Raw genomic sequence first — 288,358 nt, forward strand, 5'->3', positions numbered from 1 at the left:
CTAAGTTACCCCAGCTCTCATCCTCGTGCACCGTTACTAAGTTACCCCAGCGCTCATCCTCGTGCACCGCTACTAAATTACCCCAGCTCTCATCCTCGTGCACTGCTACTAAGTTACCCCAGCTCTCATCCTCGTGCATCGCTACTAAGTTACCCCAGCTCTCATCCTCCTGCACCGCTAATAAGTTACCCCAGCTCTCATCCTCCTGCACCGTTACAAAGTTACAGTAGCTCTCATCCTCGTACACCGCTACTAAGTTACCCCAGCTCTCATGCTCCTGCACCGTTACAAAGTTACCCCAGCTCTCATCCTCGTGCACCATTACTAAGTTACCCCAGCTCTCATCCTCGTGCACCGCTACTAAGTTACCCCAGCTCTCATCCTCGTGCACCGCTACTAAGTTACCCCAGCTCTCATCCTGGTGCACAGCTACTAAGTTACCCCAGCTCTCAACCAGGTGCACCGTTACTAAGTTACCCCAGCTCTCATCCTCCTGCACCGTTACTAAGTTACCCCAGCTCTCATCCTGGTGCACCGTTACTAAGTTACCCCAGCTCTCATCCTGGTGCACTGTTACTAAGTTACCCCAGCTCTCATCCTCCTGCACCGCTACTAAGTTACCCCAGCTCTCATCCTCCTGCACCGCTACTAAGTTACCCCAGCTCTCGTCCTCGTGCACCGCTACTAAGTTACCCCAGCTCTCATCCTCGTGCACCGCTACTAAGTTACCCCAGCTCTCATCCTCGTGCACCGCTACTAAGTTACCCCAGCTCTCATCCTCGTGCACCGTTACTAAGTTACCCCAGCTCTCATCTTCGTGCACCGCTACTAAGTTACCCCAGCTCTCATCCTCGTGCACCGTTACTAAGTTACCCCAGCTCTCATCCTCGTGCACCGCTACTAAGTTACAGCATCTCTCATCCTCGTACACCGCTACTAAGTTACCCCAGCTCTCATCCTGGTGCACCGCTACTAAGTTACCCCAGCTCTTATCCTACTGCACCGCTACTAAGTTACCCCAGCTCTCATCCTCCTGCACCGTTACAAAGTTACAGCAGCTCTCATCCTCGTACACCGCTACTAAGTTACCCCAGCTCTCATGCTCCTGCACCGTTACAAAGTTACCCCAGCTCTCATCGTCGTGCACCGTTACTAAGTTACCCCAGCTCTCATCCTCGTGCACCGTTACTAAGTTACCCCAGCCCTCATCCTCCTGCACCGCTACTAAGTTACACCAGCTCTCATCCTCGTGCAATAGTTACTAAGTTACCCCTGCTCTCATCCTCGTGCACCGCTACTAAGTTACCCCAGCTCTCATCCTCGTGCACCGTTACTAAGTTACCCCAGCTCTCATCCTCGTGCACCGCTACTAAATTACCCCAGCTCTCATCCTCGTGCACCGCTACTAAGTTACCCCAGCTCTCATCCTCGTGCACCGCTACTAAGTTACCCCAGCTCTCATCCTGGTGCACCGTTACTAAGTTACCCCAGCTCTCATCCTCGTGCACCGTTACTAAATTACCCCAGCTCTCATCCTCGTGCACCATTACTAAGTTACCCCAGCCCTCATCCTCCTGCACCGCTACTAAGTTACCCCAGCTCTCATCCTCGTGCAATAGTTACTAAGTTACCCCTGCTCTCATCCTCGTGCACCGTTACTAAGTTACCCCAGCTCTCATCCTCCTGCACCGTTACTAAGTTACCCCAGCTCTCATCCTCGTGCACCATTACTAAGTTATCCCAGCTCTCATACTCGTGCACCGTTACTAAGTTACCCCAGCTCTCATCCTCGTGCACCGTTACTAAGTTACCCCAGCTCTCATCCTCGTGCACCGTTACTAAGTTACCCCAGCTCTCATCCTCGTGCACCGTTACTAAGTTACCCCAGCTCTCATCCTGGTGCACCGTTACTAAGTTACCCCAGCTCTCATCCTCCTGCACCGCTACTAAGTTACCCCAGCTCTCATCCTCCTGCACCGCTACTAAGTTACCCCAGCTCTCATCCTCGTGCACCGTTACTAAGTTACCCCAGCTCTCATCCTCGTGAACCGTTACTAAGTTACCCCAGCTCTCATCCTCGTGCACCGCTACTAAGTTCCCCCCGCTCTCATCCTCGTGCACCGTTACTAAGTTACCCCAGCTCTCATCCTGGTGCACCGTTACTAAGTTACCCCAGCTCTCATCCTCGTGCACCGTTACTAAGTTACCCTAGCTCTCATCCTCCTGCACCGTTACTAAGTTACCCCAGCTCTCATCCTCGTGCACTGCTACTAAGTTACCCCAGCTCTCATCCTCGTGCACCGCTACTAAGTTACCCCAGCTCTCATCCTCGTGCACCGCTACTAAGTTACCCCAGCTCTCGTCCTTGTGCACCGCTACTAAGTTACCCCAGCTCTCATCCTCGTGCACCGCTACTAAGTTACCCCAGCTCTCATCCTCGTGCACCGCTACTAAGTTACCCCAGCTCTCATCCTCGTGCACCGCTACTAAGTTACCCCAGCTGTCATCCTCGTGCACCGTTACTAAGTTACCCCAGCTCTCATACTCGTGCACCGCTACTAAGTTGCCCCAGCTCTCATCCTCGTGCACCGTTACTAAGTTACCCCAGCTTTCATCCTCGTGCACCGTTACTAAGTTACCCCAGCTCTCATCCTCGTGCATCGCTACTAAATTACCCCAGCTCTCATCCTCGTGCACCGTTACTAAGTTACCCCAGCTTTCATCCTCGTGCACCGCTACTAAGTTACAGCAGCTCTCATCCTCGTACACCGCTACTAAGTTACCCCAGCTCTCATCCTGGTGCACCGTTACTAAGTTACCCCAGCTCTCATCCTCGTGCACCGTTACTAAGTTACCCCAGCTCTCATCCTCGTGCACCGCTACTAAGTTACCCCAGCTCTCATCATCGTACACCGCTACTAAGTTACCCCAGCTCTCATCCTGGTGCACCGCTACTAAGTTACCCCAGCTCTCGTCCTCCTGCACCGCTACTAAGTTACCCCAGCTCTCATCCTCCTGCACCTTTACAAAGTTACAGTAGCTCTCATCCTCGTACACCGCTACTAAGTTACCCCAGCTCTCATGCTCCTGCACCATTACAAAGTTACCCCAGCTCTCATCCTCGTGCACCATTACTAAGTTACCCCAGCTCTCATCCTTGTGCACCGCTACTAAGTTACCCCAGCTCTCATCCTCGTGCACCGCTACTAAGTTACCCCAGCTCTCATCCTGGTGCACAGCTACTAAGTTACCCCAGCTCTCATCCAGGTGCACCGTTACTAAGTTACCCCAGCTCTCATCTTCCTGCACCGTTACTAAGTTACCCCAGCTCTCATCCTGGTGCACCGTTACTAAGTTACCCCAGCTCTCATCCTGGTGTACCGTTACTAAGTTACCCCAGCTCTCATCCTCCTGCACCGCTACTAAGTTACCCCAGCTCTCATCCTCCTGCACCGCTACAAAGTTACCCCAGCTCTCGTCCTCGTGCACCGCTACTAAGTTACCCCAGCTCTCATCCTCGTGCACCGCTACTAAGTTACCCCAGCTCTCATCCTCGTACACCGCTACTAAGTTACCCCAGCTCTCATCCTGGTGCACCGTTACTAAGTTACCCCAGCTCTCATCCTCGTGCACCGTTACTAAGTTACCCCAGCTCTCATCCTCGTGCACCGCTACTAAGTTACCCCAGCTCTCATCATCGTACACCGCTACTAAGTTACCCCAGCTCTCATCCTGGTGCACCGCTACTAAGTTACCCCAGCTCTCGTCCTCCTGCACCGCTACTAAGTTACCCCAGCTCTCATCCTCCTGCACCTTTACAAAGTTACAGTAGCTCTCATCCTCGTACACCGCTACTAAGTTACCCCAGCTCTCATGCTCCTGCACCATTACAAAGTTACCCCAGCTCTCATCCTCGTGCACCATTACTAAGTTACCCCAGCTCTCATCCTTGTGCACCGCTACTAAGTTACCCCAGCTCTCATCCTCGTGCACCGCTACTAAGTTACCCCAGCTCTCATCCTGGTGCACAGCTACTAAGTTACCCCAGCTCTCATCCAGGTGCACCGTTACTAAGTTACCCCAGCTCTCATCTTCCTGCACCGTTACTAAGTTACCCCAGCTCTCATCCTGGTGCACCGTTACTAAGTTACCCCAGCTCTCATCCTGGTGCACTGTTACTAAGTTACCCCAGCTCTCATCCTCCTGCACCGCTACTAAGTTACCCCAGCTCTCATCCTCCTGCACCGCTACAAAGTTACCCCAGCTCTCGTCCTCGTGCACCGCTACTAAGTTACCCCAGCTCTCATCCTCATGCACCGCTACTAAGTTACCCCAGCTCTCATCCTCGTGCACCGCTACTAAGTTACCCCAGCTCTCATCCTCGTGCACCGTTACTAAGTTACCCCAGCTCTCATCCTCGTGCACCGCTACTAAGTTACCCCAGCTCTCATCCTCGTGCACCGTTACTAAGTTACCCCAGCTCTCATCCTCGTGCACCGCTACTAAGTTACAGCATCTCTCATCCTCGTACACCGCTACTACGTTACCCCAGCTCTCATCCTGGTGCACCGCTACTAAGTTACCCCAGCTCTTATCCTACTGCACCGCTACTAAGTTACCCCAGCTCTCATTCTCCTGCACCGTTACAAAGTTACAGCAGCTCTCATCCTCGTACACCGCTACTAAGTTACCCCAGCTCTCATGCTCCTGCACAGTTACAAAGTTACCCCAGCTCTCATCCTCGTGCACCATTACTAAGTTACCCCAGCTCTCATCCTCGTGCACCGTTACTAAGTTACCTCAGCCCTCATCCTCCTGCACCGCTACTAAGTTACCCCAGCTCTCATCCTCGTGCAATAGTTACTAAGTTACCCCTGCTCTCATCCTCGTGCACCGCTACTAAGTTACCCCAGCTCTCATCCTCGTGCACCGTTACTAAGTTACCCAGGCTCTCATCCTCGTGCACCGCTACTAAATTACCCCAGCTCTCATCCTCGTGCACCGCTACTAAGTTACCCCAGCTCTCATCCTCGTGCATCGCTACTAAGTTACCCCAGCTCTCATCCTCCTGCACCGCTACTAAGTTACCCCAGCTCTCATCCTCCTGCACCGTTACAAAGTTACAGTAGCTCTCATCCTCGTACACCGCTACTAAGTTACCCCAGCTCTCATGCTCCTGCACCGTTACAAAGTTACCCCAGCTCTCATCCTCGTGCACCATTACTAAGTTACCCCAGCTCTCATCCTCGTGCACCGCTACTAAGTTACCCCAGCTCTCATCCTCGTGCACCGCTACTAAGTTACCCCAGCTCTCATCCTGGTGCACAGCTACTAAGTTACCCCAGCTCTCATCCAGGTGCACCGTTACTAAGTTACCCCAGCTCTCATCCTCCTGCACCGTTACTAAGTTACCCCAGCTCTCATCCTGGTGCACCATTACTAAGTTACCCCAGCTCTCATCCTGGTGCACTGTTACTAAGTTACCCCAGCTCTCATCCTCCTGCACCGCTACTAAGTTACCCCAGCTCTCATCCTCCTGCACCGCTACTAGGTTACCCCAGCTCTCGTCCTCGTGCACCGCTACTAAGTTACCCCAGCTCTCGTCCTCGTGCACCGCTACTAAGTTACCCCAGCTCTCATCCTCGTGCACCGCTACTAAGTTACCCCAGCTCTCATCCTCGTGCACCGTTACTAAGTTACCCCAGCTCTCATCCTCGTGCACCGCTACTAAGTTACCCCAGCTCTCATCCTCGTGCACCGTTACTAAGTTACCCCAGCTCTCATCCTCGTGCACCGCTACTAAGTTACAGCATCTCTCATCCTCGTACACCGCTACTAAGTTACCCCAGCTCTCATCCTGGTGCACCGCTACTAAGTTACCCCAGCTCTTATCCTATTGCACCGCTACTAAGTTACCCCAGCTCTCATCCTCCTGCACCATTACAAAGTTACAGCAGCTCTCATCCTCATACACCGCTACTAAGTTACCCCAGCTCTCATGCTCCTGCACCGTTACTAAGTTACCCCAGCCCTCATCCTCCTGCACCTCTACTAAGTTACCCCAGCTCTCATCCTCGTGCAATAGTTACTAAGTTACCCCTGCTCTCATCCTCGTGCACCGCTACTAAGTTACCCCAGCTCTCATCCTCGTGCACCGTTACTAAGTTACCCCAGCTCTCATCCTCGTGCACCGCTACTAAATTACCCCAGCTCTCATCCTCGTGCACCGCTACTAAGTTACCCCAGCTCTCATCCTCGTGCACCGCTACTAAGTTACCCCAGCTCTCATCCTGGTGCACCGTTACTAAGTTACCCCAGCTCTCATCCTCGTGCACCGTTACTAAATTACCCCAGCTCTCATCCTCGTGCACCGTTACTAAGTTACCCCAGCCCTCATCCTCCTGCACCGCTACTAAGTTACCCCAGCTCTCATCCTCCTGCACTGCTACTAAGTTACCCCAGCTCTCATCCTCCTGCACCGCTACTAGGTTACCCCAGCTCTCGTCCTCGTGCACCGCTACTAAGTTACCCCAGCTCTCGTCCTCGTGCACCGCTACTAAGTTACCCCAGCTCTCGTCCTCGTGCACCGCTACTAAGTTACCCCAGCTCTCGTCCTCGTGCACCGCTACTAAGTTACCCCAGCTCTCATCCTCGTGCACCGTTACTAAGTTACCCCAGCTCTCATCCTCGTGCACCGCTACTAAGTTACCCCAGCTCTCATCCTCGTGCACCGCTACTAAGTTACCCCAGCTCTCATCCTCGTGCACCGTTACTAAGTTACCCCAGCTCTCATCCTCGTGCACCGCTACTAAGTTACCCCAGCTCTCATCCTCCTGCACCGCTACTAAGTTACCCCAGCTCTCATCCTCCTGCACCGCTACTAGGTTACCCCAGCTCTCGTCCTCGTGCACCGCTACTAAGTTACCCCAGCTCTCGTCCTCGTGCACCGCTACTAAGTTACCCCAGCTCTCGTCCTCGTGCACCGCTACTAAGTTACCCCAGCTCTCATCCTCGTGCACCGTTACTAAGTTACCCCAGCTCTCATCCTCGTGCACCGCTACTAAGTTACCCCAGCTCTCATCCTCGTGCACCGTTACTAAGTTACCCCAGCTCTCATCCTCGTGCACCGCTACTAAGTTACCCCAGCTCTCATCCTCCTGCACCGCTACTAAGTTACCCCAGCTCTCATCCTCCTGCACCGCTACTAGGTTACCCCAGCTCTCGTCCTCGTGCACCGCTACTAAGTTACCCCAGCTCTCGTCCTCGTGCACCGCTACTAAGTTACCCCAGCTCTCGTCCTCGTGCACCGCTACTAAGTTACCCCAGCTCTCGTCCTCGTGCACCGTTACTAAGTTACCCCAGCTCTCATCCTCGTGCACCGCTACTAAGTTACCCCAGCTCTCATCCTCCTGCACCGCTACTAAGTTACCCCAGCTCTCATCCTCCTGCACCGCTACTAGGTTACCCCAGCTCTCGTCCTCGTGCACCGCTACTAAGTTACCCCAGCTCTCGTCCTCGTGCACCGCTACTAAGTTACCCCAGCTCTCGTCCTCGTGCACCGCTACTAAGTTACCCCAGCTCTCATCCTCGTGCACCGTTACTAAGTTACCCCAGCTCTCATCCTCGTGCACCGCTACTAAGTTACCCCAGCTCTCATCCTCGTGCACCGTTACTAAGTTACCCCAGCTCTCATCCTCGTGCACCGCTACTAAGTTACAGCATCTCTCATCCTCGTACACCGCTACTAAGTTACCCCAGCTCTCATCCTGGTGCACCGCTACTAAGTTACCCCAGCTCTTATCCTACTGCACCGCTACTAAGTTACCCCAGCTCTCATCCTCCTGCACCATTACAAAGTTACAGCAGCTCTCATCCTCGTACACCGCTACTAAGTTACCCCAGCTCTCATGCTCCTGCACCGTTACAAAGTATCCCCAGCTCTCATCCTCGTGCACCGCTACTAAGTTACCCCAGCTCTCATCCTCGTGCACCGTTACTAAGTTACCCCAGCTCTCATCCTCGTGCACCGCTACTAAGTTACCCCAGCTCTCATCCTCGTGCACCGTTACTAAGTTACCCCAGCTCTCATCCTCGTGCACCGCTACTAAGTTACAGCATCTCTCATCCTCGTACACCGCTACTAAGTTACCCCAGCTCTCATCCTGGTGCACTGCTACTAAGTTACCCCAGCTCTTATCCTACTGCACCGCTACTAAGTTACCCCAGCTCTCATCCTCCTGCACCGTTACAAAGTTACAGCAGCTCTCATCCTCGTACACCGCTACTAAGTTACCCCAGCTCTCATGCTCCTGCACCGTTACAAAGTTACCCCAGCTCTCATCCTCGTGCACCGTTACTAAGTTACCCCAGCTCTCATCCTCGTGCACCGTTACTAAGTTACCCCAGCCCTCATCCTCCTGCACCTCTACTAAGTTACCCCAGCTCTCATCCTCGTGCAATAGTTACTAAGTTACCCCTGCTCTCATCCTCGTGCACCGCTACTAAGTTACCCCAGCTCTCATCCTCGTGCACCGTTACTAAGTTACCCCAGCTCTCATCCTCGTGCACCGCTACTAAATTACCCCAGCTCTCATCCTCGTGCACCGCTACTAAGTTACCCCAGCTCTCATCCTCGTGCACCGCTACTAAGTTACCCCAGCTCTCATCCTGGTGCACCGTTACTAAGTTACCCCAGCTCTCATCCTCGTGCACCGTTACTAAATTACCCCAGCTCTCATCCTCGTGCACCATTACTAAGTTACCCCAGCCCTCATCCTCCTGCACCGCTACTAAGTTACCCAAGCTCTCATCCTCGTGCAATAGTTACTAAGTTACCCCTGCTCTCATCCTCGTGCACCGCTACTAAGTTACCCCAGCTCTCATCCTCGTGCACCGTTACTAAGTTACCCCAGCTCTCATCCTCGTGCACCGCTACTAAATTACCCCAGCTCTCATCCTCGTGCACCGCTACTAAGTTACCCCAGCTCTCATCCTCGTGCACCGCTACTAAGTTACCCCAGCTCTCATCCTGGTGCACCGTTACTAAGTTACCCCAGCTCTCATCCTCCTGCACCGTTACTAAGTTACCCCAGCACTCATCCTCGTGTACCGTTACTAAGTTACCCCAGCTCTCATCCTCCTGTACCATTACTAATTTACCCCAACTCTCATCCTGGTGCACAGCTACTAAGTTACCCCAGCTCTCATCCTGGTGCACCGTTACTAAGTTACCCCAGCTCTCATCCTCCTGCACCGTTACTAAGTTACCCCAGCTCTCATCCTGGTGCACCATTACTAAGTTATCCCAGCTCTCATCCTCGTGCACCGTTACTAAGTTACCCCAGCTCTCATCCTCGTGCACTGTTACTAAGTTACCCCAGCTCTCATCCTCGTGCACCGTTACTAAGTTACCCCAGCTCTCATCCTGGTGCACCGTTACTAAGTTACCCCAGCTCTCATCCTGGTGCACCGTTACTAAGTTACCCCAGCTCTCATCCTCCTGCACCGCTACTAAGTTACCCCAGCTCTCATCCTCCTGCACCGCTACTAAGTTACCCCAGCTCTCATCCTCGTGCACCGTTACTAAGTTACCCCAGCTCTCATCCTCGTGAACCGTTACTAAGTTACCCCAGCTCTCATCCTCGTGCACCGCTACTAAGTTCCCCCCGCTCTCATCCTTGTGCACCGTTACTAAGTTACCCCAGCTCTCATCCTGGTGCACCGTTACTAAGTTACCCCAGCTCTCATCCTCGTGCAATAGTTACTAAGTTACCCCTGCTCTCATCCTCGTGCACCGCTACTAAGTTACCCCAGCTCTCATCCTCGTGCACCATTACTAAGTTACCCCAGCTCTCATCCTCGTGCACCGCTACTAAATTACCCCAGCTCTCATCCTCGTGCACCGCTACTAAGTTACCCCAGCTCTCATCCTCGTGCACCGCTACTAAGTTACCCCAGCTCTCATCCTGGTGCACCGTTACTAAGTTACCCCAGCTCTCATCCTCGTGCACCGTTACTAAATTACCCCAGCTCTCATCCTCGTGCACCGTTACTAAGTTACCCCAGCCCTCATCCTCCTGCACCGCTACTAAGTTACCCCAGCTCTCATCCTCCTGCACTGCTACTAAGTTACCCCAGCTCTCATCCTCCTGCACCGCTACTAGGTTACCCCAGCTCTCGTCCTCGTGCACCGCTACTAAGTTACCCCAGCTCTCGTCCTCGTGCACCGCTACTAAGTTACCCCAGCTCTCGTCCTCGTGCACCGCTACTAAGTTACCCCAGCTCTCGTCCTCGTGCACCGCTACTAAGTTACCCCAGCTCTCGTCCTCGTGCACCGTTACTAAGTTACCCCAGCTCTCATCCTCGTGCACCGCTACTAAGTTACCCCAGCTCTCATCCTCGTGCACCGTTACTAAGTTACCCCAGCTCTCATCCTCGTGCACCGCTACTAAGTTACCCCAGCTCTCATCCTCCTGCACCGCTACTAAGTTACCCCAGCTCTCATCCTCCTGCACCGCTACTAGGTTACCCCAGCTCTCGTCCTCGTGCACCGCTACTAAGTTACCCCAGCTCTCGTCCTCGTGCACCGCTACTAAGTTACCCCAGCTCTCGTCCTCGTGCACCGCTACTAAGTTACCCCAGCTCTCATCCTCGTGCACCGTTACTAAGTTACCCCAGCTCTCATCCTCGTGCACCGCTACTAAGTTACCCCAGCTCTCATCCTCGTGCACCGTTACTAAGTTACCCCAGCTCTCATCCTCGTGCACCGCTACTAAGTTACCCCAGCTCTCATCCTCCTGCACCGCTACTAAGTTACCCCAGCTCTCATCCTCCTGCACCGCTACTAGGTTACCCCAGCTCTCGTCCTCGTGCACCGCTACTAAGTTACCCCAGCTCTCGTCCTCGTGCACCGCTACTAAGTTACCCCAGCTCTCGTCCTCGTGCACCGCTACTAAGTTACCCCAGCTCTCATCCTCGTGCACCGTTACTAAGTTACCCCAGCTCTCATCCTCGTGCACCGCTACTAAGTTACCCCAGCTCTCATCCTCCTGCACCGCTACTAAGTTACCCCAGCTCTCATCCTCCTGCACCGCTACTAGGTTACCCCAGCTCTCGTCCTCGTGCACCGCTACTAAGTTACCCCAGCTCTCGTCCTCGTGCACCGCTACTAAGTTACCCCAGCTCTCGTCCTCGTGCACCGCTACTAAGTTACCCCAGCTCTCATCCTCGTGCACCGTTACTAAGTTACCCCAGCTCTCATCCTCGTGCACCGCTACTAAGTTACCCCAGCTCTCATCCTCGTGCACCGTTACTAAGTTACCCCAGCTCTCATCCTCGTGCACCGCTACTAAGTTACAGCATCTCTCATCCTCGTACACCGCTACTAAGTTACCCCAGCTCTCATCCTGGTGCACCGCTACTAAGTTACCCCAGCTCTTATCCTACTGCACCGCTACTAAGTTACCCCAGCTCTCATCCTCCTGCACCATTACAAAGTTACAGCAGCTCTCATCCTCGTACACCGCTACTAAGTTACCCCAGCTCTCATGCTCCTGCACCGTTACAAAGTATCCCCAGCTCTCATCCTCGTGCACCGCTACTAAGTTACCCCAGCTCTCATCCTCGTGCACCGTTACTAAGTTACCCCAGCTCTCATCCTCGTGCACCGCTACTAAGTTACCCCAGCTCTCATCCTCGTGCACCGTTACTAAGTTACCCCAGCTCTCATCCTCGTGCACCGCTACTAAGTTACAGCATCTCTCATCCTCGTACACCGCTACTAAGTTACCCCAGCTCTCATCCTGGTGCACCGCTACTAAGTTACCCCAGCTCTTATCCTACTGCACCGCTACTAAGTTACCCCAGCTCTCATCCTCCTGCACCGTTACAAAGTTACAGCAGCTCTCATCCTCGTACACCGCTACTAAGTTACCCCAGCTCTCATGCTCCTGCACCGTTACAAAGTTACCCCAGCTCTCATCCTCGTGCACCGTTACTAAGTTACCCCAGCTCTCATCCTCGTGCACCGTTACTAAGTTACCCCAGCCCTCATCCTCCTGCACCTCTACTAAGTTACCCCAGCTCTCATCCTCGTGCAATAGTTACTAAGTTACCCCTGCTCTCATCCTCGTGCACCGCTACTAAGTTACCCCAGCTCTCATCCTCGTGCACCGTTACTAAGTTACCCCAGCTCTCATCCTCGTGCACCGCTACTAAATTACCCCAGCTCTCATCCTCGTGCACCGCTACTAAGTTACCCCAGCTCTCATCCTCGTGCACCGCTACTAAGTTACCCCAGCTCTCATCCTGGTGCACCGTTACTAAGTTACCCCAGCTCTCATCCTCGTGCACCGTTACTAAATTACCCCAGCTCTCATCCTCGTGCACCATTACTAAGTTACCCCAGCCCTCATCCTCCTGCACCGCTACTAAGTTACCCAAGCTCTCATCCTCGTGCAATAGTTACTAAGTTACCCCTGCTCTCATCCTCGTGCACCGCTACTAAGTTACCCCAGCTCTCATCCTCGTGCACCGTTACTAAGTTACCCCAGCTCTCATCCTCGTGCACCGCTACTAAATTACCCCAGCTCTCATCCTCGTGCACCGCTACTAAGTTACCCCAGCTCTCATCCTCGTGCACCGCTACTAAGTTACCCCAGCTCTCATCCTGGTGCACCGTTACTAAGTTACCCCAGCTCTCATCCTCCTGCACCGTTACTAAGTTACCCCAGCACTCATCCTCGTGTACCGTTACTAAGTTACCCCAGCTCTCATCCTCCTGTACCATTACTAATTTACCCCAACTCTCATCCTGGTGCACACCTACTAAGTTACCCCAGCTCTCATCCTGGTGCACCGTTACTAAGTTACCCCAGCTCTCATCCTCCTGCACCGTTACTAAGTTACCCCAGCTCTCATCCTGGTGCACCATTACTAAGTTATCCCAGCTCTCATCCTCGTGCACCGTTACTAAGTTACCCCAGCTCTCATCCTCGTGCACTGTTACTAAGTTACCCCAGCTCTCATCCGCGTGCACCGTTACTAAGTTACATCAGCTCTCATCCTGGTGCACCGTTACTAAGTTACCCCAGCTCTCATCCTGGTGCACCGTTACTAAGTTACCCCAGCTCTCATCCTCCTGCACCGCTACTAAGTTACCCCAGCTCTCATCCTCCTGCACCGCTACTAAGTTACCCCAGCTCTCATCCTCGTGAACCGTTACTAAGTTACCCCAGCTCTCATCCTCGTGAACCGTTACTACGTTACCCCAGCTCTCATCCTCGTGCACCGCTACTAAGTTCCCCCCGCTCTCATCCTTGTGCACCGTTACTAAGTTACCCCAGCTCTCATCCTGGTGCACCGTTACTAAGTTACCCCAGCTCTCATCCTCGTGCACCGTTACTAAGTTACCCTAGCTCTCATCCTCCTGCACCGTTACTAAGTTACCCCAGCTCTCATCCTCGTGCACCGCTACTAAGTTACCCCAGCTCTCATCCTCGTGCACCGCTACTAAGTTACCCCAGCTCTCATCCTCGTGCACCGCTACTAAGTTACCCCAGCTCTCGTCCTCGTGCACCGCTACTAAGTTACCCCAGCTCTCATCCTCGTGCACCGCTACTAAGTTACCCCAGCTCTCATCCTCGTGCACCGCTACTAAGTTACCCCAGCTCTCATCCTCGTGCACCGCTACTAAGTTACCCCAGCTGTCATCCTCGTGCACCGTTACTAAGTTACCCCAGCTCTCATACTCGTGCACCGCTACTAAGTTGCCCCAGCTCTCATCCTCGTGCACCGTTACTAAGTTACCCCAGCTTTCATCCTCGTGCACCGTTACTAAGTTACCCCAGCTCTCATCCTCGTGCATCGCTACTAAGTTACCGCAGCTCTCATCCTCGTGCACCATTACTAAGTTACCCCAGCTTTCATCCTCGTGCACCGCTACTAAGTTACAGCAGCTCTCATCCTCGTACACCGCTACTAAGTTACCCCAGCTCTCATCCTGGTGCACCGTTACTAAGTTACCCCAGCTCTCATCCTCGTGCACCGCTACTAAGTTACCCCAGCTCTCATCCTTGTGCACCGTTACTAAGTTACCCCAGCTCTCATCCTCGTGCACCGCTACTAAGTTACAGCAGCTCTCATCATCGTACACCGCTACTAAATTACCCCAGCTCTCATCCTGGTGCACCGCTACTAAGTTACCCCAGCTCTCATCCTCCTGCACCGCTACTAAGTTACCCCAGCTCTCATCCTCCTGCACCGTTACAAAGTTACAGCAGCTCTCATCCTCGTACACCGCTACTAAGTTACCCCAGCTCTCAGGCTCCTGCACCGTTACAAAGTTACCCCAGCTCTCATCCTCGTGCACCATTACTAAGTTACCCCAGCTCTCATCCTCGTGCACCGCTACTAAGTTACCCCAGCTCTCATCCTCGTGCACCGCTACTAAGTTACCCCAGCTCTCATCCTGGTGCACAGCTACTAAGTTACCCCAGCTCTCATCCAGGTGCACCGTTACTAAGTTACCCCAGCTCTCATCCTCCTGCACCGTTACTAAGTTACCCCAGCTCTCATCCTCCTGCACCGCTACTAAGTTACCCCAGCACTCATCCTCGTGTACCGTTACTAAGTTACCCCAGCTCTCATCCTCGTGCACCATTACTAAGTTACCCCAGCTCTCATCCTCGTGCACCGTTACTAAGTTACCCCAGCTCTCATCCTGGTGCACCGTTACTAAGTTACCCCAGCTCTCATCCTGGTGCACCGTTACTAAGTTACCCCAGCTCTCATCCTCCTGCACCGCTACTAAGTTACCCCAGCTCTCATCCTCCTGCACCGCTACTAAGTTACCCCAGCTCTCGTCCTCGTGCACCGCTACTAAGTTACCCCAGCTCTCATCCTCGTGCACCGCTACTAAGTTACCCCAGCTCTCATCCTGGTGCACCGCTACTAAGTTACCCCAGCTCTCATCCTCGTGCACCGTTACTAAGTTACCCCAGCTCTCATCCTCGTGCACCGCTACTAAGTTACCCCAGCTCTCATCCTCGTGCACCGCTACTAAGTTACCCCAGCTCTCATCCTCGTGCACCATTACTAAGTTACCCCAGCTCTCATCCTCGTGCACCGCTACTAAGTTACAGCAGCTCTCATCCTCGTACACCGCTACTAAGTTACCCCAGCTCTCATCCTGGTGCACCGCTACTAAGTTACCCCAGCTCTCATCCTACTGCACCGCTACTAAGTTACCCCAGCTCTCATCCTCCTGCACCGTTACAAAGTTACAGCAGCTCTCATCCTCGTACACCGCTACTAAGTTACAGCAGCTCTCATCCTCGTACACCGCTACTAAGTTACCCCAGCTCTCATCCTGGTGCACCGCTACTAAGTTACCCCAGCTCTCATCCTACTGCACCGCTACTAAGATACCCCAGCTCTCATCCTCCTGCACCGTTACAAAGTTACAGCAGCTCTCATCCTCGTACACCGCTACTAAGTTACCCCAGCTCTCATGCTCCTGCACCGTTACAAAGTTACCCCAGCTCTCATCCTCGTGCACTTTTACTAAGTTACCCCAGCTCTCATCCTCGTGCACCGTTACTAAGTTACCCCAGCTCTCATCCTCGTGCACCGTTACTAAGTTACCCCAGCCCTCATCCTCCTGCACCGCTACTAAGTTACCCCAGCTCTCATCCTCGTGCAATAGTTACTAAGTTACCCCTGCTCTCATCCTCGTGCACCGCTACTAAGTTACCCCAGCTCTCATCCTCGTGCACCGTTACTAAGTTACCCCAGCTCTCATCCTCGTGCACCGCTACTAAATTACCCCAGCTCTCATCCTCGTGCACCGCTACTAAGTTACCCCAGCTCTCATCCCCGTGCACCGCTACTAAGTTACCCCAGCTCTCATCCTCGTGCACCATTACTAAGTTACCCCAGCTCTCATCCTCCTGCACCATTACTAAGTTACCCCAGCTCTCATCCTCGTGCACCGCTACTAAGTTACCCCAGCTCTCATCCTCGTGCACCGCTACTAAGTTACCCCAGCTCTCATCCTCGTGCACCGCTACTAAGTTACCCCAGCTCTCATAATCGTGCACAGCTACTAAGTTACCCCAGCTCTCATCCTCGTGCACAGCTACTAAGTTACCCCAGCTCTCATCCTCGTGCACCGCTACTAAGTTACCCCAGCTCTCATCCTCGTGCACCGCTACTAAGTTACCCCAGCTCTCATCCTCGTGCACCGCTACTAAATTACCCCAGCTCTCATCCTCGTGCACCGCTACTAAGTTACCCCAGCTCTCATCCTCGTGCACCGCTACTAAGTTACAGCAGCTCTCATCCTCGTGCCCCGTTACTAAGTTACCCCAGCTCTCATCCTCCTGCACCGTTACTAAATTACCCCAACTCTCATCCTCGTGCACCGCTACTAATTACCCCAGCTCTCATCCTCGTGCACCGTTACTAAGTTACCCCAGCTCTCATCCTCGTGCACCGCTACTAAGTTACCCCAGCTCTCATCCTCGTGCACCGCTACTAAGTTACCCCAGCTCTCATCCTCTTGCACCGTTACTAAGTTACCCCAGCTCTCATCCTCGTGCACCGCTACTAAGTTACCCCAGCTCTCATCCTCGTGCACCGTTACTAAGTTACCCCAGCTCTCATCCTCGTGCACCGCTACTAAGTTACAGCAGCTCTCATCATCGTGCACCGCTACTAAGTTACCCCAGCTCTCATCCTGGTGCACCGCTACTAAGTTACCCCAGCTCTTATCCTCCTGCACCGCTACTAAGTTACCCCAGCTCTCATCCTCGTGCACCGTTACAAAGTTACAGCAGCTATCATCCTCGTACACCGCTACTAAGTTACCCCAGCTCTCATGCTCCTGCACCGTTACAAAGTTACCCCAGCTCTCATCCTCGTGCACCATTACTAAGTTACCCCAGCTCTCATCCTCGTGCACCGCTACTAAGTTACCCCAGCTCTCATCCTCGTGCACCGCTACTAAGTTACCCCAGCTCTCATCCTCGTGCACCGCTACTAAGTTACCCCAGCTCTCATCCTCGTGCACCGTTACTAAGTTACCCCAGCTCTCATCCTCGTGCACCGCTACTAAGTTACCCCAGCTCTCATCCTCGTGCACCGTTACTAAGTTACCCCAGCTCTCATCCTCGTGCACCGCTACTAAGTTACAGCAGCTCTCATCATCGTGCACCGCTACTAAGTTACCCCAGCTCTCATCCTGGTGCACCGCTACTAAGTTACCCCAGCTCTTATCCTCCTGCACCGCTACTAAGTTACCCCAGCTCTCATCCTCGTGCACCGTTACAAAGTTACAGCAGCTATCATCCTCGTACACCGCTACTAAGTTACCCCAGCTCTCATGCTCCTGCACCATTACAAAGTTACCCCAGCTCTCATCCTCGTGCACCATTACTAAGTTACCCCAGCTCTCATCCTCATGCACCGCTACTAAGTTACCCCAGCTCTCATCCTCGTGCACCGCTCCTACGTTACCCCAGCTCTCATCCTCGTGCACCGCTACTAAGTTACCCCAGCTCTCATCCTCGTGCACAGCTACTAAGTTACCCCAGCTCTCATCCTTGTGCACCGCTACTAAGTTACCCCAGCTCTCATCCTCGTGCACCGCTACTAAGTTACCCCAGCTCTCATCCTCGTGCACCGCTACTAAGTTACCCCAGCTCTCATCCTCGTGCACCGTTACTAAGTTATCCCAGCTCTCATCCTCCTGCACCACTACTAAGTTACCCCAACTCTCATCCTCGTGCACCACTACTAAGTTACCCCAGCTCTCATCCTGGTGCACCGTTACTAAGTTACCCCAGCTCTCATCCTCCTGCACCGTTACTAAGTTACCCCAGCACTCATCCTCGTGTACCGTTACTAAGTTACCCCAGCTCTCATCCTCCTGCACCATTACTAAGTTACCCCAACTCTCATCCTGGTGCACAGCTACTAAGTTACCCCAGCTCTCCTCCTGGTGCACCGTTACTAAGTTACCCCAGCTCTCCTCCTCCTGCACCGTTACTAAGTTACCCCAGCTCTCATCCTGGTGCACCATTACTAAGTTACCCCAGCTTTCATCCTCGTGCACCGTTACTAAGTTACCCCAGCTCTCATCCTCGTGCACCGCTACTAAGTTACCCCAGCTCTCATCCTCGTGCACCGTTACTAAGTTACCCCAGCTCTCATCCTCGTGCACCGTTACTAAGTTACCCCAGCTCTCATCCTGGTGCACCGTTACTAAGTTACCCCAGCGCTCATCCTGGTGCACAGCTACTAAGTTACCCCAGCTCTCATCCTTGTGCACCGCTACTAAGTTACCCCAGCTCTCATCCTCCTGCACCGCTACTAAGTTACCCCAGCTCTCATCCTCCTGCACCGCTACTAAGTTACCCCAGCTCTCATCCTCGTGCACCGTTACTAAGTTACCCCAGCTCTCATCCTCGTGAACCGTTACTAAGTTACCCCAGCTCTCATCCTCGTGCACCGCTACTAAGTTACCCCAGCTCTCATCCTCGTGCACCGTTACTAAGTTACCCCAGCTCTCATCCTGTTGCACCGTTACTAAGTTACCCCAGCTCTCATCCTCGTGCACCGTTACTAAGTTACCCTAGCTCTCATCCTCCTGCACCGCTACTAAGTTACCCCAGCTCTCATCCTCGTGCACCGTTACTAAGTTACCCCAGCTCTCATCCTCGTGCACCGCTACTAAGTTACCCCAGCTCTCATCCTCGTGCACCGCTACTAAGTTACCCCAGCTCTCATCCTCGTGCACCGCTACTAAGTTACCCCAGCTCTCATCCTCGTGCACAGCTACTAAGTTACCCCAGCTCTCATCCTCGTGCACCGCTACTAAGTTACCCCAGCTCTCATCCTCGTGCACCGCTACTAAGTTACCCCAGCTCTCATCCTCCTGCACCGTTACTAAGTTACCCCAGCTCCCATCCTCGTGCACCGTTACTAAGTTACCCCAGCTCTCATCCTCGTGCACAGTTGCTAAGTTACCCCAACTCTCATCCTCGTGCACCGTTACTAAATTACCCCAGCTCTCATCCTCGTGCACCGTTACTAAGTTACCCCAGCTCTCATCCTCCTGCACCGTTACTAAGTTACCCCAGCTCTCATCCTCCTGCACCGTTACTAAGTTACCCCAGCTCTCATCCTCGTGCACCGCTGCTAAGTAACCCCAGCTCTCATCCTCCTGCACCGCTACTAAGTTACCCCAGCACTCATCCTGGTGCACCGTTACTAAGTTACCCCAGCTCTCATCCTCCTGCACTGTTACTAAATTACCCCAGCTCTCATCCTCCTGCACCGTTACTAAGTTACCCCCGCTCTCATCCTGGTGCCCCGCTACTAATTTACCCCAGCTCTCATCCTGGTGCCCCGCTACTAAGTTACCCCAGCTCTCATCCTCGTGCCCCGCTACTAAGTTACCCCAGCTCTCATCCTCGTGCACCGCTACTAAGTTACCCCAGCTCTCATCCTCGTGCACCGCTACTAAATTACCCCAGCTCTCATCCTCGTGCACCGTTACTAAGTTACCCCAGCTCTCATCCTCCTGCACCATTACTAAGTTACCCCAGCCCTCATCCTCGTGCACCGTTACTAAGTTACCCCAGCTCTCATCCTCATGCACCGTTACTAAGTTCCCCAGCTCTCATCCTCGTGCACCGCTACTAAGTTACCCCAGCTCTCATCCTCGTGCACCGCTACTAAGTTACCCCAACACTCGTCCTCGTGCACCATTACTAAGTTACCCCAGCTCTCGTCCTCGTGCACCGCTACTAAGTTACCCCAGCTCTCATCCTCGTGCACCGCTACTAAGTTACCCCAGCTCTCCTCATGGCACCACTACTAAGTTACCCCAGCTCTCATCCTCGTGCACCGCTACTAAGTTACCCCAGCTCTCATCCTCGTGCACCGCTACTAAGTTACCCCAGCTCTCATCCTCATGCACCGCTACTAAGTTACCCCAGCTCTCATCCTAATGCACCGCTACTAAGTTACCCCAGCTCTCATCCTCGTGCACCGCTACTAAGTTACCCCAGCTCTCATCCTCGTGCACCGTCACTAAGTTACCCCAGCTCTCCTCCTCGTGCACCGTTACTAAGTTACCCCAGCTCTCATCCTCGTGCACCGCTACTAAGTTTCCCCAACACTCGTCCTCGTGCACCGTTACTAAGTTACCCCAGCTCTCATCCTCGTGCACCACTACTAAATTACCCCAGCTCTCATCCTGGTGCCCCGCTACTAAGTTACCCCAGCTCTCATCCTCGTGCACCGCTACTAAGTTACCCCAGCTCTCCTCCTCATGGCACCACTACTAAGTTACCCCAGCTCTCATCCTCGTGCACCGCTACTTAGTTACCCCAGCTCTCATCCTCGTGCACCGCTGCTAAGTTACCCCAGCTCTCATCCTCGTGCACCGCTATTAAGTTACCCCAGCTCTCATCCTCCTACACCGTTACTAAGTTACCCCAGCTCTCATCCTCCTGCACTGTTACTAAGTTACCTCAGCTCTCGTCCTCGTGCACCGTTACTAAGTTACCCCAGCTCTCATCCTGGTGCACCGTTACTAAATTACCCCAGCTCTCATCCTGGTGCACCGTTACTAAGTTACCCCAGCTCTCATCCTGGTGCACCGTTACTAAGTTACCCCAGCTCTCATCCTCATGGCACCTCTACTAAGTTACCCCAGCTCTCATCCTCGTGCACCGTTACTAAGTTACCCCAGCTCTCATCCTCGTGCACCGCTACTAAGTTACCCCAGCTCTCATCCTCCTGCACTGTTACTAAGTTACCCCAGCTCTCATCCTCCTGCACCGTTACTAAGTTACCCCAGCTCTTATCCTCGTGCACCGCTACTAAGTTACCCCAGCTCTCATCCTCCTGCACCGCTACTAAGTTACCCCAGCTCTCATCCTCGTGCACCGTTACTAAGTTACCCCAGCTCTCATCCTCCTGCACCGTTACTAAGTTACCCCAGCTCTCATCCTCATGGCACCACTACTAAGTTACCCCAGCTCTCATCCTCGTGCACCGCTACTAAGTTACCCCAGCTCTCATCCTCGTGCACCGTTACTAAGTTACCCCAGCTCTCATCCTCGTGCACCGCTACTAAGTTACCCCAGCTCTCATCCTCGTGCACCGTTACTAAGTTACCCCAGCTCTCATCCTCATGGCAGTATATAGGGATTCCTAGTCACTAGTGCAGACAAAGATATAAAGGAAACTAAAACCCAGAGTACTACAAAGAGTTAAACACCAAGCTCTACTGGGGCAAAATCAGGCCGGCAATGGTAAGGTGACTATCAGGGTAGCCAGGTGAGAAGCAGAGGATGAGGCAGGTGACTATCGAGGTAGGGAGGGGGCGGTTAGGGTTAGGCACTAAGGGGGAGGATTATAGTGCGGGGAGGGGGAGGTTAGGCACTAGGGTGGAGGGTTAGGTTTAGGCACTAAGGGGGGAGGGTTAGAGTTAGGCACTAAGGGGGGAGGGTTTGGCACTAAGGGGGTAGGGTTAGGTTTAGGGTGTGGGGAGGGAGAGGTTAGGATTAGGCACCAAGGGGGTAGGGCTAGGTTTAGGGTGCAGGTAGGGAGAGGTTAGGATTAGGCACTAAGGGGAGGGTTAGAGTGCGGGAAGGGGAGGTTAGGTTTAGGCACTAGGGGGATGATTTGGTTAGGCACTAGGGGGGAGGTTAGGTTTAGGGTGCAGGGAGGGAGAGGTTAGGATTAGGCACTAGGGGGGAGGTTAGGTTTAGGCTCCGGGGAGAGAGGGTTAGGGGTAGCAGTAAGGGTTTCTTACCTTATGCTGCCCGGATGCCACTCTCGGTATTCTGTCCAGTGGCATTCCGCCCGCCGGGATCCCATACCCAACCCCTCGACCCCTATGGTGTCGGATATCACCCCAGGCATGACCGATATTTTTTTGACCCATATTTTTATCTACATATCATCATTAACTTGATTCTAGTGCTGATCCTCACTGGGGTCCTGAGTCAGAGGTGGACGCAGGAGGGATCGGTGCTGCGTCTTCGGTTACAGTGGATGACAAGTTATGTAAGTGCAGCCGGTGCCGTCTTTTAAAATGAGACACCCACTGCCGGCTTCTCAGATCCGCTGCATGCGTCCGAAGACGCGGCATGGGAGAATCATCGTGACCATTGAGCAAATCATCGGACATCTGAGCCACTAAGTTGCCGAGGCCAGTGAGTCTGGGTCCGACTACGCAGTCGCCAGCTTCAGCATGCCCCAAAAACTGCAATGACATGACTTTGTTTTGAAAAATGCTTCCCGTCACCGCCCACAAACGCCTGCGGCTTACCAATCAAGCCGCACCTAACACCACACTGGGGTAACTTAGTAACGGTGCGACGGAGCCGCAGCACAATCGCGGAACATGCACACTGTGAACGTGCCAGAGAACGTTGGACTGAACTGAAATAATGTCACCCCGGAATCGTGCTCTGAGGCAGGGCAGTAGCTAGGGTAGTGCGGCCGGTGCAATCGCACAGGGCACCACAAGTCAGGGGGCGCTGTTTGGGCCTGTCAATTTTCCTGTTTATTATCATTCTTGCTTGTAGCTTCCTCTTATTTCATCCCCAGCATCTCCTGGCCTCCCCTATCTCTTCCCTGGCTCTTCCCCATGAGGCCATGGCCCTTTTTTGGGTGCATTATGTCCCTTTGAAAAATGAGGGGGGCGCCAATGCTCTTTCTGGCAGAGGGGACCAAAAAGTCTAGTTACGGCTCTGCTCTGAGCCTCTACAGTGTCTGCACCTCAGCTCTATCTTCTGCTTCACAACCTTCCCCGTCCTCCTGGGCTTTGTCCTCAGACTAGATGGTGATTTCAGGCATCCAGGGTTCTGTTTACATTTCATCCCGGTCAAGAGTTTGCCGAGTTCCTAAGACGTCTCTCCATATATATGATGCTGTAGGTCTCAGCTACCCCAGGAAATGTACATTGGTGCTGAGCGGTCTTATTCGGGAGGTGACAGAGGCCCCCCTGTAAGACATGCACTCTGCTTTAAAAGGTTTGGCTATTTTGTTTCATACCAGTCCCTATTCCCATCAGCGTTCCTATACAGACCTGGGGGGCAGACACATAATTGTTGTTGGGACTCTTCAGACAGCTCAGATCACCTTACAACATACACATTGCACCATAACCAAGGACAAACCTCTTTCTTTTCCACCCTGTTCCAGGCAATCACAGATTTGTATTTGGGGGTTACTCTTCCTAGAGCCACCTTAATGGGGTCACTTTGCCACTACTGAGGTATAGGGATGCCCTTTCGCTGTAACAGCCTGCGCCTGACTTCTCACTCTGCAGTACAGGTGGGTTACTCTCTGCCACCACCAATCTACTACACCAGCATCTATAAACATTTACTTCTGGGTATTTGTCTTCAACCTGCTGCAACACTTCTTGGCTGGCATCAGCTAATCCCCACTGGGCACATACTATGGACCAATGCTGCGCTTGTAAGCTGGCAGAGGGAGGGGCTGGCAGAGAGTGGGTTGAACCACAGAACGGAGCAGCATTGTGGTGGTCACAGGACACACATGGTTGCAGGCGTCTTTTACAGCAAGTACATATTTTAGCTCCAAAAGATACAAAACTACAATGTTCAAGATGGTCTATAATATATCGTAGGACTCACAGAGCCCGTCCTTTATCCAGCTCTGACACAGAATTCAGCAGGGGGTAACTCCGGCCTCATTCCTTCACAAATCAGGAAACTGTCTCCCAAAATTAAATATAACTTCATCCTAAATATGTGTCACACAATCAAATTATCTATGTGGGGTGATCAGTGAAAGACTTACCACGTGACTCCCCCAAATATACAGGAAATCCCAACACCGGCAGCAGCGTTTTCCCCCAAATTACCTGCTGTCTAGCGCTGACCACATTATGCAGAGAGACGCAAAGGAGACGCATACGGGGCAGATTAAAGAAAAAGCTTTATATTATCATTAGACCTTTGCTGGTCCCAGGATACAGGACATGGTTCAGAGGTGCACGCAAATCCCAAATCAGAGCCCCGACCCCCATCCATCCAGTCAGAGCCCTGGCCTCTCTCCATCCATCCAGTCAGATCCCCGGCCTCTCTGCATCCATCCAGTCAGAGCCCCGGCCTCTCTGCATCCATCCAGTCAGATCCCCAGCCTCACTCCATCCATCCTGTCAGATCCCCGGCCTCTCTCCATCCATCCAGTCAGAGCCCCGGCCTCTCTCCATCCATCCAGTCAGAGCCCCGGCCTCTCTCCATCCATCCAGTCAGAGCCCCGGCCTCTCTCCATCCATCCAGTCAGATCCCCGGCCTCACTCCATCCATCCAGTCAGATCCCCGGCCTCTCTCCATCCATCCTGTCAGATCCCCGGCCTCTCTCCATCCATCCTGTCAGATCCCCGGCCTCTCTCCATCCATCCAGTCAGATCCCCGGCCTCACTCCATCCATCCAGTCAGAGCCCCGGCCTCTCTCCATCAATCCAGTCAGATCCCCGGCCTCTCTCCATCCATCCAGTCAGATCCCTCTCTCTATCCATCCAGTCAGAGCCCCGGCCTCTCTCTATCCATCCAGACAGAGCACCGGCCTCTCTCTATCCATACAGTCAGAGCCCCGGCCTCACGCCATCCATCCAGTCAGATCCCCGGCCTCACGCCATCCATCCAGTCAGATCCCCGGCCTCACGCCATCCATCCAGTCAGATCCCCGGCCTCACTTCCTCCAGTCAGAGCCCCGATCTCACTCCCTCCAGTCAGAGCCCCGATCTCACTCCCTCCAGTCAGAGCCCCGATCTCACTCCCTCCAGTCAGAGCCCCGATCTCACTCCAACCAGTCAGAGCCCCGATCTCACTTCCTCCAGTCAGAGCCCCGATCTCACTTCCTCCAGTCAGAGCCCCGATCTCACTCCCTCCAGTCAGAGCCCCGATCTCACTCCCTCCAGTCAGAGCCCCGATCTCACTCCCTCCAGTCAGAGCCCCGATCTCACTCCCTCCAGTCAGAGCCCCGATCTCACTTCCTCCAGTCAGAGCCCCGATCTCACTCCAACCAGTCAGAGCCCCGATCTCACTCCAACCAGTCAGAGCCCCGATCTCACTTCCTCCAGTCAGAGCCCCGATCTCACTTCCTCCAGTCAGAGCCCCGATCTCACTTCCTCCAGTCAGAGCCCCGATCTCACTTCCTCCAGTCAGAGCCCCGATCTCACTTCCTCCAGTCAGAGCCCCGATCTCACTCCAACCAGTCAGAGCCCCGATCTCACTCCAACCAGTCAGAGCCCCGATCTCACTCCAACCAGTCAGAGCCCCGATCTCACTCCAACCAGTCAGAGCCCCGATCTCACTCCAACCAGTCAGAGCCCCGATCTCACTCCAACCAGTCAGAGCCCCGATCTCACCTCTTCCAGTCAGAGCCCCGATCTCACTCCAACCAGTCAGAGCCCCGATCTCACTCCAACCAGTCAGAGCCCCGATCTCACTCCAACCAGTCAGAGCCCCGATCTCACTCCAACCAGTCAGAGCCCCGATCGCACTCCAACCAGTCAGAGCCCCGATCTCACTCCCTCCAGTCAGAGCCCCGATCTCACTTCCTCTAGTCAGAGCCCCGATCTCACTTCCTCCAGTCAGAGCCCCGATCTCACTCCAACCAGTCAGAGCCCCGATCTCACTTCCTCCAGTCAGAGCCCCGATCTCACTTCCTCCAGTCAGTGCCCCGATCTCACTTCCTCCAGTCAGAGCCCCGATCTCACTCCAACCAGTCAGAGCCCCGATCTCACTCCAACCAGTCAGAGCCCCGATCTCACTCCAACCAGTCAGAGCCCCGATCTCACTCCAACCAGTCAGAGCCCCGATCTCACTCCAACCAGTCAGAGCCCCGATCTCACTCCAACCAGTCAGAGCCCCGATCTCACTCCAACCAGTCAGAGCCCCGATCGCACTCCAACCAGTCAGAGCCCCGATCTCACTCCCTCCAGTCAGAGCCCCGATCTCACTCCCTCCAGTCAGAGCCCCGATCTCACTCCCTCCAGTCAGAGCCCCGATCTCACTCCCTCCAGTCAGAGCCCCGATCTCACTCCCTCCAGTCAGAGCCCCGATCTCACTCCCTCCAGTCAGAGCCCCGATCTCACTCCCTCCAGTCAGAGCCCCGATCTCACTCCCTCCAGTCAGAGCCCCGATCTCACTTCCTCCAGTCAGAGCCCCGATCTCACTCCAACCAGTCAGAGCCCCGATCTCACTCCAACCAGTCAGAGCCCCGATCTCACTCCAACCAGTCAGAGCCCCGATCTCACTCCAACCAGTCAGAGCCCCGATCTCACTCCAACCAGTCAGAGCCCCGATCTCACTCCAACCAGTCAGAGCCCCGATCTCACTCCCTCCAGTCAGAACCCCGATCTCACTCCCTCCAGTCAGAACCCCGATCTCACTCCCTCCAGTCAGAGCCCCGATCTCACTCCCTCCAGTCAGAGCCCCAATCTCACTCCCTCCAGTCAGAGCCCCGATCTCACTCCAACCAGTCAGAGCCCCGATCTCACTTCCTCCAGTCAGAGCCCCGATCTCACTTCCTCCAGTCAGAGCCCCGATCTCACTTCCTCCAGTCAGATCCCCAATCTCACTCCCTCCAGTCAGAGCCCCGAATTCACTTCCTCCAGTCAGAGCCCCGATCTCACTTCCTCCAGTCAGAGCCCCGATCTCACTTCCTCCAGTCAGAGCCCCGATCTCACTTCCTCCAGTCAGAGCCCCGATCTCACTTCCTCCAGTCAGAGCCCCGATCTCACTCAATTTTATGTTCATTATGTAAGAAAATAAAATATTCCATTTGTCAAAGATGGAGAATACTCGTTGTAGAAACCATAACTTAGTGACGCCCAATTATTTATGTGCACAATTGAGCTTACACTTCAATCTTAGATAAAATATGATGACTTGTACAGAGCTGACAATGAGACCAGTGTGGCTATATGTTTCAGACATAGGCAGACAGTTTATGTACTGAGCCAACCTCATATTCCATGCATAGACAAATGTGTAATGTATATAATATAGGCAGACAGCTTACCCACTGATCCAACCTCATATTCCATATTTAGACAGATGTGCTTTGAAAATAACATAGGTGAACATCATACCCACTGATCCAATCTCATATTCCTTATTTAGACAGATGTCCCATGTATATAATATAGGCAAACAGCTTACCCACTGATCTAACCTCATATGCCAGGCATAGACAAACGTGTCATGTTTATAACATAGACAGACAGCTTACTCACTGATCCATCCCCATATTCCAGGCATAGACAAACACCATGTATATAACATAGGCAGACAGATTACCTACTCACTGATCCAACCTCAGTTTCAATATTTAAACAGATGCTTCATGTACTGTATATGGCATAGGCAGACAGCCTACCTACTGAGCCGACTTCATATCACATAAAGACAGATGTCTCATTAATATAACATACGCAGACAGCTTACCTACTGAGTCAACCTAATAACACAAATATAAAGACAGATTGTAGCCAGAGCCCGAGCACACGTGGCTAAAACCGCCACCCCGGGACTGAAGGGGTTAACCCTCATTGCACATCACCATCTTTAAAGGGACATTGTAGGCGCAGGACGCCATGTACTGTAGATTTATGGGTGATATTACATTTTATCATTTAAAGTGCTGTGCACAATATTGACATTGGGGAACATGTTTGAATATATTTGTATGTAATATGGGTTTAATGCACTTTTTGTATATGACATGACCAGCCCCTGTGACTGCAGGAAACTCGATGCTAATTGTCATTTCCTAGCAGGAGGTCTGATGATTAGAGAGACCTGGATGGAAGGTTTCTGGGTGAAGGCGTGATATAGTGTCATATGGGCAATACGCTGGTTACAGCATTCTCATTGAGATGTAATGCAGAGGTCTGTGGTGTCTCTCTATGGACAATAACCAGCAAGTTTGGGAAAGACAATTTGTTTGTTTTTAAGAAGCCCCTTTCTAAAACCTGAAGGTGTTAAGGCTGGAAATGTCAAACTGATTGATACATAGATACTTGCATTGGGAAGGATGAATGTAATTTCCCATGTCCTGTGAAATGTTATATAGACAGGTTAGGAGACAGTTATACTGGATGATAAATCAGTTTGTGATTAGGAAGTTACTGCTTTTGGGTGTTAGATTAGAAAGGAGGAAATTGGGTGACTCCTGTGAAATGTAAGATGTGGTTATTTATATTATGTGAGACAGCCTGATTGGTTGAGAGGAACACAGGGCGGATTTACCCCCCTGTGATATTGTGTGTAAGAATGATATAAAAAGAGGGACTGTGAGCCCTGTATGTGTACATCTTCTGTATCTCCTTTGTGGAGAAGAACTGCTGTAAGATCTCTGTATGCTGTAACCCCGTAAACCTGAGGGAGGGTCTTTTTCAAGACTGTGAGCAATAAACACTTTTGCCTATATGACTGCATCTGCATCCTGTGACCAACAGCATTGCGCAAAACGCTATTCCGTTCTCCGGCTGTTCTAGATTGAGCCAAGCGTCTCCAAAGTTCAAGTCCTCTGCCAGCTACCGTGCAGAGCCTGGTCCATTGCGAGGGATCAGGTGGGAACAGCCGACACCAACCAGGAGGTGTGGCCGCAGCTAGTCGATGCATACACAGCAGAAGCGGTTCCAGGTGCCGGAGGTAGGAGCTTGGGTGTTCGTAAGCGGTTCCAAACGCCGACGGAAGGAGTTTAGTGGTGGCAGCATCAATACACGCCGACAGCGCAGTGGGCGGAGTCAGTGACAGGTTGTCTCTGACGGTAAGCAAGAATCCCTGATACCCCAAGACCCAGTGGGGATCAAACCCTAATCTGTGATTGGAGTCAAGCTCACGCCACGGTCACACGTCAAATTAATATATCATACACAGACAGCTTACCTACTGAGAGAAACCTCATATCACATACATAAGAGACAGATGTCTCATTAATATAACATACGCAGATACCTTTCCTACTGAGTCAACCTCATATCACATAGAGATCGATGTCTCATTATTATAACATACACAGCTTACCTACTGAGTCAACCTCATCACACACATAGAGACAGATGACTCATTCATATAACATACGCAGACAGCTTACCTACTGAGCCAACCTCATATCACACACAGAGACAGATATCTCATTCATATAACATACACAGACAGCTTACCTACTGAGCCAACCTCATATCACACACAGAGGCAGATGTCTCATTAATATAACACGCAGACAGCTTACCTGCTGACCCAACCTCATATCACACACATAGACAGATGTCTCATTACTATAACATACACAGACAGCTTACCTGCTGAACCAACCTCATATCACACACATAGACAGATGTCTCATTCATATAACATACACAGACAGCTTACCTACTGAGCCAACCTCATAATACAAACATAGAGGCAGATGTCTCATTAATATAACATACGCAGACAGCTTACCTACTGAGCCAACCTCATATCACACACAGACAGATGTCTTCTTAATATAACATACACAGACAGCTTACCTGCTGAGCCAACCTCATATCACACACATAGAGACAGATGTCTCATTACTATAACATACACAGACAGCTTACCTGCTGAGCCAACCTCATATCACACACATAGAGACAGATGTCTCATTACTATAACATACGCAGACAGCTTACCTGCTGAGCCAACCTTATATCACACACATAGAGGCAGATGTCTCATTCATATAACATACACAGACAGCTTACCTACTGAGCCAACCTCATATCACACACAGAGGCAGATGTCTCATGAATATAACATACACAGACAGCTTACCTACTGAGCCAACCTCATATCACACACATAGAGGCAGATGTCTCATTCATATAACATACACAGACAGCTTACCTACTGAGCCAACCTCATATCACACACATAGAGGCAGATGTCTCATGAATATAACATACACAGACAGCTTACCTACTGAGCCAACCTCATATCACACACATAGAGGCAGATGTCTCATTCATATAATATACACAGACAGCTTACCTACTGAGCCAACCTCATATCACACACATAGAGGCAGATGTCTCATGAATATAACATACACAGACAGCTTACCTGCTGAGCCAACCTCATATCACACACATAGAGACAGATGTCTCATTCATATAACATACACAGACAGCTTACCTACTGAGCCAACCTTATATCACACACATAGAGGCAGATGTCTCATTCATATAACATACACAGACAGCTTACCTACTGAGCCAACCTCATATCACACACATAGAGACAGATGTCTCATGAATATAACATACACAGACAGCTTACCTACTGAGCCAACCTCATATCACACACATAGAGGCAGATGTCTCATTCATATAACATACGCAGACAGCTTACCTACTGAGCCAACCTCATATCACACACACAGAGGCAGATGTCTCATTACTATAACACACACAGACAGCTTACCTGCTGACCCAACCTCATATCACACACATAGAGGCAGAGGTCTCATTCATATAACATACAGACAGCTTACCTGCTGACCCAACCTCATATCACGCACAGAGGCAGATGTCTCATTCATATAACATACAGACAGCTTACCTACTGAGCCAACCTCATATCACACACATAGAGGAAGATGTCTCATGAATATAACATACACAGACAGCTTACCTACTGAGCCAACCTCATATCACACATAGAGACAGATGTCTCATTCATATAACATACACAGACAGCTTACCTGCTGAGCCAACCTCATATCACACACATAGAGACAGATGTGTAAAGTGCCATGTATATAGCAAAGACAGACATCCAAGAGACTGACCATGGGATACAGTCAGACAGATATTGTATGAGTCCCTGGATACAGTATAGACATAGGGTAAATAGATTAGACAGTCAGACTGTTCTTGTTTCATGAGACGGGAAGCTGACTGACCTGTATGACGATGATGATGCCAGTCACATGTGATAGCCGGGGAGCCCCCATAGTCTCCTTCCCTCCATGGCACAGGCTGGTCTGTGTGAGATGCAGCACCAGGAGGCGGCCAGACTGCAGTGCGGGAATTACACCAGGCAAAGGGTTAATGTGACAGAATTCCCGGCCTCCTCCAAATAACCCTCTGACTGCTGGCATCCCTGATAGTATGGAACCTGTCACAGCGCCAACTAGGGCCTGATGAATCCCTGTAACATGTCTACATCAAACACATAACATACAACACACATCTAACGTGTACTCAGTACAAAGGCCCAACATGTACAACATGCAAGAAACAAAATACATATCAGCTTAACACGTATATATGACTTAATAATACAGCTGAAAATCACACATAGAACATGCTTCCCACATACCTGTCACATTACACACAGAATATACAGTACATATAACTGACATATAATACATAACATACATCACACATAATTGTCACATTACACACAGAACATACAGTACATATAACTGACATATTATACATAACATACATCATACATACCTGTCACATTACACACAGAACATACAGTACATATAACTGACATATAATACATAACATACATCATACATACCTGTCACATTACACACAGAACATACAGTACATATAACTGACATAATACATAACAAACATCACACATACCTGTCACATTACACACAGAACATACAGTACATATAACTGACATATAATACATAACATACATCACACATACCTGTCACATTACACACAGAACATACAGTACATATAACTGACATATAATACATAACATACATCACACATACCTGTCACATTACACACAGAACATACAGTACATATAACTGACATATAATACAGAACATACATCACACATACCTGTCACATTACACACAGAACATACAGTACATATAACTGACATATAATACAGAACATACATCACACATACCTGTCACATTACACACAGAACATACAGTACATATAACTGACATATAATACATAACATACATCACACATACCTGTCACATTACACACAGAACATACAGTACATATAACTGACATAATACATAACATACATCACACATACCTGTCACATTACAACAGAATATACAGTACATATAACTGACATATAATACATAACATACATCACACATACCTGTCACATTACACACAGAACATACAGTACATATAACTGACATATAATACATAACATACATCACACATACCTGTCACATTACACACAGAACATACAGTACATATAACTGACATAATACATAACATACATCACACATACATGTCACATTACAACAGAATATACAGTACATATAACTGACATATAATACATAACATACATCACACATACCTGTCACATTACACACAGAACATACAGTACATATAACTGACATATAATACATAACATACATCACACATACCTGTCACATTACACACAGAACATACAGTACATATAACTGACATATAATACATAACATACATCACACATACCTGTCACATTACACACAGAACATACAGTACATATAACTGACATATAATACATAACATACATCACACATACCTGTCACATTACACACAGAACATACAGTACATATAACTGACATATAATACATAACATACATCACACATACCTGTCACATTACACACAGAACATACAGTACATATAACTGACATATAATACATAACATACATCACACATACCTGTCACATTACACACAGAACATACAGTACATATAACTGACATAATACATAACATACATCACACATACCTGTCACATTACACACAGAACATACAGTACATATAACTGACATATAATACATAACATACATCACACATACCTGTCACATTACACACAGAACATACAGTACATATAACTGACATAATACATAACATACATCACACATACCTGTCACATTACAACAGAATATACAGTACATATAACTGACATATAATACATAACATACATCACACATACCTGTCACATTACACACAGAACATACAGTACATATAACTGACATATAATACATAACATACATCACACATACCTGTCACATTACACACAGAACATACAGTACATATAACTGACATATAATACAGAACATACATCACACATACCTGTCACATTACACACAGAACATAGAGTACATATAACTGACATATAATACAGAACATACATCACACATACCTGTCACATTACACACAGAACATACAGTACATATAACTGACATATAATACATAACATACATCACACATACCTGTCACATTACACACAGAACATACAGTACATATAACTGACATAATACATAACATACATCACACATACCTGTCACATTACAACAGAACATACAGTACATATAACTGACATATAATACATAACATACATCACACATACCTGTCACATTACACACAGAACATACAGTACATATAACTGACATATAATACATAACATACATCACACATACCTGTCACATTACACACAGAACATACAGTACATATAACTGACATAATACATAACAAACATCACACATACCTGTCACATTACACACAGAACATACAGTACATATAACTGACATATAATACATAACATACATCACACATACCTGTCACATTACACACAGAACATACAGTACATATAACTGACATATAATACATAACATACATCACACATACCTGTCACATTACACACAGAACATACAGTACATATAACTGACATATAATACATAACATACATCACACATACCTGTCACATTACACACAGAACATACAGTACATATAACTGACATATAATACATAACATACATCACACATACCTGTCACATTACACACAGAACATACAGTACATATAACTGACATATAATACATAACATACATCACACATACCTGTCACATTACGCACAGAACATACAGTACATATAACTGACATATAATACATAACATACATCACACATACCTGTCACATTACGCACAGAACATACAGTACATATAACTGACATAATACATAACATACATCACACATACCTGTCACATTACACACAGAACATACAGTACATATAACTGACATATAATACATAACATACATCACACATACCTGTCACATTACACACAGAACATACAGTACATATAACTGACATATAATACATAACATACATCACACATACCTGTCACATTACACACAGAACATACAGTACATATAACTGACATATAATACATAACATACATCATACTTACCTGTCACATTACACACAGAACATACAGTACATATAACTGACATATAATACATAACATACATCACACATACCTGTCACATTACACACAGAACATACAGTACATATAACTGACATAATACATAACATACATCACACATACCTGTCACATTACACACAGAACATACAGTACATATAACTGACATATAATACATAACATACATCATACTTACCTGTCACATTACACACAGAACATACAGTACATATAACTGACATATAATACATAACATACATCACACATACCTGTCACATTACACACAGAACATACAGTACATATAACTGACATAATACATAACATACATCACACATACCTGTCACATTACACACAGAACATACAGTACATATAACTGACATATAATACATAACATACATCACACATACCTGTCACATTACACACAGAACATACAGTACATATAACTGACATATAATACATAACATACATCATACTTACCTGTCACATTACACACAGAACATACAGTACATACTGTCAGGTCCATAAATATTGGGACATTGACAGAATTGTCATATTTTGGCCTCTAGTCACCACCACAATGGCTTTGAAATGAAACAAACAAGATGGGATTTACCTGCAGACTTTCAGATTTAATTTGAGGGTAATTACATCCACATCAGGTGAACGGTGTAGGAGTTACAACGGTTTCTATATGTGCCTCCCACTTTTTAAGGGGCCAAAAGTAATGGGACTATCAACTCAAAAGCTATTTCATGGACAGGTGTGGGCTATTCCCTCGTTATTTCATTATCAATTAAGCAGGTAAAAGGTCTGGAGTTGATTCTAGGTGTGACATTTGCATTTGGAATCAGTTGCTGTCGATTCTCAATATGAGATCCAAAGAGCTGTCACTATCAGTGAAGCCATCATTAGGCTGAGAAATCCAAACAAACCCATCAGAGAGATAGCAAAAACATTAGGTGTGGCCAAATCAAGTGGTGCGTTCTTTCTTTTTAAGAATGTTCCAAACAGAGAGCTCAGCAACACCAAAAGACTCGGAAGACCACGGAAAACAACTGTGGTGGGTGACAGAAGAATTATTTCCCTGGTGAAGAAAAACCCCTTCACAACAGTTGGCCAAATCAAGAACACTCTCCAGGAGGTAGGTGTATATGTGTCAAAGTCAATAATCAAGAGAAGACTTCACAAGAGTGAATATAGAGGGTTCACCACAAGATGCAAACCATTGGTGAGCCACAAAAACCTGTATGCTCTATGCTGTATGGTATATGCTACATGCTGTATGTTCTGTGCCATAACCTGTATAATCTATGCTGTATGTTCTGTGCCATAACCTGTATAATCTATGCTGTATGTTCTGTGCCATAACCTGTATAATCTATGCTGTATGCTCTGTGCCATAACCTGTATAATCTATGCTGTATGCTCTGTGCCATAACCTGTATAATCTATGCTGTATGCTCTATGCCATAACCTGTATAATCTATGCTGTATGCTCTATGCCATAACCTGTATAATCTATGCTGTATGCTCTATGCCATAACCTGTATAATCTATGCTGTATGCTCTATGCCATAACCTGTATAATCTATGCTGTATGCTCTATGCCGTAACCTATAATCTATGCTGTATGCTCTATGCCATAACCTATAATCTATGCTGTATGCTCTATGCCATAACCTGTATAATCTATGCTGTATGCTCTATGCCATAACTTGTATAATCTATGCTGTATGCTCTATGCCATAACCTGTATAATCTATGCTGTATGCTCTGTGCCATAACCTGTATAATCTATGTTATATGCTCTATGCCATAACCTGTATAATCTATGCTGTATGCTCTATGCCATAACCTGTATAATCTATGCTGTATGCTCTAAACCAGTGGTTTTCAAACTCGGTCCTCAGGACCCCACACAGTACATATTTTCCTGGTCACACAGCAGGAGCACAGGTGTATTCATTACTCACTGACAATTTTAAAAGAGCTCCACCTGTGGATAATTATTTCATTTGTGATTCTATGAAAAAACATGCACTGTTTGGGGTCCTAAGGACCGAGTTTGAGAACCTGTGCTCTATGGTATATGCTGTATTTTCTGTGCTATAACCTGTATGCTCTATGCTGTATGTTCTGTGCTATAACCTGTATGCTCTATGCTGTATGGTATATGCTGTATGTTCTGTGCTATAACCTGTATGCTCTATGCTGTATGGTATATGCCTCGTGCTGTATGTTCTGTGCTATAACCTGTATGCTCTATGGTATATGCTGTATGTTCTGTGCTATAACCTGTATGCTCTATGCTGTATGGTATATGCCTCGTGCTGTATGTTCTGTGCTATAACCTGTATGCTCTATGGTATATGCTGTATGTTCTGTGCTATAACCTGTATGCTCTATGCTGTATGGTATATGCCTCGTGCTGTATGTTCTGTGCTATAACCTGTATGCTCTATGGTATATGCTGTATGCTCTGTACTATAACCTGTATGCTCTATGCTGTATGGTATATGCCTCGTGCTGTATGTTCTGTGCTATAACCTGTATGCTCTATGGTATATGCTGTATGTTCTGTGCTATAACCTGTATGCTCTATGCTGTATGGTATATGCCTCGTGCTGTATGTTCTGTGCTATAACCTGTATGCTCTATGGTATATGCTGTATGTTCTGTGCTATAACCTTTATGCTCTATGCTGTATGGTATATGCCTCGTGCTGTATGTTCTGTGCTATAACCTGTATGCTCTATGGTATATGCTGTATGTTCTGTGCTATAACCTGTATGCTCTATGCTGTATGGTATATGCCTCGTGCTGTATGTTCTGTGCTATAACCTGTATGCTCTATGGTATATGCTGTATGTTCTGTGCTATAACCTGTATGCTCTATGCTGTATGGTATATGCCTCGTGCTGTATGTTCTGTGCTATAACCTGTATGCTCTATGGTATATGCTGTATGCTCTGTACTATAACCTGTATGCTCTATGCTGTATGGTATATGCCTCGTGCTGTATGTTCTGTGCTATAACCTGTATGCTCTATGGTATATGCTGTATGTTCTGTGCTATAACCTGTATGCTCTATGCTGTATGGTATATGCCTCGTGCTGTATGTTCTGTGCTATAACCTGTATGCTCTATGGTATATGCTGTATGTTCTGTGCTATAACCTGTATGCTCTATGCTGTATGGTATATGCCTCGTGCTGTATGTTCTGTGCTATAACCTGTATGCTCTATGGTATATGCTGTATGTTCTGTGCTATAACCTGTATGCTCTATGCTGTATGGTATATGCCTCGTGCTGTATGTTCTGTGCTATAACCTGTATGCTCTATGGTATATGCTGTATGTTCTGTGCTATAACCTGTATGCTCTATGCTGTATGGTATATGCCTCGTGCTGTATGTTCTGTGCTATAACCTGTATGCTCTATGGTATATGCTGTATGTTCTGTGCTATAACCTGTATGCTCTATGCTGTATGGTATATGCCTCGTGCTGTATGTTCTGTGCTATAACCTGTATGCTCTATGGTATATGCTGTATGTTCTGTGCTATAACCTGTATGCTCTATGCTGTATGGTATATGCCTCGTGCTGTATGTTCTGTGCTATAACCTGTATGCTCTATGGTATATGCTGTATGTTCTGTGCTATAACCTGTATGCTCTATGCTGTATGGTATATGCCTCGTGCTGTATGTTCTGTGCTATAACCTGTATGCTCTATGGTATATGCTGTATGTTCTGTGCTATAACCTGTATGCTCTATGCTGTATGGTATATGCCTCGTGCTGTATGTTCTGTGCTATAACCTGTATGCTCTATGGTATATGCTGTATGCTCTGTACTATAACCTGTATGCTCTATGCTGTATGGTATATGCCTCGTGCTGTATGTTCTGTGCTATAACCTGTATGCTCTATGGTATATGCTGTATGTTCTGTGCTATAACCTGTATGCTCTATGCTGTATGGTATATGCCTCGTGCTGTATGTTCTGTGCTATAACCTGTATGCTCTATGGTATATGCTGTATGTTCTGTGCTATAACCTGTATGCTCTATGCTGTATGGTATATGCCTCGTGCTGTATGTTCTGTGCTATAACCTGTATGCTCTATGGTATATGCTGTATGTTCTGTGCTATAACCTGTATGCTCTATGCTGTATGGTATATGCCTCGTGCTGTATGTTCTGTGCTATAACCTGTATGCTCTATGGTATATGCTGTATGTTCTGTGCTATAACCTGTATGCTCTATGCTGTATGTTCTGTGCTATAACCTGTATGCTCTATGGTATATGCTGTATGCTCTGTACTATAACCTGTATGCTCTATGCTGTATGGTATATGCTACGTGCTGTATGTTCTGTGCCATAACCTGTATGCTGTATCATACATGCTGTATGTTCTGTGCTATAACCTGTATGTGCTATGCTTTATGGTATATGCTACGTGCTGTATGCTCTGTGCTATAACCTGTATGTTCTGTGCTATAACCTATATGCTCTATGCTGTTTGGTATATGCTCTGTACTATAACCTTTATGCTCTATGCTACGTGCTGGATGTTCTGTGCCATAACCTGTATGTGCTATGCTGTATGGTATATGCTACGTGCTGTATGCTCTGTGCTATAACCTGTATGCTCTATGCTGTATGGTATATGCTATATGCTGTATGTTCTGTGCTATAAACTGTATGCTCTATGCTGTATGTTCTGTGCTATAACCTGTATGCTCTATGCTGTATGGCATATGCTATGTGCTGTATGTTCTGTGCTATAACCTGTATGCTCTATGGTATATGCTGTATGTTCTGTGCTATAACCTGTATGCTCTATGCTGTATGGTATATCCCTTGTGCTCTATGTTCTGTGCTATAACCTGTATGCTCTATGGTATATGCTGTATGTTCTGTGCTATAACCTGTATGCTTTATGCTGTATGGTATATGCCGCGTGCTGTATGTTCTGTGCTATAACCTGTATGCTCTATGGTATATGCTGTATGTTCTGTGCTATAACCTGTATGCTCTATGCTGTATGGTATATGCTACGTGCTGTATGTTCTGTGCTATAACCTGTATGCTCTATGGTATATGCTGTATGTTCTGTGCCATAACCTGTATAATCTATGCTGTATGCTCTATGCCATAACCTGTATAATCTATGCTGTATGCTGTATGCTCTATGCCATAACCTGTATAATCTATGCTGTATGCTCTATGCCATAACCTGTATAATCTATGCTGTATGCTCTATGCCATAACCTGTATAATCTATGCTGTATGCTCTATGCCATAACCTATAATCTATGCTGTATGCTCTATGCCATAACCTGTATAATCTATGCTGTATGCTCTATGCCATAACCTGTATAATCTATGCTGTATGCTCTGTGCCATAACCTGTATAATCTATGCTGTATGCTCTGTGCCATAACCTGTATAATCTATGCTGTATGCTCTATGCCATAACCTGTATAATCTATGCTGTATGCTCTATGCCATAACCTGTATAATCTATGCTGTATGCTCTATGCCATAACCTGTATAATCTATGCTGTATGCTCTGTGCCATAACCTGTATAATCTATGCTGTATGCTCTGTGCCATAACCTGTATAATCTATGCTGTATGCTCTGTGCCGTAACCTGTATAATCTATGTTATATGCTCTATGCCATAACCTGTATAATCTATGCTGTATGCTCTATGCCATAACTTGTATAATCTATGCTATATGCTCTATGCCATAACCTGTATAATATATGCTGTATGCTCTATGCCATAACCTGTATAATCTATGCTGTATGCTCTAAACCAGTGGTTTTCAAACTCGGTCCTCAGGACCCCACACAGTACATATTTTCCTGGTCACACAGCAGGAGCACAGGTGTATTCATTACTCACTGACAATTTTAAAAGAGCTCCACCTGTGGATAATTATTTCATTTGTGATTCTATGAAAAAACATGCACTGTTTGGGGTCCTAAGGACCGAGTTTGAGAACCTGTGCTCTATGGTATATGCTGTATTTTCTGTGCTATAACCTGTATGCTCTATGCTGTATGGTATATGCTGTATGTTCTGTGCTATAACCTGTATGCTCTATGCTGTATGGTATATGCCTCGTGCTGTATGTTCTGTGCTATAACCTGTATGCTCTATGGTATATGCTGTATGTTCTGTGCTATAACCTGTATGCTCTATGCTGTATGGTATATGCCTCGTGCTGTATGTTCTGTGCTATAACCTGTATGCTCTATGGTATATGCTGTATGTTCTGTGCTATAACCTGTATGCTCTATGGTATATGCTACATGCTGTATGTTCTGTGCTATAAACTGTATGCTCTATGCTGTATGTTCTGTGCCATAACCTATATGTTCTATGCTGTTTGGTATATGCTCTGTACTATAACCTGTATGCTCTATGCTGTATGGTATATGCTGTATGTTCTGTGCTATAACCTGTATGCTCTATGCTATATGGTATATGCGACGTGCTGTATGTTCTGTGCCATAACCTGTATGCTGTATGATACATGCTGTATGTTCTGTGCTATAACCTGTATGCGCTATGCTTTATGGTATATGCTACGTGCTGTATGCTCTGTGCTATAACCTGTATGTTCTGTGCTATAACCTATATGCTCTATGCTGTTTGGTATATGCTCTGTACTATAACCTTTATGCTCTATGCTACGTGCTGGATGTTCTGTGCCATAACCTGTATGTGCTATGCTGTATGGTATATGCTACGTGCTGTATGCTCTGTGCTATAACCTGTATGCTCTATGCTGTATGGTATATGCTGTATGTTCTGTGCAATAAACTGTATGCTCTATGCTGTATGGTATATGCTACGTGCTGTATGTTCTGTGCTATAACCTGTATGCTCTATGGTATATGCTGTATGTTCTGTGCTATAACCTGTATGCTCTATGCTGTATGGTATATGCTACATGCTGTATGTTCTGTGCTATAACCTGTATGCTCTATGGTATATGCTGTATGTTCTGTGCTATAACCTTTATGCTCTATGCTGTATGGTATATGCTACGTGCTGTATGTTCTGTGCTATAACCTGTATGCTCTATGGTATATGCTGTATGTTCTGTGCTATAACCTGTATGCTCTATGCTGTATGGTATATGCTACATGCTGTATGTTCTGTGCTATAAACTGTATGCTCTATGCTGTATGTTCTGTGCCATAACCAGTATGCTCTATGCTGTATGGCATATGCTATGTGCTGTATGTTCTGTGCTATAAACTGTATGCTCTATGATACATGATGTATGTTCTCTGCTATAACCTGTATGCTGTATGGTATATGCTACATGCTGTATGTTCTGTGATATAACCTGTATGCTCTACGGCGCTGTATGGTATACGCTACATGCTGTATGTTCTGTGCTATAACCTGTATAACCTATGCTGTATGCTCTGTGCTATAACCTGTATGCTCTATGCTGTATTGTATATGCTACATGCTATATGTTCTGTGCTATAACCTGTATGTTCTATGGTATATGCTACATGCTGTATATTCTGTGCTATAATCTGTATGCCCTATGCTGTATGGTATATACTACATGCTGTATGCTCTGTGCTATAACCTGTATAATCTATGCTGTATGTTCTATGCCATTACCTGTATGCTCTATGCTACATGCTGTATGTTCTATGCCATAACCTGTATGCTCTATGCTGTATGTTCTGTGCTATAACCTGTACGCTCTATGCTGTATGGTATATGCTACATGCTGTATGTTCTGTGCTATAACCTGTAAGCTCTATGCTTTATGGTATATGCTACGTGCTGTATGCTCTGTGCTATAACCTGTATGCTCTATGCTGTATGGTATATGCTACATGCTATATGTTCTGTGCTATAACCTGTATGTTCTATGGTATATGCTACATGCTGTATATTCTGTGCTATAATCTGTATGCCCTATGCTGTATGGTATATACTACATGCTGTATGCTCTGTGCTATAACCTGTATAATCTATGCTGTATGTTCTATGCCATTACCTGTATGCTCTATGCTACATGCTGTATGTTCTATGCCATAACCTGTATGCTCTATGCTGTATGTTCTGTGCTATAACCTGTACGCTCTATGCTGTATGGTATATGCTACATGCTGTATGTTCTGTGCTATAACTTGTAAGCTCTATGCTTTATGGTATATGCTACGTGCTGTATGCTCTGTGCTATAACCTGTATGCTCTATGCTGTATGGTATATACTACATGCTGTATGCTCTGTGCTATAACCTGTATAATCTATGCTGTATGTTCTATGCCATTACCTGTATGCTCTATGCTACATGCTGTATGTTCTATGCCATAACCTGTACGCTCTATGCTGTATGTTCTATGCCATAACCTGTATGCTCTATGCTGTATGTTCTATGCCATAACCTGTACGCTCTATGCTGTATGTTCTATGCCATTACCTGTATGCTCTATGCTACATGCTGTATGCTCTGTGCTATAACCTGTATGCTCTATGCTGTATGGTTTATGCCACATGCTGTATGGAATCGGTATGATCTATCGCCGGCCGCCTGCCCGGCGGTTGGAATCCCGACAGCGTCTTCCCGACATGGGTGAAAATCCCGATCGTCCCTAAGTCAAGTATTCACTAAGTTAATTCCCTCCCCTAACCCTACCTTAGGGGTCCCTAATCCTAACCCCCCCCTTCCCCGCCACCTAAACCTAAGTCCCCCCCCCCCCGGTGGTGCCTAACCCTAACCTCGCAGGGGGGTGCCTAACCCTAAGTCCCCCCCGGGAGCCCTAAACCTAACCCTGCCCCCCCCGCGCGGCTGTCCGCGCTCGGCATCACTTCGATCAGGACGCCGGGCACCGGGCTCCCGGCGTCGGTAAAATGAGAGGCGTCTACATTTAGACTAGGGATGTGCAGGCTCGGTTCTACTCGGTTCCGTTCGGTTCTTTTTACCGAATCTTATTGGCTATCCAAAACTCGTGACAGCTGAAACCCAATAAGATCCGGTAAAAAGAACCGAACGGAACCGAGTAGAACCGAGCCTGCACATCCCTAATTTAGACGCTGGTCATTTAACCCTCACCGGGATAAAGCAGTCGGGAGGCCGGCTGTCGGGATTAGGTCCACCGGCTTCCCAACTGCAAATCACATAGGCAAACGCAGGGGGGGTTTCCGTCTGCCTGGAAACCCCCCTCCCAAGCCCACACCATGACCACAATAGAAATAGTAATAGAATAGAATGTTACTAGTGCTGCATGTTCTTCTCAGTATCACAAATGAAATAATTAGCACCACCTGTAGATCTTGTACCACGTATCAACCAGTAATAAATAACCTGTGCACCAACTAGGAGATCTGGAAAACATGCACTGCTATAGAGCCCAATATGTATATATATGTCCAGGGCAGTGCTAGGTTCTTCGGCTGCTCCCCCAGACTCCAGGACTTGCTCCCATTGTCTGGAATGGTGCCTACATCTAAAATAAATACATTCAGCTCAGGCAGGATGAACCCTACTAATAGGTTACTGTGATCGCTGGTCCTGTATATGGTGGAATTATGACACACAATACACTATGTATGACACATATAATGGGTTACTGTGATCACTGGTCCTGTATATGCTGGAATTATGACACACAATACACTATGTATGACTCATATAATGGGTTACTGTGATCGCTGGTCCTGTATATGCTGGAATTATGACACACAATACACTATGTATGACACTTATAATGGGTTACTGTGATCGCTGGTCCTGTATATGCTGGAATTATCACACACAATACACTATGTATGACACATATAATGGGTTACTGTGATCGCTGGTCCTGTATATGCTGGAATTATGACACACAATACACTATGTATGACACGTATAATGGGTTACTGTGATCACTGGTCCTGTATATGCTGGAATTATGACACACAATACACTATGTATGACTCATATAATGGGTTACTGTGATCACTGGTCCTGTATATGCTGGAATTATGACACACAATACACTATGTATGACACTTATAATGGGTTACTGTGATCGCTGGTCCTGTATATGCTGGAATTATCACACACAATACACTATGTATGACACATATAATGGGTTACTGTGATCGCTGGTCCTGTATATGCTGGAATTATGACACACAATACACTATGTATGACACATATAATGGGTTACTGTGATCACTGGTCCTGTATATGCTGGAATTATGACACACAATACACTATGTATGACACATATAATGGGTTACTGTGATCACTGGTCCTGTATATGCTGGAATTATGACACACAATACACTATGTATGACACATATAATGGGTTACTGTGATCGCTGGTCCTGTATATACTGGATATATGACACACAATACACTATGTATGACACATATAATGGGTTACTGTGATCGCTGGTCCTGTATATGCTGGGATTAGGACACACAATACACTATGTATGACACATATAATGGGTTACTGTGATCGCTGGTCCTGTATATGCTGGGATTAGGACACACAATACACTATGTATGACACATATAATGGGTTACTGTGATCGCTGGTCCTGTATATGCTGGAATTATGACACACAATACACTATGTATGACACATATAATGGTTACTGTGATCACTGGTCCTGTATATGCTGGAATTATGACACACAATACACTATGTATGACACATATAATGGGTTACTGTGATCACTGGTCCTGTATATGCTGGAATTATGACACACAATACACTATGTATGACACGTATAATGGGTTACTGTGATCACTGGTCCTGTATATGCTGGAATTATGACACACAATACACTATGTATGACACATATAATGGGTTACTGTGATCACTGGTCCTGTATATGCTGGAATTATGACACACAATACACTATGTATGACACATATAATGGGTTACTGTGATCACTGGTCCTGTATATGCTGGAATTATGACACAATACACTATGTATGACACATATAATGGGTTACTGTGATCACTGGTCCTGTATATACTGGAATTATGACACACAATACACTATGTATGACACATATAATGGGTTACTGTGATCACTGGTCCTGTATATGCTGGAATTATCACACACAATACACTATGTATGACACATATAATGGGTTACTGTGATCACTGGTCCTGTATATGCTGGAATTATGACACACAATACACTATGTATGACACATATAATGGTTACTGTGATCGCTGGTCCTGTATATGCTGGAATTATGACACACAATACACTATGTATGACACATATAATGGGTTACTGTGATCACTGGACCTGTATATGCTGGAATTATGACACACAATACACTATGTATGACACATATAATGGGTTACTGTGATCACTGGTCCTGTATATGCTGGAATTATGACACACAATACACTATGTATGACACATATAATGGGTTACTGTGATCACTGGTCCTATATATGCTGGAATTATGACACACAATACACTATGTATGACACATATAATGGGTTACTGTGATCACTGGTCCTGTATATGCTGGAATTATGACACACAATACACTATGTATGACACATATAATGGGTTACTGTGATCACTGGTCCTGTATATGCTGGAATTATGACACACAATACACTATGTATGACACATATAATGGGTTACTGTGATCACTGGTCCTGTATATGCTGGAATTATCACACACAATACACTATGTATGACACATATAATGGGTTACTGTGATCACTGGTCCTGTATATGCTGGAATTATCACACACAATACACTATGTATGACACATATAATGGTTACTGTGATCACTGGTCCTGTATATGCTGGAATTATCACACACAATACACTATGTATGACACATATAATGGTTACTGTGATCACTGGTCCTGTATATGCTGGAATTATACACACAATACACTATGTATGACACATATAATGGGTTACTGTGATCACTGGTCCTGTATATGCTGGAATTATGACACACAATACACTATGTATGACTCATATAATGGGTTACTGTGATCACTGGTCCTGTATATGCTGGAATTATGACACACAATACACTATGTATGACACTTATAATGGGTTACTGTGATCGCTGGTCCTGTATATGCTGGAATTATCACACACAATACACTATGTATGACACATATAATGGGTTACTGTGATCGCTGGTCCTGTATATGCTGGAATTATGACACACAATACACTATGTATGACACATATAATGGGTTACTGTGATCACTGGTCCTGTATATGCTGGAATTATGACACACAATACACTATGTATGACACATATAATGGGTTACTGTGATCACTGGTCCTGTATATGCTGGAATTATGACACACAATACACTATGTATGACACATATAATGGGTTACTGTGATCACTGGTCCTGTATATGCTGGAATTATCACACACAATACACTATGTATGACACATATAATGGGTTACTGTGATCGCTGGTCCTGTATATGCTGGGATTAGGACACACAATACACTATGTATGACACATATAATGGGTTACTGTGATCACTGGTCCTGTATATGCTGGAATTATCACACACAATACACTATGTATGACCCATATAATGGTTACTGTGATCGCTGGTCCTGTATATGCTGGAATTATGACACACAATACACTATGTATGACACATATAATGGGTTACTGTGATCACTGGTCCTGTATATACTGGAATTATGACACACAATACACTATGTATGACACATATAATGGTTACTGTGATCACTGGTCCTGTATATGCTGGAATTATGACACACAATACACTATGTATGACACATATAATGGGTTACTGTGATCACTGGTCCTGTATATGCTGGAATTATGACACACAATACACTATGTATGACACATATAATGGGTTACTGTGATCACTGGTCCTGTATATGCTGGAATTATGACACACAATACACTATGTATGACACATATAATGGGTTACTGTGATCACTGGTCCTGTATATGCTGGAATTATCACACACAATACACTATGTATGACACATATAATGGGTTACTGTGATCGCTGGTCCTGTATATGCTGGGATTAGGACACACAATACACTATGTATGACACATATAATGGGTTACTGTGATCACTGGTCCTGTATATGCTGGAATTATCACACACAATACACTATGTATGACCCATATAATGGTTACTGTGATCGCTGGTCCTGTATATGCTGGAATTATGACACACAATACACTATGTATGACACATATAATGGGTTACTGTGATCACTGGTCCTGTATATACTGGAATTATGACACACAATACACTATGTATGACACATATAATGGTTACTGTGATCACTGGTCCTGTATATGCTGGAATTATGACACACAATACACTATGTATGACACTTATAATGGGTTACTGTGATCGCTGGTCCTGTATATGCTGGAATTATCACACACAATACACTATGTATGACACATATAATGGGTTACTGTGATCGCTGGTCCTGTATATGCTGGAATTATGACACACAATACACTATGTATGACACATATAATGGGTTACTGTGATCACTGGTCCTGTATATGCTGGAATTATGACACACAATACACTATGTATGACACATATAATGGGTTACTGTGATCACTGGTCCTGTATATGCTGGAATTATGACACACAATACACTATGTATGACACATATAATGGGTTACTGTGATCACTGGTCCTGTATATGCTGGAATTATCACACACAATACACTATGTATGACACATATAATGGGTTACTGTGATCGCTGGTCCTGTATATGCTGGGATTAGGACACACAATACACTATGTATGACACATATAATGGGTTACTGTGATCACTGGTCCTGTATATGCTGGAATTATCACACACAATACACTATGTATGACCCATATAATGGTTACTGTGATCGCTGGTCCTGTATATGCTGGAATTATGACACACAATACACTATGTATGACACATATAATGGGTTACTGTGATCACTGGTCCTGTATATACTGGAATTATGACACACAATACACTATGTATGACACATATAATGGTTACTGTGATCACTGGTCCTGTATATGCTGGAATTATGACACACAATACACTATGTATGACACATATAATGGGTTACTGTGATCACTGGTCCTGTATATGCTGGAATTATGACACACAATACACTATGTATGACACATATAATGGGTTACTGTGATCACTGGTCCTGTATATGCTGGAATTATCACACACAATACACTATGTATGACACATATAATGGGTTACTGTGATCGCTGGTCCTGTATATGCTGGGATTAGGACACACAATACACTATGTATGACACATATAATGGGTTACTGTGATCACTGGTCCTGTATATGCTGGAATTATCACACACAATACACTATGTATGACCCATATAATGGTTACTGTGATCGCTGGTCCTGTATATGCTGGAATTATGACACACAATACACTATGTATGACACATATAATGGGTTACTGTGATCACTGGTCCTGTATATACTGGAATTATGACACACAATACACTATGTATGACACATATAATGGTTACTGTGATCACTGGTCCTGTATATGCTGGAATTATGACACACAATACACTATGTATGACACATATAATGGGTTACTGTGATCACTGGTCCTGTATATGCTGGAATTATGACACACAATACACTATGTATGACACATATAATGGGTTACTGTGATCACTGGTCCTGTATATGCTGGAATTATGACACACAATACACTATGTATGACACATATAATGGGTTACTGTGATCACTGGTCCTGTATATGCTGGAATTATCACACACAATACACTATGTATGACACATATAATGGGTTACTGTGATCGCTGGTCCTGTATATGCTGGGATTAGGACACACAATACACTATGTATGACACATATAATGGGTTACTGTGATCACTGGTCCTGTATATGCTGGAATTATCACACACAATACACTATGTATGACCCATATAATGGTTACTGTGATCGCTGGTCCTGTATATGCTGGAATTATGACACACAATACACTATGTATGACACATATAATGGGTTACTGTGATCACTGGTCCTGTATATACTGGAATTATGACACACAATACACTATGTATGACACATATAATGGTTACTGTGATCACTGGTCCTGTATATGCTGGAATTATGACACACAATACACTATGTATGACACTTATAATGGGTTACTGTGATCGCTGGTCCTGTATATGCTGGAATTATCACACACAATACACTATGTATGACACATATAATGGGTTACTGTGATCGCTGGTCCTGTATATGCTGGAATTATGACACACAATACACTATGTATGACACATATAATGGGTTACTGTGATCACTGGTCCTGTATATGCTGGAATTATGACACACAATACACTATGTATGACACATATAATGGGTTACTGTGATCACTGGTCCTGTATATGCTGGAATTATGACACACAATACACTATGTATGACACATATAATGGGTTACTGTGATCACTGGTCCTGTATATGCTGGAATTATCACACACAATACACTATGTATGACACATATAATGGGTTACTGTGATCGCTGGTCCTGTATATGCTGGGATTAGGACACACAATACACTATGTATGACACATATAATGGGTTACTGTGATCACTGGTCCTGTATATGCTGGAATTATCACACACAATACACTATGTATGACCCATATAATGGTTACTGTGATCGCTGGTCCTGTATATGCTGGAATTATGACACACAATACACTATGTATGACACATATAATGGTTACTGTGATCACTGGTCCTGTATATGCTGGAATTATGACACACAATACACTATGTATGACACATATAATGGGTTACTGTGATCACTGGTCCTGTATATGCTGGAATTATGACACACAATACACTATGTATGACACATATAATGGGTTACTGTGATCACTGGTCCTGTATATACTGGAATTATGACACACAATACACTATGTATGACACATATAATGGTTACTGTGATCACTGGTCCTGTATATGCTGGAATTATGACACACAATACACTATGTATGACACATATAATGGGTTACTGTGATCACTGGTCCTGTATATGCTGGAATTATGACACACAATACACTATGTATGACACATATAATGGGTTACTGTGATCACTGGTCCTGTATATGCTGGAATTATCACACACAATACACTATGTATGACACATATAATGGGTTACTGTGATCGCTGGTCCTGTATATGCTGGGATTAGGACACACAATACACTATGTATGACACATATAATGGGTTACTGTGATCACTGGTCCTGTATATGCTGGAATTATCACACACAATACACTATGTATGACCCATATAATGGTTACTGTGATCGCTGGTCCTGTATATGCTGGAATTATGACACACAATACACTATGTATGACACATATAATGGTTACTGTGATCACTGGTCCTGTATATGCTGGAATTATGACACACAATACACTATGTATGACACATATAATGGGTTACTGTGATCACTGGTCCTGTATATGCTGGAATTATGACACACAATACACTATGTATGACACATATAATGGGTTACTGTGATCACTGGTCCTGTATATACTGGAATTATGACACACAATACACTATGTATGACACATATAATGGTTACTGTGATCACTGGTCCTGTATATGCTGGAATTATGACACACAATACACTATGTATGATACATATTAAAGCTGGATAAGTGCTAATTATTCCCTCTTCATTGTCTGCCACACTCACTCTAAAATCAGGTATTGAGAAACCCCCCTTTAGAAATCCTGCGTTTGCCACTGAACCTCCTGTATGCTCTATGGTATATGCTACATACTATGGGGCAGATGTATGAAGCTGTGGAAAGTGATAAAGTGCAGAGTGATAAACGACCAACCAATCAGCTCACAACTGTCATGTTACAGGCTGTGTTTCAAAAATGACAGGTGGGATTGGTTGGTCATTTATCACTTTCCACAGCTTCATACATCTGCCCCTATATGTTCTGTGCTATAACCTCTATTCTGTATGCTCTGTGCTGTATGTTATGTTACATGCTGTATTGTGTATGCTCCATGCTTTGTGCCATAACCTGTATTCTGTATGGTATTAGCTCTATGCTATAACTTGTAGGCTCGTTGTTGTACAATCCATGATTATATCTGTGAAAGAAATCGTCCATCTCCCTCCAATCTCCGGAGACCTCATTGGCTGCCGGGTACAGGGAGCCCATGAGGAGGAGGAGGCAGCTCCGGGGCGGTAATGTTACTGTGCTGCCACTAGATGCCGCTACAGAACCTCCAGCCTCCTCCTGTTACTTACTACGGGTTTCTCTGATGTAAGGTTGTGACAAACAGCAACACAGATGGGGAACTCTGCCAGATTACAGGAAGGGGGTGACTGGTAATGGTCTATGCATCTATGGGGTGACTGGTAACGGTCTATGCATCTATGGGGTGACTGGTAATGGTCTATGCATTTATGGGGTGATTGGTAATGGTCTATGCATCTATGGGGTGACTGGTAATGGTCTATGCATCTATGGGGTGACTGGTAACGGTCTATGGGGTGACTGGTAACGGTCTATGCATCTATGGGGTGACTGGTAACGGTCTATGCATCTATGGGGTGACTGGTAACGGTCTATGCATCTATGGGGTGATTGGTAATGGTTTATGCATTATGGGCTGACTGGTAATGGTCTATGCATCTATGGGGTGATTGGTAATGGTCTATGCATCTATGGGGTGATTGGTAATGGTCTATGAATTTATGGGCTGACTGGTAATGGTCTATGTATCTATGGGGTGACTGGTAACGGTCTATGCATCTATGGGGTGACTGGTAATGGTCTGTGCATTTATGGGGTGACTGGTAATGGTCTATGCATTTATGGGCTGACTGGTAACGGTCTATGCATTTATGGGCTGACTGGTAACGGTCTATGCATTTATGGGGTGACTGGTAACGGTCTATGCATCTATGGGCTGACTGGTAACGGTCTATGCATCTATGGGGTGACTGGTAATGGTCTATGCATTTATGGGCTGACTGGTAACGGTCTATGTATCTATGGGGTGACTGGTAATGGTCTATGTATCAATGGGGTGACTGGTAGTGGTCTATGCATTTATGGGCTGACTGGTAATTGTCTATATATCTATGAGGTGACTGGCAATGGTCTATGCATCTATGGGGTGACTGGTAATGGTCTTTGCATCTATGGGGTGACTGGTAATGGTCTTTGCATTTATGGGGTGACTGCTAATGGTCTATCCATCTATGGGGTGATTGGTAATGGTCTATGCATTTATGGGCTGACTGGTAATGGTCTATGCATCTATGGGGTGATTGGTAATGGTCTATGCATTTATGGGCTGACTGGTAATGGTCTATGTATCTATGGGGTGACTGGTAACGGTCTATGCATCTATGGGATGACTGGTAATGGTCTATGCATTTATGGGGTGACTGGTAATGGTCTATGCATTTATGGGCTGACTGGTAACGGTCTATGCATTTATGGGGTGACTGGTAATGGTCTATGCATCTATGGGGTGACTGGTAATGGTCTATGCATCTATGGGGTGACTGGTAATGGTCTATGCATTTATGGGCTGACTGGTAACGGTCTATGTATCTATGGGGTGACTGGTAATGGTCTATGTATCAATGGGGTGACTGGTAGTGGTCTATGCATTTATGGGCTGACTGGTAATTGTCTATATATCTATGAGGTGACTGGTAATGGTCTATGCATCTATGGGGTGATTGGTAATAGTCTATGCATCTATTGGGTGATTGGTAATAGTCTATGCATTTATGGGGTGACTGGTGTGGTCTATGCATCTATGGGGTGACTGCTAATGGTCTATTCATCTATGGGGTGATTGGTAATGGTCTATGCATTTATGGGGTGACTGGTGTGGTCTATGCATGTATGTAGAGACTGGTAATGGTCTATGCATTTATGGGGTGACTGGTAATGGTCTATGCATTTATGGGGTGACTGCTAATGGTCTATTCATCTATGGGGTGATTGGTAATGGTCTATGCATTTATGGGGTGACTGGTGTGGTCTATGCATCTATGGGGTGACTGGTGTGGTCTATGCATCTATGGGGTGACTGGTGTGGTCTATGCATCTATGGGGTGACTGGTAATGGTCTATGTATCTATGGGGTGACTGGTAATGGTCTATGTATCTATGGGGTGACTGCTAATGGTCTATCCATCTATGGGATGATTGGTAACGGTCTATGCATTTATGGGGTGACTGGTGTGGTCTATGCATGTATGTAGAGACTGGTAATGGTCTATCCATCTATGGGGTGATTGGTAATGATCTAGGCATATGTACGTGTGTGTACAGTATGTACATAGATACAAACATTTATATCTGGGAAATGGGGCGAGGTTCTGTGGGTGTTGGCCCATTTTGTCTGTCCTCGGAGTAGCTGATGGGTCTCCATCTGGCCACGGTGCATTGTATCCAGTGTTGGTGCCCGTCATGGACTGCAGATTACAACGTCCGGTTACTCTGTGTAAATCTCCCGATGACATCATGTATGTTATATGTTCGTGTGTATCACAACAGCTGGAAGAATTACTGAGGTCCACAAGGAAGGCGACCAATGTCTTTCTAAATGGTGTAATATCCCTATTGGCGTAATGACCAGATCTATGCGCTCTCTGTCAGAGAAATACAATGACAATAAAAACCCAAGTACCTGCTCCTGGACAAACCATGCGGCACTGTAAGGAGGGAAATACAATGTATTAAGGTAACATGCAGGGTAAATATTGGCGGCCTCTGCATGTAGCCCGCACTGGCGTGAGAGCTTTATTCTTACAATGCAGTTAAGGCCGGGCTGGGAACACATCAGGACGACGTTGAAAAGACGCAGCGGTTGTTTCCTTTCATCCCAGAGCAAACGATATAGTGCATGATTCATAGACCATGGTTAGCGCACATCTCCGATGTTGGATGACATCACATGCGCAGCCCTACATCTGCGAGTCCACTCGCAGTGTCTCCCAGACGCAGATTGATTGACAGGCTGCGGCGTTTGGGGGGCAAGCCTGGCACCGTTCCCAGAAACAGGTGCATCGCCCTCATTTTATGGGAGGGACAAGGCCAGAGTTTGTGTCCATGGTTTCCTGGTCTTCTAAGTGACCAAGCTTCAGCTTATGCAGCCTGGCCAAAGGAGCAACCATCGCGCCAACGGCTGTGATGGTGATTTAAGGCAGCGTCTACGGACACCGCACTCATATCTCACAGATACAGCCAGGATGTTTCTATTTCCAGCAGACCCCTCCTCCTGCTGTACTTACATTTTATTTGGACGGTATTGCGCAATCGCTTCTGTCCATCTCTGATTCAGGCCCATAGAGCCTACACACTGCGCAATCCTCCAAACAACGGCACGCTATATCAGTGCAGCATGGTCTTCCCCAGGTGCAGCATGGTCTTATCCAGGTGCCCTGTTACTGGTGCTTTCCTGCTTTACGCCCAACCCCTTTATGTGCGATATTACCATGCTTTGTGGTGATACTGGATCTGGGAAAGAGCAGCAGCCACTTTGGTAAGTCCAATGGACTGCTAGGTAGAGCCCGTTTCCACCAACTTGAATTACCGGATCACGCCAATGCCGCATCTGGTAATCCTTCTAGAAGGATGTGGTATGATTGGACGACAAGTATGTCAGCATGAGAATGTCAACATGGTTGAACTGTTGACATGCTTGGCATGACACAGATATGTCGATATGAACTGTTGACAAATTGTGGTTTTACCTTCTTCCAGCGCCTTTTTCCGGGTCCCGGTGGTCACATGAGAGCAGCTGCATCGGCAACATGTCCATAGAGGCTTTCCAGTGAGTATTCTACCCCCTATCCCTTCACTAGTCTATAACCACAACCCCCTCCCCCACGTAAGCCTAACCCTCCCAACAGCACCGAGCCATCAACATCCTCAGAGTAACGACATTAGATGTCGACATGTTGAACCAGTGCCAATGTTCCCAATACATGCTCTCATTACCTGTAGGGTGTTCAACGTTTCCTAGAAGTGCTGTAATCCCAGTTATGTGCTTTGTCCTCAAAACCCCATTTTGCCTGGATGAGTTTGTGCCGCCATGTAGAGTGTAACAATGGCTGGCCGTTAGCCGGAGGTGGCCAAGGCAGGAGCTGTGTGTCCAGCTGTGTCCGCCAGCATAGTTGAGCCCCAGCATGCTGACAAACATGACATGTTGCGGTATTTAAGGACTGAGGGCCTGATTCAGCTCTTGCGAACGCAGCTCCGTAAATCGCACGCAGGTCTGCTGCTACAATATGCTAATGAATACAATCGCAAAACCGTCACCCTGCCAGCATAGAGACACGCCCACTAACGCTATATCACAACCTTAATACCTCGCTGTCCTGCGTATACATTGGCCCCTCACGCACAATTACAGCAGGTCTGAGTTGCTGCAGAAACTGAAAGTCTTGTTGGACGCAGCGAGCACACATGCTGCGTATGCCGTCTCAGTGGCCAATTTATACACACCCAGGAAACGGCGTTCAAACGGACAGACGCCGGCGTTTCTCTGACCACTCCCCTGTCACCACCCCCAAACGCTCGCTCACAGCCTGTCACTCGCTCTGCGATGGCGTTTATTCTGCGTACGCTGTTGCAGTTGCTGAATCAGGCACTGAGGAGGGAGAGTCACAATTTGCCTAAACTCTCATTTAACCCTTTGTCACCTCGTTTTCTATTTATTGTCTCTTCTTTCAGTCATCCTGGCTGGAGGACCCCACTCTGCAGCGAGGAAATCCTGCCCCTGGGACGGACGCAGGGTGGTGGCTGGAGTTGCGCTGTGTGGAGCTGGTGAGATAAGGAGCCGCTATCACATCTGGCTTCTCACAAGATGCGCGTCACGTTATCACCAGGGAGAAGGTGTCCCGTCAGTGCGACCGTGCCGGGAACATCAGGGAAGAGGCGTCCCGCCAGTGCGACCGCGCCGGGAACATCAGGGAAGAGGCGTCCCGTCAGTGCGACCGCGCCGGGAACATCAGGGAAGAGGCGTCCCGTCAGTGCGACCGTGCCGGGAACATCAGGGAAGAGGCGTCCCGCCAGTGCGACCGCGCCGGGAACATCAGGGAAGAGGCGTCCCGTCAGTGCGACCGCGCCGGGAACATCAGGGAAGAGGCGTCCCGTCAGTGCGACCGTGCCGGGAACATCAGGGAAGAGGCGTCCCGTCAGTGCGACCGCGCCGGGAACATCAGGGAAGAGGCGTCCCGTCAGTGCGACCGCGCCGGGAACATCAGGGAAGAGGCGTCCCGTCAGTGCGACCGCGCCGGGAACATCAGGGAAGAGGCGTCCCGTCAGTGCGACCGCCTCTTCCCGTCAGTGCGACCGTCAGTGCGTCCCGTCAGTGCGACCGCGCCGGGAACATCAGGGAAGAGGCGTCCCGTCAGTGCGACCGCGCCGGGAACATCAGGGAAGAGGCGTCCCGTCAGTGCGACCGTGCGGGAACATCAGGGAAGAGGTGTCCCGCCAGTGCGACCGTGCCGGGAACATCAGGGAAGAGGTGTCCGGGAACATCAGGAAAGAGGCGTCCCGCCAGTGCGACCGCGCCGGGAACATCAGGGAAGAGGCGTCCCGTCAGTGCGACCGCGCCGGGAACATCAGGGAAGAGGCGTCCCGTCAGTGCGACCGCGCCGGGAACATCAGGGAAGAGGCGTCCCGTCAGTGCGACCGCGCCGGGAACATCAGGGAAGAGGCGTCCCGTCAGTGCGACCGCGCCGGGAACATCAGGGAAGAGGCGTCCCGTCAGTGCGACCGCGCCGGGAACATCAGGGAAGAGGCGTCCCGCCAGTGCGACCGCGCCGGGAACATCAGGGAAGAGGCGTCCCGTCAGTGCGACCGCGCCGGGAACATCAGGGAAGAGGCGTCCCGTCAGTGCGACCGCGCCGGGAACATCAGGGAAGAGGCGTCCCGTCAGTGCGACCGCGCCGGGAACATCAGGGAAGAGGCGTCCCGCCAGTGCGACCGTGCCGGGAACATCAGGGAAGAGGTGTCCGGGAACATCAGGAAAGAGGCGTCCCGCCAGTGCGACCGCGCCGGGAACATCAGGGAAGAGGCGTCCCGTCAGTGCGACCGCGCCGGGAACATCAGGGAAGAGGCGTCCCGTCAGTGCGACCGCGCCGGGAACATCAGGGAAGAGGCGTCCCGTCAGTGCGACCGCGCCGGGAACATCAGGGAAGAGGCGTCCCGTCAGTGCGACCGCGCCGGGAACATCAGGGAAGAGGCGTCCCGTCAGTGCGACCGTCAGTGCGTCCCGTCAGTGCGACCGCGCCGGGAACATCAGGGAAGAGGCGTCCCGTCAGTGCGACCGCGCCGGGAACATCAGGGAAGAGGCGTCCCGTCAGTGCGACCGTGCGGGAACATCAGGGAAGAGGTGTCCCGCCAGTGCGACCGTGCCGGGAACATCAGGGAAGAGGTGTCCGGGAACATCAGGAAAGAGGCGTCCCGTCAGTGCGACCGCGCCGGGAACATCAGGGAAGAGGCGTCCCGTCAGTGCGACCGCGCCGGGAACATCAGGGAAGAGGCGTCCCGTCAGTGCGACCGCGCCGGGAACATCAGGGAAGAGGCGTCCCGTCAGTGCGACCGCGCCGGGAACATCAGGGAAGAGGCGTCCCGTCAGTGCGACCGCGCCGGGAACATCAGGGAAGAGGCGTCCCGTCAGTGCGACCGCGCCGGGAACATCAGGGAAGAGGCGTCCCGTCAGTGCGACCGCGCCGGGAACATCAGGGAAGAGGCGTCCCGTCAGTGCGACCGCGCCGGGAACATCAGGGAAGAGGCGTCCCGTCAGTGCGACCGCGCCGGGAACATCAGGGAAGAGGCGTCCCGTCAGTGCGACCGCGCCGGGAACATCAGGGAAGAGGCGTCCCGTCAGTGCGACCGCGCCGGGAACATCAGGGAAGAGGCGTCCCGTCAGTGCGACCGCGCCGGGAACATCAGGGAAGAGGCGTCCCGTCAGTGCGACCGCGCCGGGAACATCAGGGAAGAGGCGTCCCGTCAGTGCGACCGTGCGGGAACATCAGGGAAGAGGTGTCCCGCCAGTGCCGGGAACATCAGGGAAGAGGTGTCCGGGAACATCAGGAAAGAGGCGTCCCGCCAGTGCGACCGCGCCGGGAACATCAGGGAAGAGGCGTCCCGTCAGTGCGACCGCGCCGGGAACATCAGGGAAGAGGCGTCCCGTCAGTGCGACCGCGCCGGGAACATCAGGGAAGAGGCGTCCCGTCAGTGCGACCGCGCCGGGAACATCAGGGAAGAGGCGTCCCGTCAGTGCGACCGCGCCGGGAACATCAGGGAAGAGGCGTCCCGTCAGTGCGACCGCGCCGGGAACATCAGGGAAGAGGCGTCCCGTCAGTGCGACCGCGCCGGGAACATCAGGGAAGAGGCGTCCCGTCAGTGCGACCGAGCCGGGAACATCAGGGAAGAGGCGTCCCGTCAGTGCGACCGCGCCGGGAACATCAGGGAAGAGGCGTCCCGTCAGTGCGACCGCGCCGGGAACATCAGGGAAGAGGCGTCCCGTCAGTGCGACCGCGCCGGGAACATCAGGGAAGAGGCGTCCCGTCAGTGCGACCGCGCCGGGAACATCAGGGAAGAGGCGTCCCGTCAGTGCGACCGCGCCGGGAACATCAGGGAAGAGGCGTCCCGTCAGTGCGACCGCGCCGGGAACATCAGGGAAGAGGCGTCCCGTCAGTGCGACCGCGCCGGGAACATCAGGGAAGAGGCGTCCCGTCAGTGCGACCGCGCCGGGAACATCAGGGAAGAGGCGTCCCGTCAGTGTGACAGCTCTGTGAACTTTGGAGGAGAGGTCTCATGGCTGAGGGGCCAATGTAGTAACCCACAATTTGACGGAGTCGGCGCAATTATGACAAGTCAGTCACTAGATTTAAAACGACAATTACTTTACTGGCAAAATCAACCTTGTTATAACCTTAAACTAATTGTAGCTTTAAATCTAGTGACTTTCTCACCAGCATCAGACTCCTGAAAATCGTGACTATTACACTTGGTGAGTGCTCAGTGACTGTTACACTTGGTGAGTGCTCAGTGACTGTTACACTTGGTGACGGCTCAGTGACTGTTACACTTGGTGACGGCTCAGTGACTGTTACACTTGGTGACGGCTCAGTGACTGTTACACTTGGTGACGGCTCAGTGACTGTTACACTTGGTGACGGCTCAGTGACTGTTACACTTGGTGACTGCTCAGTGACTGTTACACTTGGTGACGGCTCAGTGACTGTTACACTTGGTGACGGCTCAGTGACTGTTACACTTGGTGACGGCTCAGTGACTGTTACACTTGGTGACGGCTCAGTGACTGTTACACTTGGTGACGGCTCAGTGACTGTTACACTTGGTGACGGCTCAGTGACTGTTACACTTGGTGACGGCTCAGTGACTGTTACACTTGGTGACGGCTCAGTGACTGTTACACTTGGTGACTGCTCAGTGACTGTTACACTTGGTGACGGCTCAGTGACTGTTACACTTGGTGACGGCTCAGTGACTGTTACACTTGGTGACGGCTCAGTGACTGTTACACTTGGTGACGGCTCAGTGACTGTTACACTTGGTGACGGCTCAGTGACTGTTACACTTGGTGACTGCTCAGTGACTGTTACACTTGGTGACGGCTCAGTGACTGTTACACTTGGTGAGTGCTCAGTGACTGTTACACTTGGTGACGGCTCAGTGACTGTTACACTTGGTGACGGCTCAGTGACTGTTACACTTGGTGACTGCTCAGTGACTGTTACACTTGGTGACTGCTCAGTGACTGTTACACTTGGTGACGGCTCAGTGACTGTTACACTTGGTGACGGCTCAGTGACTGTTACACTTGGTGACGGCTCAGTGACTGTTACACTTGGTGACGGCTCAGTGACTGTTACACTTGGTGACGGCTCAGTGACTGTTACACTTGGTGACGGCTCAGTGACTGTTCCACTTGGTGACGGCTCAGTGACTGTTCCACTTGGTGACGGCTCAGTGACTGTTCCACTTGGTGACGGCTCAGTGACTGTTCCACTTGGTGACGGCTCAGTGACTGTTCCACTTGGTGACGGCTCAGTGACTGTTCCACTTGGTGACGGCTCAGTGACTGTTACACTTGGTGACGGCTCAGTGACTGTTACACTTGGTGACGGCTCAGTGACTGTTACACTTGGTGACGGCTCAGTGACTGTTACACTTGGTGACGGCTCAGTGACTGTTACACTTGGTGACTGCTCAGTGACTGTTACACTTGGTGACGGCTCAGTGACTGTTACACTTGGTGACGGCTCAGTGACTGTTACACTTGGTGACTGCTCAGTGACTGTTACACTTGGTGACGGCTCAGTGACTGTTACACTTGGTGAGTGCTCAGTGACTGTTACACTTGGTGACGGCTCAGTGACTGTTACACTTGGTGACGGCTCAGTGACTGTTACACTTGGTGACTGCTCAGTGACTGTTACACTTGGTGACTGCTCAGTGACTGTTACACTTGGTGACGGCTCAGTGACTGTTACACTTGGTGACGGCTCAGTGACTGTTACACTTGGTGACGGCTCAGTGACTGTTACACTTGGTGACGGCTCAGTGACTGTTACACTTGGTGACTGCTCAGTGACTGTTACACTTGGTGACGGCTCAGTGACTGTTCCACTTGGTGACGGCTCAGTGACTGTTCCACTTGGTGACGGCTCAGTGACTGTTCCACTTGGTGACGGCTCAGTGACTGTTCCACTTGGTGACGGCTCAGTGACTGTTCCACTTGGTGACGGCTCAGTGACTGTTCCACTTGGTGACGGCTCAGTGACTGTTACACTTGGTGACTGATCAGTGACTGTTACACTTGGTGACTGATCAGTGACTATTATAGTACAGTAGACCCGTCAGCGTGCGACTGCAATCTGACCCTTGAAAGAGCGATATCTTTAGAGTGTCTGCTGGGTGGCCTTAGGAGAGATGTCATGTTGGAGAGTAGACCTGTCGGAGTGTGACTGCTTGGTGACCCACGGAGAGGCGCCCTGTTAGAGTGTGATTGCATCCGTAGAGTAGACATTTCGGAGTGTGACTGCTCAGTGTCCCTTGGAATAGAGTAGACCGGTCGGTGTGTGACCCATCTGTGATTATTAGAGTACAGTAGAATACCTCTGTCAGAGTGGGACTTCACCCCTAGAATAGCTTAGACCACTCGGAGAGTGAATACTCGATGACCCTTGCCGTAGAGTAGACCTGTCGTAGTGTGACTACTCAGTGACCGTTGGCGTAGCGTATACCTGTCGTAGTGTGACTGCTCAGTGACCGTTGGCATAGAGTGTACCTGTCGTAGTGTGACTGCTCCGTGACCGCTGGCGTAGAGTAGATCTGTTGTAGTGTGACTACTCGGTGACCCTTGGCATAGAGTATACCTGTCGTAGTGTGAGTGCTCCATGACCGTTGGCGTAGAGTAAACCTGTCGTAGTGTAACTGCTCAGTGACCGTTGGCGAAGAGTAAACCTGTCGTAGTGTGACTGCTCAGTGACCGTTGGCGTAGAGTAGACCTGTCGGAGTGCGACTGCTCAGTGAACTTTGGCGTAGAGTAGACCTGTCGTAGTGTTACCCTTGGTGTAGAGTATACCTGTCGTAGTGTGACTACTCAGTGACTGTTGGCGTAGCGTATACCTGTCGTAGTGTGACTGCTCAGTGGCGTAGAGTATACCTGTCGTAGTGTGACTGCTCGGTGACGCTTGGCGTAGAGTATACCTGTCGTAGTGTGACTGCTCAGTGGCGTAGAGTATACCAGTCGTAGTGTGACTGCTCAGTGGCGTAGAGTATACCAGTCGTAGTGTGACTGCTCAGTGGCGTAGAGTAGACCTGTGTGACTGCTCAGTGGCGTAGAGTAGACCTGTGTGACTGCTCAGTGGCGTAGAGTAGACCTGTGTGACTGCTCAGTGGCGTAGAGTAGACCTGTGTGACTGCTCAGTGGCGTAGAGTAGACCTGTGTGACTGCTCAGTGGCGTAGAGTATACCTGTGTGACTGCTCAGTGGCGTAGAGTAGACCTGTCGTAGTGTGACTGCTCAGTGGCGTAGAGTATACCTGTGTGACTGCTCAGTGGCGTAGAGTAGACCTGACGTAGTGTGACTGCTCAGTGGCGTAGAGTAGACCTGTGTGACTGCTCAGTGGCGTAGAGTAGACCTGTGTGACTGCTCAGTGGCGTAGAGTAGACCTGTGTGACTGCTCAGTGGCGTAGAGTAGACCTGTCGTAGTGTGACTGCTCAGTGGCGTAGAGTATACCTGTGTGACTGCTCAGTGGCGTAGAGTATACCTGTGTGACTGCTCAGTGGCGTAGAGTAGACCTGTCGTAGTGTGACTGCTCAGTGGCGTAGAGTAGACCTGTGTGACTGCTCAGTGGCGTAGAGTAGACCTGTCGTAGTGTGACTGCTCAGTGGCGTAGAGTATACCTGTGTGACTGCTCAGTGGCGTAGAGTATACCTGTGTGACTGCTCAGTGGCGTAGAGTAGACCTGTCGTAGTGTGACTGCTCAGTGGCGTAGAGTAGACCTGTGTGACTGCTCAGTGGCGTAGAGTAGACCTGTGTGACTGCTCAGTGGCGTAGAGTAGACCTGTGTGACTGCTCAGTGGCGTAGAGTAGACCTGTGTGACTGCTCAGTGGCGTAGAGTAGACCTGTGTGACTGCTCAGTGGCGTAGAGTAGACCTGTGTGACTGCTCAGTGGCGTAGAGTAGACCTGTGTGACTGCTCAGTGGCGTAGAGTAGACCTGTGTGACTGCTCAGTGGCGTAGAGTATACCTGTGTGACTGCTCGGTGACTCTTGGTGAAGAACCTACTGGTATCTACAGAATTTTTACACCAAAATAAATATATTTACAGACAACCAAATAATTACGCTCCAAAATAAATGAAACCAGAAACTGGTCTGAATAATTCATAGTTTGTAATTCACTGGAACCCCAAACACAGAACGTTGATACTTCTGCAAACTTGACAAAAATATCTCTATATGTTTGTACATTTATTTACATCCACATCCATGTAAAAAACAATGTATGTAACATTAGGGAGATGTCTGCAGGTGGGCTCTAATAATCGATTGTATATTATGGGTGTCTTACTGATCTCTAGCTGCTCGTTCCTTAAGCAACGGTGATTATAGAAACACGTTTCCCCAGCAGTCAGATCCGCTGGGACATTAAGCTCTGCCGCCACTAGTCGTGTAGCCACTTTGCTGGTGCTGATAAGATGCACAGGGATTATGCAGCTGTGCCTCGTGCGTTCCCAGGAGGGAGTATTAGTGTTCTGGGTACAGAGAGGGGACTATTGCTGGTGCTGATAAGATGCACAGGGATTATGCAGCTGTGCCTCGTGCATTCCCAGGAGGGAGTATTAGTGTTCTGGGTACAGAGATGGGACTATTGCTGGTGCTGATAAGATGCACAGGGATTATGCAGCTGTGCCTCGTGCGTTCCCAGGAGGGAGTATTAGTGTTCTGGGTACAGAGAGGGGACTATTGCTGGTGCTGATAAAATGCACAGGGATTATGCAGCTGTGCCTCGTGCATTCCCAGGAGGGAGTATTAGTGTTCTGGGTACAGAGAGGACTATTGCTGGTGCTGATAAGATGCACAGGGATTATGCAGCTGTGCCTCGTGCGTTCCCAGCATGGAGTAATAGTGTTCTGGGTACAGAGAGGGGACTATTGCTGGTACTGATAAGACGCACAGGGATAATGCAGCTGTGCCTCGTGCATTCCCAGGAGGGAGTATTAGTGTTCTGGGTACAGAGAGGACTATTGCTGGTGCTGATAAGATGCACAGGGATTATGCAGCTGTGCCTCGTGCGTTCCCAGCAGGGAGTATTAGTGTTCTGGGTACAGAGAGGGGACTATTGCTGGTACTGATAAGATGCACAGGAATAATGCAGCTGTGCCTCGTGCATTCCCAGGAGGGAGTATTAGTGTTCTGGGTACAGAGAGGACTATTGCTGGTGCTGATAAGATGCACAGGGATTATGCAGCTGTGCCTCGTGCGTTCCCAGGAGGGAGTATTAGTGTTCTGGGTACAGAGAGGACTATTGCTGGTGCTGATAAAATGCACAGGGATTATGCAGCTGTGCCTCGTGCATTCCCAGGAGGGATTATTAGTGTTCTGGGTACAGAGAGGGGACTACTGCTGGTGCTGATAAAATGCACAGGGATAATGCAGCTGTGCCTCGTGCAGTGTTCTGGGTACAGAAATGGGACTATTGCTGGTGCTGATAAAATGCACAGGGATTATGCAGCTGTGCCTCGTGCATTCCCAGGAGGGAGTATTAGTGTTCTGGGTACAGAGATGGGACTATTGCTGGTGCTGATAAAATGCACAGGGATTATGCAGCTGTGCCTCGTGCATTCCCAGGAGGGAGTATTAGTGTTCTGGGTACAGAGATGGGACTATTGCTGGTGCTGATAAGATGCACAGGGATTATGCAGCTGTGCCTCGTGCGTTCCCAGGAGGGACTATTAGTGTTCTGGGTACAGAGAGGACTATTGCTGGTGCTGATAAGATGCACATGGATTATGCAGCTGTGCCTCGTGCGTTCCCAGGAGGGAGTATTAGTGTTCTGGGTACAGAGAGGGGACTATTGCTGGTGCTGATAAGATGCACAGGGATTATGCAGCTGTGCCTCGTGCATTCCCAGGAGGGAGTATTAGTGTTCTGGGTACAGAGATGGGACTATTGCTGGTGCTGATAAGATGCACAGGGATTATGCAGCTGTGCCTCGTGCGTTCCCAGGAGGGAGTATTAGTGTTCTGGGTACAGAGAGGACTATTGCTGGTGCTGATAAGATGCACAGGGATTATGCAGCTGTGCCTCGTGCGTTCCCAGGAGGGAGTATTAGTGTTCTGGGTACAGAGAGGACTATTGCTGGTGCTGATAAGATGCACATGGATAATGCAGCTGTGCCTCGTGCGTTCCCAGGAGGGAGTATTAGTGTTCTGGGTACACAGAGATGGGACTATTGCTGGTGCTGATAAGATGCACAGGGATAATGCAGCTGTGCCTCGTGCAGTGTTCTGGGTACAGAAATGGGACTATTGCTAGTGCTGATAAGATGCACAGGGATAATGCAGCTGTGCCTCGTGCACTGTTCTGGGTACAGAAATGGGACTATTGCTGGTGCTGATAAGATGCACAGGGATAATGCAGCTGTGCCTCGTGTAGTGTTCTGGGTACAGAAATGGGACTACTGCTGGTGCTGATAAGATGCACAGGGATAATGCAGCTGTGCCTCGTGCAGTGTTCTGGGTACAGAAATGGGACTACTGCTGGTGCTGATAAGATGCACAGGGATTATGCAGCTGTGCCTCGTGTGTTCCCAGGAGGGAGTATTAGTGTTCTGGGTACAGAGATGGGACTATTGCTGGTGCTGATAAAATGCACAGGGATTATGCAGCTGTGCCTCGTGCATTCCCAGGAGGGAGTATTAGTGTTCTGGGTACAGAGAGGGGACTATTGCTGGTGCTGATAAGATGCACAGGGATTATGCAGCTGTGCCTCGTGCGTTCCCAGGAGGGAGTATTAGTGTTCTGGGTACAGAGAGGGGACTATTGCTGGTGCTGATAAAATGCACAGGGATTATGCAGCTGTGCCTCGTGCGTTCCCAGGAGGGAGTATTAGTGTTCTGGGTACAGAGAGGGGACTATTGCTGGTGCTGATAAGATGCACAGGGATTATGCAGCTGTGCCTCGTGCATTCCCAGGAGGGAGTATTAGTGTTCTGGGTACAGAGAGGACTATTGCTGGTGCTGATAAGATGCACAGGGATTATGCAGCTGTACCTTGTGCGTTCCCAGCATGGAGTAATAGTGTTCTGGGTACAGAGAGGGGACTATTGCTGGTACTGATAAGATGCACAGGGATAATGCAGCTGTGCCTCGTGCATTCCCAGGAGGGAGTATTAGTGTTCTGGGTACAGAGAGGGGACTATTGCTGGTGCTGATAAAATGCACAGGGATTATGCAGCTGTGCCTCGTGCATTCCCAGGAGGGAGTATTAGTGTTCTGGGTACAGAGAGGACTATTGCTGGTGCTGATAAGATGCACAGGGATTATGCAGCTGTGCCTCGTGCGTTCCCAGCATGGAGTAATAGTGTTCTGGGTACAGAGAGGGGACTATTGCTGGTACTGATAAGATGCACAGGGATAATGCAGCTGTGCCTCGTGCATTCCCAGGAGGGAGTATTAGTGTTCTGGGTACAGAGAGGACTATTGCTGGTGCTGATAAGATGCACAGGGATTATGCAGCTGTGCCTCGTGCGTTCCCAGCAGGGAGTATTAGTGTTCTGGGTACAGAGAGGGGACTATTGCTGGTACTGATAAGATGCACAGGAATAATGCAGCTGTGCCTCGTGCATTCCCAGGAGGGAGTATTAGTGTTCTGGGTACAGAGAGGACTATTGCTGGTGCTGATAAGATGCACAGGGATTATGCAGCTGTGCCTCGTGCGTTCCCAGGAGGGAGTATTAGTGTTCTGGGTACAGAGAGGACTATTGCTGGTGCTGATAAAATGCACAGGGATTATGCAGCTGTGCCTCGTGCATTCCCAGGAGGGATTATTAGTGTTCTGGGTACAGAGAGGGGACTACTGCTGGTGCTGATAAGATGCACAGGGATAATGCAGCTGTGCCTCGTGCAGTGTTCTGGGTACAGAAATGGGACTATTGCTGGTGCTGATAAAATGCACAGGGATTATGCAGCTGTGCCTCGTGCATTCCCAGGAGGGAGTATTAGTGTTCTGGGTACAGAGATGGGACTATTGCTGGTGCTGATAAAATGCACAGGGATTATGCAGCTGTGCCTCGTGCATTCCCAGGAGGGAGTATTAGTGTTCTGGGTACAGAGATGGGACTATTGCTGGTGCTGATAAGATGCACAGGGATTATGCAGCTGTGCCTCGTGCGTTCCCAGGAGGGACTATTAGTGTTCTGGGTACAGAGAGGACTATTGCTGGTGCTGATAAGATGCACATGGATTATGCAGCTGTGCCTCGTGCGTTCCCAGGAGGGAGTATTAGTGTTCTGGGTACAGAGAGGGGACTATTGCTGGTGCTGATAAGATGCACAGGGATTATGCAGCTGTGCCTCGTGCATTCCCAGGAGGGAGTATTAGTGTTCTGGGTACAGAGATGGGACTATTGCTGGTGCTGATAAGATGCACAGGGATTATGCAGCTGTGCCTCGTGCGTTCCCAGGAGGGAGTATTAGTGTTCTGGGTACAGAGAGGACTATTGCTGGTGCTGATAAGATGCACAGGGATTATGCAGCTGTGCCTCGTGCGTTCCCAGGAGGGAGTATTAGTGTTCTGGGTACAGAGAGGACTATTGCTGGTGCTGATAAGATGCACATGGATAATGCAGCTGTGCCTCGTGCGTTCCCAGGAGGGAGTATTAGTGTTCTGGGTACACAGAGATGGGACTGTTGCTGGTGCTGATAAGATGCACAGGGATAATGCAGCTGTGCCTCGTGCAGTGTTCTGGGTACAGAAATGGGACTATTGCTAGTGCTGATAAGATGCACAGGGATAATGCAGCTGTGCCTCGTGTAGTGTTCTGGGTACAGAAATGGGACTACTGCTGGTGCTGATAAGATGCACAGGGATAATGCAGCTGTGCCTCGTGCAGTGTTCTGGGTACAGAAATGGGACTACTGCTGGTGCTGATAAGATGCACAGGGATTATGCAGCTGTGCCTCGTGTGTTCCCAGGAGGGAGTATTAGTGTTCTGGGTACAGAGATGGGACTATTGCTGGTGCTGATAAAATGCACAGGGATTATGCAGCTGTGCCTCGTGCATTCCCAGGAGGGAGTATTAGTGTTCTGGGTACAGAGAGGGGACTATTGCTGGTGCTGATAAGATGCACAGGGATTATGCAGCTGTGCCTCGTGCGTTCCCAGGAGGGAGTATTAGTGTTCTGGGTACAGAGAGGGGACTATTGCTGGTGCTGATAAGATGCACAGGGATTATGCAGCTGTGCCTCGTGCGTTCCCAGGAGGGAGTATTAGTGTTCTGGGTACAGAGAGGGGACTATTGCTGGTGCTGATAAGATGCACAGGGATTATGCAGCTGTGCCTCGTGCATTCCCAGGAGGGAGTATTAGTGTTCTGGGTACAGAGAGGACTATTGCTGGTGCTGATAAGATGCACAGGGATTATGCAGCTGTACCTCGTGCGTTCCCAGCATGGAGTAATAGTGTTCTGGGTACAGAGAGGGGACTATTGCTGGTACTGATAAGATGCACAGGGATAATGCAGCTGTGCCTCGTGCATTCCCAGGAGGGAGTATTAGTGTTCTGGGTACAGAGAGGACTATTGCTGGTGCTGATAAGATGCACAGGGATTATGCAGCTGTGCCTCGTGCGTTCCCAGCAGGGAGTATTAGTGTTCTGGGTACAGAGAGGGGACTATTGCTGGTACTGATAAGATGCACAGGAATAATGCAGCTGTGCCTCGTGCATTCCCAGGAGGGAGTATTAGTGTTCTGGGTACAGAGAGGACTATTGCTGGTGCTGATAAGATGCACAGGGATTATGCAGCTGTGCCTCGTGCGTTCCCAGGAGGGAGTATTAGTGTTCTGGGTACAGAGAGGACTATTGCTGGTGCTGATAAAATGCACAGGGATTATGCAGCTGTGCCTCGTGCATTCCCAGGAGGGATTATTAGTGTTCTGGGTACAGAGAGGGGACTACTGCTGGTGCTGATAAGATGCACAGGGATAATGCAGCTGTGCCTCGTGCAGTGTTCTGGGTACAGAAATGGGACTATTGCTGGTGCTGATAAAATGCACAGAGATTATGCAGCTGTGCCTCATGCATTCCCAGGAGGGAGTATTAGTGTTCTGGGTACAGAGATGGGACTATTGCTGGTGCTGATAAAATGCACAGGGATTATGCAGCTGTGCCTCGTGCGTTCCCAGGAGGGACTATTAGTGTTCTGGGTACAGAGAGGACTATTGCTGGTGCTGATAAAATGCACATGGATTATGCAGCTGTGCCTCGTGCGTTCCCAGGAGGGAGTATTAGTGTTCTGGGTACAGAGAGGGGACTATTGCTGGTACTGATAAGATGCACAGGGATAATGCAGCTGTGCCTCGTGCATTCCCAGGAGGGAGTATTAGTGTTCTGGGTACAGAGAGGACTATTGCTGGTGCTGATAAAATGCACAGGGATTATGCAGCTGTGCCTCGTGCGTTCCCAGGAGGGAGTATTAGTGTTCTGGGTACAGAGAGGACTATTGCTGGTGCTGATAAGATGCACAGGGATTATGCAGCTGTGCCTCGTGTGTTCCCAGGAGGGAGTATTAGTGTTCTGGGTACACAGAGATGGGACTATTGCTGGTGCTGATAAGATGCACAGGGATAATGCAGCTGTGCCTCGTGCAGTGTTCTGGGTACAGAAATGGGACTATTGCTAGTGCTGATAAGATGCACAGGGATAATGCAGCTGTGCCTCGTGCAGTGTTCTGGGTACAGAAATGGGACTATTGCTGGTGCTGATAAGATGCACAGGGATAATGCAGCTGTGCCTCGTGTAGTGTTCTGGGTACAGAAATGGGACTACTGCTGGTGCTGATAAGATGCACAGGGATAATGCAGCTGTGCCTCGTGCAGTGTTCTGGGTACAGAAATGGGACTATTGCTGGTGCTGATAAAATGCACAGGGATTATGCAGCTGTGCCTCGTGCATTCCCAGGAGGGAGTATTAGTGTTCTGGGTACAGAGATGGGACTATTGCTGGTGCTGCTAAAATGCACAGGGATTATGCAGCTGTGCCTCGTGCATTCCCAGGAGGGAGTATTAGTGTTCTGGGTACAGAGAGGGGACTATTGCTGGTGCTGATAAAATGCACAGGGATTATGCAGCTGTGCCTCGTGCGTTCCCAGGAGGGAGTATTAGTGTTCTGGGTACAGAGAGGGGACTATTGCTGGTGCTGATAAAATGCACAGGGATTATGCAGCTGTGCCTCGTGCATTCCCAGGAGGGAGTATTAGTGTTCTGGGTACACAGAGAGGGGACTATTGCTGGTGCTGATAAAATGCACAGGGATTATGCAGCTGTGCCTCATGCATTCCCAGGAGGGAGTATTAGTGTTCTGGGTACAGAGAGGGGACTATTGCTGGTGCTGATAAAATGCACAGGGATTATGCAGCTGTGCCTCGTGCATTCCCAGGAGGGAGTATTAGTGTTCTGGGTACAGAGAGGACTATTGCTGGTGCTGATAAGATGCACAGGGATAATGCAGCTGTGCCTCGTGTGTTCCCAGGAGGGAGTATTAGTGTTCTGGGTACACAGAGATGGGACTATTGCTGGTGCTGATAAAATGCACAGGGATTATGCAGCTGTGCCTCGTGCGTTCCCAGGAGGGAGTATTAGTGTTCTGGGTACACAGAGATGGGACTACTGCTGGTGCTGATAAGATGCACAGGGATTATGCAGCTGTGCCTCGTGCATTCCCAGGAGGTAGTATTAGTGTTCTGGGTACAGAGAGGGGACTATTGCTGGTGCTGATAAAATGCACAGGGATTATGCAGCTGTGCCTCGTGCGTTCCCAGGAGGGAGTATTAGTGTTCTGGGTACAGAGAGGGGACTATTGCTGATTAGATGCACAGGGATAATGCAGCTGTGCCTCGTGCGTTCCCAGCAGCTCTATGTTACTAATGCATCTCGCCCCCCTGTGTGCAGCTCTATGTTACTAATGCATCTCGCCCCCCCGTGTGCGGCTCTATGTTACTAATGCATCTCGCCCCCCTGTGGGCAGCTCTGTTACTAATGCATCTCGCCCCCCTGTGTGCGGCTCTATGTTACTAATGCATCTCGCCCCCCTGTGGGCAGCTCTGTTACTAATGCATCTCGCCCCCCTGTGGGCAGCTCTGTTACTAATGCATCTCACCCCCCCGTGTGCGGCTCTATGTTACTAATGCATCTCGCCCCCCCTGTGTGCAGCTCTATGTTACTAATGCATCTCGCCCCCCTGTGTGCAGCTCTATGTTACTAATGCATCTCGCCCCCCTGTGTGCAGCTCTATGTTACTAATGCATCTCGCCCCCGTGTGCAGCTCTATGTTACTAATGCATCTCGCCTCCCCCGTGTGCGGCTTTATGTTACTAATGCATCTCGCCCCCCTGTGTGCGGCTCTGTTACTAATGCATCTCGCCCCCCCTGTGTGCGGCTCTATGTTACTAATGCATCTCGCCCCCCTGTGTGCGGCTCTATGTTACTAATGCATCTCGCCCCCCTGTGTGCAGCTCTATGTTACTAATGCATCTCGCCCCCCCTGTGTGCAGCTCTATGTTACTAATGCATCTCGCCCCCCTGTGTGCGGCTCTATGTTACTAATGCATCTCGCCCCCCGTGTGCAGCTCTATGTTACTAATGCATCTCGCCCCCCCGTGTGCAGCTCTATGTTACTAATGCATCTCGCCCCCCTGTGTGCAGCTCTATGCTACTAATGCATCGTCCCCCCCCATGTCATATATGGGGCTCCTAGAATGTATGACACTCACACAAACACAGAACACCCGATCATTTACCGCAGCTTGTAGACGCCTCAGAGGTTGGGTTATCTTACAGGAATGACTGAATACAGAAATCCCAATGTAAAAAGATTAAATTATGCAGAACGTTTTCTGTTAAAAAAATATATCTTAAAAAGGCTGATATCCGGCGGAATCGCCCAGCGCGTGCCAAGTCTGTCACCCTGTAATCGCCATATAAAAATAGGCTCTGTAGTAAAGGGCTTGATGCCCCTCAGTATAAACCTATAAACGTTTCTCTGAGATCTCTCGGCCACAGCTGGAGTGCGGAGCAGTCTCGGAGCTTCTGGAAAGCGGTTACATGACCCCACAACAAGGCCTCTTTCCTGCTGGTGTGTTATCCTCTGCGGGAGCTTTAAGCTTCAGTAATGGGGGCTCCCCACTTGCGCTGGTGTAATATACAGAATTGGGTGCCGCTGGTTCCATAGAGTCCGGCGTTTGGGGAAGGGGCTCCGCACTGGGCGGTGGTGGGGCATGTCTCTGTAACTTGGCTGCAGCCCGCTGACGTTTGAGCTCAGCAAGCGTGTGGTGAGAGCGCTCCTGGCTTAGGTCCTGGCACAGCTCAGACTGGGTGGCCAGCTGATAAGACACACTGCGGTCCAAGCGTTTGGAGAAGGTGTGTTTAGGGGCCGTTCTCACACTCCCGTTCCTCTGCGACAGAGGAAGAGAACTTGGTGGATCTCCCAAGACTGGAGGGTTCTGGTTCTCTTCCACCTCGTTCTGCACTTTCTGGGTGTCCGGTTCAGACTGTGAGAGAGAAACGCGTCAGTGGTGATGATTATATGGGTTCTGTAATCAGTAGTGATGGCTACAAATCTCCAGTGGGTGACATATCTGTGTACAGGTAATCTGCGTGTCACACATGTATGTAGGAAGTGTTTTCTGACAGAGAAACGCGTCAGTAGTTCTGTGATCAGTAGTGAGGGCTACAAATCTCCAGTGGGTAACATATCTGTGTACAGGTAATCTGCGTGTCACACATGTATGTATGATGATGTATGAAGTGTTTTCTGACAGAGAGAGAGAAACGCGTCAGTAGTGGTGATGATTATATGGGTTCTGTAATCAGTAGTGAGGGTTACAAATCTCCAGTGGGTGACATATCTGTGTACAGGTAATCTGCGTGTCACACATGTATGTATGATGATATATGAAGTGTTTTCTGACAGAGAAACGCGTCAGTAGTTCTGTGATCAGTAGTGAGGGCTACAAATCTCCACTGGGTGAAATATCTGCGTGTCACACATGTATGATGATGTATAAAGCGTTTTCGTCTGTGTGTAAAGCCTATACAGACAGCTGGAATAACTGTAAGGGGATGTATGTAGCAGATGTGAGACTTGCAGTACACAACCCATGCTGTAGGGGGAGACAATCACTCACCACCTGCTGCATCTCTGCATTTGTGGTTTTGTCCTCATCCTCATCCTGTAATTCGGCCTCATTCTCCCGGGATCCCCGCTGCTGCCATACCATAGCTTCTTTCTGGTGTTCTCGCCGGTACATATTGGTCCGTTCCGTCACACTCACCCTCCGCACCACTTTCCTAACGCAGACAACAGACAGAGCGCAGCACAGATTATCCTGAGGTGCCTCATAGACCAGATAACGCAGACAGAGCGCAGCACAGATTATCCTGAGGCGCCTCATAGACCAGATAACGCAGACAGAGCGCAGCACAGATTATCCCGAGGCGCCTCATAGTCCAGATAACGCAGACAGAGCGCAGTACAGATTATCCTGAGGCGCCTCATAGACCAGATAACGCAGACAGAGCGCAGCACAGATAATCCTGAGGTGCCTCATAGTCCAGATAACGCAGACAGAGCACAGCACAGATTATCCTGAGGTGCCTCATAGACCAGATAACGCAGCCAACAGACAGAGCGCAGCACAGATTATCCTGAGGCGCCTCATAGACCAGGTAACGCAGACAGAGCGCAGCACAGATTATCCCGAGGCACCTCATAGACCAGATAACGCAGACAGAGCGCAGCACAGATTATCCCGAGGCGCCTCATAGACCAGATAACGCAGACAGAGCGCAGCACAGATTATCCCGAGGCGCCTCATAGACCAGATAACGCAGACAGAGCGCAGCACAGATTCTCCTGAGGCGCCTCATAGACCAGATAACGCAGACAGAGCGCAGCACAGATTATCCTGAGGCGCCTCATAGACCAGATAACGCAGACAGAGCGCAGCACAGATTATCCTGAGGCGCCTCATAGACCAGATAACGCAGACAGATTGCAGCACAGATTATCCTGAGGCGCCTCATAGACCAGATAACGCAGACAGAGCGCAGCACAGATTATCCTGAGGCGCCTCCTAGACCAGATAACGCAGACAGAGCGCAGCACAGATTATCCTGAGGTGCCTCATAGACCAGATAACGCAGACAGAGCGCAGCACAGATTATCCTGAGGCGCCTCATAGTCCAGATAACGCAGACAGAGCGCAGCACAGATTATCCTGAGGCGCCTCCTAGACCAGATAACGCAGACAGAGCGCAGCACAGATTATCCTGAGGCACTTCCTAGACCAGATAACGCAGACAGAGCGCAGCATAGATTATCCTGAGGTGCCTCATAGACCAGATAACGCAGACAGAGCGCAGCACAGATTATCCTGAGGTGCCTCATAGTCCAGATAACGCAGACAGAGCGCAGCACAGATTATCCTGAGGTGCCTCATAGACCAGATAACGCAGACAGAGCGCAGCACAGATTATCCCGAGGCGCCTCATAGACCAGATAACGCAGACAGAGCGCAGCACAGATTATCCTGAGGTGCCTCATAGTCCAGATAACGCAGACAGAGCGCAGCACAGATTATCCTGAGGTGCCTCATAGACCAGATAACGCAGAGAGCGCAGCACAGATTATCCTGAGGCGCCTCATAGACCAGATAATGCAAACAGAGCGCAGCACAGATTATCCTGAGGCGCCTCATAGACCAGATAACGCAGACAGAGCGCAGCACAGATTATCCCGAGGCGCCTCATAGACCAGATAACGCAGACAGAGCGCAGCACAGATTATCCTGAGGTGCCTCATAGTCCAGATAACGCAGACAGAGCGCAGCACAGATTATCCTGAGGTGCCTCATAGACCAGATAACGCAGAGAGCGCAGCACAGATTATCCTGAGGTGCCTCATAGACCAGATAACGCAGACAGAGCGCAGCACAGATTATCCCGAGGCGCCTCATAGTCCAGATAACGCAGACAGAGCGCAGCACAGATTATCCTGAGGTGCCTCATAGACCAGATAACGCAGAGAGCGCAGCACAGATTATCCTGAGGCGCCTCATAGACCAGATAATGCAAACAGAGCGCAGCACAGATTATCCTGAGGCGCGTCATAGACCAGATAACGCAGACAGAGCGCAGCACAGATTATCCTGAGGTGCCTCATAGACCAGATAACGCAGAGCGCAGCACAGATTATCCTGAGGTGCCTCATAGACCAGATAACGCAGACAGAGCGCAGCACAGATTATCCTGAGGCGCCTCATAGTCCAGATAACGCAAACAGAGCGCAGCACAGATTATCCTGAGGTGCCTCATAGACCAGATAACGCAGACAGAGCGCAGCACAGATTATCCTGAGGTGCCTCATAGTCCAGATAACGCAGACAGAGCGCAGCACAGATTATCCTGAGGTGCCTCATAGACCAGATAACGCAGAGAGCGCAGCACAGATTATCCTGAGGCGCCTCATAGACCAGATAATGCAAACAGAGCGCAGCACAGATTATCCTGAGGCGCCTCATAGTCCAGATAACGCAAACAGAGCGCAGCACAGATTATCCTGAGGCGCCTCCTAGACCAGATAACGCAGACAGAGCGCAGCACAGATTATCCCGAGGCGCCTCATAGACCAGATAACGCAAACAGAGCGCAGCACAGATTATCCTGAGGCGCCTCCTAGACCAGATAACGCAGACAGAGCGCAGTACAGATTATCCTGAGGCGCCTCATAGACCAGATAACGCAAACAGAGCGCAGCACAGATTATCCTGAGGCGCCTCATAGACCAGATAACGCAGACAGAGCGCAGCACAGATAATCCTGAGGTGCCTCATAGTCCAGATAATGCAGACAGAGTGCAGCGCAGATTATCCTGAGGCGCCTCATAGACCAGATAACGCAGACAACAGACAGAGCGCAGCACAGATTATCCCGAGGCGCCTCATAGACCAGATAACGCAGAGCACAGCACAGATTATCCTGAGGTGCCTCATAGACCAGATCTATTCCCTACACCAGAGGTTCCCAAACTCCGCCATTACAGGCCAGGTTTTAAGGATATACATGGAGTGTAATGAGTTTGGGTATCCTACACACTAGAAATATACCATGAACAATAGCTCCCCCTGTTGTATGTAGGTGACAGGTGCACTGAGGAACACTGTGTGGACTCCCTCTGACTGATAACAGAGGACAATAGCTTGCAGAGAGGTAGATTACTACATCCTGGGATGTTATGAGAAGTTAGACAGATATATGTGAAGTGTATTGGCTGAGATCTGAGGATAGTTCTGATAATAGAACCCGTTAGCTCCCCCCAGAGACGGCCCTCTCAGTATGTAGCCGCCTCCCACTGCGCCTCCTACTGCTCAATAAACTCATCTATTCTGCTAATCTTTTAGGATTCTTCTAAATTGAGCCCCCCCCCCCTGCCCGTGTCATGTCGGCTGCCCGTGTCACTTTACCTGTGCAGTGACTGGGAAAGAATAATACACATACATACATACATACATACACATACATACATACAGATGTGACCTTTCCTAATGTTGATTCAGCAGCGCCAGCTCCGGTGCGTCCCGGCTGCGCCCAGCAACTTTTTCGCTTGGAATATGCGTCTTATCGTTATAAATAAAAGTAGCGGAAGCGGCAGAAGTACATTGCTAGATCACACTGATGAATGGGGTGTGCGACACTTGTGTATCTGTGTGACTGAGTCTGAATCTATGCGAGAAGTTCTGCGGTGCAGGGGCTGTGGCTCTTCCTCGCGTCCCGGTGTGCGCCATCGGTGACTTTGTATGTGTGTAGAATTCCTGGACAGATAAAGTCACAGCCCAGCGTCTCTAATACACTGTGAGCGGCTTGTCGCCGATTCCGCAATACGCAAAATGTAAAGAAAAATACGGTGCGCTACCCTCTGGGGACGGTGAGCGTCTCGCACCACATGGCGTACGGACCACCAGTAAGTGAGGTCACATCTGTAGTACAGAGTTTCCCATGTGATTAGGCGCCATATCTGTAATAACACAGCAGTGACTGTACCCTCGGCTGTTCCCATGTGATTAGGGGCCATGTTCTGTAATGACACAGCAGTGACTGTACCCTCGGCTGTTCCCATGTGATTAGGGGCCATATCTGTAATAACACAGCAGTGACTGTACCCTCGGCTGTTCCCATGTGATTAGGGTCCGTGTTCTGTAATGACACAGCAGTGACTGTACCCTCGGCTGTTCCCTATGTGATTAGGGGCCGTGTTCTGTAATGACACAGCAGTGACTATACCTCGGCTGTTCCCTATGTGATTAGGCGCCATATCTGTAATAACACAGCAGTGACTGTACCCTCGGCTGTTCCCCATGTGATTAGGGGCCGTGTTCTGTAATAACACAGCAGTGACTGTACCCTCGGCTGTTCCCCATGTGATTAGGTGCCATGTTCTGTAATGACACAGCAGTGACTGTACCCTCGGCTGTTCCCCATGTGATTAGGGGCCATATCTGTAATAACATAGCAGTGACTGTACCCTCGGCTGTTCCCCATGTGATTAGGGGCCATGTTCTGTAATGACACAGCAGTGACTGTACCCTCGGCTGTTCCCCATGTGATTAGGGGCCATGTTCTGTAATGACACAGCAGTGACTGTACCCTCGGCTGTTCCCCATGTGATTAGGGGCCGTGTTCTGTAATGACACAGTAGTGACTGTACCCTCGGCTGTTCCCCATGTGATTAGGTACCATGTTCTGTAATGACACAGCAGTGACTGTACCCTCGGCTGTTCCCCATGTGATTAGGCGCCATGTTCTGTAATGACACAGCAGTGACTGTACCCTCGGCTGTTCCCCATGTGATTAGGAGCCATGTTCTGTAATGACACAGCAGTGACTGTACCCTCGGCTGTTCCCTATGTGATTAGGCGCCATGTTCTGTAATAACATAGCAGTGACTGTACCCTCGGCTGTTCCCCATGTGATTAGGGGCCGTGTTCTGTAATGACACAGCAGTGACTGTACCCTCGGCTGTTCCCCATGTGATTAGGGGCCATGTTCTGTAATAACACAGCAGTGACTGTACCCTCGGCTGTTCACCATGTGATTAGGGGCCGTGTTCTGTAATGACACAGCAGTGACTGTACCCTCGGCTGTTCCCCATGTGATTAGGGGCTGTGTTCTGTAATGACACAGTAGTGACTGTACCCTCGGCTGTTCCCCATGTGATTAGGGGCTGTGTTCTGTAATAACACAGCAGTGACTGTACCCTCAGCTGTTCCCCATGTGATTAGGGGCCGTGTTCTGTAATGACACAGCAGTGACTGTACCCTCGGCTGTTCCCCATGTGATTAGGCGCCATGTTCTGTAATGACACAGCAGTGACTGTACCCTCGGCTGTTCCCCATGTGATTAGGGACCGTGTTCTGTAATGACACAGCAGTGAGTATACCCTCGGCTGTTCCCCATGTGATTAGGGGCCGTGTTCTGTAATGACACAGCAGTGAGTGTACCCTCGGCTGTTCCCCATGTGATTAGGGGCCGTGTTCTGTAATGACACAGCAGTGACTGTACCCTCGGCTGTTCCCCATGTGATTAGGGGCCGTGTTCTGTAATGACACAGCAGTGACTGTACCCTCGGCTGTTCCCTATGTGATTAGGCGCCGTGTTCTGTAATGACACAGCAGTGACTGTACCCTCGGCTGTTCCCCATGTGATTAGGGGCCGTGTTCTGTAATGACACAGCAGTGACTGTACCCTCGGCTGTTCCCTATGTGATTAGGCGCCGTGTTCTGTAATGACACAGCAGTGACTGTACCCCCGGCTGTTCCCCATGTGATTAGAGGCCGTGTTCTGTAATGACACTGCAGTGACTGTACCCTCGGCTGTTACCCATGTGATTAGGGGCCGTGTTCTGTAATAACACAGCAGTGACTATACCCTCGGCTGTTCCCCATGTGGTTAGGCGCCGTGTTCTGTAATAACACAGCAGTGACTGTACCCTCGGCTGTTCCCCATGTGATTAGGCGCCATGTTCTGTAATGACACAGCAGTGACTGTACCCTCGGCTGTTCCCTATGTGATTAGGGGCCGTGTTCTGTAATGACACAGCAGTGACTGTACCCTCGGCTGTTCCCCATGTGATTAGGGGCCATGTTCTGTAATGACACAGCAGTGACTGTACCCTCGGCTGTTCCCCATGTGATTAGGCGCCATGTTCTGTAATGACACAGCAGTGACTGTACCCTCGGCTGTTCCCCATGTGATTAGGGGCCATGTTCTGTAATGACACAGCAGTGACTGTACCCTCGGCTGTTCCCCATGTGATTAGGCGCTATGTTCTGTAATGACACAGCAGTGAGTATACCCTCGGCTGTTCCCCATGTGATTAGGGGCCATGTTCTGTAATGACACAGCAGTGACTGTACCCTCGGCTGTTCCCCATGTGATTAGGCGCCATGTTCTGTAATGACACAGTAGTGAGTATACCCTCGGCTGTTCCCCATGTGATTAGGCGCCATGTTCTGTAATGACACAGCAGTGACTGTACCCTCGGCTGTTCCCCATGTGATTAGGCGCCATGTTCTGTAATGACACAGCAGTGACTGTACCCTCGGCTGTTCCCCATGTGATTAGGCGCCATGTTCTGTAATGACACAGCAGTGACTGTACCCTCGGCTGTTCCCCATGTGATTAGGGGCCGTGTTCTGTAATAACACAGCAGTGACTGTACCCTCGGCTGTTCCCCATGTGATTAGGGGCCGTGTTCTGTAATGACACAGCAGTGACTGTACCCTCGGCTGTTCCCCATGTGATTAGGGGCCGTGTTCTGTAATGACACAGCAGTGACTGTACCCTCGGCTGTTCCCCATGTGATTAGGGGCCGTGTTCTGTAATGACACAGCAGTGAGTATACCCTCGGCTGTTCCCCATGTGATTAGGGGCCGTGTTCTGTAATAACACAGCAGTGACTATACCTCGGCTGTTCCCTATGTGATTAGGCGCCGTGTTCTGTAATAACACAGCAGTGACTATACCTCGGCTGTTCCCTATGTGATTAGGCGCCGTGTTCTGTAATAACACAGCAGTGACTATACCTCGGCTGTTCCCTATGTGATTAGGCGCCGTGTTCTGTAATGACACAGCAGTGACTGTACCCTCGGCTGTTCCCCATGTGATTAGGCGCCATGTTCTGTAATGACACAGCAGTGACTGTACCCTCGGCTGTTCCCCATGTGATTAGGCGCCATGTTCTGTAATGACACAGCAGTGACTGTACCCTCGGCTGTTCCCCATGTGATTAGGCGCCATGTTCTGTAATGACACAGCAGTGACTGTACCCTCGGCTGTTCCCCATGTGATTAGGGGCCGTGTTCTGTAATGACACAGCTGTGACTGTACCCTCGGCTGTTCCCCATGTGATTAGGGGCCGTGTTCTGTAATGACACAGCAGTGACTGTACCCTCGGCTGTTCCCCATGTGATTAGGGGCCGTGTTCTGTAATGACACAGCAGTGACTGTACCCTCGGCTGTTCCCCATGTGATTAGGGGCCGTGTTCTGTAATGACACAGCAGTGAGTATACCCTCGGCTGTTCCCCATGTGATTAGGGGCCGTGTTCTGTAATAACACAGCAGTGACTATACCTCGGCTGTTCCCTATGTGATTAGGCGCCGTGTTCTGTAATAACACAGCAGTGACTATACCTCGGCTGTTCCCTATGTGATTAGGCGCCGTGTTCTGTAATGACACAGCAGTGAGTATACCCTCGGCTGTTCCCCATGTGATTAGGGGCCGTGTTCTGTAATGACACAGCAGTGACTGTACCCTCGGCTGTTCCCCATGTGATTAGGGGCCGTGTTCTGTAATGACACAGCAGTGACTGTACCCTCGGCTGTTCCCCATGTGATTAGGGGCCGTGTTCTGTAATAACACAGCAGTGACTATACCTCGGCTGTTCCCTATGTGATTAGGCGCCGTGTTCTGTAATAACACAGCAGTGACTATACCTCGGCTGTTCCCTATGTGATTAGGCGCCGTGTTCTGTAATGACACAGCAGTGACTGTACCCTCGGCTGTTCCCCATGTGATTAGGGGCCGTGTTCTGTAATGACACAGCAGTGACTGTACCCTCGGCTGTTCCCCATGTGATTAGGGGCCGTGTTCTGTAATGACACAGCAGTGACTATACCCTCGGCTGTTCCCCATGTGATTAGGCGCCGTGTTCTGTAATGACACAGCAGTGAATGTACCCTCGGCTGTTCCCCATGTGATTAGGGGCCGTGTTCTGTAATGACACAGCGGTGACTATACCCTTGGCTGTTCCCCATGTGATTAGGCGCTATGTTCTGTAATGACACAGCAGTGAGTATACCCTCGGCTGTTCCCCATGTGATTAGGGGCCATGTTCTGTAATGACACAGCAGTGACTGTACCCTCGGCTGTTCCCCATGTGATTAGGGGCCATGTTCTGTAATGACAGCAGTGAGTATACCCTCGGCTGTTTCCCATGTGATTAGGGGCCATGTTTTGTAATGACACAGCAGTGAGTATACCCTCGGCTGCCCGCACTCGATGTCCGCCTCTGGAGGGCGCTCTTCTGCTTGTCCTGAGATTTCTTGATTGCATCGTGTTTGTGTTTCAGCTCCAGTAGTTTGGCTCGAACCTCCTCATCACCGCACACGTCTGCAGAATGAAGATGTATGTTATAGTGTGACATGTAAGACTATTATATCTGTGTATAAATGAACACGTATGCAGAACATCACATGTAATCCACGCACCAATTCTGTAGCAGAGTATTCTGGGAATGGTAGTTCAGAAACGGTTACCTCACCCAGGGGACATGCGAGGTGGGCGCTTTCTGTGCCCCATATGCCAATGGAGAGTGCTCACCTGTGACACCATTACACCACATGGGCAAATGCAGATATACGGTTATGTAATAGAATACAGCGCTCTAGGCTGCTATCTGTGGTGCACCTGGCTGCTCCACATCCCGAGGTACAAATAAATAAAGGAATGTACAGCGCTCTGGGGCTATTCTATAAATTCTTAGTGTGCGCTGTGACGTGCTCACTTATTCTCATGTGACTACTGAGGATGTTATACATATGTAGCTCTTGTATCTATTCATCCAAAACACAGTCCAGACTTTCATACTGTAGGTACTGTAGTGTGTTCTTATAATCCAGTCCCTATGTATTCCCAGCAGTAATGTCATATGGTTTTCTTTATAGACCATCCCCCACTTTCCAAACAACGTTATATGTGTAGGGTGGGTGTCCTTATACACTGGCTGACGCTGCAGGAACCCACCTCATTCTCCTCCACCTCACTATCCTTCTCACTATCCTCCACCTCCTCACTCTCCTTCTCACTATCCTCCACCTCCTCACTCTCCTTCTCACTATCCTCCACCACCTCCCTCTCCTCCCTCTCCTCCCTCTCCTCCACCACTTCCGTCTCCTCCTCCACCTCCTCACTCTCCTCCACCTCCTCACTCTCCTCCACCTCCTCCCTCTGCTCCACCTCCTCCCTCTCCTCCACCACCTCCCTCTCCTCCTCCCTCTCCTCCTCCCTCTCCTCCACCACCTCCCTCTCCTCCACCAGCTCTCTCTCCTCCACCACCTCCCTCTCCTCCACCAGCTCTCTCTCCTCCACCAGCTCTCTCTGCTCCACCACCTCCCTCTCCTCCACCACCTCCCTATCTTCCACCACCTCACTCTCCTCCACCTCCTCCCTCACCTCCACCTCCTCCCTCACCTCCACCTCCTCCCTCACCTCACTCTCCACCTCCTCCCTCTCCTCCACCACCACTTCCCTCTGCTCCACCTCCTCCCTCTTCTTCCTCTGCTCCACCACTTCCCTCTGCTCCACCACCTCACTCTCCTTCACCACCTCAATCTCCTCAACCACCTCCCTCTCCTCCACCTCCTCCACACCTCCCTCTCCTCCACCACCTCACTCTGCTCCACCTCCTCAATCTCCTCCACCACCTCTCTCTCCTCCAGCACCACCTCCTCCCTCTCCTCCACCACCACCTCCTCCCTCTCCTCCACCACCACCTCCTCCCTCTCCTCCACCACCTCACTCTCCTCCACCACCTCACTCTCCTCCGTATTATGTGCTGGTTTCCTCAGTCCCGGTGCTGGCAGAGATGGTGGTGGTAGTAATATGTGCTGGTTTCCTCAGTCACGGTGCTGGCAGAAATGGTGGTGGGGGTTAGTATTATGTGCTGGTTTCCTCAGTCCCGGTGCTGGCAGAGATGGTGGTGGGGTTAGTATTATGTGCTGGTTTCCTCATTCCCGGTGCTGGCAGAGATGGTGGTGGGGGGTAGTATTATGTGCTGGTTTCCTCAGTCCCGGTGCTGGCAGAGATGGTGGTGGGGGTTAGTATTATGTGCTGGTTTCCTCAGTCCCGGTGCTGGGAGAGATGGTGGTGGGGGTTAGTATTATGTGCTGGTTTCCTCAGTCCCGGTGCTGGCAGAGATGGTGGTGGGGGGTAGTATTATGCGCTGGTTTCCCCAGTCCCGGTGCTGGGAGAGATGGTGGTGGGGGTTAGTATTATGTGCTGGTTTCCTCAGTCCCGGTGCTGGCAGAGATGGTGGTGGGGGTTAGTATTATGTGCTGGTTTCCTCAGTCCCGGTGCTGGCAGAGATGTTGGTGGGGGTTAGTATTATGTGTTGGTTTCCTCAGTCCCGGTGCTGGCAGAGATGGTGGTGGGGGTTAGTATTATGTGCTGGTTTCCTCAGTCCCGGTGCTGGGAGAGATGGTGGTGGTAGTATTATGTGCTGGTTTCCTCAGTCCCGGTGCTGGGAGAGATGGTGGCGGGGGGTAGTATTATGTGCTGGTATCCTCAGTCCCGGTGCTGGCAGAGATGGTGGTGGTGGTAGTAATATGTGCTGGTATCCTCAGTCCCGGTGCTGGCAGAGATGGTGGCGGGGGGTAGTATTATGTGCTGGTTTCCTCAGTACCGGTGCTGGGAGAGATGGTGGTGGAGGTAGTATTATGTGCTGGTTTCCTCAGTCCCGGTGCTAGGAGAGATGGTGGCGGGGGGTAGTATTATGTGCTGGTATCCTCAGTCCCGGTGCTGGCAGAGATGGTGGCGGGGGGTAGTATTATGTGCTGGTATCCTCAGTCCCGGTGCTGGCAGAGATGGTGGTGGTGGTAGTAATATGTGCTGGTATCCTCAGTCCCGGTGCTGGCAGAGATGGTGGCGGGGGGTAGTATTATGTGCTGGTTTCCTCAGTACCGGTGCTGGGAGAGATGGTGGTGGTAGTAATATGTGCTGGTTTCCTCAGTCCCGGTGCTGGCAGAGATGGTGGTGGAGGTAGTATTATGTGCTGGTTTCCTCAGTCCCGGCGCTGGCAGAGATGGTGGTGGGGGGTAGTATTATGTGCTGGTTTCCTCAGTACCGGTGCTGGGAGAGATGGTGGTGGGGTTAGTATTATGTGCTGGTTTCCTCAGTACCGGTGCTGGCAGAGATGGTGGTGGAGGTAGTATTATGTGCTGGTTTCCTCAGACCCGGTGCTGGCAGAGATGGTGGTGGGGGTTAGTATTATGAGCTGGTTTCCTCAGTCCCGGTGCTGGCAGAGATGGTGGTGGGGGGTAGTATTCTGTGCTGGTTTCCTCAGTCCCGGTGCTGGCAGAGATGGTGGTGGGGGGTAGTATTATGTGCTGGTATCCTCAGTACCGGTGCTGGCAGAGATGTTGGTGGGGGGTAGTATTATGTGCTGGTATCCTCAGTCCCGGTGCTGGCAGAGATGGTGGTGGAGGTAGTATTATGTGCTGGTTTCCTCAGTCCCGGTGCTGGGAGAGATGGTGGTGGAGGTAGTATTATGTGCTGGTTTCCTCAGTCCCGGTGCTGGGAGAGATGGTGGTGGGGGTTAGTATTATGTGCTGGTTTCCTCAGTCCCGGTGCTGGCAGAGATGGTGGTGGGGGGTAGTATTCTGTGCTGGTTTCCTCAGTCCCGGTGCTGGGAGAGATGGTGGTGGAGGTAGTATTATGTGCTGGTTTCCTCAGACCCGGTGCTGGCAGAGATGTTGGTGGGGGGTAGTATTATGTGCTGGTATCCTCAGTCCCGGTGCTGGCAGAGATGGTGGTGGTGGTAGTAATATGTGCTGGTATCCTCAGTCCCGGTGCTGGCAGAGATGGTGGTGGAGGTAGTATTATGTGCTGGTTTCCTCAGTCCCAGTGCTGGGAGAGATGGTGGTGGAGGTAGTATTATGTGCTGGTTTCCTCAGTCCCGGTGCTGGGAGAGATGGTGGTGGAGGTAGTATTATGTGCTGGTTTCCTCAGTCCCGGTGCTGGGAGAGATGGTGGTGGGGGGTAGTATTATGTGCTGGTTTCCTCAGTCCCGGTGCTGGGAGAGATGGTGGTGGGGGGTAGTATTATGTGCTGGTTTCCTCAGTCCCGGTGCTGGGAGAGATGGTGGTGCGGGGTAGTATTATGTGCTGGTATCCTCAGTACCGGTGCTGGCAGAGATGTTGGTGGGGGGTAGTATTATGTGCTGGTATCCTCAGTCCCGGTGCTGGCAGAGATGGTGGTGGTGGTAGTAATATGTGCTGGTATCCTCAGTCCCGGTGCTGGCAGAGATGGTGGTGGAGGTAGTATTATGTGCTGGTTTCCTCAGTCCCGGTGCTGGGAGAGATGGTGGTGGAGGTAGTATTATGTGCTGGTTTCCTCAGTCCCGGTGCTGGGAGAGATGGTGGTGGGGGTTAGTATTATGTGCTGGTTTCCTCAGTCCCGGTGCTGGCAGAGATGGTGGTGGGGGGTAGTATTCTGTGCTGGTTTCCTCAGTCCCGGTGCTGGGAGAGATGGTGGTGGAGGTAGTATTATGTGCTGGTTTCCTCAGACCCGGTGCTGGCAGAGATGTTGGTGGGGGGTAGTATTATGTGCTGGTTTCCTCAGTCCCGGTGCTGGGAGAGATGGTGGTGGGGGTTAGTATTATGTGCTGGTTTCCTCAGTCCCGGTGCTGGCAGAGATGGTGGTGGGGGGTAGTATTCTGTGCTGGTTTCCTCAGTCCCGGTGCTGGGAGAGATGGTGGTGGAGGTAGTATTATGTGCTGGTTTCCTCAGACCCGGTGCTGGCAGAGATGTTGGTGGGGGGTAGTATTATGTGCTGGTATCCTCAGTCCCGGTGCTGGCAGAGATGGTGGTGGTGGTAGTAATATGTGCTGGTATCCTCAGTCCCGGTGCTGGCAGAGATGGTGGTGGAGGTAGTATTATGTGCTGGTTTGCAGTGTTAGTACAGATGGTGTCTAGACACTTATAGTAATACAGCATGTTTATTTGTATAATACAATGCCAGTAACTTCAAATGGCCTATGTAGAAAGGACTAAGTATATATAGTGATATATATATATATAATTATATTTAATACTAAAAATGTTCTTGCCAAGTCTCTATTAGCAAGTACAGTGGTAATTATATTCCAATGGTTTATAAGTCTAGGGGGCGTGCGCAAACGCGTTTCATCCGGTTTTAGACTTTTTCAAGGGTCAAATACATAACTGTGTTTGAGGAGGAGTGGGGTGGAGGAGGAGAGAGTGAGATGGAGAGTGAGGTGGAGGAGAGTGAGGAGGAGGAGGCGGTGGAGGAGAGTGGGGAGGTGGAGGAGAGTGGGGAGGTGGTGGAGGAGAGGGAGGTGGTGGAGGAGAGGGAGGTGGTGGTGGAGGTGGAGGAGAGGGAGGAGGTGGAGGAGAGTGAGGAGGTGGAGGATAGTGAGAAGGAGAGTGAGGAGGTGGAGGATAGTGAGAAGGAGAGTGAGGAGGTGGAGGATAGTGAGAAGGAGAGGGAGGTGGTGGAGGAGAGGGAGGTGGTGGAGGGGGGGAGGAGGTGGAGGATAGTGAGAAGGAGAGTGAGGTGGTGGAGGAGAGGGAGGTGGTGAAGGAGAGTGAGGAGGTGGAGGATAGTGAGAAGGAGAGTGAGGAGGTGGAGGATAGTGAGAAGGAGAGTGAGGAGGTGGAGGATAGTGAGAAGGAGAGTGAGGTGGTGGTGGAGAGGGAGGTGGTGGAGGAGAGGGAGGTGGTGGAGGATAGTGAGAAGGAGAGTGAGGTGGAGGAGAATGAGGTGGGTTCCTGCAGCGTCAGCCAGTGTATAAGGACACCCACCCTACACATATAACGTTGTTTGGAAAGTGGGGGACGGTCTATAAAGAAAACCATAAGACATTACTGCTGGGAATACATAGGGACTGGATTATAAGAACACACTACAGTACCTACAGTATGAAAGTCTGGACTGTATTTTGGATGAATAGATACAAGAGCTATAGTTGTATAACATGCAGATATACGTCTTACTGGTGGGGTGAGAACTGCTCATTGGTGAAGGGCAGAGTTACTGAGAAATACGCCCCATAATCCTTTGTCTCTCTCACACACAGCAGCCTGACGGTACAGTATTCTGGCTCCATACCTCACCTAACATTAGCCACCATCCCACTAGAGATGACACAATAGGAAATAGCAGCTCATCAGCACCAGGATAGAGCCATGATACACACCCAGAGGGGTCTCGTCCAGACGAGACTTGGAGTTAACGTCAGCACTGTGAGCGACCAGCAGCTCCACCAATGGAATCTGAAAGAAAAAAACGTGGAGATAGAACTCGGTACACCCCTGTCCTGAATTCCCAATTTGTGCCAAGGTAGGAAGACGCGACTCACCTGTCCCCAGCAGGCGGCGGCGTGGAGCGGTTCCCAGCCGTCATTATCCCTGATGTTCACCAAGGCTTTGTGATCTAAGAGCAGTTCTGCTGCCTCCACGTAACCATTCGCTGCGGCAATGTGCAACTAAGGGAGAGAGGAGACCACCTGGGTGTTATACATAGGACCTGCACTGATCACTGACCCCTAATGTGTGTGTATTAGGAGGAGAGGAGAGGTCAGTGTGTCCTCTGATGTCTGAGTATTAGGAGGAGGGGAGGGGAGGAGAGGTCAGTGTGTCCCCTGATGTCTGTGTATTAGGAGGAGGGGAGAGGTCAGTGTCCCCTGATGTCTGTGTATTAGGAGGACGGGAGGAGAGGTCAGTGTGTCCCCTGATGTCTGTGTATTAGGAGGAGAGGTCAGTGTGTCCCCTGATGTCTGTGTATTAGGAGGAGGCGAGAGGTCAGTGTGTCCTGATGTCTGTGTATTAGGAGGAGGGGAGGAGAGGTCAGTGTCCCCTGATGTCTGTGTATTAGGAGTAGGGGAGAGGTCAGTGTCCCCTGATGTCTGTGTATTAGGAGGAGGGGAGAGTTCAGTGTCCCCTGATGTCTGTGTATTAGGAGGAGGGGAGAGGTCAGTGTCCCCTGATGTCTGTGTATTAGGAGGACGGGAGGAGAGGTCAGTGTGTCCCCTGATGTCTATGTATTAGGAGGAGGGGAGAGGTCAGTGTCCCCTGATGTATGTGTATTAGGAGGACGGGAGGAGAGGTCAGTGTCCCCTGATGTCTGTGTATTAGGAGGAGGGGAGAGGTCAGTGTCCCCTGATGTCTGTGTATTAGGAGGAGGGGAGAGGTCAGTGTCCCCTGATGTCTGTGTATTAGGAGGGGGGGAGAGGTCAGTGTCCCCTGTCTGTGTATTAGGAGGAGGGGAGAAGAGGTCAGTATGTTCCCTGATGTCTGTGTATTAGGAGGAGGAGAGAGGTCAGTGTGTCCCCTGATGTCTGTGTATTAGGAGGAGGGGAGAGGTCAGTGTCCCCTGATGTCTGTGTATTAGGAGTAGGGGAGAGGTCAGTGTCCCCTGATGTCTGTGTATTAGGAGGAGGGGAGAGGTCAGTGTCCCCTGATGTCTGTGTATTAGGAGGAGGGGAGAGGTCAGTGTGTCCCCTGATGTCTGTGTATTAGGAGGAGGGGAGAGGTCAGTGTCCCCTGATGTCTGTGTATTAGGAGGAGGGGAGAGGTCAGTGTGTCCCCTGATGTTTGTGTATTAAGAGGAGGCGAGAGGTCAGTGTGACCCCTGATGTCTGTGTATTAGGAGGAGGGGAGAGGTCAGTGTCCCCTGATGTCTGTGTATTAGGAGGAGGGGAGAGGTCAGTGTGTCCCCTGATGTCTGTGTATTAGGAGAAGGGGAAAGGTCAGTGTGTCCCCTGATGTCTGTGTATTAGGAGGAGGAGAGGTCAGTGTGTCCCCTGATGTCTGTGTATTAGGAGGAGGGGAGAGGTCAGTGTGTCCTGATGTCTGTGTATTAGAAGGAGAGGAGAGGTCAGTGTGTCCCCTGATGTATGTGTATTAGGAGGAGGCGAGAGGTCAGTGTGTCCTGATGTCTGTGTATTAGGAGGAGGGGAGAGGTCAGTGTGACCCCTGATGTCTGTGTATTAGAAGGAGGGGAGAGGTCAGTGTGTCCTTATGTCTGTGTATTAGAAGGAGGGGAGAGGTCAGTGTCCCCTGATGTCTGTGTATTAGGAGGAGGGGAGAGGTCAGTGTCCCCTGATGTCTGTGTATTAGGAGGAGGGGGGATGTCAGTGTGTCCTGATGTCTGTGTATTAGGAGGAGGGGAGAGGTCAGTGTCCCCTGATGTCTGTGTATTAGGAGGAGGGGGGATGTCAGTGTGTCCTGATGTCTGTGTATTAGGAGGAGGGGAGAGGTCAGTGTCCCCTGATGTCTGTGTATTAGAAGGAGAGGAGAGGTCAGTGTGACCCCTGATGTCTGTGTATTAGGAGGAGAGGTCAGTGTGTCCCCTGATGTCTGTGTATTAGGAGGAGGCGAGAGGTCAGTGTGTCCTGATGTCTGTGTATTAGGAGGAGGGGAGAGGTCAGTGTGACCCCTGATGTCTGTGTATTAGGAGGAGGCGAGAGGTCAGTGTGTCCTGATGTCTGTGTATTAGAAGGAGGGGAGAGGTCAGTGTGTCCTGATGTCTGTGTATTAGGAGGAGGGGAGAGGTCAGTGTCCCCTGATGTCTGTGTATTAGGAGGACGGGAGGAGAGGTCAGTGTCCCCTGATGTCTGTGTATTAGGAGTAGGGGAGAGGTCAGTGTCCCCTGATGTCTGTGTATTAGGAGGAGGGGAGAGTTCAGTGTCCCCTGATGTATGTGTATTAGGAGGAGGGGAGAGGTCAGTGTCCCCTGATGTCTGTGTATTAGGAGGACGGGAGGAGAGGTCAGTGTGTCCCCTGATGTCTATGTATTAGGAGGAGGGGAGAGGTCAGTGTCCCCTGATGTATGTGTATTAGGAGGACGGGAGGAGAGGTCAGTGTCCCCTGATGTCTGTGTATTAGGAGGAGGGGAGAGGTCAGTGTCCCCTGATGTCTGTGTATTAGGAGTAGGGGAGAGGTCAGTGTCCCCTGATGTCTGTGTATTAGGAGGAGGGGAGAGGTCAGTGTCCCCTGATGTCTGTGTATTAGGAGGAGGGGAGAGGTCAGTGTCCCCTGATGTCTGTGTATTAGGAGGAGGGGAGAGGTCAGTGTGTCCCCTGATGTCTGTGTATTAGGAGGAGGGGAGAGGTCAGTGTCCCCTGATGTCTGTGTATTAGGAGTAGGGGAGAGGTCAGTGTCCCCTGATGTCTGTGTATTAGGAGGAGGGGAGAGGTCAGTGTCCCCTGATGTCTGTGTATTAGGAGGAGGGGAGAGGTCAGTGTGTCCCCTGATGTTTGTGTATTAAGAGGAGGCGAGAGGTCAGTGTGACCCCTGATGTCTGTGTATTAGGAGGAGGGGAGAGGTCAGTGTCCCCTGATGTCTGTGTATTAGGAGGAGGGGAGAGGTCAGTGTGTCCCCTGATGTCTGTGTATTAGGAGGAGGGGAGAGGTCAGTGTTTCCCCTGATGTCTGTGTATTAGGAGGAGGAGAGGTCAGTGTGTCCCCTGATGTCTGTGTATTAGGAGGAGGCGAGAGGTCAGTGTGTCCTGATGTCTGTGTATTAGGAGGAGGGGAGAGGTCAGTGTCCCCTGATGTCTGTGTATTAGAAGGAGAGGAGAGGTCAGTGTGTCCCCTGATGTATGTGTATTAGGAGGAGGCGAGAGGTCAGTGTGTCCTGATGTCTGTGTATTAGGAGGAGGGGAGAGGTCAGTGTGACCCCTGATGTCTGTGTATTAGAAGGAGGGGAGAGGTCAGTGTGTCCTTATGTCTGTGTATTAGAAGGAGGGGAGAGGTCAGTGTCCCCTGATGTCTGTGTATTAGGAGGAGGGGAGAGGTCAGTGTCCCCTGATGTCTGTGTATTAGGAGGAGGGGGGATGTCAGTGTGTCCTGATGTCTGTGTATTAGGAGGAGGGGAGAGGTCAGTGTCCCCTGATGTCTGTGTATTAGGAGGAGGGGAGGAGAGGTCAGTGTGTCCCCTGATGTCTGTGTATTAGGAGGACGGGGGGAGAGGTCAATGTCCCCTGATGTCTGTGTATTAGGAGGACGGGAGGAGAGGTCAGTGTCCCCTGATGTCTGTGTATTAGGAGAGGTCAGTGTGTCCCCTGATGTCTGTGTATTAGGAGTAGGGGAGAGGTCAGTGTCCCCTGATGTCTGTGTATTAGGAGGAGGGGAGAGGTCAGTGTCCCCTGATGTCTGTGTATTAGGAGGAGGGGAGAGGTCAGTGTGTCCCCTGATGTTTGTGTATTAAGAGGAGGCGAGAGGTCAGTGTGACCCCTGATGTCTGTGTATTAGGAGGAGGGGAGAGGTCAGTGTCCCCTGATGTCTGTGTATTAGGAGGAGGGGAGAGGTCAGTGTGTCCCCTGATGTCTGTGTATTAGGAGGAGGGGAGAGGTCAGTGTTTCCCCTGATGTCTGTGTATTAGGAGGAGGAGAGGTCAGTGTGTCCCCTGATGTCTGTGTATTAGGAGGAGGCGAGAGGTCAGTGTGTCCTGATGTCTGTGTATTAGGAGGAGGGGAGAGGTCAGTGTCCCCTGATGTCTGTGTATTAGAAGGAGAGGAGAGGTCAGTGTGTCCCCTGATGTATGTGTATTAGGAGGAGGCGAGAGGTCAGTGTGTCCTGATGTCTGTGTATTAGGAGGAGGGGAGAGGTCAGTGTGACCCCTGATGTCTGTGTATTAGAAGGAGGGGAGAGGTCAGTGTGTCCTTATGTCTGTGTATTAGAAGGAGGGGAGAGGTCAGTGTCCCCTGATGTCTGTGTATTAGGAGGAGGGGAGAGGTCAGTGTCCCCTGATGTCTGTGTATTAGGAGGAGGGGGGATGTCAGTGTGTCCTGATGTCTGTGTATTAGGAGGAGGGGAGAGGTCAGTGTCCCCTGATGTCTGTGTATTAGGAGGAGGGGAGGAGAGGTCAGTGTGTCCCCTGATGTCTGTGTATTAGGAGGACGGGGGGAGAGGTCAATGTCCCCTGATGTCTGTGTATTAGGAGGACGGGAGGAGAGGTCAGTGTCCCCTGATGTCTGTGTATTAGGAGAGGTCAGTGTGTCCCCTGATGTCTGTGTATTAGGAGGAGGGGAGAGGTCAGTGTGTCCCCTGATGTCTGTGTATTAGGAGTAGGGGAGAGGTCAGTGTCCCCTGATGTCTGTGTATTAGGAGGAGGGGAGAGGTCAGTGTCCCCTGATGTCTGCGTATTAGGAGGAGGGGAGAGGTCAGTGTGTCCCCTGATGTCTGTGTATTAGGAGGTCAGTGTTTGCTGTATCTGGGGTATACGGTGTATAATGAAGCTTGTCTGCCTGGACAGAGCCGTCTCTTCCTACATGAAACCGAGGAAGGAGCAGGAGAGAACGTTGAATTATTTATTGCTGTGTGTTGGGGGAGCGGAGAACATTCATCTGTGTCAGCCGAGAGAAGATAATGACACCAGTGTGAGAGCTGTCACCCCGTACACCCTGAACGGGAATCACAGGTCACATACACACATTATATATATATATATATATATATATATATATATATATATATATATATTACATACATACATACATAGACCCTGAGCGGGAATCACAGGTCACACACACACACACACACACATATATATTTATACACACACACACATACACCCTGATCGGGAATCACAGGTCACATACAGTCAGGTGCATAAATATTGGGACATTGACAGAATTTTCATATTTTGGCCTCTAGTCACCACCACAATGGCTTTGAAATGAAACAAACAAGATGTGCTTTACCTGCAGACTTTCAGATTTAATTTGAGGGTAATTACATCCAAATCAGGTGAACGGTGTAGGAATTACAACGGTTTCTATATGTGTCTCCCACTTTTTAAGGGGCCAAAAGTAATGGGACAAACTAAACAATCCTAAATCTAACTTTCACTTTTTAATACTTTGTTGCAAATCCTTTGCAGACAATTACAGCCTGAAGTCTGGAACGTATAGACATCACCAGACGCTGGGTTTCATTCCTGGTGATGCTCTGCCAGGTCTCTACTGCAAATGTCTTCAGTTCCTGCTTGTTCTTGGGACATTTTCCCTTCAGTTTTGTCTTCATCAAGTGAAATGCATGCTCAATCAGATTCAGGTCAGGGGATTGACTTGGCCATTGCATAACATTCCACTTTTTAGCCTTAAAAAACTCTTTGGTTGCTTTTGCAGTATTCTTCGGGTCATTGTCCATCTGCACTGTGAAGCGCCGTCCAATGATTTCTGAAGCATTTGACTGAATATGAGCATATAATATTGCCCGAAACACTTCAGAATTCATTCTGCTGCTTTTGTCAGCAGTCACATCATCAATAAATACAAGGGAACCAGTTCCATTGGCAGCCATACATGCCCACGCCATGACACTACCACCACCATGCTTCACTGATGAGGTGGTATGTTTTGGATCGTGAGCAGTTCCTTTCCTTCTCTTCTCTTCCCATCACTCTGCTACAAGTTGATCTTTGTCTCATCTGTCCATAGGATGTTGTTCCAGAACTGTAATGGCTTTTTTAGATGTTGTTTTTGCAAACTCTAATCTGGTCTTCCTGTTTTTTAGGCTCACCAATGGTTACATCATGTGGTGAACCCTCTATATCAGTGTTGGCTAACCTTGACACTCCAGTTGTTGTGGAACTATATATCCCAGCATGCCCTGCTACAGTTTTAGCATGCCCTAATAGCAAAACTGTAGCAGTGCATGCTGGGTTATGTAGTTCCATAACAGCTGGAGTGTCAAGGTTAGCCAACACTGCTCTATATTCACTCTTGTGAAGTCTCCTCTTGATAGTTGACTTTGACACATATACACCTACCTCCTGGAGAGTGTTCTTGATTTGGCCAACTGTTGTGAAGGGGTTTTTCTTCACCAGGGAAATAATTCTTCTGTCATCCACCACAGTTGTTTTCCGTGGTCTTCCGGGTCTTCTGGTGTTGCTGAGCTCTCTGGTGCGTTCTTTCTATGTTCCAAACAGTTGATTTGGCCACACCTAAAGTTTTTGCTATCTCTCTGATGGGTTTGTGTTGATTTCTCAGCCTAATGATGGCTTCACTGATAGTGACAGCTCTTTGGATCTCATATTGAGAGTCGACATCAACTGATTCCAAATGCAAATGTCACACCTAGAATCAACTCCAGACCTTTTACCTGCTTAATTGATAATGAAATAACGAGGGAACAGCCCACACCTGTCCATGAAATAGCTTTTGAGTTGATAGTCCCATTACTTTTGGCCCCTTAAAAAGTGGGAGACACATATAGAAACCGTTGTAATTCCTACACCGTTCACCCGATTTGGATGTAATTACCCTCAAATTAAATCTAAAAGTCTGCAGGTAAATCACATCTTGTTTGTTTCATTTCAAAGCCATTGTGGTGGTGACTAGAGGCCAAAATATGAGAATTCTGTCAATGTCCCAATATTTATGCACCTGACTGTATGTGTGTATTATATACAGCCTGAGCGGGAATCACAGGTCACATACATACACATAGTCAAACAGGACACATCTCAGGGTATATGACGGATCATATACCCTGTCAGCAGCAGGACGCAGAACGGATTACCGACTTATGACCCCTATCCGGTGTCACTCACCAAACTGGTGCCGGACGGGTCCTGAGCGTTGACCTCTGAACCCGAATCCACCAGCTGCCGGAGATCTGCCACCATTCTCGTCTCCATAGCAGCTCGGGACTCTTCAATCTTCTCCTGGGTGATTCCTGCAGAGAATAGCTGTGTGTTATATGTGTGATACAGGGGACATAATATAGGGTACTGGTGAGGTTCCATCTCCTGGGTGATTCCTGCAGAGAATAGCTGTGTGTTATATGTGTGATACAGGGGATATAATATAGGGTACTGGTGAGGTTCCATCTCCTGGGTGATTCCTGCAGAGAATAGCTGAGTGTTATATGTGTGATACAGGGGATATAATATAGGGACTGGTGAGGTTCCATCTCCTGAGTGATTCCTGCAGAGAATAGCTGAGTGTTATATGTGTGATACAGGGGATATAATATAGGGTACTGGTGAGGTTCCATCTCCTGGGTGATTCCTGCAGAGAATAGCTGTGTGTTATATGTGTGATACAGGGGACATAATATAGGGTACTGGTGAGGTTCCATCTCCTGGGTGATTCCTGCAGAGAATAGCTGTGTGTTATATGTGTGATACAGGGGATATAATATAGGGTACTGGTGAGGTTCCATCTCCTGGGTGATTCCTGCAGAGAATAGCTGTGTGTTATATGTGAGACATGGGATATAATATAGGGACTGGTGAGGTTCCATCTCCTGGGTGATTCCTGCAGAGAATAGCTGAGTGTTATATGTGAGACATGGGATATAATATAGGGTACTGGTGAGGTTCCATCTCCTGGGTGATTCCTGCAGAGAATAGCTGTGTGTTATATGTGTGATACAGGGGATATAATATAGGGTACTGGTGAGGTTCCATCTCCTGGGTGATTCCTGCAGAGAATAGCTGAGTGTTATATGTGAGACATGGGATATAATATAGGGACTGGTGAGGTTCCATCTCCTGGGTGATTCCTGCAGAGAATAGCTGTGTGTTATATGTGTGATACAGGGGACATAATATAGGGTACTGGTGAGGTTCCATCTCCTGGGTGATTCCTGCAGAGAATAGCTGTGTGTTATATGTGTGATACAGGGGATATAATATAGGGTACTGGTGAGGTTCCATCTCCTGGGTGATTCCTGCAGAGAATAGCTGTGTGTTATATGTGTGATACAGGGGATATAATATAGGGACTGGTGAGGTTCCATCTCCTGAGTGATTCCTGCAGAGAATAGCTGAGTGTTATATGTGTGATACAGGGGATATAATATAGGGTACTGGCGAGGTTCCATCTCCTGGGTGATTCCTGCAGAGAATAGCTGAGTGTTATATGTGTGATACAGGGGATATAATATAGGGACTGGTGAGGTTCCATCTCCTGAGTGATTCCTGCAGAGAATAGCTGAGTGTTATATGTGTGATACAGGGGATATAATATAGGGTACTGGCGAGGTTCCATCTCCTGGGTGATTCCTGCAGAGAATAGCTGTGTGTTATATGTGAGACATGGGATATAATATAGGGTACTGGTGAGGTTCCATCTCCTGGGTGATTCCTGCAGAGAATAGCTGTGTGTTATATGTGTGATACAGGGGATATAATATAGGGTACTGGTGAGGTTCCATCTCCTGGGTGATTCCTGCAGAGAATAGCTGAGTGTTATATGTGAGACATGGGATATAATATAGGGACTGGTGAGGTTCCATCTCCTGGGTGATTCCTGCAGAGAATAGCTGTGTGTTATATGTGTGATACAGGGGATATAATATAGGGTACTGGTGAGGTTCCATCTCCTGGGTGATTCCTGCAGAGAATAGCTGAGTGTTATATGTGAGACATGGGATATAATATAGGGTACTGGCGAGGTTCCATCTCCTGGGTGATTCCTGCAGAGAATAGCTGTGTGTTATATGTGTGATACAGGGGATATAATATAGGGTACTGGTGAGGTTCCATCTCCTGGGTGATTCCTGCAGAGAATAGCTGAGTGTTATATGTGTGATACAGGGGATATAATATAGGGTACTGGTGAGGTTCCATCTCCTGGGTGATTCCTGCAGAGAATAGCTGAGTATTATATGTGAGACAGGGGATATAATATAGGGTACTGGTGAGGTTCCATCTCCTGGGTGATTCCTGCAGAGAATAGCTGAGTGTTATATGTGTGATACAGGGGATATAATATAGGGACTGGTGAGGTTCCATCTCCTGAGTGATTCCTGCAGAGAATAGCTGAGTGTTATATGTGTGATACAGGGGATATAATATAGGGTACTGGTGAGGTTCCATCTCCTGGGTGATTCCTGCAGAGAATAGCTGTGTGTTATATGTGTGATACAGGGGATATAATATAGGGTACTGGTGAGGTTCCATCTCCTGGGTGATTCCTGCAGAGAATAGCTGTGTGTTATATGTGTGAGACAGGGGATATAATATAGGGTACTGGTGAGGTTCCATCTCCTGGGTGATTCCTGCAGAGAATAGCTGTGTGTTATATGTGTGATACAGGGGATATAATATAGGGTACTGGTGAGGTTTCATCTCCTGGGTGATTCCTGCAGAGAATAGCTGTGTGTTATATGTGTGATACAGGGGATATAATATAGGGTACTGGTGAGGTTTCATCTCCTGGGTGATTCCTGCAGAGAATAGCTGAGTGTTATATGTGTGATACAGGGGACATAATATAGGGTACTGGTGAGGTTCCATCTCCTGGGTGATTCCTGCAGAGAATAGCTGTGTGTTATATGTGTGATACAGGGGACATAATATAGGGTACTGGTGAGGTTCCATCTCCTGGGTGATTCCTGCAGAGAATAGCTGAGTGTTATATGTGTGATACAGGGGATATAATATAGGGTACTGGCGAGGTTCCATCTCCTGGGTGATTCCTGCAGAGAATAGCTGTGTGTTATATGTGTGATACAGGGGATATAATATAGGGTACTGGTGAGGTTCCATCTCCTGGGTGATTCCTGCAGAGAATAGCTGTGTGTTATATGTGAGACATGGGATATAATATAGGGACTGGTGAGGTTCCATCTCCTGGGTGATTCCTGCAGAGAATAGCTGAGTGTTATATGTGAGACATGGGATATAATATAGGGTACTGGTGAGGTTCCATCTCCTGGGTGATTCCTGCAGAGAATAGCTGTGTGTTATATGTGTGATACAGGGGATATAATATAGGGTACTGGTGAGGTTCCATCTCCTGGGTGATTCCTGCAGAGAATAGCTGAGTGTTATATGTGAGACATGGGATATAATATAGGGACTGGTGAGGTTCCATCTCCTGGGTGATTCCTGCAGAGAATAGCTGTGTGTTATATGTGTGATACAGGGGATATAATATAGGGTACTGGTGAGGTTCCATCTCCTGGGTGATTCCTGCAGAGAATAGCTGAGTGTTATATGTGAGACATGGGATATAATATAGGGTACTGGCGAGGTTCCATCTCCTGGGTGATTCCTGCAGAGAATAGCTGTGTGTTATATGTGTGATACAGGGGATATAATATAGGGTACTGGTGAGGTTCCATCTCCTGGGTGATTCCTGCAGAGAATAGCTGAGTGTTATATGTGTGATACAGGGGATATAATATAGGGTACTGGTGAGGTTCCATCTCCTGGGTGATTCCTGCAGAGAATAGCTGAGTATTATATGTGAGACATGGGATATAATATAGGGTACTGGTGAGGTTCCATCTCCTGGGTGATTCCTGCAGAGAATAGCTGTGTGTTATATGTGTGATACAGGGGACATAATATAGGGTACTGGTGAGGTTCCATCTCCTGGGTGATTCCTGCAGAGAATAGCTGAGTGTTATATGTGTGATACAGGGGATATAATATAGGGACTGGTGAGGTTCCATCTCCTGAGTGATTCCTGCAGAGAATAGCTGAGTGTTATATGTGTGATACAGGGGATATAATATAGGGTACTGGCGAGGTTCCATCTCCTGGGTGATTCCTGCAGAGAATAGCTGTGTGTTATATGTGTGATACAGGGGATATAATATAGGGTACTGGTGAGGTTCCATCTCCTGGGTGATTCCTGCAGAGAATAGCTGTGTGTTATATGTGAGACATGGGATATAATATAGGGACTGGTGAGGTTCCATCTCCTGGGTGATTCCTGCAGAGAATAGCTGAGTGTTATATGTGAGACATGGGATATAATATAGGGTACTGGTGAGGTTCCATCTCCTGGGTGATTCCTGCAGAGAATAGCTGAGTGTTATATGTGAGACATGGGATATAATATAGGGACTGGTGAGGTTCCATCTCCTGGGTGATTCCTGCAGAGAATAGCTGTGTGTTATATGTGTGATACAGGGGATATAATATAGGGTACTGGTGAGGTTCCATCTCCTGGGTGATTCCTGCAGAGAATAGCTGAGTGTTATATGTGAGACATGGGATATAATATAGGGTACTGGCGAGGTTCCATCTCCTGGGTGATTCCTGCAGAGAATAGCTGTGTGTTATATGTGTGATACAGGGGATATAATATAGGGTACTGGTGAGGTTCCATCTCCTGGGTGATTCCTGCAGAGAATAGCTGAGTGTTATATGTGTGATACAGGGGATATAATATAGGGTACTGGTGAGGTTCCATCTCCTGGGTGATTCCTGCAGAGAATAGCTGAGTATTATATGTGAGACAGGGGATATAATATAGGGTACTGGTGAGGTTCCATCTCCTGGGTGATTCCTGCAGAGAATAGCTGTGTGTTATATGTGTGATACAGGGGATATAATATAGGGTACTGGTGAGGTTCCATCTCCTGGGTGATTCCTGCAGAGAATAGCTGTGTGTTATATGTGTGATACAGGGGATATAATATAGGGTACTGGTGAGGTTCCATCTCCTGAGTGATTCCTGCAGAGAATAGCTGTGTGTTATATGTGAGACATGGGATATAATATAGGGTACTGGTGAGGTTCCATCTCCTGGGTGATTCCTGCAGAGAATAGCTGTGTGTTATATGTGTGATACAGGGGACATAATATAGGGTACTGGTGAGGTTCCATCTCCTGGGTGATTCCTGCAGAGAATAGCTGAGTGTTATATGTGTGATACAGGGGATATAATATAGGGTACTGGTGAGGTTCCATCTCCTGAGTGATTCCTGCAGAGAATAGCTGTGTGTTATATGTGAGACATGGGATATAATATAGGGTACTGGTGAGGTTCCATCTCCTGGGTGATTCCTGCAGAGAATAGCTGTGTGTTATATGTGTGATACAGGGGACATAATATAGGGTACTGGTGAGGTTCCATCTCCTGGGTGATTCCTGCAGAGAATAGCTGAGTGTTATATGTGAGACATGGGATATAATATAGGGTACTGGTGAGGTTCCATCTCCTGGGTGATTCCTGCAGAGAATAGCTGTGTGTTATATGTGAGACAGGAGATATAATATAGGGTACTGGTGAGGTTCCATCTCCTGGGTGATTCCTGCAGAGAATAGCTGTGTGTTATATGTGTGATACAGGGGATATAATATAGGGTACTGGTGAGGTTCCATCTCCTGGGTGATTCCTGCAGAGAATAGCTGTGTGTTATATGTGTGATACAGGGGATATAATATAGGGTACTGGTGAGGTTCCATCTCCTGGGTGATTCCTGCAGAGAATAGCTGAGTGTTATATGTGAGACATGGGATATAATATAGGGTACTGGCGAGGTTCCATCTCCTGGGTGATTCCTGCAGAGAATAGCTGTGTGTTATATGTGTGATACAGGGGATATAATATAGGGTACTGGTGAGGTTCCATCTCCTGGGTGATTCCTGCAGAGAATAGCTGAGTGTTATATGTGAGACATGGGATATAATATAGGGTACTGGCGAGGTTCCATCTCCTGAGTGATTCCTGCAGAGAATAGCTGGGTGTTATATGTGTGATACAGGGGATATAATATAGGGTACTGGTGAGGTTCCATCTCCTGGGTGATTCCTGCAGAGAATAGCTGAGTGTTATATGTGTGATACAGGGGATATAATATAGGGTACTGTGAGGTTCCATCTCCTGGGTGATTCCTGCAGAGAATAGCTGAGTGTTATATGTGTGATACAGGGGATATAATATAGGGTACTGGTGAGGTTCCATCTCCTGGGTGATTCCTGCAGAGAATAGCTGAGTATTATATGTGAGACAGGGGATATAATATAGGGTACTGGTGAGGTTCCATCTCCTGGGTGATTCCTGCAGAGAATAGCTGTGTGTTATATGTGTGATACAGGGGACATAATATAGGGTACTGGTGAGGTTCCATCTCCTGGGTGATTCCTGCAGAGAATAGCTGTGTGTTATATGTGTGATACAGGGGATATAATATAGGGTACTGGTGAGGTTCCATCTCCTGGGTGATTCCTGCAGAGAATAGCTGTGTGTTATATGTGTGATACAGGGGATATAATATAGGGTACTGGTGAGGTTCCATCTCCTGGGTGATTCCTGCAGAGAATAGCTGAGTGTTATATGTGAGACATGGGATATAATATAGGGACTGGTGAGGTTCCATCTCCTGGGTGATTCCTGCAGAGAATAGCTGTGTGTTATATGTGTGATACAGGGGATATAATATAGGGTACTGGCGAGGTTCCATCTCCTGGGTGATTCCTGCAGAGAATAGCTGTGTGTTATATGTGTGATACAGGGGATATAATATAGGGTACTGGTGAGGTTCCATCTCCTGGGTGATTCCTGCAGAGAATAGCTGAGTGTTATATGTGTGATACAGGGGATATAATATAGGGTACTGGTGAGGTTCCATCTCCTGGGTGATTCCTGCAGAGAATAGCTGAGTATTATATGTGAGACAGGGGATATAATATAGGGTACTGGTGAGGTTCCATCTCCTGGGTGATTCCTGCAGAGAATAGCTGTGTGTTATATGTGTGATACAGGGGATATAATATAGGGTACTGGTGAGGTTCCATCTCCTGGGTGATTCCTGCAGAGAATAGCTGTGTGTTATATGTGTGATACAGGGGATATAATATAGGGTACTGTGAGGTTCCATCTCCTGGGTGATTCCTGCAGAGAATAGCTGAGTGTTATATGTGTGATACAGGGGATATAATATAGGGTACTGTGAGGTTCCATCTCCTGGGTGATTCCTGCAGAGAATAGCTGAGTGTTATATGTGTGATACAGGGGATATAATATAGGGACTGGTGAGGTTCCATCTCCTGGGTGATTCCTGCAGAGAATAGCTGAGTGTTATATGTGTGATACAGGGGATATAATATAGGGTACTGTGAGGTTCCATCTCCTGGGTGATTCCTGCAGAGAATAGCTGAGTGTTATATGTGAGACAGGGGATATAATATAGGGTACTGGTGAGGTTCCATCTCCTGGGTGATTCCTGCAGAGAATAGCTGAGTATTATATGTGTGATACAGGGGATATAATATAGGGTACTGGTGAGGTTCCATCTCCTGGGTGATTCCTGCAGAGAATAGCTGTGTGTTATATGTGTGATACAGGGGATATAATATAGGGTACTGGTGAGGTTCCATCTCCTGGGTGATTCCTGCAGAGAATAGCTGAGTGTTATATGTGAGACATGGGATATAATATAGGGTACTGGTGAGGTTCCATCTCCTGAGTGATTCCTGCAGAGAATAGCTGAGTGTTATATGTGTGATACAGGGGACATAATATAGGGTACTGGTGAGGTTCCATCTCCTGAGTGATTCCTGCAGAGAATAGCTGTGTGTTATATGTGTGATACAGGGGATATAATATAGGGTACTGGTGAGGTTCCATCTCCTGGGTGATTCCTGCAGAGAATAGCTGTGTGTTATATGTGTGATACAGGGGATATAATATAGGGTACTGGTGAGGTTCCATCTCCTGGGTGATTCCTGCAGAGAATAGCTGAGTGTTATATGTGTGATACAGGGGATATAATATAGGGTACTGGTGAGGTTCCATCTCCTGGGTGATTCCTGCAGAGAATAGCTGAGTGTTATATGTGTGATACAGGGGATATAATATAGGGTACTGGTGAGGTTCCATCTCCTGGGTGATTCCTGCAGAGAATAGCTGAGTGTTATATGTGAGACATGGGATATAATATAGGGTACTGGTGAGGTTCCATCTCCTGGGTGATTCCTGCAGAGAATAGCTGAGTGTTATATGTGAGACAGGGGATATAATATAGGGTACTGGTGAGGTTCCATCTCCTGGGTGATTCCTGCAGAGAATAGCTGAGTATTATATGTGAGACAGGGGATATAATATAGGGTACTGGTGAGGTTCCATCTCCTGGGTGATTCCTGCAGAGAATAGCTGAGTGTTATATGTGAGACATGGGATATAATATAGGGTACTGGTGAGGTTCCATCTCCTGGGTGATTCCTGCAGAGAATAGCTGAGTGTTATATGTGAGACATGGGATATAATATAGGGTACTGGTGAGGTTCCATCTCCTGGGTGATTCCTGCAGAGAATAGCTGTGTGTTATATGTGTGATACAGGGGACATAATATAGGGTACTGGTGAGGTTCCATCTCCTGGGTGATTCCTGCAGAGAATAGCTGAGTGTTATATGTGTGATACAGGGGATATAATATAGGGTACTGGTGAGGTTCCATCTCCTGGGTGATTCCTGCAGAGAATAGCTGAGTGTTATATGTGTGATACAGGGGATATAATATAGGGTACTGGTGAGGTTCCATCTCCTGGGTGATTCCTGCAGAGAATAGCTGAGTGTTATATGTGAGACATGGGATATAATATAGGGTACTGGTGAGGTTCCATCTCCTGGGTGATTCCTGCAGAGAATAGCTGTGTGTTATATGTGTGATACAGGGGATATAATATAGGGTACTGGTGAGGTTCCATCTCCTGGGTGATTCCTGCAGAGAATAGCTGAGTGTTATATGTGTGATACAGGGGATATAATATAGGGTACTGGTGAGGTTCCATCTCCTGGGTGATTCCTGCAGAGAATAGCTGAGTGTTATATGTGTGATACAGGGGATATAATATAGGGTACTGGTGAGGTTCCATCTCCTGGGTGATTCCTGCAGAGAATAGCTGAGTGTTATATGTGTGATACAGGGGATATAATATAGGGTACTGTGAGGTTCCATCTCCTGGGTGATTCCTGCAGAGAATAGCTGAGTGTTATATGTGTGATACAGGGGATATAATATAGGGTACTGGTGAGGTTCCATCTCCTGGGTGATTCCTGCAGAGAATAGCTGAGTGTTATATGTGTGATACAGGGGATATAATATAGGGTACTGTGAGGTTCCATCTCCTGGGTGATTCCTGCAGAGAATAGCTGTGTGTTATATGTGTGATACAGGGGATATAATATAGGGTACTGGTGAGGTTCCATCTCCTGGGTGATTCCTGCAGAGAATAGCTGAGTGTTATATGTGTGATACAGGGGATATAATATAGGGTACTGGTGAGGTTCCATCTCCTGGGTGATTCCTGCAGAGAATAGCTGAGTGTTATATGTGTGATACAGGGGATATAATATAGGGTACTGGTGAGGTTCCATCTCCTGGGTGATTCCTGCAGAGAATAGCTGTGTGTTATATGTGTGATACAGGGGATATAATATAGGGTACTGGTGAGGTTCCATCTCCTGGGTGATTCCTGCAGAGAATAGCTGAGTGTTATATGTGTGATACAGGGGATATAATATAGGGTACTGGTGAGGTTCCATCTCCTGGGTGATTCCTGCAGAGAATAGCTGTGTGTTATATGTGTGATACAGGGGATATAATATAGGGTACTGGTGAGGTTCCATCTCCTGGGTGATTCCTGCAGAGAATAGCTGTGTGTTATATGTGTGATACAGGGGATATAATATAGGGTACTGGTGAGGTTTCATCTCCTGGGTGATTCCTGCAGAGAATAGCTGAGTGTTATATGTGAGACATGGGATATAATATAGGGTACTGGTGAGGTTCCATCTCCTGGGTGATTCCTGCAGAGAATAGCTGAGTGTTATATGTGAGACAGGGGATATAATATAGGGTACTGGTGAGGTTCCATCTCCTGGGTGATTCCTGCAGAGAATAGCTGAGTGTTATATGTGAGACATGGGATATAATATAGGGTACTGGTGAGTTTCCATCTCCTGGGTGATTCCTGCAGAGAATAGCTGTGTGTTATATGTGTGATACAGGGGATATAATATAGGGTACTGGTGAGTTTCCATCTCCTGGGTGATTCCTGCAGAGAATAGCTGAGTGTTATATGTGTGATACAGGGGATATAATATAGGGTACTGGTGAGGTTCCATCTCCTGGGTGATTCCTGCAGAGAATAGCTGTGTGTTATATGTGTGATACAGGGGATATAATATAGGGTACTGGTGAGGTTCCATCTCCTGAGTGATTCCTGCAGAGAATAGCTGTGTGTTATATGTGTGATACAGGGGATATAATATAGGGTACTGGTGAGGTTCCATCTCCTGGGTGATTCCTGCAGAGAATAGCTGTGTGTTATATGTGTGATACAGGGGACATAATATAGGGTACTGGTGAGGTTCCATCTCCTGGGTGATTCCTGCAGAGAATAGCTGAGTGTTATATGTGTGATACAGGGGATATAATATAGGGTACTGGTGAGGTTCCATCTCCTGGGTGATTCCTGCAGAGAATAGCTGTGTGTTATATGTGTGATACAGGGGACATAATATAGGGTACTGGTGAGGTTCCATCTCCTGGGTGATTCCTGCAGAGAATAGCTGAGTGTTATATGTGTGATACAGGGGATATAATATAGGGTACTGTGAGGTTCCATCTCCTGGGTGATTCCTGCAGAGAATAGCTGAGTATTATATGTGAGACATGGGATATAATATAGGGTACTGGTGAGGTTCCATCTCCTGGGTGATTCCTGCAGAGAATAGCTGAGTGTTATATGTGTGATACAGGGGATATAATATAGGGTACTGGTGAGGTTCCATCTCCTGGGTGATTCCTGCAGAGAATAGCTGTGTGTTATATGTGTGATACAGGGGATATAATATAGGGTACTGGTGAGGTTCCATCTCCTGGGTGATTCCAGCAGAGAATAGCTGAGTGTTATATGTGTGATACAGGGGATATAATATAGGGTACTGGTGAGTTTCCATCTCCTGGGTGATTCCTGCAGAGAATAGCTGAGTGTTATATGTGAGACATGGGATATAATATAGGGTACTGGTGAGGTTCCATCTCCTGGGTGATTCCTGCAGAGAATAGCTGAGTGTTATATGTGTGATACAGGGGATATAATATAGGGTACTGGTGAGGTTCCATCTCCTGGGTGATTCCTGCAGAGAATAGCTGAGTGTTATATGTGTGATACAGGGGATATAATATAGGGTACTGGTGAGGTTCCATCTCCTGGGTGATTCCTGCAGAGAATAGCTGTGTGTTATATGTGTGATACAGGGGATATAATATAGGGTACTGGTGAGGTTCCATCTCCTGGGTGATTCCTGCAGAGAATAGCTGAGTGTTATATGTGAGACAGGGGATATAATATAGGGTACTGGTGAGGTTCCATCTCCTGGGTGATTCCTGCAGAGAATAGCTGAGTGTTATATGTGAGACAGGGGATATAATATAGGGTACTGGTGAGGTTCCATCTCCTGGGTGATTCCTGCAGAGAATAGCTGAGTGTTATATGTGTGATACAGGGGATATAATATAGGGTACTGGTGAGGTTCCATCTCCTGGGTGATTCCTGCAGAGAATAGCTGAGTGTTATATGTAAGACAGGGGATATAATATAGGGTACTGGTGAGGTTCCAACTCCTGGGTGATTCCTGCAGAGAATAGCTGGAGGGAGGGCAGGCGGAAGGAGAGAGGGGAGGGCAGGCGGAAGGAGAGAGGAGAGGGCAGGGCAGGCGGAAGGAGAGAGAGGAGGGCAGGCAGGTGGGGAGAGAGGGGAGGGGAGGGCAGGCGGAAGGAGAGAGTGGAGGGCCAGGCAGGTGGGGTGAGAGGGCAGGGCAGGCGGAAGGAGAGAGAGGAGGGCAGGGCAGGCGGAAGGAGAGAGAGGAGGGTAGGGCAGGCGGAAGGAGAGAGAGGAGGGTAGGGCTGGCGGAAGGAGAGAGAGGAGGGCAGGGCTGGCGGAAGGAGAGAGAGGAGGGCAGGCGGAAGGAGAGAGAGGAGGGCAGGCCGGGAGAGAGGGGAGGGCAGGCGGAAGGAGAGAGTGGAGGGCAGGGCAGGTGGGGTGGGAGGGCAGGGCAAGCGGAAGGAGAGAGAGGAGGGCCAGGCAGGTGGGGTGAGAGGGCAGGGCAGGTGGAAGGAGGGGAGGGCAGGTGAGGAGAGAGAGGAGGCAGGGCAGGCAGAAGGAGAGAGGAGGGCCAGGCAGGCGGAAGGAGGGAGGGGAGGGCAGGGGAGGCGGAAGGAGAGAGAGAGGAGGGCCGGGCAGGCGGAAGGAGAGAGAGAGGAGGGCCGGGCAGGCGGAAGGAGAGAGAGAGGAGGGCCGGGCAGGCGGAAGGAGAGAGAGAGGAGGGCCGGGCAGGCGGAAGGAGAGAGAGAGGAGGGCCGGGTAGGCGGAAGGAGAGAGAGAGGAGGGCCGGGCAGGCGGAAGGAGAGAGAGAGGAGGGCCGGGCAGGCGGAAGGAGAGAGATAGGAGGGCCGGGCAGGCGGAAGGAGAGAGATAGGAGGGCCGGGCAGGCGGAAGGAGAGAGATAGGAGGGCCGGGCAGGCGGAAGGAGAGAGATAGGAGGGCCGGGCAGGCGGAAGGAGAGAGAGGAGGGCCGGGCAGCCGGAAGGAGAGAGAGGAGGGCAGGCAGGATGGGTGAGAGAGGAGGGCAGGAAGGATGGGTGAGAGAGGAGGGCAGGACAGGCGGAAGGAGAGGGGAGAGCAGGCAGGTGGGGTGAGAGGGGAGGGCAGGTGGGGAGAGCAGGTGGGGAGAGAGAGGAGGGCAGGTGGAGAGGAGGGGAGGGCAGGTGGAGAGGAGGGGAGGGCAGACGGGGAGAGAGAGAAGGGCCGGGCAGGTGGGGTGAAAGGGGAGGACAGGCGGAAGGAGAGAGAGGAGTGCAGGGCAGGCGGAAAGGAGAGAGAGAGGAGGGCAGGGAGAGAGAGGAGGGCAGGGAGAGAGGAGGGCAGGCAGGTGGGGAGAGAGGGGAGGGCAGGTGGGGTGAGAGGGGAGGGCAGGTGGGGTGAGAGGGGAGGGCAGGCAGAAGGAGAGGGGGGAGGGCAGGCGGAAGGAGAGATTGGAGGGCAGGCAGATGGGGTGAGAGGGGAGCGCAGGCAGAAGTAGAGAGAGGAGGGCAGGCGGAAGGAGAGAGAGGAGGGTAGGCAGGTGGGGAGAGAGAGGAGGGGAGGGGAGGGGAGGGCAGGCGAAAGGAGAGAGAGGAGGGCCAGGCAGGTGGGGTGAGAGGGCAGGCAGAAGGAGAGAGAGGAGGGCAGGGCAGGCGAAGATAGAGGGGAGGGCAGGCGGAAGGAGAGAGGGGAGGGCAGGCGGAAGGAGAGAGAGGAGGGCAGGCGGAAGGAGAGAGAGGAGGGCAGGGCAGGTGGAAGGAGAGAGAGGAGGACAGGGCAGGCGAAGGAGAGAGAGGAGGGCAGGGCAGGCGGAAGGAGAGAGAGGAGGGCAGGGCAGGCGGAAGGAGAGAGAGGAGGGCAGGGCAGGCGGAAGGAGAGAGAGGAGGGCAGGCGGAAGGAGAGAGTGGAGGACAGGCAGGTGGGGTGAGAGGGGAGCGCAGGCAGAAGGAGAGAGAGGAGGGCAGGCGAGTATAGAGGGGAGGGCAGGCGGAAGGAGAGAGGGGAGGGCAAGGCAGGCGGAAGGAGAGAGGGGAGGGCAGGGCAGCCGGAAGGAGAGAGAGGAGGTCAGGCGGAAGGAGAGAGTGGAGGGCAGGCAGGTGGGGAGAGAGGGGAGGGCAGGGCAGGTGGGGTGAGAGGGCAGGGTAGGTGGGGTGAGAGAGGAGGGCAGGACAGGCGGAAGGAGAGAGAGAGGAGGGCAGGCAGGTGGGGTGAGAGAGGAGGGCAGGCGGAAGGAGAGAGAGCAGGGCAGGACAGGCGGAAGGAGAGAGAGAGGAGGGCAGGCGGAAGGAGAGAGAGAGGAGGGCCGGGCAGGCGGAAGGAGAGAGAGAGGAGGGCCGGGCAGGCGGAAGGAGAGAGAGAGGAGGGCCGGGCAGGCGGAAGGAGAGAGAGAGGAGGGCCGGGCAGGCGGAAGGAGAGAGAGAGGAGGGCCGGGCAGGCGGAAGGAGAGAGAGAGGAGGGCCGGGCAGGCGGAAGGAGAGAGATAGGAGGGCCGGGCAGGCGGAAGGAGAGAGATAGGAGGGCCGGGCAGGCGGAAGGAGAGAGATAGGAGGGCCGGGCAGGCGGAAGGAGAGAGAGGAGGGCCGGGCAGCCGGAAGGAGAGAGAGGAGGGCAGGCAGGATGGGTGAGAGAGGAGGGCAGGAAGGATGGGTGAGAGAGGAGGGCAGGACAGGCGGAAGGAGAGGGGAGAGCAGGCAGGTGGGGTGAGAGGGGAGGGCAGGTGGGGAGAGCAGGTGGGGAGAGAGAGGAGGGCAGGTGGAGAGGAGGGGAGGGCAGGTGGAGAGGAGGGGAGGGCAGACGGGGAGAGAGAGAAGGGCCGGGCAGGTGGGGTGAAAGGGGAGGACAGGCGGAAGGAGAGAGAGGAGTGCAGGGCAGGCGGAAAGGAGAGAGAGAGGAGGGCAGGGAGAGAGAGGAGGGCAGGGAGAGAGGAGGGCAGGCAGGTGGGGAGAGAGGGGAGGGCAGGTGGGGTGAGAGGGGAGGGCAGGTGGGGTGAGAGGGGAGGGCAGGCAGAAGGAGAGGGGGGAGGGCAGGCGGAAGGAGAGATTGGAGGGCAGGCAGATGGGGTGAGAGGGGAGCGCAGGCAGAAGTAGAGAGAGGAGGGCAGGCGGAAGGAGAGAGAGGAGGGTAGGCAGGTGGGGAGAGAGAGGAGGGGAGGGGAGGGGAGGGCAGGCGAAAGGAGAGAGAGGAGGGCCAGGCAGGTGGGGTGAGAGGGCAGGCAGAAGGAGAGAGAGGAGGGCAGGGCAGGCGAAGATAGAGGGGAGGGCAGGCGGAAGGAGAGAGGGGAGGGCAGGCGGAAGGAGAGAGAGGAGGGCAGGCGGAAGGAGAGAGAGGAGGGCAGGGCAGGTGGAAGGAGAGAGAGGAGGACAGGGCAGGCGAAGGAGAGAGAGGAGGGCAGGGCAGGCGGAAGGAGAGAGAGGAGGGCAGGGCAGGCGGAAGGAGAGAGAGGAGGGCAGGGCAGGCGGAAGGAGAGAGAGGAGGGCAGGCGGAAGGAGAGAGTGGAGGACAGGCAGGTGGGGTGAGAGGGGAGCGCAGGCAGAAGGAGAGAGAGGAGGGCAGGCGAGTATAGAGGGGAGGGCAGGCGGAAGGAGAGAGGGGAGGGCAAGGCAGGCGGAAGGAGAGAGGGGAGGGCAGGGCAGCCGGAAGGAGAGAGAGGAGGTCAGGCGGAAGGAGAGAGTGGAGGGCAGGCAGGTGGGGAGAGAGGGGAGGGCAGGGCAGGTGGGGTGAGAGGGCAGGGTAGGTGGGGTGAGAGAGGAGGGCAGGACAGGCGGAAGGAGAGAGAGAGGAGGGCAGGCAGGTGGGGTGAGAGAGGAGGGCAGGCGGAAGGAGAGAGAGCAGGGCAGGACAGGCGGAAGGAGAGAGAGAGGAGGGCAGGCGGAAGGAGAGAGAGAGGAGGGCCGGGCAGGCGGAAGGAGAGAGAGAGGAGGGCCGGGCAGGCGAAAGGAGAGAGAGGAGGGTCGGGCAGGCGGAAGGAGAGAGAGGAGGGCAGGCAGGATGGGTGAGAGAGGAGGGCAGGAGAGGCGGAAGGAGAGAGGAGGGCAGGCAGGTGGGGTGAGAGGGGAGGGCAGGCGGAAGGAGAGAGGGGAGGGCAGGCGGAAGGAGAGAGAGAGGAGGGCAGGCAGGATGGGTGAGAGAGGAGGGCCGGGCAGGCGGAAGGAGAGAGAGGAGGGCAGTCAGGATGGGTGAGAGAGGAGGGCAGGACAGGCGGAAGGAGTGAGGGGAGGGCAGGCGGAAGGAGAGAGGGGAGGGCAGGGCAGGCGGAAGGAGAGAGTGGAGGACAGGCAGGTGGGGTGAGAGGGGAGCGCAGGCAGAAGGAGAGAGAGGAGGGCAGGCGAGTATAGAGGGGAGGGCAGGCGGAAGGAGAGAGGGGAGGGCAAGGCAGGCGGAAGGAGAGAGGGGAGGGCAAGGCAGGCGGAAGGAGAGAGGGGAGGGCAGGGCAGCCGGAAGGAGAGAGAGGAGGGCAGGCAGGCGGAAGGAGAGAGAGAGGAGGGCCGGGCAGGCGAAAGGAGAGAGAGGAGGGCCGGGCAGGCGGAAGGAGAGAGAGGAGGGCAGACAGGATGGGTGAGAGAGGAGGGCAGGAGAGGCGGAAGGAGAGAGGAGGGCAGGCAGGTGGGGTGAGAGGGGAGGGCAGGCGGAAGGAGAGAGGGGAGGGCAGGCGGAAGGAGAGAGAGAGGAGGGCAGGCAGGATGGGTAAGAGAGGAGGGCCGGGCAGGCGGAAGGAGAGAGAGGAGGGCCGGGCAGGCGGAAGGAGAGAGAGGAGGGCAGGCAGGATGGGTGAGAGAGGAGGGCAGGACAGGCGGAAGGAGAGAGGGCCGGGCAGGCGGAAGGAGAGAGAGGAGGGCCGGGCAGGCGGAAGGAGAGAGAGGAGGGCAGGCAGGATGGGTGAGAGAGGAGGGCAGGACAGGCGGAAGGAGAGAGGGGAGCGCAGGCGGAAGGAGAGAGGGGAGGGCAGGCGGAAGGAGAGAGGGGAGGGCAGGCGGAAGGAGAGAGGGGAGGGCAGGTGGGGAGAGAGGGGAGGGCAGGCGGAAGGAGAGAGAGAGGAGGGCCGGGCAGGCGGAAGGAGAGAGAGAGGAGGGCCGGCAGGAGGAAGGAGAGAGGAGGGCCGGGCAGGCGGAAGGAGAGAGAGAGGAGGGCCGGGCAGGCGAAAGGAGAGAGAGGAGGGCAGACAGGATGGGTGAGAGAGGAGGGCAGGAGAGGCGGAAGGAGAGAGGAGGGCAGGCAGGTGGGGTGAGAGGGGAGGGCAGGCGGAAGGAGAGAGGGGAGGGCAGGCGGAAGGAGAGAGGGGAGGGCAGGCGGAAGGAGAGAGGGGAGGGCAGGCGGAAGGAGAGAGAGAGGAGGGCAGGCAGGATGGGTAAGAGAGGAGGGCCGGGCAGGTGGAAGGAGAGAGAGGAGGGCCGGGCAGGCGGAAGGAGAGAGAGGAGGGCAGGCAGGATGGGTGAGAGAGGAGGGCAGGACAGGCGGAAGGAGAGAGGGCCGGGCAGGCGGAAGGAGAGAGAGGAGGGCCGGGCAGGCGGAAGGAGAGAGAGGAGGGCAGGCAGGATGGCTGAGAGAGGAGGGCAGGACAGGCGGAAGGAGAGAGGGGAGGGCAGGCGGAAGGAGAGAGGGGAGGGCAGGCGGAAGGAGAGAGGGGAGGGCAGGCGGAAGGAGAGAGGGGAGGGCAGGTGGGGTGGGAGGGCAGGGCAGGTGGGGTGGGAGGGCAGGGTAGGTGGGGTGAGATGGCAGGGCAGGCGGAAGGATAGAGAGGAGGGCCAGGCAGATGGGGGGAGAGGGCAGGCGGAAGGAGAGAGAGGAGGGCAGGCGGAAGGAGAGAGAGGAGGGCAGGGCAGGCGGAAGGAGAGAGAGGAGGGCCAGGCAGGCGGAAGGAGAGAGAGGAGGGCCAGGCAGGCGGAAGGCGAGAGGGGAGGGCCAGGCAGGCGGAAGGCGAGAGGGGAGGGCCAGGCAGGCGGAAGGAGAGAGGGGAGGGCAGGCAGGATGGGTGAGAGAGGAGGGCAGGACAGGCGGAAGGAGAGAGAGAGGAGGGCAGGCAGGTGGGGTGAGAGAGGAGGGCAGGCGGAAGGAGAGAGAGCAGGGCAGGACAGGCGGAAGGAGAGAGAGAGGAGGGCAGGCGGAAGGAGAGAGAGGAGGGCAGGACAGACGGGGTGAGGGTGAGAGAGGAGGGCAGGTGGGGTGAGGGTGAGAGAGGAGGGCAGGCAGGATGGGGGAAGAGAAAACACTGGGAGAGCATTACTGTACCTTGCTCAGCCATGGCGGTTTCTATGTGGTCCAGAGTGGCATCATCCTCACAGAGGTCATACGGCATGTTGCCATCAGAATTCACAGCCAGCAGGTCGGCATTGCTGCGGGGAAGACGGAGGCGGCAGATTAGGGACGGTCACACACTGTGCCCGTCCCATCCAATATCAGCGCCCGGGAACGTGACACTAAGTAGTTAAAGTTTCCTTTATTTATCTAAACAGATCAGAACTGTTCCCTTATTTCCTAATAAATATTACATAATGTAACGTTCCTGTGACCCAAATTCAGAAACATCATCTGACTAACAGTAACTCAGTAATTAATGGGGAATAACAAAAGTCGCCCCCTTCCAGGGTCACAAACGCGCCACGTGCCCCGTCTGTCTTGTACCAGCCACGCTCTGTGTAATATGAGTTATAGCTGCTGTGAGTAATGGTACCAGAATCCCACCACGATGGTCTGCGCTAAGAACCGAACCACCACACCGCCATGACCTTCCCTACCAGGTTTGTCTTTCCCCACGTGGGTGCAGAGCTGCCCCTGCCAGGGCTATTGGGTAAGAAGGTGGGCGGATCACGCGCATCCTGTAGGTATCTTACTGTTTGATGAGTAGTTCCACCAGATGGAGATGACCGCAGGTGGCTGCGGCATGGAGGGGCGTCCATAGTTCGCTGTCGCAGGCGTTCACATCGGCTCCAGCGTCCAGGAGCATTCTGACAATTTCCTCGTAGTCGTCAATACAGCACTGAGGACGGGAGGAGAATCGCACACTCGTTACTCGCTCACAGGCAGCAGCGCCGGGCTGTCCGCACTACCACACGGAATAGGATGCACCCCCTAACCTCACCCTCCCCTAAGCTCCCCCTCCCCTCACCATAGCATTAAAGCAAAGACCACGTGAATATACTGTTTCTAAGAAAAAAATCTCAATATAATTAGCGTCTAAATCATTATAATGTCCCGGGAATCTCGCGGCGCACACAAAGCAATCAGACCTGAAACGCAGCCGTTGTGTCAGATTTATCGGTCAGGATGTCGGCGTCAGGACGGCCTCCCGTACCCATCCTGGGGGAACTACGGATCATATACTGAAGTAAAGCTCACACTGTTCCGCAGTCCAGGGCCATTTATTACAGAGTGGGCAGGAGCAGATGGTGACTGAGTTATTCGGGGCTGATCCCCTAATTTGGGCTTTGTATGTGCAGATAAATCTCCGTCGTTGCTACATCTGATGGACATAATTCAGCGAACATCCCGTATTGTGCCGACAAGCGGCTTATTTTATTATTTTCTATAAATAATTTGGGGTCATGTTTTCGTTTCACGAGTCACATGGTGTAATAAAGGAATGTCGTATTCGCTTTTACGCTGTTACTGCGAGGAACGTCCAGTGTTGGCGCAGTTATAAGCGCAGTAGTGGTGTATAGACCTCTCTATATGTCCATCTGGCAGATTCCCTGTAACCACTGCAATCTAGCGGGAGCGGAATGCTGAACCGGTCGCTGGGTGCTCGGGCCTTGTGGTAGGAATGAAGACTAACGGCGGTCACCTACCTGATGTAGCGCTGTCAGACCGTCCTCATTATACAGGTTAGCGCTAAATCCATTCTGCAGTAACTGTCGAACTGGAAGAGAAACAAAGAAATTACTTTATATATAATTTATCCCTTGTACAAATAACGTACATAGTGATGGAAAACACAGAATTATCTGTATGAGAGGGTGGGATCTCTTATCCGGAGACCCTTTGTATCCCGCCTGTTTGGTAATGTGATCTCCTACGTACTCTGCGAGGAGCACCGCCACACTGCGAGGAGCACCTCCACACTGCGAGGAGCACCGCCACACTGCGAGGAGCACCGCCACACTGCGAGGAGCACCGCCACACTGCGAGGAGAACTGCCACACTGCGAGGAGAACCGCCACACTGCGAGGAGCACCACTACAATGTGAGCAGAACTGCGACACTGCAAGGAAAACCACCAGACTGCGAGGAGCACCGCCACACTGCGACGAGCACCGCCACAAGACTGCAAGGAGCACCGCCACACTGTGAGGAGCACCACAACACTGCAAGGTGCGAGGATCACTCCAAGACACTGCGAGGAGCACCACCACACTGCGAGGAGAACTGCCACACTGCGAGGAGAACCGCCACACTGCGAGGAGCACCACTACAATGTGAGGAGAACCGCGACACTGCAAGGAGCACCACCAGACTGCGAGGAGCACCGCCACAAGACTGCAAGGAGCACCGCCACACTGTGAGGAGAACCACAACACTGCAAGGTGCGAGGATCACTACAAGACACTGCGAGGAGCACCACCACATTGCGAGGAGCACCGCCAGACTGCGAGGAGCACCACAACACTGCAAGGTGCGAGGATCACTACAAGACACTGCGAGGAGCACTGCCACACTGCGAGGAGCACCGCCACACTGCGAGGAGCACCTCCACACTGCGAGGAGCACCTCCACACTGCGAGGAGCACCACCACACTGCGAGAACTGCGACACTGCGAGGAGCACCACCACACTGCGAGGAGAACCGCCACACTGCGAGGAGAACCACCACACTGGGAGGAGAACTGCCACACTGCGAGGAGAACCGCCACACTGAGAGGAGAACCACCACACTGCGAGGAGCACCACTACAATGCGAGGAGAACTGCGACACTGCTAGGAGCACCACCAGACTGCGAGCAGCACCACCACACTGCGAGGAGCACCACCACACTGCGAGGAGCACTACTAAACTCTAACAGATCTTACAATATAGAGGACATTAGGCTTTGTGCTCCAAATAACGGAAAAAAGAATCCAGCATTCTGCGTAACAAGCCCCTGACCTGGATTAATGATGCTCATGATCACTATTTCCATTTGTGTGACATAAATATATTTCCTATGTACAAAGATTATTTGATTTTATACAATTTATTTAAATAAGTCCCTTTAAAACACGGAATGAATCACAATGAACCATTAAAAAAGTGCAAACGTCTTAATAATGAAAAACACAATGTGCTCCCGAAACGCGTCAGGTTCCCGAACAGCGATCCTATTAATAAATGGTGAGAGGGCGACGGGCTGAGCGAGAAACATCTCATCATAGGTACAAGGTCGCTAACGGTTAGTACATGGGCTGGAATAAGGTTTTACAAATTCTCTTCCAAAACTCGGAATATTCATGTGGAAGAGGCCAAACGTGCAGGAGAATCACAGGCGGATTTATATGCACAAATATAATCTCCTAGTATGTTTATAGTAATTATAATAGAAGTAATAATATTTATCACCATAAGGCTGTGATTACTGCACCCAGGATGTGTAATTAATGTTGTGCTGAGGATGTATCAGCAAATGCAACGTCAATAACATGTTCTGTCTGGTAGGTGGGAACGATACTGAATAGGAACAGTGAAAGCCCATTGCAGGACCACCAGGGGCAGATGACGCCAGCTGGACACGTTGCCGACATTCTGACATAACAAGTCATCTGGGAAACACACTGGAATTAGCACATAATGCGCCAGATAAGAAGCGATTCCTATGAAAAGCGCACCAGGCGGCTCCTGTGTAAATTACATCAGTAACAGAGAGAAGGTCATATAAGGAAAATCGCTGTTTGTGGTTTGTAGAATTGAGGAACCCTATAGTTGGGTAATTATATCACAGTGTAATTCCAAATAGAGCATTTGGTTAATTTTGGTATCTAACAATAGGCGCATATACTACTGTTCTCTCTCCTGGTGTAACCCAGGCACATATACTACTGTTCTCTCCTGGTGTAACCCAGGCTCATATACTACTGATCTCTCCAGGGTAACCCATATATACTACTGTTCTCTCCTGGTGTAACCCATATATACTACTGTTCTCTCCTGGTGTAACCCAGGCACATATATACTACTGCTCTCTCCTGGTGTAACCCATATATACTACTGTTCTCTCCTGGTGTAACCCAGGCACATATACTACTGTTCTCTGCTGGTGTAACCCAGGCGCATATACTACTGTTCTCTCCTGGTGTAACCCAGGCACATATACTACTGTTCTCTCCTGGTGTAACCCATATATACTACTGCTCTCTCCTGGTGTAACCCATATATACTACTGCTCTCTCCTGGTGTAACCCAGGCACATATACTACTGTTCTCTCCTGGTGTAACCCAGACACATATACTACTGTTCTCTCCTGGTGTAACCCAGGCACATATACTACTGTTCTCTCCTGGTGTAACCCAGGCACATATACTACTGTTCTCTCCTGGTGTAACCCAGGCACATATACTACTGTTCTCTCCTGGTGTAACCCAGACACATATACTACTGTTCTCTCCTGGTGTAACCCAGGCACATATACTACTGCTCTTTCCTGGTGTAACCCAGACACATATACTACTGCTCTCTCCTGGTGTAACCCATATATACTACTGTTCTCTCCTGGTGTAACCCATATATACTACTGCTCTCTCCTGGTGTAACCCATATATACTACTGCTCTCTCCTGGTGTAACCCATATATACTACTGCTCTCTCCTGGTGTAACCCATATATACTACTGTTCTCTCCTGGTGTAACCCATATATACTACTGTTCTCTCCTGGTGTAACCCATATATACTACTGTTCTCTCCTGGTGTAACCCATATATACTACTGTTCTCTCCTGGTGTAACCCATATATACTACTGTTCTCTCCTGGTGTAACCCATATATATTACTGTTCTCTCCTGGTGTAACCCATATATACTACTGTTCTCTCCTGGTGTAACCCATATATACTACTGTTCTCTCCTGGTGTAACGCATATATACTACTGTTCTCTCCTGGTGTAACCCAGGCACATATATACTACTGCTCTCTCCTGGTGTAACCCATATATACTACTGTTCTCTCCTGGTGTAACCCATATACACTACTGCTCTCTCCTGGTGTAACCCATATATACTACTGTTCTCTCCTGGTGTAACCCATATATATATACTACTGCTCTCTCCTGGTGTAACCCATATATACTACTGTTCTCTCCTGGTGTAACCCATATATACTACTGCTCTCTCCTGGTGTAACCCATATATACTACTGCTCTCTCCTGGTGTAACCCATATATACTACTGTTCTCTCCTGGTGTAACCCATATATACTACTGTTCTCTCCTGGTGTAACCCATATATACTACTGTTCTCTCCTGGTGTAACCCATATATATTACTGTTCTCTCCTGGTGTAACCCATATATACTACTGTTCTCTCCTGGTGTAACCCATATATATTACTGTTCTCTCCTGGTGTAACCCATATATACTACTGTTCTCTCCTGGTGTAACCCATATATACTACTGTTCTCTCCTGGTGTAACCCAGGCACATATATACTACTGCTCTCTCCTGGTGTAACCCATATATACTACTGTTCTCTCCTGGTGTAACCCATATACACTACTGCTCTCTCCTGGTGTAACCCATATATACTACTGTTCTCTCCTGGTGTAACCCATATATATATACTACTGCTCTCTCCTGGTGTAACCCATATATACTACTGTTCTCTCCTGGTGTAACCCATATATACTACTGCTCTCTCCTGGTGTAACCCATATATACTACTGTTCTCTCCTGGTGTAACCCATATATATTACTGTTCTCTCCTGGTGTAACCCATATATACTACTGCTCTCTCCTGGTGTAACCCATATATACTACTGCTCTCTCCTGGTGTAACCCATATATACTACTGCTCTCTCCTGGTGTAACCCATATATACTACTGTTCTCTCCTGGTGTAACCCATATATACTACTGTTCTCTCCTGGTGTAACCCATATATACTACTGTTCTCTCCTGGTGTAACCCATATATACTACTGTTCTCTCCTGGTGTAACCCATATATATTACTGTTCTCTCCTGGTGTAACCCATATATACTACTGTTCTCTCCTGGTGTAACCCATATATACTACTGTTCTCTCCTGGTGTAACCCATATATACTACTGTTCTCTCCTGGCACAAACTTTGCCTATATACTACTGTTCTCTCCTGGTGTAACCCATATATACTACTGTTCTCTCCTGGTGTAACCCATATATATTACTGTTCTCTCCTGGTGTAACCCATATATACTACTGCTCTCTCCTGGTGTAACCCATATATACTACTGCTCTCTCCTGGTGTAACCCATATATACTACTGCTCTCTCCTGGTGTAACCCATATATACTACTGTTCTCTCCTGGTGTAACCCATATATACTACTGTTCTCTCCTGGTGTAACCCATATATACTACTGTTCTCTCCTGGTGTAACCCATATATACTACTGTTCTCTCCTGGTGTAACCCATATATATTACTGTTCTCTCCTGGTGTAACCCATATATACTACTGTTCTCTCCTGGTGTAACCCATATATACTACTGTTCTCTCCTGGTGTAACCCATATATACTACTGTTCTCTCCTGGTGTAACCCATATATATTACTGTTCTCTCCTGGTGTAACCCATATATACTACTGTTCTCTCCTGGTGTAACCCATATATACTACTGTTCTCTCCTGGTGTAACCCATATATACTACTGTTCTCTCCTGGTGTAACCCATATATACTACTGTTCTCTCTTGGCACAAACTTTGCCTATATACTACTGTTCTCTCCTGGTGTAACCCATATATACTACTGTTCTCTCCTGGTGTAACCCATATATACTACTGTTCTCTCCTGGTGTAACCCATATATATTACTGTTCTCTCCTGGTGTAACCCATATATACTACTGCTCTCTCCTGGTGTAACCCATATATACTACTGCTCTCTCCTGGTGTAACCCATATATACTACTGCTCTCTCCTGGTGTAACCCATATATACTACTGCTCTCTCCTGGTGTAACCCATATATACTACTGTTCTCTCCTGGTGTAACCCATATATACTACTGTTCTCTCCTGGTGTAACCCATATATACTACTGTTCTCTCCTGGTGTAACCCATATATATTACTGTTCTCTCCTGGTGTAACCCATATATACTACTGTTCTCTCCTGGTGTAACCCATATATACTACTGTTCTCTCCTGGTGTAACCCATATATACTACTGTTCTCTCCTGGTGTAACCCATATATATTACTGTTCTCTCCTGGTGTAACCCATATATACTACTGTTCTCTCCTGGTGTAACCCATATATACTACTGTTCTCTCCTGGTGTAACCCATATATACTACTGTTCTCTCCTGGTGTAACCCATATATACTACTGTTCTCTCTTGGCACAAACTTTGCCTATATACTACTGTTTTACAGTTGGGCGCGTCTGAACTTCATTCCCTCTCTGCAACCTATGCAAAATGCGTTTATTACCAGAGGGTCCAGCTCTATATATCAGCCTGTACATGTGGATTCCCCGCCATCACGGTATATATCGCCTTACATCATTCTCCATAGCAATTCGGTGCTGGTTTTGTAAATGCACAATAGACGGTAATCTGAGAGTGGTGAAAAACCAGCATTTTACAAAAAGAAAAGATTAAAGCAACAGCTACAGAAAATCAGGCTCCTTCTCCCTATTGCTCCTGCTATGATATAAATCAATCGAGTGACATTAAAAATATTGTTATTATAACATGTAGAAATACAGCATTACATTAGTCTTTATTATAATATATAATATATAAACGACTTGGTAGTGAAACAGTTCGGATGAATGTATCAAAAGGTTTCCTGCATTTTAGGAAAATGTGATATTGATGTAATTTAATGTGATTTCCATATTTGTTACCATAAAGAACAATGATAAATCATCTGAGAGAACTTAGAGTGTTTGGGGAACATCCTCCGCAGTCTGAGACCCCCCCTCCCGTATTTACAGAGTAGACGGAAACGTGGAGAACATCCTCCGCAGTCTGAGACCCCCCCTCCCGTATTTACAGAGTAGACGGAAACGTGGAGAACATCAGGGGGAAGGGAACAGGTTTTAGGAATAGGAGAACCGGCTACAAGACGTCCCTGTCCCACTGCCAGAGATGAAATAATCTAATAGACGGTCGGGTCTGTGTCTTATAAAGCGCTGAGAGGCGACGGATCTGCGGCAGGTGCGGAATTGTGTAATGTGTCCTCGGGGAATCGCCATCTGCTCATCGCGCTCATATGAAAACGCTTATTTCTGGGTTTCTCTGATCAGAACGATTCCATACAGATCTGTAAGGTCCAGATCTTCAGCCCGATCTCGGATACGATCATGAACAGGGGACAGACGTTACCCCCCCCCAGGGAGCCTAACAGCTGCGGAGGTGATCGCACGGGCTAAATTATGGACGCCCATTAAACAGCGTCCAAACGATAACTGAGGCACACAGGTATTTTTATGGCCACCTCCCTGTCACCTCCCCCAAAAACCCTTGCTCGCTATCAATCATTTCTGCGTGTACCATCGCTGTGGGATCGCAGCACTATACTGCATGCGCGCATGATAAACATCACTCGGCTGCTTCGATGTTTGCAATTGCGATCCCAGCTGAATCAGGCCCTGTAACAGCACAATGACTGGGGGGTCCTCATACACCCCCAGAGCTGGTGACCAAGCACGGCGCGGGCGAGAGTCTTCTCCTCTAAACGTGAAAGGGTTAAAGCTGAGGACGGGACAGGGCAGGTGTCATTACTGGGAGGGTACATAGAGGAAGCGCCTCCAGCAGGGGAGTAACGGGACATGAATGGATGTGATATGTGATAGTGACCCGCAGCCCTCTGCAGCTATAATACACCAGTCACCTGGCAGCCACAGCTATAATACACCAGTCACCTGGCAGCCACAGCTATAATACACCAGTCACCTGGCAGCCACAGCTATAATACACCAGTCACCTGGCAGCCACAGCTATAATACACCAGTCACCTGGCAGCCGCAGCTATAATACACCAGTCACCTGGCAGCCACAGCTATAATACACCAGTCACCTGGCAGCCGCAGCTATAATACACCAGTCACCTGGCAGCCCTCTGCAGCTATAATACACTCACTTCCAGTCACCTGGCAGCCGCAGCTGGAGCAGCACTTGCCCCCGGCCTGCTCGGTGTGGGTGAGCCTGCACCCAGTTCCGGCCGTGCCCCTGTTTGAGTTGGCCCCAGATGGGCACATTCTTGTATGTACGGTAAATAACTATTACTGGAGACGCCTTTAACCCCGGAGACACCGTAATTCTGTCACTCAGACTGGTCCCAGGATATTCCCACAGCAGGATCATCAGGAAGGAGATCTGCCCGGAAAACATGGGGTGCAGCTGTGCACAGGGAATACAGGTCTGCCCTGAACTACTCCGCAGGGCCACCCTGGAACACGTCTGAGTCTGGGGGGCAGCAGTACAGGAGTTAAGAACGACAGAGGTTTATGCCCACACACTTCCTTAGCCCTATGCCAACACTATGTTTGCTGAGTTCTGTCATCAGCTGCGCAACAAACTGCAGGTGAGCAGCAGGCCAGGATTAAGTGCCCCCTGTAATAGCCCCCCCAGTAGAGGTCCTCCCAATAATGGTGCCCCCAGTAGTAGCCACCCCCCCCCCGTTGTGCCCCCACCCCCAGTAGAGGTCCCCCCCAGTAGTAGCCACCCCCCTCCCCCGATAGTGCTGGCAGGTTTTTTAAAAAATATATAAAAACATACTTACCTGAATCCACGCTGCTGCTCCGGACCGCAACACCTCTCCCACCGCCTGCCATTCCTCCCGGGCTGGCGCGCTCAGCATTATGGGAGAGACGTCATGATGTCATGACGTCTGTCCCATTACCCACTGCAGGAGCTGGACGGAAGTCCGGCTCTTGCAGTGGGTGCTGCAGCAGTTAATGAGAGTCTATCTGACCCTCATTGGCTGCTGTTTAACACACGCATCGCTGCCAGCGCTGGCGGCGATGTGTGTGTTATGCACAGCCTGAGCCCGCCTCCTGGTGCTATTGGGCAAGCGCTCAGGTGGAGGGAAGGGGCTCAGCTGTGCAGCACAGGACCGGCGCTGGAAGCCTAGCACCGGTCCTGTGTAAATGTGTAGCGCTGACCGCACTCACTGCGGTCGGCGCTACACTGGTGGCTTAACTAGGGCGGGCCGGACCGTGGCCGACAGCGCCCCCCCGCTCTGCCGCTCCCACGACGCCCAGGGCACGCACCCTGCTCGCCCTGCCCTAGTTAGGCCACTGGACAAAGCACTGAGAAATGTTATCACAAAATATATTTGTATTATGTCACTAATATTAATTACACGGCTAATACACGTCTGATACACGTCTGATACACGGCTGATACACGTCTGATACACGTCTGATACACGTCTGATACACGGCTGATACACGGCTGTTACACGGCTTTTTTAAATGATCGCACATAAGGAATTTTGCTTTGAATAATGTATGATGTATTGTGTAATAGGGTAAAAGGTCTCTTATTTCCTGAGATTATGGAGCATGACGCACAGGTCAGGACTGTTACACACAGAGAGCATTATAACACATCTGTCATAGGCCCGGGATCAGTCTGGGAGAGCTGGAAGCCAATAGAAAACCCCTCTGTACCCCTGGCCAGTCCCTATATGTCCCGGTGTGCCGTTACTTCCATCCAGCTCTCCGTTACCCCTCCCGTGATGTAACCTGAACAGTTCCAGGGGCAAGAACCAGCATTATCCTGTGTAATATACACGCAATGCTCATATATGTACACGCGTTCCATTAGGAGATGTGTGTACGATCCCCTCTGTAGCGGCAGAGAGCAGACTATTATACAGGTATAAAGCTGGTACAATGATGGATGTGGCCCCCGGGGATGTAGCCGGTGTCAGCAGCCCTCGCACATCCCGGATCTCAGCCCATCGCCTCTGTAACGCTGGCAATTCCTCGCTCTCTGTAACACTGGCAATTCCTCTCTGTAACGCAGGCAATTCCTCGCTCTCTGTAATGCCGGCAATTCCTCTCTGTAACGCTGGCAATTCCTCGCTCTCTGTAACGCTGGCAATTCCTCGCTCTCTGTAACGCTGGCAATTCCAGCTCTCTGTAACGCTGGCAATTCCTCGCTCTCTGTAACACTGGCAATTCCGGCTCTCTGTAACGCTGGCAATTCCTCGCTCTCTGTAACACTGGTAATTCCTCGCTCTCTGTAACACCGGCAATTCCTCTCTGTAACGCTGGCAATTCCTCGCTCTCTGTAACACTGGCAATTCCTCGCTCTCTGTAACGCTGGCAATTCCTCTCTGTAACGCTGGCAATTCCGGCTCTCTGTAACGCTGGCAATTCCTCGCTCTCTGTAACGCTGCCAATTCCTCTCTGTAATGCTGGCAATTCCGCCACTCTGTAACGCTGGCAATTCCTCACTCTCTGTAACGCTGGTAATTCCTCTCTGTAACGCTGGTAATTCCTCTCTGTAACGCTGGCAATTCCTCTCTGTAACGCTGCCAATTCCTCTCTGTAACGCTGCCAATTCCTCTCTGTAACGCTGGCAATTCCTCTCTGTAACGCTGGCAATTCCTCTCTGTAACGCTGGCAATTCCTCCCTGTAACGCTGGCAATTACTCGCTCTCTGTAACGCTGGCAATTCCTCTCTGTAACGCTGGCAATTTCTCTCTGTATTGCTGGTAATTCCTCTCTGTAACGCTGGCAATTCGTCTCTGTAACGCTGGCAATTCCTCTCTGTAACGCTGGTAATTCCTCTCTGTAACGCTGGTAATTCCTCTCTGTAACGCTGCCAATTCCTCGCTCTCTGTAACGCTGGCAATTCCTCTCTGTAACGCTGGTAATTCCTCTCTGTAACGCTGGCAATTCCTCGCTCTCTGTAATGCTAGCTATTCCTCTCTGTAATGCCGGCAATTCTTCGCTCTCTGTAACGCTGGTAATTCCTCTCTGTAACGCTGGCAATTCCTCGTTCTCTGTAACGCTGGTAATTCCTCTCTGTAACGCTGGCAATTCCTCTCTGTAACGCTGGCAATTCCTCTCTGTAATGCTAGCAATTCCTCTCTGTAACGCTGGCAATTCCTCGCTCTCTGTAACGCTGGCAATTGCTCTCTGTAACGCTGGTAATTCCTCTCTGTAACGCTGGCAATTCCTCGCTCTCTGTAACGCTGGCAATTCCTCGCTCTCTGTAACGCTGGTAATTCCTCTCTGTAACGCTGGCAATTCCTCTCTGTAATGCTGACAATTCCTCTCTGTAACGCTGGCAATTCCTCTCTGTAACGCTGGCAATTCCTCGCTCTCTGTAACGCTGGCAATTCCTCGCTCTCTGTAACGCTGGCAATTCCTCGCTCTTTCTAACGCTGGTAATTCCTCTCTGTAATGCTGGCAATTCCTCTCTGTAATACTGCCAATTCCTCGCTCTCTGTAACGCTGGCAATTCCGGCTCTCTGTAACGCTGGCAATTCCTCGCTCTCTGTAACGCTGGTAATTCCTCTCTAACGCTGGTAATTCCTCGCTCTCTGTAACGCTGGCAATTCCTTGCTCTCTGTAACGCTGGCAATTCCTCGCTCTCTGTAACGCTGGCAATTCCTCGCTCTCTGTAACGCTGGCAATTCCTCGCTCTCTGTAACGCTGGCAATTCCTCGCTCTCTGTAACGCTGGCAATTCCTCGCTCTCTGCAACACTGGTAATTCCTCTCTGTAACGCTGCCAATTCCTCTCTGTAATGCTAGCAATTCCTCTCTGTAACGCTGGCAATTCCTCTCTGTAACGCTGGTAATTCCTCTCTGTAACGCTGGTAATTCCTCGCTCTCTGTAACGCTGGCAATTCCTCGCTCTCTGTAACGCTGGCAATTCCTCTCTGTAACGCTGGCAATTCCTCTCTGTAATGCTGACAATTCCTCTCTGTAACGCTGGCAATTCCTCTCTGTAACGCTGGTAATTCCTCTCTGTAACGCTGGCAATTCCTCGCTCTCTGTAACGCTGGCAATTCCTCGCTCTCTCTAACGCTGGTAATTCCTCTCTGTAATGCTGGCAATTCCTCTCTGTAATACTGACAATTCCTCGCTCTCTGTAACGCTGGCAATTCCGGCTCTCTGTAACGCTGGCAATTCCTCGCTCTCTGTAACGCTGGTAATTCCTCTCTGTAACGCTGGTAATTCCTCACTCTCTGTAACGCTGGCAATTCCTCGCTCTCTGTAACGCTGGCAATTCCTCGCTCTCTGTAACGCTGGCAATTCCTCGCTCTCTGTAACGCTGGCAATTCCTCGCTCTCTGTAACGCTGGCAATTCCTCGCTCTCTGTAACACTGGTAATTCCTTTCTGTAACGCTGCCAATTCCTCTCTGTAACGCTGGCAATTCCTCTCTGTAACGCTGCCAATTCCTCTCTGTAACGCCGCCAATTCCTCGCTCTCTGACAGGTTCTAGCTGATGAGGAACAGAGGCAGCCTCTGTACCAGTCTCCACACACACAACCTGAGATAAGGGGGTCATACAACCTGCAAATCCGATGTTTGGGGATCTGCACCTTTGGGACCCGGCACAGGGGTTCCGGCGGCCATGGCTGAGTAACCTTCTCCTTACACAGACTGGCCGAGGGCAGTGACCGTCGTCATCTAATCAGCATCTACGGACCCTGCACTCGGATACAGACGCACGCAGGAGGCGTCCATCTCCTACAGACACCCCCGGCTGCGTTTAGTTGTACAGTATTACACAGCCGCTCCCTTGCTGCTGGGCAATACGGTCCAATTGGCAATCAGGCCCACAGTTCTGCTACACGGCGGAGGGGTTAGTCCGTTACACTCGGACTGGTTCTGTACAGGATCCTGCAATATTGACAGGGGGGCTGATTCTGACGGGGGGGCGATACTGACAGGGGGAGGCCGATACTGACAAGGGGGGCCGATACTGACAGGGGGGGCCGATACTGACAGAGGGGGCCGATACTGACAGAGGGGGCCGATACTGACAGAGGGGGCCGATACTGACAGGGGGGCCGATACTGACAGGGGGGCCGATACTGACAGGGGGAGGCCGATACTGACAGAGGGGGCCGATACTGACATGGGAGGCCGATACTGACGGGGGGGGCGATACTTACAGGGGAGGCCGATACTGACAGGGGGGCTGATGCTGCCCATTTAAATTACTCTTAAAAAAAAAAAAAAAGACTTATGCCATAAGAAGCACTGCACATACATTCCGGTCAGCGGCGGTTGTATATGCCCCATGCCCACGTCACAGGCTACATGTAATAGACCAATTGTGGGTAACAAACGCATTCACAATTAGGCACCTCTCTAATACAGCAGCAGAAACTGCCCCTATTCACTTAAACATACTCATACAACCGTAACATATCCCGAGTCAGTGACGTGCGGTGAGGTAAATGGCTGGGGAGGCACTGGCAGTGACGTGCGGTGAGGTAAATGGCTGGGGAGGCACTGGCAGTGATGTGCGGCGAGGTAAATGGCTGGGGAGGCGCTGGCAGTGACGTGCGGTGAGGTAAATGGCTGGGGAGGCACTGGCAGTGACGTGCGGTGAGGTAAATGGCTGGGGAGGCACTGGCAGTGACGTGCGGTGAGGTAAATGGCTGGGGAGGCACTGGCAGTGACGTGCGGTGAAGTAAATGGCTGGGGAGGCGCTGGCAGTGACGTGCGGTGAGGTAAATGGCTGGGGAGGCACTGGCAGTGATGTTAGGTGAGGTAAATGGCTGGGGAGGCACTGGCAGTGAAGTGAGGTGAGGTAAATGGCTGGGGAGGCACTGGCAGTGACGTGCGGTGAGGTAAATGGCTGGGGAGGCACTGGCAGTGACGTGCGGTGAGGTAAATGGCTGGGGAGGCACTGGCAGTGACGTGCGGTGAGGTAAATGGCTGGGGAGGCACTGGCAGTGACGTGCGGTGAGGTAAATGGCTGGGGAGGCACTGGCAGTGACCTCAGCCTCACTTGCCCGCACATCACTGACCCGAGTGCCAAAGAGGTCGCCATGTGCACCAGCTTTATGGACCCATCCCTGACCACCTGTAAATAATACTGTTCTCTCAGGTGTTGTGTGACCGCGCCATTACTGTACTCACCAAAAAGGCTCTCACCCTAACCCACCGCTCTATGCTCCTTCCTTACTGTCTCTCCCCTCTGTGTCACCCTGTCTGTCTGTCTACCCCTACTGTGACCGGACGCCTTTCGCCTGGGCCGTCCCTGGTCACGGGTTAGCGCTTTTGGACTCCCACTCACCGTCAGTGACCACCTGTCACTGACTCCGCCCACTGCGCCGTTGGCGTGTAACGATGCTACCACCACCAAACTCTACCATCGGCGTTTGGAACCGCTTATTAGGTACACTCAGGCTCCTGCCTGGTGCCGCTTCTGCTGCGTATGCGTTGACTAACTGCGGACACACCTCCTGTTTGGTGTTGGCTGTTCGCACCTGATCCCTCGCAATGGACCAGGTCTGCACGGTAGCTTGGCAGAGAGCTTGAACTTGGAGACACGGAGCTCTTACCCAGAACAGCAGGAGAACGGAATAGCGGTTTGCGCAATTCTGTTGGTCGCAGGATTGAGGCACAATTGAAGTCAGGCAAGGTGTTTATTGCTCAAAGTCTTAAAAAAGACCCTCCCTTCCGCCTGAAGGGGGAATATCAGCATACAGGATGTTACAGCAAATCTTCTCCACACAGAAGTTACAGGGTTGTACATACACAGGGCTCACAGTCCCTCTTTTTATGTCATTCTTACACACAACATCACAGGGGGGCAAATCCACCCTGTGCTCCTTCCAGCCAATCATTCTAGCTCAGAAAACATAAATTAACAACATTTTACATTTCAAAGGAGTCTCTCAATATCCTCCTTCCTAATCCACCAACACAAACTGATTTATCATACATTATACTGTCTCCTATAATGTTGATATAACATTTCACAGGAAATGGTAAATGACATTCATCCTTATCAGTTTGGCATTTCCAACCCTAACACTATTCAGCGACATCCAAAAGGTTCTTAAAAACAAATTGTCTTTCCAAAGTAAGTTCTGTACATGTAGTGTTTGGCTATATGACACCTTCACACAGAGACCTTCCAGTCACCATATTCATCACACCTCCTGCTAAGGGAATCACAATCAGCATCTAGTATCTGCAGACACAGAGGCTGCTCATGTCATATACAGGCATATATTCAAGAAGTGCATTTTCTCTACAAAATATACATTTACCATATAGTGCATAGCCTATTAAATATACTCTGCTTCATGCATTAATGCATTGCAGATCAGCTGCAGTACATTACAGAAATACATATATATTTTAATACAGTTTATCATAAACCATGTGAAGTGCTTTTAAACTGTGTCCTCACTGGGACAGTAACTGTTTCAGCGCTGGTCGCAGTGGGATCTGGCTCTCCCTGTCCCGCAGAGGCCATGACACACTCTACCTACACTCCCCCAGTGTATCAAGTCCAGGCCGCAGCATATAAAACATTAAAAGCACACTTATCAACACTCAGCGCATAGCGCGGAGTAAACATTTACAATGGGTGCCTGGCGCCTTTTAAAAATGGCGGCACAGCATGGGGGTTAACCCCTTCAGTGCTGAGACCCTATAGTGTCTCTCCCCTCTGTGTCACCCCTGTCTCTCTGCCCCTCCCCTATAGTGTAACCTCTCACCCTAACCCACCACTCTATGCTCCTCACTCACTGTCTCTCCCCTCTGTGTCACCCCTGTCTCTCTGCCCCTCCCCTATAGAGTGTAAGCTCTCATCCTAACCCACCGCTCTATGCTCCTCACTCACTGTCTCTCCCCTCTGTGTCACCCCTGTCTGTCTGTCCCTCCCCTATAGAGTGTAAGCTCTCATCCTAACCCACCGCTCTATGCTCCTCACTCACTGTCTCTCCCCTCTGTGTCACCCCTGTCTGTCTGCCCCTCCTCTATAGAGTGTAAGCTCTCATCCTAACCCACCGCTCTATGCTCATCACTCACTGTCTCTCCCCTCTGTGTCACCCCTGTCTCTCTGCCCCTCCCCTATAGAGTGTAAGCTCTCATCCTAACCCACCACTCTATGCTCCTCACTCACTGTCTCTCCCCTCTGTGTCACCCCTGTCTCTCTGCCCCTCCCCTATAGTGTAACCTCTCTTCCTAACCCACCACTCTATGCTCCTCACTCACTGTCTGCCCCTCCCCTATAGAGTGTAAGCTCTCATCCTAACCCACCGCTCTATGCTCCTCACTCACTGTCTCTCCCCTCTGTGTCACCCCTGTCTCTCTGCCCCTCCCCTATAGTGTAACCTCTCATCCTACCCCACCGCTCTATGCTCCTCACTCACTGTCTCTCCCCTCTGTGTCACCCCTGTCTCTCTGCCCCTCCCCTATAGTGTAACCTCTCATCCTACCCCACCGCTCTATGCTCCTCACTCACTATCTCCCCTCTGTGTCACCCCTGTCTGTCTGCCCCTCCCCTATAGAGTGTAAGCTCTCATCCTAACCCACCGCTCTATGCTCCTCACTCACTGTCTCTCCCCTCTGTGTCACCCCTGTCTCTCTGCCCCTCCCCTATAGAGTGTAAGCTCTCACCCTAACCCACCACTCTATGCTCCTCACTCACTGTCTCTCCCCTCTGTGTCACCCCTGTCTCTCTGCCCCTCCCCTATAGAGTGTAAGCTCTCATCCTAACCCACCGCTCTATGCTCCTCACTCACTGTCTCTCCCCTCTGTGTCACCCCTGTCTGTCTGCCCCTCCTCTATAGAGTGTAAGCTCTCATCCTAACCCACCGCTCTATGCTCCTCACTCACTGTCTCTCCCCTCTGTGTCACCCCTGTCTCTCTGCCCCTCCCCTATAGAGTGTAAGCTCTCATCCTAACCCACCACTCTATGCTCCTCACTCACTGTCTCTCCCCTCTGTGTCACCCCTGTCTCTCTGCCCCTCCCCTATAGTGTAACCTCTCTTCCTAACCCACCACTCTATGCTCCTCACTCACTGTCTCTCCCCTCTGTGTCACCCCTGTCTCTCTGCCCCTCCCCTATAGAGTGTAAGCTCTCATCCTAACCCACCGCTCTATGCTCCTCACTCACTGTCTCTCCCCTCTGTGTCACCCCTGTCTCTCTGCCCCTCCCCTATAGTGTAACCTCTCATCCTACCCCACCGCTCTATGCTCCTCACTCACTATCTCCCCTCTGTGTCACCCCTGTCTGTCTGCCCCTCCCCTATAGAGTGTAAGCTCTCATCCTAACCCACCGCTCTATGCTCCTCAGTCACTGTCTCTCCCCTCTGTGTCACCCCTGTCTCTCTGCCCCTCCCCTATAGAGTGTAAGCTCTCATCCTAACCCACCGCTCTATGCTCCTCACTCACTGTCTCTCCCCTCTGTGTCACCCCTGTCTCTCTGCCCCTCCCCTATAGAGTGTAAGCTCTCATCCTAACCCACCGCTCTATGCTCCTCACTCACTGTCTCTCCCCTCTGTGTCACCCCTGTCTATCTGCCCCTCCCCTATAGAGTGTAAGCTCTCATCCTAACCCACCGCTGCTAGAGCCTTTGGCTGCTAATGTACTACTGTTCTCATCAGATGCGGTTACCTTGATTGCCATTGCGCAGTTTTAAAAAATTATTTTAGTTAATCTACTACTTTTATATTAGCTGACAGTACTATAAATGAAGTAAGGATTTTATTTTTTGGGGGTGAATGTGTGACGGTCTACTCCCATATCAATTATTGTTTATCTAAAGACCCCCATACATCAGAGATTGTTTGCAGCAATCATGCAATTTGCAATCGATTGTGTATAAAAATCTTTCCCTTTTTCAATCGATTGTGGCAATTCTCCAATCTGTAGTCAATTGAAGAAGGGAAAGATTTTTATACACAATCGATTGCGGCAATCAATTGATGACGTATGGGGGGATTTAGACTTTACTGCATCCCAATCTAGTGTGTGTTAAGTGTTGGGGGAGGGTTTCCAATCAGTGAACACACAGACACACGTTTGTAGCTATACTTATTAGTGGTCTGTCAGGCTGCTATAGTTAAGGTGCGTACACACACAACGATGTTAGTAATGAACGATTTGGTTTTACTTTACATAATAAACGATTTTCAGTGTGTTGAAGGTAAAATGTTGCAACTTCTATTGAAAATCGTTCAGTTGGCCAGTCTGACTGAGCTACAAACTACAATCGACAAACGTGAACGCGCATGAACGATAATCGTTCATCGTTTTACACTGAACGATTTTTTTAAACGATAACGACGTCGTTATAGTTAAATTGTTCAAAAAAACGTTGTGTGTGTACGTACCTTTAGGGTTAGTTTCAAGTGTTAGATTATAAGTGTACTTTTTAATAACTATGACAGAGTTATGCAGGAGGAAAAATGAAAGAGAACATCCTGAAACCCAGAACACTTTCTGAAGGAAATCAAACATACTTGTGGGAATAAGCCAATTCCCCATCACTAACAGCTGCTGTATGAATATCCAGGAATCTCCTCACTGCTTATACATTGCAGGTACTCCCCTATCTGCTGCTGTATGTATATCCAGGAATCTCCTTACTGCACTCACTGCTTATACATTGCAGGTACTCCCCTATCTGCTGCTGTATGTATATCCAGGAATCTCCTTACTGCACTCACTGCTTGTACATTGCAGGTACTCCCCTATCTGCTGCTGTATGTATATCCAGGAATCTCCTTACTGCACTCACTGCTTGTACATTGCAGGTACTCCCCTATCTGCTGCTGTATGTATATCCAGGAATCTCCTTACTGCGCTCGCTGCTTGTACATTGCAGGTACTCCGCTATCTGCTGCTGTATGTATATCCAGGAATCTCCTTACTGCGCTCACTGCTTATAAATTGCAGGAACTCCCCTATCTGCTGCTGTATGTATATCCAGGAATCTCCTTACTGCACTCGCTGCTTGTACATTGCAGGTACTCCCCTATCTGCTGCTGTATGTATATCCAGGAATCTCCTTACTGCACTCACTGCTTATACATTGCAGGTACTCCCCTATCTGCTGCTGTATGTATATCCAGGAATCTCCTTACTGCACTCACTGCTTGTACATTGCAGGTACTCCCCTATCTGCTGCTGTATACATAGCCAGGAATCTCCTTACTGCACTCGCTGCTTATACATTGCAGGTACTCCCCTATCTGCTGCTGTATGTATATACAGGAATCTCCTCACTGCACTCACTGCTTGTACATAGCAGGTACTCCCCTATCTGCTGCTGTATGTATATCCAGGAATCTCCTCACTGCACTCGCTGCTTGTACATAGCAGGTACTCCCCTATCTGCTGCTGTATGTATATAAAGGAATCTCCTCACTGTACTCGCTGCTTGTACATAGCAGGTACTCCCCTATCTGCTGCTGTATGTATATCCAGGAATCTCCTCACTGCACTCGCTGCTTGTACATAGCAGGTACTACCCTATCTGCTGCTGTATGTATATCCAGGAATCTCCTTACTGCACTCACTGCTTGTACATTGCAGGTACTCCCCTATCTGCTGCTGTATGTATATCCAGGAATCTCCTTACTGCACTCACTGCTTGTACATTGCAGGTACTCCCCTATCTGCTGCTGTATGTATATCCAGGAATCTCCTTACTGCACTCACTGCTTGTACATTGCAGGTACTCCCCTATCTGCTGCTGTATGTATATCCAGGAATCTCCTTACTGCACTCACTGCTTGTACATTCAAGGTACTCCCCTATCTGCTGCTGTATGTATATCCAGGAATCTCCTTACTGCACTAACTGCATGTACATTGCAGGTACTCCCCTATCTGCTGCTGTATACATAGCCAGGAATCTCCTTACTGCACTCGCTGCTTATACTTTGCAGGTACTCCCCTATCTGCTGCTGTATGTATATACAGGAATATCCTCACTGCACTCACTGCTTGTACATAGCAGGTACTCCCCTATCTGCTGCTGTATGTATATCCAGGAATCTTCTCACTGCACTCGCTGCTTGTACATAGCAGGTACTCCCCTATCTGCTGCTGTATGTATAGCCAGGAATCTCCTCACTGCACTCGCTGCTTGTACATAGCAGGTACTCCCCTATCTGCTGCTGTATGTATATCCAGGAATCTCATAACTGCACTCACTGCTTGTACATTGTATGTACTCCCCTATCTGCTGCTGTATGTATATCCAGGAATCTCCTCACTGCACTCACTGCTTGTACATTGCAGGTACTCCCCTATCTGCTGCTGTATATATATCCAGGAATCTCCTTACTGCACTCACTGCTTGTACATTGCAGGTACTCCCCTATCTGCTGCTGTATGTATATTCAGGAATCTCCTTACTGCACTCACTGCATGTACATTGCAGGTACTCCCCTATCTGCTGCTGTATGTATATCCAGGAATCTCCTTACTGCACTCACTGCTTGTACATTGCAGGTACTCCCCTATCTGCTGCTGTATGTATATCCAGGAATCTCCTTACTGCACTCACTGCTTCTACATTGCAGGTACTCCCCTATCTGCTGCTGTATGTATATCCAGGAATCTCCTTACTGCACTCACTGCTTGTACATTGCAGGTACTCCCCTATCTGCTGCTGTATGTATATCCAGGAATCTCCTTACTGCACACACTGCTTGTACATTGCAGGTACTCCCCTATCTGCTGCTGTATGTATATCCAGGAATATGCTTACTGCACTCACTGTTATACATTGCAGGTACTCCCCTATCTGCTGCTGTATATATACCCAGGAATCTCCTCACTGCACTCACTGCTTGTACATAGCAGGTACTCCCCTATCTGCTGCTGTATGTATATCCAGGAATCTCCTTACTGCACTCGCTGCTTATACATTGCAGGTACTCCCCTATCTGCTGCTGTATGTATATCCAGGAATCTCCTCACTGCACTCACTGCTTGTACATTGCAGGTACTCCCCAAACTGCTGCTGTATGTATATCCAGGAATCTCCTTACTGCACTCCCTGCTTGTACATTGCAGGTACTCCCCTATCTGCTGCTGTATGTATATCCAGGAATCTCCTTACTGCACACGCTGCTTGTACATTGCTAGTACTAATCTATCTGCTGCTGTATGTACATCCAGGAATCTCCTTACTGCACTCACTGCTTGTACATTGCAGGTACTCCCCTATCTGCTGCTGTATGTATATCCAGGAATCTGCTTACTGCACTCACTGCATGTACATTGCAGGTACTCCCCTATCTGCTGCTGTATGTATAACCAAGAATCTCCTTACTGGACTGACTGCTTGAACATTGCAGGTACTCCCCTATCTGCTGCTGTATGTATATCCAGGAATCTCCTTACTGCACTCACTGCATGTACCTTGCAGGTACTCCCCTATCTGCTGCTGTATGTATATCCAGGAATCTCCTTACTGCACTCACTGCTTGTACATTGCATGTACTCCCCTATCTGCTGCTGTATGTATATACAGGAATCTCCTCACTGCACTCGCTGCTTGTACATAGCAGGTACTCCCCTATCTGCTGCTGTATATATACCCAGGAAACTCCTTACTGCACTCACTGCTTGTACATTGCAGGTACTCCCCTATCTGCTGCTGTATGTATATCCAGGAATCTCCTTACTGCACTCACTGCTTATACATAGCATGTACTCCCCTATCTGCTTCTGAATGTATATCCAGGAATCTCCTTACTGCACTCACTGCTTGTACATTGTATGTACTCCCATATCTGCTGCTGTATGTATATCCAGGAATCTCTTCACTGCACTCACTGCTTATACATTGTAGGTACTCCCCTATCTGCTGCTGTATGTATATCCAGGAATCTCCTTACTGCACTCACTGCTTATACATTGCAGGTACTCCCCTATCTGCTGCTGTATGTACTGTATATCCAGGAATCTCCTTACTGTACTCACTGCTTATACATTGTAGGTACTCCCCTATCTGCTGCTGTATGTATATCCAGGAATCTCCTTACTGCACTCACTGCTTGTACATTGCATGTACTCCCCTATCTGCTGCTGCATGTATATCCAGGAATCTCCTCACTGCATTCACTGCTTATACATTGTAGGTACTCCTCTATCTGCTGCTGTATGTATATCCAGGAATCTCCTTACTGCACTCACTGCTTATACATTGCAGGTACTCCCCTATCTGCTGCTGTACGTAAATCCAGGAATCTCCTTACTGCACTCACTGCTTGTACATTGCATGTACTCCCCTATCTGCTGCTGTATGTATATCCAGGAATATCCTTACTGTACTCACCGTTATACATTGCAGGTACTCCCCTATCTGCTGCTGTATATATACCCAGGAATCTCCTCACTGCACTCACTGCTTGTACATAGCAGGTACTCCCCTATCTGCTGCTGTATGTATATCCAGGAATATCCTTACTGCACTCACTGCTTGAACATTGCAGGTACTCCCCAAACTGCTGCTGCATGTATATTCAGGAATCTCCTTACTGCACTCCCTGCTTGTACATTGCAGGTACTCCCCTATCTGCTGCTGTATGTATATCCAGGAATCTCCTTACGGCACTCGCTGCTTGTACATTGCAGGTACTCCCCTATCTGCTGCTGTATGTATATCCAGGAATCTCCTCACTCCACTCGCTGCTTGTACATTGCATGTACTCCCCTATCTGCTGCTGTATGTATATCCAGGAATCTCCTTACTGCGCTCGCTGTTTGTACATAGCAGGTACTCCCCTATCTGCTGCTGTATGTATATCCAGGAATCTCCTTACTGCGCTCACTGCTTGTACATAGCAGGTACTCCCCTATCTGCTGCTGTATGTATATCCAGGAATCTCCTTACTGCGCTCGCTGCTTGTACATTGCAGGTACTCCCCTATCTGCTGCTGTATGTATATCCAGGTATCTCCTCACTGCACTCATTGCTTGTACATAGCAGGTACTCCCCTATCTGCTGCTGTATGTATATCCAGGAATCTCCTTACTGCGCTCGCTGTTTGTACATAGCAAGTACTCCCCTATCTGCTGCTGTATGTATATCCAGGTATCTCCTCACTGCACTCATTGCTTGTACATAGCAGGTACTCCCCTATCTGCTGCTGTATGTATATCCAGGAATCTCCTTACTGCGCTCGCTGCTTGTACATTGCAGGTACTCCCCTATCTGCTGCTGTATGTATATCCAGGAATCTCCTTACTGCGCTCACTGCTTATAAATTGCAGGTACTCCCCTATCTGCTGCTGTATGTATATCCAGGAATCTCCTTACTGCACTCACTGCTTGTACATTGCATGTACTCCCCTATCTGCTGCTGTATGTATATCCAGGAATCTCCTTACTGCACTCACTGCTTATACATTGCAGGTACTCCCCTATCTGCTGCTGTATGTATATCCAGGAATCTCCTTACTGCACTCAATGCTTGTACATTGCAGGTACTCCCCTATCTGCTGCTGTGGGTATATCCAGGAAACTCCTTACTGCACTCACTGCTTGTACATTGCAGGTACTCCCCTATCTGCTGCTGTGGGTATATCCAGGTATCTCCTTACTGCACTCACTGCTTGTACATTGCAGGTACTCCCCCATCTGCTGCTGTATGTATATCAAGGAATCTCCTTACTGCAGTCACTGCTTGTACATTGCATGTACTCCCTATCTGCTGCTGATACATTGCAGGTACTCCCCTATCTGCTGCTGTATGTATATCCAGGAATCTCCTTACTGCACTCACTGCTTGTACATAGCAGGTACTCCCCTATCTGCGGCTGTATGTATATCCAGGAATCTCCTTACTGCACTCACTGCTTGTACATTGCATGTACTCCCCTATCTGCTGCTGTATGTATATACAGGAATCTCCTCACTGCACTCGCTGCTTGTACATAGCAGGTACTCCCCTATCTGCTGCTGTATATATACCCAGGACACTCCTTACTGCACTCACTGCTTGTACATTGCAGGTACTCCCCTATCTGCTGCTGTATGTATATCCAGGAATCTCCTTACTGCACTCACTGCTTATACATAGCATGTACTCCCCTATCTGCTTCTGTATGTATATCCAGGAATCTCCTTACTGCACTCACTGCTTGTACATTGTATGTACTCCCATATCTGCTGCTGTATGTATATCCAGGAATCTCCTCACTGCACTCACTGCTTATACATTGTAGGTACTCCCCTATCTGCTGCTGTATGTATATCCAGGAATCTCCTTACTGCACTCACTGCTTATACATTGCAGGTACTCCCCTATCTGCTGCTGTATGTACTGTATATCCAGGAATCTCCTTACTGTACTCACTGCTTATACATTGTAGGTACTCCCCTATCTACTGCTGTATGTATATCCAGGAATCTCCTTACTGCACTCACTGCTTGTACATTGCATGTACTCCCCTATCTGCTGCTGCATGTATATCCAGGAATCTCCTCACTGCACTCACTGCTTATACATTGTAGGTACTCCCCTATCTGCTGCTGTATGTATATCCAGGAATCTCCTTACTGCACTCACTGCTTGTACATTGCATGTACTCCCCTATCTGCTGCTGTATGTATATCCAGGAATATCCTTACTGTACTCACCGTTATACATTGCAGGTACTCCCCTATCTGCTGCTGTATATATACCCAGGAATCTCCTCACTGCACTCACTGCTTGTACATAGCAGGTACTCCCCTATCTGCTGCTGTATGTATATCCAGGAATATCCTTACTGCACTCACTGCTTGAACATTGCAGGTACTCCTCAAACTGCTGCTGCATGTATATTCAGGAATCTCCTTACTGCACTCCCTGCTTGTACATTGCAGGTACTCCCCTATCTGCTGCTGTATGTATATCCAGGAATCTCCTTACTGCACTCGCTGCTTGTACATTGCAGGTACTCCCCTATCTGCTGCTGTATGTATATCCAGGAATCTCCTTACTGCACTCACTGCTTGTACATAGCATGTACTCCCCTATCTGCTGCTGTATGTATATCCAGGAAACTCCTCACTGCACTCACTGCTTATACATTGCTAGTACTCCCCTATCTGCTGCTGTATGTATATCCAGGAATCTCCTTACTGCACTCACTGCTTGTACATTGCAGGTACTCCCCTATCTGCTGCTGTATGTATATCCAGGAATCTCCTTACTGCACTCACTGCTTATACATTGCAGGTACTCCCCTATCTGCTGCTGTATGTATATCCAGGAATCTCCTTACTGCACTCACTGCTTGTACATTGCAGGTACTCCCCTATCTGCTGCTGTATGTATATCCAGGAATCTCCTTACTGCACTCACTACTTGTACATTGCAGGTACTCCCCTATCTGCTGCTGTATGTATATCCAGGAATCTCCTTACTGCACTCACTGCTTGTACATTGCAGGTACTCCCCTATCTGCTGCTGTATGTATATCCAGGTATCTCCTTACTGCACTCACTGCTTATACATTGCAGGTACTCCGCTATCTGCTGCTGTATGTATATCCAGGAATCTCCTTACTGCACTCACTGCTTGTACATTGCAGGTACTCCCCTATCTGCTGCTGTATGTATATCCAGGAATCTCCTCACTGCACTCACTGCTTGTACATTGCAGGTACTCCCCTATCTGCTGCTGTATGTATATCCAGGAATCTCCTTACTGCACTCACTGCTTGTACATAGCAGGTACTCCCCAATCTGCGGCTGTATGTATACCCAGGAAGTTCCTCTATGCACTCACTGCTTGTACATTGCAAGTACTCCCCTATCTGCTGCTGTATGTATATCCAGGAATCTCCTTACTGCACTCACTGCTTGTACATTGCAGTTACTCCCCTATCTGCTGCTGTATGTACATCCAGGAATCTCCTTACTGCACTCACTGCTTGTACATTGCAGGTACTCCCTTATCTGCTGCTGTATGTATATCCAGGAATCTCCTTACTGCACTCACTGCTTGTACATAGCAGGTACTGCCCTATCTGCTGCTGTATGTATATCCAGGAATCTCCTTACTGCATTTTCTGCTTGTAGATTGCAGGTACTCCCCTATCTGCTGCTGTATGTATATCCAGGAATCTCCTTACTGCGCTCGCTGTTTGTACATAGCAGGTACTCCCCTATCTGCTGCTGTATGTATATCCAGGAATCTCCTTACTGCGCTCACTGCTTATAAATAGCAGGTACTCCCCTATCTGCTGCTGTATGTATATCCAGGAATCTCCTTACTGCACTCACTGCTTGTACATTGCATGTACTCCCCTATCTGCTGCTGTATGTATATCCAGGAATCTCCTTACTGCACTCACTGCTTATACATTGCAGGTACTCCCCTATCTGCTGCTGTATGTATATCCAGGAATCTCCTTACTGCACTCACTGCTTATACATTGCAGGTACTCCCCTATCTGCTGCTGTATGTATATCCAGGAATCTCCTTACTGCACTCACTGCTTGTACATTGCAGGTACTCCCCTATCTGCTGCTGTATGTATATCCAGGAATCTCCTTACTGCACTCACTGCTTGTACATTGCAGGTACTCCCCTATCTGCTGCTGTATGTATATCCAGGAATCTCCTCACTGCACTCACTGCTTATACATAGTAGGTACTCCCCTATCTGCTGCAGTGGGTATATCCAGGAAACTCCTTACTGCACTCACTGCTTGTACATTGCAGGTACTCCCCTATCTGCTGCTGTGGGTATATCCAGGTATCTCCTTACTGCACTCACTGCTTGTACATTGCAGGTACTCCCCCATCTGCTGCTGTATGTATATCCAGGAATCTTCCTACTGCACTCACTGCTTGTACATTGCAGGTACTCCCCTATCTGCTGCTGTATGTATATCCAGGAATCTCCTTACTGCGCTCACTGCTTATAAATTGCAGGTACTCCCCTGTCTGCTGCTGTATGTATATCCAGGAATCTCCATACTGCACTCACTGCTTGTACATTGCATGTACTCCCCTATCTGCTGCTGTATGTATATCCAGGAATCTCCTTACTGCACTCACTGCTTGTACATTAAAGGTACTCCCCTATCTGCTGCTGTGGGTATATTCAGGTATCTCCTTACTGCACTCACTGCTTGTACATTGCAGGTACTCCCCCATCTGCTGCTGTATGTATATCCAGGAATCTCCTTACTGCACTCACTGCTTGTACATTGCAGGTACTCCCCCATCTGCTGCTGTATATATATCCAGTAATCTCCTTAGTGCACTCACTGCTTGTACATTGCAGGTACTCCCTTATCTGCTGCTGTATGTATATCCAGGAATCTCCTTATTGCGCTCGCTGCTTGTACATAGCAGGTACTCCCCTATCTGCTGCTGATACATTGCAGGTACTCCCCTATCTGCTGCTGTATGTATATCCAGGAATCTCCTTACTGCACTCACTGCTTGTACATTGCAGGTACTCCCCTATCTGCTGCTGTATGTATATCCAGGAATCTCCTTACTGCACTCACTGCTTGTACATTGCATGTACTCCCCTATCTGCTGCTGTATGTATATCTAAGAATCTCCTTACTGCACTCACTGCTTGTACATTGCAGGTACTCCCTTATCTGCTGCTGTATGTATATCCAGGAATCTCCTTACTGCACTCACTGCTTGTACATAGCAGGTACTCCCCTATCTGCTGCTGTATGTATATCCAGGAATCTCCTTACTGCGCTCGCTGCTTGTACATAGCAGGTACTCCCCTATCTGCTGCTGTATGTATATCCAGGAATCTCCTTACTGCGCTCGCTGCTTGTACATTGCAGGTACTCCCCTATCTGCTGCTGTATGTATATCCAGGAATCTCCTTACTGCACTCACTGCTTGTACATTGCAGGTACTCCCCCATCTGCTGCTGTATGTATATCCAGGAATCTCCTTACGGCACTCACTGCTTGTACATTGCAGGTACTCCCCTATCTGCTGCTGTATGTATATCCAGTAATTTCCTTACGGCACTCACTGCTTGTACATTGCAGGTACTCCCCTATCTGCTGCTGTATGTATATCCAGGAATCTCCTTACTGCACTCACTGCTTGTACATTGCAGGTACTCCCCTATCTGCTGCTGTATGTATATCCAGGAATCTCCTTACTGCACTCACTGCTTATACATTGCATGTACTCCCCTATCTGCTGCTGTATGTATATCCAGGAATCTCCTTACTGCACTCACTGCTAGTACATTGCAGGTACTCCCTTATCTGCTGCTGTATGTATATCCAGGAATCTCCTTACTGCACTCACTGCTTGTACATTGCAGGTACTCCCCTATCTGCTGCTGTATGTATATCCAGGAATCTCCTTACTGCGCTCGCTGCTTGAACATAGCAGGTACTCCCCTATCTGCTGCTGTATGTATATCCAGGAATCTCCTTACTGCGCTCGCTGCTTGTACATTGCAGGTACTCCCATATCTGCTGCTGTATGTATATCCAGGAATCTCTTTACTGCGCTCACTGCTTATAAATTGCAGGTACTCCCCTATCTGCTGCTGTATGTATATCCAGGAATCTCCTTACTGCACTCACTGCTTGTACATTGCAGGTACTCCCCTATCTGCTGCTGTATGTATATCCAGGAATCTCCTTACTGCACTCACTGCTTATACATTGCAGGTACTCCCCTATCTGCTGCTGTATGTATATCAAGGAATCTCCTTACTGCACTCAATGCTTGTACATTGGAGGTACTCTCCTATCTGCTGCTGTGGGTATATCCAGGAAACTCCTTACTGCACTCACTGCTTGTACATTGCAGGTACTCCCCTATCTGCTGCTGGGGGTATATCCAGGTATCTCCTTACTGCACTCACTGCTTGTACATTGCATGTACTCCCTATCTGCTGCTGATACATTGCAGGTACTCCCCTATCTGCTGCTGTATGTATATCCAGGAATCTCCTTACTGCACTCACTGCTTGTACATAGCAGGTACTCCCCTATCTGCGGCTGTATGTATACCCAGGAAATTCCTCTCTGCACTCACTGCTTGTACATTGCAAGTACTCCACTATCTGCTGCTGTATGTATAGCCAGGAATCTCCTTACTGCACTCACTGCTTGTACATTGCATGTACTCCCCTATCTGCTGCTCTATGTATATCCAGGAATCTCCTTACTGCACTCACTGCTTGTACATTGCATGTACTCCCCTATCTGCTGCTGTATGTATATCCAGGAATCTCCTTACTGCACTCACTGCTTGTACATTGCAGGTACTCCCTTATCTGCTGCTGTATGTATATCCAGGAATCTCCTTACTGCACTCGCTGCTTGTACATAGCAGGTACTCCCCTATCTGCTGCTGTATGTATATCCAGGAATCTCCTTACTGCACTCGCTGCTTGTACATAGCAGGTACTCCCCTATCTGCTGCTGTATGTATATCCAGGAATCTCCTTACTGCGCTCGCTGCTTGTACATTGCAGGTACTCCCCTATCTGCTGCTGTATGTATATCCAGGAATCTCCTTACTGCGCTCACTGCTTATAAATTGCAGGTACTCCCCTATCTGCTGCTGTATGTATATCCAGGAATCTCCTTACTGCACTCACTGCTTGTACATTGCATGTACTCCCCTATCTGCTGCTGTATGTATATCCAGGAATCTCCTTACTGCACTCACTGCTTATACATTGCAGGTACTCCCCTATCTGCTGCTGTATATATATCCAGGAATCTCCTTACTGCACTCAATGCTTGTACATTGCAGGTACTCCCCTATCTGCTGCTGTGGGTATATCCAGGAAACTCCTTACTGCACTCACTGCTTGTACATTGCAGGTACTCCCCTATCTGCTGCTGTATGTATATCCAGGAATCTCCTTACTGCACTCAATGCTTGTACATTGCAGGTACTCCCCTATCTGCTGCTGTGGGTATATCCAGGAAACTCCTTACTGCACTCACTGCTTGTACATTGCAGGTACTCCCCTATCTGCTGCTGTGGGTATATCCAGGTATCTCCTTACTGCACTCACTGCTTGTACATTGCAGGTACTCCCCCATCTGCTGCTGTATGTATATCCAGGAATCTCCTTACTGCACTCACTGCTTGTACATTGCATGTACTCCCTATCTGCTGCTGATACATTGCAGGTACTCCCCTATCTGCTGCTGTATGTATATCCAGGAATCTCCTTACTGCACTCACTGCTTGTACATAGCAGGTACTCCCCTATCTGCTGCTGTATGTATATCCAGGAATCTCCTTACTGCACTCGCTGCTTGTACATAGCAGGTACTCCCCTATCTGCTGCTGTATGTATATCCAGGAATCTCCTTACTGCGCTCGCTGCTTGTACATTGCAGGTACTCCCCTATCTGCTGCTGTATGTATATCCAGGAATCTCCTTACTGCGCTCACTGCTTATAAATTGCAGGTACTCCCCTATCTGCTGCTGTATGTATATCCAGGAATCTCCTTACTGCACTCACTGCTTGTACATTGCATGTACTCCCCTATCTGCTGCTGTATGTATATCCAGGAATCTCCTTACTGCACTCACTGCTTATACATTGCAGGTACTCCCCTATCTGCTGCTGTATGTATATCCAGGAATCTCCTTACTGCACTCAATGCTTGTACATTGCAGGTACTCCCCTATCTGCTGCTGTGGGTATATCCAGGTATCTCCTTACTGCACTCACTGCTTATACATTGCAGATACTCCCCCATCTGCTGCTGTATGTATATCCAGGAATCTCCTTACTGCACTCACTGCTTGTACATTGCATGTACTCCCTATCTGCTGCTGATACATTGCAGGTACTCCCCTATCTGCTGCTGTATGTATATACAGGAATCTCCTTACTGCACTCACTGCTTGTACATAGCAGGTACTCCCCTATCTGCGGCTGTATGTATACCCAGGAAATTCCTCTCTGCACTCACTGCTTGTACATTGCAAGTACTCCCCTATCTGCTGCTGTATGTATAGCCAGGAATCTCCTTACTGCACTCACTGCTTGTACATTGCATGTACTCCCCTATCTGCTGCTGTATGTATATCCAGGAATCTCCTTACTGCACTCACTGCTTGTACATTGCATGTACTCCCCTATCTGCTGCTGTATGTATATCCAGGAATCTCCTTACTGCACTCACTGCTTGTACATTGCAGTTACTCCCCTATCTGCTGCTGTATGTATATCCAAGAATCTCCTTACTGCACTCACTGCTTGTACATAGCAGGTACTCCCCTATCTGCTGCTGTATGTATATCCAGGAATCTCCTTACTGCACTCACTGCTTGTACATAGCAGGTACTCCCCTATCTGCTGCTGTATGTATATCCAGGAATCTCCTTACTGCACTCGCTGCTTGTACATTGCAGGTACTCCCCTATCTGCTGCTGTATGTATATCCAGGAATCTCCTTACTGCGCTCGCTGTTTGTACATAGCAGGTACTCCCCTATCTGCTGCTGTATGTATATCCAGGAATCTCCTTACTGCGCTCACTGCTTATAAATTGCAGGAACTCCCCTATCTGCTGCTGTATGTATATCCAGGAATCTCCTTACTGCACTCACTGCTTGTACATTGCATGTACTTCCCTATCTGCTGCTGTATGTATATCCAGGAATCTCCTTACTGCACTCGCTGCATGTACATTGCAGGTACTCCCCTATCTGCTGCTGTATGTATATCCAGGAATCTCCTTACTGCACTCACTACTTGTACATTGCAGGTACTCCGCTATCTGCTGCTGTATGTACTGTATATACAGGAATCTCCTTACTGCACTCACTGCTTATACATTGCAGGTACTCCCCTATCTGCTGCTGTATGTATATCCAGGAATCTCCTTACTGCACTCGCTGCTTGTACATTGCATGTACTCCCCTATCTGCTGCTGTATGTATATCCAGGAATCTCCTTACTGCGCTCGCTGCTTGTACATTGCAGGTACTCCCATATCTGCTGCTGTATGTATATCCAGGAATCTCCTTACTGCGCTCACTGCTTATAAATTGCAGGTACTCCCCTATCTGCTGCTGTATGTATATCCAGGAATCTCCTTACTGCACTCACTGCTTGTACATTGCAGGTACTCCCCTATCTGCTGCTGTATGTATATCCAGGAATCTCCTTACTGCACTCACTGCTTATACATTGCAGGTACTCCCCTATCTGCTGCTGTATGTATATCCAGGAATCTCCTTACTGCACTCAATGCTTGTACATTGCAGGTACTCCCTATCTGCTGCTGATACATTGCAGGTACTCCCCTATCTGCTGCTGTATGTATATCCAGGAATCTCCTTACTGCACTCACTGCTTGTACATAGCAGGTACTCCCCTATCTGCGGCTGTATGTATACCCAGGACATTCCTCTCTGCACTCACTGCTTGTACATTGCAAGTACTCCCCTATCTGCTGCTGTATGTATAGCCAGGAATCTCCTTACTGCACTCACTGCTTGTACATTGCATGTACTCCCCTATCTGCTGCTGTATGTATATCCAGGAATCTCCTTACTGCACTCACTGCTTGTACATTGCATGTACTCCCCTATCTGCTGCTGTATGTATATCCAGGAATCTCCTTACTGCACTCTCTGCTTGTACATTGCAGGTACCCCCTTATCTGCTGCTGTATGTATATCCAGGAATCTCCTTACTGCACTCACTGCTTGTACATAGCAGGTACTCCCCTATCTGCTGCTGTATGTATATCCAGGAATCTCCTTACTGCACTCGCTGCTTGTACATAGCAGGTACTCCCCTATCTGCTGCTGTATGTATATCCAGGAATCTCCTTACTGCGCTCGCTGCTTGTACATTGCAGGTACTCCCCTATCTGCTGCTGTATGTATATCCAGGAATCTCCTTACTGCACTCGCTGTTTGTACATAGCAGGTACTCCCCTATCTGCTGCTGTATGTATATCCAGGAATCTCCTTACTGCGCTCACTGCTTATAAATTGCAGGAACTCCCCTATCTGCTGCTGTATGTATATCCAGGAATCTCCTTACTGCACTCACTGCTTGTACATTGCATGTACTCCCCTATCTGCTGCTGTATGTATATCCAGGAATCTCCTTACTGCACTCGCTGCTTGTACATTGCAGGTACTCCCCTATCTGCTGCTGTATGTATATCCAGGAATCTCCTTACTGCACTCACTGCTTGTACATTGCAGGTACTCCGCTATCTGCTGCTGTATGTACTGTATATACAGGAATCTCCTTACTGCACTCACTGCTTATACATTGCAGGTACTCCCCTATCTGCTGCTGTATGTATATCCAGGAATCTCCTTACTGCACTCGCTGCTTGTACATTGCATGTACTCCCCTATCTGCTGCTGTATGTATATCCAGGAATCTCCTTACTGCATTCACTGCTTGTACATTGCAGGTACTCCCTATCTGCTGCTGATACATTGCAGGTACTCCCCTATCTGCTGCTGTATGTATATCCAGGAATCTCCTTACTGCACTCACTGCTTGTACATTGCAGGTACTCCCTTATCTGCTGCTGTATGTATATCCAGGAATCTCCTTACTGCGCTCGCTGCTTGTACATAGCAGGTAATCCCCTATCTGCTGCTGTATGTATATCCAGGAATCTCCTTACTGCGCTCGCTGCTTGTACATTGCAGGTACTCCCATATCTGCTGCTGTATGTATATCCAGGAATCTCCTTACTGCGCTCACTGCTTATAAATTGCAGGTACTCCCCTATCTGCTGCTGTATGTATATCCAGGAATCTCCTTACTGCACTCACTGCTTGTAAATTGCAGGTACTCCCCTATCTGCTGCTGTATGTATATCCAGGAATCTCCTTACTGCACTCACTGCTTATACATTGCAGGTACTCCCCTATCTGCTGCTGTATGTATATCCAGGAATCTCCTTACTGCACTCACTGCTTGTACATTGCAGGTACTCCCCCATCTGCTGCTGTATGTATATCCAGGAATCTCCTTACTGCACTCACTGCTTGTACATTGCATGTACTCCCTATCTGCTGCTGATACATTGCAGGTACTCCCCTATCTGCTGCTGTATGTATATCCAGGAATCTCCTTACTGCACTCACTGCTTGTACATAGCAGGTACTCCCCTATCTGCGGCTGTATGTATACCCAGGAAATTCCTCTCTGCACTCACTGCTTGTACATTGCAAGTACTCCCCTATCTGCTGCTGTATGTATAGCCAGGAATCTCCTTACTGCACTCACTGCTTGTACATTGCATGTACTCCCCTATCTGCTGCTGTATGTATATCCAGGAATCTCCTTACTGCACTCACTGCTTGTACATTGCATGTACTCCCCTATCTGCTGCTGTATGTATATCCAGGAATCTCCTTACTGCACTCACTGCTTGTACATTGCAGGTACTCCCTTATCTGCTGCTGTATGTATATCCAGGAATCTCCTTACTGCACTCACTGCTTATACATTGCATGTACTCCCCTATCTGCTGCTGTATGTATATCCAGGAATCTCCTTACTGCACTCACTGCTTGTACATTGCAGGTACTCCCTTATCTGCTGCTGTATGTATATCCAGGAATCTCCTTACTGCACTCACTGCTTGTACATTGCAGGTACTCCCCTATCTGCTGCTGTATGTATATCCAGGAATCTCCTTACTGCGCTCGCTGCTTGTACATAGCAGGTACTCCCCTATCTGCTGCTGTATGTATATCCAGGAATCTGCTTACTGCGCTCGCTGCTTGTACATTGCAGGTACTCCCATATCTGCTGCTGTATGTATATCCAGGAATCTCCTTACTGCGCTCACTGCTTATAAATTGCAGGTACTCCCCTATCTGCTGCTGTATGTATATCCAGGAATCTCCTTACTGCACTCACTGCTTGTACATTGCAGGTACTCCCCTATCTGCTGCTGTATGTATATCCAGGAATCTCCTTACTGCACTCACTGTTTATACATTGCAGGTACTCCCCTATCTGCTGCTGTATGTATATCCAGGAATCTCCTTACTGCACTCAATGCTTGTACATTGCAGGTACTCCCCTATCTGCTGCTGTGGGTATATCCAGGAAACTCCTTACTGCACTCACTGCTTGTACATTGCAGGTACTCCCCTATCTGCTGCTGTGGGTATATCCAGGTATCTCCTTACTGCACTCACTGCTTGTACATTGCAGGTACTCCCCCATCTGCTGCTGTATGTATATCCAGGAATCTCCTTACTGCACTCACTGCTTGTACATTGCATGTACTCCCTATCTGCTGCTGATACATTGCAGGTACTCCCCTATCTGCTGCTGTATGTATATCCAGGAATCTCCTTACTGCACTCACTGCTTGTACATAGCAGGTACTCCCCTATCTGCGGCTGTATGTATACCCAGGAAATTCCTCTCTGCACTCACTGCTTGTACATTGCATGTACTCCCGTATCTGCTGCTGTATGTATATCCAGGACTCTCCTTACTGCACTCACTGCTTATACATTGCAGGTACTCCCCTATCTGCTGCTGTATGTATATCCAGGAATCTCCTTACTGCGCTCGCTGCTTGTACATTGCAGGTACTCCCCTATCTGCTGCTGTATGTATATCCAGGAATCTCCTTACTGCGCTCACTGCTTATAAATTGCAGGTACTCCCCTATCTGCTGCTGTATGTATATCCAGGAATCTCCATACTGCACTCACTGCTTGTACATTGCATGTACTCCCGTATCTGCTGCTGTATGTATATCCAGGACTCTCCTTACTGCACTCACTGCTTATACATTGCAGGTACTCCCCTATCTGCTGCTGTATGTATATCCAGGAATCTCCTTACTGCACTCAATGCTTGTACATTGCAGGTACTCCCCTATCTACTGCTGTGGGTATATCCAGGAAACTCCTTACTGCACTCACTGCTTGTACATTGCAGGTACTCCCCTATCTGCTGCTGTGGGTATATCCAGGTATCTCCTTACTGCACTCACTGCTTGTACATTGCAGGTACTCCCCCATATGCTGCTGTATGTATATCAAGGAATCTCCTTACTGCACTCACTGCTTGTACATTGCATGTACTCCCTATCTGCTGCTGATACATTGCAGGTACTCCCCTATCTGCTGCTGTATGTATATACAGGAATCTCCTTACTGCACTCACTGCTTGTACATAGCAGGTACTCCCCTATCTGCGGCTGTATGTATACCCAGGAAATTCCTCTCTGCACTCACTGCTTGTACATTGCAAGTACTCCCCTATCTGCTGCTGTATGTATAGCCAGGAATCTCCTTACTGCACTCACTGCTTGTACATTGCATGTACTCCCCTATCTGCTGCTGTATGTATATCCAGGAATCTCCTTACTGCACTCGCTGCTTGTACATTGCAGTTACTCCCTTATCTGCTGCTGTATGTATATCCAGGAATCTCCTTACTGCACTCACTGCTTGTACATTGCAGGTACTCCCTTATCTGCTGCTGTATGTATATCCAGGAATCTCCTTACTGCACTCACTGCTTGTACATAGCAGGTACTCCCCTATCTGCTGCTGTATGTATATCCAGGAATCTCCTTACTGCACTCGCTGCTTGTACATTGCAGGTACTCCCCTATCTGCTGCTGTATGTATATCCAGGAATCTCCTTACTGCGCTCGCTGTTTGTACATAGCAGGTACTCCCCTATCTGCTGCTGTATGTATATCCAGGAATCTCCTTACTGCGCTCACTGCTTATAAATTGCAGGAAGTCCGCTATCTGCTGCTGTATGTACTGTATATACAGGAATCTCCTTACTGCACTCACTGCTTATACATTGCAGGTACTCCCCTATCTGCTGCTGTATGTATATCCAGGAATCTCCTTACTGCACTCGCTGCTTGTACATTGCATGTACTCCCCTATCTGCTGCTGTATGTATATCCAGGAATCTCCTTACTGCATTCACTGCTTGTACATTGCAGGTACTCCCCTATCTGCTGCTGTATGTATATCCAGGAATCTCCTTACTGCATTCACTGCTTGTACATTGTATGTACTCCCCTATCTGCTGCTGTATGTATATCCAGGAATCTCCTTACTGCACTCACTGCTTGTACATTGCAGGTACTCCCCTATCTGCGGCTGTATGTATACCCAGGAAATTCCTCTCTGCACTCACTGCTTGTACATTGCAAGTACTCCACTATCTGCTGCTGTATGTATAGCCAGGAATCTCCTTACTGCACTCACTGCTTGTACATTGCATGTACTCCCCTATCTGCTGCTGTATGTATATCCAGGAATCTCCTTACTGCACTCACTGCTTGTACATTGCAGGTACTCCCTTATCTGCTGCTGTATGTATATCCAGGAATCTCCTTACTGCACTCGCTGCTTGTACATAGCAGGTACTCCCCTATCTGCTGCTGTATGTATATCCAGGAATCTCCTTACTGCACTCGCTGCTTGTACATAGCAGGTACTCCCCTATCTGCTGCTGTATGTATATCCAGGAATCTCCTTACTGCGCTCGCTGCTTGTACATTGCAGGTACTCCCCTATCTGCTGCTGTATGTATATCCAGGAATCTCCTTACTGCGCTCACTGCTTATAAATTGCAGGTACTCCCCTATCTGCTGCTGTATGTATATCCAGGAATCTCCTTACTGCACTCACTGCTTGTACATTGCATGTACTCCCCTATCTGCTGCTGTATGTATATCCAGGACTCTCCTTACTGCACTCACTGCTTATACATTGCAGGTACTCCCCTATCTGCTGCTGTATGTATATCCAGGAATCTCCTTACTGCACTCCATGCTTGTACATTGCAGGTACTCCCCTATCTGCTGCTGTGGGTATATCCAGGAAACTCCTTACTGCACTCACTGCTTGTACATTGCAGGTACTCCCCTATCTGCTGCTGTGGGTATATCCAGGTATCTCCTTACTGCACTCACTGCTTGTACATTGCAGGTACTCCCCCATCTGCTGCTGTATGTATATCCAGGAATCTCCTTACTGCACTCACTGCTTGTACATTGCATGTACTCCCTATCTGCTGCTGATACATTGCAGGTACTCCCCTATCTGCTGCTGTATGTATATACAGGAATCTCCTTACTGCACTCACTGCTTGTACATTGCATGTACTCCCCTATCTGCTGCTGTATGTATATCCAGGAATCTCCTTACTGCACTCACTGCTTGTACATTGCAGTTACTCCCCTATCTGCTGCTGTATGTATATCCAGGAATCTCCTTATTGCACTCACTGCTTGTACATTGCAGGTACTCCCTTATCTGCTGCTGTATGTATATCCAGGAATCTCCTTACTGCGCTCGCTGCTTGTACATTGCAGGTACTCCCCTATCTGCTGCTGTATGTATATCCAGGAATCTCCTTACTGCGCTCACTGCTTATAAATTGCAGGTACTCCCCTATCTGCTGCTGTATGAATATCCAGGAATCTCCTTACTGCACTCACTGCTTGTACATTGCATGTACTCCCGTATCTGCTGCTGTATGTATATCCAGGACTCTCCTTACTGCACTCACTGCTTATACATTGCAGGTACTCCCCTATCTGCTGCTGTATGTATATCCAGGAATCTCCTTACTGCACTCAATGCTTGTACATTGCAGGTACTCCCCTATCTGCTGCTGTGGGTATATCCAGGAAACTCCTTACTGCACTCACTGCTTGTACATTGCAGGTACTCCCCTATCTGCTGCTGTGGGTATATCCAGGTATCTCCTTACTGCACTCACTGCTTGTACATTGCAGGTACTCCCCCATCTGCTGCTGTATGTATATCCAGTAATCTCCTTACTGCACTCACTGCTTGTACATAGCAGGTACTCCCCTATCTGCGGCTGTATGTATACCCAGGAAATTCCTCTCTGCACTCACTGCTTGTACATTGCAAGTACTCCCCTATCTGCTGCTGTATGTATAGCCAGGAATCTCCTTACTGCACTCACTGCTTGTACATTGCATGTACTCCCCTATCTGCTGCTGTATGTATATCCAGGAATCTCCTTACTGCACTCACTGCTTGTAGATTGCATGTACTCCCCTATCTGCTGCTGTATGTATATCCAGGAATCTCCTTACTGCACTCACTGCTTGTACATTGCAGTTACTCCCCTATCTGCTGCTGTATGTATATCCAGGAATCTCCTTACTGCACTCACTGCTTGTACATTGCAGGTACTCCCTTATCTGCTGCTGTATGTATATCCAGGAATCTCCTTACTGCACTCACTGCTTGTACATAGCAGGTACTCCCCTATCTGCTGCTGTATGTATATCCAGGAATCTCCTTACTGCACTCGCTGCTTGTACATTGCAGGTACTCCCCTATCTGCTGCTGTATGTATATCCAGGAATCTCCTTACTGCGCTCGCTGTTTGTACATAGCAGGTACTCCCCTATCTGCTGCTGTATGTATATCCAGGAATCTCCTTACTGCGCTCACTGCTTATAAATTGCAGGAACTCCGCTATCTGCTGCTGTATGTACTGTATATACAGGAATCTCCTTCCTGCACTCACTACTTATACATTGCAGGTACTCCCCTATCTGCTGCTGTATGTATATCCAGGAATCTCCTTACTGCACTCGCTGCTTGTACATTGCATGTACTCCCCTATCTGCTGCTGTATGTATATCCAGGAATCTCCTTACTGCATTCACTGCTTGTACATTGCAGGTACTCCCCTATCTGCTGCTGTATGTATATCCAGGAATCTCCTTACTGCACTCACTGCTTGTACATTGCAGGTACTCCCCTATCTGCTGCTGTATGTATATCCAGGAATCTCCTTACTGCACTCACTGCTTATACATTGCAGGTACTCCCCTATCTGCTGCTGATACATTGCAGGTACTCCCCTATCTGCTGCTGATACATTGCAGGTACTCCCCTATCTGCTGCTGTATGTATATACAGGAATCTCCTTACTGCACTCACTGCTTATAAATTGCAGGTACTCCCCTATCTGCTGCTGTATGTATATCCAGGAATCTCCTTACTGCACTCACTGCTTGTACATTGCATGTACTCCCCTATCTGCTGCTGTATGTATATCCAGGACTCTCCTTACTGCACTCACTGCTTATACATTGCAGGTACTCCCCTATCTGCTGCTGTATGTATATCCAGGAATCTCCTTACTGCACTCAATGCTTGTACATTGCAGGTACTCCCCTATCTGCTGCTGTGGGTATATCCAGGTATCTCCTTACTGCACTCACTGCTTGTACATTGCAGGTACTCCCCCATCTGCTGCTGTATGTATATCCAGGAATCTCCTTACTGCACTCACTGCTTGTACATTGCATGTACTCCCTATCTGCTGCTGATACATTGCAGGTACTCCCCTATCTGCTGCTGTATGTATATACAGGAATCTCCTTACTGCGCTCGCTGCTTGTACATAGCAGGTACTCCCCTATCTGCTGCTGTATGTATATCCAGGAATCTCCTTACTGCGCTCGCTGCTTGTACATTGCAGGTACTCCGCTATCTGCTGCTGTATGTATATCCAGGAATCTCCTTACTGCGCTCACTGCTTATAAATTGCAGGAACTCCCCTATCTGCTGCTGTATGTATATCCAGGAATCTCCTTACTGCACTCACTGCTTGTACATTGCATGTACTCCCCTATCTGCTGCTGTATGTATATCCAGGAATCTCCTTACTGCACTCGCTGCTTGTACATTGCAGGTACTCCCCTATCTGCTGCTGTATGTATATCCAGGAATCTCCTTACTGCACTCGCTGCTTGTACATTGCATGTACTCCCCTATCTGCTGCTGTATGTATATCCAGGAATCTCCTTACTGCATTCACTGCTTGTACATTGCAGGTACTCCCCTATCTGCTGCTGTATGTATATCCAGGAATCTCCTTACTGCACTCACTGCTTGTACATTGCAGGTACTCCCCTATCTGCTGCTGTATGTATATCCAGGAATCTCCTTACTGCACTCACTGCTTATACATTGCAGGTACTCCCCTATCTGCGGCTGTATGTATATCCAGGAATCTCCTTACTGCATTCACTGCTTGTACATTGTATGTACTCCCCTATATGCTGCTGTATGTATATCCAGGAATCTCCTTACTGCACTCACTGCTTGTACATTGCAGGTACTCCCCTATCTGCTGCTATATGTATATCCAGGAATCTCCTTACTGCACTCACTGCTTGCACATTGCAGGTACTCCCCTATCTGCTGCTGTATGTATATCCAGGAAGATCCTCACTGCACTCGCTGCTTGTACATTGCAGGTACTGACCGATCTGCTGCTGTATGTATATCCAGGAATCTCCTTACTGCACTCGCTGCTTGTACATTGCAGGTACTCCCCTATCTGCTGCTGTATGTATATCCAGGAATCTCCTTACTGCACTCGCTACTTGTACATTGCAGGTACTCCCCTATCTGCTGCTGTATGTATATCCAGGAATCTCCTCACTGCAATCGCTGCTTGTACATTACAGGTACTCCCCTATCTGCTGCTGTATGTATATCCAGGAATCTCCTTACTGCACTCTTGTACATTGCATGTACTCCCCTATCTGCTGCTGTATGTATATCCAGGAATCTCCTTACTGCACTCGCTGCTTGTACATTGCAGGTACTCCCCTATCTGCTGCTGTATGTATATCCAGGAAACTCCTCACTGCACTCGCTGCTTATACATTGCAGGTACTCCCCCATCTGCTGCTGTATATATATCCAGGAATCTCCTTACTGCACTCACTGCTTGTACATTGCAGGTACTCCCCTATCTGCTGCTGTATGTATATCCAGGAATCTCCTTACTGCACTCACTGCTTATACATTGCAGGTACTCCCCTATCTGCTGCTGTATATATATCCAGGAATCTCCTTACTGCACTCACTGCTTGTACATTGCAGGTACTCCCCTATCTGCTGCTGTATGTATATCCAGGAATCTCCTTACTGCACTCACTGCTTGTACATTGCAGGTACTCCCCTATCTGCTGCTGTATGTATATCCAGGAATCTCCTTACTGCACTCACTGCTTGTACGTTGCAGGTACTCCCCTATCTGCTGCTGTATGTATATCCAGGAATCTCTTACTGCACTCACTGCTTGTACATTGCAGGTTCTCCCCTATCTGCTGCTGTATGTATATCCAGGAATCTCCTTACTGCATTCACTGCTTGTACATTGCAGGTATTACACTATCTGCTGCTGTATGTATATCCAGGAATCTCCTTACTGCACTCACTGCTTATACATTGCAGGTACTCCCCTATCTGCTGCTGTATGTATATCCAGGAATCTCCTTACTGCACTCACTGCTTGTACATTGCAGGTACTCCCCTATCTGCTGCTGTATGTATATCCAGGAATCTCCTTACTGCACTCACTGCTTGTACATTGCAGGTACTCCCTTATCTGCTGCTGTATGTATATCCAGGAATCTCCTTACTGCATTCACTGCTTGTACATTGCAGGTATTACACTATCTGCTGCTGTATGTATATCCAGGAATCTCCTTACTGCATTCACTGCTTGTACATTGTATGTACTCCCCTATCTGCTGCTGTATGTATATCCAGGAATCTCCTTACTGCATTCACTGCTTGTACATTGTATGTACTCCCCTATCTGCTGCTGTATGTATATCCAGGAATCTCCTTACTGCACTCTAGTACATTGCATGTACTCCCCTATCTGCTGCTGTATGTATATCCAGGAATCTCCTTACTGCACTCACTGCTTGTACATTGCATGTACTCCCCTATCTGCTGCTGTATGTATATCCAGGAATCTCCTTACTGCACTCACTGCTTGTACATTGCATATACTCCCCTATCTGCTGCTGTATGTATATCCAGGAATCTCCTTACTGCACTCACTGCTTGTACATTGCATGTACTCCCCTATCTGCTGCTGTATGTATATCCAGGAATCTCCTTACTGCACTCACTGCTTGTACATTGCAGGTACTCCCCTATCTGCAGCTATATGTATATCCAGGAATCTTCTTACTGCATTCACGGCTTGTACATTGCAGGTATTCCCCTATCTGCTGCTGTATGTATATCCAGGAATCTCCTTACTGCACTCACGGCTTATACATTGCAGGTACTCCCCTATCTGCTGCTGTATGTATATCCAGGAATCTCCTTACTGCATTCACTGCTTGTACATTGCAGGTACTCCCCTATCTGCTGCTGTATGTATATCCAGGAATCTCCTTACTGCACTCACTGCTTGTACATTGCAGGTACTCCCCTATCTGCTGCTGTATGTATATCCAGGAATCTCCTTACTGCACTCACTGCTTATACATTGCAGGTACTCCCCTATCTGCTGCTATATGTATATCCAGGAATCTCCTTACTGCATTCACTGCTTGTACATTGTAGGTACTCCCCTATCTGCTGCTGTATGTATATCCAGGAATCTCCTTACTGCACTCACTGCTTGTACATTGCAGGAACTCCCCTATCTGCTGCTGTATGTATATCCAGGAATCTCCTTACTGCACTCACTGCTTGTACATTGCAGGTACTCCCCTATCTGCTGCTGTATGTATATCCAGGAAGATCCTCACTGCACTCGCTGCTTGTACATTGCAGGTACTCCCCTATCTGCTGCTGTATGTATATCCAGGAATCTCCTTACTGCACTCACTGCTTGTACATTGCAGGTACTCCCCTATCTGCTGCTGTATGTACTGTATATCCAGGAATCTCCTTACAGCACTCACTGCTTATACATTGCAGGTACTCCCCTATCTGCTGCTGTATGTATATCCAGGAATCTCCTTACTGCACTCGCTGCTTGTACATTGCAGGTACTCCCCTATCTGCTGCTGTATGTATATCCAGGAATCTCCTCACTGCAATCGCTGCTTGTACATTACAGGTACACCCCTATCTGCTGCTGTATGTATATCCAGGAATCTCCTTACTGCACTCTTGTACATTGCATGTACTCCCCTATCTGCTGCTGTATGTATATCCAGGAATCTCCTTACTGCACTCGCTGCTTGTACATTGCAGGTACTCCCCTATCTGCTGCTGTATATCAAGGAAACTCCTCACTGCACTCGCTGCTTATACATTGCAGGTACTCCCCTATCTGCTGCTGTATATATATCCAGGAATCTCCTTACTGCACTCACTGCTTGTACATTGCAGGTACTCCCCTATCTGCTGCTGTATGTATATCCAGGAATCTCCATACTGCACTCACTGCTTATACATTGCAGGTACTCCCCTATCTGCTGCTGTATATATATCCAGGAATCTCCTTACTGCACTCACTGCTTGTACATTGCAGGTACTCCCCTATCTGCTGCTGTATGTATATCCAGGAATCTCCTTACTGCACTCACTGCTTGTACGTTGCAGGTACTCCCCTATCTGCTGCTGTATGTATATCCAGGAATCTCCTTACTGCACTCACTGCTTGTACGTTGCAGGTACTCCCCTATCTGCTGCTGTATGTATATCCAGGAATCTCCTTACTGCACTCACTGCTTGTACATTGCAGGTACTCCCCTATCTGCTGCTGTATGTATATCCAGGAATCTCCTTACTGCATTCACTGCTTGTACATTGCAGGTATTCCACTATCTGCTGCTGTATGTATATCCAGGAATCTCCTTACTGCACTCGCTGCTTGTACATTGCATGTACTCCCCTATCTGCTGCTGTATGTATATCCAGGAATCTCCTTACTGCACTATGCTTACACATTGCAGGTACTCCCCTATCTGCTGCTGTATGTATATCCAGGAATCTCCTTACTGCACTCCCTGCTTGTACATTGCAGGTACTCCCCTATCTGCTGCTGTATGTATATCCAGGAATCTCCTTACTGCACTCACTGCTTGTACATTGCAGGTACTCCCCTATCTGCTGCTGTATGTATATCCAGGAATCTCCTTACTGCACTCACTGCTTGTACATTGCAGGTACTCCCCTATCTGCTGCTATATGTATATCCAGGAAACTCCTCACTGCACTCGCTGCTTATACATTGCAGGTACTCCCCTATCAGCTGCTGTATGTATATCCAGGAATCTCCTTACTGCACTCACTGCTTGTACATTGCAGGTACTTCCCTATCTGCTGCTGTATGTATATCCAGGAATCTCCTTACTGCACTCTTGTACATTGCAGGTACTCCCCTATCTGCTGCTATATGTATATCCAGGAAACTCCTCACTGCACTCGCTGCTTATACATAGCAGGTACTCCCCTATCTGCTGCTATATGTATATCCAGGAAACTCCTCACTGCACTCGCTGCTTATACATTGCAGGTACTCCCCTATCAGCTGCTGTATGTATATCCAGGAATCTCCTTACTGCACTCTGCTTACACATTGCATGTACTCCCCTATCTGCTGCTGTATGTACAGTCAGGTCCATAAATATTGGGACATTGACAGAATTTTCATATTTTGGCCTCTAGTCACCACCACAATGGTTTTGAAATGAAACAAACAAGATGGGATTTACCTGCAGACTTTCAGATTTAATTTGAGGGTAATTACATCCAAATCAGGTGAACGGTGTAGGAATTACAACGGTTTCTATATGTGCCTCCCACTTTTTAAGGGGCCAAAAGTAATGGGACTATCAACTCAAAAGCTATTTCATGGACAGGTGTGGGCTATTCCCTCGTTATTTCATTATCAATTAAGCAGGTAAAAGGTCTGGAGTTGATTCTAGGTGTGACATTTGCATTTGGAATCAGTTGCTGTCGACTCTCAATATGAGATCCAAAGAGCTGTCACTATCAGTGAAGCAAGCCATCATTAGGGTGAAAAATCAAAACAAACCCATCAGAGAGATAGCAAAAACATTAGGTGTGGCCAAATCAACTGTTTGGAACATTCTTAAAAAGAAAGAACACACCGGAGAGCTCAGCAACACCAAAAGACCCGGAAGACCACGGAAAACAACTGTGGTGGATGACAAAATAATTATTTCCCTGGTGAAGAAAAACCCCTTCACAACAGTTGGCCAAATCAAGAACACTCTCCGGGAGGTAGATGTATATGTGTCAAAGTCAACAATCAAGAGAAGACTTCACAAGAGTGAATATAGAGGGTTCACCACAAGATGCAAACCATTGGTGAGCCTCAAAAACAGGAAGACCAGATTAGAGTTTGCCAAACAACATCTAAAACAAGCCATTACAGTTCTGGAACAACATCCTATGGACAGATGAGACAAAGATCAACTTGTACCAGAGTGATGGGAAGAGAAGAGTATGGAGAAGGAAAGGAACTGCTCATGATCCAAAACATACCACCTCATCAGTGAAGCATGGTGGTGGTAGTGTCATGGCGTGGGCATATATGGCTGCCAATGGAACTGGTTCCCTTGTATTTATTGATGATGTGACTGCTGACAAAAGCAGCAGAATGAATTCTGAAGTGTTTCGGGTAATATTATATGCTCATATTCAGTCAAATGCTTCAGAACTCATTGGACGGAGCTTCACAGTGCAGATGGACAATGACCCGAAGCATACTGCAAAAGCAACCAAAGAGTTTTTTAAGGCTACAAAGTGGGATGTTATGCAATGGCCAAGTCAATCCCCTGACCTGAATCCGATTGAGCATGCATTTCACTTGATGAAGACAAAACTGAAGGGAAAATACCCCAAGAACAAGCAGGAACTGAAGACATTTGCAGTAGAGGCCTGGCAGAGCATCACCAGGGATGAAACCCAGCGTCTGGTGATGTCTATGCGTTCCAGACTTCAGGCTGTAATTGCCTGCAAAGGATTTGCAACAAAGTATTAAAAAGTGAAAGTTAGATTTAGGATTGTTTAGTTTGTCCCATTACTTTTGGCCCTTTAAAAAGTGGGAGACACATATAGAAACCGTTGTAATTCCTACACCGTTCCCCTGATGTGGATGTAATTACCCTCAAATTAAATCTGAAAGTCTGCAGGTAAATCACATCTTGTTTGTTTCATTTCAAAGCCATTGTGGTGGTGACTAGAGGCCAAAATATGACAATTCTGTCAATGTCCCAATATTTATGCACCTGACTGTGTGTGTGTATATATATATATATATATATATATATATACACATCTTACACACAATAGCACAGGGGGTAACTCTGTCCTGTGCCCCTTCTAGCCAATCATACTATCTCACATTATATATATATATACACACACATCTTACAATTCAAAGATACTACCATTATTTCCTCGTCACCACAACAGGTGTCTTTCCTAAAGCACAATCTGAGTTACTGTAGTATATACGGTCGCGCAAAAGGTAAATATGACTCAAATTTCAGTTGCATTCGTCCTGTCACATATCTATGACTAAAACCAGTTTTTGGCTTATTCACAATCTTAACACAACTACTGTCTTTTGTGCAGAGCTGCTGGGACGCGTTACACTACGACACACAGGAGAGACCCCCCAGCTCACCCATTATCCTATCACTTCCTATGTGAGGGCGTCTAAAGAGCGATTTGCCCCCCAATGTCAGTACCTTTTATATACCTTATAAGTGCATAGTCTGTACATTCCAACATGTCTCCCCAATTCCACAACATTGTCCTTTAAAGATGGCGGCACAGCGCGAGGGTTAACCCCTTCAGTGCCGGGGGAGCGGGAGCTCCGGCCACAGGTACTGTTAGTAACGTTTTCTCTCCTTTGCTTGTGTCCTGTGTGAGATTCTGCGGAACTTGTGGCGCCAAATACATAAAGGATAATAATAATAAAAAAAGCCGCCATCCTACCCAGTTCCACTCATCCAGACGCAACACAATCACCCAAAGATGCTATGCTCTAAATTACAGCAACACGCGCTTTGCCAATCTGGCGCAACATCCGATACAGGAAATCCTGCGCGCACAGGGAGATAAATGGCGACACAGCAATCACAGCCTCAGCAGATGTATCTTTATCTTCTACGTGCCACGGAACGTTATATATACGCTATATATATATATTAGATATATACTGTATATATATATGATCGTGTCTGACATTAGGGTCCCAGATGTCTCCTGCCGGATGCACCGCGGAGGGAACGCTCTCTCGTGTGTAATTACAGACGTAGTGTTTCACCATGTAATTTGCAGATCACCAGCCTATTTATACATACATCCCTCTCTAATTATATAAGGACATAAGTCATTTATGTGTTCATCCTTTTTAGATCCAGTCAGAAAAAGCCCAGAGAACTCTCCCAGAGGACCAGACATATTTATGTAAAGCTCTGCACAATATAACTGCAGCTGTCTTCTCAGATGAGACGTCCGATACCTGCAGCCTAAACCCCTCAGGGAGACGTCCGATACCTGCAGCCTAAACCCCTCAGGGAGACGTCCGATACCTGCCGCCTAAACCCCTCAGATGAGACGTCCGATACCTGCAGCCTAAACCCCTCAGGGAGACGTCCGATACCTGCAGCCTAAACCCCTCAGGGAGACGTCAGATACCTGCAGCCTAAACCCCTCAGGCAGACGTCCGATACCTGCAGCCTAAACCCCTCAGGGAGACGTCCGATACCTGCAGCCTAAACCCCTCAGGGAGACGTCCGATACCTGCAGCCTAAACCCCTCAGGGAGACGTCCGATACCTGCAGCCTAAACCCCTCAGGGAGACGTCCGATACCTGCAGCCTAAACCCCTCAGGGAGACGTCCGATACCTGCCGCCTAAACCCCTCAGGGAGACGTCCGATACCTGCCGCCTAAACCCCTCAGGGAGACGTCCGATACCTGCCGCCTAAACCCCTCAGGGAGACGTCCGATACCTGCCGCCTAAACCCCTCAGGGAGACGTCCGATACCTGCCGCCTAAACCCCTCAGGGAGACGTCCGATACCTGCCCCCTACACCCCTCAGGGAGACGTCCGATACCTGCCCCCTAAACCCCTCAGGGAGACGTCCGATACCTGCCGCCTAAAGGCACCGGGGAAGGAGGGTTAGGGTCAGGCACCGGGGAGGGAGGGTTAGGGTCAGGCACCGGGAGAGGGAGGGTTAGGGTCAGGCACCGGGAGAGGGAGGGTTAGGGTCAGGCACCAGGGAGGGAGGGTTAGGGTCAGGCACCAGGGAGGGAGGGTTAGGGTCAGGCACCAGGGAGGGAGGGTTAGGGTCAGGCACCGGGGGAGGGAGGGTTAGGGTCAGGCACCGGGGGAGGGAGGGTTAGGGTCAGGCACCGGGGGAGGGAGGGTTAGGGTCAGGCACCGGGGGAGGGAGGGTTAAGGTTAGGGTCAGGCACCGGGGAGGGGGGGTTAGGGTCAGGCACCGGGGGAGGGAGGGTTAAGGTTAGGGTCAGGCACCGGGGGAGGGAGGGTTAGGGTCAGGCACCGGGGAGGGAGGGTTAGGGTCAGGCACCGGGAGAGGGAGGGTTAGGGTCAGGCACCGGGAGAGGGAGGGTTAGGGTCAGGCTGAGGGTGAGGGAGGGTTAGGGTAGGCTGAGGGGGAGGGAGGGTTAGGGTAGGCTGAGGGGGAGGGAGGGTTAGGGTCAGGCACCGGGGGAGGGAGGGTTAGGGTCAGGCACCGGGGGAGGGAGGGTTAGGGTCAGGCACCGGGGGAGGGAGGGTTAGGGTCAGGCACCGGGGGAGGGAGGGTTAGGGTCAGGCACCGGGGGAGGGAGGGTTAGGGTCAGGCACCGGGGGAGGGAGGGTTAGGGTCAGGCACCGGGGGAGGGAGGGTTAGGGTCAGGCACCGGGGGAGGGAGGGTTAGGGTCAGGCACCGGGGGAGGGAGGGTTAGGGTCAGGCACCGGGGGAGGGAGGGTTAGGGTCAGGCACCGGGGGAGGGAGGGTTAGGGTAGGCTGAGGGGGATGGTTACAACACTGGACCCGATTCAGACCTGCTCGCATGTAGCCTGTCGATGTTTGCAATGTGCGATCAGGAAGCGTTCGCACCCTGTACACAGGACGAGCCGTTTGTGGGTGGTGAAATTGGATGGTCGATGGTAATGGGGTTGTGGTGGTGCGAACGCAGGCATATCGGTACGCCGTTTCAGGGGCGTGCATAAATAAGGTACAGCGTCAGCGTGCACGTCACATGGCTGATTTACACACTGAAGCACTCGCAGTCCTTGCGGTAGGTCAGCCACAAGTGCTACGTATGGGTCCGATGTTACTCGATGTTACCGATTGTTTAATACTCTTCCTGGAGATGACGTGTTACTAAGGGAAAGTGGGCGTCTTATGTCAGGCTGGTGGGCGTCTAAATACACACCGCAATCGCATGGCAAGACATAGTAGGGGTGCTAATGTCTTGCTAGCGTTCACGGGATATGCATACTTTGGCAGCTGACGTGATGTGTGACTGGTAAGTGGGCGTGTACGGGGAATGTGTGACTGGTAAGTGGACGTGTACGGGGATGTGTGACTGGTAAGTGGGCGTGTACGGGGATGTGTGACTGGTAAGTGGGCGTGTACGGGGATGTGTGACTGGTAAGTGGGCGTGTACAGGGAAGTGTGACTGGTAAGAGGGCGTGTACGGGGAAGTGTGACTGGTAAGTGGGCGTGTACGGGGATGTGTGACTGGTAAGTGGGCGTGTACGGGGATGTGTGACTCGTAAGTGGGCGTGTACGGGGATGTGTGACTGGTAAGTGCCGTGTACGGTGAATGTGTGACTGGTAAGTGGGCGTGTACGGGGATGTGTGACTGGTAAGTGGGCGTGTACGGGGATGTGTGACTGGTAAGTGGGCGTGTACGGGGATGTGTGACTGGTAAGTGGGCGTGTACGGGGATGTGTGACTGGTAAGTGGGCGTGTACGGGGATGTGTGACTGGTAAGTGGGCGTGTACGGGGATGATCATAGGCATACAGCACCCAGCAGATCACAGGCATACAGCACCCAGCAGATCACACGCACACAGCACCCAGCAGATCCCAGGCACCCAGCAGATCACACGCACACAGCACCCAGCAGATCACAGGCATACAGCACCCAGCAGATCACACGCACACAGCACACAGCAGATCACACGCACACAGCACCCAGCAGATCACAGGCATACAGCACCCAGCAGATCACACGCACACAGCACCCAGCAGATCACAGACATACAGCACCCAGCAGATCACAGGCATACAGCACCCAGCAGATCACAGGCACACAGCACCCAGCAGATCACACGCACACAGCACCCAGCAGATCACACGCACACAGCACCCAGCAGATCACAGACATACAGCACCCAGCAGATCACAGGCACACAGCACCCAGCCGATCACAGGCACACAGCACCCAGCAGATCACAGGCACACAGCACCCAGCAGATCACAGGCATACAGCACCCAGCAGATCACAGGCACACAGCACCCAGCAGATCACAGGCATACAGCACCCAGCAGATCACAGGCACACAGCACCCAGCAGATCACAGGCACACAGCACCCAGCAGATCACACGCACACAGCACCCAGCAGATCACACGCACACAGCACCCAGCAGATCACACGCACACAGCACCCAGCAGATCACAGACATACAGCACCCAGCAGATCACAGGCATACAGCACCCAGCAGATCACAGGCACACAGCACCCAGCAGATCACAGGCATACAGCACCCAGCAGATCACAGGCACACAGCACCCAGCAGATCACAGGCACACAGCACCCAGCAGATCACAGGCACACAGCACCCAGCAGATCACAGGCACACAGCACCCAGCAGATCACAGGCACACAGCACCCAGCAGATCACAGGCATACAGCAGATCACAGGCACACAGCACCCAGCAGATCACAGGCACACAGCACCCAGCAGATCACAGGCATACAGCACCCAGCAGATCACAGGCATACAGCAGATCACAGGCACACAGCACCGAGCAGATCACAGGCATACAGCAGATCACACGCACCCAGCAGATCACAGGCACACAGCACCCAGCAGATCACACTCACACAGCACCCAGCAGATCACACGCATACAGCAGATCACAGGCACACAGCACCCAGCAGATCACAGGCACACAGCACCCAGCAGATCACAGGCATACAGCACCCAGCAGATCACAGGCACACAGCACCCAGCAGATCACACGCACACAGCAGATCACACGCACCCAGCAGATCACAGGCATACAGCACCCAGCAGATCACAGGCACACAGCACCCAGCAGATCACAGGCATACAGCACCCAGCAGATCACACAGCACCCAGCAGATCACAGGCATACAGCACCCAGCAGATCACAGGCACACAGCACCCAGCAGATCACAGGCACACAGCACCCAGCAGATCACAGGCACACAGCACCCAGCAGATCACAGGCACACAGCACCCAGCAGATCACAGGCACACAGCACCCAGCAGATCACAGGCACACAGCAGATCACAGGCACACAGCACCCAGCAGATCACAGGCACACAGCACCCAGCAGATCACAGGCACACAGCACCCAGCAGATCACAGGCACACAGCACCCAGCAGATAACACAGCACCCAGCAGATCACAGGCACACAGCACCCAGCAGATCACAGGCATACAGCACCCAGCAGATCACAGGCATAACAGCACCCAGCAGATCACAGGCACACAGCACCCAGCAGATCACAGGCATACAGCACCCAGCAGATCACAGGCATACAGCACCCAGCAGATCACACAGCACCCAGCAGATCACAGGCACACAGCACCCAGCAGATCACAGGCACACAGCAGATCACAGGCACACAGCACCCAGCAGATCACAGGCACACAGCACCCAGCAGATCACAGGCACACAGCACCCAGCAGATCACAGGCACACAGCACCCAGCAGATCACAGGCACACAGCACCCAGCAGATCACAGGCACACAGCACCCAGCAGATCACAGGCACACAGCACCCAGCAGATCACAGGCATACAGCACCCAGCAGATCACACGCATACAGCACCCGGCAGAACTTGCTCACTATAATCTGCTGAGTGAAAAAGCCGTAAAGTTCTGGGAGAGAGAAAATGTTTGATGGTCACATGACCGCGGCCTGTCTACTACTTACCTCAGTGTGGTCAACCAAGATAATAAGCACCGTATGAGAAGTCAGCATACCACGCTGCACTCTTATCCCAGGTCCTACTGGTGCCAGGTACAGAAAGCAGCAGCAGATACTGGAACAGTTTATTATAATGCAGCTGGTGTAGGTGTGACTGGGTGACCTCGCTCTGCCAGACCATCACAGATTTATGACACTGACAGAATAAAGGGTGGCTCCTACACTGGCACCTGGAACCACCTACTTCTGGGTATGTGTGGACGCGCTGCTGCGACACCTCCTGGGTAGTGTTGGCCAATTCCCACTGGTCCCTCACTATTGACCAGTCTGCACGGTAGCTGGCAGAGGGTTTGATCTTGGAGACACAGAGCTCAATCCAGGTCAGCCGGAGAACGGAACAGCATTTGGCGCTATTCTGGTAGTAACAGGGTACAAGCAGATAGAGGCGCCTTATCGGAAGAAGATTCCACTTGCTGAAGGTGCTTGGGGTAATCATAGAAAATCCTTCTTGCTGTTCCAGAGGCTGTACATTCGGGGCTCGCAGGCCATATATTTATCCAGTTTTTCCTCTCAATACCACAGGAGATAAGCGCGCCCAGCGTCCCTTAACCAATCAAGCTAAGTGCATGCACACATTTAACATAGTCCCTAATGGAGAGTGGGGAGTGGTCACTGCTGTGCCTGAGACCACCTGGACAGTTACCCCAGCTGCCGTCAGTCTGAGGGGTACGTTCCCTCCAAGACTTACAGCTAGGATTCTGCTGGGGGACCTGATCACCTCTACTGGCTGAATTGGGCTAAAGGGGCAGGGAGAGAAGATCCCCAGACAGCAGCCTCCTGACCACAGAGTGTGAGAACTTCGGAGCTCCAGTACAAGCATTAGCTCTCCCTGCCTCCCCTCAGGCCGTTCTGCTGCAGGAGGACCACATTTCTCTACTGCCTAATTCTCATAAATAAGCTTGAAAAAGTCCATAGGTTTGGACTAAACACATTGCTGCCCTAAAGAACTACTCCCGTGTCCTACCAAATGGGAGGAGGCACATTAATATTACTAGCGGGATCAAGAGATCAGTTACCGCTATTAACGCCGCCTCGTTATTACAGCCAGCAGGTCCTATTGTGCCATTTAATCACAGATAGACGCGTTCACTTATTCCACATTTTGTTATGTTACAGCCTTATTCCAAAATGGAACAAATTCATTTTTGTCCTCAAAATTCTACACACAATACCCCATAATGACAACTTGTAAAAAGGTTATTTGAGATTTTTGCAAATTTTATTAAATAAAAACTAAAAAATCACATGTACATAAGTATTCACAGCCTTTGCCATGAAGCTCAAAATTGAGCTCAGGTGCATCCTGTTTCCACTGATCATCCTTGAGATGTTCCTACTGCTTAATTGGAGTCCAGCTGTGGTAAATTCAGTTGATTGGACATGATTTTGAAAGTCATACACCTGTCTATAAAAGGTCCCACACTTGACAGTGCATGAGCACAAACCAAGCATGACGTCCAAGTAATTGTCTGTAGACCTCCAGGACAGGATTGTCTCGGGGCACAAATCTGGGGAAGGGTACAGAAATATATCTGCTGCTTTGAAGGTCGAAATGAGCATAGTGGCCTCCATCATCCGTAAATGGAAGAAGTTCGGAACCACCAGGACTCTTCCTAGTGTTGGCCGGCCGTCTAAACTGAGCGATCAGGGGAGAAGGGCCCTAGTCAGGGAGGTGACCAAGAACCCAATGGTCACTCTGTCAGAGCTACAGCATTCCTCTGTGGAGAGAGGAGAACCTTCCAGAAGAACAACCATCTCTGCAGCAATCCACCAATCAGGCCTGAATGGTAGAGTGGCCAGACGAAAGCCACTCCTTAGTAAAAAGCACATGGCAGCCCACCTGGAGTTTGCCAAAATGCACCTTAAGGACTCTCAGACCACGATGAGACAAAGATTGAACTCTTTGGCGTGAATGCCAGGCGTTATGTTTGGAGAAAACCAGGCACCGCTCATCACCAGGCCAATACCATCCCTACAGTGAAGCATGGTGGTGGCAGCATCATACTGTGGGGATGTTTTTCAGCGGCAGGAACTGGGAGACTAGTCAGGATAGAGGGAAAGATGAATGCAGCAATGTACAGAGGCTTCCTGGATGAAAACCAGCTCCAGAGCGCTCTTGACCTCAGACTGGGGCGACGGTTCATCTTTCAGCAGGACAACGACCCTAAGCACACAGCCCAGATATCACAGGAGTGGCTTCAGGACAACTCTGTGAATGTCCTTGAGTGGCCCAGCCAGAGCCCAGACTTGAATCCGATTGAACATCTCTGGAGAGATCTGAAAATGGCTGTGCACCGACGCTTCCCATCCAACCTGATGGAGCTTGAGAGGTGCTGCAAAGATGAATGGGCGAAACTGCCCAAAGATAGGTGTGCCAAGCTAGTGGCATCATATTCAAAAAGACTTGAGGCTGTAATTGCTGCCAAAGGTGCATCAACAAAGTATTGAGCAAAGGCTGTGACTACTTATGTACATGTCATTTCTTAGTTTGTTTTTTTAATTGAATTTGCAAAAAAATCAAAAATACTTTGTACACGTTGTCATTATGGGGTATTGTGTGCAGAATTTTGAGGACAAAAATGAATTTATTCCATTTTGGAATAAGGCTGTAACATAACAAAATGTGGAAAAAGTGAAGCGCTGTGAATACTTTCCAGATGCACTGTATATCTACATCATTACCGTACACTGCCACCGGCTGTATTATATCTACATCATTACCCGTACACTGCCACCGGCTGTATTATATCTACATCATTACCCGTACACTGCCACCAGCTGTATTATATCTACATCATTACCGGTACACTACCACCGGCTGTATTATATCTACATCATTACCCGTACACTGCCACCGGCTGTATTTTATCTACATCATTACCGGTACACTGCCACCGGCTGTATTATATCTACATCATTACCGTACACTGCCACCGGCTGTATTATATCTACATCATTACCGGTACACTGCCACCGGCTGTATTAGATCTACATCATTACCCGTACACTGCCACCGGCTGTATTTTATCTACATCATTATCCGTACACTACCAGCGGCTGTATTATATCTACATCATTACCCGTACACTACCACCGGCTGTATTATATCTACATCATTACCCGTACACTACCACCGGCTGTATTATATCTACATCATTACCCGTACACTACCAGCGGCTGTATTATATCTACATCATTACCCGTACACTACCAGCGGCTGTATTATATCTACATCATTACCCGTACACTACCAGCGGCTGTATTATATCTACATAATTACCCGTACACTACCACCGGCTGTATTATATCTACATCATTACCCGTACACTGCCACCGGCTGTATTATATCTACATCATTACCCGTACACTGCCACCGGCTGTATTATATCTACATCATTACCGGTACACTGCCAGCGGCTGTATTATATCTACATCATTACCCGTACACTGCCACCGGCTGTATTATATCTACATCATTACAGTACACTACCAGCGGCTGTATTATATCTACATCATTACCCGTACACTACCACCGGCTGTATTATATCTACATCATTACCCGTACACTGCCACCGGCTGTATTATATCTACATCATTACCCGTACACTGCCACCGGCTGTATTATATCTACATCATTACAGTACACTACCAGCGGCTGTATTATATCTACATCATTACCCGTACACTGCCACCGGCTGTATTATATCTACATCATTACCCGTACACTGCCACCGGCTGTATTATATCTACATCGTTACCCGTACACTGCCACCGGCTGTATAATATCCACATCATTACCCATACACTACCACCGGCTGTATTATATCTACATCGTTACCCGTACACTGCCACCGGCTGTATTATATCTACATCGTTACCCGTACACTGCCACCGGCTGTATTATATCTACATCGTTACCCGGACACTGCCACCGGCTGTATTATATCTACATCGTTACCCATACACTGCCACCGGCTGTATTATATCTACATCGTTACCCGTACACTGCCACCGGCTGTATTATATCTACATCGTTACCCATACACTGCCACCGGCTGTATTATATCTACATCGTTACCCGTACACTGCCACCGGCTGTATTATATCTACATCATTACCCGTACACTACCACCGACTGTATTATATCTACATCATTACCGGTACACTACCACCGGCTGTATTATATCTACATCATTACCCGTACACTACCACCGACTGTATTATATCTACATCATTACCCGTACACTACCAGCGGCTGTATTATATCTACATCATTACCCGTACACTGCCACCGGCTGTATTATATCTACATCATTACCCGTACACTGCCACCGGCTGTATTATATCTACATCATTAACCGTACACTGCCACCGGCTGTATTATATCTACATCATTACCCGTACACTGCCACCGGCTGTATTATATCTACATCATTACCCGTACACTGCCACCGGCTGTATTATATCTACATCATTACCCGTACACTGCCACCGGCTGTATTATATCTACATCATTACCCGTACACTGCCACCGGCTGTATTATATCTACATCATTACCCGTACACTGCCACCGGCTGTATTATATCTACATCATTACCTGTACACTACCAGCGGCTGTATTATATCTACACCATTACCTGTACACTACCACCGGCTGTATTATATCTACATCATTACCCGTACACTACCACCGGCTGTATTATATCTACATCATTACCCGTACACTGCCACCAGCTGTATTATATATACATCATTACCCGTACACTACCAGCGGCTGTATTATATCTACATCATTACCGGTACACTGCCAGCGGCTGTATTATATCTACATCATTACCCGTACACTACCACCGGCTGTATTATATCTACATCATTACCCGTACACTACCACCGGCTGTATTATATCTACATCATTACACGTACACTGCCACCGGCTGTATTATATCTACATCATTACCCGTACACTGCCACCGGCTGTATTATATCTACATCATTACCCGTACACTGACACCAGCTGTATTATATCTACATCATTACCCGTACACTGCCACCGGCTGTATTATATCTACATCATTACCCGTACACTGCCACCGGCTGTATTATATCTACATCATTACCCGTACACTGCCACCGGCTGTATTTTATCTACATCATTACCGGTACACTGCCACCAGCTGTATTATATCTACACCATTACCCGTACACTGCCACCGGCTGTATTATATCTACATCATTACCTGTACACTACCACCGGCTGTATTATATCTACATCATTACCCGTACACTGCCACCGGCTGTATTATATCTACATCATTACCCGTACACTGCCACCGGCTGTATTTTATCTACATCATTACCGGTACACTGCCACCAGCTGTATTATATCTACACCATTACCCGTACACTGCCACCGGCTGTATTATATCTACATCATTACCTGTACACTACCACCGGCTGTATTATATCTACATCATTACCCGTACACTACCAGCGGCTGTATTATATCTACATCATTACCCATACACTGACACCAGCTGTATTATATCTACACCATTACCCGTACACTACCAGCGGCTGTATAATATCTACATCGTTACCCGTACACTACCACCGGCTGTATAATATCTACATCGTTACCCGTACACTGCCACCGGCTGTATCATATCTACATCATTACCCGTACACTACCACCGGCTGTATAATATCTACACCATTACCCGTACCCTGACACCAGCTGTATTATATCTACATCATTACCCGTACACTGCCACCGGCTGTATAATATCTACATCGTTACCCGTACACTACCACCGGCTGTATAATATCTACATCGTTACCCGTACACTGCCACCGGCTGTATCATATCTACATCATTACCCGTACACTACCACCGGCTGTATTATATCTACATCATTACCTGTACACTACCACCGGCTGTATTATATCTACATCATTACCTGTACACTACCACCGACTGTATTATAATGAACTGTATACTACCAGCAATAATGTTGAGTGGATTTTCCTAGGGAGAGTCCTAATGGAGGCACACTGATGGAAAATGAGGCACGGGACGATGAGGCACAGTAAGATGTTTATACATACTTGTTTACTTTTGAAAAAGCATGTCAGGGAGAGTGTGAGAGCAGCACCTATGAGCATGGCGGTAAGGTGGGCGTGTATTGCTGCATCTGAGGGGCGTGTCATACATGTGATAGGCGTGTACTGCTACATCTGGGGGGCGTGTCATACATGTGATAGGCGTGTACTGCTACATCTGGGGGGCGTGTTATACATGTGATAGGCGTGTACTGCTACATCTGGGGGACATGTCATACATGTGATAGGCAAGTACTGCTACATCTGAGGGACGTGTCATAATACTGACTTACATCCACATGTAAATGAGCCCCAAAGCAGTCAGTAAGATCTATTTGTTGAAGAAGACACAATGATACTTTATAGAAAATACATGTAGCCATAGGGATCATTGTGCCTTATACCCAATGCAGGGAAATGATACTAATACATGTAACAATAGGGATCAATGTGCCTTATACCCAATGCAGGGAAATTATACTAATACATGTAACCATAGGGATCATTGGCCCTCATTCAGAGCCACTCGCTAGCAGCAGTACGCTCCTTCCGAGCAATGTTCGCACATCTGCGCATGTGTACGGTTTTTAGTACGCATGCGCGAACCAGTCAGTGCGGCCGAAAATCGTTTGTACGCAATATAGCGAGTGCCTGCTCTTTTGAGTGACAGAATGAGGCGTATGTGGGTGGTAACAGGGGAAGGTGCTTGAAAACGGGGAGTGGAGATCAGAACGCAGGCGTGCTTAAAGGTCAAAACGGGTGTTTTATGGGTGTGCATAATTAATACAGCAGCGTCATTGCCCACGTCATTTGTTTTTTTTTAACTCAGAACTGCTCGCAAAATAGCGGTTGAAAAAACCAACCACAAGAATAGCGAGCAGTTCATACGCTGTACGATGTACTCGATTAATCTAATAAATAGCGGACATGACGTATGGTGCGAGCGGCAAGGGGGCGTTTATAAGAAATAAAAGAGCGTATGTTTTGCTCGCTCGTTCAGACTTAGAGGTGTCAACAGACTGCAATGTGCGAACGGATCATTTGAATAGCCACCCCTTGTTTTGGAACGAACGAACGCAAATAGCGAACGGCTCTGAATGAGGGCCATTGTGCCTTATACCCAATGCAGGGAAATTATACTAATACATGTAACCATAGGGATCATTGTGCCTTATACCCAATGCAGGGAAATGATACTAATACATGTAGCTATACGGATTATTGTGCCTTATACCCAATGCAGGGACATGATACTAATACATGTAGCCATAGGGATCATTGTGCCTTATACCCAATGCAGGGAAATTATACTAATACATGTAGCCATAGGGATCATTGTGCCTTATACCCAATGCAGGGAAATGATACTAATACATGTAACCATAGGGGTCATTGTGCCTTATACCCAATGCAGGGAAATGATACTAATACATGTAACCATAGGGATCATTGTGCCTTATACCCAATGCACGGAAATGATACTAATACATGTAACCATAGGGATCATTGTGCCTTATACCCAATGCAGGGAAATTATACTAATACATGTAACCATAGGGATCATTGTTCCTTATACCCAATGCAGGGAAATGATACTAATACATGTAGCCATAGGGATCATTGTGCTTTATACCCAATGCAGGGAAATAATACTAATACATGTAGCCATAGGGATCATTGTGCCTTATACCCAATGCAAGGTTATTATACTAATACATGTAACCATAGGGATCATTGTGCCTTATACCCAATGCAGGGAAATTATACTAATTATCCCATTTTAATGTATATAACTCTGTATTATATATATATATATATATATATATATATAAACAGCTACATAATGGGGGTAAGGTGCAATCAGGTGCAATCAGGGAGATTATTAGACTCCTCAGGGAGACAGAGAGATTGCTGCTATATCTGACCATGAATGAGGGAGAGTCGGCATGTACTGTACTGTACGTGTTTATAGCTCCCCCAAGATACAGTCGTTAGAAGACATTTTCGGGCGGTTTATTTATTTCCCTGTCTCCAGGGAAAAGGTGACCGGCTGTACCTTGGCCTATACACAGCGGCTTTGGGGGAAATAACCAGCACATGACGCCGATCAGGGAAGAGGTTATAAGAGATTAGTATCAGTCATCGAGCTTCAAATCTGACTTCTTACAATGAAATCATTTGTCGGCTTAGAATCAGTGGATTTGTCTGTGAGACCAGACAGAGAATGCAGCTAAATCCAATTAACTAGCAAACTGGTGCTAGCAGATTATTATATCCCCGAGAGACATCTCCTGACCTACAAGAGACAGAACCTCTCAGAGCCGGGTGTCATCATTCAAATTTAAACTGTAGGCGCCCTAACACAGACATATGTGGTGCTAGCAAACAGCCAATGTGACAGCCATACAATACAGAGAGCATCTTTGTGCCCGCCATACAGCACAAACAGCATCCCAGTCACGGGCATAGCTGTAATAGGTGTGGAGAGTGCGGCAGCTTCGGGGCCCAACCCTCTCCCTGCACTGAGTGACACGGCCATCTCCCGGGCCCAGGTTTATGTGCTGCTGCAGGTCATCTGGGCCCAGAGCTGATCCTACCTTATAGCCGCTGCCTGCATGTAATGTGATGTCACAGCCCTATATACAGGATACTCAGCTACTGGCAGCCATATTGTGGCTATAGCCATCTCTAGCTGCTGCCTGCATGTAATATGATGTCACAGTGCAGGTCACAGCCCTATATAAAGGATACCCAGCTACTGGCAGCCATATTGTGGCTATAGCCATCTCTAGCTGCTGCCTGCATGTAATGTGATGTCACAGTGCAGGTCACAGCCCTATATAAAGGATACCCAGCTACTGGCAGCCATATTGTGGCTATAACCATCTCTAGCTGCTGCCTGCATGTAATGTGATGTCACAGTGCAGGGCACAGCCCTATATAAAGGATGCCCAGCTACTGGCAGCCATATTGTGACTATAGCCATCTCTAGCTGCTGCCTGCATGTAATGTGATGTCACAGTGCAGGTCACAGCCCTATATACAGGATGCCCAGCTACTGGCAGCCATATTGTGGCTATAGCCATCTCTAGCTGCTGCCTGCATGTAATGTGATGTCACAGTGCAGGTCACAGCCCTATATACAGGATACCCAGCTACTGGCAGCCATATTGTGGCTATAGCCATCTCTAGCTGCTGCCTGCATGTAATGTGATGTCACAGTGCAGGTCACAGCCCTATATACAGGATACCCAGCTACTGGCAGCCATATTGTGGCTATAGCCATCTCTAGCTGCTGCCTGCATGTAATGTGATGTCACAGTGCAGGTCACAGTCCTATATAGAGGATGCCCAGCTACTGGCAGCCATATTGTGTCTATAGCCATCTCTAGCTGCTGCCTGCATGTAATGTGATGTCACAGTGCAGGTCACAACCCTATATACAGGATACCCAGCTACTGGCAGCCATATTGTAGCTATAACCATCTCTAGCTGCTGCCTGCATGTAATGTGATGTCACAGTGCAGGTCACAGCCCTATATACAGGATGCCCAGCTACTGGCAGCCATATTGTGGCTATAACCATCTCTAGCTGCTGCCTGCATGTAATGTGATGTCACAGTGCAGGTCACAGCCCTATATACAGGATACCCAGCTACTGGCAGCCATATTGTGACTATAGCCATCTCTAGCTGCTGCCTGCATGTAATGTGATGTCACAGTGCAGGTCACAGCCCTATATACAGGATACCCAGCTACTGGCAGCCATATTGTGACTATAACCATCTCTAGCTGCTGCCTGCATGTAATGTGATGTCACAGTGCAGGTCACAGCCCTATATACAGGATACCCAGCTACTGGCAGCCATATTGTGACTATAGCCATCTCTAGCTGCTGCCTGCATGTAATGTGATGTCACAGTGCAGGTCACAGCCCTATATACAGGATACCCAGCTACTGGCAGCCATATTGTGACTATAGCCATCTCTAGCTGCTGCCTGCATGTAATGTGATGTCACAGTGCAGGTCACAGCCCTATATACAGGATGCCCAGCTACTGGCAGCCATATTGTGGCTATAGCCATCTCTAGCTGCTGCCTGCATGTAATGTGATGTCACAGTGCAGGTCACAGCCCTATATACAGGATACCCAGCTACTGGCAGCCATATTGTGACTATAGCCATCTCTAGCTGCTGCCTGCATGTAATGTGATGTCACAGTGCAGGTCACAGCCCTATATACAGGATGCCCAGCTACTGGCAGCCATATTGTGGCTATAACCATCTCTAGCTGCTGCCTGCATGTAATGTGATGTCACAGTGCAGGTCACAGCCCTATATACAGGATACCCAGCTACTGGCAGCCATATTGTGACTATAGCCATCTCTAGCTGCTGCCTGCATGTAATGTGATGTCACAGTGCAGGTCACAGCCCTATATACAGGATACCCAGCTACTGGCAGCCATATTGTGACTATAACCATCTCTAGCTGCTGCCTGCATGTAATGTGATGTCACAGTGCAGGTCACAGCCCTATATACAGGATACCCAGCTACTGGCAGCCATATTGTGACTATAGCCATCTCTAGCTGCTGCCTGCATGTAATGTGATGTCACAGTGCAGGTCACAGCCCTATATACAGGATACCCAGCTACTGGCAGCCATATTGTGGCTATAGCCATCTCTAGCTGCTGCCTGCATGTAATGTGATGTCACAGTGCAGGTCACAGTCCTATATAGAGGATGCCCAGCTACTGGCAGCCATATTGTGACTATAGCCATCTCTAGCTGCTGCCTGCATGTAATGTGATGTCACAGTGCAGGTCACAGCCCTATATACAGGATACCCAGCTACTGGCAGCCATATTGTGACTATAGCCATCTCTAGCTGCTGCCTGCATGTAATGTGATGTCACAGTGCAGGTCACAGCCCTATATACAGGATACCCAGCTACTGGCAGCCATATTGTGGCTATAGCCATCTCTAGCTGCTGCCTGCATGTAATGTGATGTCACAGTGCAGGTCACAGTCCTATATAGAGGATGCCCAGCTACTGGCAGCCATATTGTGTCTATAGCCATCTCTAGCTGCTGCCTGCATGTAATGTGATGTCACAGTGCAGGTCACAACCCTATATACAGGATACCCAGCTACTGGCAGCCATATTGTGACTATAGCCATCTCTAGCTGCTGCCTGCATGTAATGTGATGTCACAGTGCAGGGCACAGCCCTATATACAGGATACCCAGCTACTGGCAGCCATATTGTGGCTATAGCCATCTCTAGCTGCTGCCTGCATGTAATGTGATGTCACAGTGCAGGTCACAGTCCTATATAGAGGATACCCAGCTACTGGCAGCCATATTGTGGCTATAGCCATCTCTAGCTGCTGCCTGCATGTAATGTGATGTCACAGTGCAGGGCACAGCCCTATATACAGGATACCCAGCTACTGGCAGCCATATTGTGGCTATAGCCATCTCTAGCTGCTGCCTGCATGTAATGTGATGTCACAGTGCCAGTCACAGCCCTATATACAGGATACTGGCAGCCATATTGTGGTGACATTTTGCCCTACAGTGATACTCTCTGAGTAGTTCCTGCTTTATTTAGGTCACTTTGGATAATGACTGCTGATATGAACTTTGGATTACATCTTCCAATAAGGTCCTGTACAGCACCACCTCTGTAGAAAAATAATCTGAATAACATCTCCAGGTAAGGACCATATAACACATTTTGGCCTCTCACCCTTACGCCTTCACACATATCCCTACATTTTATCTTCAGGTTTAGAAACCATAGATAAAGCAAATTATTCATCTAATATGACGCTGCATGAGATGGGTAACACACTTGTCCAATCCTCTGAGGATCCAGCTCCAAACTAGACTGTTAAGGTGCATACACACGGTCAGATTGCATACCGACTCCGAATCATAGCCTTCTTATATTATCACCGTACATTTATACCCCTTACTGTATGTCAATCACCGTACATTTATACCCCTTACTGTATACTAATCACTATTCATTTATACCCTTTACTATATGTCAGTCACCGTACATTTATACCCCTTACTGTATGTCAGTCACCGTACATTTATACCCCTTACTGTATGTCAGTCACCGTACATTTATACCCCTTACTATATGTCAGTCACCGTACATTTATACCCCTTACTGTATACTAATCACTATTCATTTATACCCTTTACTATATGTCAGTCACCGTACATTTATACCCCTTACTGTATGCCAATCACCGTACATTTATACCCCTTACTGTATGCTAATCACTATTCATTTATACCCCTTACTGTACGCTAATCACCCTACATTTATACCCCTTACTGTACGCTAATCACCCTACATTTATACCCCTTACTGTATGCCAATCACCGTACATTTATACCCCTTACTGTATGTCAGTCACCGTACATTTATACCCCTTACTGTATGCCAATCACCCTACATTTATACCCCTTACTGTATGTCAGTCACCAGACATTTATACCCCTTACTGTATGTCAGTCACCGTACATTTATACCCCTTACTATATGTCAGTCACCGTACATTTATACCCCTTACTGTATGCCAATCACCGTACATTTATACCCCTTACTGTATGCCAATCACCCTACATTTATACCCCTTACTGTATGCCAATCACCCTACATTTATACCCCTTACTGTATGCCAATCACTGAACATTTATACCCCTTACTGTATGCCAATCACCCTACATTTATACCCCTTACTGTATGTCAGTCACCGTACATTTATACCCCTTACTATATGTCAGTCACCGTACATTTATACCCCTTACTGTATGTCAGTCACCGTACATTTATACCCCTTACTGTATGTCAGTCACCGTACATTTATACCCCTTACTGTATGTCAGTCACCGTACATTTATACCCCTTACTGTATGTCAGTCACCGTACATTTATACCCCTTACTGTATGCCAATCACCCTACATTTATACCCCTTACTGTATGTCAGTCACCGTACATTTATACCCCTTACTATATGTCAGTCACCGTACATTTATACCCCTTACTGTATGTCAGTCACCGTACATTTATACCCCTTACTGTATGTCAGTCACCGTACATTTATACCCCTTACTATATGTCAGTCACCGTACATTTATACCCCTTACTGTATGCCAATCACCGTACATTTATACCCCTTACTGTATGCCAATCACCCTACATTTATACCCCTTACTGTATGCCAATCACCGTACATTTATACCCCTTACTGTATGCTAATCACCGTACATTTATACCCCTTACTATATGTCAGTCACCGTACATTTATACCCCTTACTGTATGCCAATCACCGTACATTTATACCCCTTACTGTATGCCAATCACCCTACATTTATACCCCTTACTGTATGCCAATCACCCTACATTTATACCCCTTACTGTATGCTAATCACCGTACATTTATACCCCTTACTATATGTCAGTCACCGTACATTTATACCCCTTACTGTATGCCAATCACCGTACATTTATACCCCTTACTGTATGCCAATCACCCTACATTTATACCCCTTACTGTATGCCAATCACCGTACATTTATACCCCTTACTGTATGCTAATCACCGTACATTTATACCCCTTACTATATGTCAGTCACCGTACATTTATACCCCTTACTGTATGTCAATCACCGTACATTTATACCCCTTACTGTATACTAATCACTATTCATTTATACCCTTTACTATATGTCAGTCACCGTACATTTATACCCCTTACTGTATGTCAGTCACCGTACATTTATACCCCTTACTGTATGTCAGTCACCGTACATTTATACCCCTTACTATATGTCAGTCACCGTACATTTATACCCCTTACTGTATGTCAGTCACCGTACATTTATACCCCTTACTGTATGTCAGTCACCGTACATTTATACCCCTTACTGTATGCCAATCACCGTACATTTATACCCCTTACTGTATGCTAATCACTATTCATTTATACCCCTTACTGTACGCTAATCACCCTACATTTATACCCCTTACTGTACGCTAATCACCCTACATTTATACCCCTTACTGTATGCCAATCACCGTACATTTATACCCCTTACTGTATGTCAGTCACCGTACATTTATACCCCTTACTGTATGCCAATCACCCTACATTATACCCCTTACTGTATGTCAGTCACCAGACATTTATACCCCTTACTGTATGTCAGTCACCGTACATTTATACCCCTTACTATATGTCAGTCACCGTACATTTATACCCCTTACTGTATGCCAATCACCGTACATTTATACCCCTTACTGTATGCCAATCACCCTACATTTATACCCCTTACTGTATGCCAATCACCCTACATTTATACCCCTTACTGTATGCTAATCACCGTACATTTATACCCCTTACTATATGTCAGTCACCGTACATTTATACCCCTTACTGTATGCCAATCACCGTACATTTATACCCCTTACTGTATGCCAATCACCCTACATTTATACCCCTTACTGTATGTCAGTCACCGTACATTTATACCCCTTACTATATGTCAGTCACCGTACATTTATACCCCTTACTGTATGTCAGTCACCGTACATTTATACCCCTTACTGTATGTCAGTCACCGTACATTTATACCCCTTACTGTATGTCAGTCACCGTACATTTATACCCCTTACTGTATGTCAGTCACCGTACATTTATACCCCTTACTGTATGCCAATCACCCTACATTTATACCCCTTACTGTATGTCAGTCACCGTACATTTATACCCCTTACTATATGTCAGTCACCGTACATTTATACCCCTTACTGTATGTCAGTCACCGTACATTTATACCCCTTACTGTATGTCAGTCACCGTACATTTATACCCCTTACTATATGTCAGTCACCGTACATTTATACCCCTTACTGTATGCCAGTCACCGTACATTTATACCCCTTACTGTATGCCAATCACCCTACATTTATACCCCTTACTGTATGCCAATCACCGTACATTTATACCCCTTACTGTATGCTAATCACCGTACATTTATACCCCTTACTATATGTCAGTCACCGTACATTTATACCCCTTACTGTATGCCAATCACCGTACATTTATACCCCTTACTGTATGCCAATCACCCTACATTTATACCCCTTACTGTATGCCAATCACCCTACATTTATACCCCTTACTGTATGCTAATCACCGTACATTTATACCCCTTACTATATGTCAGTCACCGTACATTTATACCCCTTACTGTATGCCAATCACCGTACATTTATACCCCTTACTGTATGCCAATCACCCTACATTTATACCGCTTACTGTATGCCAATCACTGTACATTTATACCCCTTACTGTATGCTAATCACCGTACATTTATACCCCTTACTATATGTCAGTCACCGTACATTTATACCCCTTACTGTATGCCAATCACCGTACATTTATACCCCTTACTGTATGCCAATCACCCTACATTTATACCCCTTACTGTATGCCAATCACCCTACATTTATACCCCTTACTGTATGCTAATCACCGTACATTTATACCCCTTACTATATGTCAGTCACCGTACATTTATACCCCTTACTGTATGCCAATCACCGTACATTTATACCCCTTACTGTATGCCAATCACCCTACATTTATACCCCTTACTGTATGCCAATCACCGTACATTTATACCCCTTACTATATGCCAATCACCATACATTTATACCCCTTACTGTATGCCAATCACCGTACATTTATACCCCTTACTGTATGCCAATCACCGTACATTTATACCCCTTACTGTATGCCAATCACTGTACATTTATACCCCTTACTGTATGCCAATCACTGTACATTTATACCCCTTACTGTGTGGCAATCACTGTACATTTATACCCCTTACTGTATACTAATCACCGTACATTTATACCCCTTACTGTATACTAATCACCGTACATTTATACCCCTTACTGTATGCTAATCACCGTACATTTATACCCCTTACTGTATGCCAATCACCGTACATTTATACCCCTTACTGTATGCTAATCACTATTCATTAATACCCCTTACTGTATGCTAATCACTATTCATTAATACCCCTTACTGTATGCTAATCACAGTACATTTATACCCCTTACTGTATGCTAATCACCGTACATTTATACCCCTTACTGTATGCCAATCACCGTACATTTATACCCCTTACTGTATGCTAATCACTATTCATTAATACCCCTTACTGTATGCTAATCACTATTCATTAATACCCCTTACTGTATGCTAATCACCGTACATTTATACCCCTTACTGTATGCCAATCACTATTCATTAATACCCCTTACTGTATGCTAATCACAGTACATTTATACCCCTTACTGTATGCTAATCACCGTACATTTATACCCCTTACTGTATGCCAATCACCGTACATTTATACCCCTTACTGTATGCTAATCACTATTCATTAATACCCCTTACTGTATGCTAATCACTATTCATTAATACCCCTTACTGTATGCTAATCACCGTACATTTATACCCCTTACTGTATGCTAATCACTATTCATTAATACCCCTTACTGTATGCTAATCACCGTACATTTATACCCCTTACTGTATGCCAATCACCGTACATTTATACCCCTTACTGTATGCTAATCACTATTCATTAATACCCCTTACTGTATGCTAATCACAGTACATTTATACCCCTTACTGTATGCTAATCACCGTACATTTATACCCCTTACTGTATGCCAATCACCGTACATTTATACCCCTTACTGTATGCTAATCACTATTCATTAATACCCCTTACTATATGCTAATCACAGTACATTTATACCCCTTACTGCATGCTAATCACTGTACATTTATACCCCTTACTGTATGCTAATCACCCTACATTTATACCCCTTACTGTATGCTAATCACCATACATTTATACCCCTTACTGTATGCCAATCACTGTACATTTATACCCCTTACTGTATGCCAATCACTATTCATTTATACCCCTTACTGTATGCTAATCACCATACATTTATACCCCTTACTGTATGCCAATCACCGTACATTTATACCCCTTACTGTATGCCAATCACCGTACATTTATACCCCTTACTGTATGCCAATCACTGTACATTTATACCCCTTACTGTATGCTAATCACTATTCATTTATACCCCTTACTGTATGCTAATCACTATTCATTTATACCGCTTACTGTAGGCCAATCACCGTACATTTATACCCCTTACTGTATGCTAATCACCCTACATTTATACCCCTTACTGTATGCCAATCACCGTACATTTATACCGCTTACTGTATGCCAATCGCCGTACATTTATACCGCTTACTGTATGCCAATCGCCGTACAATAAATACCCCTTACTGTATGCTAATCACCGTACATTTATACCCCTTACTGTATGCCAATCACCGTACATTTACACCCCTTACTGTATGCCAATCACAGTACATTTACACCCCTTACTGTATGCCAATCACCGTACATTTATACCCCTTACTGTATGCCAATCACCGTACATTTATTTTATACCCCTTACTGTATGCCCCTTACTATATGCCAATCACAGTACATTTATACCCCTTACTGTATGCCAATCACCGTACATTTATACCCCTTACTGTATGCTAATCACCGTACATTTATACCCCTTACTGTATGCCAATCACCGTACATTTATACCCCTTACTGTATGCTAATCACCCTACATTTATACCCCTTACTGTATGCCACTCACCCTACATTTATACCCCTTACTGTATGCCACTCACCCTACATTTATACCCCTTACTGTATGCCACTCACCCTACATTTATACCCCTTACTGTATGCCACTCACCCTACATTTATACCCCTTACTGTATGCTAATCACCATACATTTATACCCCTTACTGTATGCCAATCACCGTACATGTACACCCCTTACTGTATGCCAATAACCGTACATGTACACCCCTTACTGAATGCCAATCACCATACATTTACACCCCTTACTATATGCCAATCACCATACATTTATACCCCTTACTGTATGCCAATCACCGTACATGTACACCCCTTACTATATGCCAATCACCGTACATTTATACCCCTTACTGTATGCCCCTTACTATATGCCAATCACCGTACATGTACAGCCCTTACTATATGCCAATCACCGTACATTTATACCCCTTACTGTATGCCAATCACCGTACATTTATACCCCTTACTGTATGCCAATCACCGTACATTTATACCCCTTACTGTATGCCAATCACAGTACATTTATACCCCTTACTGTATGCCGATCACAGTACATTTATACCCCTTACTGTATGCCAATCACCGTACATGTACACCCCTTACTGAATGCCAATCACCGTACATTTATACCACTTACTGTATGCCAATCACCGTACATTTATACCCCTTACTGTATGCCAATCACCGTACATGTACACCCCTTACTGTATGCCAATCACTGTACATGTATACCCCTTACTGAATGCCAATAACCGTACATTTACACCCCTTACTATATGCTAATCACCATACATTTATACCCCTTACTGTATGCCAATCACTGTACATTTATACCCCTTACTGTATGCTAATCACTATTCATTTATACCCCTTACTGTATGCTAATCACTATTCATTTATACCCCTTACTATATGCTAATCACCATACATTTATACCCCTTACTGTAGGCCAATCACCGTACATTTATACCCCTTACTGTATGCCAAAAACCGTACATTTATACCGCTTACTGTATGCCAATCGCCGTACAATAAATACCCCTTACTGTATGCTAATCACCGTACATTTATACCCCTTACTGTATGCCAATCACCGTACATTTATACCCCTTACTGTATGCCAATCACCATACATTTACACCCCTTACTGTATGCCAATCACAGTACATTTACACCCCTTACTGTATGCCAATCACCGTACATTTATACCCCTTACTGTATGCCAATCACCGTACATTTATACCCCTTACTGTATGCCCCTTACTATATGCCAATCACAGTACATTTATACCCCTTACTGTATGCCAATCACCGTACATTTATACCCCTTACTGTATGCTAATCACCGTACATTTATACCCCTTACTGTATGCCAATCACCGTACATTTATACCCCTTACTGTATGCCCCTTACTATATGCCAATCACAGTACATTTATACCCCTTACTGTATGCCAATCACCGTACATTTATACCCCTTACTGTATGCTAATCACCGTACATTTATACCCCTTACTGTATGCCAATCACCGTACATTTATACCCCTTACTGTATGCCAATCACCATACATTTATACCCCTTACTATATGCCAATCACAGTACATTTATACCCCTTACTGTATGCCAATCACCGTACATTTATACCCCTTACTGTATGCCACTCACCCTACATTTATACCCCTTACTGTATGCCACTCACCCTACATTTATACCCCTTACTGTATGCCACTCACCCTACATTTATACCCCTTACTGTATGCCACTCACCCTACATTTATACCCCTTACTGTATGCCACTCACCCTACATTTATACCCCTTACTGTATGCCACTCACCCTACATTTATACCCCTTACTGTATGCTAATCACCATACATTTATACCCCTTACTGTATGCCAATCACCGTACATGTACACCCCTTACTGTATGCCAATAACCGTACATGTACACCCCTTACTGAATGCCAATCACCATACATTTACACCCCTTACTATATGCCAATCACCATACATTTATACCACTTACTGTATGCCAATCACCGTACATGTACACCCCTTACTATATGCCAATCACCGTACATTTATACCCCTTACTGTATGCCCCTTACTATATGCCAATCACAGTACATTTATACCCCTTACTGTATGCCAATCACCGTACATTTATACCCCTTACTGTATGCCAATCACCGTACATTTATACCCCTTACTGTATGCCAATCACAGTACATTTATACCCCTTACTGTATGCCAATCACAGTACATTTATACCCCTTACTGTATGCCAATCACCGTACATGTACACCCCTTACTGAATGCCAATCACCGTACATTTATACCACTTACTGTATGCCAATCACCGTACATTTATACCCCTTACTGTATGCCAATCACCGTACATGTACACCCCTTACTGTATGCTAATCACCGTACATGTATACCCCTTACTGAATGCCAATCACCGTACATTTATACCCCTTACTGTATGCCAATCACCTTACATTTATACCCCTTACTGTATGCCAATCACCATACATTTATACCCCTTACTGTATGCCAATCACCGTACATTTATACCCCTTACTGTATGCCAATCACCGTACATGTACACCCCTTACTGTATGCCAATCACCGTACATGAACACCCCTTACTGAATGCCAATCACCATACATTTACACCCCATACTATATGCCAATCACCATACATTTATACCCCATACTATATGCCAATCACCGTACATTTATACCCCTTACTGTATGCCAGTCACCGTACATTTATACCCCTTACTGTATGCCAGTCACCGTACATTTATACCCCTTACTGTATGCCAGTCACCGTACATTAATACCCCTTGCTGTATGCCAGTCACCGTACATTTATACCCCTTGCTGTATGCCAATCACTATTCATTTATACACCTTACTGTATGCCAATCACCGTACCTTAATACCCCTTGCTGTATGCCAATCACCGTACATTAATACCCCTTACTGTATGCCAATCACCGTACATTTATACCCCTTACTGTATGCCAGTCACCGTACATTTATACCCCTTACTGTATGCCAGTCAAAGTACATTTATACCCCTTGCTGTATGCCAGTCACTGTACATTTATACCCCTTACTGTATGCCAGTCACCGTACATTTATACCCCTTACTGTATGCCAGTCACCGTACATTAATACCCCTTGCTGTATGCCAGTCACCGTACATTTATACCCCTTACTGAATGCCAATCACTGTACATTTATACCCCTTACTGCATGCCAATCACCCAACATTTATACCCCTTACTGTATGCCAATCACCGTACATTTATACCCCTTACTGTATGCCAATCACCGTACATTTATACCCCTTACTGTATGCCAATCACCGTACATTTATACACCTTACTGTATGCCAATCACCGTACATTAATACCCCTTGCTGTATGCCAATCACCGTACATTTATACCACTTACTGTATGCCAAACACCATACATTTATACCCCTTACTGTATGCCAATCACCGTACATTTATACCACTTACTGTATGCCAATCACCGTACATTTATACCCCTTACTGTACGCCAATCACCGTACATTTATACCCCTTCCTGTATGCCCCTTACTATATGCCAATCACCGTACATTTATACCCCTTACTGTATGCCAATCACCGTACATTTATACCACTTACTGTATGCCAATCACCGTACATTTATACCCCTTACTGTACGCCAATCACCGTTCATTTATACCCCTTCCTGTATGCCCCTTACTATATGCCAATTACCGTACATTTTTACCACTTACTGTATGCCAATCACCGTACATTTATACCACTTACTGTATGCCAATCACCGTACATTTATACCCCTTACTGTACGCCAATCACCGTACATTTATACCCCTTCCTGTATGCCCCTTACTATATGCCAATCACCGTACATTTATACCCCTTACTGTATGCCAATCACCGTACATTTATACCACTTACTGTATGCCAATCACCGTACATTTATACCCCTTACTGTACGCCAATCACCGTACATTTATACCCCTTCCTGTATGCCCCTTACTATATGCCAATTACCGTACATTTTTACCACTTACTGTATGCCAATCACCGTACATTTATACCACTTACTGTATGCCAATCACCGTACATTTATACCACTTACTGTATGCCAATCACTGTACATTTATACCCCTTACTGTATGCTAATCACTATTCATTTATACCCCTTACTGTATGCCAATCACCGTACATTTATACCACTTACTGTATGCCAATCACCGTACATTTATACCACTTACTGTATGCCAATCACCGTACATTTATACCACTTACTGTATGCTAATCACTATTCATTTATACCCCTTACTGTATGCCAATCACCGTACATTTATACCCCTTACTGTATGCTAATCACTATTCATTTATACCCCTTACTGTATGCCAATCACCGTACATTTATACCACTTACTGTATGCCAATCACCGTACATTTATACCACTTACTGTATGCCAATCACCGTACATTTATACCACTTACTGTATGCTAATCACTATTCATTTATACCCCTTACTGTATGCCAATCACCGTACATTTATACCACTTACTGTATGCCAATCACCGTACATTTATACCCCTTACTGTATGCTAATCACTATTCATTTATACCCCTTACTGTATGCCAATCACCGTACATTTATACCACTTACTGTATGCTAATCACTATTCATTTATACCCCTTACTGTATGCCAATCACCGTACATTTATACCCCTTACTGTATGCTAATCACTATTCATTTATACCCCTTACTGTATGCCAATCACCGTACATTTATACCACTTACTGTATGCTAATCACTATTCATTTATACCCCTTACTGTATGCTAATCACCGTACATTTATACCCCTTCCTGTATGCCAATCACCGTACATTTATACCCCTTACTGTATGCTAATCACTATTCATTTATACCCCTTACTGTATGCCAATCACCGTACATTTATACCCGTTACTGTATACCAATCACTAATCACCATACATTTATACCCCTTACTGTATGCCAATCACCGTACATTTATACCCCTTCCTGTATGCCAATCACCGTACATTTATACCCCTTACTGTATGCAAATCACCGTACATTTATACACGTTACTGTATACCAATCACTAATCACCATACATTTATACCCCTTACTGTAGGCCAATCACCGTACATTTATACCCCTTACTGTATGCCAATCACCGTACATTTATACCGCTTACTGTATGCCAATCGCCGTACAATAAATACCCCTTACTGTATGCTAATCACCGTACATTTACACCCCTTACTGTATGCCAATCACCGTACATTTATACCCCTTACTGTATGCCAATCACCATACATTTACACCCCTTACTGTATGCCAATCACAGTACATTTACACCCCTTACTGTATGCCAATCACCGTACATTTATACCCCTTACTGTATGCCAATCACCGTACATTTATACCCCTTACTGTATGCCCCTTACTATATGCCAATCACAGTACATTTATACCCCTTACTGTATGCCAATCACCGTACATTTATACCCCTTACTGTATGCTAATCACCGTACATTTATACCCCTTACTGTATGCCAATCACCGTACATTTATACCCCTTACTGTATGCTAATCACCATACATTTATACCCCTTACTGTATGCCACTCACCCTACATTTATACCCCTTACTGTATGCCACTCACCCTACATTTATACCCCTTACTGTATGCCACTCACCCTACATTTATACCCCTTACTGTATGCCACTCACCCTACATTTATACCCCTTACTGTATGCCACTCACCCTACATTTATACCCCTTACTGTATGCTAATCACCATACATTTATACCCCTTACTGTATGCCAATCACCGTACATGTACACCCCTTACTGTATGCCAATAACCGTACATGTACACCCCTTACTGAATGCCAATCACCATACATTTACACCCCTTACTATATGCCAATCACCATACATTTATACCACTTACTGTATGCCAATCACCGTACATGTACACCCCTTACTATATGCCAATCACCGTACATTTATACCCCTTACTGTATGCCCCTTACTATATGCCAATCACAGTACATTTATACCCCTTACTGTATGCCAATCACCGTACATTTATACCCCTTACTGTATGCCAATCACCGTACATTTATACCCCTTACTGTATGCCAATCACCGTACATTTATACCCCTTACTGTATGCCAATCACAGTACATTTATACCCCTTACTGTATGCCAATCACAGTACATTTATACCCCTTACTGTATGCCAATCACCGTACATTTATACCACTTACTGTATGCCAATCACCGTACATTTATACCCCTTACTGTATGCCAATCACCGTACATGTACACCCCTTACTGTACGCCAATCACCGTACATGTATACCCCTTACTGAATGCCAATCACCGTACATTTATACCCCTTACTGTATGCCAATCAACTTACATTTATACCCCTTACTGTATGCCAATCACCATACATTTATACCCCTTACTGTATGCCAATCACCGTACATTTATACCCCTTACTGTATGCCAATCACCGTACATGTACACCCCTTACTGTATGCCAATCACCGTACATGAACACCCCTTACTGAATGCCAATCACCATACATTTACACCCCATACTATATGCCAATCACCATACATTTATACCCCATACTATATGCCAATCACCGTACATTTATACCCCTTACTGTATGCCAGTCACCGTACATTTATACCCCTTACTGTATGCCAGTCACCGTACATTTATACCCCTTACTGTATGCCAGTCACCGTACATTAATACCCCTTGCTGTATGCCAGTCACCGTACATTTATACCCCTTGCTGTATGCCAATCACTATTCATTTATACACCTTACTGTATGCCAATCACCGTACCTTAATACCCCTTGCTGTATGCCAATCACCGTACATTAATACCCCTTACTGTATGCCAATCACCGTACATTTATACCCCTTACTGTATGCCAGTCACTGTACATTTATACCCCTTACTGTATGCCAGTCAAAGTACATTTATACCCCTTGCTGTATGCCAGTCACTGTACATTTATACCCCTTACTGTATGCCAGTCACCGTACATTTATACCCCTTACTGTATGCCAGTCACCGTACATTAATACCCCTTGCTGTATGCCAGTCACCGTACATTTATACCCCTTACTGAATGCCAATCACTGTACATTTATACCCCTTACTGTATGCCAATCACCCAACATTTATACCCCTTACTGTATGCCAATCACCGTACATTTATACCCCTTACTGTATGCCAATCACCGTACATTTATACCCCTTACTGTATGCCAATCACCGTACATTTATACACCTTACTGTATGCCAATCACCGTACATTAATACCCCTTGCTGTATGCCAATCACCGTACATTTATACCACTTACTGTATGCCAAACACCATACATTTATACCCCTTACTGTATGCCAATCACCGTACATTTATACCACTTACTGTATGCCAATCACCGTACATTTATACCCCTTACTGTACGCCAATCACCGTACATTTATACCCCTTCCTGTATGCCCCTTACTATATGCCAATCACCGTACATTTATACCCCTTACTGTATGCCAATCACCGTACATTTATACCACTTACTGTATGCCAATCACCGTACATTTATACCCCTTACTGTACGCCAATCACCGTACATTTATACCCCTTCCTGTATGCCCCTTACTATATGCCAATTACCGTACATTTTTACCACTTACTGTATGCCAATCACCGTACATTTATACCACTTACTGTATGCCAATCACCGTACATTTATACCACTTACTGTATGCTAATCACTGTACATTTATACCCCTTACTGTATGCTAATCACTATTCATTTATACCCCTTACTGTATGCCAATCACCGTACATTTATACCACTTACTGTATGCCAATCACCGTACATTTATACCACTTACTGTATGCTAATCACTATTCATTTATACCCCTTACTGTATGCCAATCACCGTACATTTATACCACTTACTGTATGCCAATCACCGTACATTTATACCACTTACTGTATGCCAATCACCGTACATTTATACCACTTACTGTATGCTAATCACTATTCATTTATACCCCTTACTGTATGCCAATCACCGTACATTTATACCACTTACTGTATGCTAATCACTATTCATTTATACCCCTTACTGTATGCCAATCACCGTACATTTATACCACTTACTGTATGCTAATCACTATTCATTTATACCCCTTACTGTATGCCAATCACCGTACATTTATACCCCTTACTGTATGCTAATCACCGTACATTTATACCCCTTCCTGTATGCCAATCACCGTACATTTATACCCGTTACTGTATACCAATCACTAATCACCATACATTTATACCCCTTACTGTATGCCAATCACCGTACATTTATACCCCTTCCTGTATGCCAATCACCGTACATTTATACCCCTTACTGTATGCAAATCACCGTACATTTATACCCCTTACTGTATGCCAATCACCGTACATTTATACCCGTTACTGTATACCAATCACTAATCACCATACATTTATACCCCTTACTGTATGCCAATCACCGTACATTTATACCCCTTACTGTATGCCAATCACCGTACATTAATACCCCTTGCTGTACGCCAATCACCGTACATTTATACCCCTTACTGTATGCCAATCACCGTACATTTATACCACTTACTGTATGCCAATCACCGTACATTTATACCCCTTACTGTACGCCAATCACCGTACATTTATACCCCTTCCTGTATGCCCCTTACTATATGCCAATCACCGTACATTTTTACCACTTACTGTATGCCAATCACCGTACATTTATACCACTTACTGTATGCCAATCACCGTACATTTATACCACTTACTGTATGCCAATCACCGTACATTTATACCACTTACTGTATGCCAATCACCGTACATTTATACCACTTACTGTATGCCAATCACCGTATATTTATACCCCTTACTGTATGCCAATCACCGTACATTTATACCCCTTCCTGTATGCCAATCACCGTACATTTATACCCCTTACTGTATGCTAATCACTATTCATTTATACCCCTTACAGTATACCAATCACCGTACATTTATACCCCTTACTGTATGCCAGTCACCGTACATTTATACCCCTTACTGTATGCCAGTCACCGTATATTAATACCTTGTTGTATGCCAGTCACCGTACATTTATACCCCTTACTGTATGCCAGTCACCGTACATTTATACCCCTTACTGGATGCTAATCACTATTCATTTATACCCGTTACTGTATGCCAATCACCGTACATTAATACCCCTTGCTGTATGCCAATCACCGTACATTAATACCCCTTACTGTATGCCAATCACCGTACATTTATACCCCTTACTGTATGCCAGTCACCGTACATTTATACCCCTTACTGTATGCCAGTCACCGTACATTTATACCCCTTACTGTATGCCAGTCACCGTACATTTATACCCCTTACTGGATGCTAATCACTATTCATTTATACCCGTTACTGTATGCCAATCACCGTACATTACTACCCCTTGCTGTATGCCAATCACCTTACATTAATACCCCTTACTGTATGCCAATCACCGTACATTTATACCCCTTACTGTATGCCAGTCACCGTACATTTATACCCCTTACTGTATGCCAGTCACCGTATATTAATACCCCTTGCTGTATGCCAGTCACCGTACATTTATACCCCTTACTGTATGCCAGTCACCGTACATTTATACCCCTTACTGTATGCCAGTCACCGTACATTAAAACCCCTTGCTGTATGCCAATCACCGTACATTAATACCCCTTACTGTATGCCAATCACCGTACATTTATACCACTTACTGTACATTTATACCCGTTACTGTATACCAATCACTAATCACCATACATTTATACCCCTTACTGTATGCCAATCACCGTACATTTATACCCCTTACTGTATGCCAATCACCGTACATTTATACCCCTTACTGTATGCCAATCACCGTACATTAATACCCCTTGCTGTATGCCAATCACCGTACATTTATACCACTTACTGTATGCCAATCACCGTACATTTATACCCCTTCCTGTATGCCAATCACCGTACATTTATACCCCTTCCTGTATGCCAATCACCGTACATTTATACCCCTTACTGTATGCCAGTCACCCTACATTTATACCACTTACTGTATGCTACTCACCCTACATTTATACCCCTTACTGTATGCTACTCACCCTACATTTATACCCCTTACTGTATGCTAATCACTGTACATTTATACCCCTTACTGTATGTCAGTCACCGTACATTTATACCCCTTACTGTACGCCAATCACCGTACATTTATACCCCTTACTGTATACTAATCACCGTACATTTATACCCCTTACTGTATACTAATCACCGTACATTTATACCCCTTACTGTATGCTAATCACCGTACATTTATACCCCTTACTGTATGATAATCACCGTATATTTATACCCCTTACTGTATGCTAATCACCGTACATTTATACCCCTTACTGTATGCCAATCACCCTACATTTATACCCCTTACTGTATGCCAATCACCGTACATTTATACCCCTTACTGTATGTCAGTCACCGTACATTTATACCACTTACTGTATGCCAATCACCGTACATTTATACCCCTTACTGTATGCCAATCACCGTACATTTATACCCCTTACTGTATGTCAGTCACCGTACATTTATACCCCTTACTGTATGTCAGTCACCGTACATTTATACCACTTACTGTATGCCACTCACCGTACATTTATATCCCTTACTGTATGCCAATCACCATACATTTATACCCCTTACTGTACGCCAATCACCGTACATTTATACCGCTTAATGTATGCCAATCACCGCACCCTACATTTATTCCCCTTACTGTATGCCCCTTACTGTATGCTAATCACCGTACATTTATATCCCTTACTGTATGCCCCTTACTGTATGCTAATCACCGTACATTTATACCCCTTACTGTATGCTAATCACCGTACATTTATACCCCTTACGGTATGCTAATCACCGTACATTTATACCACTTACTGTATGCTAATCACCGTACATTTATACCCCTTACTGTATGCTAATCACCGTACATTTATACCACTTACTGTATGCTAATCACCGTACATTTATACCCCTTACTGTATGTCAGTCACCGTACATTTATATCCCTTACTGTATACCCCTTCCTGTATGCCAATCACCATACATTTATACCCCTTACTGTATGCCATTCACCGTACATTTATATCCCTTACTGTATGCCCCTTACTGTATGCCAATCACCGTACATTTATACCCCTTACTGTATGCTAATCACCGTACATTTATACCCCTTCCTATATGCCATTCACCGTACATTTATATCCCTTACTGTATGCCCCTTACTGTATGCCAATCACCGTAAATTTATATCCCTTACTGTATGCCAATCACCGTACATTTATACCCCTTACTGTATGCTAATCACCGTACATTTATACCCCTTACTGTATGCTAATCACCGTACATTTATACCCCTTACTGTATGCTAATCACCGTACATTTATACCCCTTACTGTATGCTAATCACCGTACATTTATATCCCTTACTGTATGCCAATCACCGTAAATTTATATCCCTTACTGTATGCCAATCACCGTACATTTATACCCCTTACTGTATGCTAATCACCGTACATTTATACCCCTTACTGTATGCTAATCACCGTACATTTATATCCCTTACTGTATGCCAATCACCGTAAATTTATATCCCTTACTGTATGCCAATCACCGTACATTTATACCCCTTACTGTATGCTAATCACCGTACATTTATACCCCTTACTGTATGCTAATCACCGTACATTTATACCCCTTACTGTATGCTAATCACCGTACATTTATACCCCTTCTGTATGCTAATCACCGTACATTTATACCCCTTACTGTATGCCAATCACCGTACATTTATACCGCTTACTGTATGCCAATCACCGTACATTTATACCCCTTACTGTATGCTAATCACCGTACATTTATACCCCTTACTGTATGCTAATCACCGTACATTTATACCCTACTGTATGCTAATCACCGTACATTTATACCCCTTACTGTATGCCAATCACCGTACATTTATACCGCTTACTGTATGCCAATCACCGTACATTTATACCCCTTACTGTATGCTAATCACCGTACATTTATACCCCTTACTGTATGATAATCACCGTACATTTATACCCCTTACTGTATGCTAATCACCCTACATTTATACCCCTTACTGTATACTAATCACCGTACATTTATATCCCTTACTGTATGCCAATCACCGTACATTTATACCCCTTACTGTATGCCAATCACCGTACATTTATACCCCTTACTGTATGCCAATCACCGTACATTTATACCCCTTACTGTATGCCAATCACCGTACATTTATACCCCTTACTGTATGCCAATCACCCTACATTTATACCGCTTAATGTATGCCAATCACCCTACATTTATACCGCTTACTGTATGCCAATCACCGTACATTTATACCCCTTACTGTATGCCAATCACCGTACATTTATACCCCTTACTGTATGCCAATCACCGTACATTTATACCCCTTACTGTATGCCAATCACCGTACATTTATACCCCTTACTGTATGCCAATCACCGTACATTTATACCCCTTCCTGTATGCTAATCACCGTACATTTATACCCCTTACTGTATGCTAATCACCGTACATTTATACCCCTTACTGTATGCTAATCACCATACATTTATACCACTTCCTGTATACCAATCACCGTACATTTATACCCGTTACTGTATACCAATCACTAATCACCATACATTTATACCCCTTACTGTATGCCAATCGCCCTACATTTATACCCCTTACTGTATGCCAATCGCCCTACATTAATACCCCTTGCTGTATGCCAATCACCGTACATTAATACCCCTTGCTGTATGCCAATCACCGTACATTTATACCCCTTACTGTATGCCAATCACCGTACATTTATACCCCTTACTGTATGCCAATCACCGTACATTTATACCCCTTACTGTATGCCAATCACCGTACATTTATACCCCTTACTGTATACCAATCACCCTACATTTATACCCCCTTACTGCATGCCAATCACCCTACATTTATACCCCCTTACTGTATGCCAATCACCGTACATTTATACCCCTTACTGTATGCCAGTCACCGTACATTTATACCCCTTACTGTATGCCAGTCACCGTACATTTATACCCCTTACTGTATGCCAGTCACCGTACATTTATACCCCTTACTGTATGCCAGTCACCGTACATTTATACCCCTTACTGTATGCCAGTCACCGTACATTTATACCCCTTACTGTATGCCAGTCACCCTACATTTATACCGCTTACTGTATGCCAGTCACCGTACATTTATACCGCTTACTGTATGCCAGTCACCGTACATTTATACCGCTTACTGTATGCCAGTCACCGTACATTTATACCCCTTACTGTATACCAGTCACCGTACATTTATACCCCTTACTGTATGCCAGTCACCGTACATTTATACCCCTTACTGTATGCCAATCACCGTACATTTATACCCCTTACTGTATGCCAATCACCGTACATTTATTCCCCTTACTGTATGCCAATCACCGTACATTTATTCCCCTTACTGTATGCCAATCACCGTACATTTATACCCCTTACTGTATGCCAATCACCGTACATTTATACCCCTTACTGTATGCCAATCACCGAACATTTATACCGCTTACTGTATGCCAATCACCGTACATTTATACCCCTTACTGTATGCCAATCACCGTACATTTATACCCCTTACTGTATGCCAATCACCGTACATTTATACCCCTTACTGTATGCCAATCACCGTACATTTATACCGCTTACTGTATGCCAATCACCGTACATTTATACCCCTTACTGTATGCCAATCACCGTACATTTATACCCCTTACTGTATGCCAATCACCCTACATTTATACCCCTTACTGTATGCCAATCACCGTACATTTATACCCCTTACTGTATGCCAATCACCGTACATTTATACCCCTTACTGTATGCCAATCACCGCACCCTACATTTATTCCCCTTACTGTATGCCAATCACCGAACATTTATACCCCTTACTGTATGCCAATCACCGTACATTGATACCCCTTACTGTATGCCAATCACCGTACATTTATACCCCTTTCTGTATGCCAATCACCGTACATTTATACCCCTTACTGTATGCCAATCACCGTACATTTATACCCCTTACTGTATGCCAATCACCGTATTTTTATACCCCTTACTGTATGCCAATCACCGTACATTTATACCCCTTACTGTATGCCAATCACCGTACATTTATACCCCTTACTGTATGCTAATCACCGTACATTTATACCCCTTACTGTATGCTAATCACCATACATTTATACCCCTTCCTGTATGCAAATCACCGTACATTTATACCCCTTACTGTATGCCAATCACCGTACATTTATACCCCTTACTGTATGCCAATCACCGTACTTTTTTGTACCCCTTACTGTATGCCAATCACCGTACTTTTTTGTACCCCTTACTGTATGCCAATCACCGTACATTTATACCCCTTACTGTATGCCAATCACCGTACATTTATACCCCTTCCTGTATGCCAATCACCGTACATTTATACCCCTTACTGTATGCCAATCACCGTACATTTATACCCCTTACTGTATGCCAATCACCGTACATTTATACCCCTTACTGTATGCCAATCACCGTACTTTTTTGTACCCCTTACAGTATGCCAATCACCGTACTTTTTTGTACCCCTTACTGTATGCCAATCACCGTACATTTATACCCCTTACTGTATGCCAATCACCGTACATTTATACCCCTTACTGTATGCCAATCACCGTACATTTATACCCCTTACTGTATGCCAATCACCATTCATTTATAACCCTTACTGTATGCCCCTTCCTGTATGCCAATCACCGTACATTTATACCCCTTACTGTATCCCCTTACTGTATGCTAATCACCGTACATTTATACCCCTTACTGTACGCTAATCACCGTACATTTATACCACTTACTATATGCCAATCACCGTACATTTATACCCCTTAATGTACGCTAATCACCGTACATTTATACCACTTACTATATGCCAATCACCGTACATTTATACCCCTTACTGTATGCCAATCACCGTACATTTATACCCCTTACTGTATGCCAATCACCGAACATTTATACCGCTTACTGTATGCCAATCACCATACATTTATACCCCTTACTGTATGCCAATCACCACACATTTATACCCCTTACTGTATGCCAGTCACCGTACATTTATACCCCTTACTGTATGCCAGTCATCGTACATTTATACCCCTTACTGTATGCCAGTCACCGTACATTTATACCCCTTACTGTATGCCAATCACCGTACATTTATACCCCTTACTGTATGCCAATCACCGTACATTTATACCCCTTACTGTATGCCAATCACCGTACATTTATACCCCTTACTGTATACCAATCACTAATCACCATACATTTATACCCCTTACTGTATGCCAATCACCGTACATTTATACCCCTTACTGTATGCCAATCACCGTACATTTATACCCCTTACTGTATGCCAATCACCGTACATTTATACCCCTTACTGTATGCCAATCACCGTACATTTATACCCCTTACTGTATGCCAAGCACCGTACATTTATACCCCTTACTGTATGCCAATCACCGAACATTTATACCGCTTACTGTATGCCAATCACCGTACATTTATACCGCTTACTGTATGCCAATCACCGTACATTTATACCGCTTACTGTATGCCAATCACCGTACATTTATACCCCTTACTGTATGCCAATCACCGGACATTTATACCCCTTACTGTATGCCAATCACCGTACATTTATACCCCTTACTGTATGCCAATCACCGTACATTTATACCCCTTACTGTATGCCAATCACCGTACATTTATACCCCTTACTGTATGCCAATCACCGTACATTTATACCGCTTACTGTATGCCAATCACCATTCATTTATACCCCTTACTGTATGCCCCTCCTGTATGCCAATCACCGTACATTTATACCCCTTACTGTATGCCCCTTACTGTATGCTAATCACCGTACATTTATACCACTTACTATATGCCAATCACCGTACATTTATACCCCTCACTGTACGCTAATCACCGTACATTTATACCCCTTACTATATGCCAATCACCGTACATTTATACCCCTTACTGTATGCCAATCACCGTACATTTATACCGCTTACTGTATACCAATCACCGTACATTTATACCCCTTACTGTATGCCAATCACCGTACATTTATACCCCTTCCTGTATGCTAATCACCATACATTTATACCGCTTACTGTATACCAATCACCATACATTTATACCCCTTACTGTATGCCAATCACCATACATTTATACCCCTTACTGTATGCCAATCACCGTACATTTATACCCTTTACTGTATGCCAATCACCGTACATTTATACCCCTTACTGTATGCTAATCACCGTACATTTATACCCCTTACTGTATGCTAATCACCGTACATTTATACCCCTTACTGTATGCTAATCACCGTACATTTATACCCCTTACTGTATGCTAATCACCGTACATTTATACCCCTTACTGTATGATAATCACCGTACATTTATACCCCTTACTGTATGATAATCACCGTACATTTATACCCCTTACTGTATGCCAATCACCGTACATTTATACCCCTTACTGTATGCTAATCACCCTACATTTATACCCCTTACTGTATACCAATCACCGTACATTTATACCCCTTACTGTATACCAATCACCGTACATTTATACCCCTTACTGTATGCTAATCACCCTACATTTATACCCCTTACTGTATGCTAATCACCGTACATTTATACCCCTTACTGTATGCTAATCACCGTACATTTATACCCCTTACTGTATGCTAATCACCGTACATTTATACCCCTTACTGTATGCTAATCACCGTACATTTATACCCCTTACTGTATGCTAATCACCGTACATTTATACCCCTTCCTGTATACCAATCACCGTACATTAATACCCCTTACTGTATGCTAATCACCGTACATTAATACCCCTTACTGTATACCAATCACCGTACATTTATACCCCTTACTGTATGCCAATCACCGTACATTTATACCCCTTTCTGTACGCCAATCACCGTACATTTATACCCCTTACTGTACGCCAATCACCGTACATTTATACCCCTTACTGTATGCCCCTTACTGTATGCTAATCACCGTACATTTATACCCCTTACTATATGCCAATCACCATACATTTATACCCCTTTCTGTATGCCAATCACCGAACATTTATACCCCTTACTGTATGCCAATCACCGTACATTTATACCCCTTACTGTATGCCAATCACCGTACATTTATACCCCTTACTGTATGCTAATCACCGTACATTTATACCCCTTACTGTATGCCAATCACCGTACATTTATACCCCTTACTGTATGCCAATCACCGTACATTTATACCCCTTACTGTATGCCAATCACCGTACATTTATACCCGTTAATGTATACCAATCAATAATCACCATACATTTATACCCCTTACTGTATGCCAATCACCGTACATTTATACCCCTTACTGTATGCCAATCACCGTACATTAATACCCCTTACTGTATGCCAATCACCGAACATTTATACCGCTTACTGTATGCCAATCACCGTACATTTATACCGCTTACTGTATGCCAATCACCGTACATTTATACCGCTTACTGTATGCCAATCTCCGTACATTTATACCCCTTACTGTATGCCAATCACCGTACATTTATACCCCTTACTGTATGCCAATCACCGTACATTTATACCCCTTACTGTATGCCAATCACCGTACATTTATACCCCTTACTGTATGCCAATCACCGTACATTTATACCGCTTACTGTATGCCAATCACCGTACATTTATACCCCTTACTGTATGCCAATCACCGTACATTTATACCCCTTACTGTATGCCAATCACAGTACATTTATATCCCTTACTGTATGCCAATCACCCTACATTTATACCCCTTACTGTATGCCAATCACCGTACATTTATACCCCTTACTGTATGCCAATCACCGTACAATTATACCCCTTACTGTATGCCAATCACCGCACCCTACATTTATACCCCTTACTGTATGCCAATCACCGTACATTTATACCCCTTACTGTATGCCAATCACCGTACATTTATTCCCCTTACTGTATGCCAATCACCGTACATTGATACCACTTACTGTATGCCAATCACCGTACATTGATACCCCTTACTGTATGCCAATCACCGTACATTTATACCCCTTTCTGTATGCCAATCACCGTACATTTATACCCCTTACTGTATGCCAATCACCGTACTTTTTTGTACCCCTTACTGTATGCCAATCACCGTACATTTATACCCCTTCCTGTATGGCAATCACCGTACATTTGAACCCCTTACTGTATGCCCCTTCCTGTATGCTAATCACCGTACATTTATACCCCTTACTATACGCTAATCACCGTACATTTATACCACTTACTATATGCCAATCACCGTACATTTATACCCCTTACTGTACGCTAATCACCGTACATTTATACCACTTACTATATGCCAATCACCGTACATTTATACCCCTTAATGTACGCTAATCACCGTACATTTATACCACTTACTATATGCCAATCACCGTACATTTAAACCCCTTACTGTACGCTAATCACCGTACATTTATACCACTTACTATATGCCAATCACCATACATTTATACCCCTTAATGTACGCTAATCACCGTACATTTATACCACTTACTATATGCCAATCACAGTACATTTATACCCCTTACTGTATGCCAATCACCGAACATTTATACCCCTTAATGTACGCTAATCACCGTACATTTATACCACTTACTATATGCCAATCACCGTACATTTATACCCCTTACTGTATGCCAATCACCGAACATTTATACTGCTTACTGTATGCCAATCACCGTACATTTATACCCCTTACTGTATGCTAATCACCCTACATTTATACCCCTTCCTGTATGCTAATCACCATACATTTATACCCCTTACTGTATGCTAATCACCGTACATTTATACCCCTTACTGTATGCTAATCACCGTACATTTATACCCCTTACTGTATGCCAATCACCGTACATTTATACCCCTTACTGTATGCTAATCACCATACATTTATACCCCTTACTGTATGCCAATCACCATACATTTATACCCCTTACTGTATGCTAATCACTATTCATTTATACCCCTTACTGTATACCAATCACCATACATTTATACCCCTTACTGTATGCCAATCACCATACATTTATACCCCTTACTGTATGCTAATCACTATTCATTTATACCCCTTACTGTATGCCAATCACCGTACATTTATACCCCTTCCTGTATACCAATCACCGTACATTTATACCCCTTACTGTATGCCAATCACCATACATTTATACCCCTTCCTGTATACTAATCACCGTACATTTATACCCCTTACTGTCCGCCAATCACCGTACATTTATACCGCTTACTGTACGCCAATCACCGTACATTTATACCCCTTACTCTACGCCAATCACCGTACATTTATACCCCTTACTGTATGCTAATCACCGTACATTTATACCCCTTACTGTATGCTAATCACCGTACATTTATACCCCTTACTGTATGCCAATCACCGTACATTTATACCACTACCCCTTACTGTATACTAATCACCGTACATTTTTACCCCTTACTGTATGCTAATCACCATACATTTATACCCCTTACTGTATGCCAATCACCGTACATTTATTCCCCTTACTGTATGCCACTCACCGTACATTTATACCCCTTACTGTATGCCACTCACCGTACATTTATACCCCTTACTGTATGCCAATCACCGTACATTTATATCCCTTACTGTATACCCCTTACTGTATGCTAATCACCGTACATTTATACCCCTTACTGTATGCCAATCACTGTACATTTATACCCCTTACTGTATACTAATCACCGTACATTTTTACCCCTTACTGTATGCTAATCACCACACATTTATACCCCTTACTGTATGCCAATCACCGTACATTTATTCCCCTTACTGTATGCCAATCACCGTACATTTATACCCCTTACTGTATGCCAATCACTGTACATTTATACCCCTTACTGTATACTAATCACCGTACATTTTTACCCCTTACTGTATGCTAATCACCATACATTTATACCCCTTACTGTATGCCAATCACCGTACATTTATTCCCCTTACTGTATGCCAATCACCGTACATTTATACCCCTTACTGTATGCCACTCACCGTACATTTATACCCCTTACTGTATGCCAATCACCGTACATTTATATCCCTTACTGTATACCCCTTACTGTATGCTAATCACCGTACATTTATACCCCTTACTGTATGCCAATCACCGTACATTTATATCCCTTACTGTATACCCCTTACTGTATGCCAATCACCGTACATTTATATCCCTTACTGTATACCCCTTCCTGTATGCCAATCACCGTACATTTATATCCATTACTGTATGCTACTCACCGTACATTTATACCCCTTACTGTATGCTACTCACCGTACATTTATACCCCTTACTGTATGCTAATCACCGTACATTTATACCCCTTACTGTATGCCAATCACCGTACATTTATACCCCTTCCTGTATACCAATCACCATACATTTATACCTCTTCCTGTATGCTAATCACCGTACATTTATACCCCATTCTGTATACTAATCACCGTACATTTATACCCCTTCCTGTATACTAATCACCGTATATTTATACCGCTTACTGTATACTAATCACCGTACATTTATACCGCTTACTGTAGGCCAATCACCGTACATTTATACCCCTTACTGTATGCTAATCACCCTACATTTATACCCCTTCCTGTATGCCAATCACCGTACATTTATACCCCTTCCTGTATGCTAATCACTGTACATTTATACCCCTTACTGTATACTAATCACCGTACATTTATACCACTTACTGTATGCTAATCACCGTACATTTATACCCCATTCTGTATACTAATCACCGTACATTTATACCCCTTCCTGTATACTAATCACCGTATATTTATACCGCTTACTGTATACTAATCACCGTACATTTATACCCCTTACTGTATACTAATCACCCTACATTTATACCCCTTCCTGTATACTAATCACCGTACATTTATACCCCTTACTGTATACTAATCACCGTACATTTATACCCCATTCTGTATACTAATCACCGTACATTTATACCCCTTCATGTATACTAATCACCGTACATTTATACCGCTTACTGTATGCCTATCACCGTACATTTATACCCCTTACTGTATGCCAATCACCGTACATTTATACCCCTTACTGTATGCCAATCACCGTACATTTATACCCCTTACTGTATGCCAATCACCGAACATTTATACCGCTTACTGTATGCCAATCACCGTACATTTTACCGCTTACTGTATGCTAATCACCGTACATTTATACCCCTTACTGTATGCTAATCACCGTACATTTATACCCCTTACTGTATGCCAATCACCGTACATTTATACCCCTTACTGTATGCTTATCACCGTACATTTATACCCCTTACTGTATGCCAATCACCGTACATTTATACACCTTACTGTATGCCAATCACCGCACATTAATACCGCTTACTGTATGCCAATCACCGTACATTTATACCCCTTACTGTAAGCCAATCACCGTACATTTATACCCCTTACTGTATGCCAATCACCGTACATTTATACCCCTTACTGTATGCCAATCACCGCACCCTACATTTATACCCCTTACTGTATGCCAATCACCCTACATTTATACCCCTTACTGTATGCCAATCACCCTACATTTATACCCCTTACTGTATGCCAATCACCGTACATTTATACCCCTTACTGTATGCCAATCACCGTACATTTATTCCCCTTACTGTATGCCAATCACCGTACATTTATTCCCCTTACTGTATGCCAATCACCATACATTTATACCCCTTACTGTATGCCAATCACCGTACATTTATACCCCTTACTGTATGCCAATCACCGTACATTGATACAACTTACTGTATGCCAATCACCGTACATTTATACCCCTTACTGTATGCCAATCACCGTACATTTATACCCCTTACTGTATGCTAATCACCATACATTTATACCCCTTACTGTATGCTAATCACCGTACATTTATACCCCTTACTGTATGCCAATCACCGTACATTTATACCCCTTACTGTATGCCAATCACCGTACATTTATACCCCTTACTGTATGCCAATCACCGTACATTTATACCCCTTACTGTATGCCAATCACCGTACATTTATACCCCTTACTGTATGCCAATCACCGAACATTTATACCCCTTTCTGTATGCCAATCACCGTACATTTATACCCCTTTCTGTATGCCAATCACCGTACATTGATACCCCTTACTGTATGCTAATCACCGTACATTTATACCCCTTACTGTATGCCAATCACCGTACATTTATACCCCTTACTGTATGCCAATCACCGTATATTTATACCCCTTACTGTATGCCAATCACCATTCATTTATACCCCTTACTGTATGCCCCTTCCTGTATGCCAATCACCGTACATTTATACCCCTTACTGTATGCCCCTTCCTGTATGCTAATCACCGTACATTTATACCCCTTACTGTACGCTAATCACCGTACATTTATACCACTTACTATATGCCAATCACCGTACATTTATACCCCTTACTGTATGCCAATCACCATACATTTATACCCCTTCCTGTATGCTAATCACCGTACATTTATACCCCTTCCTGTATGCTAATCACCGTACATTTATACCCCTTACTGTATGCTAATCACCATACATTTATACCCCTTCCTGTATGCTAATCACCGTACATTTATACCCCTTCCTGTATACTAATCACCATACATTTATACCCCTTCCTGTATGCTAATCACCGTACATTTATACCCCTTCCTGTATACTAATCACCATACATTTATACCCCTTACTGTATGCTAATCACTATTCATTTATACCCCTTACTGTATGCCAATCACCATACATTTATACCCCTTACTGTATGCCAATCACAGTACATTTATACAGCTTACTGTATGCCAATCACCATACATTTATACCCCTTACTGTATGCTAATCACCGTACATTTATACCCCTTACTGTATGCTAATCACCGTACATTTATACCCCTTACTGTATGCTAATCACTATTCATTTATACCCCTTACCGTATGCTAATCACCGTACATTTATACCCCTTACCGTATGCTAATCACCGTACATTTATACCCCTTACTGTATGCTAATCACCATTCATTTATATCCCTTACTTTATGCTAATCACCGTACATTTATACCCCTTACTGTATGCCAATCACCGTACATTTATACCCCTTACTGTATGCCAATCACCGTACATTTATACCCCTTACTGTATGCCAATCACCGTACATTTATACCCCTTACTGTATGACAATCACCGTACATTTATATCCCTTACTGTATGCTAATCACCGTACATTTATACCCCTTACTGTATGCTAATCACCATACATTTATACCCCTTACTGTATGCTAATCACCGTACATTTATACCCCTTACTGTATGCCAATCACCGTTCATTTATACCCCTTACTGTATGCTAATCACCGTACATTTATATCCCTTACTGTATGCCAATCACCGTACATTTATAACCCTTACTGTATGCCAATCACTGTACATTTATACCCCTTACTGTATGCCAATCACCGTACATTTATACCCCTTACTGTATGCTAATCACCGTACATTTATACCCCTTACTGTATGCTAATCACCATACATTTATACCCCTTACTGTATGCTAATCACCAAACATTTATACCCCTTACTGTATGCTAATCACCATACATTTATACTGCTTACTGTATGCTAATCACCGTACATTTATACCCCTTACTGTATGCCAATCACCGTACATTTATACCCCTTACTGTATGCCAATCACCGTACATTTATACCCCTTACTGTATGCCAATCACCGTACATTTATACCCCTTACTGTATGCCAATCACCGTACATTTATACCCCTTACTGTATGCCAATCACCGTACATTTATACCCCTTACTGTATGCCAATCACCATACATTTATACCCCTTACTGTATGCTAATCACCATACATTTATATCCCTTACTGTATGCCAGTCACCGTACATTTATACCACTTACTGTATGCCAATCACCATACATTTATACCCCTTACTGTATGCTAATCACCATACATTTATATCCCTTACTGTATGCCAATCACCGTACATTTATACCCCTTACCGCATGCTAATCACCGTACATTTATACTACTTACAGTATGATAATCACCGTACATTTATACCACTTACTGTATGCCAATCACCGTACATTTATACTACTTACTGTATGCTAATCACCGAACATTTATACCCCTTACTGTATGCCAATCACCGTACATTTATACCCCTTACCGCATGCTAATCACCGTACATTTATACTACTTACAGTATGATAATCACCGTACATTTATACCACTTACTGTATGCCAATCACCGTACATTTATACTACTTACTGTAGGCCAATCACCATTATTTAATCCTGCATATTAGCTAAGTAGGCAGATATTAGATCATTTACAAAAAAAAATATGAGATATGGTAAGAACTTACCCTTGTTATCTCTATTTCTACGAAGTCCATAGGGTTCCACAGGATACCTTGGGGTATAGGTGTGACGTCAGTCGCAGGGCACCAAAGAGTTAAGCTTTCAGCCTCCCAGGATGCACTAGGTCCCCCTCCTATACCCCGCCCCCGGGCCAAGACACCTCAGTTAGTTACCAAGCCATAGGCCGGAGGAGGAGAAGGAAGAGAGAGAACAAAGATCTGGACACATACAAGAATCACATTCTCACCAGAGGGAGACGGAAAACCGGTGACCAGAGCAAAGCCCATCTGCAGCACAGGTGCGACAGGGCGGGAGTCCTGTGGAACCCTATGGACTTCGTAGAAATAGAGATAACAAGGGTAAGTTCTTACCATATCTCATATTTTCTACTTCAGGGTCCATAGGGTATCCACAGGATACCTTGGGGATGTCCCAAAGCAGTATCCTTTAAGGGTGGGGACGCTCCTGTGCAGAAAGGAGAATCCGCCGCCCGAAGGAAGCATCCTGAGAGGCGAAGGTGTCAAACCTGTAATACCTCACGAAGGTATGGACAGAAGACCACGTAGCAGCCTTGCAGATCTGAACTGCCGAGGCACCACGTCGAGCTGCCCACGAAGGACCCACAGACCTAGTGGAATGAGCCTTCAGAGAAGGAGGGACCGGTAGGCCTTCATGAAGATAAGCTTCAGAAATAGCCATACGGATCCAGGCTGCCAAAGTTTGCTTTGAAGCAGGCCAACCCTTTTTACGGAAGCCAAAGAGGACAAACAAAGCGTCCGACTTCCTAAACGAAGAAGTGCGGTCAACATAAGTCCTTAAGGCCCGCACAACATCCAAAGAGGCCTCACCCACGGAAAGACCCGGTGAGTTAAAGGCCGGAACAACTATTTCCTCGTTAATATGAAACTGGGAAACAACTTTGGGAAGAAACTCGGGCCGAGTGCGGAGCACTGCCCTGTTCCCATAAAAAACCAAGAAAGGGGGTCTACAAGAAAGAGCCCCTAACTCAGAAACACGTCTGGCCGAAGCAATGGCCAGAAGGAAAACAGTCTTAGCTGTTGTCCATTTAAGATCCACTGAGCCCAGTGGTTCAAACGGCGGTCCTTGGAGAGCCCTCAGGACCACAGCCAAATCCCAAGGCGCCACAGGTGGAACAAAGGGCGGCTGAATGCGGAGAACACCCTGCATAAAGGTGCGCACATCCGGGATTGTAGCAATCCTACGGTGAAACCAGACAGATAGGGCCGAAACCTGTACCTTCAAAGAAGCAAGGCGAAGCCCATGATCTAGTCCCGCTTGCAGGAAGGCGAGAATCAGAGACAGACGAAACTCCCGCGGTGCATAACCTCTCGGTCGACACCACTGGAAGAACGTATGCCACACGCGATGGTATATCCTCGCGGAAGACGGTTTCCGAGCTCGTAACATGGTACGCACCACAGAGCTGGAAAACCCCCGGGACCTCAGCATGGCCGTCTCAACAGCCACGCCGTCAAAGACAGCCGAGTCAGGTCCGGGTGAAGGCAAGGACCCTGAGACAGAAGGTCCGGTCGTAGCGGCAACCGCAGAGGAATGTCCACGGACAGACCCTGAAGGTCTGAGAACCAGTGCCGTCTGGGCCACGCGGGAGCTATCAACAGGAGCGTCCCTCCTTCCTGTTTGAATTTCCGGATTACCCGTGGAAGAAGGGAGACCGGAGGGAACAGGTATGCGAACCGGAACGTCCACCGGACGGACAGAGCATCCACCAGAGACGCCCCTTCGTCTCTTGTGCGAGACCCGTACACCGGCAACTTGTTGTTGTGCCGGGACGCCATGAGGTCGATTTCTGGAAGACCCCACCTGTCCACCAGTAGTTGAAAAACGTCCGGGTGCAGGGACCATTCCCCCGGATGAACGTCCTGGCGACTTAGAAAGTCCGCCTCCCAATTGAGCACTCCCGGGATGAAGACCGCTGATATGGCCGGAAGATTGCGCTCCGCCCAAACCAGGATCCGAGAGACCTCTACGAGAGCCGCCCGACTGCGAGTTCCTCCTTGCCTGTTTATGTAGGCCACGGTGGTAGCATTGTCCGACTGGACCTGCACCGGGCGACCCTGGAGAAACCGCTGTGCCTGCTGGAGAGCATTGAAGACCGCACGGAGTTCCAAGATATTTATTGGAAGCTCCGCTTCTGTCGGCGTCCACCTGCCCTGGAACAAGTGTGGACCCGAAACTGCTCCCCAGCCCCGAAGACTGGCGTCCGTTGTCAACAGGACCCAATTTGGAACCCAGAACGGACGTCCCTTGTTGAGGTGGGTCGTCTGTAACCACCACGTAAGGGACAGGCGAACCTCCTGGGTGAGCACAATCGTCTGGGACTTCAGAGACTGAGTCAGCCCGTTCCACTTGGACAGGATCAGGTGCTGCAGAGGTCTGGAGTGAAACTGGGCGTATTCCACCATGTCGAACACCGACACCATGGAGCCCAGTAACCTCATTGCCGAGTGTAAGGACACCCGGCGGCTGTGCAGACAACTGCGCACCCTTGACTGTAAAGCAGAGATCTTGTCCTCCGTCACGAAGATCCTTTGCTGTCCCGAGTCCAATAAGGCTCCAAGATGCAGAATCCTCCGAGACGGGATTAGAGTGGACTTCTGCCAGTTGATTAGCCAGCCGTGCCGTTGCAGCAGTGCAATGGTCAGGTCCAAGTGGCGTAACAGGAGCTCTGGAGATCCTGCCACCAATAACAGGTCGTCCAAATACGGCAACATGCGGACTCCCTGCAGCCGCAGAGAAGCCGCCATGACCGCCATCACCTTGGTGAAAACACGTGGTGCTGTTGCCAGGCCAAAAGGTAACGCCCGAAACTGGAAGTGGTCGCTGCTGATTGCAAACCTGAGGAACTGTTGATGGCGCCAAAGAATAGGGACATGCAGGTAAGCGTCCTGTATGTCCAATGACACCAAGTAGTCCCCAGGTTCCAGCGCCAGAATGATGGACCGTAGGGTCTCCATCCGAAACTTCGGGACCCGCAAAGACTTGTTGAGTGCTTTGAGGTTGAGAATCGGACGATATGACCCATTGGGTTTCTGTACCAAAAATAGATTTGAATAGAAACCCTGGCCCCTCTGGGAGAATGGAACCGCCACTATAACTCCAGCCTGGAGCATAGTGTGCAATACCTTCCGCAGCTCCGTAGCCTTGTTCCGGTCTGATGGGAGACCCGTGGTGAAGAAGCGAGCCGGGGGTCTGTGCCGGAAGGAGAGGGCGTATCCGTGGGAAACCACCTCCAGAACCCAAGTGTCTGTCGTAGTGGTCGACCAACACTGGGCGAACTGTAGCAGGCGGCCTCCCACCCTGGGATCCCCCAAAGGGAGGCCCGGACCGTCAGGCCGCAGGCTTGTCATCTGGCTTGGGGGCCGGACGTCTGGTACTCCATGCCTGCTTCCGGGGCTTGACCGATTTCTTAGGGCCAGCCTGTCGAGGAAACGACTGTGGTTTGGGCCTGCCCTGGGCCCTAGATGACCGAAAGGACGATGGTCCCGAACCAGAAGGAGCAGCGGCCGACGGGAGACAGGCAGATTTGGCTGCCGCCAGCGTGGCCACAATGTTATCCAGATCCGGACCGAAGAGAACTTCTCCGGTAAACGGCAACGCTTCCAGACCTTTCTTGGAATCTGCGTCCGCCTTCCAGGATCGCAGCCACAAGGTGCGACGAGCAGCTACCGCTGCTGAAGAAATTCTAGACACCAGAGTACTAATGTCATAGAGCCGCCTCGTTGATGTAGGAGTTGCCAATCAACTCCGCCTGATCGGCCGGACAGTCGGATTCAAAAGAAGCCTCTAATGAATCCGCCCAGCGCTCCATCGCTCTGGCAACCCAGCAAATGGCCATAGCCGGCCGTGCTGCCCCCCCTGCAAGGGAATAAGCGGACTTCAGGCAGATTTCTACCTTGCAGTCCGTAGCATCCTTAAGGGAGGACATGGATGGCATCGGCAATGTGGCACTACGGACAAGACGGGTCACGTGAGAATCCACCTGTGGAGGGGATTCCCACTTCGCAAAATAATTATCCGCGAACGGATAAGCCACCGCCAGGCGTCTCTGCGGCTGGTATCTTTTGCCAGGTTGTTTCCACGCCTCCTCTAAATGGTCCACCAACTGACCCGAAAGAGGAAAGACTGTGGCATCGCCCTTCACATCTTTGAAAAAGGCATACTTAGATTTAGCCGCTGGGGGAACTTCGTCCTCAATCACCAAGGCTGTGCGGACTGCCCGAATAAGTCCAGGAATATATACTTTGGACTTAGCATCAGCGTCCTTAGTATGGAGAGGTTCCTGATCGTAAGGATCTAGAATCTCCCCATCATCAGACGTCCCTTCGTCATCCTCATAAGGAGCGGACAGAGACGCCACCGGCCTTTTATGAGACCGCATCACAGACTCCCCTTGCAACACATCCGACAAGTGCTGTACAGAACTCGTCAGGGAGTTAACCCACGCTGGCTCCTGAGAACCCGGGAGCGGGGAAATAGGGAGACTGTGGGGTACCACCAATTGTCGTGGGAACCCCTGCATGGGTGACGACACCACAGACTGCTGGGACAAACCCATCGGAGTAAACGGGGGCTGCGGAGCTAACTGGCCCACTAAAGCTGTTAACGCCTGAGCGAAACAAGCCCAGGGCGGCTCCTGTACCGGTGCTGTAACCGTAATAGGCCGCGCCATGGACAAACACTGCCGGCAAAGGCCCTCCGCGCTACCCTCCCCCTCCGCTAACGGTACTTTGCACGTGGTACACTGTAGCCGGAGGGGAAAATCACTTTCAGACATGATGGCACCACGTATGTGACCTCTCTCACCAATTAAGTATTAAATAGGCGAGAGACCACCCTGCAGCACCGCACCGCAAGGGCTTTAGCAGAAAGAACAGGGACAGTAATAAAGCTGACAGTTTAGAGAAGAAAAGTTACAGGCAGCGCTAGCACAGTCACATACAATGCAGAAAAATAACAATTCCTGCACTAACAGCGCTGATCACTCAACTACACAGACACAGGGCCTGGTAGGACACAGCGCTGCATACACAGACCTGACCACAGCGGAGGAGAGGTATGCGGGGGGACCCAGACCACGATGCTTCCGTCCAGCGCTTCCAGCAGCGTTCACCATGCGTTCTGGAGAAGATGGCCGCCGAGGAGCAGAGAGGAGGCTGGCCTGGGGGAGGAGCGCTGCCACAGGACCAGTCGGCAGCATGCAGAGAGGGCTGTGTGCAGCGGGGGAGGCGCCGGCTGTGAGACAGGGAAGGCGCGCTCCCCTGGCATGCATTTAACCCCTGGGACGCCGCAGCGCTACCGCTCTGCTGCGGTCCGCTGTCCCAGGGGGTAGTGGAAGCGCAGGTTGGTCGCCTGGCTCCACGCTGCAGCCAGTCCCCAGGGAGCCCCCTGCCTGGGGACTTAGGACCATGTGATCAGCGGGGACCCACCGCGGGACCCCGCTGCTTACCTCTGTCCCCCTTGAATCCGGCCATGGTCCGGAGCATCTGGGGTCACCGCTAGCTGTGACCCCAGACGCCCACCAGCATCCCCGGATCAGTACCGGCGTTCTGGTACCGGCGGGGTGTAGGGAAGACAGCATGGACGTCAGGACTGACTGTCCATGCTGTTCATCCAGTTGTGCAGCCACAGCTGCATGAAGAATAAGCTTCAGGGGCTCTTCTAGCCCCCACTCCAACAGGTGCACCCGACTCCGGCCGGGCACCAAACTAAACTGGGGTGCCTTGGCCCGGGGGCGGGGTATAGGAGGGGGACCTAGTGCATCCTGGGAGGCTGAAAGCTTAACTCTTTGGTGCCCTGCGACTGACGTCACACCTATACCCCAAGGTATCCTGTGGATACCCTATGGACCCTGAAGTAGAAAAATGGATAAACTATAAAATTATTTGCACAGGGAGAGGGCTTTGGAAATTTTGCTATGGGGCCCCCGTAGGTCTTGCTATGCCCCTGATGCCAGTGATCATCATACAGTACAGAGAGCATCTCAGTCACCACCATAGAGACCAGCTTGGTTACCACCATAAACTACAGAGATTATTCCAGGGACTGCCACACATTAAACTGAGCATCATAGTTACCACCATACATCCCAGTGACTGCCATACTGGACAGCCTCCCTGTGACTGCCATACTGGACAGACAGCCTCCCTGTGACTGCTATACTGGACAGACAGCCTCCCTGTGACTGCCATACTGGACAGACAGCCTCCCTGTGACTGCCATACTGGACAGACAGCCTCCCTGTGACTGCCATACTGGACAGACAGCCTCCCTGTGACTGCCATACTGGACAGACAGCCTCCCTGTGACTGCCATACTGGACAGACAGCCTCCCTGTGACTGCCATTCTGGACAGACAGCCTCCCAGTGAGTGCTGTACTGTGCAGACAGCATCCCAGTGACTGCCATACAGTACAGACAGCATTCCACTGAATGTCATATGGTCCACTGAGCATCAAGGTATTGCCATACAGTACATCATAATGTATATAGCACCCCAGATTTGTAGCATGATCACTTCTGGATGACAAGCTCATGGAAGAGCCCCCTGACCATAGCCCGTGTCCCACAGACTGTGTGGAGACCAGCATGGGAGATCACTAAGCTTGTTGCCCATTTCCTGTTACATGTTGGACAAAACAAATTACATACATCTTCCAGTGACGCCTACGACCAATCCGCCCGCCTGTTTAGGTGCATAGTTATTCTAGTCTACATCAGTATTGTAAGTAATTGTTTCCTATAGTATTGGTTTAAGTTACTATATAGAGCAGTGATTTTCAACCTTTTGTAACTCGCGGCACACTACACAAGATTTTAAAATTGCCAAGGCACACTATCCGGCGATGCGGTGTGCGCGGACTATGAAAAAACACACTACATTAGTTCCCACAGGAACAAAACAATCCCATTGGCCCCCACAAGAATAAAACAATCCCATTGGCTGGCCTAACAGAAAAAAAAAACCACATTGCTCCCCACAAAAAAAACAACCATACCACATTGCGCCCCACAGAATTGCTCCCCACAGAAAAAGAAACCTATGGATGGCCCCACAGAAACAAAAAACAAAACAAAACACATTGTTCCCCACTAAATAGGCAAATATATGGCTGGATAATATATGGCTGGTACCCACGAAGAAGAAAAAAAATGTCTGGTCGCCACAAAACCCACATTTCTTCCCCCCTTGTCACTCACACTGCAGCAGGATCGCGTGCGGGCGGACATCCAGGCAGGCTGCAGAGCCTGCCTGGACAGAGCGCGGGCTGGCTGATTGGCGCAGGGCGTTGGCTGGCAGAGCGGGCTGGAGGGCAGTGGACAACGCGGCGTGCGTGACCTGTGATGTCACGCCGCCGCATCTTTGCAGGTCACTACCCGGTCGCGCCTGAGTCTCCCAGAAAAGCTCAGCGGCCCGGGATGCTGAAGTACAGTAAAATGTGCCCGGTGGCTCTGACAGCCCTGCGGCACACTTCACAACCGGCCACGGCACACTAGTGTGCCGCGGCACACCGGTTGAAAACCGCTGATATAGAGGTATGCTTTCTAATAAGCTGCCACTAGTTATAGTTAGTACTCTGCAGACTAGAGAAGGAGAATGCCACATTAAGTGTCCCTGAGTTAGTTTATTCACAATTGTATTCTGATTGCCGGCAATGTAAATAGCGTGTGATAAAGGGATCTTCATATGTAATATTACCCTCACCCCATGTATGAGAAATACAATGACTGGATGCCCCTGTACCAATAACCTAAACCCGTATCACCAATAGTCCAAGATATACCAAACATTCCCACCTAGAGGAGCCCCCACGTCTAATGTCTGCTGTGACCCAGGACCCGGCGTTACCACTGACAACAGACAGCCTTCAGGTTACGCACCCAGACACAGGTTCACCTGGCCGAGGGTTGGCTCACGCATCTATTACCCAGAGCTATTCAATTATAGACCTATGATCAACCCGCAAGCAAATGCCAGGCAGCAGTTATCGCTCATTCTGCTGGCACACAGATCGCGGAAGTCAACCAGCAGCTAACGGAATGTGCCCCCATGTCTGTAAATGAGCCCCGTCACCCACTGGTCCATGTATAATAATACGTTTATATGCAATGTCCGATTCCAAAAACTCCTCATTCCTGCAATTCATGAGCCCACCATTCCGTCATGGTCACCAAGACGCCATTTGTCTGTCTCTTGCTTGGACCCGTAAATAGATCAGAGGCATGGTGGAGCACAGGTAAATAATATTCCTTGTTGTATCTTCTATCCACACCAATAATATGGGGGGGTGGATTCAATGTAATGGCATTAACGTGCCCCCGGAGTGCAGTCTGTGACCCATATCTTTGCCAATGTTTCCTCGCAGCCCATACAGGTGCCCAGGATAATAGTGAAGCATGCCATACTCAGCCAGGCATCACCGGTAACCGAACTCCTTCTTACGCATTTACTCTCGGGTGAAATATGTTTTCATGGCTTCATTACTGTTTACTTGTAAATTGCTGTTAATAAATCTAATTAATGTCAGACCTGGGGGGGTTGAGGCTAATGCAAATCCTGAGCAAGGGACAAGGCTCGAAATAAGAAACCAGCCAAGAATGCTCTATAATGAGTCCCCTCCTCTACCGCCTGCAGGGGGCACATTCCTCTACAGCAGGGGTTCTCAACTCCAATCCTTCACTTCCACCAACAGGTCCTATTTTCAGGATTGCCTTAATCATGCACAGATGAGTTGATCTATTTTTCTGGGTCTAATTGTCTCACAGAGAGAAACAATGACCTGCTGATGGTTCTTCCAGGCTGGGGTGGAGAACCCCTGTCCTGTATGGTACAGAGAAATACATGTATCCTCCTGGTAATACATCCGGTAATGGGAATTAGTAATAACCTAGGTTATTTCAAGTGAACCCGCAGCAACCCGGGATATTGCTCAGTGTGAAAGGACCCAGTTAAAATAACCCGGGTTGAGCCGCCTGGCATTTCCACCCGGCTCGCGGTGCAGTATGAACGAGTAACCTGGGTCTATGTGACGGGGAAGAGATGATCTCAGCTCGGCACATGATGGGGGTGACATCACCGATCCGGCAATGAGCCAGGTCGAGGCGACAGTCTGAAAGGGGTCTCAGCCGGGTCACACCCAGGGTGGACCGGTGTGCAAAATTCCGGGTGCGACCCAGCAATGCCGCGTGAAAGGGGTAAAACATTGTATAAAGATTCCTCAGCACCAGCAAGTACACGTACACGTGAGATGTCATACGTCATACATACAGAATGATCAGGGTGCAGGTCTCGCGCTCAGAACCTGTCCGACTCGCGCTTTTTGTCACTTAGTGCGCTTGCGTCCCTTTTCGCGATGCGCGACTTTTATTCCTGGCAAGTCGCGCATACGACAAGGAGGGATTATGGAGCAGGCATGTAGACGCGAATCAAGTCAGGCGCACGGACGGGACATGGGCACATGACGGCCAGACACAGGGACGTATTATGTACACTCTCCGGCCACTTACTGTACTGCGCATTTGTTACCTAGGTAACGTTGGTCACATCTCACGTTTGCAGCCAACTCCGCATAGGTAGAAAAACCGCAATCGTCTTATTCTACAGTCGCATTTTCCGTGTAACGCTGAATGAGGACCGCTATGACAACTGACATATACAGCGCTAAATGACTATCATGTATTGCTGTATCAGCGCTGTGCGCAGGCCAGCGCCGGGCAGTGACTCCATCAGGTGTCCGCCCTAAGGGTTAATGCACGAATTCTGCTGTCACCAGTAGACAAATCCATGTGCCCCGGGACAGGCACAGCGCGTGCTACCGCAGATTAGTGTATCCCGTTGCTATAGGGACATTAATGAGTGAGAACTTGTTGTAACGCTCGGGACAGCACACTGTATAACGGCAGCAACTCGCCATGCGCCCTCCCACTTCCTGCCACCGTATCCCGGACAGAAAACAGGACATTCCGCAGGACGCAGCATGCCACCCCTTCCCTGCCAGCGGCGAGACAACTGCAGGTCACTCACCCAGAGCCCAACAGCCCCAGAAATCCAATAAAGGGAAACGCAGGGAGATCCTGAGGAGCTGGCCTCACGTGACACCATCTGGAGCAGACATGACCCGCAGATGGTGACAGAGTGACATCATAGGGGTGACATGTGCTCTGTGATAAGCCAGGGACAGAGGAGATGACACTCGAGACCATGGCGGACAAGGATATCTCAGCGTGACTAGTACGTGTGTGTGCACTCTATAGTGATAATGCCCTAATGATGGGCATGCGAGAGGGAATCACATCTGTGCCAAGGGGCATAAACGTGGCATGTGTTCTCTTGAAGCGAGTCCTTAAATGGATGAACCCTGTTGCGGTCTGTAGGTGCCCCCATGTGCCAGCAGTGGTAAGAATATGTAGAATAGGTGTCCCCCCACCCAGTGCCAACTCGTGTAGATGTGCCAAGTCTGTGCTTATTATGGCCGTGGCACTGCCAGCACCTGCGGTGCGCGTTTGCCTAAAAACGAGCTACACGTCACCAGGAGGGATAAGAAGCCCTTCCCGCAGGCAGCTCTGTGACATGAGAGCTGGGATCTAGTATTGCATAGAACATGTAACAGGTACTGTGCACACGCGCACTAATCCCATTAATCCTGCATGGTGCACCCAACGTCACTCTAACTGGGATCAGAACGCCATCAGCAGTGTCACACTTATCACCCTCGCCAGTAGTGCACACATACCCGCAGGGGGAGGGGAGGGGGGGTTAGGGAGGTGGGCAGGGAGGGTAGGTGGGCCGTAGCCTCGCCAGTAGTACACACATACCCGCAGGGGGAGGGGGGGTTAGGGCGGTGGGCAGAGAGGGTAGGTGGGCAGCAGCCTCGCCAGTAGTACAAACATACCCGTAGGGGGAGGGGAGGGGGGTTAGGGAGGTGGGCAGAGAGGGTTGGTGGGCAGCAGCCTCGCCAGGAGTACAAACATACCCGCAGGGGGAGGGGAGGGGGGTTAGGGCGGTGGGAAGAGTGGGTAGGTGGGGGAGGGGGCAGAGTGGGTAGGAGGGAGAGGGGGCACAGTGTAGGTGGAGGAGGGGGCAGAATGGGTAGGTGGGGGAGGGGGGCACAGTGGGTAGGTGGGGGAGGGGGGCATAGTGGGTAGGTGGGGGAGGGGGGCATAGTGGGTAGGTGGGGGAGGGGGCACAGTGGGTAGGTGGGGAGGGGGCACAGTGGGTAGGTGTTGGAGGGGGGCACAGTGGGTAGGTGGGGGAGGGGGGCATAGTGGGTAGGTGGGGGAGGGGAGCATAGTGGGTAGGTGGGGGAGGGGGGCACAGTGGGTAGGTGGGGGAGGGGGGCACAGTGGGTAGGTGGGGGAGGGGGGCACAGTGGGTAGGTGGGGGAGGGGGGCACAGTGGGTAGGTGGGGGAGGGGGCACAGTGGGTAAGTGGGGTAGGGGGGCACAGTGGGTAGGTGGGGGAGGGGGGCACAGTGGGTAGGTGTTGGAGGGGGGCACAGTGGGTAGGTGTTGGAGGTGGCAGAGTGGATAGGTGGGGGAGGAGGCACAGTGGGTAGGTGGGGGAGGGGGGCAGCCTCGCCAGGAGTACAAACATACCCGCAGGGGGAGGGGAGAGGGGTTAGGGCGGTGGGCAAAGAGGGTAGGTGGGCCGCAGCCTCGCCAGCAGTACACACATACCCGCAGGGGGAGGGGAGGGGGGGTTAGGGAGGTGGGAAGAGTGGGTAGGTGGGGGAGGGGGCAGAGTGGGTAGGAGGGAGAGGGGGCACAGTGTAGGTGGAGGAGGGGACAGAATGAGTAGGTGGGGGAGGGGGGCACAGTGGGTAGGTGGGGGAGGGGGGCACAGTGGGTAGGTGGGGGAGAGGGGCACAGTGGGTAGGTGTTGGAGGGGGCACAGTGGATAGGTGGGGGAGGAGGCACAGTGGGTAGGTGTTGGAGGGAGCAGAGTGGGTAGGTGGGGGAGGGTGGCAGAGTGGGTAGGTGGGGGAGGAGGCACAGTGGGTAGGTGTTGGAGAGGGCAGAGTGGGTAGGTGGGGGAGGAGGCACAGTGGGTAGGTGTTGGAGGGAGCAGAGTGGGTAGGTGTTGGAGGGAGCAGAGTGGGTAGGTGTTGGAGGGAGCAGAGTGGGTAGGTGGGGGAGGAGGCACAGTGGGTAGGTGTTGGAGGGAGCAGAGTGGGTAGGTGTTGGAGGGAGCAGAGTGGGTAGGTGGGGGAGGAGGCACAGTGGGTAGGTAGACTGACACTCTATATCCAGGAACCATACAGACATGTAATTGGCTCTGGCATCTCAGCTATTGGAGTCTGGGTGAAGTAACCCCTGGATTGCTGGCCAGTGACACGTACACAGGGAAGATGGGATGCGGTGAAGGAGGTGTGAGGTGAGTCCAGTTACATCACGTTCACCTCCGCCCTCTAATTACTGTGCGACCCGGAGCGGTACCTCCAACGACACACCGTACCGTTACTATCTATGCTGTTGCACCCCCTGCACACACCGTACCGTTACTATCTATGCTGTTGCACCCCCTGCACACACCGTACCGTTACTATCTATGCTGTTGCACCCCCTGCACACACCGTACCGTTACTATCTATGCTGTTGCACCCCCTGCACACACCGTACCGTTACTATCTATGCTGTTGCACCCCCTGCACACACCGTACCGTTACTATCTATGCTGTTGCACCCCCTGCACACACCGTACCGTTACTATCTATGCTGTTGCACCCCCTGCACACACCGTACCGTTACTATCTATGCAGTTGCACCCCCTGCACACAACGTACCGTTACTGTCTATGCAGTTGCACCCCCTGCACACAACGTACCGTTACTATCTATGCTCTTGCGCACCCCCTGCACACACCGTACCGTTACTATCTATGCAGTTGCACCCCCTGCACTCACCGTACCGTTACTATCTATGCTGTTTCGCACCCCCTGCACATACCGTACCGTTACTATCTATGCTGTTTCGCACCCCCTGCACACACCGTACCGTTACTATCTATGCTGTTGCGCACCTCCTGCACACACCGTACCGTTGCTATCTATGCTGTTGCACCCCCTGCACACACGTACCGTTACTATCTATGCTGTTGCGCACCTCCTGCACACACCGTACCATTAATATCTATGCTGTTGCACCCCCTGCACACACCGTACCGTTACTATCTATGCTGTTGCACACCCACACTGTACCATTACTATCTATGCTGTTGCGCACCCCCTGCACACACCGTACCGTTACTATCTATGCTGTTGCACCCCCTGCACACACCGTACCGTTACTATCTATGCTGTTTCGCACCCCCTGCACACACCGTACCGTTACTATCTATGCTGTTTCACACACCGTACCGTTACTATCTATGCTGTTGCGCACCTCCTGCACACACCGTACCGTTACTATCTATGCTGTTGCGCACCCCCTGCACACACCGTACCGTTACTATCTATGCTGTTGCACCCCCTGCACACACCGTACCGTTACTATCTATGCTGTTGCACCCCCTGCACACACCGTACCGTTACTATCTATGCTGTTGCACCCCCTGCACACACCGTACCGTTACTATCTATGCTGTTGCACCCCCTGCACACACACCGTACCGTTACTATCTATGCTGTTGCACCCCCTGCACACACACCGTACCGTTACTATCTATGCTGTTGCACCCCCTGCACACACCGTACCGTTACTATCTATGCTGTTGCACCCCCTGCACACACCGTACCGTTACTATCTATGTTGTTGCACCCCCTGCACACACCGTACCGTTACTATCTATGCTGTTATGCACCCCCTGCACACACCGTACCGTTACTATCTATGCTGTTGCGCACCCCCTGCACACACCGTACCGTTACTATCTATGCTGTTGCGTCCCCCGCACACACCGTACCGTTACTATCTATGCTGTTGCGCAACCCCTGCACACACCGTACCGTTACTATCTATGCTGTTGCGCACCCCCTGCACACACCGTACCGTTACTATCTATGCTATTGCGCACCCCCTGCACACACAGTACCGTTACTATCTATGCTGTTGCGCACCCCCTGCACCCACCGTACCGTTACTATCTATGCTGTTGCACCCCCTGCACACACCGTACCGTTATAGCGTTCCCGCTAGGCTGTTTTAGCGGGGCGCGGCGCCCTGCCCTCCTTCTGGAGGGAAAAAAGCACCCTGCCCTCCAGGAGGAGGGCAAAAAGCGCCCTGCCCTAACAGCCTGCGGGAGCCATTCTCACCCGCGGGACGCAGTGTCCCGCTGGTGGAGAAACATGCGGTGACCCAGTCACCGCCGGAGAATAGACGCCGGGCGCATGCGCCCGGTATCTATTCTCACTGTCTGCAGGGCTTGGGGGCTGCCCGGCGTGTCCGTAAGTGCCGGGCACGCCCCCAAGAGTCACGAAAAGGGGACGCGTCTTATAGACACGCCCCCTTTTCCAATGACCACGCCCCCTTCTCGGGCGCGCGCGCCTTCGGCGCGCGCACGGGCATGCCCTCTCTAGCTCCGGCGCCCTGCCTCCCACCGGAGCTAGAGGGAACACTACGTTACTATCTATGCTGTTTCGCACCCCCTGCACACACCGTACCGTTACCATCTATGCTGTTGCGCACCCCCTGCACACACCATACCGTTACTATCTATGCTGTTGCGCACCCCCTGCACACACCGTACCATTACTATCTATGCTGTTGCGCACCCCCTGCACACACCGTACCATTACTATCTATGCTGTTGCACCCCCTGCACACACCGTACCGTTACTATCTATGCTGTTGCGCACCCCCTGCACACACCGTACCGTTACTATCTATGCTGTTGCGCCCCCTGCACACACCGTACCGTTACTATCTATGCTGTTGCGCACCTCCTGCACACACCGTCTATGCCTTCACCTTGGCAATCTGAAACAGCGCGCTTACCTTCCTCGATGTCGTTCCGGGCAGCGGCCTCCAGGAGGGTGACATTTTGGGGGAACATTACTCTGCGCTCCTCTTTGCTCCCCTGATTCTTCGGACGCCCCTTGACCTTCTTGCTTTGCCCTTCTTTCTCCGCTTGCGCCCACTTCTTTAGCTGCTGCGTTCGCCGTTTCTGCGCATGCTTCAGTCTTTCCTGCGTGCTCATGCGGCTGACCACTGGCATCTCTGACAGCAGCTCCATGTGGTCCGCCATGATAAGGATGGCTGCCTGGGGGCCTATTAGAGGGCACAGCGAGGGAAGGTAACCCTCAGGGCAATAACGTCAGCGATAAAGCGGGAACTCCGCTTCGCACAAGGCACACAGCCCACTCCAGCAGGGTGCGCAGGATAAGGGGGCGACACCACCTGCAACAGCATGGCATGAGAGGGCTCCGCTGTAAGTATGCCGCACACAGGCACCAATACACTTAGCCCACAGAGCTAGCAATCATTATGGGGCAGCACAGGGATGTCCTGTCTCCTGGTGTCAGGGTCCATCCATCTGACTGCTGGTGATGTCGGGATCAGTCCCCCCTCTGGGTGTCACATTCTGGGGGCACCTGCAGGAGACAAAGAGTCAGTGAGTAGGGGGGAAGGGTAACTAGGGGGGGAGGATGACTGGTGGGGTAACTAGGTGGGGGTGACTGATGGGGTAACTATTGGGGGGGATGACTGGTGGGGTAACTAGGGGGGTATGACTGGTGGGTTAACTAGGGGGAGTAGGATAACTGAGGGGTGGCAGGGTAACTGGTGGGGTAATAGAAGGGGGCAGGATAACTGGGGTAACTGAAGGGTGGTAGGGTAACTGGTGGGGTAACTGAGGGGTGGTGGGGTAACTGGTGGGGTAAGAGGGGGGAGGATAACTGGTGGGGTAACAGAGGGGGGAGGATAACTGGTGGGGTAACAGAGGGGGTAACTGGTGGGGTAACAGAGAGTGGAGTAACTGAGGGTGGGACAGCTGGTGGGGTAACAGAGGGGGGGATAACTGATGGGGTAACTGAGGGGGGGGGAATAACTGGTGGGGTAACTGAGAGATAACTGCTGGGGTAACAGAGGGGGGCAGGGTAACTGGTGGGCAGAGGGTTGGCAGGGTAACTGCTGGGGTAACAGAGGGGGCAGGGTAACTGCTGGGGTAACAGAGGGTTGGCAGGGTAACTGCTGGGGTAACAGAGGGGGGGCAGGATGAATTATGGGGTCACCTACCTGCTGCTGCCTGTCCCCCGGGGGAGCGCTGCGGGAGCTGCTGCTCAGTGACTGGCGGCGGCTCAGGCTCAGGCTCTGGGTGACACTGGGAATGTGAGAGCCGCTTCCTGTAGCCGCCCCCTCCGGCCATCACCAACCAGGAAACGTGCGGGAGGGGGAGGGAGGAGGAGGCCGCGGCTCAGTCACCCCCGACCGGCTCCCGTCCTCACAATCCCCTTCCCCAACCGTCCCCTGTGCCTCCTCCTGCGTACCCCTCACTGCCTCCTCATCACCTCAGTGCCTCCTCATCACCTCACTGCCTCCTCATCACCCCTGTGCCTCCTCCTGCGTACCCCTCACTGCCTCCTCATCACCCCTGTGCCTCCTCCTGCGTACCCCCCTGTGCCTCCTCCTGCGTACCCCTCACTGCCTCCTCATCACCCCTGTGCCTCCTCCTGCGTACCCCCCTGTGCCTCCTCCTGCGTACCCCTCACTGCCTCCTCATCACCCCTGTGCCTCCTCATCACCCCTGTGCCTCCTCCTGCGTACCCCTCACTGCCTCCTCATCACCCCTGTGCCTCCTCCTGCGTACCCCTCACTGCCTCCTCCTGCGTACCCCTCACTGCCTCCTCATCACCCCTGTGCCTCCTCCTGCGTACCCCTCACTGCCTCCTCATCACCTCAGTGCCTCCTCATCACCTCACTGCCTCCTCATCACCCCTGTGCCTCCTCATCACCCCTGTGCCTCCTCCTGCGTACCCCTCACTGCCTCCTCATCACCCCTGTGCCTCCTCCTGCGTACCCCTCACAGCCTCCTCATCACCCCTGTGCCTCCTCCTGCGTACCCCCCTGTGCCTCCTCCTGCGTACCCCTCACTGCCTCCTCATCACCCCTGTGCCTCCTCCTGCGTACCCCCCTGTGCCTCCTCCTGCGTACCCCTCACTGCCTCCTCATCACCCCTGTGCCTCCTCATCACCCCTGTGCCTCCTCCTGCGTACCCCTCACTGCCTCCTCATCACCCCTGTGCCTCCTCCTGCGTACCCCTCACTGCCTCCTCCTGCGTACCCCTCACTGCCTCCTCATCACCCCTGTGCCTCCTCCTGCGTACCCCTCACTGCCTCCTCATCACCTCAGTGCCTCCTCATCACCTCACTGCCTCCTCATCACCCCTGTGCCTCCTCATCACCCCTGTGCCTCCTCCTGCGTACCCCTCACTGCCTCCTCATCACCCCTGTGCCTCCTCCTGCGTACCCCTCACAGCCTCCTCATCACCCCTGTGCCTCCTCCTGCGTACCCCCCTGTGCCTCCTCCTGCGTACCCCTCACTGCCTCCTCATCACCCCTGTGCCTCCTCCTGCGTACCCCCCCTGTGCCTCCTCCTGCGTACCCCTCACTGCCTCCTCATCACCCCTGTGCCTCCTCATCACCCCTGTGCCTCCTCCTGCGTACCCCTCACTGCCTCCTCATCACCCCTGTGCCTCCTCCTGCGTACCCCTCACTGCCTCCTCCTGCGTACCCCTCACTGCCTCCTCATCACCCCTGTGCCTCCTCCTGCGTACCCCTCACTGCCTCCTCATCACCTCAGTGCCTCCTCATCACCTCACTGCCTCCTCATCACCCCTGTGCCTCCTCATCACCCCTGTGCCTCCTCCTGCGTACCCCTCACTGCCTCCTCATCACCCCTGTGCCTCCTCCTGCGTACCCCTCACAGCCTCCTCATCACCCCTGTGCCTCCTCCTGCGTACCCCCCTGTGCCTCCTCCTGCGTACCCCTCACTGCCTCCTCATCACCCCTGTGCCTCCTCCTGCGTACCCCTCACTGCCTCCTCATCACCTCAGTGCCTCCTCATCACCTCACTGCCTCCTCATCACCCCTGTGCCTCCTCCTGCGTACCCCTCACTGCCTCCTCCTGCGTACCCCTCACTGCCTCCTCATCACCCCTGTGCCTCCTCCTGCGTACCCCTCACTGCCTCCTCATCACCTCAGTGCCTCCTCATCACCTCACTGCCTCCTCATCACCCCTGTGCCTCCTCATCACCCCTGTGCCTCCTCCTGCGTACCCCTCACTGCCTCCTCATCACCCCTGTGCCTCCTCCTGCGTACCCCTCACAGCCTCCTCATCACCCCTGTGCCTCCTCCTGCGTACCCCCCTGTGCCTCCTCCTGCGTACCCCTCACTGCCTCCTCATCACCCCTGTGCCTCCTCCTGCGTACCCCCCTGTGCCTCCTCCTGCGTACCCCTCACTGCCTCCTCATCACCTCAGTGCCTCCTCATCACCTCACTGCCTCCTCATCACCCCTGTGCCTCCTCCTGCGTACCCCTCACTGCCTCCTCCTGCGTACCCCTCACTGCCTCCTCATCACCCCTGTGCCTCCTCCTGCGTACCCCTCACTGCCTCCTCATCACCTCAGTGCCTCCTCATCACCTCACTGCCTCCTCATCACCCCTGTGCCTCCTCATCACCCCTGTGCCTCCTCCTGCGTACCCCTCACTGCCTCCTCATCACCCCTGTGCCTCCTCCTGCGTACCCCTCACAGCCTCCTCATCACCCCTGTGCCTCCTCCTGCGTACCCCCCTGTGCCTCCTCCTGCGTACCCCTCACTGCCTCCTCATCACCCCTGTGCCTCCTCCTGCGTACCCCCCTGTGCCTCCTCCTGCGTACCCCTCACTGCCTCCTCATCACCTCAGTGCCTCCTCATCACCTCACTGCCTCCTCATCACCCCTGTGCCTCCTCCTGCGTACCCCTCACTGCCTCCTCCTGCGTACCCCTCACTGCCTCCTCATCACCCCTGTGCCTCCTCCTGCGTACCCCTCACTGCCTCCTCATCACCTCAGTGCCTCCTCATCACCTCACTGCCTCCTCATCACCCCTGTGCCTCCTCATCACCCCTGTGCCTCCTCCTGCGTACCCCTCACTGCCTCCTCATCACCCCTGTGCCTCCTCCTGCGTACCCCTCACTGCCTCCTCATCACCCCTGTGCCTCCTCCTGCGTACCCCCCTGTGCCTCCTCCTGCGTACCCCTCACTGCCTCCTCATCACCCCTGTGCCTCCTCCTGCGTACCCCCCTGTGCCTCCTCCTGCGTACCCCTCACTGCCTCCTCATCACCCCTGTGCCTCCTCATCACCCCTGTGCCTCCTCCTGCGTACCCCTCACTGCCTCCTCATCACCCCTGTGCCTCCTCCTGCGTACCCCTCACTGCCTCCTCCTGCGTACCCCTCACTGCCTCCTCATCACCCCTGTGCCTCCTCCTGCGTACCCCTCACTGCCTCCTCATCACCTCAGTGCCTCCTCATCACCTCACTGCCTCCTCATCACCCCTGTGCCTCCTCATCACCCCTGTGCCTCCTCCTGCGTACCCCTCACTGCCTCCTCATCACCCCTGTGCCTCCTCCTGCGTACCCCTCACAGCCTCCTCATCACCCCTGTGCCTCCTCCTGCGTACCCCCCTGTGCCTCCTCCTGCGTACCCCTCACTGCCTCCTCATCACCCCTGTGCCTCCTCCTGCGTACCCCCCTGTGCCTCCTCCTGCGTACCCCTCACTGCCTCCTCATCACCCCTGTGCCTCCTCATCACCCCTGTGCCTCCTCCTGCGTACCCCTCACTGCCTCCTCATCACCCCTGTGCCTCCTCCTGCGTACCCCTCACTGCCTCCTCCTGCGTACCCCTCACTGCCTCCTCATCACCCCTGTGCCTCCTCCTGCGTACCCCTCACTGCCTCCTCATCACCTCAGTGCCTCCTCATCACCTCACTGCCTCCTCATCACCCCTGTGCCTCCTCATCACCCCTGTGCCTCCTCCTGCGTACCCCTCACTGCCTCCTCATCACCCCTGTGCCTCCTCCTGCGTACCCCTCACAGCCTCCTCATCACCCCTGTGCCTCCTCCTGCGTACCCCCCTGTGCCTCCTCCTGCGTACCCCTCACTGCCTCCTCATCACCCCTGTGCCTCCTCCTGCGTACCCCCCTGTGCCTCCTCCTGCGTACCCCTCACTGCCTCCTCATCACCTCAGTGCCTCCTCATCACCTCACTGCCTCCTCATCACCCCTGTGCCTCCTCCTGCGTACCCCTCACTGCCTCCTCCTGCGTACCCCTCACTGCCTCCTCATCACCCCTGTGCCTCCTCCTGCGTACCCCTCACTGCCTCCTCATCACCTCAGTGCCTCCTCATCACCTCACTGCCTCCTCATCACCCCTGTGCCTCCTCATCACCCCTGTGCCTCCTCCTGCGTACCCCTCACTGCCTCCTCATCACCCCTGTGCCTCCTCCTGCGTACCCCTCACAGCCTCCTCATCACCCCTGTGCCTCCTCCTGCGTACCCCCCTGTGCCTCCTCCTGCGTACCCCTCACTGCCTCCTCATCACCCCTGTGCCTCCTCCTGCGTACCCCCCTGTGCCTCCTCCTGCGTACCCCTCACTGCCTCCTCATCACCTCAGTGCCTCCTCATCACCTCACTGCCTCCTCATCACCCCTGTGCCTCCTCCTGCGTACCCCTCACTGCCTCCTCCTGCGTACCCCTCACTGCCTCCTCATCACCCCTGTGCCTCCTCCTGCGTACCCCTCACTGCCTCCTCATCACCTCAGTGCCTCCTCATCACCTCACTGCCTCCTCATCACCCCTGTGCCTCCTCATCACCCCTGTGCCTCCTCCTGCGTACCCCTCACTGCCTCCTCATCACCCCTGTGCCTCCTCCTGCGTACCCCTCACAGCCTCCTCATCACCCCTGTGCCTCCTCCTGCGTACCCCCCTGTGCCTCCTCCTGCGTACCCCTCACTGCCTCCTCATCACCCCTGTGCCTCCTCCTGCGTACCCCCCTGTGCCTCCTCCTGCGTACCCCTCACTGCCTCCTCATCACCTCAGTGCCTCCTCATCACCTCACTGCCTCCTCATCACCCCTGTGCCTCCTCCTGCGTACCCCTCACTGCCTCCTCCTGCGTACCCCTCACTGCCTCCTCATCACCCCTGTGCCTCCTCCTGCGTACCCCTCACTGCCTCCTCATCACCTCAGTGCCTCCTCATCACCTCACTGCCTCCTCATCACCCCTGTGCCTCCTCATCACCCCTGTGCCTCCTCCTGCGTACCCCTCACTGCCTCCTCATCACCCCTGTGCCTCCTCCTGCGTACCCCTCACAGCCTCCTCATCACCCCTGTGCCTCCTCCTGCGTACCCCCCTGTGCCTCCTCCTGCGTACCCCTCACTGCCTCCTCATCACCCCTGTGCCTCCTCCTGCGTACCCCCCTGTGCCTCCTCCTGCGTACCCCTCACTGCCTCCTCATCACCTCAGTGCCTCCTCATCACCTCACTGCCTCCTCATCACCCCTGTGCCTCCTCCTGCGTACCCCTCACTGCCTCCTCCTGCGTACCCCTCACTGCCTCCTCATCACCCCTGTGCCTCCTCCTGCGTACCCCTCACTGCCTCCTCATCACCTCAGTGCCTCCTCATCACCCCTGTGCCTCCTCCTGCGTACCCCTCACTGCCTCCTCATCACCCCTGTGCCTCCTCCTGCGTACCCCTCACAGCCTCCTCATCACCCCTGTGCCTCCTCCTGCGTACCCCCCTGTGCCTCCTCCTGCGTACCCCTCACTGCCTCCTCATCACCCCTGTGCCTCCTCCTGCGTACCCCCCTGTGCCTCCTCCTGCGTACCCCTCACTGCCTCCTCATCACCTCAGTGCCTCCTCATCACCTCACTGCCTCCTCATCACCCCTGTGCCTCCTCCTGCGTACCCCTCACTGCCTCCTCCTGCGTACCCCTCACTGCCTCCTCATCACCCCTGTGCCTCCTCCTGCGTACCCCTCACTGCCTCCTCATCACCTCAGTGCCTCCTCATCACCTCACTGCCTCCTCATCACCCCTGTGCCTCCTCATCACCCCTGTGCCTCCTCCTGCGTACCCCTCACTGCCTCCTCATCACCCCTGTGCCTCCTCCTGCGTACCCCCCTGTGCCTCCTCCTGCGTACCCCTCACTGCCTCCTCATCACCCCTGTGCCTCCTCCTGCGTACCCCCCTGTGCCTCCTCCTGCGTACCCCTCACTGCCTCCTCATCACCCCTGTGCCTCCTCATCACCCCTGTGCCTCCTCCTGCGTACCCCTCACTGCCTCCTCATCACCCCTGTGCCTCCTCCTGCGTACCCCTCACTGCCTCCTCCTGCGTACCCCTCACTGCCTCCTCATCACCCCTGTGCCTCCTCCTGCGTACCCCTCACTGCCTCCTCATCACCTCAGTGCCTCCTCATCACCTCACTGCCTCCTCATCACCCCTGTGCCTCCTCATCACCCCTGTGCCTCCTCCTGCGTACCCCTCACTGCCTCCTCATCACCCCTGTGCCTCCTCCTGCGTACCCCTCACAGCCTCCTCATCACCCCTGTGCCTCCTCCTGCGTACCCCCCTGTGCCTCCTCCTGCGTACCCCTCACTGCCTCCTCATCACCCCTGTGCCTCCTCCTGCGTACCCCCCTGTGCCTCCTCCTGCGTACCCCTCACTGCCTCCTCATCACCCCTGTGCCTCCTCATCACCCCTGTGCCTCCTCCTGCGTACCCCTCACTGCCTCCTCATCACCCCTGTGCCTCCTCCTGCGTACCCCTCACTGCCTCCTCCTGCGTACCCCTCACTGCCTCCTCATCACCCCTGTGCCTCCTCCTGCGTACCCCTCACTGCCTCCTCATCACCTCAGTGCCTCCTCATCACCTCACTGCCTCCTCATCACCCCTGTGCCTCCTCATCACCCCTGTGCCTCCTCCTGCGTACCCCTCACTGCCTCCTCATCACCCCTGTGCCTCCTCCTGCGTACCCCTCACAGCCTCCTCATCACCCCTGTGCCTCCTCCTGCGTACCCCCCTGTGCCTCCTCCTGCGTACCCCTCACTGCCTCCTCATCACCCCTGTGCCTCCTCCTGCGTACCCCCCTGTGCCTCCTCCTGCGTACCCCTCACTGCCTCCTCATCACCTCAGTGCCTCCTCATCACCTCACTGCCTCCTCATCACCCCTGTGCCTCCTCCTGCGTACCCCTCACTGCCTCCTCCTGCGTACCCCTCACTGCCTCCTCATCACCCCTGTGCCTCCTCCTGCGTACCCCTCACTGCCTCCTCATCACCTCAGTGCCTCCTCATCACCTCACTGCCTCCTCATCACCCCTGTGCCTCCTCATCACCCCTGTGCCTCCTCCTGCGTACCCCTCACTGCCTCCTCATCACCCCTGTGCCTCCTCCTGCGTACCCCTCACAGCCTCCTCATCACCCCTGTGCCTCCTCCTGCGTACCCCCCTGTGCCTCCTCCTGCGTACCCCTCACTGCCTCCTCATCACCCCTGTGCCTCCTCCTGCGTACCCCCCTGTGCCTCCTCCTGCGTACCCCTCACTGCCTCCTCATCACCTCAGTGCCTCCTCATCACCTCACTGCCTCCTCATCACCCCTGTGCCTCCTCCTGCGTACCCCTCACTGCCTCCTCCTGCGTACCCCTCACTGCCTCCTCATCACCCCTGTGCCTCCTCCTGCGTACCCCTCACTGCCTCCTCATCACCTCAGTGCCTCCTCATCACCTCACTGCCTCCTCATCACCCCTGTGCCTCCTCATCACCCCTGTGCCTCCTCCTGCGTACCCCTCACTGCCTCCTCATCACCCCTGTGCCTCCTCCTGCGTACCCCTCACAGCCTCCTCATCACCCCTGTGCCTCCTCCTGCGTACCCCCCTGTGCCTCCTCCTGCGTACCCCTCACTGCCTCCTCATCACCCCTGTGCCTCCTCCTGCGTACCCCCCTGTGCCTCCTCCTGCGTACCCCTCACTGCCTCCTCATCACCTCAGTGCCTCCTCATCACCTCACTGCCTCCTCATCACCCCTGTGCCTCCTCCTGCGTACCCCTCACTGCCTCCTCCTGCGTACCCCTCACTGCCTCCTCATCACCCCTGTGCCTCCTCCTGCGTACCCCTCACTGCCTCCTCATCACCTCAGTGCCTCCTCATCACCTCACTGCCTCCTCATCACCCCTGTGCCTCCTCATCACCCCTGTGCCTCCTCCTGCGTACCCCTCACTGCCTCCTCATCACCCCTGTGCCTCCTCCTGCGTACCCCTCACAGCCTCCTCATCACCCCTGTGCCTCCTCCTGCGTACCCCCCTGTGCCTCCTCCTGCGTACCCCTCACTGCCTCCTCATCACCCCTGTGCCTCCTCCTGCGTACCCCCCTGTGCCTCCTCCTGCGTACCCCTCACTGCCTCCTCATCACCTCAGTGCCTCCTCATCACCTCACTGCCTCCTCATCACCCCTGTGCCTCCTCCTGCGTACCCCTCACTGCCTCCTCCTGCGTACCCCTCACTGCCTCCTCATCACCCCTGTGCCTCCTCCTGCGTACCCCTCACTGCCTCCTCATCACCTCAGTGCCTCCTCATCACCTCACTGCCTCCTCATCACCCCTGTGCCTCCTCATCACCCCTGTGCCTCCTCCTGCGTACCCCTCACTGCCTCCTCATCACCCCTGTGCCTCATCCTGCGTACCCCTCACAGCCTCCTCATCACCCCTGTGCCTCCTCCTGCGTACCCCCCTGTGCCTCCTACTGCGTACCCCTCACTGCCTCCTCATCACCCCTGTGCCTCCTCCTGCGTACCCCCCTGTGCCTCCTCCTGCGTACCCCTCACTGCCTCCTCATCACCTCAGTGCCTCCTCATCACCTCACTGCCTCCTCATCACCCCTGTGCCTCCTCCTGCGTACCCCTCACTGCCTCCTCCTGCGTACCCCTCACTGCCTCCTCATCACCCCTGTGCCTCCTCCTGCGTACCCCTCACTGCCTCCTCATCACCTCAGTGCCTCCTCATCACCTCACTGCCTCCTCATCACCCCTGTGCCTCCTCATCACCCCTGTGCCTCCTCCTGCGTACCCCTCACTGCCTCCTCATCACCCCTGTGCCTCCTCCTGCGTACCCCTCACTGCCTCCTCATCACCCCTGTGCCTCCTCCTGCGTACCCCCCTGTGCCTCCTCCTGCGTACCCCTCACTGCCTCCTCATCACCCCTGTGCCTCCTCCTGCGTACCCCCCTGTGCCTCCTCCTGCGTACCCCTCACTGCCTCCTCATCACCTCAGTGCCTCCTCATCACCTCACTGCCTCCTCATCACCCCTGTGCCTCCTCCTGCGTACCCCTCACTGCCTCCTCCTGCGTACCCCTCACTGCCTCCTCATCACCCCTGTGCCTCCTCCTGCGTACCCCTCACTGCCTCCTCATCACCTCAGTGCCTCCTCATCACCTCACTGCCTCCTCATCACCCCTGTGCCTCCTCATCACCCCTGTGCCTCCTCCTGCGTACCCCTCACTGCCTCCTCATCACCCCTGTGCCTCCTCCTGCGTACCCCTCACAGCCTCCTCATCACCCCTGTGCCTCCTCCTGCGTACCCCCCTGTGCCTCCTCCTGCGTACCCCTCACTGCCTCCTCATCACCCCTGTGCCTCCTCCTGCGTACCCCTCACTGCCTCCTCATCACCTCAGTGCCTCCTCATCACCTCACTGCCTCCTCATCACCCCTGTGCCTCCTCCTGCGTACCCCTCACTGCCTCCTCCTGCGTACCCCTCACTGCCTCCTCATCACCCCTGTGCCTCCTCCTGCGTACCCCTCACTGCCTCCTCATCACCTCAGTGCCTCCTCATCACCTCACTGCCTCCTCATCACCCCTGTGCCTCCTCATCACCCCTGTGCCTCCTCCTGCGTACCCCTCACTGCCTCCTCATCACCCCTGTGCCTCCTCCTGCGTACCCCTCACAGCCTCCTCATCACCCCTGTGCCTCCTCCTGCGTACCCCCCTGTGCCTCCTCCTGCGTACCCCTCACTGCCTCCTCATCACCCCTGTGCCTCCTCCTGCGTACCCCCCTGTGCCTCCTCCTGCGTACCCCTCACTGCCTCCTCATCACCTCAGTGCCTCCTCATCACCTCACTGCCTCCTCATCACCCCTGTGCCTCCTCCTGCGTACCCCTCACTGCCTCCTCCTGCGTACCCCTCACTGCCTCCTCATCACCCCTGTGCCTCCTCCTGCGTACCCCTCACTGCCTCCTCATCACCTCAGTGCCTCCTCATCACCTCACTGCCTCCTCATCACCCCTGTGCCTCCTCATCACCCCTGTGCCTCCTCCTGCGTACCCCTCACTGCCTCCTCATCACCCCTGTGCCTCCTCCTGCGTACCCCTCACTGCCTCCTCATCACCCCTGTGCCTCCTCCTGCGTACCCCCCTGTGCCTCCTCCTGCGTACCCCTCACTGCCTCCTCATCACCCCTGTGCCTCCTCCTGCGTACCCCCCTGTGCCTCCTCCTGCGTACCCCTCACTGCCTCCTCATCACCTCAGTGCCTCCTCATCACCTCACTGCCTCCTCATCACCCCTGTGCCTCCTCCTGCGTACCCCTCACTGCCTCCTCATCACCCCTGTGCCTCCTCCTGCGTACCCCTCACTGCCTCCTCATCACCCCTGTGCCTCCTCCTGCGTACCCCCCTGTGCCTCCTCCTGCGTACCCCTCACTGCCTCCTCATCACCCCTGTGCCTCCTCCTGCATACCCCCCTGTGCCTCCTCCTGCGTACCCCTCACTGCCTCCTCATCACCTCAGTGCCTCCTCATCACCTCACTGCCTCCTCATCACCCCTGTGCCTCCTCATCACCCCTGTGCCTCCTCCTGCGTACCCCTCACTGCCTCCTCATCACCCCTGTGCCTCCTCCTGCGTACCCCTCACTGCCTCCTCATCACCCCTGTGCCTCTTCCTGCGTACCCCCCTGTGCCTCCTCCTGCGTACCCCTCACTGCCTCCTCATCACCCCTGTGCCTCCTCATGCGTACCCCCCTGTGCCTCCTCCTGCGTACCCCTCACTGCCTCCTCATCACCCCTGTGCCTCCTCCTGCGTACCCCCCTGTGCCTCCTCCTGCGTACCCCTCACTGCCTCCTCATCACCTCAGTGCCTCCTCATCACCTCACTGCCTCCTCATCACCTCACTGCCTCCTCATCACCCCTGTGCCTCCTCCTGCGTACCCCTCACTGCCTCCTCATCACCTCAGTGCCTCCTCCTGCGTACCCCCCTGTGCCTCCTCATCACTCCTATGTACCCCTCACGATCTCCTCATCACCCCTGTGCCTCCTCCTGTGTACCCCTCACTGTCTCCTCATCGCCCCAGTGCCTCCTGTGTACCCCTCACTGTCTCCTCCTGTGTACCCCCCTGTGCCTCCTCATCACTCCTATGTACCCCTCAGTGTCTCCTCATCACTCCTGTGCCTCCTCCTGTGTACCCCTCACTGCCTCTTCATCACCCCTGTGCCCCTCCTTCGTACCCCTCGCTGTCCTCATCACCCCTGTGCCTCCTCCTGTGTACCCCCCTGTGCCTCCTCATCACCCCTGTGCCTCCTCCTGTGTACCCCTCACTGCCTCCTCATCACCTCAGTGCCTCCTCATCACCTCACTGCCTCCTCATCACCCCTGTGCCTCCTCATCACCCCTGTGCCTCCTCCTGCGTACCCCTCACTGCCTCCTCATCACCCCTGTGCCTCCTCCTGCGTACCCCCCTGTGCCTCCTCCTGCGTACCCCTCACTGCCTCCTCATCACCCCTGTGCCTCCTCCTGCGTACCCCTCACTGCCTCCTCATCACCCCTGTGCCTCCTCCTGCGTACCCCTCACTGCCTCCTCATCACCCCTGTGCCTCCTCCTGCGTACCCCCCTGTGCCTCCTCCTGCGTACCCCTCACTGCCTCCTCATCACCCCTGTGCCTCCTCCTGCGTACCCCTCACTGCCTCCTCATCACCCCTGTGCCTCCTCCTGCGTACCCCCTGTGCCTCCTCCTGCGTACCCCTCACTGCCTCCTCATCACCCCTGTGCCTCCTCATCACCCCTGTGCCTCCTCCTGCGTACCCCTCACTGCCTCCTCATCACCCCTGTGCCTCCTCCTGCGTACCCCTCACTGCCTCCTCATCACCCCTGTGCCTCCTCCTGCGTACCCCTCACTGCCTCCTCATCACCCCTGTGCCTCCTCCTGCGTACCCCCCTGTGCCTCCTCCTGCGTACCCCTCACTGCCTCCTCATCACCCCTGTGCCTCCTCCTGCGTACCCCTCACTGCCTCCTCATCACCCCTGTGCCTCTTCCTGCGTACCCCCCTGTGCCTCCTCCTGCGTACCCCTCACTGCCTCCTCATCACCTCACTGCCTCCTCATCACCCCTGTGCCTCCTCATCACCCCTGTGCCTCCTCCTGCGTACCCCTCACTGCCTCCTCATCACCTCAGTGCCTCCTCCTGCGTACCCCCCTGTGCCTCCTCATCACTCCTATGTACCTCTCACTATCTCCTCATCACCCCTGTGCCTCCTCCTGTGTACCCCTCACTGTCTCCTCATCGCCCCAGTGCCTCCTGTGTACCCCTCACTTTCTCCCCCTGTGTACCCCCCTGTGCCTCCTCATCACTCCTATGTACCCCTCAGTGTCTCCTCATCACCCCTGCGTACCCCTCACTGCCTCTTCATCACCCCTGTGCCCCTCCTTCGTACCCCTCGCTGTCCTTATCACCCCTGTGCCTCCTACGTACCCCTCACTGTCTCATCACCCCTGTGCCTCCTCCTGTGTACCCCCCTGTGCCTCCTCATCACTCCTATGTACCCCTCAGTGTCTCCTCATCGCCCCAGTGCTTCCTCCTGTGAACCCCCCTGTGCCTCCTCCTGCGTACCCCCCAGTGCCTCCTGCGTACCCCCCTGTGCCTCCTCCTGCATACCCCTCACTGTCTCCTCATCACCCCTGTGCCTCCTCCTGTGTACCCTCCTGTGCCTCCTCATCACTCCTGTGCCTCCTCCTGCGTACCCCTCACTGTCCTCATCACCCCTGTGCCTCCTCCTGTGTACCCCCCTGTGCCTCCTCATCACACCTATGTACCCCTCACTATCTCCTCATCACCCCTGTGCCTCCTCCTGCGTACCCCTCACTGCCTCCTCATCACCTCACTGCCTCCTCATCACCCCTGTGCCTCCTCATCACCCCTGTGCCTCCTCCTGCGTACCCCTCACTGCCTCCTCATCACCCCTGTGCCTCCTCCTGCGTACCCCTCACTGCCTCCTCATCACCCCTGTGCCTCCTCCTGCGTACCCCTCACTGCCTCCTCATCACCCCTGTGCCTCCTCCTGCGTACCCCCCTGTGCCTCCTCCTGCGTACCCCTCACTGCCTCCTCATCACCCCTGTGCCTCCTCCTGCGTACCCCTCACTGCCTCCTCATCACCCCTGTGCCTCCTCCTGCGTACCCCCCTGTGCCTCCTCCTGCGTACCCCTCACTGCCTCCTCATCACCTCAGTGCCTCCTCATCACCTCACTGCCTCCTCATCACCCCTGTGCCTCCTCATCACCCCTGTGCCTCCTCCTGCGTACCCCTCACTGCCTCCTCATCACCTCAGTGCCTCCTCCTGCGTACCCCCCTGTGCCTCCTCATCACTCCTATGTACCCCTCACTATCTCCTCATCACCCATGTGCCTCCTCCTGTGTACCCCTCACTGTCTCCTCATCGCCCCAGTGCCTCCTGTGTACCCCTCACTTTCTCCCCCTGTGTACCCCCCTGTGCCTCCTCATCACTCCTATGTACCCCTCAGTGTCTCCTCATCACCCCTGCGTACCCCTCACTGCCTCTTCATCACCCCTGTGCCCCTCCTTCGTACCCCTCGCTGTCCTTATCACCCCTGTGCCTCCTCCTGCGTACCCCTCACTGTCTCATCACCCCTGTGCCTCCTCCTGTGTACCCCCCTGTGCCTCCTCATCACTCCTATGTACCCCTCAGTGTCTCCTCATCGCCCCAGTGCTTCCTCCTGTGAACCCCCCTGTGCCTCCTCCTGCGTACCCCCCAGTGCCTCCTGCGTACCCCCCTGTGCCTCCTCCTGCGTACCCCTCACTGTCTCCTCATCACCCCTGTGCCTCCTCCTGTGTACCCTCCTGTGCCTCCTCATCACTCCTGTGCCTCCTCCTGCGTACCCCTCACTGTCCTCATCACCCCTGTGCCTCCTCCTGTGTACCCCCCTGTGCCTCCTCATCACACCTATGTACCCCTCACTATCTCCTCATCACCCCTGTGCCTCCTCCTGCGTACCCCTCACTGCCTCCTCATCACCTCACTGCCTCCTCATCACCCCTGTGCCTCCTCATCACCCCTGTGCCTCCTCATCACCCCTGTGCCTCCTCCTGCGTACCCCTCACTGCCTCATCACCCCTGTGCCTCCTCCTGCATGCCCCTCACTGCCTCATCACCCCTGTGCCTCCTCCTGCGTACCCCTCACTGCCTCCTCATCACCCCTGTGCCTCCTCCTGCGTACCCCTCACTGCCTCCTCATCACCCCTGTGCCTCCTCCTGCGTACCCCCCTGTGCCTCCTCATCACTCCTATGTACCCCTCAGTGTCTCCTCATCGCCCCAGTGCTTCCTCCTGTGAACCCCCCTGTGCCTCCTCCTGCGTACCCCCCAGTGCCTCCTCCTGCGTACCCCCCTGTGCCTCCTCCTGCGTACCCCTCACTGTCTCCTCATCACCCCTGTGCCTCCTCCTGTGTACCCCCCTGTGCCTCCTCATCACTCCTGTGCCTCCTCCTGCGTACCCCTCACTGTCCTCATCACCCCTGTGCCTCCTCCTGTGTACCCCCCTGTGCCTCCTCATCACACCTATGTACCCCTCACTATCTCCTCATCACCCCTGTGCCTCCTCCTGTGTACCCCTCACTGCCTCCTCATCACCCCTGTGCCTCCTCCTGCGTACCCCTCACTGCCTCCTCATCACCCCTGTGCCTCCTCCTGCGTACCCCTCACTGCCTCCTCATCACCCCTGTGCCTCCTCCTGCGTACACCTCACCCTCTCCTCATCACCACGTCTCTCCCCCCGTGTTCCCCGCATTGTCTCCTCATCACCCATGTGCCTCCTCCTGTGTACCCCTCACTGTCTCCTCATCACCCCTGGGCCTCCTCCTGTGTACCCCTCACTGTCTCCTCATCACCCCTGTGCCTCCTCCTGTGTACCCCTCACTATCTCCTCATCACCCGTGTGCCTCCTCCTGTGTACCCCTCACTGTCTCCTCATCACCCCTGTGCCTCCTCCTGTGTACCCCTCACTGTCTCCTCATCACCCCTGTGCCTCCTCCTGTGTACCCCTCACTATCTCCTCATCACCCCTGTGCCTCCTCCTGTGTACCCCTCACTGTCTCCTCATCACCCCTGTGCCTCCTCCTGTGTACCCCTAACTGTCTCATCACCCCTGTGCCTCCCCCCTGTGTTCACCTCACTGTCTCCTCATTACCCCTGTGCCTCCTCCTGCGTACCCCTCACTGCCTCCTCATCACCCCTGTGCCTCCTCCTGCGTACCCCTCACTGCCTCCTCATCACCCCTGTGCCTCCTCCTGCGTACCCCTCACTGCCTCCTCATCACCTCAGTGCCTCCTCATCACCTCAGTGCCTCCTCATCACCCCTGTGCCTCCTCATCACCCCTGTGCCTCCTCCTGCGTACCCCTCACTGCCTCCTCATCACCTCAGTGCCTCCTCATCACCTCACTGCCTCCTCATCACCCCTGTGCCTCCTCATCACCCCTGTGCCTCCTCCTGCGTACCCCTCACTGCCTCCTCATCACCTCAGTGCCTCCTCATCACCTCACTGCCTCCTCATCACCCCTGTGCCTCCTCATCACCCCTGTGCCTCCTCCTGCGTACCCCTCACTGCCTCCTCATCACCTCAGTGCCTCCTCCTGCGTACCCCCCTGTGCCTCCTCATCACTCCTATGTACCCCTCACTATCTCCTCATGACCCCTGTGCCTCCTCCTGTGTACCCCTCACTGCCTCCTCATCACCCCTGTGCCTCCTCCTGCGTACCCCTCACTGCCTCCTCATCACCCCTGTGCCTCCTCCTGCGTACCCCTCACTGCCTCCTCATCACCCCTGTGCCTCCTCCTGCGTACCCCCCTGTGCCTCCTCATCACTCCTATGTACCCCTCAGTGTCTCCTCATCGCCCCAGTGCTTCCTCCTGTGAACCCCCCTGTGCCTCCTCCTGCGTACCCCCCAGTGCCTCCTCCTGCATACCCCCCTGTGCCTCCTCCTGCGTACCCCTCACTGTCTCCTCATCACCCCTGTGCCTCCTCCTGTGTACCCCCTGTGCCTCCTCATCACTCCTGTGCCTCCTCCTGCGTACCCCTCACTGTCCTCATCACCCCTGTGCCTCCTCCTGTGTACCCCCCTGTGCCTCCTCATCACACCTATGTACCCCTCACTATCTCCTCATCACCCCTGTGCCTCCTCCTGTGTACCCCTCACTGCCTCCTCATCACCCCTGTGCCTCCTCCTGCGTACCCCTCACTGCCTCCTCATCACCCCTGTGCCTCCTCCTGCGTACCCCTCACTGCCTCCTCATCACCCCTGTGCCTCCTCCTGCGTACCCCTCACTGCCTCCTCATCACCCCTGTGCCTCCTCCTGCGTACACCTCACCCTCTCCTCATCACCACGTCTCTCCCCCCGTGTTCCCCGCATTGTCTCCTCATCACCCATGTGCCTCCTCCTGTGTACCCCTCACTGTCTCCTCATCACCCCTGGGCCTCCTCCTGTGTACCCCTCACTGTCTCCTCATCACCCCTGTGCCTCCTCCTGTGTACCCCTCACTATCTCCTCATCACCCGTGTGCCTCCTCCTGTGTACCCCTCACTGTCTCCTCATCACCCCTGTGCCTCCTCCTGTGTACCCCTCACTGTCTCCTCATCACCCCTGTGCCTCCTCCTGTGTACCCCTCACTATCTCCTCATCACCCCTGTGCCTCCTCCTGTGTACCCCTCACTGTCTCCTCATCACCCCTGTGCCTCCTCCTGTGTACCCCTAACTGTCTCATCACCCCTGTGCCTCCCCCCTGTGTTCACCTCACTGTCTCCTCATTACCCCTGTGCCTCCTCCTGCGTACCCCTCACTGCCTCCTCATCACCCCTGTGCCTCCTGTGTACCCCTCACTATCTCCTTATCGCCCCTGTGCCTCCTGTGTACCCCCCTGTGCCTCCTCCTGCATACCCCTCACTGCCTCCTCATCACCGCTGTGCCTCCTCCTGTGTACCCCCTGTGCCTCCTCATCACTCCTGTGTACGCCTCACTGTCTTCTCATCCCCCCTGTGCTTCCTCCTGCGTACCCCTTACTGTCTCCTCATCACTCCTGTGCCTCCTCCTGTGTACCCCTCACTGTCTCCTCATCACCCCTGTGCCTCCCCCCCGTGTTCCCCGCATTGTCTCCTCATCACCCCTGTACTTCCTCTTGTGTACCCCTCACTGTCTCCTCATCGCCCCTGTGCCTCCTCCTGTGTACCCCCCTCTGCCTCATCACCCCTGTGCTTCCTCCTGCGTACCCCTCACTGCCTCCTCATCACCTCTGTGCCTCCTCCTGTGTACCCCTTCCTGTCTCATCATTAACCCTGAGCCTCCTCCCCCTGTGTACCCCTTCCTGTCTCATCATTAACCCTGAGCCTCCTCCCCCTGTGTACCCCTTCCTGTCTCCTCATTACCCCTGTGCCTCCTCCTGTGTACCCTTTCTTGTCTCCTCATTACCCCTGTGTACCCCTTCCTGTCTCCTCATTACCCCTGTGTACCCCTTCCTGTCTCCTCATTACTCCTGTGCCCCCTCCTGTGTACCCCTTCCTGCGTCCTCATTACTCCTATGCCTCCTCCTGTGTACCCCTTCCTGTCTCCTCCTTACCCCTGTGCCTCCTCTTGTGTACCCCTTCCTGTCTCCTCCTTACCCCTGTGCCTCCTCTTGTGTACCCCTTCCTGTCTCCTCATTACCCCTGTGTACCCCTTCCTGTCTCCTCATTACCCCTGTGCCCCCCCCTGTGTACCCCTTCCTGTCTCCTCATTACCCCTGTGCCTCCTCTTGTGTACCCCTTCCTGTCTCCTCATTACTCCTGTGCCTCCTCCTGTGTACCCCTTCCTGTCTCCTCATTACCCCTGTGCCTCCTCTTGTGTACCCCTTCCTGTCTCCTCATTACCCCTGTGCTTCCTCCTGTGTACCCCTTCCTGTCTCCTCATTACCCCTGTGCCCCCCCCCTGTGTACCCCTTCCTGTCTCCTCATTACCCCTGTGCCTCCTCTTGTGTACCCCTTCCTGTATCCTCATTACTCCTGTGCCTCCTCCTGTGTACCCCTTCCTGTCTCCTCATTACCCCTGTGCCTCCTCTTGTGTACCCCTTCCTGTCTCCTCATTACCCCTGTGCTTCCTCCTGTGTACCCCTTCCTGTCTCCTCATTACCCCTGTGCCTCCCCCTGTGTACCCCTTCCTGTCTCCTCATTACCCCTGTGTACCCCTTCCTGTCTCCTCATTACCCCTGTGCCTCCCCCTGTGTACCCCTTCCTGTCTCCTCATTACCCCTGTGTACCCCTTCCTGTCTCCTCATTACCCCTGTGCCTCCTCTTGTGTACCCCTTCCTGTCTCCTCATTACCCCTGTGTACCCCTTCCTGTCTCCTCATTACCCCTGTGTACCCCTTCCTGTCTCCTCATTACCCCTGTGTACCCCTTCCTGTCTCCTCATTACCCCTGTGCCTCCTCCTGTGTACCCCTTCCTGTCTCCTCATTACCCCTGTGTACCCCTTCCTATCTCCTCATTACCCCTGTGCCTCCTCTTGTGTACCCCTTCCTGTCTCCTCATTACCCCTGTGCTTCCTCCTGTGTACCCCTTCCTGTCTCCTCATTACTCCTGTGCCCCCTCCTGTGTACCCCTTCCTGTCTCCTCATTACTCCTGTGCCTCCTCCTGTGTACCCCTTCCTGTCTCCTCATTACCCCTGTGTACCCCTTCCTGTCTCCTCATTACCCCTGTGTCTCCCCCTGTGTACCCCTTCCTGTCGCCTCATTACCCCTGTGTACCCCTTCCTGTCTCCTCATTACCCCTGTGTACCCCTTCCTGTCTCCTCATTACCCCTGTGTACCCCTTCCTGTCTCATTACCCCTGTGCCTCCCCCTGTGTACCCCTTCCTGTCTCCTCATTACCCCTGTGCCTCCCCCTGTGTACCCCTTCCTGTCTCCTCATTACCCCTGTGTACCCCTTCCTGTCTCCTCATTACCCCTGTGCCTCCTCTTGTGTACCCCTTCCTATCTCCTCATTACCCCTGTGCCTCCCCCTGTGTACCCCTTCCTGTCTCCTCATTACCCCCTGTGTACCCCTTCCTGTCTCCTCATTACCCCCTGTGTACACCTTCCTGTCTCCTCATTACCCCTGTGCCTCCTCTTGTGTACCCCTTCCTGTCTCCTCATTACCCCTGTGCCTCCTCTTGTGTACCCCTTCCTGTCTCCTCATTACCCCTGTGCCTCCCCCTGTGTATCCCTTCCTGTCTCATTACCCCTGTGTACCCCTTCCTGTCTCCTCATTACCCCTGTGCCTCCTCTTGTGTACCCCTTCCTGTCTCCTCATTACCCCTGTGCCTCCTCTTGTGTACCCCTTCCTGTCTCCTCATTACCCCTGTGCCTCCCCCTGTGTACCCCTTCCTGTCTCCTCATTACCCCTGTGTACCCCTTCCTGTCTCCTCATTACCCCTGTGCCTCCTCTTGTGTACCCCTTCCTGTCTCCTCATTACCCCTGTGCCTCCTCTTGTGTACCCCTTCCTGTCTCCTCATTACCCCTGTGCCTCCCCCTGTGTACCCCTTCCTGTCTCATTACCCCTGTGTACTCCTTCCTGTCTCCTCATTACCCCTGTGTACCCCTTCCTGTCTCCTCATTACCCCTGTGTACCCCTTCCTGTCTCCTCATTACCCCTGTGCCTCCCCCTGTGTACCCCTTCCTGTCTCCTCATTACCCCTGTGCCTCCTCTTGTGTACCCCTTCCTGTCTCCTCATTACCCCTGTGTACCCCTTCCTGTCTCCTCATTACCCCTGTGTACCCCTTCCTGTCTCCTCATTACCCCTGTGCCTCCCCCTGTGTACCCCTTCCTGTCTCCTCATTACCCCTGTGCCTCCCCCTGTGTACCCCTTCCTGTCTCCTCATTACCCCTGTGTACCCTTTCCTGTCTCATTACCCCTGTGCCTCCTCCTGTGTACCCCTTCCTGTCTCCTCATTACCCCTGTGCCACCCCCTGTGTACCCCTTCCTGTCTCCTCATTACCCCTGTGTACCCCTTCCTGTCTCCTCATTACCCCTGTGCCTCCCCCTGTGTACCCCTTCCTGTCTCCTCATTACCCCTGTGTACCCCTTCCTATATCATTACCCCTGTGCCTCCTCCTGTGTACCCCTTCCTGTCTCCTCATTACCCCTGTGCCTCCCCCTGTGTACCCCTTCCTGTCTCATTACCCTTGTGTACCCCTTCCTGTCTCCTCATTACCCCTGTGTACCCCTTCCTGTCTCCTCATTACCCCTGTGTACCCCTTCCTGTCTCCTCATTATCCCTGTGTACCCCTTCCTGTCTCCTCATTACCCCTGTGTACCCCTTCCTGTCTCCTCATTACCCCTGTGTACCCCTTCCTGTCTCCTCATTACCCCTGTGTACCCCTTCCTGTCTCCTCATTACCCCTGTGTACCCCTTCCTGTCTCCTCATTATCCCTGTGTACCCCTTCCTGTCTCCTCATTACCCCTGTGTACCCCTTCCTGTCTCCTCATTACCCCTGTGCCTCCCCCTGTGTACCCCTTCCTGTCTCCTCATTACCCCTGTGTACCCCTTCCTGTCTCATTACCCCTGTGTACCCCTTCCTGTCTCCTCATTACCCCTGAGCCTCCCCCTGTGTACCCCTTCCTGTCTCCTCATTACCCCTGTGTACCCCTTCCTGTCTCCTCATTACCCCTGAGCCTCCCCCTGTGTACCCCTTCCTGTCTCCTCATTACCCCTGTGTACCCCTTCCTGTCTCCTCATTACCCCTGTGTACCCCTTCCTGTCTCCTCCTGTGTACCCCTTCCTGTCTCCTCATTACCCCTGTGCCTCCCCCTGTGTACCCCTTCCTGTCTCCTCATTACCCCTGTGTACCCCTTCCTGTCTCCTCATTACCCCTGAGCCTGCTTGCTGACCTAGGCTACAATGTAAATGTACGTTCCCTATAAAATGCCTTATGCTATAAAGTTTAGTGAAAAACTATAGATACTGAGCATTGCTTCCAATATAGGTTATAGGAAGATGTATACTGTATCTGTGATGTGTGTCCAGCTGCCATGTCCTAACAGCAAATCTGTGGCCAGGCATGCTGAGATGTGTAGTTCCACCGCAACTGGAGTGCCACATGTTACTACCCCTGGTCTGTATACAGCCGGGTACCCTGAATGGAAAACACACAATGGACCCACTGTACAGTATTTTATTTCTGCCTCATCCCCCGCTTACACAGTCCTCACTCGTTACTATATGCAGCAGACCATCACCCCCAGCTCCCTGGACTATGCAGCAGACCATCACCCCAAGGTTCCTTCATCATTTGGTAAGGTCATACCGGCATTGCCTCAGAGAACTTTGCCCCTTAATGCCCCAATACTCCGCCTCGCCCCCCTCCCTCCCAGACTATAAAGCAGCTAAAAACATTTCATAATCTACTGAGCAGGAAAAATGAGGCGTGGTGTGCAAAAAGGGGGTGTAGTAGTAGTGCCCATTATACAATGCCCCAGTAGTAATGCCCCTTATACAATGCCCCCAGTAGTAATGCCCCAGTAGTAGTGCCCCTTATGCAATGCCCTTAGTAGTAGTGCCCCTTATGCTATGCCCCCAGTAGTAGTGCCCCTAATGCTATGCCCCCAGTAGTAGTGCCCCTTATGCTGTGTCCCCTGTAGTAGTGCCCCTTATGCTATGCCCCCAGTAGTAGTGCCCCTAATGCTATGCCCCCAGTAGTAGTGCCCCTTATGCTATGTCCCCTGTAGTAGTGGCCCCTTATGCTAAGTCCCCAGTAGTAGTGGCCCCTTATGCTATGTCCCCTGTAGTAGTGCCCCTTATGCTAAGTCCCCAGTAGTGCCCCTTATGCTATGTCCCCAGTAGTAGTGCCTCTTATGCTGTGTCCCCTGTAGTAGTGCCCCTTATGCTATGTCCCCAGTAGTAGTGGCCCCTTATGCTGTGCCCCCAGTAGTAGTGGCCCCTAATGCTATGTCCCTGTAGTAGTGCCCCTTATGCTGTGTCCCCTGTAGTAGTAGTGGCCCCTTATGCTATGTCCCCTGTAGTAGTGCCCCTTATGCTAAGTCCCCTGTAGTAGTAGTAGTGGCCCCTAATGCTATGTCCCTTTAGTAGTGCCCCTTATGCTGTGTCCCCTGTAGTAGTAGTGGCCCCTTATGCTATGTCCCCTGTAGTAGTGCCCCTTATGCTAAGTCCCCAGTAGTAGTGGCCCCTTATGCTGTGTCCCCTGTAGTAGTGCCCCTTATGCAATGTCCCCAGTAGTAGTGGCCCCTTATGCTATGTCCCCAGTAGTAGTGTCCCCTGTAGTAGTAGTGGCCCCTTATGCTATGTCCCCTGTAGTAGTGCCCCTTATGCTAAGTCCCCAGTAGTAGTGGCCCCTTATGCTGTGTCCCCTGTAGTAGTGCCCCTTATGCTAAGTCCCCAGTAGTAGTGGCCCCTTATTCTATGTCCCCTGTAGTAGTGCCCCTTATGCTAAGTCCCCAGTAGTAGTGGCCCCTTATGCTATGTCCCCTGTAGTAGTGCCCCTTATGCAATGTCCCCAGTAGTAGTGGCCCCTTATGCTATGTCCCCAGTAGTAGTGGCCCCTTATGCTTTGTCCCCAGTAGTAGTGCCCCTTATGCTATGTCCCATGTAGTAGTGGCCCCTTATGCTATGCCCCCAGTAGTAGTGCCCCTTACGCTATGTCCCTGTAGTAGTGCCCCTTATGCTATGTCCCCAGTAGTAGTGCCCCTTATGCTATGCCCCCAGTAGTAGTGCCCCTTATGCTATGCCCCCAGTAGTAGTGCCCCTAATGCTATGCCCCCAGTAGTAGTGGCCCTTATGCAGTGCCCCAGAAGTAGTGCCCCTTATGCAGTGCCCCCAGTAGTAGTGCCCCTTATGCAGTGCCCCCAGTAGTAGTGGCCCCTTATGCTATGTCCCCTGTAGTAGTGGCCCCTTATGCTATGTCCCCAGTAGTAGTGGCCCCTTATGCTGTGTCCCCAGTAGCAGTGCCCCTTATGCTGTGTCCCCAGTAGTAGTGCCCCTTATGCTGTGTCCCCTGTAGTAGTGCCCCTTATGCTGTGTCCCCAGTAGTAGTGCCCCTTATGCTGTGTCCCCAGTAGTAGTGGCCCTTATGCTGTGTCCCCTGTAGTAGTGCCCCTTATGCTGTGTCCCCAGTAGTAGTGGCCCCTTAGGCTGTGTCCCCAGTAGTAGTGGCCCCTTAGGCTGTGTCCCCAGTAGTAGTGGCCCCTGTAGTAGTGGTCCTTATGCTGTGTCCCCTGTAGTAGTGGTCCTTATGCTGTGTCCCCTCTAGTGGTGCCCCTTATGCTGTGTCCCCTGTAGTGGTGCCCCTTATGCTGTGTCCCCAGTAGTAGTGCCCCTTATGCTGTGTCCCCAGTAGTAGTGCCCCTTATGCTGTGTCCCCAGTAGTAGTGCCCCTTATGCTGTGTCCCCCGTAGTAGTGCCCCTTATGCTGTGTCCCTCGTAGTAGTCGCCCCCTTATGCTGTGTCCCCCGTAGTAGTGGCCCCTTATGCTGTGTCCCCTGTAGTAGTAGTGGCCACTTATGCTGTGTCCCCAGTAGTAGTGCCCCTTATGCTGTGTCCCCAGTAGTAGTGCCCCTTATGCTGTGTCCCCAGTAGTAGTGCCTCTTATGCTGTGTCCCCTGTAGTAGTGCCTCTTATGCTGTGTCCCCTGTAGTAGTGCCCCTTATGCTGTGTCCCCTGTAGTAGTGCCCCTTATGCTGTGTCCCCTGTAGTAGTGCCCCTTATGCTGTGTCCCCTGTAGTAGTGCCCCTTATGTTGTGTCTCCAGTAGTAGTGCCCCTTATGCTATATCCACAGTAGTGGCCCCTTATGCTGTGTCCCCTGTAGTAGTGCCACTTATGCTGTGTCCCCAGTAGTGGCCCCTTATGCTATGTCCCCTGTAGTAGTGCCCCTTATGCTGTGTCCCCTGTAGTAGTGCCCCTTATGCTGTGTCCCCTGTAGTAGTGGCCCCTTATGCTGTGTCCCCTGTAGTAGTGCCCCTTATGCTGTGTCCCCTGTAGTAGTGCCCCTTATGCTGTGTCCCCTGTAGTAGTGGTCCTTATGCTGTGTCCCCAGTAGTAGTGCCCCTTATGCTGTGTCCCCTGTAGTAGTGCCCCTTATGCTGTGTCCCCTGTAGTAGTGCCCCTTATGCTGTGTCCCCTGTAGTAGTGCCCCTTATGCTGTGTCCCCAGTAGTAGTGCCCCTTATGCTGTGTCCCCTGTAGTAGTGCCCCTTATGCTGTGTCCCCTGTAGTAGTAGTGGTCCTTATGCTATGTCCCCTGTAGTAGTTCCCCTTATGCTATGTCCCCTGTAGTAGTGCCCCTTATGCTGTGTCCCCTGTATTAGTGCCCCTTATGCTGTGTCCCCTGTAGTAGTGCCCCTTATGCTATGTCCCCAGTAGTAGTGCCCCTTATGCTATGTCCCCAGTAGTAGTGCCCCTTATGCTATGTCCCCAGTAGTAGTGCCCCTTATGCTATGTCCCCAGTAGTAGTGCCCCTTATGCTATGTCCCCAGTAGTAGTGCCCCTTATGCTATGTCCCCAGTAGTAGTGCCCCTTATGCTATGTCCCCAGTAGTAGTGCCCCTTATGCTATGTCCCCAGTAGTAGTGCCCCTTATGCTATGTCCCCAGTAGTAGTGCCCCTTATGCTATGTCCCTGTAGTAGTGGTCCTTATGCTGTGTCCCCAGTAGTAGTGCCCCTTATGCTATTTCCCCAGTAGTAGTGCCCCTTATGCTATGTCCCCAGTAGTAGTGCCCCTTATGCTATGTCCCCAGTAGTAGTGCCCCTTATGCTATGTCCCTGTAGTAGTGGTCCTTATGCTGTGTCCCCTGTAGTAGTGGCCCCTTATGCTGTGTCCCCTGTAGTAGTGCCCCTTATGCTGTGTCCCCTGTAGTAGTGCCCCTTATGCTGTGTCCCCTGTAGTAGTGCCCCTTATGCTGTGTCCCCTGTAGTAGTGCCCCTTATGCTATGTCCCCAGTAGTAGTGCCCCTTATGCTATGTCCCCTGTAGTAGTAGTGGTCCTTATGCTATGTCCCCTGTAGTAGTAGTGGTCCTTATGCTATGTCCCCTGTAGTAGTGCCCCTTATGCTGTGTCCCCTGTAGTAGTGGTCCTTATGCTATGTCCTAGTAGTAGTGCCCCTTATGCTATGTCCCCAGTAGTAGTGCCCCTTATGCTATGTCCCCAGTAGTAGTGCCCCTTATGCTATGTCCCCAGTAGTAGTGCCCCTTATGCTATGTCCCCAGTAGTAGTGCCCCTTATGCTATGTCCCCAGTAGTAGTGCCCCTTATGCTATGTCCCTGTAGTAGTGGTCCTTATGCTGTGTCCCCTGTAGTAGTGGTCCTTATGCTAAGTCCCCAGTAGTAGTGCCCCTTATGCTGTGTCCCCTGTAGTAGTGCCCCTTATGCTGTGTCCCCTGTAGTAGTGCCCCTTATGCTGTGTCCCCAGTAGTAGTGCCCCTTATGCTATGCCCCCAGTAGTAGTGCCCCTAATGCTATGCCTCCAGTAGTAGTGCCCCATATGCTATGCCCCCAGTAGTAGTGCTCCTTATGCAGTGCCCCAGTAGTAGTGCCCCTTATGCTATGCCCCCAGTAGTAGTGCCCCTTATGCTATGTCCCTGTAGTAGTGCCCCTTATGCTATGTCCCCAGTAGTAGTGCCCCTTATGCTATGTCCCCAGTAGTAGTGCCCCTTATGCTTTGCCCCCAGTAGTAGTGCCCCGAATGCTATGCCCCCAGTAGTAGTGCTCCTTATGCAGTGCCCCAGTAGTAGTGCCACTTATGCTATGCCCCCAGTAGTAGTGCCCCTTATGCAGTGCCCCCAGTAGTAGTGCCCCTTATGCAGTTCCTCAGTAGTAGTGCCCCTTATGCAGTGCCCCCAGTAGTAGTGCCCCTTATGCTATGCCCCCAGTAGTAGTGCCCCCAGTAGTAGTGCCCCTTATGCTATGCCCCTTATGCAGTGCCCCCAGTAGTAGTGCCCCTTATGCTATGCCCCCAGTAGTAGTGCCCCTTATGCTATGTCCCCTGTAGTAGTGCCCCTTATGCAGTGCCCCCAGTAGTAGTGCCCCTTATGCTATGCCCCCAGTAGTAGTGGCCCCTTATGCTGTGTCCCCAGTAGTAGTGCCCCTTATGCTATGCCCCCAGTAGTAGTGGCCCTTATGCTATGCCCCCAGTAGTAGTGGCCCTTATGCTATGTCCCCAGTAGTAGTGTCCCTTATGCTATGTCCCCAGTAGTAGTGTCCCCTCCCAGTGGAGAACTTACCTGACTTCATGCTGGTCAGGCTGCTTCACCGCTCCCCGCTGTCGGGGCTTCTGCTGACTGGATCCAGCAGGCTCCTCACATCGCGGATGACGTCACTTGCGCACTGCATCACTGGGAACGCTGGAAGGCAGACGCTAACAATACAGGTAGCTGTGCACTAGGCAAGTCGGTCGCCATCTACCGTCGGGAGCTCCGCGAGCTATAGCTAGATCGTGATCGACATTTTGGCCCGAGCAGCTGTAGAATATGCTGCTGATGTATAAAGGAATCATTATAATACTGAAAGAAAGGGACTTTTTCAGGGGCAAATCTTCTAAAGCTGGGACTCCCAGCAAATCAAGGACGGATGGAAAATGTCATGACAGCAGGAATATTACATGTCAGCTGGGCTCTAGTGATTTGTCACCAGTGACTACTATCTGTCACCCCAGGCCCGAATGCAGGGAGGGGTGATACAGCTGCTCTGTGTGTCGCTCTCACCGCTTCTGTTTATAGAACCCCCCCTCCCCTCTGCGCTGTCTGCAGTGACCGGTCCCAACTGCTGCAGAACATCTTGGGTTGCAGCGCGGTCAGTATAGTTTGGGGGAGCATGCAGCCTGAGGTGTGGGGTCTCTGACTTCACGTGGTCGGATAGTGACCTCACGTGGTCAGAGTGGTACCTTGTGTGCGCTACTTGTCAGCAATTCTCTGCTTTACATCCAGTATGAAACGGAAACGGAGACAGAATATCGCTTGTAAGATTTTATCTGACGGACACAAAGGCGATTACGCACGCAATCCGATTGTTTGCTAGTGCACATGTGCATTAGCCGCACTGCTCAATTACGTACGCGCACAGGAATCCATTGCTAAGCGAGTGACAGGTTGTCAGCGTCAGGGGGTGGTCAGAAAACCGCAGGCCTGTCTGTCCGTATAAACGCCATTACATGAGCGTGCATAATTAGCTACTACGAGTGCATACGCAGCTCTGCGTGTCAGAAGAGCACCCAAGGCTGCGGCAAGTCACATCTTCCGCAAGGGTAAGATGGCCGCCGATGTTACCGATAAGAAGGCAGCAGTGGGCGTCCTTATGCTCGGGTGAACTTTGCAAACGGCATATTTCTGCAGCTGCGATCAAATCAGCGTCCATTGGTAAATCGGGCCCTCTGTCCGTCCTGGACGCAGAGCTTTTTGTGCTGCGTCGCCGTACCAGGCGCTGTCTGATTCCGCGGCTGCTTTTCCCTATGGCATCGGCACTGTTCTCTCTGTCACATGCTAATGTGACTATCAGCCAAACTAAGTCGCGAACTGTGCGTCTGATCGTGCAAACCTATCCCGCCTACTGTCCTAGCATCTGCAGACACCGCCATCTTCATTAGTATCGCCTCTTCCATCAGAAGCAAGCGCCTCATTCCCGTACGCACTACTCAGGATTATACGGCCATGACACTCCCATCGGTAATAGCCGCTCGCTCTGTCTTGATACAGCCTAGAAATGCCTACTTCATGCTGGTCTCCGCACAAGAAGCGCCACCTACCTACCACTTCGGACACATGGTGCGGCGCGTGTGCACTTGGCGTTTTGCGATTTAGAGGCATACTTCGCAGTGTCGCAGTTGCACTGATATCTGTTTCTTCCCCACCACCGACGTTTTACCCCTTTCCACCATGTTGGCTCCATATAAGGCAGAAATGTGGCCCTTCGTACCCAGAGAGACACACATGACCGCTAGGGCGCTGCGGACATGTTATAAAGAAACGCCCCCTAACATGACTTTCATATTCTTGAAGGTCCTGGGTATCTCCTCCTCTGTGGCTACTGACTGGTGTATGAGAAGAGGATTAGACTTCGGCCCTCGAGGGGTCCCTGAATGGAAGCCAATGGACGCCTGGTAGTGTGTATTACACAGCAATTGTCTAAATGAAATGTAAACCTTGCAGGACAGGCGGCCCCGGCACTCGTACACATTCCTCTGTCATTCTGTATTAGGCGTGTAGCGTGCAGTCACAGCTCTTACATACAGTGTATTATATATGTCAGGCCTGGGTGCATACATGGTGTCGGGTAACAATGGTACCTAAAAATATGTCTCTGCCAAATATGACTTTGAGGGGACAGAAACATTGTCTGCTCCATGTACAGTCGTGTAAGACTCTGTATGTGTCATTACCTATATATGTGCTGTATGTGTCATTACATATATATTTGCTACATGTGTCATTACCTATATATGTGCTCTTTGTGTCATTACCTATAGATGTGCTGTATGTGTCATTATCTATATATGTGCTGTATGTGTCATTACCTATATATGTGCTGTATGTGTCATTACCTATATATGTGCTACATGTGTCATTACCTATATATGTGCTACATGTGTCATTACCTATATATGTCCTATTTGTGTCATTACATATATATGTGCTACATGTGTCATTACATATATATGTGCTGTATATATCATTATATATATATATGTGCTGCATGTGTCATTACCTATATATGTGCTGTATGTGTCATTACCTATAGATGTGCTGCATGTGTCATTACCTATAGATGTGCTGTATGTGTCATTACCTATATATGTGCTACATGTGTCATTATATATATATGTATGTGTGTTGTGTGTGTCATTACATATATATGTGCTACATCTGTCATTATATATATATATATATATGTTCTATGTGTCATTACATATATATGTGCTACATGTGTCATATATATATATATATATATATATATAGGTGTTGTATGTGTCATTAAATATAGATGTGCTACATGTGTCATTACATATATATGTGCTGTATGCATCATATATATATATATATATATATATATGTGCTGTATGTGTCATTACCTATAGATGTGCTACATGTGTCATTTATATATATATATGTGTGTTGTATGTGTCATTACATATATATGTGCTACATTTGTCATTATATATATATATATTTATGTTCTATGTGTCATTACATATATATGTGGTACATGTGTCATATATATATATATATATGTGTTGTATGTCATTAAATATATATGTGCTACATGTGTCATATTATATATATAATATATATATATATATATATATATATATATATATATACATTAGGGGTGAGCGGGTTCGGATTTCAGAAATCCGAACCCCCTCGATCCGAGGCCGATCCGAGTCAGGCTCGACTTTCCCCGCCTGACTCGGATCTGAAATCGAGGCAAAACGTCATCATCCCGCCTTCCGGGTCTCGCGGGTTTTGGATCCTATATAAGGTACCCGCGTCGGCGCCATTTTCTCACTCGGCTGTGGACAGTGAAGAGGGAGGGTGGGAGTTAGGGCTGGCTGGGTTGTGTAGTGCAGTGTAGTTTTGTGCTGTGCTGCACAAAGTCCTGTGCAGTGTCCCAGTCCTAAAGGAGTGCTGTAGTGTTGTCCAGGGAGTGCTCTGTCCATCAGAGGTGCTCCCCCCAAGTGTAAAAAAAATATATATTTTTTCTGTGTTTGTGAATTGTGTGCACAGTAGCCGCACGTGCATCAGCAAAGTAGTGCCAAGCGTGCGCCTGTGTCATAAGTAAAGGGCCGGCTGGCCTGACCGTTAAAGGGTGCTGTAACCCCCAAAGTGCACTCCAAACAAAATAAAAAATATTTTCTGTGTTTGTGAATTGTGTGCACTGTGGCTGCACGTGCATCAACAAAGGAGCAGTGCCAAGCGTGCACCTGTGTCCCATTAGTAAAGGGCCGGCTGGCTTGTCCGTTAAAGGGTGCTGTAACCCCCAAAGGGCGCTCCAAACAAAATAAAAAAATATATTTTTTTGTGTTTGTGAATTGTGTGCGCAGTAGCAGCACATGCATCAACAAAGTAGTGCCAAGCGTGCGCCTGTGTCATAAGTAAAGGGCCGGCTGGCTTGACCGTTAAAGGGTGCTGTAACCCCCAAAGTGGCACTCCAAACAAAATAAAAAAATATTTTCTGTGTTTGTGAATTGTGTGCACTGTGGCTGCACGTACATCAACAAAGGAGCAGCGCCAAGCGTGCGCCTGTGTCCCATAAGTAAAGGGCCAGCTGGCTTGTCCGTTAAAGGGTGCTGTAACCCCCAAAGTACACTCCAAACAAAATAAAAAAATATTTTCTGTGTTTGTGAATTGTGTGCACTGTGGCTGCACGTGCATCAACAAAGGAGCAGCGCCAAGCGTGTGCCTGTGTCCCATTAGTAAAGGGCCAGCTGCCTTGTCCGTTAAAGGGTGCTGTAACCCCCAAAGTACACTCCAAACAAAAAAAATATATATTTTCTGTGTTTGTGAATTGTGTGCACTGTGGCTGCACATGCATCAACAAAGGAGCAGCGCCAAGCGTGCGCCTGTGTCCCATAAGTAATGGGCCGGCTGGCTTGTCCATTAAAGGGTGCTGTAACCCCCAAAGGGCACTCCAAACAAAATAAAATAATATTTTCTGTGTTTGTGAATTGTGTGCACTGTGGCTGCACGTACATCAACAAAGGAGCAGCGCCAAGCGTGCGCCTGTGTCCCATAAGTAAAGGGCCGGCTGGCTTGTCCGTTAAAGGGTGCTGTAACCCCCAAAGTACACTCCAAACAAAATAAAAAAATATTTTCTGTGTTTGTGAATTGTGTGCACTGTGGCTGCACGTGCATCAACAAAGGAGCAGCGCCAAGCGTGTGCCTGTGTCCCATTAGTAAAGGGCCGGCTGCCTTGTCCGTTAAAGGGTGCTGTAACCCCCAAAGTACACTCCAAACAAAAAAAATATATATTTTCTGTGTTTGTGAATTGTGTGCACTGTGGCTGCACATGCATCAACAAAGGAGCAGCGCCAAGCGTGCGCCTGTGTCCCATAAGTAAAGGGCCGGCTGGCTTGTCCATTAAAGGGTGCTGTAACCCCCAAAGGGCACTCCAAACAAAATAAAAAAATATTTTCTGTGTTTGTGAATTGTGTGCACTGTGGCTGCACGTGCATCAACAAAGGAGCAGCGCCAAGCTTGCGCCTGTGTCCCATAAGTAAAGGGCCGGCTGGCTCATTTCTTAAAGGGTGGTGTAACCCACAAAGTGCAATAGTGTCCAACAAAAATAAAAAATTATTTTCTGTGTTTGTGTGCGCCTTAGCCGCACGTATATATCAATACAACATAAATGGAGGACCAAACTTTCTCCGATAAAAATAAAATAGGGAAAGATCAAGAACCACTTCCTCCTAGTGCTGTTGCTGCTGCTGGGAGTTGTTCATCATCCCAGAGAGGAAGTAGGAACATCACTACTTTTACTAAACAATTGACCCTCCAACAGTCCCTAGCGAGGAGGATGAAGTACGACAGCAGTCATCCTGAAGCAAAACGTATAACTGAGGCCTTGACTGCTATGTTGGTGTTAGACGTGCGTCCGGTATCCACCATTAGTGCAGTGGGATTTAAACAATTGATGACAGGTGCATAATGTTGACACCCAATTCCAGACCTTAACCCTAAGATTTCTATTGTGGACATTTTGACGGTGTCGTTATTTCATACGGCAGCATTTTAGCTGTGTCCCCAGTTCCAAATCCCATCTAGATTCCACCTGCATCCTCAAAGCAGCAGCGACAAGCGTGCGTCTGTCTGTTAAAGGGTGGTGTAACCCTCAGGGTGCGCTCCACAAACAATAAAAAATTTTTTTTTTTTTTCTGTCTTTGTGAATTGTGTGGGCTGTAGCCGCACCTGCATCCTCAAAGCAGCAGCAACAAGCGTGAGTCTGTCTGTCAAAGGGTGGTGTAACCCCCAAAGTGCACTCCACAAAAAATAAAAAAATATTTTTTTTCTGTCTTTGTGAACTGGAAATGAGTGGAAATTAAGGTTATTGAGGTTAATAATAGCATAGGAGCGGAAAAACCAACACATTCTGTGATTTTAGCTGTTTTTATTCTTTTAAAAAAAAAATACAGATCCAAAACACAGAACCCAAAACACGGAAGGGTGGTTTTGGCAAAACCAATCCAGATCCAAAACACGAAGAAAGATCCAGATCCAAAACCAAAACACGAAAAGTGGCCGGTGCACACGCCTAATATATATATATATATATATGTGTGTGTGTTGTATGTGTTATTACATATATATATGTGCTACATGTGTCACTATATATATATGTGTGCTGTGTGTGTCATTACATATATATGTGCTACATGTGTCATTATATATATATATATATATATATATATATATATATATATGTTGTATGTGTCATTACATATATATATGTGCTACATGTGTCAATATATATATATATATATATATATGTGTTGTATGTGCTACATGTGTCATTACCTATATATGTGCTGCATGTGGCATTACATATAGATGTGCTGCATGTGTCATAACATATATACAGTCAGGGGCATAAATATTGGGACATTGACAGAATTCTCATATTTTGGCCTCTAGTCACCACCACAATGGCTTTGAAATGAAACAAACAAGATGTGCTTTACCTGCAGACTTTCAGATTTAATTTGAGGGTAATTACATCCAAATCAGGTGAACGGTGTAGGAATTACAACGGGTTCTATATGTGCCTCCCACTTTTTAAGGGGCCAAAAGTAATGGGACAAACTAAACAATCCTAAATCTAACTTTCACTTTTTAATACTTTGTTGCAAATCCTTTGCAGGCAATTACAGCCTGAAGTCTGGAACGCATAGACATCACCAGATGCTGGGTTTCATCCCTGGTGATGCTCTGCCAGGTCTCTACTGCAAATGTCTTCAGTTCCTGCTTGTTCTTGGGACATTTTCCCTTCAGTTTTGTCTTCATCAAGTGAAATGCATGCTCAATCGGATTCAGGACAGGGGATTGACTTGGCCATTGCATAACATTCCACTTTTTAGCCTTAAAAAACTCTTTGGTTGCTTTTGCAGTATTCTTCGGGTCATTGTCCATCTGCACTGTGAAGCGCCGTCCAATGAGTTCTGAAGCATTTGACTGAATATGAGCATATAATATTGCCCGAAACACTTCAGAATTCATTCTGCTGCTTTTGTCAGCAGTCACATCATCAATAAATACAAGGGAACCAGTTACATTGGCATCCATACATGCCCACGCCATAACCCTACCACCACCATGCTTCACTGATGAGGTGGTATGGTTTGGATCATGAGCAGTTCCTTTCCTTCTCCATACTCTTCTCTTCCCATCACTCTGTTAATCTTTGTCTCATCTGTCCATAGGATGTTGTTCCAGAACTGTAATGGCTTTTTTAGATATTGTTTGGCAAACTGTAATCTGGTTTTCCTGTTTTTGTGGCTCACCAATGGTTTACATCTTGTGGTGAACCCTCTATATTCACTCTTGTGAAGTCTTCTCTTGGTTGTTGACTTTGACACATATACACCTACCTCCTGGAGAGTGTTCTTGATTTGACCAACTGTTGTGAATGGGTTTTTCTTCACCAAGGAAATAATTCTTCTGTCATCCACCACAGTTGTTTTCCATGGTCTTCCGGGTCCTTTGGTGTTGCTGAGCTATCCGGTGCGTTCTTTCTTTTTAAGAATGTTCCAAACAGTTGATTTGGCCACATCTAATGTTTTTGCTATCTCTGATGGGTTTGTTTTGATTTTTCAGCCTGATAGTGACAACCACAATGTCGACACTAACAAAAGGCCGACATGTTCAAATTGTGGACAGCCAAAATGTTGACAGGTGCATAATGTTGACACCCAATTCCAGACCTTAACCCTAAGATTTCTATTGTGGACATTTTGACGGTGTCGTTATTTCATACGGCAGCATTTTAGCTGTGTCGACAGTTCATGTGTTGTCATTTAGACTGCCCCAGCATTTTGCAGGTGTTGACATGTGGGGTGTGGACATTTTAGCCATATCGACATGATGGTGTTGACCTTTTGACTGTCAACATTGCGATTTCCCACATGATGACAACATCCCAGGTTGATGGTCCCTGGTGAGTCCACAGACCAGCTGTTGGCGGAAGAAAGATGCCAGAACCCAACGGAAGAGGATACGCTAGATTGGTGCGGGCACCTGGAGACACACCAATCAGAAGGTGCCTGATCTTGTCTGAGCACTCAAACTGAGCAGGCTTGGGCCTGGTCACTCTCTGGAAGGCAGATGACTTGGAACACTCGGAGCTATGTTTTGCTTTTTTTCTTCTTCTCTGTTGGAGCTGGGGCCAGTAGGAGGCCATCTTCTCTAGGCCCTTTGTGGGGGCCCACTTCTCCAATGTTACCACAGCAGTAGCAGCACCTGAAGTGCACAGGAATGGTTGTGTAACACCAATGCTAATTCCAGACACCTGCCTGAGTCTACAATTTGTTCCTGGCTTCCATCATCCCTCCACCCATGGCCTGGACTCTGAAAAAGAAAGAAAGCCTTCAACGCAGCCCAAGCTTTCAGCCGGCCACAGTAAGAGAGCCACCATTACATGTCACCGAGCAGACGAGCGCTGTCCCGAAGAAGGCTTTCTCTAGCCCTTCCCATTCTGTGATAGACGTCGCCGATGCCAGCCATTGCCCAAGTCACGAAAGCAAGCAAGAAAGCCAGCGCTTACCTACTAAGGGCCTGTGAGAAAGCAGGCTGAAGGGAAAGCTGCCCGCTTAGTCATCCAGGTGTGATTGCCTTGCCGCTGTAGGGCGCTAGGGGCCAGACATCTGTGAAGATAGAAGAACGTGTTTGAGATGCTGCTGATTAGTAAAATGAATGAGAGAAGTAAGCCAAAGTAAGGCAGGTTGTGAGAGTATGTTTGTGTGGGCAATAAGGAGGAAAAAAAGAGGGAGTAAAAAAGGCTTAAAGAGGCAGCAGCAGCAGCAGCAGGAAGATGTGGCTAGACGAGAGGGTTGGAGGGAGAGAGCCCAGTGCTGTGATGCAGACAGCAAGCAACGTGTGGAAGGTAGTGAATAGCAAGGAGCAGCTGGGCTGGAGAGGTGGATCCTGGCTGCTGCTGGTGACAAGTAGAAAAGGAGCAAGTGAGAGCCTGGTCTCTGCCTACGGCCACACCACCCTGAACACGCCCGATCTCGTCTGATCTCGGAAGCTAAGCAGGGTCAGGCCTGGTTAGTACTTGGATGGGAGACCGCCTGGGAATACCAGGTGCTGTAGGCTTTTGCTTTTTTACTCTGCAACCAGCAGGGGTCGCTCTTCACAGCTTCTCAATCTTCTTCACTTTTTCAAATGCACACTTCTCTCTTTCTTTTACTCACTCACTCACTCACTCACTCACTCACTCATTCATGCCTTTATTCACTTATTTATGACTGCTGCACATCCAGCTCTTTCCAAAACTACACTCAAACTTCACCATTATGTCACCTACTTCTTTTTTCATGCATACAACCCAAAGCATCTAGCACTCTCTCAGCAGCAGCAACCCCATTCCCAACATGGCTGACAGGGCACACACAACTAGGCCGCACTTAGCAGCGCCTTACGTCCCACCTAGGGTTTCCGGCGCAGTCATTTCTCAGCAGATGCTGCAACGGACTGTGCACTATAAGGGTCACCCACCGCACACGTTATACGGCCTCCTCACACCCTTTCCAAGTGTCTGACCTCAAAGTGATGGTCTACATTGCTGGACACCATATTATCCAGTATCAGGTCAGTGCCATAAGTCTGGAGCCATAACCAAAATGCATCTGTTGTTTGGCTGCAATGTCATAGTGAATCCTGCATGTCTGCACTTTTTTTTACTACACGGCCACGCAGCAAACATAGGAACTGGCTGCAGCGCAAGATGTTCACCTGCGGTGACCTTAACGGCATCAGCTGGTTGGCTAAAGGTTGATGCGAGTTCGGTATGTTTTGTCGACAGTAACAATGTTGACAGTCATTATATAGACACCGTAATGTCGACAAGAACAACATATTGACAGACAAAATGTCCTCATGCTCAGAATGTTGACAACCACAATGTTGACACTAACAAAAGGCCGACATGTTCAAATTGTGGACAGCCAAAATGTTGACAGGTGCATAATGTTGACACCCAATTCCAGACCTTAACCCTAAGATTTCTATTGTGGACATTTTGACGGTGTCGTTATTTCATACGGCAGCATTTTAGCTGTGTCGACAGTTCATGTGTTGTCATTTAGACTGCGCCAGCATTTTGCAGGTGTTGACATGTGGGGTGTGGACATTTTAGCCATATTGACATGATGGTATTGACCTTTTGACTGTCAAGATTGCGATTTCCCACATGATGACAACATCCCAGGTTGATGGTCCCTGGTGAGTCCACAGACCAGCTGTTGGCGGAAGAAAGATGCCAGAACCCAACGGAAGAGGATACGCTAGATTGGTGCGGGCACCTGGAGACACACCAATCAGAAGGTACCTGATCTTGTCTGAGCACTCAAACTGAGCAGGCTTGGGCCTGGTCACTCTCTGGAAGGCAGATGACTTGGAACACTCGGAGCTATGTTTTGCTTTTTTTCTTCTTCTCTGTTGGAGCTGGGGCCAGTAGGAGGCCATCTTCTCTAGGCCCTTTGTGGGGGCCCACTTCTCCAATGTTACCACAGCAGTAGCAGCACCTGAAGTGCACAGGAATGGTTGTGTAACACCAATGCTAATTCCAGACACCTGTCTGAGTCTACAATTTGTTCCTGGCTTCCATCATCCCTCCACCCATGGCCTGGACTCTGAAAAAGAAAGAAAGCCTTCAACGCAGCCCAAGCTTTCAGCCGGCCACAGTAAGAGAGCCACCATTCCATGTCACCGAGCAGACGAGCGCTGTCCCGATGAAGGCTTTCTCTAGCCCTTCCCATTCTGTGATAGACGTCGCCGATGCCAGCCATTGCCCAAGTCACGAAAGCAAGCAAGAAAGCCAGCGCTTACCTACTAAGGGCCTGTGAGAAAGCAGGCTGAAGGGAAAGCTGCCCGCTTAGTCATCCAGGTGTGATTGCCTTGCCGCTGTAGGGCGCTAGGGGCCAGACATCTGTGAAGATAGAAGAACGTGTTTGAGATGCTGCTGATTAGTAAAATGAATGAGAGAAGTAAGCCAAAGTAAGGCAGGTTGTGAGAGTATGTTTGTGTTGGGCAATAAGGAGGAAAAAAAGAGGGACTAAAAAAGGCTTAAAGAGGCAGCAGCAGCAGTAGCAAGATGTGGCTAGACGAGAGGGTTGGAGGGAGAGAGCCCAGTGCTGTGATGCAGACAGCAAGCAACGTGTGGAAGGTAGTAAATAGCAAGGAGCAGCTGGGCTGGAGAGGTGGATCCTGGCTGCTGCTGGTGACAAGTAGAAAAGGAGCAAGTGAGAGCCTGGTCTCTGCCTACGGCCACACCACCCTGAACACGCCCGATCTCGTCTGATCTCGGAAGCTAAGCAGGGTCAGGCCTGGTTAGTACTTGGATGGGAGACCGCCTGGGAATACCAGGTGCTGTAGGCTTTTGCTTTTTTACTCTGCAACCAGCAGGGGTCGCTCTTCACAGCTTCTCAATCTTCTTCACTTTTTCAAATGCACACTTCTCTCTTTCTTTTACTCACTCACTCACTCACTCACTCATTCATGCCTTTATTCACTTATTTATGACTGCTGCACATCCAGCTCTTTCCAAAACTACACTCAAACTTCACCATTATGTCACCTACTTCTTTTTTCATGCATACAACCCAAAGCATCTAGCACTCTCTCAGCAGCAGCAACCCCATTCCCAACATGGCTGACAGGGCACACACAACTAGGCCGCACTTAGCAGCGCCTTACGTCCCACCTAGGGTTTCCGGCGCAGTCATTTCTCAGCAGATGCTGCAACGGACTGTGCACTATAAGGGTCACCCACCGCACACGTTATACGGCCTCCTCACACCCTTTCCAAGTGTCTGACCTCAAAGTGATGGTCTACATTGCTGGACACCATATTATCCAGTATCAGGTCAGTGCCATAAGTCTGGAGCCATAACCAAAATGCATCTGTTGTTTGGCTGCAATGTCATAGTGAATCCTGCATGTCTGCACTTTTTTTTACTACATGGCCACGCAGCAAACATAGGAACTGGCTGCAGCGCAAGATGTTCACCTGCGGTGACCTTAACGGCATCAGCTGGTTGGCTAAAGGTTGATGCGAGTTCGGTATGTTTTGTCGACAGTAACAATGTTGACAGTCATTATATAGACACCGTAATGTCGACAAGAACAACATATTGACAGACAAAATGTCCTCATGCTCAGAATGTTGACAACCACAATGTTGACACTAACAAAAGGCCGACATGTTCAAATTGTGGACAGCCAAAATGTTGACAGGTGCATAATGTTGACACCCAATTCCAGACCTTAACCCTAAGATTTCTATTGTGGACATTTTGACGGTGTCGTTATTTCATACGGCAGCATTTTAGCTGTGTCGACAGTTCATGTGTTGTCATTTAGACTGCGCCAGCATTTTGCAGGTGTTGACATGTGGGGTGTGGACATTTTAGCCATATTGACATGATGGTATTGACCTTTTGACTGTCAAGATTGCGATTTCCCACATGATGACAACATCCCAGGTTGATGGTCCCTGGTGAGTCCACAGACCAGCTGTTGGCGGAAGAAAGATGCCAGAACCCAACGGAAGAGGATACGCTAGATTGGTGCGGGCACCTGGAGACACACCAATCAGAAGGTACCTGATCTTGTCTGAGCACTCAAACTGAGCAGGCTTGGGCCTGGTCACTCTCTGGAAGGCAGATGACTTGGAACACTCGGAGCTATGTTTTGCTTTTTTTCTTCTTCTCTGTTGGAGCTGGGGCCAGTAGGAGGCCATCTTCTCTAGGCCCTTTGTGGGGGCCCACTTCTCCAATGTTACCACAGCAGTAGCAGCACCTGAAGTGCACAGGAATGGTTGTGTAACACCAATGCTAATTCCAGACACCTGTCTGAGTCTACAATTTGTTCCTGGCTTCCATCATCCCTCCACCCATGGCCTGGACTCTGAAAAAGAAAGAAAGCCTTCAACGCAGCCCAAGCTTTCAGCCGGCCACAGTAAGAGAGCCACCATTCCATGTCACCGAGCAGACGAGCGCTGTCCCGATGAAGGCTTTCTCTAGCCCTTCCCATTCTGTGATAGACGTCGCCGATGCCAGCCATTGCCCAAGTCACGAAAGCAAGCAAGAAAGCCAGCGCTTACCTACTAAGGGCCTGTGAGAAAGCAGGCTGAAGGGAAAGCTGCCCGCTTAGTCATCCAGGTGTGATTGCCTTGCCGCTGTAGGGCGCTAGGGGCCAGACATCTGTGAAGATAGAAGAACGTGTTTGAGATGCTGCTGATTAGTAAAATGAATGAGAGAAGTAAGCCAAAGTAAGGCCGGTTGTGAGAGTATGTTTGTGTGGGCAATAAGGAGGAAAAAATGAGGGAGTAAAAAAGGCTTAAAGAGGCAGCAGCAGCAGCAGCAGGAAGATGTGGCTAGACGAGAGGGTTGGAGGGAGAGAGCCCAGTGCTGTGATGCAGACAGCAAGCAACGTGTGGAAGGTAGTGAATAGCAAGGAGCAGCTGGGCTGGAGAGGTGGATCCTGGCTGCTGCTGGTGACAAGTAGAAAAGGAGCAAGTGAGAGCCTGGTCTCTGCCTACGGCCACACCACCCTGAACACGCCCGATCTCGTCTGATCTCGGAAGCTAAGCAGGGTCAGGCCTGGTTAGTACTTGGATGGGAGACCGCCTGGGAATACCAGGTGCTGTAGGCTTTTGCTTTTTTACTCTGCAACCAGCAGGGGTCGCTCTTCACAGCTTCTCAATCTTCTTCACTTTTTCAAATGCACACTTCTCTCTTTCTTTTACTCACTCACTCACTCACTCACTCATTCATGCCTTTATTCACTTATTTATGACTGCTGCACATCCAGCTCTTTCCAAAACTACACTCAAACTTCACCATTATGTCACCTACTTCTTTTTTCATGCATACAACCCAAAGCATCTAGCACTCTCTCAGCAGCAGCAACCCCATTCCCAACATGGCTGACAGGGCACACACAACTAGGCCGCACTTAGCAGCGCCTTACGTCCCACCTAGGGTTTCCGGCGCAGTCATTTCTCAGCAGATGCTGCAACGGACTGTGCACTATAAGGGTCACCCACCGCACACGTTATACGGCCTCCTCACACCCTTTCCAAGTGTCTGACCTCAAAGTGATGGTCTACATTGCTGGACACCATATTATCCAGTATCAGGTCAGTGCCATAAGTCTGGAGCCATAACCAAAATGCATCTGTTGTTTGGCTGCAATGTCATAGTGAATCCTGCATGTCTGCACTTTTTTTTACTACACGGCCACGCAGCAAACATAGGAACTGGCTGCAGCGCAAGATGTTCACCTGCGGTGACCTTAACGGCATCAGCTGGTTGGCTAAAGGTTGATGCGAGTTCGGTATGTTTTGTCGACAGTAACAATGTTGACAGTCATTATATAGACACCGTAATGTCGACAAGAACAACATATTGACAGACAAAATGTCCTCATGCTCAGAATGTTGACAACCACAATGTTGACACTAACAAAAGGCCGACATGTTCAAATTGTGGACAGCCAAAATGTTGACAGGTGCATAATGTTGACACCCAATTCCAGACCTTAACCCTAAGATTTCTATTGTGGACATTTTGACGGTGTCGTTATTTCATACGGCAGCATTTTAGCTGTGTCGACAGTTCATGTGTTGTCATTTAGACTGCGCCAGCATTTTGCAGGTGTTGACATGTGGGGTGTGGACATTTTAGCCATATTGACATGATGGTATTGACCTTTTGACTGTCAAGATTGCGATTTCCCACATGATGACAACATCCCAGGTTGATGGTCCCTGGTGAGTCCACAGACCAGCTGTTGGCGGAAGAAAGATGCCAGAACCCAACGGAAGAGGATACGCTAGATTGGTGCGGGCACCTGGAGACACACCAATCAGAAGGTACCTGATCTTGTCTGAGCACTCAAACTGAGCAGGCTTGGGCCTGGTCACTCTCTGGAAGGCAGATGACTTGGAACACTCGGAGCTATGTTTTGCTTTTTTTCTTCTTCTCTGTTGGAGCTGGGGCCAGTAGGAGGCCATCTTCTCTAGGCCCTTTGTGGGGGCCCACTTCTCCAATGTTACCACAGCAGTAGCAGCACCTGAAGTGCACAGGAATGGTTGTGTAACACCAATGCTAATTCCAGACACCTGTCTGAGTCTACAATTTGTTCCTGGCTTCCATCATCCCTCCACCCATGGCCTGGACTCTGAAAAAGAAAGAAAGCCTTCAACGCAGCCCAAGCTTTCAGCCGGCCACAGTAAGAGAGCCACCATTCCATGTCACCGAGCAGACGAGCGCTGTCCCGAAGAAGGCTTTCTCTAGCCCTTCCCATTCTGTGATAGACGTCGCCGATGCCAGCCATTGCCCAAGTCACGAAAGCAAGCAAGAAAGCCAGCGCTTACCTACTAAGGGCCTGTGAGAAAGCAGGCTGAAGGGAAAGCTGCCCGCTTAGTCATCCAGGTGTGATTGCCTTGCCGCTGTAGGGCGCTAGGGGCCAGACATCTGTGAAGATAGAAGAACGTGTTTGAGATGCTGCTGATTAGTAAAATGAATGAGAGAAGTAAGCCAAAGTAAGGCAGGTTGTGAGAGTATGTTTGTGTTGGGCAATAAGGAGGAAAAAAAGAGGGAGTAAAAAAGGCTTAAAGAGGCAGCAGCAGCAGCAGGAAGATGTGGCTAGACGAGAGGGTTGGAGGGAGAGAGCCCAGTGCTGTGATGCAGACAGCAAGCAACGTGTGGAAGGTAGTGAATAGCAAGGAGCAGCTGGGCTGGAGAGGTGGATCCTGGCTGCTGCTGGTGACAAGTAGAAAAGGAGCAAGTGAGAGTCTGGTCTCTGCCTACGGCCACACCACCCTGAACACGCCCGATCTCATCTGATCTCGGAAGCTAAGCAGGGTCAGGCCTGGTTAGTACTTGGATGGGAGACCGCCTGGGAATACCAGGTGCTGTAGGCTTTTGCTTTTTTACTCTGCAACCAGCAGGGGTCGCTCTTCACAGCTTCTCAATCTTCTTCACTTTTTCAAATGCACACTTCTCTCTTTCTTTTACTCACTCACTCACTCACTCACTCACTCACTCACTCATTCATGCCTTTATTCACTTATTTATGACTGCTGCACATCCAGCTCTTTCCAAAACTACACTCAAACTTCACCATTATGTCACCTACTTCTTTTTTCATGCATACAACCCAAAGCATCTAGCACTCTCTCAGCAGCAGCAACCCCATTCCCAACATGGCTGACAGGGCACACACAACTAGGCCGCACTTAGCAGCGCCTTACGTCCCACCTAGGGTTTCCGGCGCAGTCATTTCTCAGCAGATGCTGCAACGGACTGTGCACTATAAGGGTCACCCACCGCACACGTTATACGGCCTCCTCACACCCTTTCCAAGTGTCTGACCTCAAAGTGATGGTCTACATTGCTGGACACCATATTATCCAGTATCAGGTCAGTGCCATAAGTCTGGAGCCATAACCAAAATGCATCTGTTGTTTGGCTGCAATGTCATAGTGAATCCTGCATGTCTGCACTTTTTTTTACTACACGGCCACGCAGCAAACATAGGAACTGGCTGCAGCGCAAGATGTTCACCTGCGGTGACCTTAACGGCATCAGCTGGTTGGCTAAAGGTTGATGCGAGTTCGGTATGTTTTGTCGACAGTAACAATGTTGACAGTCATTATATAGACACCGTAATGTCGACAAGAACAACATATTGACAGACAAAATGTCCTCATGCTCAGAATGTTGACGACCACAATGTCGACACTAACAAAAGGCCGACATGTTCAAATTGTGGACAGCCAAAATGTTGACAGGTGCATAATGTTGACACCCAATTCCGGACCTTAACCCTAAGATTTCTATTGTGGACATTTTGACGGTGTCGTTATTTCATACGGCAGCATTTTAGCTGTGTCGACAGTTCATGTGTTGTCATTTAGACTGCCCCAGCATTTTGCAGGTGTTGACATGTGGGGTGTGGACATTTTAGCCATATCGATATGATGGTGTTGACCTTTTGACTGTCAACATTGCGATTTCCCACATGATGACAACATCCCAGGTTGATGGTCCCTGGTGAGTCCACAGACCAGCTGTTGGCGGAAGAAAGATGCCAGAACCCAACGGAAGAGGATACGCTAGATTGGTGCGGGCACCTGGAGACACACCAATCAGAAGGTGCCTGATCTTGTCTGAGCACTCAAACTGAGCAGGCTTGGGCCTGGTCACTCTCTGGAAGGCAGATGACTTGGAACACTCGGAGCTATGTTTTGCTTTTTTTCTTCTTCTCTGTTGGAGCTGGGGCCAGTAGGAGGCCATCTTCTCTAGGCCCTTTGTGGGGGCCCACTTCTCCAATGTTACCACAGCAGTAGCAGCACCTGAAGTGCACAGGAATGGTTGTGTAACACCAATGCTAATTCCAGACACCTGTCTGAGTCTACAATTTGTTCCTGGCTTCCATCATCCCTCCACCCATGGCCTGGACTCTGAAAAAGAAAGAAAGCCTTCAACGCAGCCCAAGCTTTCAGCCGGCCACAGTAAGAGAGCCACCATTACATGTCACCGAGCAGACGAGCACTGTCCCGAAGAAGGCTTTCTCTAGCCCTTCCCATTCTGTGATAGACGTCGCCGATGCCAGCCATTGCCCAAGTCACGAAAGCAAGCAAGAAAGCCAGCGCTTACCTACTAAGGGCCTGTGAGAAAGCAGGCTGAAGGGAAAGCTGCCCGCTTAGTCATCCAGGTGTGATTGCCTTGCCGCTGTAGGGCGCTAGGGGCCAGACATCTGTGAAGATAGAAGAACGTGTTTGAGATGCTGCTGATTAGTAAAATGAATGAGAGAAGTAAGCCAAAGTAAGGCAGGTTGTGAGAGTATGTTTGTGTGGGCAATAAGGAGGAAAAAAAGAGGGAGTAAAAAAGGCTTAAAGAGGCAGCAGCAGCAGTAGCAAGATGTGGCTAGACGAGAGGGTTGGAGGGAGAGAGCCCAGTGCTGTGATGCAGACAGCAAGCAACGTGTGGAAGGTAGTGAATAGCAAGGAGCAGCTGGGCTGGAGAGGTGGATCCTGGCTGCTGCTGGTGACAAGTAGAAAAGGAGCAAGTGAGAGTCTGGTCTCTTCCTACGGCCACACCACCCTGAACACGCCCGATCTCGTCTGATCTCGGAAGCTAAGCAGGGTCAGGCCTGGTTAGTACTTGGATGGGAGACCGCCTGGGAATACCAGGTGCTGTAGGCTTTTGCTTTTTTACTCTGCAACCAGCAGGGGTCGCTCTTCACAGCTTCTCAATCTTCTTCACTTTTTCAAATGCACACTTCTCTCTTTCTTTTACTCACTCACTCACTCACTCACTCACTCATTCATGCCTTTATTCACTTATTTATGACTGCTGCACATCCAGCTCTTTCCAAAACTACACTCAAACTTCACCATTATGTCACCTACTTCTTTTTTCATGCATACAACCCAAAGCATCTAGCACTCTCTCAGCAGCAGCAACCCCATTCCCAACATGGCTGACAGGGCACACACAACTAGGCCGCACTTAGCAGCGCCTTACGTCCCACCTAGGGTTTCCGGCGCAGTCATTTCTCAGCAGATGCTGCAACGGACTGTGCACTATAAGGGTCACCCACCGCACACGTTATACGGCCTCCTCACACCCTTTCCAAGTGTCTGACCTCAAAGTGATGGTCTACATTGCTGGACACCATATTATCCAGTATCAGGTCAGTGCCATAAGTCTGGAGCCATAACCAAAATGCATCTGTTGTTTGGCTGCAATGTCATAGTGAATCCTGCATGTCTGCACTTTTTTTTACTACATGGCCACGCAGCAAACATAGGAACTGGCTGCAGCGCAAGATGTTCACCTGCGGTGACCTTAACGGCATCAGCTGGTTGGCTAAAGGTTGATGCGAGTTCGGTATGTTTTGTCGACAGTAACAATGTTGACAGTCATTATATAGACACCGTAATGTCGACAAGAACAACATATTGACAGACAAAATGTCCTCATGCTCAGAATGTTGACAACCACAATGTTGACACTAACAAAAGGCCGACATGTTCAAATTGTGGACAGCCAAAATGTTGACAGGTGCATAATGTTGACACCCAATTCCAGACCTTAACCCTAAGATTTCTATTGTGGACATTTTGACGGTGTCGTTATTTCATACGGCAGCATTTTAGCTGTGTCGACAGTTCATGTGTTGTCATTTAGACTGCGCCAGCATTTTGCAGGTGTTGACATGTGGGGTGTGGACATTTTAGCCATATTGACATGATGGTATTGACCTTTTGACTGTCAAGATTGCGATTTCCCACATGATGACAACATCCCAGGTTGATGGTCCCTGGTGAGTCCACAGACCAGCTGTTGGCGGAAGAAAGATGCCAGAACCCAACGGAAGAGGATACGCTAGATTGGTGCGGGCACCTGGAGACACACCAATCAGAAGGTACCTGATCTTGTCTGAGCACTCAAACTGAGCAGGCTTGGGCCTGGTCACTCTCTGGAAGGCAGATGACTTGGAACACTCGGAGCTATGTTTTGCTTTTTTTCTTCTTCTCTGTTGGAGCTGGGGCCAGTAGGAGGCCATCTTCTCTAGGCCCTTTGTGGGGGCCCACTTCTCCAATGTTACCACAGCAGTAGCAGCACCTGAAGTGCACAGGAATGGTTGTGTAACACCAATGCTAATTCCAGACACCTGTCTGAGTCTACAATTTGTTCCTGGCTTCCATCATCCCTCCACCCATGGCCTGGACTCTGAAAAAGAAAGAAAGCCTTCAACGCAGCCCAAGCTTTCAGCCGGCCACAGTAAGAGAGCCACCATTCCATGTCACCGAGCAGACGAGCGCTGTCCCGATGAAGGCTTTCTCTAGCCCTTCCCATTCTGTGATAGACGTCGCCGATGCCAGCCATTGCCCAAGTCACGAAAGCAAGCAAGAAAGCCAGCGCTTACCTACTAAGGGCCTGTGAGAAAGCAGGCTGAAGGGAAAGCTGCCCGCTTAGTCATCCAGGTGTGATTGCCTTGCCGCTGTAGGGCGCTAGGGGCCAGACATCTGTGAAGATAGAAGAACGTGTTTGAGATGCTGCTGATTAGTAAAATGAATGAGAGAAGTAAGCCAAAGTAAGGCAGGTTGTGAGAGTATGTTTGTGTTGGGCAATAAGGAGGAAAAAAAGAGGGAGTAAAAAAGGCTTAAAGAGGCAGCAGCAGCAGCAGGAAGATGTGGCTAGACGAGAGGGTTGGAGGGAGAGAGCCCAGTGCTGTGATGCAGACAGCAAGCAACGTGTGGAAGGTAGTGAATAGCAAGGAGCAGCTGGGCTGGAGAGGTGGATCCTGGCTGCTGCTGGTGACAAGTAGAAAAGGAGCAAGTGAGAGTCTGGTCTCTGCCTACGGCCACACCACCCTGAACATGCCCGATCTCGTCTGATCTCGGAAGCTAAGCAGGGTCAGGCCTGGTTAGTACTTGGATGGGAGACCGCCTGGGAATACCAGGTGCTGTAGGCTTTTGCTTTTTTACTCTGCAACCAGCAGGGGTCGCTCTTCACAGCTTCTCAATCTTCTTCACTTTTTCAAATGCACACTTCTCTCTTTCTTTTACTCACTCACTCACTCACTCACTCACTCACTCACTCACTCACTCACTCACTCATTCATGCCTTTATTCACTTATTTATGACTGCTGCACATCCAGCTCTTTCCAAAACTACACTCAAACTTCACCATTATGTCACCTACTTCTTTTTTCATGCATACAACCCAAAGCATCTAGCACTCTCTCAGCAGCAGCAACCCCATTCCCAACATGGCTGACAGGGCACACACAACTAGGCCGCACTTAGCAGCGCCTTACGTCCCACCTAGGGTTTCCGGCGCAGTCATTTCTCAGCAGATGCTGCAACGGACTGTGCACTATAAGGGTCACCCACCGCACACGTTATACGGCCTCCTCACACCCTTTCCAAGTGTCTGACCTCAAAGTGATGGTCTACATTGCTGGACACCATATTATCCAGTATCAGGTCAGTGCCATAAGTCTGGAGCCATAACCAAAATGCATCTGTTGTTTGGCTGCAATGTCATAGTGAATCCTGCATGTCTGCACTTTTTTTTACTACATGGCCACGCAGCAAACATAGGAACTGGCTGCAGCGCAAGATGTTCACCTGCGGTGACCTTAACGGCATCAGCTGGTTGGCTAAAGGTTGATGCGAGTTCGGTATGTTTTGTCGACAGTAACAATGTTGACAGTCATTATATAGACACCGTAATGTCGACAAGAACAACATATTGACAGACAAAATGTCCTCATGCTCAGAATGTTGACAACCACAATGTTGACACTAACAAAAGGCCGACATGTTCAAATTGTGGACAGCCAAAATGTTGACAGGTGCATAATGTTGACACCCAATTCCAGACCTTAACCCTAAGATTTCTATTGTGGACATTTTGACGGTGTCGTTATTTCATACGGCAGCATTTTAGCTGTGTCGACAGTTCATGTGTTGTCATTTAGACTGCGCCAGCATTTTGCAGGTGTTGACATGTGGGGTGTGGACATTTTAGCCATATTGACATGATGGTATTGACCTTTTGACTGTCAAGATTGTGATTTCCCACATGATGACAACATCCCAGGTTGATGGTCCCTGGTGAGTCCACAGACCAGCTGTTGGCGGAAGAAAGATGCCAGAACCCAACGGAAGAGGATACGCTAGATTGGTGCGGGCACCTGGAGACACACCAATCAGAAGGTACCTGATCTTGTCTGAGCACTCAAACTGAGCAGGCTTGGGCCTGGTCACTCTCTGGAAGGCAGATGACTTGGAACACTCGGAGCTATGTTTTGCTTTTTTTCTTCTTCTCTGTTGGAGCTGGGGCCAGTAGGAGGCCATCTTCTCTAGGCCCTTTGTGGGGGCCCACTTCTCCAATGTTACCACAGCAGTAGCAGCACCTGAAGTGCACAGGAATGGTTGTGTAACACCAATGCTAATTCCAGACACCTGTCTGAGTCTACAATTTGTTCCTGGCTTCCATCATCCCTCCACCCATGGCCTGGACTCTGAAAAAGAAAGAAAGCCTTCAACGCAGCCCAAGCTTTCAGCCGGCCACAGTAAGAGAGCCACCATTCCATGTCACCGAGCAGACGAGCGCTGTCCCGAAGAAGGCTTTCTCTAGCCCTTCCCATTCTGTGATAGACGTCGCCGATGCCAGCCATTGCCCAAGTCACGAAAGCAAGCAAGAAAGCCAGCGCTTACCTACTAAGGGCCTGTGAGAAAGCAGGCTGAAGGGAAAGCTGCCCGCTTAGTCATCCAGGTGTGATTGCCTTGCCGCTGTAGGGCGCTAGGGGCCAGACATCTGTGAAGATAGAAGAACGTGTTTGAGATGCTGCTGATTAGTAAAATGAATGAGAGAAGTAAGCCAAAGTAAGGCAGGTTGTGAGAGTATGTTTGTGTTGGGCAATAAGGAGGAAAAAAAGAGGGAGTAAAAAAGGCTTAAAGAGGCAGCAGCAGCAGCAGGAAGATGTGGCTAGACGAGAGGGTTGGAGGGAGAGAGCCCAGTGCTGTGATGCAGACAGCAAGCAACGTGTGGAAGGTAGTGAATAGCAAGGAGCAGCTGGGCTGGAGAGGTGGATCCTGGCTGCTGCTGGTGACAAGTAGAAAAGGAGCAAGTGAGAGTCTGGTCTCTGCCTACGGCCACACCACCCTGAACATGCCCGATCTCGTCTGATCTCGGAAGCTAAGCAGGGTCAGGCCTGGTTAGTACTTGGATGGGAGACCGCCTGGGAATACCAGGTGCTGTAGGCTTTTGCTTTTTTACGCTGCAACCAGCAGGGGTCGCTCTTCACAGCTTCTCAATCTTCTTCACTTTTTCAAATGCACACTTCTCTCTTTCTTTTACTCACTCACTCACTCACTCACTCACTCACTCATTCATGCCTTTATTCACTTATTTATGACTGCTGCACATCCAGCTCTTTCCAAAACTACACTCAAACTTCACCATTATGTCACCTACTTCTTTTTTCATGCATACAACCCAAAGCATCTAGCACTCTCTCAGCAGCAGCAACCCCATTCCCAACATGGCTGACAGGGCACACACAACTAGGCCGCACTTAGCAGCGCCTTACGTCCCACCTAGGGTTTCCGGCGCAGTCATTTCTCAGCAGATGCTGCAACGGACTGTGCACTATAAGGGTCACCCACCGCACACGTTATACGGCCTCCTCACACCCTTTCCAAGTGTCTGACCTCAAAGTGATGGTCTACATTGCTGGACACCATATTATCCAGTATCAGGTCAGTGCCATAAGTCTGGAGCCATAACCAAAATGCATCTGTTGTTTGGCTGCAATGTCATAGTGAATCCTGCATGTCTGCACTTTTTTTTACTACATGGCCACGCAGCAAACATAGGAACTGGCTGCAGCGCAAGATGTTCACCTGCGGTGACCTTAACGGCATCAGCTGGTTGGCTAAAGGTTGATGCGAGTTCGGTATGTTTTGTCGACAGTAACAATGTTGACAGTCATTATATAGACACCGTAATGTCGACAAGAACAACATATTGACAGACAAAATGTCCTCATGCTCAGAATGTTGACAACCACAATGTTGACACTAACAAAAGGCCGACATGTTCAAATTGTGGACAGCCAAAATGTTGACAGGTGCATAATGTTGACACCCAATTCCAGACCTTAACCCTAAGATTTCTATTGTGGACATTTTGACGGTGTCGTTATTTCATACGGCAGCATTTTAGCTGTGTCGACAGTTCATGTGTTGTCATTTAGACTGCGCCAGCATTTTGCAGGTGTTGACATGTGGGGTGTGGACATTTTAGCCATATTGACATGATGGTATTGACCTTTTGACTGTCAAGATTGTGATTTCCCACATGATGACAACATCCCAGGTTGATGGTCCCTGGTGAGTCCACAGACCAGCTGTTGGCGGAAGAAAGATGCCAGAACCCAACGGAAGAGGATACGCTAGATTGGTGCGGGCACCTGGAGACACACCAATCAGAAGGTACCTGATCTTGTCTGAGCACTCAAACTGAGCAGGCTTGGGCCTGGTCACTCTCTGGAAGGCAGATGACTTGGAACACTCGGAGCTATGTTTTGCTTTTTTTCTTCTTCTCTGTTGGAGCTGGGGCCAGTAGGAGGCCATCTTCTCTAGGCCCTTTGTGGGGGCCCACTTCTCCAATGTTACCACAGCAGTAGCAGCACCTGAAGTGCACAGGAATGGTTGTGTAACACCAATGCTAATTCCAGACACCTGTCTGAGTCTACAATTTGTTCCTGGCTTCCATCATCCCTCCACCCATGGCCTGGACTCTGAAAAAGAAAGAAAGCCTTCAACGCAGCCCAAGCTTTCAGCCGGCCACAGTAAGAGAGCCACCATTCCATGTCACCGAGCAGACGAGCGCTGTCCCGATGAAGGCTTTCTCTAGCCCTTCCCATTCTGTGATAGACGTCGCCGATGCCAGCCATTGCCCAAGTCACGAAAGCAAGCAAGAAAGCCAGCGCTTACCTACTAAGGGCCTGTGAGAAAGCAGGCTGAAGGGAAAGCTGCCCGCTTAGTCATCCAGGTGTGATTGCCTTGCCGCTGTAGGGCGCTAGGGGCCAGACATCTGTGAAGATAGAAGAACGTGTTTGAGATGCTGCTGATTAGTAAAATGAATGAGAGAAGTAAGCCAAAGTAAGGCAGGTTGTGAGAGTATGTTTGTGTGGGCAATAAGGAGGAAAAAAAGAGGGACTAAAAAAGGCTTAAAGAGGCAGCAGCAGCAGCAGGAAGATGTGGCTAGACGAGAGGGTTGGAGGGAGAGAGCCCAGTGCTGTGATGCAGACAGCAAGCAACGTGTGGAAGGTAGTAAATAGCAAGGAGCAGCTGGGCTGGAGAGGTGGATCCTGGCTGCTGCTGGTGACAAGTAGAAAAGGAGCAAGTGAGAGTCTGGTCTCTGCCTACGGCCACACCACCCTGAACACGCCCGATCTCGTCTGATCTCGGAAGCTAAGCAGGGTCAGGCCTGGTTAGTACTTGGATGGGAGACCGCCTGGGAATACCAGGTGCTGTAGGCTTTTGCTTTTTTACTCTGCAACCAGCAGGGGTCGCTCTTCACAGCTTCTCAATCTTCTTCACTTTTTCAAATGCACACTTCTCTCTTTCTTTTACTCACTCACTCACTCACTCACTCACTCACTCACTCACTCATTCATGCCTTTATTCACTTATTTATGACTGCTGCACATCCAGCTCTTTCCAAAACTACACTCAAACTTCACCATTATGTCACCTACTTCTTTTTTCATGCATACAACCCAAAGCATCTAGCACTCTCTCAGCAGCAGCAACCCCATTCCCAACATGGCTGACAGGGCACACACAACTAGGCCGCACTTAGCAGCGCCTTACGTCCCACCTAGGGTTTCCGGCGCAGTCATTTCTCAGCAGATGCTGCAACGGACTGTGCACTATAAGGGTCACCCACCGCACACGTTATACGGCCTCCTCACACCCTTTCCAAGTGTCTGACCTCAAAGTGATGGTCTACATTGCTGGACACCATATTATCCAGTATCAGGTCAGTGCCATAAGTCTGGAGCCATAACCAAAATGCATCTGTTGTTTGGCTGCAATGTCATAGTGAATCCTGCATGTCTGCACTTTTTTTTACTACACGGCCACGCAGCAAACATAGGAACTGGCTGCAGCGCAAGATGTTCACCTGCGGTGACCTTAACGGCATCAGCTGGTTGGCTAAAGGTTGATGCGAGTTCGGTATGTTTTGTCGACAGTAACAATGTTGACAGTCATTATATAGACACCGTAATGTCGACAAGAACAACATATTGACAGACAAAATGTCCTCATGCTCAGAATGTTGACAACCACAATGTTGACACTAACAAAAGGCCGACATGTTCAAATTGTGGACAGCCAAAATGTTGACAGGTGCATAATGTTGACACCCAATTCCAGACCTTAACCCTAAGATTTCTATTGTGGACATTTTGACGGTGTCGTTATTTCATACGGCAGCATTTTAGCTGTGTCGACAGTTCATGTGTTGTCATTTAGACTGCGCCAGCATTTTGCAGGTGTTGACATGTGGGGTGTGGACATTTTAGCCATATTGACATGATGGTATTGACCTTTTGACTGTCAAGATTGCGATTTCCCACATGATGACAACATCCCAGGTTGATGGTCCCTGGTGAGTCCACAGACCAGCTGTTGGCGGAAGAAAGATGCCAGAACCCAACGGAAGAGGATACGCTAGATTGGTGCGGGCACCTGGAGACACACCAATCAGAAGGTACCTGATCTTGTCTGAGCACTCAAACTGAGCAGGCTTGGGCCTGGTCACTCTCTGGAAGGCAGATGACTTGGAACACTCGGAGCTATGTTTTGCTTTTTTTCTTCTTCTCTGTTGGAGCTGGGGCCAGTAGGAGGCCATCTTCTCTAGGCCCTTTGTGGGGGCCCACTTCTCCAATGTTACCACAGCAGTAGCAGCACCTGAAGTGCACAGGAATGGTTGTGTAACACCAATGCTAATTCCAGACACCTGTCTGAGTCTACAATTTGTTCCTGGCTTCCATCATCCCTCCACCCATGGCCTGGACTCTGAAAAAGAAAGAAAGCCTTCAACGCAGCCCAAGCTTTCAGCCGGCCACAGTAAGAGAGCCACCATTCCATGTCACCGAGCAGACGAGCGCTGTCCCGAAGAAGGCTTTCTCTAGCCCTTCCCATTCTGTGATAGACGTCGCCGATGCCAGCCATTGCCCAAGTCACGAAAGCAAGCAAGAAAGCCAGCGCTTACCTACTAAGGGCCTGTGAGAAAGCAGGCTGAAGGGAAAGCTGCCCGCTTAGTCATCCAGGTGTGATTGCCTTGCCGCTGTAGGGCGCTAGGGGCCAGACATCTGTGAAGATAGAAGAACGTGTTTGAGATGCTGCTGATTAGTAAAATGAATGAGAGAAGTAAGCCAAAGTAAGGCAGGTTGTGAGAGTATGTTTGTGTTGGGCAATAAGGAGGAAAAAAAGAGGGAGTAAAAAAGGCTTAAAGAGGCAGCAGCAGCAGCAGGAAGATGTGGCTAGACGAGAGGGTTGGAGGGAGAGAGCCCAGTGCTGTGATGCAGACAGCAAGCAACGTGTGGAAGGTAGTGAATAGCAAGGAGCAGCTGGGCTGGAGAGGTGGATCCTGGCTGCTGCTGGTGACAAGTAGAAAAGGAGCAAGTGAGAGTCTGGTCTCTGCCTACGGCCACACCACCCTGAACATGCCCGATCTCGTCTGATCTCGGAAGCTAAGCAGGGTCAGGCCTGGTTAGTACTTGGATGGGAGACCGCCTGGGAATACCAGGTGCTGTAGGCTTTTGCTTTTTTACGCTGCAACCAGCAGGGGTCGCTCTTCACAGCTTCTCAATCTTCTTCACTTTTTCAAATGCACACTTTTCTCTTTCTTTTACTCACTCACTCACTCACTCACTCACTCATTCATGCCTTTATTCACTTATTTATGACTGCTGCACATCCAGCTCTTTCCAAAACTACACTCAAACTTCACCATTATGTCACCTACTTCTTTTTTCATGCATACAACCCAAAGCATCTAGCACTCTCTCAGCAGCAGCAACCCCATTCCCAACATGGCTGACAGGGCACACACAACTAGGCCGCACTTAGCAGCGCCTTACGTCCCACCTAGGGTTTCCGGCGCAGTCATTTCTCAGCAGATGCTGCAACGGACTGTGCACTATAAGGGTCACCCACCGCACACGTTATACGGCCTCCTCATACCCTTTCCAAGTGTCTGACCTCAAAGTGATGGTCTACATTGCTGGACACCATATTATCCAGTATCAGGTCAGTGCCATAAGTCTGGAGCCATAACCAAAATGCATCTGTTGTTTGGCTGCAATGTCATAGTGAATCCTGCTTGTCTGCACTTTTTTTTACTACACGGCCACGCAGCAAACATAGGAACTGGCTGCAGCGCAAGATGTTCACCTGCGGTGACCTTAACGGCATCAGCTGGTTGGCTAAAGGTTGATGCGAGTTCGGTATGTTTTGTCGACAGTAACAATGTTGACAGTCATTATATAGACACCGTAATGTCGACAAGAACAACATATTGACAGACAAAATGTCCTCATGCTCAGAAAGTTGACAACCACAATGTCGACACTAACAAAAGGCCGACATGTTCAAATTGTGGACAGCCAAAATGTTGACAGGTGCATAATGTTGACACCCAATTCCAGACCTTAACCCTAAGATTTCTATTGTGGACATTTTGACGGTGTCGTTATTTCATACGGCAGCATTTTAGCTGTGTCGACAGTTCATGTGTTGTCATTTAGACTGCGCCAGCATTTTGCAGGTGTTGACATGTGGGGTGTGGACATTTTAGCCATATTGACATGATGGTATTGACCTTTTGACTGTCAAGATTGCGATTTCCCACATGATGACAACATCCCAGGTTGATGGTCCCTGGTGAGTCCACAGACCAGCTGTTGGCGGAAGAAAGATGCCAGAACCCAACGGAAGAGGATACGCTAGATTGGTGCGGGCACCTGGAGACACACCAATCAGAAGGTACCTGATCTTGTCTGAGCACTCAAACTGAGCAGGCTTGGGCCTGGTCACTCTCTGGAAGGCAGATGACTTGGAACACTCGGAGCTATGTTTTGCTTTTTTTCTTCTTCTCTGTTGGAGCTGGGGCCAGTAGGAGGCCATCTTCTCTAGGCCCTTTGTGGGGGCCCACTTCTCCAATGTTACCACAGCAGTAGCAGCACCTGAAGTGCACAGGAATGGTTGTGTAACACCAATGCTAATTCCAGACACCTGTCTGAGTCTACAATTTGTTCCTGGCTTCCATCATCCCTCCACCCATGGCCTGGACTCTGAAAAAGAAAGAAAGCCTTCAACGCAGCCCAAGCTTTCAGCCGGCCACAGTAAGAGAGCCACCATTCCATGTCACCGAGCAGACGAGCGCTGTCCCGATGAAGGCTTTCTCTAGCCCTTCCCATTCTGTGATAGACGTCGCCGATGCCAGCCATTGCCCAAGTCACGAAAGCAAGCAAGAAAGCCAGCGCTTACCTACTAAGGGCCTGTGAGAAAGCAGGCTGAAGGGAAAGCTGCCCGCTTAGTCATCCAGGTGTGATTGCCTTGCCGCTGTAGGGCGCTAGGGGCCAGACATCTGTGAAGATAGAAGAACGTGTTTGAGATGCTGCTGATTAGTAAAATGAATGAGAGAAGTAAGCCAAAGTAAGGCCGGTTGTGAGAGTATGTTTGTGTGGGCAATAAGGAGGAAAAAAAGAGGGAGTAAAAAAGGCTTAAAGAGGCAGCAGCAGCAGCAGGAAGATGTGGCTAGACGAGAGGGTTGGAGGGAGAGAGCCCAGTGCTGTGATGCAGACAGCAAGCAACGTGTGGAAGGTAGTAAATAGCAAGGAGCAGCTGGGCTGGAGAGGTGGATCCTGGCTGCTGCTGGTGACAAGTAGAAAAGGAGCAAGTGAGAGTCTGGTCTCTGCCTACGGCCACACCACCCTGAACACGCCCGATCTCATCTGATCTCGGAAGCTAAGCAGGGTCAGGCCTGGTTAGTACTTGGATGGGAGACCGCCTGGGAATACCAGGTGCTGTAGGCTTTTGCTTTTTTACTCTGCAACCAGCAGGGGTCGCTCTTCACAGCTTCTCAATCTTCTTCACTTTTTCAAATGCACACTTCTCTCTTTCTTTTACTCACTCACTCACTCACTCACTCACTCACTCACTCACTCACTCATTCATGCCTTTATTCACTTATTTATGACTGCTGCACATCCAGCTCTTTCCAAAACTACACTCAAACTTCACCATTATGTCACCTACTTCTTTTTTCATGCATACAACCCAAAGCATCTAGCACTCTCTCAGCAGCAGCAACCCCATTCCCAACATGGCTGACAGGGCACACACAACTAGGCCGCACTTAGCAGCGCCTTACGTCCCACCTAGGGTTTCCGGCGCAGTCATTTCTCAGCAGATGCTGCAACGGACTGTGCACTATAAGGGTCACCCACCGCACACGTTATACGGCCTCCTCACACCCTTTCCAAGTGTCTGACCTCAAAGTGATGGTCTACATTGCTGGACACCATATTATCCAGTATCAGGTCAGTGCCATAAGTCTGGAGCCATAACCAAAATGCATCTGTTGTTTGGCTGCAATGTCATAGTGAATCCTGCATGTCTGCACTTTTTTTTACTACATGGCCACGCAGCAAACATAGGAACTGGCTGCAGCGCAAGATGTTCACCTGCGGTGACCTTAACGGCATCAGCTGGTTGGCTAAAGGTTGATGCGAGTTCGGTATGTTTTGTCGACAGTAACAATGTTGACAGTCATTATATAGACACCGTAATGTCGACAAGAACAACATATTGACAGACAAAATGTCCTCATGCTCAGAATGTTGACAACCACAATGTTGACACTAACAAAAGGCCGACATGTTCAAATTGTGGACAGCCAAAATGTTGACAGGTGCATAATGTTGACACCCAATTCCAGACCTTAACCCTAAGATTTCTATTGTGGACATTTTGACGGTGTCGTTATTTCATACGGCAGCATTTTAGCTGTGTCGACAGTTCATGTGTTGTCATTTAGACTGCGCCAGCATTTTGCAGGTGTTGACATGTGGGGTGTGGACATTTTAGCCATATTGACATGATGGTATTGACCTTTTGACTGTCAAGATTGTGATTTCCCACATGATGACAACATCCCAGGTTGATGGTCCCTGGTGAGTCCACAGACCAGCTGTTGGCGGAAGAAAGATGCCAGAACCCAACGGAAGAGGATACGCTAGATTGGTGCGGGCACCTGGAGACACACCAATCAGAAGGTACCTGATCTTGTCTGAGCACTCAAACTGAGCAGGCTTGGGCCTGGTCACTCTCTGGAAGGCAGATGACTTGGAACACTCGGAGCTATGTTTTGCTTTTTTTCTTCTTCTCTGTTGGAGCTGGGGCCAGTAGGAGGCCATCTTCTCTAGGCCCTTTGTGGGGGCCCACTTCTCCAATGTTACCACAGCAGTAGCAGCACCTGAAGTGCACAGGAATGGTTGTGTAACACCAATGCTAATTCCAGACACCTGTCTGAGTCTACAATTTGTTCCTGGCTTCCATCATCCCTCCACCCATGGCCTGGACTCTGAAAAAGAAAGAAAGCCTTCAACGCAGCCCAAGCTTTCAGCCGGCCACAGTAAGAGAGCCACCATTCCATGTCACCGAGCAGACGAGCGCTGTCCCGATGAAGGCTTTCTCTAGCCCTTCCCATTCTGTGATAGACGTCGCCGATGCCAGCCATTGCCCAAGTCACGAAAGCAAGCAAGAAAGCCAGCGCTTACCTACTAAGGGCCTGTGAGAAAGCAGGCTGAAGGGAAAGCTGCCCGCTTAGTCATCCAGGTGTGATTGCCTTGCCGCTGTAGGGCGCTAGGGGCCAGACATCTGTGAAGATAGAAGAACGTGTTTGAGATGCTGCTGATTAGTAAAATGAATGAGAGAAGTAAGCCAAAGTAAGGCAGGTTGTGAGAGTATGTTTGTGTGGGCAATAAGGAGGAAAAAAAGAGGGACTAAAAAAGGCTTAAAGAGGCAGCAGCAGCAGCAGGAAGATGTGGCTAGACGAGAGGGTTGGAGGGAGAGAGCCCAGTGCTGTGATGCAGACAGCAAGCAACGTGTGGAAGGTAGTGAATAGCAAGGAGCAGCTGGGCTGGAGAGGTGGATCCTGGCTGCTGCTGGTGACAAGTAGAAAAGGAGCAAGTGAGAGTCTGGTCTCTGCCTACGGCCACACCACCCTGAACACGCCCGATCTCGTCTGATCTCGGAAGCTAAGCAGGGTCAGGCCTGGTTAGTACTTGGATGGGAGACCGCCTGGGAATACCAGGTGCTGTAGGCTTTTGCTTTTTTACTCTGCAACCAGCAGGGGTCGCTCTTCACAGCTTCTCAATCTTCTTCACTTTTTCAAATGCACACTTCTCTCTTTCTTTTACTCACTCACTCACTCACTCACTCACTCACTCATTCATGCCTTTATTCACTTATTTATGACTGCTGCACATCCAGCTCTTTCCAAAACTACACTCAAACTTCACCATTATGTCACCTACTTCTTTTTTCATGCATACAACCCAAAGCATCTAGCACTCTCTCAGCAGCAGCAACCCCATTCCCAACATGGCTGACAGGGCACACACAACTAGGCCGCACTTAGCAGCGCCTTACGTCCCACCTAGGGTTTCCGGCGCAGTCATTTCTCAGCAGATGCTGCAACGGACTGTGCACTATAAGGGTCACCCACCGCACACGTTATACGGCCTCCTCATACCCTTTCCAAGTGTCTGACCTCAAAGTGATGGTCTACATTGCTGGACACCATATTATCCAGTATCAGGTCAGTGCCATAAGTCTGGAGCCATAACCAAAATGCATCTGTTGTTTGGCTGCAATGTCATAGTGAATCCTGCTTGTCTGCACTTTTTTTTACTACACGGCCACGCAGCAAACATAGGAACTGGCTGCAGCGCAAGATGTTCACCTGCGGTGACCTTAACGGCATCAGCTGGTTGGCTAAAGGTTGATGCGAGTTCGGTATGTTTTGTCGACAGTAACAATGTTGACAGTCATTATATAGACACCGTAATGTCGACAAGAACAACATATTGACAGACAAAATGTCCTCATGCTCAGAAAGTTGACAACCACAATGTCGACACTAACAAAAGGCCGACATGTTCAAATTGTGGACAGCCAAAATGTTGACAGGTGCATAATGTTGACACCCAATTCCAGACCTTAACCCTAAGATTTCTATTGTGGACATTTTGACGGTGTCGTTATTTCATACGGCAGCATTTTAGCTGTGTCGACAGTTCATGTGTTGTCATTTAGACTGCGCCAGCATTTTGCAGGTGTTGACATGTGGGGTGTGGACATTTTAGCCATATTGACATGATGGTATTGACCTTTTGACTGTCAAGATTGCGATTTCCCACATGATGACAACATCCCAGGTTGATGGTCCCTGGTGAGTCCACAGACCAGCTGTTGGCGGAAGAAAGATGCCAGAACCCAACGGAAGAGGATACGCTAGATTGGTGCGGGCACCTGGAGACACACCAATCAGAAGGTACCTGATCTTGTCTGAGCACTCAAACTGAGCAGGCTTGGGCCTGGTCACTCTCTGGAAGGCAGATGACTTGGAACACTCGGAGCTATGTTTTGCTTTTTTTCTTCTTCTCTGTTGGAGCTGGGGCCAGTAGGAGGCCATCTTCTCTAGGCCCTTTGTGGGGGCCCACTTCTCCAATGTTACCACAGCAGTAGCAGCACCTGAAGTGCACAGGAATGGTTGTGTAACACCAATGCTAATTCCAGACACCTGTCTGAGTCTACAATTTGTTCCTGGCTTCCATCATCCCTCCACCCATGGCCTGGACTCTGAAAAAGAAAGAAAGCCTTCAACGCAGCCCAAGCTTTCAGCCGGCCACAGTAAGAGAGCCACCATTCCATGTCACCGAGCAGACGAGCGCTGTCCCGATGAAGGCTTTCTCTAGCCCTTCCCATTCTGTGATAGACGTCGCCGATGCCAGCCATTGCCCAAGTCACGAAAGCAAGCAAGAAAGCCAGCGCTTACCTACTAAGGGCCTGTGAGAAAGCAGGCTGAAGGGAAAGCTGCCCGCTTAGTCATCCAGGTGTGATTGCCTTGCCGCTGTAGGGCGCTAGGGGCCAGACATCTGTGAAGATAGAAGAACGTGTTTGAGATGCTGCTGATTAGTAAAATGAATGAGAGAAGTAAGCCAAAGTAAGGCCGGTTGTGAGAGTATGTTTGTGTGGGCAATAAGGAGGAAAAAAAGAGGGAGTAAAAAAGGCTTAAAGAGGCAGCAGCAGCAGCAGGAAGATGTGGCTAGACGAGAGGGTTGGAGGGAGAGAGCCCAGTGCTGTGATGCAGACAGCAAGCAACGTGTGGAAGGTAGTAAATAGCAAGGAGCAGCTGGGCTGGAGAGGTGGATCCTGGCTGCTGCTGGTGACAAGTAGAAAAGGAGCAAGTGAGAGTCTGGTCTCTGCCTACGGCCACACCACCCTGAACACGCCCGATCTCATCTGATCTCGGAAGCTAAGCAGGGTCAGGCCTGGTTAGTACTTGGATGGGAGACCGCCTGGGAATACCAGGTGCTGTAGGCTTTTGCTTTTTTACTCTGCAACCAGCAGGGGTCGCTCTTCACAGCTTCTCAATCTTCTTCACTTTTTCAAATGCACACTTCTCTCTTTCTTTTACTCACTCACTCACTCACTCACTCACTCACTCACTCACTCACTCACTCATTCATGCCTTTATTCACTTATTTATGACTGCTGCACATCCAGCTCTTTCCAAAACTACACTCAAACTTCACCATTATGTCACCTACTTCTTTTTTCATGCATACAACCCAAAGCATCTAGCACTCTCTCAGCAGCAGCAACCCCATTCCCAACATGGCTGACAGGGCACACACAACTAGGCCGCACTTAGCAGCGCCTTACGTCCCACCTAGGGTTTCCGGCGCAGTCATTTCTCAGCAGATGCTGCAACGGACTGTGCACTATAAGGGTCACCCACCGCACACGTTATACGGCCTCCTCACACCCTTTCCAAGTGTCTGACCTCAAAGTGATGGTCTACATTGCTGGACACCATATTATCCAGTATCAGGTCAGTGCCATAAGTCTGGAGCCATAACCAAAATGCATCTGTTGTTTGGCTGCAATGTCATAGTGAATCCTGCATGTCTGCACTTTTTTTTACTACACGGCCACGCAGCAAACATAGGAACTGGCTGCAGCGCAAGATGTTCACCTGCGGTGACCTTAACGGCATCAGCTGGTTGGCTAAAGGTTGATGCGAGTTCGGTATGTTTTGTCGACAGTAACAATGTTGACAGTCATTATATAGACACCGTAATGTCGACAAGAACAACATATTGACAGACAAAATGTCCTCATGCTCAGAATGTTGACAACCACAATGTTGACACTAACAAAAGGCCGACATGTTCAAATTGTGGACAGCCAAAATGTTGACAGGTGCATAATGTTGACACCCAATTCCAGACCTTAACCCTAAGATTTCTATTGTGGACATTTTGACGGTGTCGTTATTTCATACGGCAGCATTTTAGCTGTGTCGACAGTTCATGTGTTGTCATTTAGACTGCGCCAGCATTTTGCAGGTGTTGACATGTGGGGTGTGGACATTTTAGCCATATTGACATGATGGTATTGACCTTTTGACTGTCAAGATTGCGATTTCCCACATGATGACAACATCCCAGGTTGATGGTCCCTGGTGAGTCCACAGACCAGCTGTTGGCGGAAGAAAGATGCCAGAACCCAACGGAAGAGGATACGCTAGATTGGTGCGGGCACCTGGAGACACACCAATCAGAAGGTACCTGATCTTGTCTGAGCACTCAAACTGAGCAGGCTTGGGCCTGGTCACTCTCTGGAAGGCAGATGACTTGGAACACTCGGAGCTATGTTTTGCTTTTTTTCTTCTTCTCTGTTGGAGCTGGGGCCAGTAGGAGGCCATCTTCTCTAGGCCCTTTGTGGGGGCCCACTTCTCCAATGTTACCACAGCAGTAGCAGCACCTGAAGTGCACAGGAATGGTTGTGTAACACCAATGCTAATTCCAGACACCTGTCTGAGTCTACAATTTGTTCCTTGCTTCCATCATCCCTCCACCCATGGCCTGGACTCTGAAAAAGAAAGAAAGCCTTCAACGCAGCCCAAGCTTTCAGCCGGCCACAGTAAGAGAGCCACCATTCCATGTCACCGAGCAGACGAGCGCTGTCCCGAAGAAGGCTTTCTCTAGCCCTTCCCATTCTGTGATAGACGTCGCCGATGCCAGCCATTGCCCAAGTCACGAAAGCAAGCAAGAAAGCCAGCGCTTACCTACTAAGGGCCTGTGAGAAAGCAGGCTGAAGGGAAAGCTGCCCGCTTAGTCATCCAGGTGTGATTGCCTTGCCGCTGTAGGGCGCTAGGGGCCAGACATCTGTGAAGATAGAAGAACGTGTTTG

The 288,358-nt window shown here is 49.3% G+C and overlaps 2 protein-coding genes and 12 non-coding genes across 14 annotated transcripts in view; 12 read left to right on the forward strand and 2 right to left on the reverse strand.

The window, feature by feature from the left end:
- The window catches only part of LOC148442170 (alanine aminotransferase 2), a 269,352-nt gene extending 238,338 nt beyond the window's left edge, over positions 1 to 31,014 (reverse strand). The window contains exon 1 of the mRNA XM_088464138.1: positions 30,994 to 31,014. The gene's annotated coding sequence lies outside the window, so the exon portion shown is untranslated. The remainder of the gene's footprint in view (positions 1 to 30,993) is intronic.
- A 39,612-nt stretch (positions 31,015 to 70,626) lies between these two features.
- On the reverse strand, positions 70,627 to 226,079 carry PPP1R16A (protein phosphatase 1 regulatory subunit 16A). Its single transcript, XM_088464131.1, has 11 exons — positions 225,981 to 226,079; positions 224,742 to 225,337; positions 114,552 to 114,622; positions 113,598 to 113,743; positions 112,996 to 113,099; positions 95,043 to 95,167; positions 87,845 to 87,970; positions 87,683 to 87,758; positions 81,729 to 81,858; positions 73,318 to 73,480; positions 70,627 to 72,681 (listed from the first exon to the last, which is right to left on the reverse strand). The coding sequence occupies exons 2-11, from the start codon at positions 224,989 to 224,991 to the stop codon at positions 72,232 to 72,234; spliced, it is 1,641 nt and encodes a 546-aa protein (XP_088320257.1). The 5' UTR covers positions 224,992 to 225,337; positions 225,981 to 226,079; the 3' UTR covers positions 70,627 to 72,231.
- A 35,155-nt stretch (positions 226,080 to 261,234) lies between these two features.
- On the forward strand, positions 261,235 to 261,353 carry LOC148442172 (5S ribosomal RNA). The gene has a single exon (XR_015875902.1). It is a non-coding gene; the product is annotated as a 5S ribosomal RNA (ribosomal RNA).
- Positions 261,354 to 263,517: 2,164 nt separating this feature from the next.
- On the forward strand, positions 263,518 to 263,636 carry LOC148442173 (5S ribosomal RNA). Its single transcript, XR_015875847.1, has one exon. It is a non-coding gene; the product is annotated as a 5S ribosomal RNA (ribosomal RNA).
- A 2,158-nt stretch (positions 263,637 to 265,794) lies between these two features.
- Positions 265,795 to 265,913, forward strand: LOC148442174 (5S ribosomal RNA). Its single transcript, XR_015875858.1, has one exon. It is a non-coding gene; the product is annotated as a 5S ribosomal RNA (ribosomal RNA).
- A 2,156-nt stretch (positions 265,914 to 268,069) lies between these two features.
- Positions 268,070 to 268,188, forward strand: LOC148442175 (5S ribosomal RNA). Its single transcript, XR_015875841.1, has one exon. It is a non-coding gene; the product is annotated as a 5S ribosomal RNA (ribosomal RNA).
- Positions 268,189 to 270,355: 2,167 nt separating this feature from the next.
- LOC148442176 (5S ribosomal RNA) lies at positions 270,356 to 270,474 on the forward strand. Its single transcript, XR_015875859.1, has one exon. It is a non-coding gene; the product is annotated as a 5S ribosomal RNA (ribosomal RNA).
- Positions 270,475 to 272,634: 2,160 nt separating this feature from the next.
- Positions 272,635 to 272,753, forward strand: LOC148442177 (5S ribosomal RNA). The gene has a single exon (XR_015875852.1). It is a non-coding gene; the product is annotated as a 5S ribosomal RNA (ribosomal RNA).
- Positions 272,754 to 274,937: 2,184 nt separating this feature from the next.
- LOC148442178 (5S ribosomal RNA) lies at positions 274,938 to 275,056 on the forward strand. Its single transcript, XR_015875853.1, has one exon. It is a non-coding gene; the product is annotated as a 5S ribosomal RNA (ribosomal RNA).
- A 2,163-nt stretch (positions 275,057 to 277,219) lies between these two features.
- On the forward strand, positions 277,220 to 277,338 carry LOC148442179 (5S ribosomal RNA). The gene has a single exon (XR_015875861.1). It is a non-coding gene; the product is annotated as a 5S ribosomal RNA (ribosomal RNA).
- A 2,172-nt stretch (positions 277,339 to 279,510) lies between these two features.
- LOC148442180 (5S ribosomal RNA) lies at positions 279,511 to 279,629 on the forward strand. The gene has a single exon (XR_015875854.1). It is a non-coding gene; the product is annotated as a 5S ribosomal RNA (ribosomal RNA).
- Positions 279,630 to 281,788: 2,159 nt separating this feature from the next.
- Positions 281,789 to 281,907, forward strand: LOC148442181 (5S ribosomal RNA). Its single transcript, XR_015875869.1, has one exon. It is a non-coding gene; the product is annotated as a 5S ribosomal RNA (ribosomal RNA).
- Positions 281,908 to 284,082: 2,175 nt separating this feature from the next.
- Positions 284,083 to 284,201, forward strand: LOC148442182 (5S ribosomal RNA). The gene has a single exon (XR_015875862.1). It is a non-coding gene; the product is annotated as a 5S ribosomal RNA (ribosomal RNA).
- Positions 284,202 to 286,364: 2,163 nt separating this feature from the next.
- On the forward strand, positions 286,365 to 286,483 carry LOC148442183 (5S ribosomal RNA). Its single transcript, XR_015875880.1, has one exon. It is a non-coding gene; the product is annotated as a 5S ribosomal RNA (ribosomal RNA).
- Positions 286,484 to 288,358: the final 1,875 nt, after the last annotated feature.

Source organism: Taudactylus pleione, unplaced genomic scaffold, assembly GCF_031769625.1.
Source record: "Taudactylus pleione unplaced genomic scaffold, aTauple2 ptg001597l, whole genome shotgun sequence".
Classification (NCBI taxonomy): Eukaryota; Metazoa; Chordata; class Amphibia; order Anura; family Myobatrachidae; genus Taudactylus; species Taudactylus pleione.

Coding starts and splice junctions, on each gene's coding strand:
- PPP1R16A (XM_088464131.1), bottom strand. CDS start 224,991: ATGGCGGACCACATGGAGCTGCTGTCAGAGATGCCAGTGGTCAGCCGC. Junction 95,168..112,995: donor AACCGCCATGGCTGAGCAAG/GTACAGTAATGC, acceptor TATTCTCTGCAG/GAATCACCCAGGAGAAGATT. Junction 87,971..95,042: donor ACCCGTCCGGCACCAGTTTG/GTGAGTGACACC, acceptor TCTCTCCCTTAG/TTGCACATTGCCGCAGCGAA.